The following is a 288,358-nucleotide window of genomic DNA, read 5'->3' on the forward strand; positions in this document are numbered from 1 at the left end:
GCAGTGGTCATCTTGCAGGAGCCAGAAGAAGCTGGCTGCCCACCACCACCTCCATTACACCTTTCCCAGGCTGATCTTTTCCTCCTTGGCCTTTCCCACCCATGGCTTTTCTCACCTGTCTTTAAGGCTGGCCCGCACCCCTTTGCAGCATGAGGTTGCCCCCAAATCCACGGGAAAGGGGAGGAATGGGGCTGGGGATGTGGTGGTGGGTGCTCATGCCAGTCATGAGTCTGCCGGTGTCCCCCCCCTGCTAAAAAAAAAAAGAAACAACAGAGAAAAAGAGTATCAGTTCTTGGGAGGGGGTGGGGGATCACAAAAAATTGGTATTTTCGAGGGGTGGGGGAATGGTGTGGCCAGGGGCTGCTCTAGGGCTCAGTCGGTTTGGCAGTTGCTTTGTCCCACAAACCAGACTAAAAAGCAGATTTTACCCCCAAAATACAAACAGAGGAAAGAGGAAACAGCCTGTAAGAAGGTAGGATGCCTTCACATGGGATCTACACGTCTCCCTCATCCCAGAGGCCCCTCTCTCCCCAGGGACCAGAAGATTAGCACCAAATCTGTGTTTGGGGGGGGGGGGGGGGGGAATAAAGAGAATTTATTTCCTTTCCAAGGAGGAAAATCCTGACTCTTCATGGAAAGCCGAGGGGGCACGCGTGCATGTGAGCCACAACTGGATGTCGCTGTTAGTCAAAGGTTTTTATTTTTTATGAAAAAATAGAAAATTTCATATCTTACACTACAAAAAAAAACATGTACACAAACAAAATGCACAAAGAGCATCCAAGGGGTGGGGGTGGGGGGGTGGGGAATAAATACAGCAATGCTACAGTCTCCTATGAGTTAAAATGCCGATGCGAGCAGCTGAGATGGATGCTGCGGCTCTGGCAGTGCTGGATGCACCACCTCCCACCCTACCTGCCCTAAGGAATTACAATAAAGGATTGGAAACTAAGCATTACTCTTAAGACTGCTACTGATGTATCTTACATACGCCTTAACGACTAATTTCAAGACCACAGCAGCCCAAGGAGTCACAATTCCTAGACCACGGGGACTTTCTACGTTATATTCAACACTGAATAGACCAAAAGAATTTTTACCTTTATTTTTTGTTCTTCTCGCTGTTAACATATAGAAGGAATAAATAAAATTTTAAATTGAAATTTTTTTTCCCCTTTAAAATCAGTCTTCCATTTTTATGCTCAGGTGATTTTTCCAAATGGTAGCTACACAACGAAAGGGGGGTCAGTCTATGCAAGCCATGCCTGGGGACACTTCCTTCTCCCAAAATGAAAAACTATATAAAAAAGAGCCTCTTCACCCCCCAAGACCTTTTGAAATGCCTTCCCTGCAATGAGCAGCAAAATATACTGGAAACAAAGTGTTCATTGGACCAGCGGCAGCAGTAGCGAGCTGGAAAAGCAAAGTGCTCAGACTTACCATAGGCAGGAAATCCACCCACAGCCCTTACAAAGAGCATAACCAGTAAAACATTACTGTCATCTTGTTCTGCTGCACCCCAATATGTACAATCATGCCCAAAATATAGAGTACTTGCAGTTCTTGGATGGGAACTGAAAACCTCTGTTGTCTCTGGAATTTGCCTGTGGACATAGAAGCTGTAACTTTTGGACCCTACTCACCAAAACACCATTTTATTTTACTTTTAGCTCTGAGACAAAGCCTATTATACAGAGATCTGTAGCAAGAAGAGCTCTTGAAAGAAATAGAAAAGGTTATTTATTTATTTATTTATTGGAGGAACTGAGAAGAGGTGCCCTATTTACAAATGCAAGTCTGGCTTAAGAACAGTTTGTTTTCCACTAGTTCATATGAAGGTTACTCCAGCATCTGGTATGCATCCCAGCCATACCACATACACCTTTAAAACCCCCCAAATGGTGAAAAGGTTTTTTTGCTGTTAAAAGTCCATGAAAAAAGACCAAACCCAACTCCTCCCACAGAGCCCACAGGTAAGGAATGAGCAGAGATGGCCGGCAGAAAATGCTGCATATTTGCTAATAGCATCTCTCTTGGTGCGGCCGATGGACGCGGGCGGCAACCGAATGATTCCTCCTGATGAAACAAGTTGTTTCTGTCCTCCTAAGGGTTATTTTCCCAAGTGCTGCAGGCAGGGAGGCACAAATAATCCCAAGACTGTTCTGCTGACAGCTCTAATAATCTTATTTATTATATGACAAATCTCTTTTATGCACCAAAATTGTTATGTCTTGATTCCTCCCTCCCTGCCTTTTTGTGGTCCGGTGACTGCCAAAATGAAACAACAGGATGAGCAATCACACCGTCAAGATTTGTCAGACCTCGCCACGGCTCCTCTCCCTCCTATTTCTCTCAATTCCCAAGGAGCATGGTAGCAGCTCGCAGAGGAGCAGGAGGCGGCCATTTCAAAACAGGCAAATATTGCCCGAAGAAGCCCTGCTGAAAGGAAGCAAGCCCTGCTGATAAGAAAAAACCGAAAACAAAAAAACCCTTCTCCTTCTCTTTAGAAACCCTTCTTTGTATCAAATCTCATCCAAAGGCTTGGGGGAAATGGAAGACAGACCTTTGAAAGAGCTGAAGGTGGCATTCGACTCCTGCTTCTGCAAGATGTGAAGGACATACTTCAGCACTGGATGAGCTCCTCGGGCTCGGCTCTGCAGTGCTGGGGATGAAGGGAGCTGTGGCAAGTCAGTATGTCGATGTTATCGCTAAGGAAGGATGCTACAAGATGCTACCCAACGTCTAAGGAAGCAATATGTCTACACAAACAGCAAACACTTGCCATCTGCTTAGCCATTTTTAAATCCTTATCTTTACCAAAGCCTTCACACACACACAAAAGCCCAACCTATGAATACCAAATTAACAGCGCTGATTAATCTTATCTCCAACAAGAGGAGGAGGACAGCCCCAAACTGTTTCTCGGTGGGATTCCCAGGGAATTGGGTTGCCCTCAGGTCCTTCTGAAAACACCAGCCGTGAACTCGAATGAACACACTGAACCCCAGCTACAACCAAGTGTTGACCTGAGCCGTGCCAGCCCCAGATGGATGGGACCTTCTCACCCATGGGATGCCACCACTGTGACCAAGTTGGACTGCTCTGCTGTTCCCTCGTCTCTGTGCTCTGCCCCAAAGTGGCCAGGTCCATAGCCAAATCGAAAATGCCCAGAGAGACAACGTGGGACAGGACGGTTCCCAAAGTAAGCCCACTACCACCATTTTGGGTGAAATACTGCAAAACCTCCATGCTGGATGACCACAGGCTTGCCTCCAGACTGCACACCGAGACTTAATCCCCGTAATGAGAAGAGGAACAGCAAAATCCCTTCCAGTTAAAACCACCTCACGGTTTCTCTCCTGGGCTCCAGGGACAGGGGTGAGGGCTGCACTGGGTGACAGCTACTGGGCTGAAATGCCGGTGCCAAGGCAATGCCACTCTGTCATTGAGCAGGACTCATACACACAACAACTGATGCCACGTTGGCACTGGAGGCCACCGAGAACCAGATGTTTTTACTGTTCTTCTTCTGTACGTCCCCAGTGGGACGGTGGAAAGGAAGAGGGTGACATCTTTTATTTAAGTAGACTCCTTCTACCTCATAAACATAATCGAAACTGCTGAAGGCTTTATATGTTGCTCAAACCAAACAGCAGTGAAAATACAAAGCATAGCTGTAACACAAAAGGGAGACAAAATAAAGCAAAGGGGTGGAAAAAAAAAGAACAAACCAAGGAAAGAGCCCCAATCTTGTACCTGATGCATAGCAAACTGTACAGTATATACATCTTCATCATGTATTATCCTCCCAGAAGAGCAAATGAAAAGAACTTGGTAACACAGAGGGAGGAAAAAAAATATACACCCTGTATTGTATTTGCCATGGAGCAAGCAACACGTTTATACACTAGTCTCTATAACTTAATGCTGTGTAACAGCATTTTTTTTCTTTTCTTTAGATTTACAAAACAAAATATCTATTGAGAAATAATCTAATCATATTGCTCTTCAATACACTTTTGTAGACAAGTAAGACTCGAAGTTAAACTTCAGTAAACCGCAGCTTTTGGGAGCCCACAAACAGCTACAAAACTCCTCCACTCAAGTCAGTCCTTGGAAGTATTACCATGTGCTGCTGTAATTCAGTATATAAAGGTGCTATATATATATATATATCCCATGTACAGACAACGTGTAGTGGGAAGGCTTGTTGTCATCATTGATGAAGCTTAAGAGACGGGTTAACCTCACGTACAGCAGATTTGTTTCCATGTTCCATGCATCTTACATTTACTTCATGAAAATGAGGACACAAATAGGAAGAAAAGGAAAACTTTAGTCAAACACTGCTTTAGAAACACTGCGGCAGAGGCCAACATCCTTCAGTTATAGAAACAACTGAATTTCCCTTTTTATCTTTTCTTTTTTTTTTTAGTCAAAATAAATCTCAGGGCTAGTGTACAAAGTGCAGGACCGACCCACTTGAGGAAGCGACTTTAAAATCGAGTTACAATGGCACCATCCCGTTCACCAACTGGACCTTCATCTCTTGAAGGCTGTTCATTATCTTCTTCTGGTGACCAACAAGTGTCACTCCCAGCCGTCTCAAGTCCCTGTGGGAGAAAGCAGACGTTGGTTCCAGGGACCGCTCAGGCACATGCCGCCGCGCACACCTCGCGCCGCACGCCCTGATGCTGCTGCCAGTGCCTACCTCTTACCATTGGTGGCTCCCAAAGCCAAATTTAGTTGGCAAGTTTGATTTTCCCCATTTTTTGTTTTTTAATTTGTTAATGGCTGACAGCATCTCGGAGAAGTGACGTGATTTGACCGAGATCACCTCACTGGCCAAGGAGAAAAGCTGGACAGCAAAGTGCCAGCATCACCTTTGGCCAAGGAGTCTGCTAGGTGTGAAAAGTCCTATTTCCAAGAGAAAAGCCACGTAAGAAAGCCTGCGTTGCAGTTTTCTCTTCTCCTGGGAGAGGCTGGTATTTGATCTCAGACACGAGTAGCAAAGAGTGAGGTCAATCCATGCTTCCTTCCTCTTCGGACTAGGCAAAGCCAAAGATACATAAACCATAATCCTAGAGCCAGCTCCTACAGAGGGCTGAACGGCAAAAGCCTCAAGCATGGCCACCACCCTAATGACCTCCTGAAGTCAACAGGAATTGGCAACACAGCTCCCCTCTGGGCTTTTGCAAATCACCCCATAAACCCACATTTGATTTTTTGGGGAATTCTACAAGCCAAAGGCATTTGTGTTGAGTCTGTCTACTGGGCTGCCATTACAGGAAAGCTGTAAAATAAGACAGTTTATGTGAAATGCAGGATTAGGAGGAAAGACTCTTTTCTCAGAAACTCAGCAGTCTAAAATTTAGGTGTATAGATGAAGGTAATCACCAAGGTTCATGCTGATGGCATGAAAAAGGCACCTCCAGGGGACAATTTATCCCATCCAAAGACAGGAGTGGGACAAGTTGTCCCCTGGACATACTACAGCAGGACCTTGCGTGGTCAGGTTCAATGACACATCCAAAGCTAGGTAAGGCCACGGATTATGGCAGAGTATAATTGTAGAGATTTCTTTCTGGGGGAAAAGTGTTAACAAAGAAATTGTAGGAATAAAAGCTCAGAAGAAGCATCAAGACAGGTGCATCCATGTTTCTAACACAAGACACAGAGACCGTCAGAGAAGCAGTTTGACTTAGGAGAGACGTGGTATTTTGTCTGAAGACTTCCACTAGGAGAAATATCAGCCCCTTGCTTTCTACCTGCAAGCTGGACTGAATAAAGGACGTTTTCAAAGTAGGGCTCTACAGCCTTGCCAATACAGGCATGAATCCCAGAGCTGCTGACACCCTGTGTGCAGGTCTTTCAGGAGAAAGCTCTCCACTGAAAAGCCAGTGGGATGTGACTTTCTCGAATATGTAGGTGCTTTTTGGAAACCGCACTGGTGGGGTCGGCACGTGCAAGGGCTGGGGATTGCCAGCGACACCTGGAATCCCAACCATCACCTGAGATATACTGCAAACCTGGCCTACAGCTCACAGAACAGCTACGTGCTGCACTACAGGTGATCACGTGCGATGACCACCAAAACACTTTCATGTAACGTTGTGTGAGCTACCCATGGAGGTGTAACTCTCTCAGCAGTTTCACATCCTGGACAGAGACTCCTGTGCGAATACAACCAACCATCCATGTCCAAAAATTACATAGATGAACATTGCTTTGAATAAAAAGCAATCCTGAGTGAAGGTTGATACGTTAACACATACGCTGGTTGAAGCCAAAAGCTAGATCCGTTGCTCTCCAAGGATTGTCACGCTTTCAGCCTTCTGATTTGGAAAATACCAGATTTTCTGCTCCAGGCTAAACACTTCATTTCGTTATTGTACCCTTTTTCGGCAATGCATCTTGCCAATGCATAGGGGAAATCATAATATAAGGGGCACGGAGCAAGGGAGGTCAATGAGACACATCAGCAACGCTCCTTACCTGGCAGAGAAAAGGCTGCAGCATCTGCAAAAGGTGTCTACCTTCTCAGGGGGACATGCTTTCATTTCTGCCTCCACTGAATTGTGAAACTAGTTCAGCAAGCCATCTTAATAATGAAGGAAAATGTAGTAATGCTATTGTTACATGCAATTTATTTTATGTACACAGCACAGTTGGAAGTTCACACCAAAGATCAAAAAAAACCCCCAAAACCCAGCCCAGTATAGGACCTGATTTTTAAAAGAGCCAACATCCATCTTCCCCCTGCTGAGTGCTGCTCTGCTGGCACTTTTTGAAAATTCAGCTTTCTTTTTTTTCCCCCAGGTATCTAAAGTGCAAGCTGAGCTCTTTTGAAAATCCAGCACCACATATTTCACAGATGTATCATGTCTGATACTCTTGCATGTTATGCAGGAAAAATAGCCTGAAACGATGAGAAAGGCATGTACATCTTGGCGTTTCACACGCAGCTCCATCAGTCTAATAAAAATCCCCTACTCGCTAAACAACAACTTTTTTTCCCGTAACTCAGTATCCTTGAGGAGCGCCTTACTGATTTACAAGAAAGAAAGAAGAAAAAGGAGTTTCTGGTTTCAATCCATTAACTGCTCACCAGGAGATCCAGTCTATTTTTTTGGAATGTCAAATCCTCTTGGATATGGAGCCACAGGCCAAAAGCACAGGGACTCCTCAGAAAGGGGAAGAAAACTACCGTGGGGTCTTTCACCTCCGCAAAGACAGACCAGAAGACAAAAGCTCCAGAGCCAGATGCTCACCTAGTATAAAATCAGCAGCTTTATTCAAAAGCCACCTCGTATGTTGCAAAGCCAGCAACAAAACTTTCCAAAAACCACCTAGAGAACGCAGGAGCTTTAATTCCCATTTTTCAAGCGTAACTTCCAGCATGTTGCACGCTCCTGTGCATCCAGTACTGAAGGGCTTAGTCTAAAGCAGAAGCCAATTTTAAACAAAATTGGGTGCACAAACCAGCTGGTTTTGGGACCAAAAAAAAAAAAAAAAAAATCAACTTCTGTGCCAAAGGGCTGCAAAACAACTGTTCTCAAGCTCCAGCCCAGAGTTGCTTGGCTCACGTTACCACAGCCAACTGGTAATTCCACTGGGCTCAGCTCCGCAGAGATGTGCATGGGTATCTACTGGGGCTTTGCAATAGAAATGTGCAATTCCGTGCAAGAAAAGGCACAACTGAGACCCAGGGGCAAACGACACTTGCAATCAGGATCCAGGCTGCAACTTGCCGTGCAAGTGTCCTGACCCCCAGTGCTGGGTTTTGCGTGCACCGCTGCGGCAGCGGCAGGGGTGCTCCCCGAGGCCGTGGAGATATGTGCACCCATGTGCTGTGGTGTCTCCCTGCTTCAAAATACTTGATGGCCCCAGCAATGAGGCAACTTTTTGTTTCAGGGAGAAGTCTTCCCTTTTCACTTCTCTTTTATTCACATAGGGCTGAAAATGGAAACAGGCAGGAATTTGAATCACTTGCCGAGTGAGTCAGCACTAAAAGGCTGACTTAAGCTGATGAAAAAGCCAAGGAAATAAAGGGGAAAATTGGTGTCGGCTCATCCCAAACAGCCTGTATACAGCTGCACGTATGCTGCTCTCTTACCACCGCCTTGCATGAAAGCCCAGCTGCAATGTGCCAGGGACAACACGATATCCCCTTCCCTGCAATGTCCTCCATTTGCAAAGGTTGAATTCATGGTCTTCACGTTGTAAGAGATATATTTAAAACACTTTATTTACAAACAGAACTACTTATATACCACGGACCAGTTTGTCAAACACAGTGTAGACTAGGACTGGATTGCCACATAAAATACAAGCCCCCTCACCAGCCGGTTAGTCATGCAAGCAAAAGGGCCAGGCTCCTGAAAGATCTCCGTGGCCGGCAGCCGTCAACCTACCACAGATATTTTGTATGTCACCTCCCATCCAGGCCAGATTTCACCACTCTTCTTCACATGGTGTAACTCTACTTCACATGGTGTAACTCTACAATTGCCCGTGCAGACTGGGACTACTCACGGAGTTAGTTAGTTGTCAGTTTGAATGAGGGGAAAGAAGAAGAACCTCAAAGACCTTCAGAAGACGCTAAAGAGAGAGGAATCCACTTGCTAGGGACTTTTGCATGAAATGAGGACTTAAAAAAAAATTTTTTTTTAAGAGTTCATCTGCTCTTATTAATTATTCCCATCTTACTTGATTACGAGATGAGAACTGGTTTGTTCAGAAGCAGATGTAGTATCACAATCTCAGGACTGAGATTTCAGGTTAAGAATAAGCATCTAGAGCAGGTGAACTCTTAAACGCTCTTCATCCAGTATAGCTTTTAATAAATAATTCGTTTTATTTTATTTTAGAAGAAAAAAAATACACAATGCAAAGCAACACAGCACATATTATTACAAATATTCAGAGCTCTTAATCTAATAACAAACAGCAGGGCGTCCTGAGATTCAGTGAGTACAGATCTTTCAAAAGGTGGAAGCTTGTAGTCCACATGGTTAGTAATAGGTCCAGTCAAGGGTCAGACTGAAACTCATGTCATGGATCTATCTATTCTTGAGTATTGTCCTGGTAAAGTTATTCTTGCAGTGGATTGAAAGAGCTCCAGACACACTCAAAGTCACTAGGTGGTCCACAAGTTTAAAGAGCAGGTCTGGTCCACTGGAAAGGTTGCCTTCAAGTCTGATATCCAGTTGGAAAGAGGGGGTGGAGGATGAGGCTCCACTTTTCACAAGGTGATTCGTCCCTTTGCAAGAATTAGAGCTAAATGTAGAAATCACTCTTTGTTTGAACACATACAATTTCAGGTCTTTGCTTAAGCAGGCAGAGCTCAGGACTTGGGGCGATATTCACCGCTTTTAGCTTTTTCATCTTTTGCTTTCAGAAATTTGTCACTAATACTACTCTTTTCTGGAATAAATACATAAAGCCGTCGGTTTGAAAGAAGCAGGGTGGTAATCAGGATTTCGCTTTGCTTGCCAAGGGGGATTTAAAAAAAAATGCTGAACATCTACCATCTCAAACAGGTCCTGTACAGAGGCCACAAGCTGGGCACCCAGAGTCACCAGTCCCGTCAGCGTTATGGTCAACCCCTCCTACAGTGCTAGCAATTTTTTTCAGTAGATTTTAGGAATTCTTTACATTAAACTTTTTTTTTTTTTTCCCCTGCCTTTTCTGGCAGCGATTATCCCGTTCTCCTTTCTCCATCTAATTTCCACATCTGTCTCCTATGCAGTTTGAATTTGGGGAAGATCATTTTGGATGGTATTTGAAGGCAACCTCTTAAATTGTAAAGAATGTTTTACTGATGGCATTTGGGGAAAGCAAGCTACTTTCAGATGTTCAGATCATCTTTTCACCCGATCCCCCCAAGTCCCAGCTCTGGAATATACTGAACAGTTGCCTCTATTAAAAATGACAAGGAACATTTAACCTGAATTCTCCTTTGCAGAGTACAAAATGTTTTGTTGTTCCCTTTTACAGAGAGAAGAAAATGAAAACCAGAAACCCCCAATATATTAACCTTTAAAGAACTTTGCTTGTTCTGGTGTTTATTTTCTGGAGAACCCATGACAGTCTCAGCTGACCCCACCCAGGAGCCATTTCTCTCCCTTAACTTTGTTGATTTTAAGGGCAATCTGCCAGTTTACATCAGCCTGAGCACAGGGTTCAGGTCTTCAACACAGAACACTTTTCCTCTCAAGCCACTATGATGGTTTCTCCTTTTTTAACAGCTGAGAGGCTGGTCTTTTGTCTTTATTTACTGTATCTCAGAGGGATAAGAGAAGTCTTGATTTGGACGGCTGGTTGGCTTTTTAATGAACCTTCCACAGTTTTTCCCACAAACAGACCTGAGTGGGGTCAAGCCTTCTTGCTAAGCCACCACTACAATTTGAAGGTATGTGGGCTGAGCTGTTCAAGAATCCAGCCTGACTCATGCAAGCATCTCTGTCCAAGGCAGATGGGAGGTGGGGAATTTATTTGCTGACATGGATAACTAACTAGTTGGAGTTAGTTTCAACTGAACTGCAAAATAGAGTCATGAAATGTCTCCTTTCAGCTTAAAAAAACCCCACAAAACAAACCCCAGAGGCTCCCCAGGCTCCCAGGCATCAGCTCCTCTGCACTGCTCTGCTGCTGTAAAAGCCCAGAAGAAAGCTGAAGCTGAGCAGCTCAGACACCTTGTTTCCACTGGGGCTAGTAAAGGACCAGAGTAGGATGACAGTTGTGCTACAGAGAACAGACTGGGACCTGGTGAAGGGGGCCTTAGAGGTGTTTTGCAGCTGGTGAGGGTCAGAGCATCTCTGGCAGCTATAATCTTATTTAAAGACTTTTAAACCAACTTGTCTTTCTGGCTAGAACTGTACAGATAATGGATTTCTTGGTTCACTGCCAAATGGAAAAACCATTTTGAAGTACTTTTTGGGTAGCCTGAAAAGATTTTGGGGTATATTTTTGAAATTTTTGGAATACCAAAGAGTAAATATAGGGAAGTATTTAAATTTTGAAGTCAAATTAAGGAGATAATTTCACAATGTGAAATGTTGCACTCAAGAAAATGGAAGGTTAGGAATAGTTTTGTCAGCGGTATGTGATGCTAAGACTGTGTCAGCACAGAGGGATGTTAAGACTGTTTAAAGCTACATGAGTAAGTGAACTACTAATTTACTGTAAAAAATGACCATTAATTTGGGCTAAACCTCAACATTTTCTCTGACCCAAACCAATGCAATTCACTTCTGAGCATTTCTTTTGGAGCTCTTGAAATTCCGTAAAATTCTAAAGAGGAATGAACTGGAAGCTTTTGTGAAACCCCATTTTCTTCTTTGATATGACTAATTCAGCCTAACAGCAACAAGTCTGTGATATATTTTAGACAATCTGCATTTCCTACCAGAACTTGCTCTGATTATAAGATTGAGGTGGTACAGTACAGGGTAATGCTCCAACGTTTTCCTTTTCCCTAAAATTACTGCCTCACCCTATCCCTCATCTTCCCACTCACCATCTTGCTAGGTCTTTCTGCCACGTGGACTCTGACCACCCTGGCGATTGACCTCTTGGTCAACATTTGTAGATCACCAGTCTAAATGGAGACCCAAAGCCTGGTGTTTCCGGGCACTGCCATGTCAGATGAGTAGGTAAGGAACCGTGGAGTCCTCAAAAGCCAAAGTAACATGGTATGTAATTGCAGGACTAGGCTGGGAAACTGCATGCAAGAGTCTCGGGCACCCAAAAAAGGATCTACGTAGAAATCCATGCACCCTAGCTCAGGGTTTTCACATGAATGCCTGAAGATAGACCGAATGAGTCCAGGTGTAAGAGACAAATACTGGCGATATGAGTGGAGCAAATAAAGTCTGAGTGAGAGCAGGCAGGCTCCTGCACTCCCTCCGTGCATGTAGCGCAAAATGGAACTCTATTATAGAGATTTACCGACCTGCATCACATGCAAAGGACCTCCTACCCTGTATGGTGAGCTCCACAGCAAGACCTGTGGCAGACAGGAGAAATCCTGTGGTTCTATGGGGTATGGGGATTTTTCTTGTTTTATTCCTAATGCTCAGCCCTGATTCTGTATGTGCACTGGCAATCTGCATGTGGTTGGAGCAGCCACAACCTTCTCCAAAGCAGCACAGAGCATAATCCTTCCCATTCTGCCTTAACACCTGCAGTAAACTAAGCTCAAATTAACCCAGCCAGAAAGGCAGGCTTTGGGGTGAGCTTGAGTAAGCGGCAGGAGGAAAGTACAGATGTAATTACACAAGCAGGCAATCAAAGATGGAGCATAACAAATCAGCAGCCCCAAGGCATTTACCAAGTCATTTGAGTGCTGTCACCCCAACTGAGTCATACCCACCTGCAAAAACCAAGGGCACATTCAGAAGAGTCTCAGCCAGGGAGCCTGTCCCCTAGAGCTGTGGGTTTGCTGATGCTCTTCTGGCATCAGCTGTATCTATGCTTATTTCTGTTGATGTTGAATACTATTTTCATGCTTTACTGGGCTTGACTGTCCGCTTGCTTATGTCCAGATCAACTGTGTGTGAAGCCAGTATACCTCAGCGGGGCGCTAGCTCCTATGCATTTACTAGTAGGGTGGGGTTTTTAATTTGTTAGTAACCCCAAATAATCAACTACTATTATGTCGAGAGGACGGCCTGGCAATTACTCAAACTCAAGCATTAATTTCTGTGAGTAAAGGAGCCAAAGTACTGGCTGCCAATGTAGTGACTGTAAGTTTTAGTCTTGCCTGCACTTGTTATCATCAATACAGATGCTAAAAGAGAAACTGCTGACTGCAAACAAAGGGTAATGCTTTCCCTTTCCACAGCCTCATCCCTACATATTTTTGAATGGTTTGTCTTCCCCCCCCTCTGCAATTCCAACAAATGAGGTGAAAATGATCTGGGCACTACTCACTCTAGGGTCACCTGAGCCACAGCATCCATCGAACTGTATCCATTCTCCATGAAGATCTCCGTGTATCGGCCCATTTTGATGGCTTCCAGCCACTCACCCACCGACCTGTAGGCACCGCTCCCGACTGGACTGTGCTCTACCAACAGATTTGATACTCTAAAGACAAGTAAAAACAAAGCAGCAAACAGAATCAGTATCAAGATGTACCCAACGGGACTCAGTTGCTCACATTTTTATACGGTAAAGATGATTCTTCCATTGTGTGTTCAGTGATCGCTGCAGCCTAAATCCTCCCAGCAGGCCTGATAGGCAATGCATCAAACATACCACCTCACCTGTAATTTCACCACTTTTGAGTTAGTTCCTGCCATTTCTGGCCCTCGCTGCAAGCAGAAAGAGAAGAGGACTAGCATCCATCCCTGTTACCTTTCGCCCACAAGCAGGCTCCTCTTCTATCAGGCTCCCCCGGTCACTCTTACTTTAAAGTCTTCAGTTTCACTCCTCCCACTCTGTCTTCCTCCTCCTCCTTTAAATCTCATAATTAAGACAGCCCAGAGCCTGGAAGCCAAAACCCAAATTACATTTCCCAGCAGCGCCCATCGATGGCAGGCTGGTGTTAACACTTCAGGGGCTGTTCCTGCAGACTCAGGCGGGGATTTTGGATGCGGGCAGCATCATCTGATGAGCCCTGCAGAGAGCAGCAATGCTCCAACCATGCTCCAGCCCTGAAACGAGAGGTAGGCTCCTGCTCCCACACCCTTGCTCAAGACCTCGCCGCAGCAATTGCTACCTGCTCGTTATGCCACGCACGGAAGAAGCAATTCAGGCAAATAATAACTCTTCACCACAGCAGAAACACCAATACAGTACCTGGCACAAGTGACCTGTGCTGCGTACAGGTCCGCCACCCTACTAATGATGCGCAGAGAGCAAAGGGGGCTTGTCCAAGGTCAGCCAGAAAAGAAGCTGGATTTGTCCCCTGCTTTGTAAACCAGGACATACAGCTAGCATAAGCCTTGCATAAAGATTATTACCCACAGGTAAAAAAAAACCAACAACCACGTTTTCTGGGTCAGCCTCTGACAGTGAGAATTACACTTAAAAGACTCTCAACTGGAAGGAGAGCTGGGGTATTATATTATTATAGCACTTCAGGAATCTTCATATATTTTATGAGCACATTAGTATTATTTGTTTATTTAATAGCAATGCTGAAGGGTCCAATAAAATGTGAATACTTGCAGTACCAAGAACATAATGGCTTCCCATAACATTTTATACACATGAGGAATTCAAAACTCCTAAGTAATCATAATGAGAAGTGGATTTTCATCACTAATGTCAGGAGGTACCTACTGGTATGCACATGCTGTAATGTAGACAGTGACTTCCTCCTTTATTTGCCTTAATGAGAATTTCCATAAAGAATACATTACATATATAAAAAAATCCTTTACAGCTGCTGTATGCTGAAATTATGATTCATATGGAATTACTATGGTCTGGGCATGGCAACCTGTGATTATAGAAACACAGTCCCAAAGCCTGGCTGTTCAGGTGCTCCATCCACATCAAAAATACCCACAGCAACTCTGAAAAGGAAAGGTTTGGAATTGCATGGACCTGTTCATGGAATAAAACATCAGCAAAGTGCTTAGCAGCTCAGAGAAACGGTTTGCTGCCTATTTTCCTCTCTTCTGGCATAACAGTTTGGTATGTATGAAAGACGGCATGAACCATCGCATAACAGGCCTGGAAGATGACTCTTCTGAACTTAAAATAAAAGAGAAACGTCACATATTTTATGCTATCATAAACCTTTTCCTGCAGGTTTGCTGGGACTGACATTACATCTAATTGCTAATAAGAGTAATTTCTTCTCCAGATGATAAATGATGCCTGTAAAATAGCCCAAGAAATCAGACCTATCTTGTATTTAGAAATTAACAGAGATTTCATGTTTCTTCTCTTCCAGTGCACGAGATGCCATGCGTGGGGACATGCCAGCAAGGGGATGTAAAGTCCAGCTACAACAGGCGAGATGGGCCACATGCAGCTGTGCCCAGAAGGTGCGGAGACGGATTGGTGTAAGCTCACAACAGTACATCTGCTTTGGTCCACACCACCCGTCGAATCTCATCTTACATTCCTGTTGGCAGTACAATCTGCCCCCCCTGCCCCCAATCCTGCCAGCAGGAAACAAAACTTCTCCAGGAAGGGAGAAGGGGAAGGAAACCCTGGAGGCTGCAGGTTGAAATTTGAACTGGCCAACTGAGATCGCCAGATACACCGAGGTGACCCTCCTGGCCAACAGAATTAAATGACCACAGGTCAGATTTGACAGGGCTATAAACGGGGTCCCTCCAGAGGACACGTTGGAATCAGTCCTCCTCGGAGCAGCGGGTCTGCAGTCAGGGACTCCCCCTCGGGTCGGGGCACCGCCCGAGGTAGCTCCTCGAGGGAGAGAGCCCTCAGCTTTTAAGGGAGTGATATGCATGTTTTGTCATCACTTTAAATCTTGGGGATTCTTAAGTCGGCCGTGTAGTATTAATTCTCTTTACATCATTGAGCCTGTGGTTTTAGAAAATGTTACCGGACTTCTAACTAACTTTTGCTGAAGAATAAATCTGAGTTTTAACACCTGTAGGATTTGGTTAGTCGTGCACCCGTAACAATTCCTCTCATTCCTGTCCAAGGAAAACAATGTGTCATTTTTTAATTGGTCTAAGACTAAGCTCTTCTGAAGGGTCTCTTCCAGTGTTAATCAGGGGAAGTCCACTGCCACCAGTGAAGCAGCGATGATTTATATTCATCACTCCTTCATGACCTTGCAAGGAACTAAGTGATTAGCAACACAGATGGCTCACTTGTGTGCTTACAGCAAAAAAGAAAAAGCCTCTCCAAGACTGCAGTATGGTGGAGACCCCAATACTAAAACTCACTAAAAAATATTAAACTCTCTTTTCCCAAGTGCAGCTTTATTTCTTGAGTGTATTTACCTTACTTGTAGCAGTGTAGCTATTCAGACTCATGTTTAACTGCACATCGGCTGCTCTATTCACTTAATGTGGTTTTAGCCAATGGTTTGCGTACAGCTCTTTTGAGAACCACAGAGATCCTCCGGCGATTACCAAGACTGTCAGAACTGGCAGTGGCAGCTAGCAAGTCTGGGAATAGTTGTGGGAGGATGCACTTGGACATCTGTGAGCTTTGCACATCCTAAGGGTTTCCCCAAGAGACGCTCTTCATTTGTATTACCAAGATAAAGTCAACAGGCAGATAATTTGAGCAGCATTTACTATCTACTTCATGGACTCAAGTCCTGCCCTCTCTAACCTTGGGGTAGAGCACAGGTAGCTTTATCATAGACCTATAAATACCACTGAAACTCCCGTTTCTGAAAGACAGGCCACAGTAGTGTTCTTTGTGGCAGCAGCACTGCATTTACAGAGTAACTGAATTGCTCACCTGCCTGCCAATTTCAACAGAAAAAGTTGATTCGGGAAAACTCCCCTGGATAAAATGAAGCTGGAGGAACATCCACCCGTGGGCATGCACAGGCTAAATAATAAGTGGTAATTCAACCCCAGGGGCAGGTATTCAGACAAAGATCTCGCTCTGAGAAATGGCTCTGGCCTGAGTTTGTACCTGCTCGATGCATTAACCAACGTCTTCAAGCTGCTTGGGTTACGGATGAGCTTGTCCAACATGCTGACAATTTCGTCAAACTTGGGCCTGCTGTTGCGGTCTTTCTGCCAGCAGTCGAGCATCAGCTGGTAGAGAGCAGCAGGGCAGTCCATGGGACTTGGCAGGCGATAGCCTTCCTCCACGGCTTTAATCACCTACGGGAGACAAAACATGGGGTTGATGGGTTGCTTTTTTCCTCTTGCCTTTTTCCCAAATGCAAATTGACTTAAACAGAGGACTTTGGGACCAGCTAAGTGTTCACGTAAAATCCCACCACCACCCCCCACTCCGCACACAAGAAGCAAACCCAGTAAACCCCACTAACTTTCATATTTTCTATGGGATGGGTTGAATAACTTAATTTTTCATCACTGCAAAATGAATCTAGGAAGCCAAGGCACTGCTGCAAACAGGTGGCCAGATTGCCAGGTTGTACTGGTTCAAAGCTCAGCTGAGGTCTGTAGGTTATATACTGGGAAACACCCAGAGCCTACCCTAAGTCCACGAAAAGCAGCCTATGGGGCTTTCTGGCATCTTCTTGGAGTGCAGTGATTTTGTTTATTCAGATGTTGGCTTCTTTTTAAATGAAAAGGCATGTGCTAGACCACAAATTTGTATTACAGTAATAAAAGTCTGACTGTATTTCTAAAGAGACTTTGAATGCTAATTGATGGATGGATTCAAGGCAGAGGCAGAACAACCATCTCGTATATCATTCAATACTGTCTGGGTCTAGTCGTTTCTTAGTGTGGCCACACTTCTGCCAGGAATTTAAAATGTCAGCCCAAGAGTATGTAAATTAAAAACAGGGGAGGGTTGTTGCACTGATTTCAAATACAAACCATCTATGGTTCTATATCTAAAACAGGTGATATGCACATGTGCTGCCTGCCCTCTCAAAAGGCAGAAAATAATAAATGAGGGCAGAACTAAAGAAAGCGACTTGTTTTCCCCAGTTTGGGGCAGATTTACAGCAGGGCTCCAAGCCCAGCAGTTCCCATTTTGAACCATTACAATTTTCAGGAGAATGCAACTCGTGTTTCAAGCCGCAAGGGTCTGTGACTGCGCCACGGGAGTCCCAGTGGCCCATCTTCACACCCTCTACTCTCAAGACTCCTCGACCAAAAGGAGCTGGAAGCAGCTATTTGCTATGTGGAAAACCACAGCGCTTCACTGTTGGACTCCAAGGACTGCCTCAGATGCCATTCATTCTAGGCACCATCTCGTAATTTGAAAACATCCTGTGTTTAAAAAGAAGGGTCTGTGGTTAGCATGGAAGTTGTTTTCCTGATCTTTAGTCCCTTCACGAGCAGTACAGGAAGAGCTGTGTCAGGCTGGCATTGCATTTCAGAAGGCTCTGAAATTCAGGACCGCATGGTTCACTTTCAAATTGTCCTCCACAGGGCTTTTTGCCAAGTGGAAGAGTCCCAGGAATGAGCTGGGCTGGCTGAGCAGCACTAGCAGGAACCTCAAACTCCCTAAAGACGTACACAGTAGAGAAGAAGTTAGGTAAGGCTGTGCAATCTTCTCTGAGGGTAGGGAGCGCATCTGAAGATCTGGCCCACACCACCTGCAGTCCTTTTGCACCCATCTAAGATTTCATCTGTCGGTGGAGCAGTTGCGCCACTCTCTACCCAACGTGCGCTTGCAAAGCAATCTCTTCTATGGCCTGACTTTTGCTCGCAGCATCAAAAACCAGCCTCACCACACTATGCTATCTGCACTCTCTGTTCTTTGCATCACGCTTTTCAGCTGGTCCCCGACACCAAATTTGCAGCTGCCCTATAAAAAAAGCCTCAGCGTGGCACAGCCATGAGAATGTTATTTGCTGTGTCCGCGTCTATATTTATAACAATAACGGATCATCCTCCAGCTGTAGCAGAAAGAAAATAGTAGCAAGACGGGGAGCAGACCATCTGGCACCAGCTCAGAATATCAGAACTACATCTGCAATGGGGTTATGCATGTTTGATATTCCTGGCAGCAACATCACAATCAATAGCGTTAACTCAATTTACAGGATGTCGTTCGTTCTGGCGATACGATGTAAATGGCATCAAAATACTGTGAGGAGCTAGGACGCTGAAATACACTCTTGCATCTGAAGGTGTTTTGGGGTCTGGCAATAAGAGGAGCAAAAGAATGAAACAGCAAAGATCGAGTCACTTGTAGCCACCCACAACACTTAGAAAATAAGAAAATGGCACATCGCCGTTCCACTCATTGGCGCGTGCTGCTTTGTAAGACTTGAAGAGCTAAAATTTGCACCTATAAGGAGGCATTTTTGTCCCTGTTCCTCTTCTGGACAAGCACTACTCACTTATGGATTGAGGTGACTGAACTGCATGTTTGAGAGAGGACGATTTGGGATAGTCAATTCCACTAAACCAAAGCAACACTTTTAGCTCTGTGTTTTCATAAAACCACCAGTCTGAAGGCTAAAAAGCGACCACTGTGATCATTTAGCTTAGCAACCTGTGTAACACAGGCCACAAAATTCCTCTCAACAGTTCCTGCATCAAAGTCTAATCTTGTGGTCGAGTCAAAGCATATTTTTAGAAGGCCATCCAGAAACCAGCACGACTTTAAAATGTGGTTTGTAGCCTTTGCAGTTACAGTGCTGCCTGCCCTATGGCCCTGCACCTCCTTTAAAGCCATCCGTTTGTAACATGGTGAGAATCGTTTTGCTCATCACCGACCGTGCTTGCAAATGATGTGCTTTAATTACAAGCCACGCAACAAGAAACTCTTGTGCAACGGAGTCCGATTCATGTGGGCAGAGCCCTCTGGTCCTCCGCATGGTCCGTCTAACACCACTGATTCTTCTGCCAGCAGAAGCAGGGAGGAAAGAGGAAGAGGAGGCCTTCAGAAGGTGAAGGAGGAGAAGGCATAAATCACATGAGAAACATGCCACTGCACTTAACTAAGTTTCCTAGGCCACCACCACCCAGGCACTTGCCACCTGCACATAGACAGAGAGTTAACCCAAACAAAGCCTGAGCAGGAACTAATGGTCATAAACATCTCACCGGTCCTCTGCTTTCTGCTGCTAAAGAAACCAGTCCCCCATCTGCTTCTTCTCAGGCAAGTGTGAAATTCACCCTGTGCCCCACGGTGCATAGAGGCATTTGGGCTTTTTGGAGCAGTTCTGCAAAGTGTGGATGTTCATAGTGTTACAGTCCAGACAAGGGCCTCCCCCTGGCCACAGAGCATTATTTCACTGGCACCAGCCTGAATCTTAAGTCTGGCATTTACTGAACAACATCTGTGCTATGCTGGTGCATCAGCATTAAAGATAGTTACAGTGCTCAGTGTGACTGAAAAAGCTTGGCTCTCAATTGCTGCATTCTCTGCACAGGCTATAGAAGAAAGTCTCTGTATTTGATTGAGATAAATCCCTGCATAGATACATGCTGTTTTACCAAACTCCCGGCAAACGTGACAGCTTCAGCCGCAAGAAGCGGTGGGCATTCGTGCTAAACAACGCGCTCGTCTCCCTGGCAAGAAGCATGGCATGACCGTCTCAAAGGTACCACTCGTTTCCACGCCTGGACTCGAAGCGAGATGAGACAGCAGCTCAGTGTGACAGGTAGTAACATCCACTGATGGCAAAGGCCCGCAGACAAAACACAGGAGAAACAGAGTGCTCAGCCAGAGCCTTTGCTGCCAGCAAAACGGCAGCAAGTCACAGGGACAGGGATGCTGCTCAAAAAAAGAAAAAAAGGATGAAACATCAGGTACTGTGACCCACGGCGGAGCAAGGACTTGCTTGCTTTGCCCAGCCGGCAGCATCATCTCCGCAGGCAGCAGGGCTGCAGAGGTGAAGTGGGAAGGATGAGGAACGACTCCGTTTGCCACACGCAGAGTGGTGCTTTTTCCCTCCCATTGCAGAGCTGCTTTGGGGGCCCCGCATGCCCCATGGCGACCCTGACCTCACGTACTAGCTGGCATCCTCAGAGACCTCCACACAACGTGGTTTGCAGAGATGTGAAGAGGAAGGAGAAGCCTAGAAAATCTAGCAAACCCAGGCTTAAATTCTTTTAGCCATAGACAAGGACAGATGTTTATGGTGAGCTCAGGGTAGAAGGTAGCCCTGCAGTAGGATCAAGAGAGCCTTACACAGGCTGGGATCACAGCTGCAGTCAGAAGGGAGACAGTATCCCCCGGCATCTCCCTGTTTGGAGACGCTTCAAAGGGTGGCCTTGAGGTCAGAGGCTCAAGGGGGACTGGGGTCCAGGAGCAAGGGGACACAACTTGTAGAGTGCTATACAAATGAACCATGAGAGCTTGCATTAGCACAGACTTGCAAGATGTTCACAACAGGAGCAAAACTATGCTCTGAAGATCAGCAACGTGAGGGCAACAGAGACGCAGCTCTCTGGACTGCCATCGCTAGATCAAATCACCCAGCTTTTGTGCAGGGAAACAAAGCCCTTACCATGACTCTCTTGAGCTTCTGCTTTACATGGCAGCAGGGGTTTGGACACAGAATTGAAATGCTGCCAGTTTATCAGCATCTATCCCCTAGCAGACCTTTGTCATTAAGCAGAGGAGGGACAGGCTCCAGCTCTAACAGCATTAGTGAAGCTCCAGCGGTCTGCTGGGGGAAGCAGGCTTGTCTCCGTGCAGACACGTTTCCCTCTGCGCACAGCCTATTCTGGGCTGCTGCTGCTGCAAAAAAGAACATCAAGCGGGAGGATCATTTTTGTCTGGCATGGGAGAGCAAAGCCATTTTTACAGCAGCTCTCCTCCTTTTGTCCCCATCCTGCCTCTCTGATTGCAGAATGAATGCTGAGCCCTCAAAGTCCCATCACGCGGCAGCTCTCGCACGTGCTTACATCTTGGTTTGTCATCTCCCAGTAAGGCCTCTCGCCGTAGGACATCACCTCCCACATCACGATGCCGTAGCTCCAGACATCGCTGGCCGATGTGAATTTACGGAAGGCGATTGCTTCAGGTGCTGTCCATCGGATGGGGATCTTCCCTCCCTAGAAGGAAAAGAAAAGGAAAAAAAAATGTCAAAAAGCAGATTGCAGAGGAGGGCAGAGAACATGCAAAAGAGGACAAAACAGCACTTCTTAGAGCACTAAGGGATGTTATTTTCTCTCTGGAAAGAGACATCGAATTTTAAAGTAAATCTGTTTGACAGCATGGGGCCCCTTTCCACATTATCTCAGCCCATAAGCATTTGTAGGCTGCCTACTAATTGGCTGTCCTGAAGGTTTGTTGTTTGAATGCTGTTTGAATGCTGGGACATGTATAGGATCAACATCTCAATTATGTTGCACGGGTTGGTAGGGGAATACAGTTCCTCCATTTCTGAGAGCAAGCGGGGGAGGAACAGACAGCTCTGAAGCTGAGGAAGACTTTGATCTAATGAGGGCTTCATGCAAATTGCTGCGGAAGTAATGCCCTTTTTTCTTTCTTTTTTTTTTTTTTTTTTTTTAATGCAGTCCTGATCGTGCAGAGATCTGCGTATCATGCACAGAAATCTGTGTGTGCAAAGACCTGCTTGGCCTCTGCTGTGGGACTGAAAATGATGCCACAGCTGTCAAATGTGCTTTGCTGTTTCCTTTCCCCCTTTCTACCATTTTAGAAATCAAACTTCAGACCAGCTCTGAGAAGGAAGAGGGGAGGGAAAGGGGAGTTCGGATTAAGGAATACTTTTCTCATTGGGTTTAAAGAGTTGTCTCCCTTGATTTATATCAAAATATATTTTACTGTGAAGTCCCTTCCTCCCAGTGTTGAGCTAAATATTGGAAGGTCTCCCTGAATGCCCCCTAACAGTGTTTGTTATTGGAAAAAGGTAGAATTTGGAACACATCTTCAAAGCAAATTTTTAAATGTCCCTTCTTCCAGTAATTATTTATTCACAGGCTTATCAGCGCATGCCTTAAGTGAGGGGCCAGATTCTCAGCAGAGCCAATTAGCACATGGCAGCACGTTGCAGCCGCAGCAGGGCTGGCTGAGAGCCCTCCACCTTGCAGGGAGGCTCCGGTCCAGCCGTGCGCTGAGTCCCGTCGCGGGGTCTGTGACTGCCAGGAGCTGAAAGGCCTTTCCCAGATCTCCACGGGAACTGGGAACGTGGCCCAGAGAGCTCCCACCACCCGTAAAACAATACCCTTGGAAAAACATGCTAACAGGACGTGTCCAAGAGTGCCAATCACTGCCATGAATATTGGAGGCTCTCTCCAAGCCTGTGCTGCTGAGGACGGGTCCTGTCCACACCCTCTCTGCAGTGCTGGGGCCATGTGGCCTTGCACTGGGATGGGTGGGCTGATGCCCTGAAAGGATGGATCGAGGATGGAAAGGCACAGAGCACTGAGGCTGGAGACACTCTTTCTCAGGTTGGGGGAAATCACCTTCAACAGGGCAACGTCGAGGGCAATGTGCATCATTTGCAATGGGCATTACATGCTTACCAGCGTTTTAAGAGGGTCAAATTGTCCAGAAGACCATATCTTACATCTCTGCATGGGTGCCTAAGCAAAGCACTAGCTCTTGCTCTTTCTTCCCTTTGGGATTCACCAAAGAGGACAGAATAGAGCTGGAAGGGCAGCACCTTTGCAAATTTTGCTATTTGACTCAGGTGCCCAACATGAACTTAAAAGTTATTAGTTAAGTTCTGCCTTATTTGGCCATCCCCACTACAAAGTTACAGGCATTTACAAAATTAATCCGATAACAATTAACTGGCAACACCTGGCCAAATGCTCGGGCACAGCTTGGAGGCTCTGGATTTGTAGAAACCTCTTTGCTAGAGAGCCTGAATGCCAAAATGTGGCAGGGAATACATTTTTCTTGAGGTCATCCATTCAGTATCCTCATAACTCACCCTGGTTGTGTACGCTGCTTCGGGGTCATCTTCCAGGACTCTGGAGAGGCCGAAGTCTGACACCTTGCAGACTAAGTTGCTGTTGATTAGGATATTCCTGGCGGCCAAATCTCTGTGTACGTAACCCATGTCAGACAGGTACTTCATTCCAGATGCGATGCCTCGCAGCATCCCGACCAGCTGAATGACTGTGAACTGCCCATCGTTCTTCTGCAAAAGGAAGGAGACATTTGATCAGTTGAGAGTCTCCGCACCCTCAGCATTGTGTGTGCATGAGTAAAAATGCAAAGGCAAGTCTCCAAGGAAGAAAAACAGGGAAATTAATAATTCATTACTCTCATGCTCTGACCATGAAGCTTTTCAAAGTTTCACTGTTTGGATTAGGATCTCTAGAGACAAACCTAAGGAAATGTAGTTCTCTTCACTGGAGATCAAGGAGCGAGTTATTTCCCCTGGTGACTGATAAAGAGACCGCAACTGGGAGTGAACACATGTAGTTCTGTGTATAAAGGCACCAGAGCGGGCTGTCTCCTAGTCAGCCAACTGAATGGCACCAGGTTGCACAGAGATCCTACCTGCAGAGGTCCACATGTGGATATTTGGGGTTAAGAGGTCTTCCCCACGTTGCCACACTGCATTTCTAACCACTTCCCCTATCCTCCCTTCTCTAGCTCTTACATTTCATGGGAAAACTCTGACATGTCTGGGGTTTGCCATGATACAGTGTGGATGTGCTCTTGAAACACATCAAATTTTAGAGGATAAGTTAATCGTTTCCATGCAGCAGACTGCCTTCTAAAATAAACATAATATCCTCCAATGTATTCTTTTTTGTTTGTATCAATGCACGAACCAGGTCCTTCATGATGCTGTATAAATATAGATCAAACAGACAACTGAGCTACTCCTGCCTCTAGACAGCATCAACAGCTGGACCAGCACCCAGCAAACATTTTCAGTGATATTAACCATCTACAAAGAACCCAAACTTTAACCAATGTACCCCTGGAAAAAGGATCCAAGTACTACCTTTAAAAATGTATCCAGAGAACCGTTCTCCATGTATTCAGTCACTATCATTACTGGTTTGCCTGGGAAAAAAAGCACAAGAGTTTGTTAGCAATTTATTTTTAAAAAAGTGAACAATAATGAAGTCTTTGCATAATGCATCTGAATGCGAATATACATCAAAAATTCAAATCTACACGGACACACTGCTGTCCCAGCAGGTTGACAATAGTTTTTGCCAGTATATATGTAGAAATAGGGGAATCGAGGAGGAGGGGATGAAAAAGTAACCCCTTATTATGGGTGGGGTACGAAGCCTTGGAGTGTTTAGATTATGTTTGAGGAAGACGTTGCAAGCTGAAACCAAGCAACCTATGCGCAACCTTCTCTTCATCTCCGTGAACAAGCTGAAAGCTTGCAGAGGCCAAATTGCACACAACGACCTCTTTGGACTCTTCCCTATAGCTTCAACACCCTGAAGTAAGAACAGGAGCCCAACAGGAGCAGCCAGGATGATCTGAAGTATCTAGCTGACCTCAGTAGCCACCAAAACCAAGACCAGGAAAGGATGGGATTACATCCCTTGTAATTCAAGTAATCCCATGTGACTACCCTTATAAACACATCTGAAAGTAAGAAAAGGAATATTTACGCTGCAGAACAAAAGTGAGTTCAGTATGGAATGAGTGCAAGTGGAAATCAAAATAAAAGTTCGTAACAAAAGACCTGGTCTCCTATTGTTGACAGGAATAATAATGTTTTTCCAAATCCATTTGATTAATTTTCATGCCCGAGTCATTTTAATGGTAATTATATATAGTTTTTGCTCAGTTTTTATATCTAATTTCTCGCTAGCTTGCCACAATGACATAGCAATAATTAATGTGGTGTGCTCCAGCCCTTGTAAATTCAATGAAATCTTATAAGAACATGTAAATTATTTTTTATTTAAATCAATTTCCATTAGCTAGCATGAAGCACAGACAAAAGAGCTGTCAATTATTTGTAAAGTGCATTATAAATGTCTTTCATAGAAATGATCAACGAGTGCTGCCACGTGTCATAACATGTGCATGAAGGTAAATGCTCCTAAAGATCAGTGCATGTTCTACCATTTAAATTGATCTTAATCTTCCCACTTCCCTGTTACCTTAACTATTTGCCTAATTTACTGCTTAATTATCTACATAATAAAGACAATTGTGAACTTGTCAATCAAAACACTCATTGTTGTGCAGATACTACCTTTACAGCATGAGGGATCTGTGATGCTTCAGTTCTGCTTGCCAAAATTATTACTTTTGATATCAGAAATGCACCTTGGGGCCACGAAAAATATCGCTGAGTCCCAAACAAAATAACGGGCCCCATCTTCAAGGACGACAGCCGTGTGTCTACACACAACATGGGCTGCGTGCAGGAGGGAGGAGAGATCTCGGATGATGTTGCTATCGGTTGGCAAACACGTCAGTGGCTACGCAGGGAAGGAAAATCCCAGATATATCTCATTTTTTTTAAATTGTTGTTTTTTAAACACTAAAACCCCAACAACAGCATTGGGTCACTTATCTCTGGCACTTAAGGACAACATTGCAGCATGACTGGCATCTCATTATGCCACCACCCTGGAGGACCTCCTTCAGACTCCTGCCTTTGGTTGCCATCAGAGAAGTGAAAATAAGATTTCTGGCACTTATGTTTCATTACTTGACTGCTGCAGGTTGACAGTAATCGTGGAATAAATTAGCCCCAAATCCAAGAGCATGGAAATAAAGACACAAATAGAGTAACTTTCAGCAAAGTTGTTGTGGTTTAACCCCAGCCAGCAACTAAGCACCATGCAGCTACTCACTTACTCCCCCACCCCCCAGTGGGATGGGAGAGAGAATTGGAAAGAAAAAGGTAAAACACGTGGGTTGAGATAAGAACAGTTTAATAGAACAGAAAGGAAGAAACTAATACTGATAATAATAACAACAATAATAAAATGACAATAATAATAAAAGGATTGGAATATACAAAACAAGTGATGCACAATGCAATCGCTCACCACTCCCCAAGCAATGCCCAGTTAGTTTCTGAGCTGTGATCCCTCCCAGCCCCACTGCCCCCAGTTTATATACTAGACATGACGTCCCATGGTCTGGAATACCGCTTTGGCCAGTTTGGGTCAGCTGCCTGGGCCGTGTCCTCTCCCAACTTCTTGTGCCCCTCCAGCCTTCTTGCTGGCTGGGCATCAGAAGCTGAAAAGTCCTTGACTTTAGCCTAAACATTACTTGGCATCAACTGAAAACATCAGTGTTATCAACATTCTTCTCATACTGAATCCAAGACAGAACGCTATAGCAGCTACTAAAAAGAAAATTAACTCTATCCCAGCCAAAACCAGGACAAAAATAAATTAAAAGTAAACATTGGCCCTTCTAAAGCACTGGGCTGATTCTCTGTCAGCAGGGCTCCCTCCCGCTGGCATTACAGGGCTATAAAATGTGTGTAGATGTCATTCATATCAATGTACTAAATGCAACGTGCACACCATCAACGCAGCCGAACGGGTTGTGAAAGAAAACAGGACTGTCATTACCTTTGTAAAGCAGAAATAGCTAAGGGCTTGTCTGCACGGGGACAGTGAAGACGATTAATCCAAATTAACTAAGGTGTGCATTTGAACTAGATTAGTTAAATGGTATTAAGCCCCTGCGCGGATGGTCTCATTCAGAATTAAAAATGGCCTAATTCAATTTAACTTAATTTACTTCCAAAGCAAATCATGATGCAGCCAAGACATTTTACCTTAAAGATCTGAATCTACGATAGGCTGATGACTAAAACACTGAAGAGAAAAAGAAGTTAAATAATACTTTGAGATAGCAGCATAGTCTGGGCATCATAAAGGTTGTTTCGGTCCATTTAAAAGAAAAGAAAAAAGATGGGAGGATGCTCTAGATGCCCGACTGAAAAAATTTTGAGTGCGGTAAACAAGCATTTACTGAGCTAATGAAGAGCTCAGAGTGCATGTGCCCCCCTGCATCCAAACTCCAGTTGCTCCAAGTCCAATTTAGAAGCAAAACTCCCAGCTTTTCCGTGGCCTTTGGAGCAGGTGGCCACTCTACATAAAAGGCAGGTCGCTAGGGAGGCACACCCTCTCTAAAAGTGGGATTCCCACCCATCCCCTGAGGCCCCAGCAGCCAGAAAGACTCAAGCCCGCATCAGCTTTTATGGATGTATAATCATCACTCGCTTCCTGCCCAATATCCCACATCCCTGCAGGGCTAGAAATGGGAGCTTTTATGTATTAAGGGCTACACAAGGTGACTCCGAGAGATTTTGATATTTATTCATTTTGGGGGAGAAACCTATCTCGGTTATTTTTTTTTTCTTTTCTTAAAAGTTTTAGGAAATGCAATTTCGAGGAAAAATGCAAGAAAAGGCCGTTGATTCCAAAACAGCATTGATTTTGAGTAGGTTATAAGGATACAAACAGGACAAACAGCTAGCGTCTCTGTACCTTCTCTGCTGCAGCTCTGCAAAAGAACTAATTTTGGAGATGCTGTCCCTGACGAATGACAAACGGTACTAACAGCCACATAGCCCCAAACACCAGCATTTGAATGGCAGTAGCTAAGCTCTGACATTACCAATCACAAAGACAAGAGGGGAGACAGCCATTCACACTGAGAGGCTGGTACTTCTTCAGCTAGCAGAAACTTCCTGAAACACTTAAAATATATTTTAAAATAAAGGAGTAGCTGTTTTCAACAACAACAAAATCCTTGGTGCGAATAACGTAGAACCTCCAAGGCTTTTAAATGGAAGAGTAACAACACCTCTGCACCTTTCCCACAGCCTCAGCACAGCACCAACAGCTGCAGAGGTTTGAGCTGGGCACATTCGGATGTGCCTTCCCTTCCTCTGCCCTTATCTTTAGTGCATACAGCAATTTGGACAAGAACTGGGCTGGGAAAGTTATGGAAGGTTATTTTGCTAACTGAGGAGTCAGACCTCGGTAACTCTCATGCTGTGATGTTTTGCCAGCCATTTCACATTTTGCTCAAGCCCTCAACCCCTCTCAATCTATATGCCAGCACCAGGGGCAACTATTACCACGGGCATCACTAGCAGATCCCAGGGGGAGCTTGCCCTAATCGTGGTTTTACACAGTCCTGTCATCTTCAGCTACACTCCCGTTCTTCTTCCCTGCTTCTGGAAAGCAAAACTTCAGCTAACTTCTGTCCTTGCTCACATCCTGTGTAAATGATCACAAGGCTCAGCACTACTCTCCTGTGGGCTTTGCTTCAGTGGTTTCTCGAAATATGATGGCTGGAAATCATCAGGGGTTGTGTTTTGGGTTTTTTTCTTTTTTTTTTTTTTCTCCAGACTCTTGTTAGCAAAATCCTCCCTGTTTCCCTGCCAGGGCAATTGCTTCCCACTTCTTGGAACATCTTTGCTCACCCTGGGGCTCATGTGGTTTCAAAAGTAAACAAATAAAGGCAGGAATAAGAAGTGAGCTTGCTCGCAAAACTTAGCGGGTGGCTCGGCATCACTGTGTTCAAAATGCTCTTGCATTTTGCAGGCGGTAAGTGCTGCTGAACTACTTGCAAGGCAGAAGTCAGGCAGCACACTCCACCGGCATTCAGACATCCCAGGCTTACTACCATCTCCATCACCCACCCACTGCCTGAGGCTGGCCAGGCATATCATCTCCTATTTCTGTCTCATTTAATTTGGGGCCTTTGAATAGGGGTTTTCTCTTAGCCCACGCATATTATGCCTAGGTGAGGCAAGGTTTGCATGGGGAGTTAAATGTTTTTTATCATTTTAGCCATTATCTGTCCATTCTAGCTGGAAGAACGCTGAAATCCTTCAGGCACAAACCCGCTTTACAACGTTAGGGAAGAACCTGTTCCTGGCTGGACCTACTAAGCGTGACATTTTGAGCAAGGGAAGTTCACTGGTTTTTGAGAACTTATGTGAATTGCCCAAGTCTTCTGCCTCTAACCAACTCTTCCATCAGCCAGAGTTCAAGGACAGCAGTCCACAGCAAAATGTACCTACTCTTTGTGACGACGCCTTCAAGGTGGATGATGTTGGGGTGGTCGAACTGCCCCATGATGCTTGCTTCTCCCAAGAAATCTCGCCTCTGTTTCTCCGTGTAGCCCACCTTCAGGGTTTTGATAGCCACTGGAAACTCACGCTTTCCCTGCAGCTTCAGCCGTCCGCTGCAGACTTCCCCAAATTCACCTTCAGAGAAAAATCAGAATGAATGGGATCATGGCACATCGAAGGAATGCACGGTGCACATACATCTACAGCATGCAGCCCAGCCCGTATGGATAGCTGATCAAAAGCACTCAGGGCTGTCCCGCACTCATGGATATGGAAAGCTGAACATTGCAGTGATTGCCACCTCAAATAGCTGGCATACCACAAGCAAAGTAATTTACAAGCACAAGAAAACTAGAAAGAACAGTATAATTCTCCTATATTTAAAGAGTTATGCTCTATATTCCATTGGGCTTTTTCCTCATTTCATGTTTTTGTCTACTAGATGAAAGAGTCCTGTCACATCCTATATCATTGCCCTGTGTAGATAGCTGTAAAACACAAGCCACTTGCTTCTTAACCTTCCTTTGGTAAGTTAAATAGATGGAATGCTGTTAGCCTTTCACAGCAACATATATTTTTATAGACTATAAACCCTTTCCAATTTTATGAGCACCTTTTTAAAAAAGTAACCCAAATGGATTTTTTTTCTTTTTTTCTGGTGAACAGTAAATTACCTCCAAAAACACAATTTCGGAGGATAGAAAATATCCCTAAGGTTGGATGCTACTCCAAACAAACAGCTTAACTGGAAAGAAAATGGGAGTTTCTTCTCTCAACCAAGGACGTTAAAAGCTTTGGACTTCGGTTTGTGGGGTTTTTTTTCTCTCCCAGATGACTTCTTATTCTTAATTTTTGCTTCAAGACTGACCTTAATGGGGGAGGAGAAAAAGGTTAAAATGGTGAAAAGAAGCTGAAAATTTAAGTGACTCATTACCCCTAGCATCCATTGAAATAACTCAGCTTGGTCCAAACGTGACCATTTTCTGTCATTTTTAGTTCAGTCCCTGAATTTCAAAACCACAGACAATGACAGGTTTGTCCCAAACTTCATCTGGAACATTCTCCCCCTCACTTGCAGGGTACCTAACAGCACAAATATTTTACAGCCCTTCTCAGATCTCTCGTGTTAAGAAAGCCACTCCTCCACGCTGCTAAGGGTGATGAAATACATTTCCATACCAGCTCCAATAACTCTTTCAATGGTTATGCACGAAGCTTCAATTTCCTTAGCAAACTCATGGACGGCTTGATTAGGGTCCTCGTAGGTGTGGGGGTCAATGTAGGTCCTCACTCCAGGCAGCTTAACTGCAAACACAAATTAAGAGCATTAATGGCACATGGCATGACAGAAAATGGGCAATACACACTCCTGTCCCTTGTACTCTGCTTTGCTGGAAAACACTGCAGCAGGGAAACCTGTGTCTACGGGAAAAAAATGAATAGCATTCTTGGAAAATGACATTTAGTTTATATGTGACGTGCAAGTTCATCATATTTAGAAAAGCACATGACAGTGCTCAGCTGGAATGACGCACAGCTCAAAATCCCTCTCTGCGCTGCGTAACAGGCTGGTCTGGGGTCTGGTGCAAAAGGATCCCTTTCTGGGTCTGGAAAGCGTACGCCAGGAGGAAAAGTACAAAAAGCAAAATGTTAAGGGAACAACTTGCAAAGCAAGTTGGATGGATGGGGGTTGATGGAGAGCTGCAATAAATTATGCCCTACCAGTCACATATTAGCTAATCAATTGGCCACATTATTTCAGATAGAGTTACTGAGATTTAAATGAACTGAATATTTGCAGTACAAAGCCTGTGGGTTGTACCAGTATAAATATAATCAATAGCAGGCTTTTTCTCTAGGACTTGAGAAGGGAAAAAGTATTTTCATTATCCATATTATAAGTTTGTTTTGACAATCATTAAGGCTACTCACATGAAGAACTGCTCATCAGTCTAATAAGACAGCTACATTACACTGTGGCTCTTAATTGATTTGCTTCCTGCTGCCTTCATTACATAGCACTAATGGAAATTTGACTTTCACTCAAGATGCGTTTGCCTTTTCCACCCCAAAAGGCACCTCGCTGTTACCCATCCACAGATCCCACAGCACTTGATGAAGGAAAGCTTTTCAAACACTGGCTTTAGATGTATGGAAGGACTGATAATAACCATGAGATGTACTTTCTAGCATCACTGCGGAGTTTTTTTGATATGTAAGACATTAACACAGCATTTCTGAAAGCTTCCTAGGAGGAAGAAGTAGGCGTTACTCCTCACGCCTCTGCAAAGGCAGCCAAGGCAAAGAGTAGCTGTGGCCTTGGTCCTCACAGTTGGCTGGGGTGGAGCAAGGGTTTCAAACAGGTATTCTGGACTGACACGTCCAGACCACGAAAATGTAGAGTTGTTGTGTGCCAACCAGGCAAAATTAATAGCACCTTGGGTCACACAGCAAAGACAGGGGAACAGAACAAAACGGCTCGCTAGAGAGATCCGCTGCAAACATACAGGTGTGAATACCTGGGCACATATAAGGACTGTTCAAATGTTCAGTTCTCTATGGGGCTTGGAGCAGGGGCAGGCGGGGACTTACTGAATAACAGAACAAACAGTTCTTTTGTGAATTACCACCAAAATCAGAATTTTTTTGTTTTTAAACCCTCTCTCAGTTGTATTTCTCATTACCACAGACAGCCAAAACCACATATATATATACGTTTGATCTTTACTCACTGTGGCCATTATGAAAATGCATCTTTTCTTCTTCTGGATCTTGTTTAGCCTTGCTATAGCCACATCGCCTGGAAAAAAACCCAGAAGAGTGTTTTTGTCTCTGGTATGGCAGAACCCCTCTCTTTACTTCAAATCACACAAAGCACAAAAACCCAGAGCAGCAACGAGTCCAAGCTCTCTAGTGGCTGTATTGCTGCTGTCCCAGTTTTAGCTCATCAAACTACTTGCAATTTCCCTAACGGGATTCAGGGCCCAAGGCCCACTGACTTTCAATTGGACTTGTGTTTCCAAATCCCACAGATGCTTCTGAACAATTCCACTCTACCGTACATCTAATTCAGCTATTATTAAGAACAAGAAAAAAGCAAGAACAGGAAGGACGATGGAAGGGGAATGGGATGAAACGTTCGAATCGCAGAAGCAAGATCTCCTGGAACGCAGAGCTTTTGCAGGCACCATGTTGTATGTATTGCATGCTCCCCTTCACCCACTGGGCATTTGCACAGAAGTTTAAATTTTGATACTTTAGAAAGCAGCCTTGTGTAAACATTAACACCTTATACACATGCAAAATAATGGCTTAAAAAAACCAATACACGTTGCCTCACTGCCTTCAAGGGTCTCCTATGTACTCCTGGCTCTGAGGGGGTTTCCTGCACATCTGTCTTTACGCAGAGGAGCTACCATTCATGCAATCCCCTCTGCCCAGCAGCAATAAAGATGGAAGAAGGCACGCAGTCACTGCCTGACCTATCTCGCTCCCACATTAGCACCAGGCAGTGCAAGGATGCTGCCGAATCCTACCACAGAGTTGCAACCACAGCCATGTGGGAGTCACATCTCCCCCGGGGCATCCTCCTATTAGTCTTTGGCTGCTCTTCCCTGACTCGTCCCACACTCTTCTCGCTGTTTCTATAGGCAAAGTTATTGCATTAGCATTAACTGGCTGCTTTGGTGGCATTTCTGAGACCTGCTTCACTCAGACAACCACGTAGGAAGCCACAGGGTAACTGCATAGACAAGGAGAACTGCTACATACACACATATATATATATTTACACTTAAAAATACAAGATGAGGTACGTATGACGCACATATACGTGGCAGTCTTTCCAAGGACCTGAAGTAACTGGGTACAGGAACTAGATCATCCTTAAAGCAAACCACATGGACATGAGACAGAGGGACACTTGCTTGGCAGAGTGAAAAACCTGCAACAGACACCTGTAAGCCAGCCAGCACGCAGCGGGATCACTAGCTGGCACACCTCAAATAAAGCCTCAGGTTACCAAGAAGACACTTAAAGCTGAGAAACTTGGAGTCTTCTCTTCCATTGCCCATGATTTTTGAGACAGGGGGATGCAAGAACTCCAGCATCATTCGCAGCAAGGAGGAGCACATGATTAGCAGAAACAAAACTGTAATTAGGAGGCGGCAGTAATAGGCATCTGCATGAAACATGCCCTCAGCGTGAAGTCCTATTACAGGGAACTGCTGCCTGCCTGGATGCAAGGGGCCAAGCAGCCTTTCGGCTATAGGATTTTGGCACCGGATTTGTGAAACGATCACTATTACAAACAAAAGCCCCAACACGACGGGACGCATGCACTGCCGCTGAGCTGGTCCCAGCAGAGCTGGACACCGGAGGGTCGAGGAGGGGAAAAGCAACATGAGCTCCTGGGGTTACTCCAGGGAAGGGGAGCAGGCACACAAGCTTACCTCGGGGAGAAAGGGAGACCTGTGCAAAGGGGAGAGGAGGAAAAAACAGACTGCAAAGGTTGTGCAAGCGCAGAGGAATGGATTGAGACAAAGCGCAGAAGACAAGGGGGGAGGCTGACAGGCGGTCTGGGGACACAGGCAGCGAGATAAATGGGTTGCCACTGAGAAACAGCCAGACTATCCACGCAGGGTGCAATTTCAGCAGCAGCAAACAAGCCGAGACCATCACGCTCCGAATGCAAAACCCACGAGAGCGGCAACAAGGTGCCTGGAGACACGGCTCAGTTATCCGCCTGTTGGTGCTCATCGCCTTGCTCTAGCAGCAGCAGCGCCATTTCCTGAGATGGGGTCCTGCCTAATTAACTCAAAACCTAAGGACTAGGTGTACGCGGAGACCCTGGGAGCAAGGGTCATTTCAAAGTGTGTTTTGGTATTCACGATCCCTGGGTGAAAACGGATTCTTCTCCTTCTTCATCATACTGCGTCCCCGTTTAAGTATATAAACCAGAGATAAGAGTATCAGTATCAATTCCCACTTCTGGCAGCCCCAAATTTTCCTGTGGCAAGTTGCCAAAAGTTACATCAGTTTTCTGCAGAAGTAATTTTCTGGATTGAGGTGTATAACTCAATTTTCCTCTTAAAAATACACAAATGTCTCAATCTTTCTACCAAATGCACATATACACGATTTCTTCTGTTCGTCTTTTAGAGCAAATGCCCTAATCTCTTCCTCAGGTTTGGAGTACTTCACCTATAAATAGGCTTTTCTAACATTATCCTTTTTAATACCTCCGTCTCCTGATTCTTTGACCAGAAAGAGGGAGGAGAGAGAACTGGGGAACATGCCATCGCTTGTGTCCAGTGATCCAAGCACACCTTGATGCACAGTGGTCCATGTTTTACTGCCCAGGGACACATTCAAAGGGCCAATGCAAACCAGTCGGCTCCAGCCGTCCCCCTCTCTCAAGCTGGGTAACACATACAGCAGCATGTCACGTTAGCATACGAGATCAGGCTCTAGGACCCCCAAAGCATCGTTAAAACAAGCCTTGACAAGACACACCAAAGTGAAATGGCAGCTAGTGGACTGCGACTGTCAAGCAACAGTTGGGCATCACTAACAAAGCTTGCTGCAAAACCTGCCTGTTGCGACCACTTGTGTCCTTCGCACCCTCACGTTCTTAAACTATCCAGAGTAACAAGCCATGTACATGCTGACCGGGGCTAAACCGAAATTCTTCCCTTCTTAACCTTCGGATGCTTTAAGTAACACACACAAGCATTTTATTCTCCTTTCTTCCCCAGCTAAATCCCCTAAAAATCTGCTATTTCACATTAACATTCCTGATTCACTATGTGAATCTTACTGGCAGAAATAAGTATCTAAATATTGTGGCTTTGTAATATATTTGGGGGGAAGAAAAAGCTCCCACTTATTTGTGAAATAATCTATTTCTGCACATGCACTTGCTCTTAATATTTATTGGAAAAGCTGCGAGTCAAAAGCCTCATGATGGAAGCCTCATTCTCTAGTTTATTGTCATTGTACATACCATAGATTTCCTATATCTTTTCTGTATCACGTACAGCAAAAGCATAAAGATCCTGACACTCGCTTCATCTCCCACTGAGCTGAAGACACTCAGCCAAAGAGTTAATGTAATTCAGCAGCACACCTGAATCTCAACTCATTTACTTCTGTTGTGGATTTGTCCCAGTTTCTGTATCTAGAAAGCAGATGTCTTCCTTGCACAGCTCTGTGTTTTTCAATAAAAATATCAGAGGAAAAAAAAGTGAGACTTTAAATATTCTTAAGGCATCATGTCTTATTTAAAAACTACTTGCAGATTGGCAGGCAGCTCGTAAAGTATTTATGGGGCAGATTATAAAAGTGAAGTTGTAAAATGATCCTTATATAGGTTTATAAAATATAAAACGGACAGGTAGAAAGATGAAGAATTCAGCTGGGAAACTAAAGCCCACTGCCTCGCATGGCAGAAGCCAATTCACGGAGAAAAATCCTTCAGGAAAGGAGGCAGGAAGATGCTTGCTCTCCCTGGACCAATGGAGATACTTTGTGTCTGACTGTACTTCAGGGTGCCCTTGCTGGGTGGTGTGTGGCTCCTCAGCCACCCGAGGTATCCCCAAAAACTACAGAATGCCCAAGGGAAGGAGCGTCCATCTCCCTAGCTGGAGTCACCACTCTGGTCACAACCCAGGCAGGATGGCCTAGGCGGTGATGCGGGAGAGTCTTTACATACTTTTTTTCTAGTCGTAGGCCAAGACATTTCAGCACACGGCCAAGGTGTTACTAGAAATGCACATGGGGACAGCATTTAGACATTCTCAATGAGGGAACGGACCTCACCTTGTTAGGTGCAGCCAGTACCATCGAATGGCTTGTGCCCCAAAGCAGCACGCAATCTCCCAACCCAGTCCTGCAGAGATTTATACATGTATTTAATCTCTTAAATATGAGACAAATGAACTCTGTGTGCTTCTCTGAAACACAGACAAAATGCCACTTGCTTTTCAGGGGCGAGACCTTCACTCAGACACACATCTTTTACAATAAATCAACTTTGAGGAATACATCCAACCCATCTTGAGCCGTCATTTTACAGGAGGTTTGAGAGGACTGCAAGATTGTTGTTTACAAGGGGTTAGTGCTCATTTCATACTACTTATGCCAAGATGTTAAAGCAATAAGGCTGCATACGTGTTGCAGGGCAGGACCGCGTTCCATCCAGAGGAATAAACAAACACGGATCTGTTCATCTGGCCAAGATCCTGTCACCTCAGCTCATGTGTGGAGACAATTACTTGTTCAGAAAATACTTTTATCCTGGATAAACAACAATGATACTGCGAGCCAGAGGCAAAAATCTACTTCTAGTGATGTTGGTCCATGTTCAGCATTCACCTTTGCTGCTTGCAATCCTAGAATATATTCAGTATCACAAAACCAGGGAATACTCAAGGGTCTGGTGTAAAACAAACAGCTTTTACACTGGAAGTTGTTTCCCATTTTTCTGTTGACTTTCCTCCTGCTTTTTTGATGTCTATAATGAGTTACTTCCATTGCAAACCAAACTTTGATGTGGAGTAACTTGGAGCAACCCATGCAGGCTGGGAATCTGACTCATTCAACTCCTCTATCTACTCTCAAAGTCCTATAACTTGGAGAACGGGATCAAAAGAGCAGTAAAACATCTGGAGATGACAAGCTACAGTCTTCGGCTCAATTCAAAGATACACTAGATGACTGGCCAAAGAGGAACCAGGGCAGGTTCCCTTCTTAAAGGGTTGCAGGTTCACTGTCTTCTCAGCTGCTTTCCCAGCCACTGCTGTCCCCCTCTACACAGTGCGACCCTGCTTTCGACCTCCGATTAACTTGGACGCATTACAAAGGAAGTTTCATAATTCCAGTGGTGGTATTTTTAGCCTTTAGTCTTTCCCTGCCTTCGCACTGAATGACTCCCCGCTTTCCTAAATCACTGCCAGAACAATTAAAAATAATTTAAACAAGATACTGTTTCCCCCTCTCACAGGAAGCTCCCTCTGAAGTGTTCTCCATAAATCTCTCTAAAGAGCTTGTCGTGACTTCCCATAGCAGAGCCAACGGCATCCGTGCCTTGAAGTCACTCTTCCCATTTCCCCCTCCCAGCTTGCTACCACATTAGTCTCTCTGCAGCTTAGGAGGAAACTTGCAAAAGGTGTTTTCCAGGTCAGCCAAGTTTTCCCTATGCGTCTCTCTTCCTCGTAGCCATCCAGTCCCTTCCCAGTCTCCTTTGAGGAGTATTTTCCATTGCTGCCACTCTCTGGTTGGCAGCCTTGCTGAGGACATTTGAAGCATGACTCCCAGTGAGGGACTGCTCATGCACTGGTGGCACAGGCACGACAGACAACAGAAGTACCGGCAGGTTTTCTTCTAGCGCAATCATTGCCAAACCGGTGGCTCGCAGGAATGACTGCACATACCAGAAGAACATTTTGCAGCCAAACGCTTTGAGCTGAGCATCCTTGCTTGCTAACGCTGCTCCTAAGCACTCAGAACTCACAAAAATCAATTTAAAAATGCTCCAACAGGAAAAAAAAAAAAAAAAAAAAAAAAAAGACTTCTGCTTTAGGGCTTTTGAGATTTGCATTTGCAAACTCCCTGGTTCTGGCTTCTGTCAGAGCCAAAACACAGCACTAGGGGACCCAAAAACTGTCCACGTTGGTGATTGCAGTGCCCCACAGCCAGGGACTGCACCGTGACCCAGCCACCACCATGCAAAGCCTCAGCATCCCCCAGAAAATACAGGAGAAGAGTTTCACACCTCTCATCCACCTATGTTGCAAACCCTTCTGTCATGCTTTAACCAGTTTAACAACACACATGGGATGTCTCAGTGCTCCTATGCTCTCAAGCAGCTGTCTGATGGGGATGGTGATTTCAGGAGCCTCCTAGGAGGCTTAGGAAGATCTCTGCCTGCACAGATTACAGCCTATTCAGAGACCTAAAACACATTCCCTTCGGGGAGCAACTCAACTCGCATCCAGTCAAACCAACAGAAATTAAAATCACCTTTCCTTTAATTAGTTAGAAAAGAGGGGAGAGTACAAGAGACCCGAAACTGGTGAGGCAGCCCAGATGGTGGCAGAACAGGGCAGCATGCAGCACGGACACGCAGCTCTTGGCACCCGCAGAGATATGTCCAGCGCTGCTGGAGCATATCGTTGGCAAACAGCATCATGTATTGCCATGTATGTCATACATTGACATGTATGTCAATGACATACAGTTCATTTCACTGACATGCATGTTACATGCCACTAAATACCTTTCCACTCCCGCCTGCCCCCTGTTTCCTTTCTGAGGGCAAATTACCTCCCCTGGCCCCTTTTTGTGACAAGAAGCAGAATTTGATGAAGTGTCCAGCATACATGATGGTTTATTATGACATATGACATTGCTGGTGTGGTGTCTGGATCAATCACAGCATAACATATCAGGCTTTTTTCCCCCTGGGACTCCTGCTCTTGCTGGAGACACACTCTGCTTCAGGTCACGCTATTTCCAGTTGTTGAGATAGACAAGCTGGGTGCAGAGATCAGATGAGAAAGCGATTTCCAGGCCAATACAAGAAAGGGAGGGAGAGGCAGACTGTGCACAGAAAACATGGAGGGAGGACACGAAATAGGAGCCAGCACAGGTGGGAACACTGACCATGTTAGGCTCGGATAGGCAACAGCACGCAGAGAAGAAGCCCACCCACAGCCATGATCGCAGCAACTGAAAAGCAAACAAAAAGGCCCAGGATAAGGAATAATCCCACTGCCCTGGCAAGGTGCAAATACATTTGCAACATTTTTATACGCACTTCTTCCTTCGTATTGCAATTATTATTTGGACCGTAACACCCTGGGCTGCAAGAATTTCCTGGCATGTGCTACCATTGGGGAAAAACGCCTTGAGGAGAGCGTATAGACCCTGGTCCTGCAAAGCAATTAACCATGTGTTTCCCGTACTTGAGTACCACCATTAGGATTAACGGGGCCACCCATGTGCTTAAACTTAAGCACCTGCCCTGGAGCAGGCAAAGTGACTTTTTCCACAAGCGTGCGTGGGGTAGAGTTACAATTTCCTTTAAGGAAAAAAAAAAGCACTGGATGAATGCGAGCCCTGCTTTTGCAGACCCTTATGCCTGTACTCAACTCACACAGCCCTTTCTGGGTCTCTTTGTATCAGTGAAGCTTTGCACGCGCATTATGTATCTGCAGACCCGGACCTTATGAGGTGTGTGAAAGTATTCGGCCTAAGTAAACTCAAAATGTGGTGAGTTGAAAGGCACTGCGTGCGTCCACAGCTTGCTTTTGAAGGCTGCCGAGCCATTACTCTAGTCTAATCAGAGTACGGGTTTGCCTGGCATCAGTCCATAACCCAAGGCTGGCTGCACCTCAGTAATTGTCCTTTATCCTTGTCAGAGAACTTGCATGGACAATTTTTTATGTTACCAAATCTATTAAGGTAATTCACCCTGAAAAAGAACGTAGTGCAGAAGAAACAACAGGAAGAACTTCAGTACAATATACAAGCAGGAGCCCAATGGTGCAGACATAATCTGGTTAAAGTCAGTTGAAGATCTCACTCATCATTTCTCCGCAAATCATCATAATATGTAATTCTTGAAAAAAAATTGTGCCCATTAGATTTTTATAAAGCATAACTTACACATTAAAACACATTAAAATAGCCTATTTAGACAAAATTAACATTCTGCAACTGCACCGCCTTAAATTATGATGCAAAATAACTTCAGGCATGCAATGATTTACAGAATTATATACTGGATTATGTGCTTACTTAAATCAGAACTGGTGAAGAATGTCTTTCTAAGCTCCTTTCGCATCAGCAAAACAACTTGCTAACATTTTCTAAACAATGATGCCAATATTTTTTTACTATAATTGACAATATTTTGTATTTTCATAATGCCCCTGCTTGTACAGTCATACTAACATGGGAGCAGCTCAGCCTTCACTAAACCTCTCCATTGATCGAAGTTAACACTGGAGGTCCAAAACCCAAAAGCACACAAAGGCAACCAAAGAATTCTATATTTTGAGTCAATTTTGCCATTTTCTGGGTTTAACCTCGCAGGATTTGAGCGCAGGGAACTGGTACGTCTCCAGATGACTGTGGCTGTGACAACTTAGCTTACATTTTAGCTAGGAGGCCCTTTCCCCCCCGGCATTTTCTAACAGTTGCTGCCACCAGACGTTCCCACAGTGCTCAGCGTGCAAAGTCAAGTTTTTGAAACAACAGTTCAATTAACCTGAAAAGCAACCACCTCCTTAAAATGAAAAAGAGCTTGCTATTTTCCTAAAGAAAGCTCTTTGAGCACTTCATCAGCAACTGAGCTGCTCTGAGACAAAATCAGTTCCCTGCACTGAATGCAGAGCACTTCAGATCTCACTTGCTCCCTTTATGGGGAGGAAAAAAATGCTCAAGTGCAAAGAAAATATGCCTCAATGCAGCCTTACTCCTGCACACCTGTCACATAACACTGTGCACTTCGGGTCAAAATACTCTGAGGTGCAACATTAGGCGAAACCTAAAGCTCATAGAAACAAACTAAACTGGATCAGCAAACAACAAAATTCACTTTCCAGTCCCAGGAGCACTTGGATAGGTAAGTGAATGGACTACTTGGCCTTAACAGTTAGGACAATGGAAGATTTATTAATGCTCATGTTAAAAGAATGGCTTGATTTGGCACGTAACCTTCAGAATATAAGAAGTTTGAGGCAAATAAAACTGGATCTTAAACTCCAGCAAGCCCGCTGTGCCCTCACAGCCACCGCATTTGGGTGCTGATGCCTTCTAGGAGGGGCAGAGTTTCCCTCTCTCCTTGCTCCACAGAGGACTTTCTTGCTCTAGAAACTGAGAAGCTGAAAGCAAATGCTTTCCAGATGAGATCAAATGCTGTGGCAGGATAAGAGATTACCGCTCAGTGAAATATGCCCGGACCTCTCCAGGGTTTTAAGATCTTTAGCCAGCAAGCTGACCTGTATCGGGCAGTAGTCAGAGTTGAACTGAGTACTGTATACATCAAAATTATCTGCAAAGTCTCCTCCAGCCTCACTGAACCAACAAGCAGACTATGAGGAGAGCTTGTGGGGGCTGCCCCTGGCTCCAGCGCGCGGTCAAAAGCCCCTCCGATCTGCTGCAGGTTAACAGGTGACATGTCCAGGTAATGGTGAAGGTTATTGTGAAAACACCTGCAGCGTTAAACCCCCTTTGCTGGGGAAGAACAAGGTGCTGAGGCAGCAGCATCTCCAAAAGCCGAGCTGGCTTGAAACAAGGTGTGACTTCTGCTTTGAGCCCTGGCTTCAAGGAAAGGGCTGCAGATGGGCAGAGGCAATGAGAGGAGCCTGGAGCTGCAGCGGCACCTCCTGGACCTCTGCAGCCTGCTGGCACTGCCCTGCTGCTTGACTAGACCAACTCCACTGCTTTCGGTTATCTCAGGCACACAAAGCCAACACTCCGCCAGTTCTAGCAAAGGTGACCCCCGCAATGCCTATGTGGTTTGCAAAACCAACTGTCCAGAGAGCAAACTTTAATAAACCTGTGCTAGGAGGACTTATCAACACCCCTGGCATCGCTTCAAACCCTGGGCTACATGCTTTGTTAATGAAATTTATATATATGATGGGCCCCAACAACTGTGCTTGCAATCAATGTAATTAATTTACCACAAGTCTGCAGATGACCCGGAGAGCATTAGGAATTAAACTACATTTCTAGTGGCTAGATAGATCTCAGAGAGGCTCTGCCATATATAGCTGCGGCTTTTAAGAGTTATAAGTTGAAGACTTGGAGTCATGATAAATGAAAGCCTCGTTTGTTGCTTTTAATAAGCTGCTCTAATGGGATGTTCTTCAGAGGCTTGCAATTAGAGACTGAAATACTTCAGGGTGCCTGGGAAGATTTTTCTAATCCTTCACGCAGCCTTGAGCGATGGCAATGATTGCTTCCTGCATCTCCAGGTCAGGAGGCCAGCACTACACCTAGCACCTCGTGAGTCGGCAGGCTTGCTTCAAACATCATAGGAGCAGCATTACACACTGAGCTGCTAGGAATATATTCCTACTTTGCTCAGAACTATATGAATGTTTAAGGAGTCACCTCCTCTTCCTGCTAAGCTATACCTAGTTCACAGGTTAAAGCACGTCTCTGTGCTGCTCGAGAATAACTGAGAATGCAGAAGCCCAAGCAGGTGGTATCTGTGCAGTTACTGTGGGGAAGGAGAGCAATGCTTCCAGGGAAAGGAACTGCGCTTGGAAAGACCTCTGGCATTATACTTTGCTATGTCTAAGCTGTAAGAAAGTACAGATAACCTTTTTTCTAGGTAAAAGGCCAAATGCCACAACATGGTGTGCCCCCAGGAGAGGTCATGCTTCCTATTTCTAGCATCCAAAGCAAGGTGAAACATCCACATATTCAGAAGTGCAGACAGATGACAGTCTGATTTTCTTCTTCATCCTCTACCCACTCCATAGCCAAGAGAAGACACTGTAAAACCCCACTTTAAAACACTACGTACGCATGGGGCTTTCACCAGTGCTCAGCAGGAGCCTGGAGCTGCTACCACTGAAGTCAGGTTTCATTTTCAGCTTGAAAGGCAGTCCAGTTCCCTTCTCGACATGGAAACAGGACTTGCACAATGCCATCGAATGCATCACCTGAATGAAGGCAAAGAGCTTTTGTCACTAACTGCTGCACTGCCCTACTATTCCCCTGCTCAGACTAAGCTTATGCCATCCACTTATCTGTTCATCATGGTCCTCCTGTCCTGTTCCCTTGGCTACTGCCATAATAACTCAGAAACGATGCTTTCAAGGGCAATGCCTCATGGGCTTGGAGCTTAATTACAGACTTGGTCAACTCTCACCTTCTGTCTGGGCCAAAGTCATCTGAAGGCAGGTTAGCCTAGGTCCCTAAACCTGCCTTGAAACTGCAGCAGCTCAGACTGGCTTGTGGAGCCCAGTGTGTCTGCGTGGAAGTACTAAGCCAAAAAGTGTTTGGAATAAAAAAAGAAAAAAAGGTGTTGGAGCAGCCATATTCGCCAAGCTGATCTAGGCAGGATGCTAGAGATGGCGACTACAGGCAACAGATTTCCACACCGGCCCTGGGAAGGCATCACCCTGTGCAGAAGGGTGCACTGGAGCACTTTTTTTTCTAGAGAGGGACCCTGTATACCAATGTTCTTAATGTTCCTCTCTGGCAAAACATACCACCAAAGAGCAAAGAGGCTGTTAACATGACAGAGGTAGTAAAAACCCTGACCTGAACAGAAGCAGGACCAGACCCTGCCTGCTCTTGGTGGATAGGAATTTTGACTTGGCAGAGCACTAGCTTCTCCAACAAAATCCTTCCTCTTGTCAGGTGAATCGCAGGGAATTTTTGGCAGTAGGCAGCATCATAAAGTGGCTATAAATCACAGGAGACAATGTCCTGTAGGAAGAAGGAAGAGCAGGCAAGAACGTAGAGATAAAAATCCTTTAAAAAGCCACAACTAACAAAAATTATGACTCACGCTGGAAAAATTCTCTATGAAAAACGTTATCTGTCTCCCGTTTCCTACGGAAATACCAAAAAAGCAAACTATTTTAAGCCCTGACACATCTCGGAAAATAGGATGGGGAGGAGGTGGTGGAAAAATTCATCCATTTTGACCTTACACATCACAGAAGGTTGCAAATGCTGGCTCAGGACCTAGGACATACGCCACAATCTTTTCATCCTCTCTACTCCCCGAAAGTCGCTTTTTAACAAGATGCACATATTTGTGTCCAGAAAGTAGCCCTCTGCCACCGCAGGGGCTGATATTTAAAAGTCTAAATCAGCTAAGGTCAAGGATGGATACTCTGGTGCAGAAGCCTCTAATTGCCAATACCCAGGTGGCAAGATTTGTCTTTGCTTTGTCTTTCGAAGGCTAGTTCCTTGCCACAAAGAGACTTTCTACATATGCACGACACAGGGCAAGGGGCAATTTTCTGTTGCTTCAAATCTATTTTTTTTTCTTAAGTTCTATAAAAAGCTCCCCCTGGTTCTTTGGAAGATCAGTTGAGATGGAAAGGTCATCCATAATGGGTAGCTGGCTATAAATGCAGATGCACAGTACACTTCTTAGTTATTTTGAGCAGCTCTTGCAAACATGTACAGCATTGACCTAATAGCATCCCCATTTTACTCCGCAAAAGCCCACGCCTTTGTTTAGTGCTACAAAGCTCAGATGCTTGGGGGACCGGAGGGACCAGCAGTCTCAACACTCACCCTAAGACCCTGTTAGTTTTGCAAACAGGGCTGCATCTGAAGGACAAAAGAGGGGGAACTGCTCTGGAGCAGTGGTTCTCCTTCCCAGGCTGCTGCAAACCTGGCTTCTCACCTCAGATGGTAGGAAGAAAGGGGCTGATGCCACAGCAACTGCAGCACTTTATTGCTCCTTGCAAGATGGAGCGCAAAGATCTTTGTGACTGGCATTATCCAACACAGACTGTAAAACAAAAGTCTGTAATGATTTTAGATTAATATATACTTCAATCAGGAACAATAATGCCAAGAGGCATCTAATTCAAGCACTGCTAGGAAAGGAAAATTTATAGCCTTGCTCTATCCGTAAAATGCATTGCGCTTTTGTGAAGAACACATAATCCTAACAAAACAAAGATAATAACAACTCCGTGTTCTTTAATTTAATGCTTGTAGCTGGTTTAATAATAGATTTTCAATCCACTTTTCTTTTTTTGCTGAGACAACTACAGTCTGATTTAGTGAACCTCTTTGATTTGTAATCCTGATCGTTATATTATTAATATGCCCTTGATGGAAAGAGCAGGATAACTTAAAAAAGCGATCAGCTATTCTGCTTGGCATTTATGACCTTGGTCAGAGAATGCATTATTTACAGGAAGAGTTTTCTGGAGCATCTGCAAGTAAATCAGCTCTGAAACGCAGCTTAATTGTTTAGGGCAAAGCACATTTAGTTTCAAATTCCCAGGAACCTCCAGCTTCAGACACAAAGCGCATTTTCACAGATGGACACTGGCATGTGGAAATGCCACCATGACTACCGTTCAGCTGACCTTTGGTTTAGGGCCAGCTGCCAACGGGAAATGCCAAGCTGTTACTTACCTTCGTTCAAAAGAAGTGAGAAAACTGCAGAGACACTTGAAAGCAAATAAAGGGGAAGAGGTGTGGAAACTTCTGCCTCCAGGGACCTAACAGAAAATAAAAAGTCTGCAGAGCCCAGCAAACCCCTGAGTCCTATGGCTGCGAAACTTCTTTCCAAGCTGACGAGGGCAGGAGGACATCCCCTTCTCACTGCAGGACTGCTCTCAAGCACCTGCTCGCTTCAGCCTGGCACTTGGGAAGATAGGCGCAAAGAGATGCCATACAGCATCCTGGGGAGGAATATCCTAATTCTGAGGTGCTGAGGGCCTCCCAGGGAGCCTGAGAGCAGCACGGAACCAGCAATGAGGACCGTGTTTGCAGGAGCTGGCGAGGCTATGTCCTCAGTGCTGCAGAGCAAGAGTGGTTTTCTCCTTAGCTTTGCTGCTGGGCAGTACCTGCTCTCCTACTTTAGCAGAAAAGACAGAGCCTGGGCTTTGTACAGCTTGCTTGGCGTGGAAAGCAGTGGTGATTCCAGCTGGAGCAACTCCTGGCATTCAAAATCTCTATTTTTCTAAAAGCAAGTACGGGAAAGAATTAGGAAAGGAAATTTAACCCCCTGGAACCAGGCACTGGAACAACATAACCACTCCAAAGATACAGGAAATCATCTTCCAGAAACAGGTTAAGAGCTTCAGAAAGGGATTATCCCATGACTTGGAATGTGTTTATCGTCCCTGCAGTGTCACAGCAGGAGAGTCACTCCACGAATTGTCTCGAAATCATATCCAAGGCAAAGCAGCATGAGTGACACATTTCAGCAGCATCTCTGCTTCTTCCAAACAGGAGCAATTTTTTTGTTTTGCTTTGTTTAATTTCAAATTGGCTGTCAGCTTTCTGGGCTTCTGGGGTTTATTTTCCTGTTCTCACAAGCCACTCGGCGCACTAGACGGGCTTTAAAATTCATGGGAACTCAAAGCAGCCGAAAAGCTCTGTGGTTTTGAAGCCGATTCTCTAACGATGGACCAAATCTTGGTGCTGGAGGCTTCTCCACCACCTCCAGCTAGGGACCGGGTTCTTCCCAGTTTAGAGGAAGGGTTGAAAAGATAAAAACGGACCAAGAGCTCAACTCCCCGTGACTGCCCCTTCCCATACGTCCAGCATGGCACAATGGAGAAGCTCCTGGGAACACGCATCTGCCATGGGGTTCACAGAGAGAGGTGTGAGTACAAGGTAGGAGGATTAAGGCAGCAGCAGAGGCAGCGATAAAACTCTAGACAAATGAGACAAGGGCTTTTATAAACATGCCAAGAGATAAAGAGCCAAGAGGAAGCACATCCTGGAAAGCCCATTAGGGCAAAGGACAGAAAGAAATAACTGACGAGAATTGCTGACAAACGGCTCGCGCTTTGCAACTGCTTTCTTGGACCAGAGAGGGTAGCAGTAAAAAGGAGACCTGCAAGGGCACATCCTCCCCAAAGGGGTCCCAAGTGCTTGCCAGCAACTGTGGGAAGAGCAAGAGCTGCTGGTTGTGACACAATTGTGATTCCTTATGGCCACAGAGGGATATACATCCCTCCACTTGCAGTTCACCCCCCTAGACTCCTCCTTGCAGACATGCCAGGCTACATCCATAGCTTCCCTACATCCACGCGTGCATCCTCCTGTTTGAATCGATACAAGCATTCATCCAGGCTGGGGGAGGCCAAAGTCCACATCCCCCCGCTCTGTTTGAGGAGGGATTTGACTCAGACCCTCCAGCCTTTAAGGAGAGACTTGAACTCCTGCCTACAGTGTTCAGAGCCAAGTCTTTTTGGCTACAGCTTTCCTGTAGCCCCTGGTGTGAATGGCCTGTAGCCATTCAACTCCCCATGCCACTGCATGCTTCTCATGCAGACAGGAGCATTTACTTTCCCATTTTTAAGCCGAACAAGTCACTCAAAGCAGACAGGAGCTCGAACAGCTGAGCTGGGAGAGACTGTCAGTCTCTGACCTTGAGTGGAAATGAGTCTGGCAGCACACTTACCTTTTAAGACAGGAAATAACTGTGTCCTTCCATGGATGCCTTACGCCTGGGGACAGAGATGCTCAGCCTGGCTGGATTTCACCACGCTGCATTCGCAGACTGATACCCTACCTCCTCTGGGAAGTAAGACCCTCAGCCAATACGTCCACTATCGGCACAGTTCCTCTGTGACTGTCTTGTAACTACTCTTAACACTTAACAATATCTTGTAATTTACAGCCACCTTGGTAGACCCGAGCTTAAGACAGACTTGTATCATGAAAGCAACAGCAGGTTGATGGGGATCTTAGAAGCATAAAAGTTTACTTTGCACTGAAAACAAATTCCGTCTTATCAGTAGATGCACCTCACATTGCTTTGCATGAAGGACGCTGCATTGTTTGACTACTGCTTTTAAAAAATGTACTAATACATGTGAAGTATATGAAACAAGTGCCTTTTGTGCTTGCTGCTAGGCAAATTTAGTGCCGCAGTATAAACTGATCCCGATACAAGCCAGATTCCCTCCCAATACCACAATCCCTTGTTCACAAACAAGTTCCATCAGCTTCCATTAGAGTTGTCAAAGATGGTATAGCCCAGGCTTTCATCACTTGCCTATGTTTAAGCACATGAGAAGTCAATGGGATCACTTGATGGTTTGAAGCTGAGCGTCTCCCCTCCATGGGGGGAGTTCTCTGTATAATTTACTAGCGCGTGGGGAACACATTAGTGTCCTACACATGAAAAATGAAATCCAGACCTGACCAAAACTTGGTGCGTTTGGCCATTTGGCTGGATTCCTTCTCTTTTCCTTTGCAAGTGTTTTCCTGAACTCAAGTTGTCTCTGTGAGCAAAGCCCATTGTGAGCTCTGAGTGCAAACATATGGGCTTCAGGATATTTTACCTGTAGCAACATGTTCTGCTTATTTTTAAAGGAATGTGAAAACACTCCTGTGAGAATCAAGTTGAATAATCAGGGCCAGTCTATACAGAGATGAAAATCATTGGGAAGTGAACTACATCTGTGAGCGAGCCTCTGCCATTCCTGCCTGTCCAAACAGATCAATCAGCCCACCCTCATGCTGTTTTACAGTGCTACCACTCGACAGCTTCGTTCACATGCTGCTTTCACCTAAATTGTGCTAATCAGCTGGTCAGATAAAGTTATTACAAAAGTTGGAGAAGTATAAATACACAGCTTCTTCTCTTACCTTCCACTGAGAAGGAAACCAATAACAACAGCCAGCAGAATGACTCCCACTGTTACAGACACAACAATTATAGGAATCTGGCTCTGGTCGCTGGATGCAGCTACTGCTGAGATGAGAAACAGAAAATGGAGATTAAGGTTAAAATGATAGTCAGCACTCACATGAATCTTTCTAGTGAGGCTGCCAGTGAGGTTTCAAGTCTTACCAGTTTGTTTCTTCTTTTATGGTTTGTGTTTTCCCGCTTTGCTGTCTGTTTCTAGTTTGGAAAGGAAATGGGTGGAAAGAAACCAAACACACATGCAAAACCAAGCCAAAACCCCAACAAAATCGCATCTCATCACTGAATTCAGAAACCACAGTGTTGCAGAATGCAGCCTTTGAGTTTGCAAAGTCAAATTTGTCTTTCTGGGTTAGCTGCGTTAGAAATCACAGAGATAAAAGATTAAAACCCAACAGGTTCCCATTTGCAGAGAGAACATTTATGGAATGTTATTAAGAGACATAAGCAAGATCTCTGTGATAAACAGCATTACCTGCACTTCAAGAAGCTATAAACAATTAAAAACTAACTCCTTGTGGCATCTATGTCACGTGGCCAGTAGGCGCCCTCTGTAAAACAGGAATTTGTTAAGACACATGCGCTGGTTGGTCTTTTTATTGGCCAAAGGAAGCAGAACTCTCCTAGCCCATGCCTTGTAAAGAGCCCTCCTGCCAAAAGGCAGGAGACAAGTCCTGTGATCAAGATGCCAGCAGAAAGGTCAGGAGAACTGGGGTTTGCCACAGGCTAAGTAAGAGCAGGTAAGCAAGCCCTTGCAGCCTGTAAAATGGAAATGCTAACACCATTTTTATCTTGTTTATCTGCTTTGCACTGCAGGGGAAGGAGCCCATCTCTCCTCAGCAGTTTGCATGTGGGGTTCCCCAAGCAGAAACCAAAGCCTCCTCACCCTGCCCTCTCCACTGCCAGCTTATTTAACTGCATATATTTAACCACCCTGGGGTACAAATCTGGCTTCCTCCCTGCAAAACCAGCTCGCCAGCGTAAGCGCTGCTGTTGTGTGGGGAAAAACCTCATTATAGCTCCTACTGTCGTGCCAGCCCCGGATGAAGCTTCATCCACCCCGGGGAGCAGCAGGAATCGATAGTACACTGAAGAAGCCTTTAACTAAATAAGTGAAGTAAAAAGGGGTTCTTAGCACAGGATTAACTTTATGGAGGCTATAAAATAACTGAATATAGTCCCGTATTAATTGTTAAAAGAAAAGAAAGACAAAAAGGTATGGCGTTAAGCATCGATCTGCAATGGGTTTCCAGTAGCTCTTCGTACGGGAGCTCTCCAGAGCTCAACAACGAGCAGCGTGGACCTGCTACAGCAATGTAAACGATTTCAGAAGGATTGGCTGCGATACATTAAATATTTAATGTTAACTGCTTCAAACCCGTGCCGTCATCCAGAGATTTTATTAGCCTCACAAATTTATGGAGGCTCCTTAAGATGATGTTTTATTGCTTTCTTGACAAAATAATTAAAAAGAAAAACATTTAAAGGAGAACATTAAGCTGTGACTGGTGTTTTTTTGCACAGCTCGAGGGATGGGGAAATGAGATAAATCCTGCTGTGATCTATGGCAGCTAAAAAGCCTGAATTCAAAAGCCGAGCTGGAACCTTGTTGCCATTTAAAGCCGGGGGGGACCTGCATTACTCATCCTCAACTGGGTGACATGTTCTCACTCCCGCCCAGCTGACCAGCTGGATTAGCTCACCAATCCAGCTGAAAACCAGCTTTTGGCAATGTTAGTTTTATCAGGGCTAGACAAGCTCAGTGGCATTTGGAAAGGACAGCAGCAAGTAGATACACCCAGCAACAGACTGACCCAAATAAAAAACTTCCGCTGAAAAATGCAGCCCTGGCTGCATTGCAGCACTTTGCAGAATTGCACATGCAGGCAACAGCGTGTAAAAAACCCCCCGAATCTGGAAAAAGAGAGAAGCCCAAACCAAGTAATGGCTTCCCCCTCATTGCGTTTCTCAGGCTGTTGTTTCATATTTCTTCTAAGTGTATTAAAAATAACTTTACAGAAACCTTGCGAACTGGAAACAAAACCTGTTGTTTGGTCCAAACAATTTTGGAGGCTGTTTTTGATTCTCACAACAGTCACTGAAAGGTTTTTATTTGTGCTTGAATCAAAATAATTTGCTTTGGCTCTAACAAGAGGCTCAGATCTGCACTCGGATGTAGCGGTGAGATTTCGATCTGTGCTTGCTTTCAGATTCACCAGGACGTGCAGGAAAGCAGTGGGAGCCTGGTCACACTCCCGGCACTAATATTGACCTTACACAGGGCCTTGGAAAAAAAAAAAAAAATTAAAATCACTTTTTAAAAGGTTTTAAATGTCAAATGGAGCTGCGTTTTGCAAGATACTGAGGCTCACATTGCATTTCAGTTCTACCAAGCATTTAAACATCCAGTTAAGTCCTGCTTCAGCCAGAGCTCAAGTCCAACACAGGAACAGTTCCCAGCTCCCAAACTGGGGACCGTGCAGTACGTATTCCTCTGACTACGCCAGCAGGTCCTTAGTATCAGAGAAGTACCTACTCCTCTGCCTTTAAAACACTAAAAAGACTGGGGTACAGGTGTGACTAAATGTCTTGAGGGGTTTAAAGATATTACCACATGATGTCCTCAAAATTCCTGATTAACACACATACTTACATGATGGGCTTTACAGAAGTGCCATTATTTTTGGACCAGGATCATAGGTACTGGTGGCACTGGATCAAATGTGCATATATTTCATGTATTACTTATTAATAGTCTGGAACACTATTACGCAAATGACTCTAAACTAGAAACTTTCCAACTGCAAGCAAAATTTCCCTAGTATAATATAGAATAATTTTTGGTGTAACATGATTTTGTTGCTACTTATAGGGCACAATTAATGGTTAATAGAATAAGAAATACATTAAATAGACCATTCTTATTGCATTAATGTTTGCATCGTGATGCAATTTGCACTGTATTAGTTCTATCACTGGCTCCACAGCTACATCTGCACATGTATAATGATTCCTTTAAAAATCTATTACAGCTTCAAAGGTAGCATGCATTGAAACGACAACTTGGCGTCTTATTCTCAAAGATGATGAATTTTAAATGAACTGGAGTAATAGTAATCAAAGTATTGAGGAATTTAAATTTCCAACGAAAACATACAAAAAATAGGCTCTTTCCCACAGGAATGAACAGTGTATTTCCACCAGAAAATTTCTCTTTCATGCAAACAGTATAAAAAATTAATATATGACAGTTGTACAAACTGAAAGAGATAAGACATATTTTCTGAGGGAGGAAATTATCTTTGACACATCTGCAAAAATTTGATAATCGGGACAAAAAGAATTTCCCCACAGCTGTGCCTGAACACAGGGGAAAGAGCACCTGAGCCTCTATGTGCCTCAGGAGTTCAGCCTACCACAGAATCTGCTCCAGAATCCAGACCTGGATGATCAGATTCATTAAAAAAAAATAAAAATAATTAAATTCAAGCCCCACAAATTGGTAACAGGCCAAGCAAAAGTCCTGTGCCTGCAGTGCATATTTTTCCCATTTCTGATCACAAGTCAAATTCCATTCCTCGAGGCTGTGGCATTGGCAGCCAACAGAAACCATCTTTCAACTTGACAGGAACTTACACCAAAAGATGCTAATGCTGGTTCAATTCTTCCCCTTGCAGAGAGGCACCATTTCAGTTTTTTTTCCCCAGAGGCAGATATTTGAGAGATCTCAGCATCCTCTGCAGATAGCCATTAAGAGGTACAGAGGAGCAGGTATCATCCCCTCTGTCCCTCCAAGGAGGGCCCTTGTCCTCTCTTGCATCAGCTCTCCTAAATACAGGATTTTTCCAAGCAGGGAACGCTATGAATTTCTGGAGTCTGAAGATGTCCTGACTTCAATTCCCGCCTCACCATGTGAGTTGAGGAAGCAAGGACAGATGTGTTAGCCTGTCTAGTGCACGATCATGATGTGCCTGGTGTTTCCAAAGTCAAGAGATGAGGCCAGGACAAAGAAGAGCTCTCTGCAAAGGTATCGATCCCCTGACTCGTTATTGGTAACCGTTCCAGAGACATGGGCTGACAGTAATTAAAAGGACTTACACACTGGGCTGGTTTCAAACTCAAATCTTCGGCTGAAGCCACCGTAGCCAGCAGCTGTCCGGGCTCGGATCTGGAAGACATACGCTGAGCCTGGTTTCAAGCCATCTGCCGTAATCGTCGTCTCTTTGGATTTGATGATTGTGTAGCTCGTCTCCTGGTCCTTTTCCCAACCCCCCAGCAAAAAACACAAAGTTGAAACACACGAACAGTGGCTCTTGGAGAAAAGAGACTCTTAACAACCCCCACAGCAATGTTACAAAGGATGACTGAAATATGCATTTTTGAGGATCTCTTCCTCACCCCCCCCCCTCTGAAGGCCATTTCTGCAGTACAAAATTTGACATCTGATTCTCTCTTTCATAATCAATGACTCTAGGACGCATGAAACAGAGCAAAGGGACTTTCCACCCATAAGTGACAATACATGGACCAAACTGGCATCTGCAGCAGGAGTAGTCTTCCATTGCTCAGGATGTACACAGCCCAGGGCAGTGGAAAGGTTCATCCTACAAAGACCAATCCCAAGGCACGGGGAAGAGAAAAAAAGTCCCATCGCCTTAGAAAGGGATTTAAATTTATACCAAAACAACTTCCCAGTAATGTAATTAGGCCTAAAGGAACATAATATATTATATGTTGTACAACTTTATGCTGGCATTTCTAGAACCATGAATTAGACCTTGGGAAGGGGATAATAAACCAAAACTCCAGGAAAATACCTAATTTTGCATTGTTCTTCTGAAGCAACAAACTTGAAGAAAAATTGCTGAAATAAATCTTCATTTACATCAGTTTCTAATGCAAAAGAGTTTCAGTTCTTTGATTAAAATTTTGCTCGAATGCTTGGTAATTACTCTTAGAATTATTTACTGTAACATATAATCTAGACAAGAGCTCATAAATTAAGGTCTACAAACTCGGAAACTGCTTTTTATTCACCAAATCCTCTCAGATCCAAATTATTATGAGGTAAACAGGAATTCTTAGTAATTCCCTACCAACAGTTCTGCATAGCTCTTAGGATCTGCACCGATTTTTCATTTTTCTTTTTAATTTAATGGGCAACTTTCCATAGACAGTAATATGCCTGGATAAGGCCCTGGGAATCTCCAAATATAGGATTAGAGATTTTCTCTGTAGTTACACAAGACTGTTTTGGAGGAATGAGTGTGTGTGTGTATATATATATGCGCAACTTTTTTTTTCTTATTAAGGAGCGATTTCTCTTAAAGGAATGTGAACTGACAAAAGTCAATTTTCCAAAATATTTAAAATAGATCATTCTCATCCCTTGGAAATGAATGCTGCAAATTGACTCTTATAAAGGGCTGAAAACTGAGAGAATATAAATGACAGTAGCAACAAACAAGAAGGATTAAGGACGACATCCCAAATCTAACTCAATGACCGGTTAAAAAGCAATAAGTGAATATTAGGTCACATCTTTGCTTGTATGTCAGCCCCATTAGGTTTTCAATACACTGTTGCCTTCTGCAAACATATAAACACTTGAGCTTTCCTACAGAAAACACTAAGCTTCACTATCAGCCTGAAAGAAATAAATCAAGACGGCATAAACTCGGACTGGCTGTAGCTACCTCCCAGTGAAGGACTTGCACTTGAAGAACTATCTACTGAAGCTATTTCAGACTAGTTCTGGACCACAAATACAACATTTTAAGCCCTCCCCACACCCCCAATTTGTTTGAAAACAAACTAAATAAAACAAATACATGGATTTTTTTGCTTTAATTATTTGTTCATTATTAAGATTTCTAGAGGCTAATCTTTCCAGGCCACTCCATGGTAAGGATTCAATGCGCCACAACAGTCGTTCAAACAAGCTAATAACAGAATCAGTAATGGATTGTTTCCAGCAATAACATATCCTGATTCTTGCTCTGTGCTTTAATCTTTTTTTAAAACCTCACCCCTATTTAAGCCACTCGCACATCTTGTACCCTTGCCCAAGCTCCCTCATGTGCAAAACCAATGTTGATTTTACATTGATGCAGAAGATTTCTGAAATTCTTTCCCCTGTTTGCACAGGCTGCTTGAGCAGGTCCCTCCCATGGTCAGAGAAAGAAGAGAGGAGGAGAAGGACCCAGTCCTAGTCCATGTTGAGTGGTTTCACCTGGGTCATAGACAGAACTAATGGAAGATCTTCTTTAAAATAGAAATATAGAAATTCAACACCCCAGAAAAGTGAATTGTGGCTCAATTTCATTATTTTCACGTAGAAAGCCTGGCTGTTTCAGAAGAAAAAAGAACACCTTACAATCCCAGCTAAGGCAAGAAACTGCTATCCAGTCAACTCTTGTAAACCTGATTTTTGGAAATCTAAGATTTCCAAAGATCTAAGGCTGCATTTCTCAAAAGATACTATTTACACAAAGCGCATTTGTTACCATTTTCACTTAAACTGCATTATTTTTGCAGGAACAGAACAAATCACCATTTGAAATGAAGACTAGGAGAGGCAAGTTTTGTAGGAAGAGAGAGTGTTTTCCATTAGACTGAGAGCAAGAGCTGGAAAACCCAGGCAAGCTTTTAAGCCAGGATGTCCTCCTTCACATCAGAGCAGATACAGTCTCTCCGCAAAATCTTTCCCCTCTCCTTACACTGTGGATGCAAAAATCAAGTGAGAAACTGAAATACCAAAGGCAAGGGATAGCTTAACATTTCCAGGAGGAGATAGACGCTTGATCCCAAAGCCCTCCTATTTTTAACAAATGACCAAGCTCTATCTTAATGTGATAAGGCCGGAGAGGAATCTGACACACAGATTTAATGTATTTGTTCAAGAGAAGTGGCGCACTAATGGAAAACAACACCCTCATTTCAAGTCTTCCTAATCATTTACTGCAAAATCAATCTGACATTGATTTATGCATAAAATCACTCCATTCCCTTCCATGACTCAAATAATTATAACTAAAAGAAGAGGACAGTAAAGAGAAGGTACTTGGGATGCTCAGCAATCAGTCCGTCACACCTTTTCAAAATATTTGATTTCGTATTCCAGGATGATGCCGTTGGGTCGATCTGGCTCCTGCCAGGAAAGGGAGATGCTATTTTTAGTTATCTTCCCTTTTTTCACACTACTGACTGGAGAAGGTGCTGCAAGACAGGAGAAAAACAGAACAGACAAAACCCATGGTTAGTAAGATGTTCTGCCCCTGCCAAAGTCAAACTCATCAGCGCATCCTCAAATGCTAGGCGATCTTTAGCTACGGCAGATCAGCAGGGTCTGTTTTCACCTTGGTGGTATTTGCCCATTTTTAACAACTGGACTCGCACAGATTTTCAGCAGCCGAGGAGCTGACCAGTATCACCCACCCGAGCAAAGTAACAACACGAACTACCATCAGCAACTTATACATCCACCTTGTCTTTTCAAGCATTTTTCAAACACATCAACCCCACACCTTGCCTTTTCAAATGTGTCGGGGGCTACATTATCAGTATTACATGTTGATTACATATTGATTGCTTTCAGCTGCTTTGAACTTATATATTTTTCAGAAGACCTTAGATTATGTGGGCTCCTTAACTATTTATTTTTTGTCTTGTACAATAGGTGAAGCCTAGGCATCTTCCAGCCCCCTCCTTCCAGAAACAAGGAACAGGGTAGCAAGGCCTTTATAATTCAATTGCTCTCCATAAACATCGCTAGTGTGTTACAGCTCACGTAGCGATGCTAACTCCTTGCAAATGGCAACTGTAAAGATTTTAATGGCAACCACAGTTCGGAAGTTTGTGGCATGCTTGGGGAAGCTGCAGCATGAAAGCAGCTACGCTAGCTCTGCTTATTATTTTAAGATGCTACCCTGAAAGGTTATCTGCCCTTCACAGCACACATGTGCACATCAGAAACAGGCTTGATCCTTTGTTTTCAGTCTGATATCTGCAGAGACTTTTCAAGTCATGGCTGTCGCCATCCCTGCCAGCTCCCTAGCAAAAGTTGCTATGGACAATGCGACCCCAACACCCCAGGTATTTCATGCCAGAGATTAGGAAACAACACTGAGTGAAAAGATGGGATGAAATTCATAGTCTCTAATTTGCAAGGCCAAAAGCAGCTTATCCAGAAGAAAAACCAGCCCATGCCTGGCCGAGGGCCTTCGACTCACCCTCTGGACATGCCAGCTGTTGGCAAGGATTAGAGGGGAGCTGGGGAGATCCATGGCAAAGACTTTTGTGGCTATCTGGGGAACTGAGTGCAAAGAGTAGTAGCAAACGACCACATTTTATCTTCCAAAATGTATTTGGAACTACAAAAAAGAAGACTTCTCCTATATGCAGGACTAGCTAATTATCATCACACTAAAAAAATCCAACCCATTAAGTAAAATAAAGACAACAAACAAATTAATTTTGCCAGGTCTGATCTTCAGCCAAAAAAAGTAAGGGAAGAGCTCCAGACAATTATCCCTAGACTGAAGGTTAGCAGCAAGCCTTCTCTTTTAAAGCAAGCTCCTTCATCTCAGTCTCTTTTTGGCCCCAGTTTTTCTCATTCCTGTTTATTGATCTCTCCCCAACTTAGCTCTTGGAGGATCCTGAAAGGTGTTGACCATTTCCATATTGTTTTCTGCTGGAGAGCTGGCATCAAGCTGCACAGACAACACTCACTGTTTAGCTGTGCATCCACCACTGTGCTCACAAATGGTCCACTGAGCAAGTAAAAACCACCTTGATTTGAATGATGATTATGTTATTTATGTAGACACTGCACAGTGATCACCAACAATTTTTCATCTGCAAAAGTCACCTTACCCTAAGCTGATGTCCTCCACAACTTTCTGGGCTATGTGAAGGGAAATAACAACCTAGACCCAGACTTCTAATCTGGTATAGGACTTCCCATTAATTAATCCAGGTGCCTAAATACATGTTGTGCATGCACGTTCACAGCAAGTCGAGTTGTGCATGTGAGATATACGGTCCGTGCACACGTGTGTATGGTCAAATGTGTTAGCCCAGAGAAGACATAGTGAGTAGTGAACTCCCTTAAAATAGGATAAACTTCCCTTCTAATGCAAAGGGAGCTACATGGTTTTCAGAGGCATCGGAAAACAAGTCTCACTGTGGGATGGTGATGCCAAACAAGAGGCGATTCTACAACCCTAGTTAAATAGACAGTACTGATCACTTCTCACCATGAGCCACTCAGATGCTATATATAGGGGATGGAAACACCAAAGTACTCAGAAAAAGGGACCCGTGCCCCTCTGGGACTGTTCTCCAATGCCCCCAAATCCCTGCAATGCCTATCCCAGGCTTGCAGAGCTGGCAGCAGAGATATGGCAGGATGGAGCATTAAACCTTTTAAAACTCCTATTAGCAAAAGCAAACTTGAAAAGTGCAGTGAAGGGAGACCTCAGCCCTCCTTGGTATCAAATGCCTCTCAGGAAGACAAAACCCATGCAATTCTCAGTATCGAGATCGCCTGACTTTTCATCCACTTATTGAGGTTTCCTGAAGTGTTTATAGGACCGAGGCTCTCAAGTGCTTTAAAAACAAAAGAACAATGCAAGTGCTCCTGAACTCTGCTGCAAAATCTTTCCCTGGGAGGTTCAGGGGAGTTTAGCTCTCCTTCACGTGCATCAGCACAGTACAAGACAAAATGCACCACCAGCCATCCAAAAGTGCCTGTCAATCTCCCTACTCCCCTAAAACAGAGCACCCTCTTTAAAAAGCAGTCTGTAAAAAGCTTGGCTACTCAACAGCTTCATGGACTTAAATCTCTTTCCATGCAAGTCTCTAACACGTTCAATCGTGGCTCTGCAGAATGCTCTGCTCTACCGGGAAAAGGAGGGAAGATAAGAAAATGAGTAACCCAACTCTCAAAGTAAATTAGAAAAGGAGTAACTGTATCCTTTTTGAATCTCCTTCAAAAGAAGCGTTAAAGTGTAACCGTGAGATAAAGGCCAATTAAGTAAATTCAATAAATCCCAGCGGTGCTGGAATGATACGGCAACTACTCTGCATCCTCAATGCACAGAGATTACGATGCTCTGAACTGAAGGAAGGAAGGTATAAGTATTTTAGAGTTTTCTTTGTCAAAGAAAATGTAATCCAATCCAGGCAAGCGGACAAAGTCTGCAATCATTCCATCTTAAAAGCCTGCAACTGGATACTGTGCTATATGATCTCAGGAAAATAAAAGGATTACTTGAGACTTGCTTTTCAAAGGTCACTGCTTCTGCAAGGGCAGCATCCTCTTAACAGAAAGAAGCCAAGCCATGGAGCACTTCCATTTGGAGTACAACATGTAAAAAAATGAATTCACGTCAAGACTCAAGATACATAAAGCTGTAATCTCCCATGTTTCTTATATAAGCAGGTAGAAGTCTTGTTCAAATCCCTGCCTTGACACTACAAAGGGTGGATGTACATCGTGATTGTTCACATGTCGCTTTACAAGTAATCTGCACATATGCATTAATTTCTCAGCAAGACACTCAAAATCAAAGAGGGATATTACAACATTTACATTTACGTTTGCCATTTCTTGAAAACAGCCATGCGTGTGATGAAAGCAAACAGAAGATATAACAAGGTGTGAAATTGCTAATATACATTTTTGCTTTCCTGAGACCAAAATTAATGAGGAAGCTAATAAAAGCACAGAAAACTGATTCTATCTTTTTGTTGTTGTTGTTCTAACATTTCTTAAGAAGAATAAGGGGACATACCAAATATGGAAATTAAAGTTTCTGCAGAAGATGCATCATTAGTCACATCTGAATAACTACAGGAGATGTTTTCATGAGGAACAGACCTCTTAAGACATTCTTCCTCCGCACATTTGATAATGACATTAGCACTGAATTAGCCATCTAGGCACCAAACCCAGTATTTACAACATACTGTGCTGTGTGCCACTAACATCTAACATACAACGATGCTTAGTTGAATAAAACATTAATTATATTTTAAGAGAAACTAATGTTATCAGGTGAATGACCACTGCACCAAGATAAAACCAATAATCCAGTTTCTACATCTCATGGTCTATCTAATGCTCTCTCCAGCCCAATTACTTTTGCCTTGATATTTTTCACTCTGGCAGAAACAACAGCTAATGGTTCCCCATTTCACTCTTAGCCTGACAGCCAGTGAAGTTTTCCACTTCTGATAAAAAAAAAAAAAAAAACAAAAAAACAAACTAGCCCCCTTTACCCCCAGTGCAAAAGCCAAGCCACCAGCCCAGGACCTTCAATCCAGCTTTAACTTCTGCCAGGAGAGATCCTCACTTGGAGCAACCCAGAGTAGCCCAGGAAGAGATGCTGATTTACATAGGCAAAGGAGCTGGCACCTCTCCTTTCTTTGGCTTTCCAGGTATCTGGGCTTCTGGTCCCTTTCCAAAGACAACTAAGGCATCAAAGAGGAAGATCCTGCTGCTACCATCTCTGTCCTGGCTGCTGTTATGGACATCTATGACATATATGTCTATAGATATAGACATCACCTTTATACAGACATGTGTGTTATGGATTTTCATGTCTTTTTCATGTGTTTGCAATTTCTTTTACTGTGATTACATTCCTATGTGTGCAAACGTTTGGGATCCCACACTTCAGACCTCACAATATACCTTGGGGTTCCTCTTTCCATGTGATGCCAGACTTTTGCAGTCTGAATTTACGGCATAAGATTTAAAAGTCAAATTAATGCTTGTGATTAAATCAATACCTTCATCTGTCATCATATAACCAAATAGTTATGCTACCATTAATGCAGTTATAAAGCCAGGTTTAACTGAAGAAAATGAAACCTGTATCAGAACAGTAACCACAAGACAAGTAATTCTGGTTCCACTTCAAAAGCCTGGTATACTGCAATTTTTCACTCAGTTTCTAATTAATGACATTATTGAATTTTTTTTCTCAGGCCTTTGGTGACTTCAGAGTTTAGAGCAAGACCTGCATTATTCACCGAGTCACACTAAAGGTATGTGAAACTGCAGGTGGCTTCAAGCAGTAGATTAATTTTAAACAAGATACATACATTAGTTAAAACAGAAACACTGTTTTGAGAAGGAAAAAAAAAAAAAAGACTTCACTGTATTATCTCTTTGCATTTCTGTATAGAAACAATACATTTTTAGAAAAGCTCAATACCCAACGGCTCCCCTAAGGGTACTTTTACTGCAGATACTATTCCTGGGTCAGAACTTAGCATTTAAGGCATAATTTGACTTTTGTGCTGCAATTTTTGATATCCCAAAGTGTACCCCAGTTTGCCGGATAATGGGTTTCAAAACTGTTTGTCCCTTGAGGACAAGTAGTTGCAAACCATGCCTGGCTAGTTAGGCAAACAGTCTGGACCTCAATTTGCAGGTGCATGTAAGTGCTTCTGAAAACTTATTCCAGAGAATGAAAGGTCATTGGACTACGTAGCATTAAATGCCATTTCAATTTTATCTGAGACCTTACATTGGATTTCAATGATGCACAGGCCCTAATTAGTGCAAGGGGGTAAATTTTAGCCCCAAGATTAAGTTCAAAGACCTTGCCAAATATTTGCCCAATCCTAAAACATGTTTCATATGTGGAGATAATCTTCTTTCGAATGATTTTTCAAGGTCTCTCTTGAGCAGACGGGGACTTCACCCTGGGCCTTTTCACATATCAACTATCAAAACAAGAACACAGTCTTCAAATTTCCTCGGCAACAAATATCTAGTGTTTCTTCACATCTTCTACCTCCCAGGATGAACACCCGAGGTAAATGACAGGTCTTAGACCAATTTACAGTCTCTGTTACCTACCTCCATTTTGAATGCTTCTGAAACCTGAGGTGCCTTGATGTGTGCCTTGAAACAAAAGAGGTCACGCAAGAGAGAGGAACCCAATTCAAGCACTCAGTGGCCCCAAAAGAAAGCAAGACCCCGTTTTTGTAACATGAGTCCATGGCTAACCCAAGCAACCAGATTCATCTCATATGAAAAGGGGTGATCTTTCAGGTGGTTCCCACCTCAGTCCCCAAAAGATTATAAATGCAGCTCCTTGAGCTTGACAGCAGAACATGACTTGAAGCCCAAGCTGGTCACAGAGCCAAGGTGCTCCCAGACCTTGCTGCCTCCCAGCTGGACAGAGGTTTGGGTTTGTGCAACGTGAAACCCAAATTGCTGCCTAATTCTCTTGGAGAGCCTGTTCTTTCTTTGACAAAGCTTTGCTCAGATAATTTCCCTCTAGACTTCTAATCCTTGGACCTAAGATACCAGAAAAGTACCTTTGCTACAGGCAAAGAGAGCAGGATGGATGCTGTGGTTTTCTGGACACTACTAACCCGATGCTTTTAATTACCAGCAGCCCCCCTACAGAGAAGTGCTCATGGTTGGAAGATACAAAACAGAAAAAACCACTTAAATTCATACTCACATTAGAGAGATAACAAAAGTAATCTGCATGCAATTTGCATTAGCACAGGGATAACGGTTAATATCTTACTTCTGATCTGTGTAATAACTCAGGAGATAGGCCTGGTTGAGACTGGGACTGCAATGTACCAGTGTGGTCTAAGGCTTCAAGATTTACTGTGCCCCAATAGCCTGTTTTTGTTGTAATTCCACTGTGCTAGCACAACTTAGGAGAAGGAAGAGTGCATGCAGGCTAAATTCACCTTTTTTCTAAGCATCTTCTGGAGGAGGTTGCAAGGAGAGAAACAGCAAAGAGAAAAAACAAGGGAAACCAAGTATCTTCTGTTTCAGTGACTAGCTAACATCAACTGGTCCACCCATAAGGACCTATTGCTTCTTGCCACATCTTTCGATGAACACTCTGATATTTAGCTGCTACTATAAAACGGTATTAAAAGAACAAATAGTAAGAGAGCAGTATTACTGCGTGTACAAAAGCACTACTCAAATCCTCATTCCATTAACTTGTATTATAAAAATGTATCTATAAAATATACTTCATTAATAAGACTGATTACTGATTATTGATGCATAAGTTATGAAAATAATAAAATGCATCGCTTTAAAGCATTTGTATGCAGACTTTTCCTCTTAATCAAAATACAGTGTTAATTGCAAAAAAGCAGGTCTCAACACATACTCCTCAAAGGACAGTGGATGCAGCTAACACAAACTTTGCCATTCACAAAATAATTTGCCTTAGAAAAATACTGCTAAGACTCACTGAAGCGCCTACCTTTGTGGAGGCAACCCAGGCAGGCGTAGCAATGTCTCACCTCTGGCACTCCTTTCTGTATGCCCTGTCGCTGACTGCACAAATATTTCCAAAAATCACTGCTTTTGCCACAAAAAAAAGCAAATAACTTCTAAAAAATTTAGCATAACAAAGCTATGCCATGACACAGCTATCATATGTTGCAGTTGTGACAGGATTACTAGCAGAGCCTAAAGACATCACAGAATCTGGGCACTAAACTATAGAGCCTTTGGCCAAGACTACCTCATCATTCCTCATGTGCACACATATACAATAGAGCCCAAATATTTAATGGAATCTATCATATATCACCGCCATCTCCAAATGCCACATAATCTCGGGCAAGAATTTTATAAGCACATGATTTCAAAAAATAAATTGGATTCTTGCCATTTGCCTTCTCTTTACGGAGTTGTACAGACACGCTTTCAGCTCCTGGCAATCATAGACAGGAGACACATACTTTTAAAGACTGGAAGCTGCCTGCAGGTTCCCACGATTTGCAGGCACAGGGCTTTAGGAAAACACGACCAGATATCGCAAGAGGAAATTGCAGGTGATAGGAAACCTCCCTGCCCCTGGCAATCTTAAAAGCTGTAAATGAGAATAATGGCACTAGTGGTGGTTTATCTCCAGACAGCGCAAGCTAACTAGCATGGTCGCCATTGGAAATGCCCATTGTTGGGATGTAGAGAAATGAGAAATGTCCTGGCACTTCAGTTGTCGAGAATCCTCTGTACTCTGTTATTTTCATTTCTTTTGTGATTTCTGAGAAGACTTATCATAGACAACTGTAGAATATTGAGCACACTCATCTCGAGGGAGGGGAAGTATTACTTCCAGCTTGTTCACTCAACAAACACTTTCAATGCCTTATCAGGAACATAGGTATATGAGAATTTTAAGGACTGCCTATATAATAAAGGCTACAAAGGGCACCATGCTTTGTAATGTCAACTGACGTAATTTTTTTCCCTTGAAACCTGAACGCTTGCAAACACTCACCTGTATTTTGCAGGGACTCCAAAGCCAGAGTCACAGACACCGTAGTGCAAAATCCCCTTCATAAAGCTACAGACTGTTTAAAAAAACAAATAAATTAAAAAATTGGCCTGGCAAGACTGGCCATGGCCATAATTCACTATTTGGGAAACTTCTTTCCAATTGCCAGGCCTAGCATACATTCATTTGTGCATATGGCAGCATCAGCCCTGAGTCCTGCACAGACAGTTCCTGTTGGGCTGTAATTTATCCTGATCCCAGGAAAGGAGAGGGAGACATTAAGGCATCATGGTTTGCCGGGGCTCAGGGAAGAGGGCTCTCTCTGCTGTCCCTAGCAGGTGCTTGCACCTGAGGCCAAGGCGTACCCGAGACGAAGGGCTGCTGGAGCAGGGAAGAGAGGTGTGAAGAAGTATCTTGCTACAGGGTGCAGATCCACAGGGAACTGCAATACGTGTTTTTGTTTTTTCTAGGGCCTCTGGAAATCAAGATACTAAGTTTTTCTCAAAGCTGGGGAACAGTTTGTGGTTAAGACCAGAGCCAGATTCCTTCATGCCACAGAAGAGCTGTAATTTCCCTATATTCCATTAGTGGTTTAGTTGTGAAGCCTAAGAATAAATACTATTGACTCACAAGACTCTTATTATAAATTCATTGCTAGCAAGGTGATAAGGACTCCAGCTCTGATCCATCAAAGTGCTTTGGGAAAATGCTTAACTTTAAGCGCTACCACTGCTGTCAGCACTTTGCTGGATCATAGCCACAGGGCTCAGCATTTTGCAGTAGAATCCTCATTATTGAGTGCATTTATCAGGTTAGCTTCCAGCACACTTACCAGTGCCTCTCCTATCATTAGTAACCTAATATCTTATCTGCATTTAAGCAAAAGCTTCCTTTTAAAAACCACACGCCATTAAAAACAAAACAAAACCATAGTTACTGAATAAAATGCATAAAACGTGAGTGTTCCTGCTCCCTACCATAACCCACCTTCCTAATTCCTATATTGGCTCCTTTCTTCATACAAGACATGCTGCATCCTTCTTCCAGCTGCTGTCAAACTCTAAACCCGGTAAATTCACAGACCGTTTTTAAACTGCGTGGGAAATTTCCTTCTCTGCCAAGCCTGCCACTCTGTATGATACACCAATCAGTCTTGCTGATGAATTCTAATATTAAAGCCAAATTACTAAACACTCCAGTAAAATCAGAGGTGGCCAAATAAACTCCTTATGTTTCCACTTGAAGAACAGCTACCGAAGAGGTGCAGCAGGTCAGAGGGAAGAACAAAAAAGTCCTTAACTCCCGTGGTAGCTAGTTTAAGATTTCCTATGGTACTTCGTCCCTCCTATCACCACTGCTCTTCTCTCATGTCTCTTTCATAAATGGGATAAAAGCACAAGCCCACCACCTTTGACAGGACCCTGAGCTGGCCAGAGCTTTGCAGAACCATGGTCCAGACCTTTTCCATAAGCAAGTTCCCCAACGAGAAGGCTTGAAATAAAATTCTTAAAAAAAAATAATAAAATAATATCAAACAAGTTATATTAGAACAAAAACCTAGAACAGTAAAACCTCAAAGTGACTAAAGCTGAAATGGAAAGGTTTATATACCTGTGGTTATATATATATATATATATATACACCTGTGATCCATAAACCCACTCCCACCCTGTCCTTGGTTACAGACTGACAGTGGCTTTTATGTATCAGGGCAAATGCTGCCCAGGCTATTACTGATTTTAAGGGAAATGGCAGACAAATAGAAACAAAAATCTAACAGATCTCATCTTTGCTGCCAACTCAGACATCCTGGCCAGTTTTTTGAAACTTAGGTGTGACCATAGGTACCATTTGCCCTAAAATCTCAGGTTCCAAGCATTGAAGTAAAGCTAACTAGAAAATTTGGCACAGATCAAAGTGCACTACAGGTGCTTGGGAAAACATCTCTTGATACTACCACAGGAAATTCGGGTACCTTCAGCTTCCTAAGGGGTAACCTTTGCAGTGTGAAACATGGGAGCACACAATGCCCCTTTGGAAGGAAGGAAGAAGAGCTGCAGCTTCGACCCAGGGTGTCCCGGGAGGCAGAGAAGAGATTTATCGGGTCCTCGGGGAGAAGGGGAAAGCGCTTGAGGGAGCTGGTGGCTCCCTACTGTGCCCCATTTTGAATGTCAGGAAAAACACAGTGCATTTTGAAGGAATCCAAGAAGGAATCGGAGAACAAGCACAAGTTGAGAAAGCTATGAACAGAGACTGAAAGAAGCAGAGCTGTTCAGTTCTGGGGAAAAAGAGACTGAAACAGAACATGAGTCTCCAAATAAGTAAAAGGCTGCTGTCTCTGGAGCAAGACAAACACAGAATTAAATTCAGGAACAGCTTTCTAAGGAGAAAAATAATGAAGCACCAGGAAAAATCACCCAGTGAACCTGTGGCATCCGTGTCTTCGGAGGTTTTAAAGGAGGTTAGATGAGCACATCGTGAGATCCTTCCAGACACACGGCTCTACAAAGGCAGCTGGGCATCATAAGGTGAGTGATAAAAAAACAAAAAGGATCTTGAAAGGCAGAGATCTGGGAGACATACATTTCATGCCATTTACCAGCCTGCACGTTTGTGCCAGGAGATGTTAAGGAAAAATCTAAATTGTTGAAAGCAGCTAGTCGCACAAAAGGATGGCACTGGGATAAAAGCAGAAGACCAGAGGAAATAATACTTTGCTTTCCAGCTCTGCCAGAGACTGGTAGCATGACCATGGGCAAGTCACTTCATCTTCCCCCGCTGTTATCTGTGCAATGAAGATAATGATAATTCCTTTATCTATTTTGACTTGAGGGGCAGGAACTAACTATTCAGATGCTGCCAGCAAAATCTTTCCTTTGGCCTGCAGGCACTGCTGTAAGGCAAATAAAGAAAAGAAGGAATACCTGCAAGCATTACTGCTGGCAGCCAGCTTCTTCTATTTAAATCACAAGGAACTTGGCGACACCACACTGAGCTCTAACTTGGAACAAAAACCCTACGTGAGTGACAAAAAGGAAAATTATGGGGAAATTTGTGGTAAAGGCTTATTTTCATAATTTAATAACTCTCTCCAACTTCTGTTTCCAAGCAGAAGCACTAGTTGTGTGCTTAAAAATGAGCGCCGCGTAAAATTGCTTTGCTGAGATGAAACTGCAGAGATCACAACTGAGCAACACAAGGCCCAGGATGAACATCAGTGTTTTGAATGGGATAAATGCAGCTGCATATGAAAGCACGGCTCTTGACTCTCCCACCCTGCAGAGGCATTACCTTCCTGCAGGAAGCAAATATAGACTCTCTTCTGACAAAATACGGCAGGCTTTTTCAGTCCAGCTGGTTTCTGAAGGCGTTGAAAATGATTTAGAGTCAAACTCAAGGATACTCCAGAACACTTCTGACATGAAACCCCAATTTACAGACTGTACAGGGACTCTCTAGTCCAATTTTTCCCCTCTATTGCTGACAGGGTATGTCTTAACCACTTGCCTACCCAGCTGGGTCACCACGGGCTCTGGAGGTCGGGGCAATGCTATGGGAACAGGAAAACAGCCTGAGCATCCGAGGGTGGGATTGCCATCCAGAAGCTAAACGGTCCCAACAGAGATTTCAGATGTTTTACATTGTAGCTGCACACGTGATGCATAAATGGACGCATCTTTAGCTTCTCCTCAGCATCAGAACTGTGGTCAAACAGGTTTCTGTCTGCAATACACTGCTTAACGCAATCTATACTGGTTGGTGGCTGGTCCTCCTGCGATAGTATTTTTCACTTTGTGGGTATGACTGATCAAAAATTAGGTGAGATATATGCACACAGGACAGAAGAGTGGGAATTTTCTGCCTTTTTGGCTTGTGTTTCCAACAGTGCTGCTCTCTGAAGAGCCAGGGGAAAAGAAAGTGCCACAAATCCACATTTCAGATCCATACACCTCCTGGCTGCGAAACAAAACCAGTGGCTTCACTATTCATAGATATGGCTAGGAAGAGGCTTATAGGAATCAAGCAACTTACTGCTTTAGAGTAAGCATTTGTGAAGTTGCACTCTCAAATGTATCTTGAGGTTTTGGTGACATAGTCTCTTCCAGCATTCTCAAGACCTCATTATAGAAAGATGGAGGCGAGACAAGTCTCACTGCACCCAGATTCCTCTTTTGGTTCACAACCACTATAATAGGGCTACAGATCTGTTTTTGGCAAGTTATTTTTATATTGATCACTCACCTCCTCTCAGCTTTGTAACTGCTAGAAGAGAAAAGGGGATTTCAACATGATCAGTCACCAGGGGTTCCTCCTTCAGAGGAGTTTCTTGCTTCTCTTCTCCAACTTGGACCAGGGGAAGTCTTGGATAGACCTAAGCAAGTGCACTACTGCTTCCAACTCTCTCACCTGCATCTTTACTCAGTGTGTGGACTAGACCACCAAAAAGTTTAGCGAGAAAATAAAATACACATACGCATCTCTCCATACACTCAATACCTAAAACACTTCCCTGTTTAGTATTATCCTGCACATTTATGACTTGCCCTTGACCAACCTTCATGCTGCGAGTGCTCACCTCATCCAGTGGCTGGCTGAAATGACGCCCTGAAGATGGCTAAAAGTAGTCCAAACAAGGCAGGTGACAGGATGGGCTTGCTGCACAAATAATAGCTGCTCACAGGCATTTGCTTGCATCCTTCACAGGTCTGTGGCAATGTTAGCTCCCGCTTGCTCTTGAAAAAAAGCAGTTTACGGCACCACTGAGGGCTACCCACCCAGTACAGCTGGGAGTTCATTAAGGTTTTCCTTCACACAACTTGAGTCATCCACAGGGCTGTCATCTCAAGATCAGACCTGTACAATAGTTTGTCGTCGTGGGGCCAGGGCTCAAGCTAGTTTGACTGAAGAGCCAGAAATGGAACCCTATGGGTTTCTCCACTATTCTATTCCCCAGGACATTGCCTATCAGGATGACTTTTCTTTCCTTAAATGTGCCCTGCACAAATGTGAGATGATAACAATAAGTGGCATTAAAAATGTGAATGATGAATGCTATGCATCAAGCAGGATGATTAAATAACTATGTGTAGATTCTGGGGTATATTAGCTTCTCCGCCTTCTGACATGATAATTAATCATTCCTAATCTATGGCAGAAACAAATCAGAGACTACCTCCTCTCAAACAATTCAGCTTCTATTCTCCTTCGTTTGTTACCCCCCCACCCCCCCCCCCCACCCCGCCTTCTGTGCAAGGGGAAAGCCCATTAACTAGCCCTAACCATTTTTAATTCAGTGGTATTGAAAATGGGATCCTAGCAATGCACGTAATTGATCCCGTTTTTACAGGACTGCCTTCCAAGGAGTAGCAAAGGTGAAGCATTCGCATTATCAAGGTCACTGCAGTGAATGCACGAATAACACAGACTTAGGTTTGCATCAGGATTCAATTACAGTGAAGTATTCAATGTTGCTAGACTGCCCCCCTCCCAAAATGAGAAGTACTCTAAGAGAGCTACACACCGTTAAGTGGGTTTAACAAAAAGAGCAGCATTCAAAACAGTTTAGCTAAAACTCTGTACAAATAAACTGGACTCAACCAGAACATGTTTTATGCTCATTTAACTTGAATTTGCAAATTTATAGGCAGCAGGTAAACCAAGATAATCAATTTTAAATCAATATCCCTAGATTTTAAGGCCAGAAGAGATAATTTAGCCCTCCCACAAAATACCACTGAGTTTTCATCTTCCTTTAAATCAATAATGATTCACCCCTGGGGGCAGATTACCAAACTTCCCCATGCAGTGACTTGCTGGAGTACTGCCCATCTTGCCCTCTGTCCTTAATTACAAAACCACATTTGTATCTACTAGTGATGTCTGCTTGGGTAAAGGAAGGGCACAATTTGAAAAAAGGGGTAAACTTCGTTAAAAAAAAGAACATTTGAAGCGATAACTGAACTTTGTTCTAGAAATAAGTACTGAAGACAAAAAGTATTAAAAAAAAATTCAATACAACAGTTACTTGCTGACAACCTGAAAAACAAAACAGAAAATGACATTTTTAAATATATACACATATGCACACTTTCATGAGTCACCCAGAAAAAAAAAATAAATCAAAAAAAGCCTTAAGTAAGGATGTATGCTTCAAGTGTGCTTTTTAAAGTTGAATGTCCCTTGAAGACTGTCAGTGAATTTCCAAGCAATTAGGCAACATTTATCAGCCTATAAAAATTATAAAAACAGTCTGATTTTAAAAAGCCTGAAGATACTGAACTATTGCATCTGATCAGTGTGAACTGTCCACATACATTTTTATACTATATAGCGCTACAGTGTACAGAATTCAGCTCCATGGATTACCCTCCCATGGGCCTTTTTCTACCAGTGATGAATGCATCTGAGAAAAGTGGAAATACATTTTTCTCAGTGTTATCATCCATTCAAAATGTTACATAGCTAAGAAAAAAGAAAAAAAAATCCCATCCAGTCATACAGCTGCCAAGCAACTGCCTGCAGAGGCATATATTACTTCATGTGGTACACAATCACTTTATTTATTGTACTCCAACCAAAATTACTCAAGCCATTAATGCCTGTCTAACTTCTTGTGCATCATTCTGATAAGAACTTCATATTACTTACCTCTTTCTCCTGCTAAATGAAAGGCATGCTGACTGCATAGGCACATCTTACCTTGTATCTCAAGAAGGATACCGCTATCATCCTTGCATGGTTTCCAGTGGCCACTTAGTCTTGTATCTGCTGCATAAATATGGACCGCGACTTCCCACTGCCATCACTGGGGTGCTGCTCATTTTAAAGCTGCTGGAGCTAGCTGCATTCTCTTTTGTTTATTCTGAGACTATGGCCTTTAAAGGCTGGATGTGACATTTAAAAGGGCCATTAAATGCCATATCCTCTCTCGACCATGAATCTTGTCTAACACAGCAGTATATTACAATCTTAGTGATCTAATTCTCAAGATCATCTCTTTACTGACAAGACCTAGGATGGTCACTATGATAAAGCTCTGGGAACTCAAACAACATCTCAGTCACTGACCCAAAAATAAATCTGATGGTCTCTGCTTCATCTTTTCCTCAGTAAGGCATGTCAAATCATATACTACAACTATATACTAAATGACCTGGGCAAAGGGATCTTCAGAAAATTGGGGGGGGGCGGGGAAGCAGTTTTGCAAGACAGTGCATTGTTAAAAGAATGAAAATCAAAATGATTATACTTTCATGCACAAGATAATCTTGCTTTCTCAACACCCTGGGGAAAAATTTAAGTTTAGAGCCAAAATTTCTAGAGCCCAAACAGAAACATGAGCAGCAGCTGCGAAGACATCCAAAGGAAAAAGTGGGAAGATCAAACCTACCTGAGGCATCAGGTCATACCTTGCATTCATCTGCATAAGAGACTATTCACCAACTTAATCAGAAATAGCTTCCATACAACTAGGACAAGAATTTGATCCACTAAGGGAAGGGGAAATGTAATATATCCCTCCAGGTACTGAATTAGCCAAAGCAATGAATGAAACAGAAGACCACTTGGACCTATGGTCAGCTGCAGATGAACACAGAAAAAATTCACTCTAATTTTGGAAGAGATCCTATCTATGGTCTTGTTCAGCAGTCCTCATCAGGAAGGACTCAGACGTACACCAGGATTCAATCCCTTACCCTATATTCCTGCACAGAGCACTAAAAAGTAGTCAAGAAACATGGGGGAGAAGTGGAGGACAGAAATAAACTAAGTCAACTTTATGGCTCAACCTCGACTCCAGTGAAGTGCAGTGCCACCAGACCCTGGTGACTTTTGGTCTCTTCCCAGCCCTGCTGCTGAACTGTTGGGTGACCTCAGGAAAAATCACTTCAGTCTCTCTTCCAGCTTGTAAAACATGCAGGAGGGACATTCATGTCCCTCACAAAGCACCATGAGGTTCACAGTTAACATGTTCTGCTGAAGCATGTACAACCTCATCTTTGGCAGTAGCTTTAGGCCTGTGGCTGAAACAATCTCTGCCCTGAGATCCTCCTTGTCCATCCAATCCCAAACACATTTAATTAAAAAGCTCTAAGCGCTGAGCTGCTAATGATGATCTTTCATTGAAAAACTTCTTCCCTTGGAAAGTTGTTCCTGTCTTATCCCTTGCCACGACTTCCAGTCTTGCTTATTTCTGCAAGAAGCTGCTTCCACCTATACTTTCTTTGATGGGCTGACAAGAGAACAGGTTTAATCCCCAACAATTTTTTCATTTAAGGCTGCAGAGCCCTGTGCCTATGACATGTGGCTGGGGTTATTTCACAGTCAAGCCTTTTCCCAGCAGCTCCCAGGAGTCCAGGTTTCTCTCCTCCAACACTGGCATGCAGAAAAACCCCGCGCAACAGAGCTCAAATGGACATGAACACTACTGCCTCTTGGCCCTCACCAAATTTTTTTCTTTTATGTGTATATATAAAACAGGCAGTGGTGCATACTGCAGCCAGAAACAGGGAAACCTCCGGAAATGCATAAATATCAGGGACCCACAACGTTATTGTAGCAGGGCTATGGGAAACATCTGGTGCCTCTCCAAGTGCTCTCCTACCACTTGACAGCGCAACCGCTCAGATGATGGGAACATCTCTCTGACAGGCTCTTAAGTCTCCTAAACTAGATTAATCTACGTGCAGCATACAGCAAAGTTACAGATACTTCCTAATGGTCTGAAGTGCCAGCTCCCATGATAAATATACGCATCCTACGTGCAATTATGCCTGTTTCTTAATAGCATTAATATGGCCGCAAGATACTAATTGCCAAATAAGAACTTTGCAATTATACTCCATCAAACCTTACTCCTGACATAGCTACTTTTAAATAAACAAGGATTTTGGTTTCAACATCACTAAAGGGAGCTTCCTCCTTTGATCCCTTTTAACTTTCCAAGTGTGATTGTGGAATTGCAGAAAAGCAAAAATTCCCATTCACCAAAGTACTGCCAGGGCTTCACTGCAGCCATTTCACTGCTATTAAGAAACATTGTTAGCGCTTTTATTAATCAGTGGGAGGAATGATGTTATCTGAAATGAAAGCAATCTCACTAGCTAATTCCTGCTATTCTCCAGCCACAATTTCAGTGTTTGTCATGAACTGTTTGCAGACTTACATTTAATTAACAATACTGCAAGATCCAAGGTATTCCCCGTGCCTAACGCCAATGTCATTAGACAAAACACATCTCTTACCTGCTTCGCCTGCAGAGATACTGGCAAACAGCTTACATAAGTAAAGAGTACAGAAAAGCTTCTTTCCAAGGCGTGTGAGAGGGACATAATGAGAGAGTTGTGTCAAAGCCACTCAGACACGGAGGTACCGTCCTTGCAGTGAAGTAAATCGCAAAGTCCCTGGTTGACTACAGTGGGAAGAGAAGCCAGTGCTGAGCAATTTATACATCTCCCCTTTCAGTGTTACCACCTGACATTAAAATAAACAGACATCATGGTCATCTGGGTCAGAAGCCAATTAGGTGAGATTATAACAAGGATAACGTGAACCTAATCCAAACCATTCTATGATTCTAAGTGTGGGAACCTGCAGCATTAAACATAATGTGAAAGGATGCACTAATGATAGCAGTATTTTTCCACTGTTCACATGAGCACAGAGACAAATGTTGCGATCTGTCTCTGTCTGCCTTTTCTGGAGTGCTGTTTTATGACACAGTTAATGATTTGGCAAAAAAAAAGTAATAGCCTTGTACCGCAGCAATTGCAAATGATCTTTGCCTTCCATCTTAGAAGATGAGTAACGGAGGCCTGTGTTTGACCCCTTTATGAGCATTTTACTTGTGATGGGGGGGAAGTTGGAATAAACACCTAAAAATAGAAGTGCGCAAATGATGCCATGATGTACAGCTACCTTGTTTACCATTATCCATAGCCATAGATTTATCACTGTGATCTTAACACATGCTGTACATCTTCTCTTTCCTCTTTTTTTCCCCCTTCCCTTCTAATTGGAACTCAGTCTGTGAAATTTAATTAAAGCTCTCATAAATACTGCCAGTGAGTGCACCTTTTTTCTTCCAAGTAACTACTAACATCTTCGAGAAGACCTCATCAACCCCTGATAGCATATAGACTAATGTATCTTCTCACACACCCTGCTCAGGACAGGGAAGTCAATCTTCCCACCTTCCACATAATTAAAGTCACCCACATTATGTGCTTTTCCTTTGCCACTCCCTCCCCTTCTCTGACACTTCTATCACCCTGTCATCAGCTCCTTTCCTTTCATCTGATTTATTCTGTTTCTAATCACTGAACAAAATCCAGTGCTTTTGAGAAGAGCTGGAGCAGTCCTAGGCACAGCTCAGCACCAGGTTTCCTTTTTCTTGCCTCCTCCCATGTTATACTAAAAGACAGCATTTTTAACTCTCCTTTAAAAGGGATTATTTCCTGCAATCTATAGAGTTTATTCATGCCTGCGAGTGAAAAAAAATACCTTCTTCCATTCAGGGTAAATGACTGAGACATTAACAATGAAATTCAATGGTACTTCAAAGACTCCTTCGGGCCCTAAAGGTTACGTAGGGCTGCCAGGGACTGAACGAAGCCCAGTCGACCCAACAGGTGGCTTCATTTGGTCTGTGAAAAGTACCCGCTGCTTCTCTTGGAGAGGAAAACACTCCTGGATTCAGCCAAACGGCAGCTATAAAAAAGTCTGACTCGAGGCATCTCTCAAGTTTTCAAGCATCCACCTGGCAAAGGCAGAAGGTGGCTGCTGTGCGTGCTGGACCACTGCTCCGAATTGTGGCACCGAATCTCTCCTGCTATGGAAAAGGGCACAGACCTTCCAGGCTCAAATGCTTTAGGAGTCACATGCGTGCCCCATCCCGAGAAGTACATCATTACTTCTATGAGGCAGAGTAGCTGGAGCCAGAGACACAGAGGCAGGAGACCTGAGAGCCCCATACTTCAGGTATTTCCATATTCTCCTACCAAACCACTGGTGCAGCCCCTCTGGCACCCGCCTGGGTCTCGGCCACGGGGACTGGGAAGCAGAGAGCTGGATGACCCTGGACCACAGCATCCCAGTGGAGGACAGCCTGACACAGCCCTGTGCGGTGATGCCCCTGGCTAGGAGGCAGCCAGTCTCATGATTCAGGTTCAAAAGTTAAGAGAGGCAGAGAAACCAGGAGGGGGTCCGCTGAAATCTTTGCTAAACTCTCGAGAGGATAAACAAAGTGTCAGTGTCTTTAGCACTTCATTACTATTATCCCTTGATTTTGTTAAGTGCTTTTTTTGGACCCTCATCAGTGAATAGTTGCCAAGCTACCCTAAATACTATTACTGCCAAAGGCCAAATAAAACACAGTGTATTTACTGAAGAGGTAGCAATTGCTCTCCTGCTGGACAGAAAGTCAAAAGGATTGGGATTTTAGTTACATTTAATCGCCTGGGCACTGGAATTTGCATCCACTTGGAATGTTACATTATTAATGGCTCCGTTTTTAGCAAACAAAGCACAGTTCACCAACCAAATGTATTGCAGGCAATACCTTGCACTCAGCTGGACTTGGATCAAAAATTGTCTTTCCTGACTGATGGTGTAAAAGAGGGAAGAAGGGAACTCTCACTATTGCAATTAAGATTTGGGAGCAAACAGACCCCACGCCACACTTTTCCCCAAGCTATTCAGCATACTTTAGCTCACTAAACATTTTGGATAAATATACTGTTGACTGACATTTCTATTTTTCTTGCTGCTGTGAAATCGAAATCACAGCAATACTGAAAGCAATTCAGAAAAGCAAAGCAAAACAAAACAAACCCAAACCAAAAAAACCCAACAAAAACCCCCAAAACTCAACCCACCTGTCAGCCCATCTCCAGTGGACTCTGACCAGCCTCTTATCTGCTCTTAAAGTCAGTGTGGCAAACAGGTTAGGAAACATCTCCAGCGCAGCTCAGGGCTCCAGCCCTATGGGAAGGGCTCAGCAGGGGCAGAGGAGCAGCAAGAGTCGCAGCCCTCGTGTGTGCCCTCGAGCCGGTCACACTGCAACTCCATGCCTCAGTTTCCCCATCAACAAACCAGACGCCTGAAAGGCCTCCCTGATGAAAGGCAGCGCATAAGTTGTAGGCAATGAAATAGTGATTTACTGACATTAGGCACCCCTTCCAATGATGCTGTATCCATCGGGTCTGGACACAAGAAAGCTGAGCCAACTTGCATTTATTTACTGCATTCATTTGCATAACAACCATGTATTTCCCTTCCGTATTTTGTCCTAAATGAAGAACCGGACACTGTACAAGCTGAATTTAAAATAGCAGTCATCATTCACTGACTAATATCAGAAGATATAGGAACAGTGTGAGGCCACGACAGATGCACAATTATTCTTTGAGCACAAGCAATAGTTATCAACTGCCTGACTACTTTATGGCAACTTGTTTTGTTTTATAGAGATGTTCTGCAGGGCTTGCAAATAGCACTTGAAGCCCTGCAAGGCTATCTGACTCTGGCGTAAGTCCCCTTCAAAGCCTCAGCCAACATGTAGCGGAGGGTTTGGTGCATCACCTCTGCCGAAAGCCCAGGGCATTTTGTCCTTCACGCACACCCAGCTTTGCTAGTTGCTGTCTGCAATTTTGGAAAAGGCGGAGATGGGTCTGTGCCCTCATGTGCATCCTTGCCCAGCCATCCTCCACCTCCTTTCCATCTCCTTGCAGGGACCAAGTCACACCTGGCACAAAGAGACGTACAATAAATTAAATAACTCGGTCATTTCTGCAGCAATAGTCTTCCAGTTTACTGAACTGGGTGAGAGCACCTCTCTGTGGAAACTGTCCTTGCATGGCCAGGCATTTAGAGGCTCACACCATAAGTCTCCAGCAAGGTCAGCGAGCGATTTCACGCTCTTGGTGTCACCCCTCAGGAGAACAAGGCAGAAGCACGGAGCTGCATGGTTTAATGATCCAAGGCAGGAACCCATCATGGGGAAGGCAGAGCCCTGGAGATGACAGGATAACGGTGTGGTGCAGATCAGTCCCCTGTAATAAGCCACACTAATGCTGAGTTGTGTGAAAGACAACTCAGGAGATAGCACAATTAGTAATCTACTTGGCTGAGCACCACCTTCTCGTCTTGGATTGAGGAAGATTGCAGAAAGTTGGGAAGAAGCTATGAAGGAATTGCACACAGGGTCCCATAAGTCCTTGCAAACCAAAGGAGGGAGGGCAAGCCCAGTTTTCTGCTTTTACCTGATTCAACATTGCTTCCTTTCATTTCATTTAGGGGCACAGAGTAAAGATGCCCAAATTTTGCACAGCAGGATGCAGAAGCATGATGGGCAATTGCAATGTGTATTCCTGGGAAGGCAGCAAGTGGGTGCTGGTGCCTTCCACTGGCATTTTCCACCTAATTCTGCAAATTTGCTTTTGAAGCATCTTCATCTCTTCTCTGCCAAAGGTCCTGCAGAGCTAAAGGGTCAGGAGAAAAGGGCCCCTTCTACCACTTGACTTGCCCACCACCCCTGGCCAAAACCCACAGGGAGAGTTTTGCCAAATGCATAACAGAGTTTGCAAATGTTTCCATCAATTTCCACAGAGCAGCACTCTCTCCAAGGCTTGCCCAAGCCAAAGCACTTACAGGATCAGGCCAGCGCGCTCGGCACCTCTCGGCAAAGAGCAATGCATCGCCTCAGCTTGCTGCATTGCAGCAGGAAAACCCTCACCCAGTGCCACCATAGCCAGTGGGTGTCCTGCATTGATTCATACAGGGCCTTTTGATCAGACTCCGTATTCTTAAAAATTATCAAGCCCGAAGAAGCAGGAAAATAAATAAATAATAACACTTTCTTTCTGGTGATTTCTATTGTACTGACCTAGCCAGAAATCCCATTAGTTACTTGCTTTGATCAGGACTGTTCTACCAGGACCAGGAGATGCAGAAAGCATTCTGTCATACCAGCAAATAAGCACATCTGAAGTGCTATTTAATTAAAGCCTTCCAACTCTTGAGCTTTTTGTAGTATCTGCATGTAGCTGAACTTTGGTCCAGCTGCAGTGGCAGAAATAGAGTTTATTGCTGGGCTGTCTGTCACCTTGGCGCTGCTCCTGGGTATCCAGGTAGACCTCTCCAGCGCTCCCCCCCGCTCTGCAGCAAAGAGAGGAGGGGCAGTAAGCTGGGATAAAGCACTAGCCAGCCCTGTTACTGCTATTACAGTAACTCTTTGCAAGAAATACAAGTGCCAGAAGTAGCATTTCAGATGTCTTTTGAGGAACAAGCAAGGGGTTTGCTGCTGAAGTGCACTGTAATAGCAACCACAGCAGAAGATGTGGAAAAACCTTCCAAGCCTCCCTGAAACACACCTCTCCAATAACAAGCAATCCAAGGGAGAAAAGCATTTCAGCCTGACATTGTAAAATACTCATTGGAAGCCTGTAATTCATGCACTATGTGAGCTGGACCTCAGTTTGGATACAGCAAAATCCTTCCCAGGATGCAGAAGCCGGCCTGCTCCGTGTGTGCAGACACCAGGTGAATCAGCAACCGAGGGGAAAAAATCTGGCCAAATGAACAAATAAATAGACAAATTACAAACTGCATATTAAGGAGAGACTGGGCTCAAGGCAAAAGAAAGCAGGCAGGAGGAAAATAGGGTCAGAAAACTGTCGGGTGGCCTTGCAGCACAGAAAGCCACCCTCTTTGAACACAGGCCCAGCTAGCATGCAATTTGGTATGAGGGCAGCAAGAGCAAAAGGCATCTGAACCATGTGAGCTTTACAAAGCTGCCACAGATAACCACATAAAACAAGCATGGGTAACCTCCCTCTTCTGCCCGGCATGTGTCCTGCATGTTTGTACACACACACAAATGCATACACACTGCCATGTGCGTACTTACACCTTCATGCTCATTCAAATTCATGTTACCAGCATGTCAAGTTGCATGGGAAAGGACAAATGCCCTGTGAAGTCGCTACACCCTAAGCGGTATTTCTATAGCACAGCTCACTCAATGCACAATTACTAAAACGCAAATGTTTCGAACTACTCTGGCTCCTCCACCATTATATTTAACTTTTGAGGGAGATTACTATAAAGAACTTACTTGGTATGGTAAAGAAACAGCAGCCAGAGAGCAAGTGGGACGTTTATTAAATGCCTACGAGTCCTCTGCTATTTCTTGAACAGCACTGGAAGTATGTTTACATTCTTTTTTGGTTATTTTTGAGTCCTGGTGTCTTAAGAGCACTTTCAGAACTATCATCTCTACAGAGTGTTAAAAATCTAAAGCTACCTTTAATGCTAAAATCAGAGAAATAACATATCGGACAAAGGAATTATCAGCTTGCAGACTGAGACTAAAGAGCTGAATAGGATTTTATTAGCAGTAAAATTCAGAAGCTGCATTCACAGGAAAAAAATAATCTATACATTGATGTCATCTGGGCAGTGAAACCATTTTAGATGCTTTACTTTTGCTCTCTGCCAAGTACTGTGCTCAGCACAATACAAAAAGAACTCCTTGGCCCCAAAGACTGTGGTTTAAGGTGATTAGAATTAGATTAATGTAAGATTACTTGGCAATCCTTTAAAAATATGCCAGCAAAATGGGAAATAAAATTTTAAAACAGCACTATCACTCTTGCAATGTAACATCAGTGGTGCTCTGCAAAAAACACAAGTTTCTTACAGCTCTGACCTTGTGAAGCTCTTACCACACACAGCCTGCTCCACACTTTTTGGAAAATGTCAGTATTTGCTCCTCATACACCTCTGAAAATCCAGTCTTGGGCTGCCCAATCTCTGCTAATTTAGCCCAAGCCTGAGTCTATGCTGCTGGTGGTGATCCCAGCAGCTCTGGGATATTATAGAGGAATCAGTGTCAGTCCTGCTGGCTGCAGCACCTCAAGCGGGGTATTTTGGGCAGCTCTTGCTCCCTTGTACCCAGCTTCATGGACGGCACCTTCTGGGTGCAGTCCATGGATAAGTTTTCCCCAGGTGTAACCTGGCATTTGTTTTTTGTAGCTCATGCAACTGCGTCACAAGCAGCATGCTTTGAAGGAGACTAATCACTTTACCGTAAAGATATTTGTCTCACTGCCACTGGGAGATGGTAAAACCTGCACCCTACTGCACAACATGCAATAGATATCATTGGTTGAATCTCATCACGAGAACTTCAGCACCTTTCACTTTCCCTTTTTTAGGAGGATGGATGGGGATGACTATTTCTTACTATTTTTATTTTCATCTATACATAAGACGTTTTAATTTCATGTCAAGATTGAAAGGTCTGTCTGTAGATGCAGGAAAATGCTTTTTATTTCATCTTTTAATCTCCTCATATATCAACAACAGGGCTGTCTCACACACTTCAAGAATAAAAAAGACCTCTAACTAAAAGTTGTATTGTAATTTGGGGGATTTTTTTTTTCATATTCCAAAGAATTATTTCAATATTCAAGCATGTATTTCTAATACCCCAAGTATAACAAAAAGACTTTTAACAAACTATGAAAAAGTAGCAATTACCAACTGGGGAGTTATAAATAAAACTGTAAAATATTCAGCTGATCCATAATTCATTTGGTAGCAGACACCCAGCCATCTGGGCTGGGGTGAACTCACGACTCTGGAATAGGATGGTGGATGAAGATTTTGCATTCAGAATAAATGCGGCCATCACAAAAAAAAAGTCAAACAATAAACCTTTTGTGCAACAGTGGCCTTCAACTTTGCTCTGCCAGTGTGTTTGTTTTTTAACTACCTACGATCGCATTCCCTGATTACATGTGACCATGCTTCAAAAATAAAGCAAAATATTTCTTGAAGCTGATTACCAGCATATGCACAGGACTTCACAAATGAAATTATGCTCTCTTCCTGAACACTCACTAGCAGCTCAGTACTCATTTTTGCATCTCTCTGGACACGAAGGGTGTTCACAGCCAGCAGAAGGATCCTGCTGCAAGGGGCAGCCATGCTGTCACACACTACAGTCCCAGGTGCGCCGCAGTTTAAATGGAGACCACGGTCTTCGAGGCAGTACTAGTTTACCTGTGCTTATTAAAATATCCCTGTATTCACCCATCCTGGGATGGAAGATTACACTTTGCTTTTAAGACTACATTATTCTAGGTTAAATGCTGCAATACCTGTGCTAATACTCTGGAAGCTAGTGCGGCATCTCTAAATGACAGTGCTTTCCAAATAGATGGGCAATTGTAAGCCTTAAACCCTCTATTTATGCCACTAATAGCTCCTCTCTGACCAATGTGAATCTAAAGCACAGCTTAAACTATCAGACATACCGAATTCACATAGAATGGCCTGCAGCTGCTAAAATTTTCTTGGGAGTTCATAAAATGATTAGACAAATTCATGGGAAAAAAAATCCATTAAGGGCTATAAAGCACAAAAAGGTTGTCCCCGGAGGTTGGAGAGCACTCTAAGGAAGCATTGGTACGTGTCTGCTTCGTGCTCATACCCTTTCTGTGGTATCTGCTACTGACCACTGCTGGGAATATGATGCAGCTCAGTGGATCAAATACCGTTACAATGGACATTCCAGGCAAGGCCTGCTCACCACCCTGGCTGCAGAAAGGGAGTTTTCCAAAAATAAGCATCTGCTTAAGCTTTTGCAGGCCCTGGGTCAGCAGTTCTGGTTGAGAAGTAGAGCTGCAAAACCAGTCCTGCTTCTCATGTGAGATGCATCCAACCTGCTGCACCCTCTTCGAAATGTTTCGTTACTCCTAAAGAAAATAAGCAAGCTGCCCCCCTCCTCAAGCCAAACCAAACAAGCCTGTGAGACTTGAAAGTTGCAAGAATCAGACCCTGAACATTACAGGACTTAAACCTGTCCATTCCCAAAGGCAATCTCTGAAACATGCTTCCCAGCACAGCCATCTTCTTGCCTCATTTTCTGGTGTTTTCTTCCCAGACTGTGCCAGGGCTGCAGTCTATCGGTTTCAAGAGCACGCAGCTGCTGACATAAGATTGCAACAAGCTCTGTGTTGCAGGTTTCCCTTTCCAAATCGCCCCTGGCTGCTTTTCAAAGACTAATACATCCCAAGTGCTAAGGAAAACACCTCCCTTGCTCCCCCCGCACTGCGGCATCCCAGCCTGCACAATCAGAGCATGGATCATGACTCTTAGCACACCTCCCTGCTCCAAGAGCTTTCCAGCTGCTCCAAGCATCTAGTGGTTTTTTTTGGTCAAGGAAGAATCTAGCCATGCCTCCCAGGCAGCAGTACGGGTTGCCAGGTCCTGTCCTCCAATACCTTTGCTTAAATAGCGTTGCTGCACCACAGGATGCAACTTGTATCTCTGGTTTGGCCTCGGGCATGCAGACTCCTTGAGGCATTAGACATGTTAACTCCTCCTCTGTTAGCAAGCAGCACGTCGGGATCTTTCTTCCCCTTCTCCCCCAAAAGGCTCAAAAATATCACACAGGTCACAGAAGGGGATTGAACGCTAGCTTCTGACTTTTCAAACAGAAAACAGGCAGGGGTCTTATCTGAAAACACACACAGAGAAGGTCTTTAAGCGTAAAGGAGTCCGTGGCATTTGGGATGCCAGCAGGAGAACCACCCCACTCTTACACCCCCCACCTCCAGGCCAGCTCCATGCCTGAAGCCATGCCCAGCATGGGAGATGCTGGAAACGAAAAGCAAAGAAAATTGCTTGGCTGTTTAGGCTGGCTTAAAGTGAATACTCTTGGCAGGTTTTAAGCCTAGAAAGATTTTAAACATTGCATCTTCCCAGCGTGCTCCTACAATGATACAACGGGCGCTCAGGCAACCATGAATCACAACTGCTTGCTCCCTACGGACCCATTACGAGACACACGTCTCTGACCGAGACGTCATGGTAGGTGCTTTCTGTATACAGGGCAGATAAGATGAAAGACCTCAAGGGAGATGCACATCTCTGTCTAGAGTGACAGCGTTACTTAATCATCCAGCTCGGTGAAATTGCTGGGAAAAAAAAACACAAACATCACACAGTTGTCACCTGAAAAGCAAACTTCAATATTAGCGGCACACGTGGACTGCTCTTTGGAAACCGCCTAAATAGGTGGCGGTTTCAAAAATACGAAAACCTGAGCAAAACCATGAGCAAGAAAAGGATGGCTAACTCCATCCCATCATTGCCACTTATGAATTATTCACTGGGCTCCAGCCCACGTGCATGAGGCACACTTTTTAATGCGCTGTGAGAGTGCATTACAGATGGCTCCCTGCCATCTGTGCTGGGAAGTCCCTTGGGCACGTGTTTTGCAGCAATCCCATAGGTGAGAACCATGCTTTGGCCAACCCACGTGCCTGCGAAGGCAGTAAGGTCCTCTGCCTGCCTGCAGCAGCTCTAGGGTAGTCACGACGGAGGCCAGCACGCTTTCCACCTCCCCTGCCTTGTGGCATTGCTCACCCCTTCTAGATACATGTTTTCCAGCAGAAAACATCTACAAAATCCCACAGAGGTTTGCGGATTGCAAGAAGGTGACAGGGGAACTAAACCTGTATCCGGAGCCTAAGGTCACTGTGCCCATGTGGACCGGTACCATCCCAAGTACCATCAGGTCCCCAGGGACTGGGGGAGAAGAAACATGCTGGCGTCACCAGCTGAGATTAGCTGATCTGCCTGCCTCCTCTTGTGCACAAAACATTACTGTTTCCTTGCTGTATTTCCAAATCTGATTTCAAAAGTTCAGAGGAAAATTACATCAATCTGAAAATGCCAGATTGATTGCTGGTGCCAATTCTTTTTCTCATTATTTTAAATTGGGGAGAGAGAAAGGGAGACAAATTATTTTGGAGAAAACCACTTTTTTTTTTCCAGGAAGCAGTGCCTTTGAGAGCCCAAACCAGAAGTAGTTTCTGCTGCGAAAAGCTCCCATGCACAGAAGAGGTGGTGCGTGCTCAGCACCCCACTGCCTGTGCATTCTCTGCAGTCCTGAAATTAGCATGGTCTTTTTGGGATGGACAAAAGCCAAACCAACCAAACAGACCCTGGCATTTCTCTGCAGTGCTGGGTTAGTGAATACCTGCCAGTGGGACTCCAACAGCCAGACCTATCCCACAGCATGGAATTTTTTCATTTTCTGCAGCCAGCAGTTCTTGTAGCAGGATTTCTCCTACTGCTCCAGTTGGCCCTGTGTCACTACCTTTAGTGACTCGACTTCATTACACCAGCCTTCATGAAAATATAATCATACCATCAGAAAACCTGTGCGAGGGAAAGGATGAGGCCCCAGAGCTGCATCTCTTGGTGGTAATTTCAGAGAGAAGATGAGTGGGCTGAGACTTCCTGAAGCCCCCATGTGCCCTGAGTGGGCTGAGACTCCCTGAAGCCCCATGTGCCCTGCCTGCTCTTATTTGAGAGAGGATAGCTGAAGGTGAGGCTTTTTCAGAGATATCCAGCATCTTTGGGCATGGCCAGGCATGGACCACTCCACCTGCACACCTCCATTACTTGCCTCAAAGGACATTTTTCGGAGGCACCTTAAGAAAACAGATATCCACTTGCCATGCTTGGCAGCTAGTCTGATTTGCAAAGTCCCCCTCTACAGCCGCTTTATTTCTGGCACGGACAAACTGATGATCACACCCCTGGGAGTGCTGCAACAGCACATAACTGGGAAACACGTTTGATGCTACAGCTCCAGCAGACAGGCCTGGTTCTCCTCCTGAACAAGTGGTGGGACCGGCCAGAGACAACAAAATACAGTCACTACGCCTTGCTTTGGACAGAGGTTTGATTCAAACTCCTGCTGAATCAAACACGAGAGCATACAGCTGCAACTTAAACACCACACTCATGGCTTGATCCATTACTATCTCCCTTGATTGCAGCTCCACCAGGGTAAACAGCGAGACTGAACCAGAAGCTACATTGACCCACTTGTCCTTAGCATGAGCCATGTTCGTCACAAGCCCACCATTTCCTGTAACGGACCTTTCAATACAAGACTGGAGATGATAACTGTGCAAGGGAGTTATTCTTGGCTTGATGCACAGGAAGGCAGCTATGAGGATAAATCCTACTGCAACTATGGGGAGTCTGGGACATAACCCACAAACCAGGACCATTTCCTCACAGTCTGCACTGATCAGCAATGTATCATCTCCTCTCGTGCAGCTACATTTACTGAGGTTTATGTGGATTTAACTCCACGCATCAGGGAAAATCCAATGCCAGTGACGAAATACTAATGCAAACCCACTAACAGGAAAATATACTTTTTCCAACAACAGAGTTACTGGCAGCAGCCTTCACAACGGGAAAACAGTAAACAGCATTAGGACCGTGACACCCACTGATCTGCATTGAACAGGTGCCTTCAACAGGTGTCATACTGACATCCACTGATGTTTCGCCAGAAGATTTCCTGCCACATCCATCAGCAGCAACCCCGGCATGCCTTTATTTCCTCTCCTTGAGCTATATCCGAACGATTTGTCCAACACTTCAACAATCCAGTCTAATTACCAGGACAGGTATCTGATGAAGTGCAATGCCATCGCACTCTTGCTGCTGGCTGCCAAGCCCACGCGTGTACACCTGGGTAGCAGGAATGAAATGCAGCCCTGCTCCAGCTAGCATTTTTCTGCTCCACAGCGAGGATCTGCCAATCTCCATCTAGCTGTTATGCTGCATACTGCACCAGGTTTCCCGGCTAAGCCTTATCTGTAAGGAGAAGGCAAGGGGTGGCTCCAGTGATCTGGCAGCACAGTCCTCACGGTCCCAAATGCCACCAGTTCACATCCCTGGAAGGGCTCTGCAGCAGAGAAGTGCCACTGGGGAGGCCTGAATTAAATGGCAGGAAGCAAGCCAGGTAGGCAAAGGGAGAGACCCTAAAACACAGAGCATGAGGGTCAGGAAAAGGAGGATAGAAAGGTCTCCAGGGATTACAGAAGCCATGTGATGTGTCTGGTGTGTTGATGCGCATGGAAGGAGATGTAATCATGTTTTGCCTCCCATCACACCTCCAAATGACAGGGGACAATGGCAACGCCCTGCCTGCGTTCAAGGCGACAGCTATTTTCAACCGCTGGGCAAAGGAGGGGCAGACAGATCTGAGCCCTGGACAAAGGAACAAACCAGTCTACATGATCTCTGCCTGTACAATGCAAAACCAAGAAGGAGACAATAGGCACTGACATCTCAGCCCTACCTTGTTGGAGAAGCAGTGACAGCATACCATATCTCACCAGCCTGAGGCCAGTCAATTTAGCATCACAGTGCAGAAAAGGGATTAAATTTTCCCAAAGACACTCAAAACAATTTTCTTAGGGTAACCGTCTGCAAAGTTAGAACTTTTTAACCATTGGCATTTGGAATCGAAATTAACTCTTAGAAATTTCCCTTTCCCAACAGGAGAGGCAACTGTTTTCTTTCTGGTTTAGTAGGTGGATACACCAAAATGCAAAGAAGTGGAGGGATCTCCAAGTAGCTTGGTATAAAAGGAAAAAGCCACAAATCCTAAAAGTGTGTCCTGCTGGAAGGAAACATGCTGAAGACTGCAGTAATTATAACCTATGAGACACAACCACCTCCCCACACACATTTGAAGAGGCCACAGTCCAGCCCTCCATGCTGGGGACTTCCACCCATTTCAAAGGGAGGTCTGCACCGGGTCTGACTGGCTCGGGCTCCCACCCCAGACATTTCCCAAGGTTGAAGATCCACTTACCTGCCTGGTTTGTGGTTACATTTACAGACACAAACTGCCGGGTTCCGCGGTTCTGGTCGGACACTCCATTCACTGCCTCAATTTCAAAGGTATAGTTTGTATGAGCAAGCAGATCCACCATCATGACAGAGGTATTTTTCAGGCCGGTTTGCTGGGGGAGGTACCTGACATGACCGCCACACGCCTCACACAGACCTGAGTGTGAGTTGCACTTCTTGCATGCAATATAATAAGACACATCTTTCCTTCCACCAGTATCAGCAGGGGGAATCCATTCCAGAAAGACACTAGTCTCGTTAACATTTGAGATGGCACTCCGAGGAGCAGAGGGGGGTCCTGGTTTGTAAAGTGAGAAAAACACATGGTAAAAACAGTATCATCAGTCATCCTGCTCTCTACTACTCTCTAGGCTGAAAAGAGATGTCCCGTTGCTCACGTGCCAGAAAATACACAGGGACCATTTGCAGCAGCACCCGAAGACCTGGGAAAATGGGGATTTGTTTTGAGCACTCCCACCTCACCTCAAGGGTCTGTGCTGGGATGCAGCCGCCTGCACAGGAGGACAAGACAGGGCGCTGGCTCAAACCCAACAGGAGGAGCACTCCACCCCAGGGCATTGCCTCTGGTGCTCTCCTTGCTCTTCCTGTGAAGGGAGCTGCAAATCTTTGCTCTGCCCAAGTCACTGTCAGCTTCACCAGGGGCAAGATCCCCCCTCCTCACCCCACTGCCCCTATATTACTAGCCCTAGGTCCTAAAAGCCAGACATGCACTGGGGTATTCATGCCACTTAGGTACTCAACTCAGACACCAAAACTTTCCTCTGCGTGCACCCACCTCTTCCCATCAGCTATTTGGCAACAGCGAAGCCTAAGCTTGGGCATCCAAATCACATCTAAGTGAGATGCTCAATGTAGCCCAAAGCAGATGGTGATCTACACGGGCCACTGCAAACACAGTCGTATCTGGCTACTCAACGGCAGCCTTCTTGGTCCCTGCCAAGCTCTAGCACGGTTGGTTAGCCACACCACGCTTGCTTATTTTGCCAAGCCTCCCCACTCAGGATGCCAGCACGGTGCTGGCAGGGCTATCCAAGGAGGAAGAGCTGCTGCAGAGGTACCACAGCTCCTGCAAGATGTGAGCTGTTTTCCTTCATCCTGCTGGAAAAGGCCATGGCTAGGCAAGCGAAGCCCACCTGGAGACACCTTCAAGACCGCTTACTTGCAGAAGGTGCTGCAAGCTTTTTTTTTTTTTTTTTTTTTTCTCCTAACAGGCTTGTGTTGGAGATGAAGGGCAAGCTGCAGATATACCCTGAAGACAATGTGAAAGGACAAGCAGGAATCTCATGCAAGAGATCCACATGTTATATACTCAGGGAATGCTAATGAACGAGGAAGAAAGGAGAGATTTATCAAAGCAAGCCGGGATGGATTTTAGTCACGGCATCACCAGAAGCTATACAGCAAAGATTGGGATGTTTCTAAGGGAGGTAGAGGAGGGAAGGGAACACACTCCCCTTCAGTTTGAATGAAGCCGTCAAAACCCATGAGCAGTTCCTTGAAAAAAAGCCCGACAAGTAGCTTCACCAGCTAGAAATCCATATGAATTTAACAGCCTGTCTTAGGCTGTCATCTTCTCATTTTGTTGTGATAATTAAACTCGATTCGTTACTTAAAACAGGCAGTGTTGCAAAAATGAAATTATCTTATAAACCAGAAGCATTTTCCTCTATTTCCCTTCCCTATTCCCCTTTTTAAGTCTATAAAATTGGCAACACTGATAAAACAGTCACGATTTCGAGTCAAGCTGTTCTGATTCAATGAGAAACCCGCTGCCAGAAGAAATAATCCTGATATGTTGGTTGTTTTTTTTTTTTTCCTTCGGGGCGGGCGGGGGCGGGGGAAGCAGTTGAAGACAAAATCTAAGTTAGTTTAGGAAATGGCAGATCAGCTTTGTTTTGTTCTGTGATCACTTTAGACCACTTCGGAGCATGCCGCTTGCTGTGTGCTGTGGGAACCAGCACTATTTAGCTAATGACACCAAGGTACAGTCCAAGTCAGGACTATTTTCTGCACTGTCATACTCATACTGATATAATGGTAACGATGAAATTCATCACTGGAGCTGTGTGGAGTTATATGTATCTCGCACTCAGGGTTTTTTTTAATATGTTTTTTAACGGTTAAATTGCCCTATTTTTTCTTCCACTGGATGAATGCCCTTTTACTGCTACCAGCACTCTAGGAAAAAATAAAGAAGTCAGGCACAAGAAACACTTACTGGACAATGTGTTTTTAACAGGGGATAAATTATTGCTTTTGTAAAGTCACCAGAGGTTTTTACTTGCTTTGTACAGAAGAGTCAGCTGCTCTTCTTGAAGGCTTAAAAACATCAACTTCAGTGGAAGTGCTTTGAAGCTAGTGGGACTTCATAACCGATTAAATTAGCATTCTCACAGGGGCTCAGAGAAAGGTCTTTAGTAGTCTACAGATATCTAACAAGATCTACTTCAAGAATCCTGAAACCGCACTTGGGTAAAACTTTGATAAATCACAGCTGCAAGAACAAAACAGTGTTTTACCTTTGGAAGAGGGGGGCCCTAGGTCTGCTAAGAAGGTCTGTTTTAATTTCCAACCTCCTTTTGTCAAGGACAAAGATATTAGTTTACTTTTTTTTTCTTTATACATATATATATATTTTTATTTTTTTTTTAATTTGCTACTTTATACCCTAAGGAGGTAAGATTCACCCCTTCTGCACCACAATTTACTGACCAGAGGCAAATACTTTCTGAACACAAAGATATTGGTATTTTTCTTGACAGAGAGCAAACCTGTTGTTTGCTGATGCACATATTTTAAAATATAACTTGAGAGAGAAACTACCTTCAAGATACAAATATATATATGTAAACACTCAGAATATAGTTAACTGTAAACTTTTTGCGAGTAGAATACTACACTAAATACTATAAAATCTTCAGTTTGTCCCATGTGTCATACTATTAAAAATATTTCCCCAGTATGCTCTGAACAGCAATAGGGTTACCTGACAGAGATGGGAGGCAAAAAAAAAAAAGGGTGTAACTATGTTTTGAATTTAAAGAGATGTTGTGCTAGGAACTGAAGCTAGGATTACTTAAGTTTAGAAGAAACAAAGTGCAATTACTTCCTGGACAATAAATAATATTAGGAGAATTCTCAAATGCCCATCAGGACCAAACATTTGTTTTGTCTGAGGGCAATAATTATTTCAGACTGCATCACAGCACAATTAATTTCAAAATTACCAATCATTACTTACAAAACATGCTTAAGGAACTGCAAAAATTAAATAAAAATGTATTTATATTTTTTCCCCCACTGTACTTAACTGAGCAGTTGGCAGTGGTATAGCAGTTTTCTTTAGTGATGCTGGTGGTGGTGGGGCGACTGACACAGCTTGGGACTAAAAAACATTCACTTCAAATTAGGAAAATGTGATTTTATATCTATACCAACCGGCAAGGGGACTTTGCAAGTATAGAGCTTAAAATGGACATTGATGTATTCTCTAAAATTAACTAGATTTCAAGTTGAGGGAATCCTAAGAATATTATCATCTTCCGCAGTAATAAATAATAGAAACATACCAAAAACTTGCAGTATCTTCCCACCAGTCCTGACTCAAGTCTGCCTTGCTTGTGTTTCAGTTCACAATGAGATGTTCCCTTCCAGACCTAATTGGACTAGTTTAAAATGTTAGTGTCGCTACGTACTCTTTACTGTCCCTGCCAAAATTTACTACCCCTGTAGCTGAGCTGGGGTAGCACATGGGCCCTCCTTATCACCTTCAGCAGAAATACAGCTGGATTAGGACAAAATCCCAAGAAAGGACGCATAGGGCAAGCAACAGTGACTAAAACACAGGGAGAAGGCTCAGATGACCCACTCTGCTTTTGGGGTAGTAAATATGAAGCCAGCAGAAATGCGGCACCATGCTCAACTGATGCACTAGGGTTTGCAGCGGGCCCTGCCAAGCCATATCCTAATACAGCTTCAGGCACCATGCCTGCACTTTAAACTAGGTTATAGTAAGCTTTCAAAACAAAAAAACCCTGAAACAAAACCACCCAAACATTAAACCCCCAAAGAAACTTAAAAAAACCCCAAACCAAACCAAACAAACAAAACCCCAAAACACAAACAAACAAAAAACCCAACCCGCCCCCAAAACAAATACGCATAAAACCCCCAAACAAACATAAAAAGAAAATGCCATGGTATTTGCAGAATCAGAAATTACAGCCTTTACCTACAAGATTCAAATTGCACCAGAAACCTGGGCAAGACAGGCACTCAGATTCCATTTCTTTTTAACATGAGCTCGTCACCAAGCTTGCTTGTGCCTCTCTGAAACTCCTGCCCTATGCTCAAGTCACAGGTATGCATAAACCTTTTTTTCCTTGGGGATGGCAGCTCCTTCCCTGTGCTAATTCACCAGCAGGACACACTGGATTCGTACCCCTCCATCCTGAGAAGGGACGTATAACACCACCACTGATGGTGGGCTGGAGGCACTGTGGACACCGGCAGTCTGGCATAATGCTGTGTCAGTCCCTGGCTTTGGTTTTGCCTGTACAGAAAAGCCAATTTTATGTGCGTTTCCAGAGCTCAGTACTCCTCTCCTTTCCCATTTCCCAGTACCACGCTGGACTTCAACATCTCTCGTTTATCTATGTTTTTAAAGTCAGGCCGAGGGGCAAAATGGACATCAAGAAGCCCTGGTATCAAAGTTTTTTGTGCTGTAACACCCCCCCACCCCCCCACTCCCCCCCCGCTACTGCTCCAAAAGACACCAGCATATCTATTTAATAAACTGAGAAGTGCTTGCATGACTCTCCCCCCTCAGACCACTTTGATCCGACAGCACCAGCTACTGCCACACTGCCTAAGGCTGTCTTCTCCTTCCCTGCAGAACACCTTCCAACAGCCACAAGCTTCACGCTCCTTTGGCTCGTGAAAAGTGAACGCAGAGTTCACGGGCCCCGATTCTGCCCCAAGTGCCTCCTGCAGGCAAGCAGACACCTGCCGAGGGCAATTTCCTTTGCGAGAGTGTAATCTCCAACAGGAACAGACTTTTTCTTTCTCTTTTTGAACTGCAAACCTGGGAAGCTACGAAGGACATCTGTTTTCACAGGAACGAAGGCACAAAAAGCAACTACCATGCATGCGTGATGCAAGGAAACAGTATGGAAGTCACCTCTGCACTGTTGCCCAGTGGCTGTGAGTGTGAAAGGACTCATAAACCTACTTCTTCCTCCATTGCTTAAGTTCCTTAGAAGCTCTACCTGCTCCTGCCCAGTAGTTCAGCTCCTCTTTGGTCTTTTTTAACAACTTTTGCACCACAAAAATCACATTCAGAGCATGACAGACCCAGCTCAGCAAAAACCTATGGTCTGTGCTACACTCAGTGGGACTAGCTGGAGGCATGTGAATTGTGGCCCTAAGTATCTGACTGAACAAGAAACTTGCAAGGTGCAGCTGACAGGATAGCTCACAGATGGGAGGAAAAGGGCAAAATTAGTGATTCTTATTCCACCGACTCCACTTTGGACTCGCAAGACCCCCATTTGCTTGTTATACTACCCTTCCCCTACACTAAGGGATAAGCTCTACATTTTTGCTGCAGGTTTGGAGAAGCACTTTCCATCACAGAGTTTTGAGGCTACCCTGAAGAAAGACAATCTCCAGGCAGCTTGGAAAGGTAGGGGTCTCTCCCTGCTCATTTACTGAAAATGAGCTAAGAGATGATAGTAAGCAAGGCCATGTAGACTCTATCCATGCCTACCGCTTGACAAGCACTACCCATCGTTTCCTCCGCATGCATGCCCCACACCAGTACCCATGCACGCACGGATGCGGATGCCTGAATGCCACGCTGCTGGCTGAGTCCGCCCATGAGTGGACGGCAAAAGACGGAGCGACCCCTTGTTACAAAAATGCTTCCTGGGCTTAATGCCAGCTTTTGAAGCAAAAGGCTTCAAAAAGACTGTTCTTGTGCAACCGGGGGTACGGTAGACAAAGCCACTGACATTACAAGTGTGTCAAGACTACTTCAGACTCCAGCCCAGAGCCTGTAAAAGCACATTAATTAGGATCATAATGTCCAGTCACAGTACAGGAACAGCTCGAAAGGATTAAAAACAACCCTATAAGCACATGCTTACTTGTACAGGCCATTGTAGGTGGGTCTGATTCCTTCCTAAAATAGTGTTCTTCACACAGGCAAGATGTGGATGCTTCATCAAGCGTGTAGCTGTGAGGGGGACATTTGCTGCAGGATGGACTGTGGGGTGAAGCTTTGAAGAACCCAGGTCTGCATACTGTGAAAAGAAGAACCACAGACTAAGCTCTTCCATCATAAAATTAGTCTCTTCACATTTCCTTTTAAAAAAAAATAAATCAAAACATATCTTCAGCTAGAAAACAAACACTCAAAAGCTATTTGGTTGGCAAACTTTACAACAGTCTATGTTACTAACAGACAGTGCATACTTAAATATCTGCGTGAAAAGAGAATGAGAAGCTGTTGATCATTTTTTTTCCCCTAGCATCTGCCTTTGCTGGGTATTTATTTTCCTTGTTGAATGCATTAGAGTTAACATCTTTTGGGCTCTGCTTTAGAAAACATTATAGTGTTTGGTTTTTTTTTCATTCAGTCTTAGAAAAACAGGTAAAATACATCTTATGGTTTTCGTTTAAGATGTTCTACACCCAGAAATCAATGTCTCAGCAAACAAATACCAACACGGTGGTGGAGGGGATCTCAAGATCGACAGCTTTAAGACATTGTGATAAGGCTACTTCCCTAGGGTCTTTTTCCTGCAAACCTGTGATGAATTTTAAAGTGCTCCACATAAGACAGACTGCGCTGGGTATAGCCTGAACCAGGCATGCTTGCCATACAAGATATTCCTTTCAGCTTCAATATATATGCATTACAAGGCACAAAGACTTGAAACAAGAAACATTTTTGTTCTCACAAATATAATATATGGCTAAGGGTAGCTTGGGATTTTTTCTTCTTTTTTTTTGTTTTAATAATTTGAAGTGAATATAGTAATATCTTTTTTCCAGCCTCCTGAAACAAGTACTCTTTCACCTATGCAAAGCACTCTGTAACTTTACCTGGGTGCGCACACTCAGCCAGGAGCAGTGACAACCACAGGTTTGCATATATTCACCCTGGCTTTAGGAAAAAAAACAGCTGGCCCTGTAATCTTACCATTACATGTAGAATTACAAACCCACTGTTAGCAAAAGGAGGAAAACATGATTTTCTGTTTGTCTTAAAAAGCAGAAACATGGAGACATGTTAAAGCAGCTCCAAAGTGCTGCTACGTTTTTTTCCTTCCGAGAGATTCTAAAATAATTCTGCCCAGTATGCTATCAATGATGAACAGGTCTGCTATGAGACTTACAGAAGTTACCTGGAAATCCCAGAGCCTTTCCATCTGCATTCAAACCTCCCCAGTTGTAATTAGCTTGCAAAGAAAATGAGCTCACAGCAAAAGCATTAATCTTATCCCACCAGGAATGTCCCAGACAATCACAGCACTAAGGTCGTGTGCTAAAATTCAGCCAGTGATGACAGAATTCACCTTCACTGTAGATAAAGTATAGGTTTTAACTCATGATTCCTTTTCCTCTGATGGACCAACTAGGACAACTGCCCCTAAAGTTGGCTTTGCTTCCTGCAGTACCAGAGAAACATTCTCGACATCTTCCCTTTTACGTCACCAGCTTCTTGAACAAAGGTGAGATATTTGCACATCAACTCCTAACTCCTAGAGCCACCCAGTAAGTCTTTGCTGATGAAGATCACTCATGCATCAAAAGAGGTGTGATCCAAGAGCATCCAGTAGACCTCCCCCAGGCCCCAACTCCAGTCTTGCCCGGACCACAAAGCTCTCACAGCCAGCACCATACAACCTTGAAGCATTTGCCAAGCCCACTATGGGCTGCCAGGTCTCCATCCTACTCTAGGGGATGCTCATCTCCATCCCTACTGACCTCCCCAAACCAGGAACCCTCCCCCACCTTCCCCCAGCTCCCCTTTCTTCCCACAAGACAGGCAGAGAACAACTAGTAGGAGAGATTTACAGGTTTTAAAAACGCAATTTCCATAATTGCTCATCATCCAACTAGTTCTCCGTACCTAGGCTGTGAACTCTACAGGACGCAGTTCATCTGCTTTGTGTCCGCACACCAGGACCAGTGGACAGACCTAGGGCTGAATTTATTCTTGATGGCCGTTAGCAGACTTGCCACAAGCTGCCCTCATGCTTTATGGCACGTTCCTCAGTTTCTAGCACAGCGTTAAGGTTTTTTATTTACTTCACAGCCACCTTCAAATGCTACCCTACCTACAGCAAGGACTTGTTATACAATCTCTTAAGAGTCTTCTGGGAGAGAAGACCACCAAACTGCTCCTCTCTAGCCTACAATTTGTATTTCAAAGCCAAATCAAACTCAGTTGCACACACAGACAATAGAGATGGGGAAATGAAAGCACAAAAATGCGCAACATATAACGAGGGCAGCCCACATCTAGTGTGTACTCAGTGTAATTAGCCTTCAAAAAAGGACTTGAATTTATCTCGTTATGTCCCATCAAGACAGACAGAAAATCATTACAGCATAAGAGTTTACTGTGCTTCTATTTTGTGCAAAGCAGCAAATGCAAAATAAGTCAGTTTTCCTTGACAGATTTTCAACGAGGTGCAGCTTGTTAATGACGGTATGATACGTAGCTCAGCTCAAAGGGAATGTTTCGTTTTCATGAATAAGTACGGAGCCAGCAGATGTACAACGCCAATAACCCATGTTTTAATGAGGGATGTGAAATAAACCTGAACTGAATCAATTTTTGTATAATCTGCAGGCTCCCATGGGTCAGGCATGTCCCTTCTCTATCCAAAAGGTATAAGGAGGAACATTCAAGAGCATTAAATTATACTGAAGATTTCAACATGAGTTCTCATTACAAACAGCCAGCAGAGCGGCGTGCTGTCGTATTTAAGTGAAACACTCTTGTGTCAGTTAGAAAGGAAGAATTCAGGGACACGAGATGGGATATGCAAAAAAGAGAGGACAGAAGATAAAAATAAATGCAAGAATCACCACAGCAAGTGGTGGCATGCCAAGTCCACACCCCTGCAGCAGATGCTTTGGGGAGGACAGAGGGGAATTTGCAGGGTTCCCCCAGAACAGCCAGCCTCTTGTGACCAGCGGCTTGGGGACCGCTCCTGATGGAAACCACACTTGCACTACCATGATCAGGAGCAGAAGCAGCTGTAGCTGCTTGGGTGTTTCAGGCATAACTAATATTTATTACAACGCTTTTCTCTGTACCCTTTCCTATGTTTGCTTTGTACATGACACAATGGAGAGGAGAGCCAGTGAGGTGGTTCAAGCAGCAATCCTCTAACAAGCAGGCATGCTGTGATTAAACGGATGCTGTTAGATAAAAGCTGACCCAGGAACATCTTATGCCCCCGCACCAGGGAGGGCAGGAATCACGGTAGCCAGACAGGCACAGTCTTGGCTGAGCTCAACAGCCAAAAGCAGGGGTTAGTACCGTGACATTTTTCTGCCACCAGTGGTAATGTCTCAGCTATTTTGGAAATCAGATTCAGAGTAGAACAGGGTCACAAACAGCTTACCTTGTATGTACCTTGGGTTTTGGTCTTTATCTTACCATTCCTCTTCTGACAGTCAACCTTACAATCTCTTCGTGAGGTATACAGGGCTTATTTAAAATTACATGGGTGTCTGGGGTTTAATTTCTAATTAAATCTTATTTTAGTCTTCTTACATTTTTTATCTCAGTATTTCTAATTCAATGATTCTTGAAAGGATACATAGAACTAGCACGGTACAGTCACGCACATAATGGTACTATCTCTCTCTTCAAGGGGGTAGGAAAAGGAGGAGAAATAAGATGAGCCTAAGACTCCCCATAATCTGCTGCAAGCCAGCTGAAAAGAAACGAAATAAAGTTTTAAGCTGTTGATGAGATCTGCTTCTTTCTTCCTAATATTAAAACTGATAACTCCTTAACTGATTAACAGCCACTGATGTGTGAAAATAAGTCTTTAAATGAAATTGGTTGCTAGAAAAAAAAAGAGAGTATTTTTAGACATAGCAAATATGCCATAAACAACCTGCTGGTGTTAGGTACAAGTGAGATGTGTTTCTGTTAGTAGCACATCCATTATTAGCAAATTAATTTCACTCTTTTTATTTTTAGTAGCAACCACAAAATGTTGCAGACACGGAGCATGAACATCTGTGCAGCCTCTTGCTTGCGCACTTGAGGACAGACCAGAGAGAGATGGCTGCAATGAAGGACAGCAGCAAGAGCCTCTCAGACAGCAACGGTGTGAGCTGATCCTTTAAACTGGCAACAATCAGATTAGAAACCGGTTTCGTACCTTGCAGACAGGAGCCCACAAGAGCCACGCTAACAGAAACTGGCTTTTCAAACGTGGGTGGATAGAGGAGGAATCACTGGTCCTCTTACAATGAAAACTGGCCTCTTCAAACAACCGTGCTGAACTTTATGTGTCGTATCAGTAGTAGAGACAGTGAGTACTGGGGCTGGGGAGGGGGGGAAGCAGGCAGAACAAGCCAATAACAGCAAAGAGCTGGGACTACTTGACAGATTGTTTTCTGCAAGCCTTAACATCAAATGATTCACAGCTGCGTCCCTGTAACAATCCCTGAGCTTCAGCTGAAGGCTGCCGAACAGGCAGGACCCCTCTCCTCTCTGGCTGCCCCACACCTTCGATGCGCACTGACCCCAGGCAACAAGTGCTGGAAGCAAGGATCACCTCCGACTCTCTCCATATCCACAGGCACGTATGTGGCCATGTTGGTAAAACCACCTAATTGGATGGGAATAGCAGTGGGAATTCCAGTTTTGTCCCTGAAGAGAGAAAAGCTGGGAAACACAACTCTATAAGCCTTGAAACCCCAGGAGATATGAAAAAGGTCCAACCTATTATTCCCTTTGCACTCTCATGAGGCTGGAAGGATAAGCCCACAGTACTTAAGTGCTTACGATCAGCAAAGCGACCTTTCATATACCCCAGAAAACAAAGCTCAAACAGGAATTACACTATCTCCCTTGCAGAGCACCAAATTAGTCTCCTCAGTAATCAGAAACCACCAAGTATAACTCATAAGGCAGTGCCGCTAATCCATAAATAAAGCTTATGGACAAAGTCTAACAAAAATTAATGAGGATAAGGATGCCTAGTCTAGATGGAGCACAGGTTATCTGGCTGAAACTGAGGTTTCCTCTCCAAACTGCAACACCCTTTGCTGCTTCTTCCTACCCTTTAGTCCCATTTGCCTTTTCAGGCTGTAAACTTCTTCGGAGAGGGACACACAACTCAAATTACCACAGGTTTTAGAAGCAACTGCAGCATAAAACTCTCTGCCCCGTGGACAGACCCATAATATGCACCGAGCCAGCTCTCAGCTGAAACACAGGCAGGACGTGGGCTCTGTGTGTGTGTGCGTGCGTGCGTGTTCAGCAGAAAAGAGAGAAGCTCTGTAGCTCATCAACTCTGCCTTCATTAGCACATTGCTCTAGTGCAGGGAATATGCCTTGAGAGTTGAAGAATTTGAGCAAAAACACGCTACAAATAAACCAACCCCTCTTCTCATCTCTGGAGTTGCCATGCCTTGAAGCATTTGCACTGAGAAGAGGGGGCTGCTGCCTCTTAGATGCATCCAAAACCTAAAGAAGGGTTTAGCGAAGTACAGTCTTTACAATGTGGAATCAATTAAAGTGCTGAGTGGCTCCAAGCCTCAGCTTATGCTCCTGACACACACTTTTACTTACAAGAAAAAACAAAACAAAAACCACAGCAGACTGTCTTCATGTCTCCCAACCAATATAAACAGATGATCTCCACACTCTTCTAAAAAGTATTTCAAGCACTACAGCAACCCACCATTGAGCATCCTCCTGCAGAATTTACAAGCAGGCTCCCAAGAGCTAATCCTGCCCTCCCTAACAGCTCTCCTTGAACTACAGGCCAACACCAAAATTGCTGCCAAAGCTATAAAGCTATAGAAAAATGTGTTAAATGCCCTGATTATATCTCCTTTAGGGTTGGTCTCTCTATCTGCAATAGTGCTACGTTGCTTCCTGCAGCACGCCTTGGGGATTTGAAGGGAATTAAATAAATACCTGCTAAAAAAACACTGTAATTCGAAGCTGCTGGTTTGCTTGAATCCAGTAGATTTGCCAGCATCCTTCTGCAACTCCAGCATCCAACACTGCAGCCCAAGACCTGCTAAAGGACCTTTTAAACATCTTCCTGGAGCTTGGTGGATAAGTGGGGCATCTAAGGGCTTTACACCTTGAAAAAAGAGACTTGGCCCTTACCTTTGATACAAGCAATTTATTCATCTCAAGTGGGAAATACTCTTTTAAGCTTTTTTTTTTGTTCTAAGAAAATATTGTGTCTTTTGATGCGGTTCCATCCAACCCCAAACCAACTCCAGCTGCATTACCTCTGCTTCGCATTGAAATCAGCTCTAGCTCTGAATACCAAAACAACCTTGAAAACTAGAATATAAATAAATTAGTACTTTCAGTTCCTCCCTTTGAAATACCACTTTTTCTACCATGTGACTCACTAAATTGTCACACAGCGATTTATGACATGACCATAGTTGCTGGAAAACTAAGAATTAACTGCCACTAATGACATTAATGTGTTTCTTCTAAACAGTATAAAACTTCATCACATGGCATCACTCTGAAAAATTCATCAAATTCCCAAGTCAGCTACATTTGCAAGCCATAAAAATACCTAGAACACAATGCATCTGAAAATGCTCCTGATTACATTAAGATCTTAATGGGCTATATTTCTGCACATCCCGACTTTGCTCTAAAGAAGATTTTGAAGCAATCAATGAGGCAAAACTGAGTCAAGTCTAAAGTCTCAGCAGCATGATGGAGGAGCAGGGAAGGAGATTTATCCTGGCATATATGCAAACCCACGCTATCATTTGGGTTTGATGTCACAGAAAGGAAGCAAGCTATAGAAAATAAATGCTCCTAAGGGAAACAGAAGATTTTTCAAAAGCGCTCAGCAACTGTGAGAACCTGCTCCCATCAGCTGTGTCAATGGCAGGGCTAGCTGGGTGTGCTTTGGTGTTGTGGGTTTTTTTTTTTCAAAACTTTACTATCCCAAAAAACCCTGGGAGAAACCAGTACATTTCTAGAGAAAGCACTGCTTGGGATGAAGTGTCATTTCCTAGCAAACCCCAAATTTCCATGACCAATAGCTGCATGCTATTGCAATAGCTCTTGCAAGTTGTGTACAAGGACTCCTTCAGCTCTCAGCCCAGATGGCACCTGTGGACCTCCTCGCTCTCTGGTTACAAGGCGGGACAGATCCAGGTTGGTCTCGCTGAGCCCCAACTATCTGGCTTACAGTAAAAAAAGGCAGTCCACATCCTGTTGCTACAGCCTCTCTGCCTACTATAGCTATAAAATATCTATCTCTGTAAATCTCTATGTCTATAAAAATCTGTCTGTGTATCTTCACTTTGTTCTCTGAGGTGCAGGACAAAGATGCGCTTAAATTACACTTAAATTACTATCGTGGTTTGTTGGGGTTTTTTTAATGAAGACAAACTGAAATCATTTTACTCCCTTAAACAGAGGAAGTGATGATTTACACTCCTGCACCTGAGGGAAAAATACAATTTAAGATACAGAAGGCAGCAGAGAGACATTTGTTTCTGTACACTCGTAAACATAACTTGAGATGCCTGGCTCCATGCATAATCCAAGAGGCACAACAGTCTGTTTTGGGTGTTTCTGCACACAAAGACACGCACCCCTGGTTATCCTTGTTACGCGAATGGTAACTTAAACATTCAAGCTGCATTGCATGCTAAGCAGGGGGAGGATTGATGGACAAGCCACAGAACTCCCTCGAGTTCGACAGCGGCATTGACTGTGAATAGAAATAACAAGCACCATCCCTAATGGCAACGGGGGGACAGGATCAAACTTGAAAATGATGCAGCCAAAACCCCCTTATGTCAGTTTGTGTATGCATATTATGGACAGTAATGCAAAGACCAGTCGGCAAAATGTCCTGGAAAATAGGGTTCTTCAAAGCCGCATGTTTGCTGGCACAATGCTACAGTAAAAGGGTTTTAGTCTTCTGGTTCAGTCTGCCATAGGGATCTGGAGCCCAGCCAGGAAAGAAAGAAAGATTCTCTAATTATGCTGTGGTTTGGACAATTGCAACCCATTGTGGTTAAGAAATATGACGTTTGGGAGGATTTATTTTGATGATTTATGTCACGCGTGTTTACTCTACCAACATTTCAAGGTTTTAGCCTGAACTAATAGACTGTACATATGCAGGCAGTAAAGAGAAGTAAAAACACTTAAAATATTTCCTTCTAGTTAGCTCTACCTTGTGCAACTTCATTTGTGTAGACAAGATTTCTAGGTGTTATAAAATCAGCCTTCCCTCCGCTGACTATTTTGGTCCAAAATAGGCAGCATCCCACCAACCTACAGTGATGCTAACACCTACACAAAAGGATCCTTTCAAACCCTGCCTCAAATGTTTAAGGGCTTGTTTGCTTCTAGCTTTATGATCATCTGTCTCAGGAGGTAAATTTGGTAGGACTGGCTGCAGACAATTTATTTTAAAATTGTTCCTCTGTAATTTATGGCTGAACATATGTCACTCCAGACACATCTATTCAAATTCCATCAGAGGGCGACGGAGATGGATCTTTTACAGTCCTTCTGACCAAAAAATGATAGGAAGGATTTATCCAGAGTTGCCTGGTCTAAGTGTGTTAAATGGGTTTATGCACATAAAAGTGACTCTGGGGAAGTGGGGGTTTTGGGTTTGGGTTTTTTTGCAAATTTAACATACAGGCAATGCTAGCCAATTCTGCAGCAGGCACGCAGCTTAGAGGCACACAGAAGGAAACGTGGACGTGTCTCTTGGGAAACATCTCCCTTCAGTCATGCTTCCTTCCACAGAAGCTAGTGGGTTTTAGCATTGGAGCACACTGGTTGGAGTTACAGATGCAGGTCTCACCGAGCTAAATTGTGGCCCGATATGCATACTATGAGATGCTTTGGCTTTGGGTAGGAGGCAATAAATCAAAGGGTGTGTGCAAGCAGGACATGGCAAGTATTAATACCCTGAGAAGTTTAACGAAGAAAGCTGAGCAAGCTCCATACACCCAACAAAGTGCAGTAACATCAAGCGGTTATCCCGTCACATGCAGATGAAACACTTCATAATTTCAGTTTAATTAATCAGACATAAAAATACTGACATTATTTAAGTTGACTAAACTACTCCTTTGGGTCAGATAACACTGCAACACTTCACAGTTCATCTGCCTTGCCAAGTAACTCCACTGAACAGCTCCTCTTTAGGAATGAGCTCAACAAAGGGCAACCTAAGGCATTGCCGGCTCTTCCCATGTCAGCCTGACAACATTGGGAACTTTTCTTTGAGCTCCAATCCTGCAGCTCTGCAACAACAAGAGAATTTATTTCAGTACAATCTCTTCCATTTCTAGAAAAAATCTGCTGCATAGGAACAAACATGCTCAAACGCCAAATAAATCAATACAACTTGACACTTTAAACCTCCTGATTTTGGAGCCAATCTCAAGACTATTTGGGTAGGTGGCCTCATGGTTTTTCGATGGTGAAGTTGGACTGTCCTTGCCATGACCTAGCTAGAACTGCTGTGACTCCAGAGCAGACAGAAAAACACCAAAACCCCAGAGGAAAAAAAATGCAGTTACATCCCAAGAAGGTATTTTCTTTGTCAGACTATAAACAGTACTTTTCTTAGACAAAAGCATCCTACTCTAGGGAGGGAGGCATGCTGCTTTGCATTCCTACGCACTTGCCTCTTCTCATGGGCTTTGCTCTTGCCCCAAAAATGGCTCTTTGACATATGCAACTGCTCCAGAAATTCACATGTGAAACAAATATTAAAACAAAGCAAACATTGCTTTCCCTCTTGCTACATGAAACCTCACCACAACCTCCTTTCCACCAAATCCATTTCCCCATACCATAAAGCACTAACCTGAAGCACGCTTTGCAGCAGTGATGCTGGCCATTCTCACGGGCTTTTTATTTAAGGTTTTGAACTGCCAACACCTGATTTATGGAGATTTAATTCTCACACCATTATAAGGGGATATTGTTGCTCATATGTAGCACGTATGGCTCTCCAGCTACATCCAAAGAAATGAGCATTGCCTACATGAGCCTGTTTGCCCTGGAAACCCAGCACCATCTATATTTGTAATTTCTGCTGCATCTCCGCATCCTTGTGTGATGGATTGACCCTGGCTGGACGCCAGGTGCCCACCAAAGCCGTTCTATCACTCCCCCTCCTCAGCTGGACAGGGGAGAGAAAATATAACAAAGAGCTTGCGGGTTGAGATACGGACAGGAGAGATCATTCACCAATTACTGTCACGGGCAAAACAGACTCAGCTTGGGGAAAATTAACTCAATTTATTACAAATCAACCAGAGTGAGGTAATGAGAAATAAACCCAAATCTCAGAACACCTTCCCTCCACCCCTCCCTCCTTCCCAGGCACAACTTCACTCCCAGATTCTCTACCAACCCCCCCCAGTGGCACAGGGGGACAGGGATGGGGTTTACAGTCATCACATGTTATTTTCTGCCCCTTCATCCTCCTCAGGGGGAGGGCTCATCACACTCTTCCCCTGCTCCAGTGTGAGGTCCCACCCATGGGAGACAGTCCTCCACGAACTTCTCCAACGTAGGTCCTTCCCACGGGCTGCAGTTCTTCACGAACTGCTCCAGCGTGGGTCCTTTCTACGGTGTGCAGTCCTTCAGGAGCACACCGCTCCAGCGTGGGTCCCCCACGGGGTCACAAGTCCTGCCAGAAAAACCTGCTCCGTGGGCTCCTCTCTCCACAGGTCCACAGGTCCTGCTGGGAGCCTGCTCCAGTGTGGGCTTCCCACAGGGTCACAGCCTCCTTCGGGAACCCACCTGCTCCAGCGTGGGGTCCTCCCTGGGCTGCCGGTGGAGATCTGCTCCACCGTGGACCTCCCTGGGCTGCAGGGGGACAGCCTGCCTCACCGTGGTCTTCACCACGGGCCGCAGGGGAATCTCTGCTCTGGTGCCTGGAGCATCTCCTCCCCCTCCTTCTTCATTGACCTTGGTGTCCGCAGGCTTGTTTCTCTTACATGTTCTCACTCCTCTCTCTGGCAGCTGTCTCTCCCCATCCCAACTTATTTTTCTTCTTAAAAATGTTATCACAGAGGCGTTACCACTATCGCTGATTGGCTCGGCCTTGGCCAGCGGCGGGTCCGTCTTAGAGCAGCTGGTATGGGCTCTCTCTCAAACACAGGGGAAGCTTCCAGCAGCTTCTTACAGAACCCCCCCCGTAACCTCCCCCGCTACCAAAACCTTGCCACACAAAGCCAATACACCTTGTATCACACCAACTTGAACAGTCTTCCTAAGATGGTTTGGGAAAAAAAACCCAACGCTTCTTCTTTACAGAAACCATTCGCATTTGATCTGTTCAAGGGAAGACTGGAAGACAATAAGAGGGGAGAAAGGGGAGAAACTGGTGTGAGCACAAGGGCATTGCAACCTGGGTTTGGCATACCTGTGCATTGCAAGAGAAGACTGCAACCTCCTCATCTTGTCTCATATACAACTGCCCCTGACAGCTTGCCACACCACAGTTCCTCTCCCACAGCTTGTTTTCAAAGCTTTGTCAAGTATTGTGGCATCTATCCTCTAATACCCAGTGGGCGAGGGTGGCACAGGAAGATGCTGTTTGTCCTCTCAGCAGCCCTGAAATGTAGAGACTGCAGAAGAATCTGAAGAATCAGTCTTGCCATGAAAATAAACAAACAAGAGGTTTCTAGCCTTTTTGAGAAGAAAGCCTGAAAATGCAAACACCAACAGGTCAACCAGCAGAAGGCAAACGTAAAAAGCCCAGTATTTATTCTTTTATTTGGAGTGGTACACTTCGCACTGAAAGACCAAATGGGAGTTTCCTGACTCAAGTAGGGACTATTAATATTTTCCTCCCTGTCATCTCTTGGCCTCCCCAATATCCAGCATCCATTCCATATGGATGCACTTCAGGATGTTGGTTTCTTCTCAGATGCGCTAGACAGCAGCTAGGCACTTCTGAGGCTTTGACACTTAGCCCCAAATACCATTCACATTTTGTTTTTTTGAAAGTTGCACAAGTGGCAAAACCAAAAGGTTCATTATTCCACACTGAAATTCTCTTGTCATCCAGCCAAATTTAAAAATAAATAGTTGCAATTAAATGTGTCGCTACATTATTTATGTAAATGCATTCAATTTGCAGAAAGCTGCTATAAAATATTCCTCTTCAATACAAGGGAAATTTATTGCACTTTTATTGTATTCTTTCTTCTCCCTGCTCAAATGTATGTTGCTCCCTGCCTTCCCCCCCGTTACTTAACACATCATTTTCCAGCCACTGTTTCTGCTACTTTTGTCTTTAAAGAATGAGGGATGTAATCCAAATCCAAATGTTTCTTGATTATTTGTGAACAAGGCTTCTGAATGATTACTAGACAGATAATTCCAGTATTTCCCTTGCAATTGAGGACCTCTCCTCATCTCTGCATTTTGCTCTTACAGCTGCTGGGTAAATGATATGCACTGAGGCTGCCCAAGGCTTCAGAGTGCATATTAATTCTGCCAGGAACTCCAGACACTCTGAAGAATTGCTAATTTAACAACAGACTGTGAAATTATTTTTTCTTTCTTTATTAATTGCTGTGCTATTTGAAAGTGACTTCACTGCCCTGACTGTCTTTGGGCGTGAAGAAAAGGGGGCATTTTATCCTGCCAGGAAATAATTGAAAGCTTTCTCCCCAGCAGTCCCTATATTCATCACCAAATATAAATATGTGAAACAAGTGCTAATAAAAATAGGTTAACTTGCTGCAGGTGTTCCTCTGTCAATTTATCCAGGTGATATTAGCAAAATCTGACAGGGAAGCACAGTGATATATTTCACTTGTGCCTTGACATTTTGATTCTGTTTGTTAGGGTGTATGTGCAGGGATCTGGCTTTTTCTCCAAGACCTCTATAGCTGTCAGTCTGTGCAAACAGAATTTGACAAGATGTCCATTTAGCAGGATGGGAGGGTAAAGGGAAGGAAAAAAAAACAGGGCAGGGAAGTGGGAGGGGTGGCGGAGAGGGGGATGAAGAAACCAGGTATCTGGGTAAAGCTGCACTGCAGTGCAAAAATGGATGCTCTTCACATACCAAGCAACTTGAAAAGAATGAGCAGCTTGATATGCAGGATCTGAGGCAGTTTGCAACCTTTAATCAATAGCTCCTTCAAGAATAATATAAATAGAAGGCAGAGGAGAAAGAAGACAAAAGGCCAGTGTTGGAGAAGGTATCGCGATCACTGTACGCTCATCCACAGGAAGATGTTTGGCTGGTTTTATTTCTTTTTTAAAAGGAGAGAGAAAAAAAAGAAAGCTTTCCTTTGCTTCTGAGAAATTAGATTTAAGAAGATATCTAAATAGGAAGTTTTGCTTTCCAGGGCTGCCCTTTTCCAGCCTGAGGAGAGAAGCAAAGGGTGATGAAGCTGTCTCTTCCAGGGATAATGTAGGAACATGATCTGCTTCTTGAGCCCCAAATTTAGAAGCCTTCAGCTTGTCTCTCCCTGCAAAGAACTTTGGACCAGAAGCACGTGGATGGGTTACGAAGAAATACAGTAAGAACTAGCTACAAAGATGAAACAACAGAAAATGAATATAGCATTTAAACAAGACAGTAATCAGAGTTTAGAGATTTATGGTAACTGGCTGGTGAGTGAAGGTAACGAAGGGATTCTGATTGTCTCTGCGAATCCTGCATCTCTGCAAGACTGTCTTCAAGAGAGGTTTAAAAGCAAAAGTGAACGTATAACTCGAGTTAAAATCCAGAACAAGCGTGTTAAGTAGTGGGAGTTTTAACCAGACCTTACCTTTCAGCAGATGCCAAAGTCACTACAGGGCCTCCACGCAGCATCAGCCACAGCAGTGCTGCCTACAGGCAGTACAACCGGGCAAGGGCTTGCCTTCACCCACGACACCTGCTCACGCCACATCACCAGGGTGCAGAGAGGCATCTTCTACCTGCCCTTTCCCTTCAACGGCCATGCAGCCCAACATACAGTTTTCGTGGTCCAAAACACATGAGAGACCACAACCCTCATCTGGCACCCAGCCACCCCCCCGCCAATTCACACAAGACCACCCAGGTGCTGTTCAAATGCATCAGTGGACAAGAGAGCTGGCCATCCCGTGGCTATGGGAGGGTATGTACCACCATCACATACACAGACCAAGCAACCTACAGCTCACTTTTGGGAGCACTACCAAACCGCAAGCCCGAGAGCTGGACCAGACAGGGCCAAAGCCATCAAACCCAGTCCCAGCCACCAGGCAGGTCTGCAAATGACCTGCCATCCCAAAAAAGGGAAAGCTGGGAAAAAGTCTGTGTCGAAAACCATCTAAGACAGACATCCCCGATCAGTTGTGCACCTTCACAGCATTCCTGGACATCACTTCTGGCATAAAGCGATCAAAGGACACCTCGGCTGAGCAGAGCCAGTCATGCCCTCCTTCCCTTGCTGCTCCACCGAGGTAGAAAAATACTTATTACTGAAGTCGTAAAGTGCTTACAATTATGGCCCCAAACCCAGTAATCTCCACTGATGTAGGTAAATTGCTGACCCTTCTATCACTGTTATTCACAATGCAAAAATAACTTGGGTTTTCTCTGCAGCTTAATAAAACCTGTGGGGAATTGGCACAAGGCTTTCATTCCTTATAGCTAGCCTTTAATGTTGAAGTCTGGATTTCCTGGAGGGAAACTGAATACTTTAGAATAATTAGTGATTTACATATAGAGTTGTCAACAAAGATACATGGTATTAAGTTACCAAGATGAAGGGTTCCACCTTCTCGGTTGCGACTTTTGATTTTATTTTATTTAAAAATTCTGTACTTTAATTCCGCTCACATTCTGCTATCACTAGTAAAGTGGCCTGAAGCGGACAGCAAGAAGAGAGCACTAAATCGAAGGCTTAAATCACTTCTTCCTCAGTTCCTTGGCAGATTTAAAGAGCAACCTGGCACTAACGCTTTCAAATAATATACTGTTGGACCTGACACAGCAGAGAAACTCTGCTTCAAATCACACAATAGTCCAGGTGACCGCACAATTACAATTAACCTCCTGCCCGCTGTGCCTAATGACAAATGATCATGTGAATGATAGGCTTGGGAAAGGACCCAGGTATCAAAAAAAAAAAAAAAAAAAGATTTCTGATTCTTACATATTTAAAAAGCCATTTTCAGTTAGGAAAAAGCCAAGGGACACCAATTTCAGGTTTGCATCCAAAAGAAATTAATAACCCTTGCTAATACACATGCAGGCAATAAGCACACGCTGTCAGCCTTCTAGCAGCAAGAGGGACGCATGGAAGTCTCCTACCACCACAGCGCTGTAATCGGAAAAGTACTAATATCCTGCACCACTATAAATCTCATCCTAGACCAGAGAACATGAATTTTGTCTGTGCTGGATAAAAAAGGTAATATAACCTCAAAATAGCATGCAATATTTTTTGGCACACTTATTGGGCCCAGGGGGTTCCCATTACAAGGTCACTAACTGGGGAGGTATCCTATGTTGTCCCATCAGGTTTTGTGCTTTTTCCGCTTTATGTCCCTCATTGACTCCTTACTTCATGAGCTCCCTTTACCAGGGAGCATCCTCCTCTCTCTGCTCACACAGCATCCTCAGGAGCAAGCAGAGCTATTTTCCAGCCTGCTCCCTTTGCAGAACAGGGAAGCACAAAGATCATCCCATCCCAGGAAGCACCAAGGACACCAGTTTCCTTTCCTGTACCCGGCCCTAATGGGGGAAGAGTTTATTTGCCCCAAATGCTCTCCTAGTCAGAAGTTACTCCCCCTCCAGATCTGCCAGCAGAGCAGTTGGAGCGATCTCTCCTTCACCTGCTTCAGTGAAGCAAGCTCAGTAGTTCAAATAATTTGTTACTGGTTTTGCTATTCACTCATTCTAGTGTCCAGACTCGAAGGGACAAAAACCTCCGGCTGAGGAGCAGGGGGACACATGTATGAGTGTGTGTGTATATATATATTTTTATATTTATATGTATAGGACATGCGTATGCAAATTCTATTCCCTGCTCTTCCTAAATCCGACATTTTCTAGCATAGATACATCTCCCAAGAATGACAGAAGCAACATGGACACGTCCACCCAGACGTCACCACTTGCAACTGGAAGCAGCAAGTTACTTGCAGGCACTGCCAAGACCTCTTTTGAAGCAAAGCAAACCTTTACCTCCTGCTTGCTCCAGAGCCAAAGGACGCAGCACCACCAGACATACGTGGGCCATACCCCCAGTCAAGGTAAATGGGCAGCGAGCAGCACTGCATTTTGGCAGACCCCTCCTGCAGAGCACGTTATGGCAAGTATTTACCAAGTTGTATGCCAAGCTATTTTATAGGAGCTAATCACAGACATAACAATTAGGAGATAAGCCTTATAATGCAGAACATTATGTATAAGGTTTCTATATATATAAACACCTGTTTCAGCATGCCTTTAGACAGAGTCTTTTCATGTAAAAGAAATAAATACAAATATACTGGATTCTGGTAATTTAGTCTGACGGCTGATTAGGAGAACATTGCTTCATGAATTCTAAGCCATGACATTTCCACTAATCTTCCCATTTCAACAGCAGGGAAAGTAATGGCTTTCATATCTCTGTGCTTATCATTTTCAAGCTGAGTATATTATCTGCTAGTCTCTGGATTTACCCGATAGCTCTTAAAAAACCAAAATATACCGCCACGGTCCATGAAACTTATGTGTGGCTTACTCGGAGAGCTGTATGTCATTCGGAAGATGAACAAATAGAAACTAGCTCTCATCTTTTTTAAAGTATGTCAAATAAATAAATAACCAGATTGCTATCTGTTATTTCCCTTCAATGAGATCGCTGCTTAAAAGGTTATGAATGATGACGTTTTTGCTTTTGCAGAAGGCTATGCATTAAACTTCTCATATTGCCTTGCGGGTTTCAAATATGGTCTGTTTGTGGTTTTTTTCTTAAGCCTGCTATTCTGCAAAGCCCCCAGTGTAATAGCTACTACCTCCCTACACACCAGTTTGCCCCCGAGAGACCTTACCTTGCAACCCTTGCAGCATCTCGCCTTCTAATCCCCAACCCCACAGACATTCCAACACCTAAAATGAATAGTCATGAGCTTCTCAGCTGCAGTTCCCAAGTTACAAATTTAACTGTGTGTTAACTTTGGGCTTCTTATGGCTCGGCTCCCCAACCGGTGCGAGCTGTTGTGTGCAAAGATAACTTGTCACCTACAGTCTTACCTGGGGCTGCTTTCCAACCATGGAGCATCAAATGCAATTGCTTGCACACCCTTAGGACACAACCCCTTGAGGTCTTACAGTGGGGTGGGAAGCACCCTGCTAGAGTGCTGGTCATGAACCAAAATCCTGGTCATCATCACAAAAATACGTCCACACACCTTCCCCACATAATAGATTTCTATAAATTATACAAAATCATTTATCTTCTCCATATTGCTTCATTAGGATACCTCCATACCAACATCAGGACATCACAGAAGGGACAATAAAGGTCTCCTAAACCCTCCTTAGATGAGAGAAACAGATTTTGGGCTGCTTTTACTGCCTCTCTTTGTAGCGCTTGTATTTTTGTTTGCTAAAGGTCTCTCCTTTGGACAGACCTGTTGGCTAGCTGAACCATACACTCACAACAGGACCTTCAAAACACAGTCCTGTAATAGGTGCTGTGTATCTCATGGGAGCACAGTGTAGAGTCATGGTTTGATGGAGGAAAGACACCCTTGTTTACAGGTGCAGGGTTAGCAAAGCTACTGACCACACCATGTTTTGGTGCCAAAATGGACAGTTGCTTAAATAAGTTAAGTGTGAACAAGGCAAATGCTGCAAAATACAATGTAAATGCACTTAGATTGAAGATTCGTTTCAGGAGTGTATTTTTTAAGTGAACCTCTCAATTATTCCATCTTACCATCCCTTAGCACAGAATACCAATTGTGCAAAATGGATTTGTGGGGGATGAAACTCAACCTAAAGATGCATCCTGGGAGCGTACTTACCATGCTCAAGGGTTTTCCAAGGGGCCAAGCCACAGCCAGTGCAAAGCAGGGACCTTGCAAGGTGCACAGCATGCCGCTTCACCCTATGAATCCATCCCCAATGCATCATCCCACCTGGTAACGTAGACAGAACCTCTACTATCATTAACTAAAACAATCCTGCTTTTTGTTCTGCCATAATAGACACCTATAGCAGCCTTTATGCTATAATATATTCAGATTTAACCTGTCTTTGGAATTTGCTTTCCCAATAGCTGTCACGCTCCAACACTTGTCAGTTGTCTCAGATAACCAAATATTACTCTGATGTTCACGGTGTCACCTAGAAATTCCCCACACAAACTACAGGGAATTCTGCCAGTTCTGAGCTAAATTAACTGCTTATCAAAGGCAAAACTGACAAGGGTTGTTGGGGGTTTCTTTGCATGAATCCATGGTTTATTGCTTCCCAGCCCTGCAATGCTACTTAGCTTTTTCATGATCCATGCATGAAGATCTTTAGATGTATCATTTCAGCTTAATAACAACACAATCACAACCTCTTAATGCGTTTAAGGGAACAGTCCCAGCTTAATTTCTGGTAGGAGCAAGGAGAAGTTGCATGCTCTGCTAGCAAGGCATAAACCATCAGCCTGCCCTAAACCCCTTCTTTATTTGCTTTGCCAGAAACTTCCTTGCCCACCAGCACAAGGAGGAGAGCTTAGCCCCTGATCCCAGCTCCTCAGGGCAAAGTCCATGCGGCTCTTCCCTTTCCCGCCCCCAAATCAATACCACCACAACTCCTTTGCTTGAGGTTATACTAAGCTCTGGCAGTGCCTCCTTCTTTTTCCTCATGAAATCAGCCTTCTGGGTCACATTTTGGAGGTTATCTTCTAAAAACCCCAAAATTGAGCCTGGCAGCACTCTGAAGAGTCCCAAGCCACAGAGTCTTCTCAGTATTTAAATGCCAAAGCACTTTGGCTTCCCACGCCACCTGGAAAAGCGACTCACTCCACAGACCTCATGGACACAAGGATGCCGAGTCCTCTTGGCCTGAAGGACACAAGAGGACTACCAGAGGGGCACCAAAACCTGCCCTACACATGCGGCAGCCCAGGCTTGCGCTCAGCAGCCTGCTTACAGAGAAGTTGGCACCCTGCCACTAAATAACCCATCCCACTCGGCCACACATGATCCATTATCCTTCCAACCAATTTCTTAACCCCTCTTTCGGTGGCGGGGGAGGGGGGAGTACAATGCTTTCCAACATGGAATAAAAGGGTGGGCACATTTCGGTGCCACAGCAGAGCAGAATTGATGCTGCCCACACAACCTGGGGTTTAGAAATAATGTATTTATAGAAGTACATTAAGACCAATTTAGAAAAGGTTGATTAGATAAAGTAATGCTCATTCAGGCAAGCCTAAACAATTTTCTTATTTCATTGAATCAGCAATAATGTACTCCTACAAATGCAATAAATATATATCCAATCACCTCCTCCTTCAGTGACTTCTCCCCTTGTTCCTTTCAGTTGGCAGCATTTGGTTTGAGTTGTATTCAGAAAGGAAAAAAACAAAAACCAGTAACTCGTTTATAAAACCTTCTCTTCCTGGTAATTTTATTTTATCTCTGTAGCATAAGGCAATCTAGCAGAAGCAAACATTGTTTACTTGTTAATACCAAGCCAGAACTCTTAGAGAGAGTCAATGAGACCATGGAGGAAAACTATTGTTTTCTTTGTTATTCTGCTGGAAGACCTGCGGTAATATGTCAGACATTGGTAGAGCCTATTGGGGAAAATACAAATAGTTCCTCTCTTTTCATCCATATGCATGGGAAATCATGCTGGTCTACATGCACTGGAAGATTTTGTGCTGTCACTCCAGCCAGCTCTTCTCACACCATAACAACACCTGCTCTAAAAAAATTCACTGCATTTTGTAATTCAGAAACCAAAGTATTTTTAAAATCTTGACTGTTTGATAGTGTTACTATATCAACTGATTATTCGCAAGGTACATCTCAGGAGACACGTAGCACTAACTGCAGAACATGCTTCTGAGCCCGCCGCCTCCAGCAAAGCTGGAATCCCTGCACCCCACAGCCCCTGGGTGAGCCCTAAAAGCAGGATCTGACCTGATGGCACTCAGATTAACTGAGAAAATGAGGGGCTGCAGGAAAGTGAGCGTCCTAGCAGGTCATACGCATGCAAAATCCTTTTGGTTTTGTTGTGCTGTGACAACATTTGTTATCAGGACACCAGGTGTTTACCTATGGGTTTCATGGCAGTGTGATTACTTCTAATCTGAGAGTGCCTTCAGCTCAACCCTCCACCACGCAGTTATTTGGATCACAGACTCCCTCCTGGCCTCCCCCTTCTGTTTTCACCCCCTCCATTATTTACCTCTAGCTTTACAAGCAATTAATATTTCTTAAGAGTAACCTGGCGGAGAGAATTGTATTTGTCATCTCCTTTCTATGCAAGCATTTGCTGCTGAGGTACGAAGGCAGGTAAATGTTGCTGCAATGATTTCATGAAAGATAGACGTGAGGAAATTGCAGCTGCATCTGTGCCCAAGCTAAATTCCCAAGCATACATTCTGTATAAAGCCTTCATCAACCACCGTCGCAGAGAATTGATTCATAAAGTATACCCTTTATGAAGAGAGACATTTTTCATCCCATGCTACAAATTCAAATTTAATAAAGGATACTGCTTAAGCAGGCATTTATTTTTTTCCACAACCAAGTCCAGCAAATTTCTCTGGATCACTTCGGATTCAGCAAGGGGATGTTTCTGAGCTGCTACCAGAACTCACTCCCTCCTAGAGGGAAAATGGGAACATTTGGCCTCTAAAAACCAAAAAGGCACAAATTTAACAAATACTTAGCGCCTTTCGCAGACATTCATTTACTCTAACAGCAAGATATTGGGTGAAAACTTTCTAAGCCAGAATTAGGTTTTCAGAAGTCCTGCATGTCCAGTCGTGAAATACCTAAATCCATTTAAAAGCCCAATCTTTAAGGATTTGGCAGCCCAACTTCAAATCACTACCAGTACCACTGACTGCTTTGAAAAGTCCTACACTTAGTCAAGAAATGAGTGTGAGATTTTTGTCTTGTGCTGTGTCAGTGCCCAGCTACTCCTAGGGGCTTAATAAGCCCTCCCAGAAAATCAGGAGTGACCGAAGGCTCACCATTAGCTTCAATGGGATAGAGGTTTTACTCCACACCTTTTACTTACATGCCTGCATACAGGTTTAGAAACCTAACTTTAGCTTGCTTGTCTTGGAAATCTCACACTAAAAATTCAGAACAACCAACAAGGATTTAGTTAGGAAACCAAAATTAGCCAGACTTGCGTAGCTGTGCAGCAATGCACACAGCTGAGTGGCTATTTCTAAGAAGTCAACGTGAAAGCCTGGAAGAAGATTTGCTTGTTTAAGAATTGTACTACAACATTGCTTGACCCAGGATTAACTCTGCTCAAAACTGAATCAAAAACAAACGAACATTTACATTCTTTGCATTACAGACACCACTCAAAGCAAGGAGACCGTTTGCCCAGCTCATCTCGAGTGTGGTACAGATGTAGCTCAAAGACCCTACTTGCCACATCTCACCAATTGGGGACCTGGGGAAGCATCTGCTCTTAGCCTTGTTCAGCAATGAAAGCAGGGAAACAAATGAAATCCTACCAATAAGAAATATTTGGTCAGGAAAAGACTTAGCTGATCTTCCAACTCCAGCCCCAAGAATAGTTCCCTTTGGAAAGGTCCAGATGTATTTCATTTACGGAGCTGCACTATTTTTCTGGACCATCACTGGTGAGCTTTGCTCCGCTATGTGTACTTTACATCCCTAGAGGTATACCCTTTCCTAGATGTTTTCCCCTGCAGCATCACCCCAGCCTGAGCAATGCTGCACAACGGCCCCTCCCTTGATGTGACCAGGGCAAAAGTCAGCTTTGGTACTGGATTACAGGCAAGAGTGACTGCAGAAAGCAAGAAATCCATCGTGAGAGAGAATGAAAATCATGATGCAAAGGTGTGGGGCATTTGCTGGAAGGGACAAAAAGAATTTTGCATAGAGAAAACTTGGGGGGGGGGGGGGGGGGGGGGGGGGGGGGGCAGGGGGAACCTAAGGGAAGAAAAAGAAATGTAGGGCCAGGAACTTGCCGGTGCCAGTTAACACAGCAATACTGCTCTCTGGAGTTGTACTGACCTTGCCAGATAAATTAACATATTTCTGCTTACTACCTGGGTTTTTTCCCTGCTTTTTAAGGATTTTATGACAATAATAACCCCACAACACCTTGCAGCACTCGCTGTCACATGCATGCACAGATTAAGTCTAATATAATGCACTTCCCATTACTGAGCGAAGGTGCTAGTGCACCTGCTCCACGTCGCTTCAGGCAGACAATTGCCCTGTCCTAACCCCTTCTGCAGCCAACATGGCAAGCAATTTATCACCATCATCTAACTTCATTCACTTCCCTTGCTGAGTGACAGCCTTCAAAAATCTCCTTATTGGCCTGTTACTAGGTGGCAAGGCAATCACATCACCTAACAAGGTCTTAAAGAGGAGAGAAACTTCCTAAATCCCATTACCTGAAGGCCCTCCCTCCCCCAAGATGAAGATTTGAGTGTGTTTGTGCCACAGATGTCAAATGCATTTCTGACCCTTTTTAATAACTTTTAACCTTGCTTCTAGGAATGAAGCAGGAGAGTCCTCCTTTAGATGCACAGATTTGCTTCGTGGAGTTTAAAACCATCAACAGTTGAATTTGCTGGATGTTTTCAAGGCAAATCCACTTACCTGACTAATAGGTAAGCCTTCCAGGCAGGGGCAAGTCATGCAATGATCTATCCCCGGTGACTCCGGCATGCTGCTAGGAGTGTATTTCTCTACAACACAAGGCTGCTTTCACTTTGTACCATATCCAAGCCTATCACTGGAAGCGAAGCCGAAACCCTTCCAAAACTTCCTTCTCTATTCATTTCTGGGGAGTGAAATGGAAAGGGACACCTGCAGGAGTGGAAATCATGAAATCTGAAAGAAGATTAATAATGACAACTGTGGCAATCAACACTGAAGTGGCAGTTGGTAGTCTGTAACTGGGTGGCTCACAGTATCTGGAGATGCTACCAAGTCCGGTAAGGCAGCAGCTGCTGCCAACAACAGCTGAGCACAAGCCATTTTGGGTTCATGGTACGCTTTTCTGCAAACAATAATGCCAGGACTGAAACATCAACTGCAGGTTCTTTTTGACTTCTCTGCGATTGGACCTGGAAGGGCTGCGCTTATCAACAGCTGCACACCAGGGAGAGATGAGAGCAGAGACCACAGAACAAAGCCAACAACAACCCAAGACCTCTGGTTTTGGCTAGCTCTCATGAAAGAAATGCAATAAGAAGGACTGGCTTAACCCCTTGAGCCTAAGTAGTTCAGGTCCCAGTCTGAATGCCAATATACAGGCCATATCTGTATCACATAGGCACTAAACAGGGTCCAACTGGGTAGAATCATAGAATCGTTTAGGTTGGAAAAGACCTTTAAGATCATTGAGTCCAGCCGTCAAAGTAGGTCAGACCTCCAGGCCATTTAGTGTATGCTGCTATGCAAGACAACTCTCCCTTTGAGAGAAACATTTACCTTTCAAGAGCAAGCAGACTTGCCTGTGTCTCAAGGCAAGCTGGAGCTTGCATGCATCCTACACATCTCTGAGCCTCAGGACTCTGATATTCCACTTACCATCATAACCCAGAGGCTCTTCTGACGCTGGGAATTGTATCTGGGAAGATGCTACTGTCCCCATGAACATGAAAGCAGCAATCACTCTCTGCTGTGGGCTTTAAAAACTGCTTCCTTTATAACACCAGAAACGTGCATCCTGTATCTTTGGGATCTATAAAGGAGAGCTGCTGAAGCATTTTCATGCAGAGACTAAAAAATATTTTTATTTTCTCTCTGCTTTTTTTTCTTTGAGTTTTGGAATATAGGAGTCAGGTGTCAGTTGAGGTTTCAATTACTACTACATGCATTATGCTGACTCCACAAAGCAAAAGCATCACTTTCAGACTTGTGGCCTCATAACACAGATTTATATTAACTAAGACAGGCTCAGCTAGTCCCATGGAAGAGGAAAAAAAAAAAAATCGGTTCTATTTATCTCCAGTGTTCATTTCACCTTCAGGATTCATCTCTTTAAAAATCAGAATACCTACGCAAATGCACAAGTATACATACAGGTGTATATGCACGTGTTTAAACATACGTAACAGATACCATTCCTTTCTTCCCATCAAGATGTTAGTTACAGCTTTCTGTATCTGGTCGTGCTGGAAGAGGTTTTATCTCCTGCTTTTTGTTCCTGGCTTTGCTATGACAAGAAACTCAGACTGACAATTTTTCATGAAGAAACGCATGGAAAAAAGGACTTGCTTAACACAGAAGAGCTCTCCACATAGGGAAAAGGCAGGTATAAATGGTGTCTAACACATCTGTAAAATTGCTAGACTTTTACTAAACAGTTACTAGAACCCGTGAGTTTATTTTGCCAAGAGAAGCGATGGGCACCGGGGGAACTCGGACACACTCCAGTTACTCGTCAGCAAAGTACTGAGATGCACCTATAATTATGGTTGATCAAAACTTTTCATTGGAAACTATTTTCTCTAAATTATCTCTCCTCTAAGAATTGCTGGATAATTAATGCATTTAAATAATTTCCACTGATTTTCCAAAAAAACCCAGATACCTTCACTCTGCAAAAGGTTATCTTAGCCAAAGTTATGAGAAGAATTTTTAAAGTTTTTAATTTCATTCAGAAACATTCATGGAAAACACTTGGTAGCTGCTCTAATAAAAGTCTCCAGAGCAATGAGCTTTGCTGATGACACACATACTTTATATACCCTCAAAACATTTAGTTGCATTCTTCCCATACAGCACCATGGCTGCTCATTTAGGTTAATTTTTAGCAGCATCTGGGGCTTCTGGTCAAAATTCCTCTGGGAAACAGATCAGAAGGGAGAGCGGGGCAAGGACTGAAACAAAGCCAAACCGTAAGAATAGCTTACAATGCATAAATTAACCTTTTTCATCACAAACAACACAGCATCCTCCAATTGACTCTACTACAACTGGACATCAAACTGCAGCAAAGATATCAGGGCAAATTCATGATTCATTATTTTTGTGCAAGCCTGCTAATGTCTAGTGATGAAATTCATTCCTTCCACTAGCCAAGGCGTTCTAAACTGAAATTGGTGGATTTTGCTTTCATAGTTCGGGGAAGTTTCCTGCCAGCTGGGCTTGCAGACATGGCCAAGAGAACAGGACATACCCTAGTACGGGAATCCAGCAGGTCTTGCCCTCAGGTCTGAAATCCCTCTCATAAATCCATCCACAGTACTAAATCCACACTGCCACTGCAGAGCACCACTGCACAATACCTGTTTATCAGCCAAGTACCCATATTTAGATCTTCATCTCCTTGCCTAGTTACAAAACACTATTCAAACACTCTTAAACGTGTATCAGATAGCTTCATATATATATAAATACACGCACACATCCATCCACAACCCAAATGTGTTGGGGTCTTTCTGGTTTGTTTTTTTTTTTTGTGGGCTCTTCTGGAGTTTTTTTAAAACATTCCTTTGCCTGGTCCCTCTATTTGAGTAATTGAGAGGAAAAGAGCAGGCAGTGCTCTTGCTGATGTGGGAAGAAGATGCACCCCAAACAAAATCTTCAGGAGGGAATAATAGTTGGGTACCAGGTCTTGAGCTAAAAGGCAGTGATGCACAAATGAAAGAATCCATTGTACTATTTGTCTAGTAATAGATTATAATCCGCCCCTTAAAATAACTTTATTTTTAGAATATTCAAAGTTCAGCTTTTGCCAATTAGGTCTTTTTTTTCCCTCCTTTTTAAAAATCAAACTGCATTTCAAGCACAGATTAGTTCTACAGAGGAGTCAGTTCTTATTATCAGTGGACTTCTTAATTAATGTTCACCCTGTCTTTTTCTGTTGCTATATTGAATTTGAGTGCATATGGCTTAGTAGACACACCAGATGCTACTTCCCTAGGTGGTTTAGGAGCTAATGCTTCATTATTTTAAGGTTTTTTTAAAGAAGAGAGGCTCATTATTTAGTCGACTAGCCACCAGTTCAGAAGAGGAGACAACCTGGAGGAACTAACTTGCCTGGCCATAAACCAAAGTCCAGAGACTTACAAGGGGCTGTGCTGCCTCTTCATTGGAGAAGGAAGCAGGCAGCCTGGGCTCCTTCCTTTTTTCAAAGCCTCTATCAGAAAACCAACAGCAAAATGATGTCTTGCAGAAAAAGCATCATCTCCTCCCACCCTTCTCCAGCCCAGGCAAGGACTGAACCCAATGCACTCTGACTTCTTCCAAGGCTGCCCCAAGAGCCCCTTCCTGCTCCAGTCATTTGCTCCCCATTTCACCCTCCCTTAGGGCTTGGAAGGTAGAGATATAAAAACACAAGTTAACACACATTAACCTTTAACAGCTGCCTCTGCCACCTACAGAGATGCCAGCAGTGACATCTCAGACTCAGGCACATGACAGATTTAATCACTGTGTATGGTGATACCCATCCCCAACTCTCCTCCCCTCCGACCCAAAAAGGTTTGACAGAAAAGTAAGCAATTCTTGCTTTCTATTACTGATAAACCCAGAAATATCTCCCATGTGTCACTTTAAATGTATGAGGTCACACCTGCTCATTTAGGAGGTAGACAAGCAGAAGTCCAAATATCTCTGGCTGCAAGAAACATGATTGATGCAGCAAAGCACATGAATGAAGGGTTAAAGTTTATAAAATGTGTTATAAACAAAGTTATGTAGGTAAACACATAATGCGCATTCTGGGCATCAGAAAAAAGCTTGCAGTACATGCCAGTGGATGTGGTTTTAAGTACCCATGCAGACAACATATTTCTGAAGCCAAACCCATTGAAACAACAACAGCATTTCTAGCATCTTTAGACTGAGCCAGCTCTAAACAAATTTTTTGTTTAAGAAGATAAATATGAAGGATCTGACAAATCTACATCCACAATTGCCATAGATTACAACTACAATACAGCCTGATTGCAAATACATTCAATTCCCTTGTGTTGCAAAAAAAACAAACCCAAAAACCCAAACCAAAAGAAAAAACCCACACCCAAAACCCCCAACGACCCCAAAAAGCCCAAGCCAAGGCCCAATTCCTTGCCACATCACCATTGGTGGCAGCAGGATGCTGCTGTTCCCAGCGTCAGAAGCTGCTCAGGCTGTTCCCCAAAGGGAGATAGCTTTTTTCAGTCTCTTTCAGCCTTCCCAATGCTTCAGCACACCTGCAAGAGCTGGTAGGAATGGGCTGCAAAGAAAACACTGGGACTGCTTTATTTTCCCCATTTCAAGCAGGTAGTATGGTTCCTGAGAACAGAGACTGAAGGACTGCATATGCACAATTTCTCTGTAAGTATCCTTTTTTGCATGCTGGCAGGGGCAACACATGGTTCATAATTCTTCCAAAACAGAGAGGTTTGTGATACAGAGATCTACAGAAAGAACTGAATCAGCATTTCCTTTTGTTTTCTTTCATTTCACCCGGAGTCCTCCATATAGAGGAAGTCGAGAGTTTGGCTTATTGCTTCCAAGTAAGGTTAAACCAGACCTCCAGCTTATTTGGAACAGGTAGTACAGTACAGATGTTAAAATGAGTTAATGGGCACAACTATATGACATAGTGCTTATGGTAGACAAGGCCTAGCACAAGAACAGTGGAAGTCCTCTCTGCTCTTCAGTCCTCTGCTTTCTAAGATTTTTTCCTAAAAAAACAAGAGGAATACTAACTCAAAATCATAAAATTTGACTTAGGCCAAGTCAGCCAGCTCTGAGCGCTTGCTGCCAGGCTAAGCAGACACTGCAGAAGCCTGCGCTGGAGCATCCACTCACTCCCACCCACTGACTGAGGGTTTCACCTGCCCAAATGCTCGTCGCCTGCATCAGGCAGCCCATGGCACAATGCGTTCCAGAGCATGGGCTCCCAAGACATCTTCGTGGGTTGTTCTTGAAAGACAAGAGCTCATTACTCTGCATGAGCATGCAAGGCTCCAGTCTTTCTCTAGAGAGAGTGTTAAATATAAGCTGCTTTAGACTTCTGGTTCTGGAAACACGACATACTGACATCAACATGAGGTGAGAAGAAATTTGTGCAGAAATAGCTTATTGCAGCTCAGCCAACCATTGACACATTTTGCCTCTCTAGTGCTATCACACAGGAATCTTTGCCTTAAGAAGGCGAGAGTTAAAACTAGCTAGGAGAAAAAGACACACATGAGATCTGCAAGGCTTACAGTAGTAGAAATACAGATGGGAAAAAAAATCCATTACAAAGTCTTCAAAAAAATTACACTGGCTCTGAAGAGTTCTCTAGCTGTGCTTCACACAGGCCAGGACAAACTTTTTTCAATGGCAGGTTATAAATATGTTGTCAAATAGATAAGGCTTAAAATTCCCACCCCTAACCCAAGAGCAACAGGGGTAATTTCCTAAGCCTCACTAATGCCAGCTGATCAAGAGCCACAACCTTAACTAACAGCTACCTAAAGCTTGATCCCTGCAGCCTCATTTAGACACTCAAACAAGCTCAGCTGCAAAGATGCTGATACTGGATTAGCCAGGAAGAGACATCATCTCCCATGTTGATAGAAAGGACTATTGTAATCATCACTTCTGGGCACCTTCCTAACATCGATGGCAATTTCTCACCCAGTGCCTTGTAAAGACGGTGGTCCATCAACCCGCAGCACTGCTGCAGCCTGGCTCCTCATGCTGTAGACAACTCTCCTGCCAGCAGTGTCTCCCCAAGGGTGATCAGGAGCTCTGCAAAGCTCCTCCATTCCCAGCAAAGCCTCCTCCAGCTGCAGGGCTTTGGCTACACGGCCATCTCTGGTGGGGTGGGTCTGCCACCACAGTAGTGGTTGGGATAGTCCCTGGACATTTGCTGCATAAGATGGCAAGTGCCAACTCTGCTGCCAAGACCGATCAGAGGAGGGAAGTCTGGCAACACAGTTTTACAAGGGGGATTGGAGCCCTTGCTACATTCAGCCCATGTGTTGTGGTTTAAGCCCAGCCGGTAACAAAGCATCACAAAGCCACTCGCTCAATCCTCCCACACACACACAGTGGGATGAGGAGAAAATATAAAGAAAAGCTCGTGGGTCGAGACAAGGACAGGGAGGGACCACTCAGCACGTATGGTCACGGGCAAGAGACAGGCTCAACTCGGGGAAGAAACAAAACCAATTTAATTTACTACCAATCAAATCAAAACAAGGATAATGAGAAAACCAAACCTTAGAACACCTTCTCCCCACCCCTCCCTCCCTCCTTCCTGGGCACAGCTTCACTCCTGAGTTCCCTACCAACCCCTGCAGCTGCGCAGGAGGAATGGAGGTTGGGGTCAGTTCATCACACCTTGTCTCTGCCGCTCCTTCCTCCTCAGGGGGAGGACTCCTCACTCATCCCCTGCTCCAGCCTGGTGTCCCTCCCACGGGAGACAGTCCTTCACAAACTTCTCCAACGTGAGTCCTTTCCATGGGCTGCAGTTCTTCCCGAACTTCCCTGGTGTGGATCCTTTCTGCGGGCCGATCTCCAGTCACAGACTGCTCCAGCGCGGGCTTCCCCATGGAGTCACGGCCGTCTTCGGGGACATCCCCCTGCTCCAGTGTGGGCCCCTCCCCGGGCTGCAGGTGGGCATCTGCTCCCCCGCTCCCCTCCGTGGGCTGGGGGGACACAGCCTGCCGTCTCACCACGGGCTGCAGGGGCATCCCCTCCTTCCCCGCTCCTCCTCCCCTCCTTCTGCACTCACCTCGGGGTCTGCAGAGGGGTTCCTCTCACATTCCAATCCCCCCACTCCCTACTGGTTCCCCTTCTTAAATCTGTTCTCCCAGAAGTGCTACCACCGTCACTGACTGGGTTGGCCTTGGCCAGAGGCAGGTCCGAGTTGGAGCTGGGGAAGCTTCTAGCACCTTCTCACAGGATCCACCCCTGCAGCCCCCTCCCCCACTACCAAAAACCCTGCCACACAAACCCAAAACACCATGATATGAGCACTTCACCGTGCTGGGATAGGAAGGTTGGTTGATAATTTGTAGAAGATGTTTAGTGGCCTTTGGCTGGTTTAAATATCTGGCTAGACAGTAGCCACCCCTTTGATGTAGAAACTCATTCAACAGATTATTCTTCCAAGGCATCTACTATCTCTAGTGCAAATCAGCCCGGAGATAAATTCAGAAACAGGAACATACACCTAGCTTTCAATCTGCCCTTTCAACGCCTTCCTGATACACATCATCTCCCAGTCCCCATCCCAGAGACATGTATGCATCATGCCTACCACATTGCATCAGGGAAGTACTGTCAGTGAGTAAAGCTGTGCACAGGTATAACTCAAGGGAGGGGAGCATGCACACATGCATGTGCGTAACAAGCATGTGGGTCTGAGAAGCAAAAGCAGAATGGCACTTCGAACAAGCAAGAATGCATCATCTCTTAAGTGCACCCACCTAATCCTTTTTCTTTTACGGCTGTGCAGCACAAGATCACGTTGATAACACCATCTTATCAAGCCACCAACCCCCTTCTATGCAGTGCTGTTGCTTCTTTTTATTCTCCAAGAAAAAAAAAAAAAGTCTCTCTAATGAAGCTGTTCAGCCTTATGTTTGAACAGCAAAAGCAGGAACTGACCTCATCGGTGTTTAAGAGTTACAGGGGCTGAGAGTGTTTTCTCACTGAGCATCAATTCCAGCTCTTTGAACCAATTGCCACAGATTCTAGGCGCTTGCCCACACTACAATTTTCACACTTAGCAACTGTAAAATTGTTAAAGCGATATCTTTCCACACGGTTGCTCTGTTATTAGTGCTTAGTTTGGCATGCCACCTTAGTTACGGGCTTTAAATGCCACTTTCAGCACTTCCCGGGGTAACCTTGGCCATGAAATCAGAAAATCAGATCATTTTCTGGTCTGTTTTCTTCTTTTTCTCTGGATGAGATTAGATTTTGCTACGCTTGACTGACAAACCTCATTTGGGATTCCAGAGGAGGCCAAAGCCCTGACCTCCTTAAGAAGTGGGAGGCAAAGATGTCTCAAGCTATGATGAGGAAGAAAGAGCTAATTTCAACACATCACATAACAGGCAATTAGTAATTAATTTGCACTGAGAGACAAACACGCTTGCAAAATATGTTCAGAGAGTGCCTCCCTGTCAAGTCAGGGTGCTTAGTTTTATTTCTCTAAAACGATGCTAAAACATAAGAGGTTTTCTTCTTCCTCTACGTTATTTATTTCTGTTGCATTTATCTCAGGGAAACAGAACTATGGGAGTTGGGGGGTTTTCCTTAAACATTTTAACTAAGTCCAATGAAGAAGCAGCCCAACAGTGTTTTCAAGAATATCTTTTTTAACCATGTTTAACTGATTATTTGACCCTTCCGTTGCTATAATCTTTTGACAGCTCATTACGTTCTGAGCATGTTATCAGTGCTAGATGCAGTGTTAGTTAAAAAGGATGCCAAACCGCACATCCACCATAATGAACAACAGACAAATGTCAAAAAATTTAATTTCTAGTGTTTGGTCATGCCCCTGTTGACAGTTAACATCACATTAAATAGTATTATAGAATATCATTCAAAATGACAGGACAAAACCTCAGCTGCTCCATCAAGTAATATACTTTAAACCGTAAGACATCAAGGTTTGGGCCACAGAGCTGTATTAACTGATGATATGGAGGACCACCCACCGATACCCTGAGACTTACTGCTGATTAACCAGAAATAAAAAAAACATATCAAAGCAGCAGAGATGTCCAGCACTGAGGTTTTCATTTTGGTAATTATTCTTAACATCACCAAAGAAAAAAAGAAATCGATCAATATGCAGTCTGAAAATATTATAGATTAAGAGGACTAAAATACAACGCACCCTAGAGAGTTTATAATCTTTGCCTGGAGTTATTCCTAAAGCCACAGCTCCAACTAGAAAGGCTGTAGTACAATTCAAGTACGCCCAACTCTCCAGTGTTTCCCTAGAAGCATGGGCTTACCTCCCCTAAGGAAAACCTTATATACTGCATCTTCACGGGACTCCAATCAAGTTTCAACATAAGCACAAGCTGAAGAACCAACTTCAAAATTTATATATGTGGATTTATTTCAGAGCTACAAGCCCCAACAAGGCTTTTTTCCTGAGCAACACTTCCAGCTCTTTGAACCAACTTTCATAGAAAGCTGCTTACAGACAGGTTTGCAGAGCTGGGTAAAAGGGATGGCCCGTCCCAGAGGGCAACTCAGAGAAGGGAGGCTTTTCTGAGCAAGAACAAGCTTGTGATGGGCACCACCCCTCCAAACCCAGCTTCAAAACCCCTACAAAGCTGACGTGCCACTGTCATGATAGGAGACCCTGTTTTGTGCTTTTGCAACCTTCCTGACAGTCAGAGGCTGCTAACTTTTCCATTGTTGCCAATTATCCCCAGGCTTCTGAGGCAGGGTAAATGAGGCACGCTGACAAGTGACAGTCATCGATTTTTCAGTGTGCATTTTTTATATTTAGACAGGGAGTGCCAAGCTAATGAAATGAACTACTAAAGTACAAAAGTAGATTACACCATGTCAAATAGCCTGTGAAAAGCACCCAGCTCAATGTCCTTCAGTATTCCACTGCCACCATGCTTTGCACCTACCACTTGAATTTGACTTCAATGGCCTTTGCAAACCAGGAACACAGGGGCAAGCGCTCATTCAAATCAAAGCAATCGGGACAGGACTATGCATTGCTGACAAGGTGACCACAAGGAGCCCTACAGAGCTGGGACCACCAGTTCTGGAGAGTACCTGATGGGGCAAAACCCCCCAGACACATTACAGACAAACAACAGGAAAAGACTTCCTCAGCCATGATCTGGCCAATGTTAAATGCCAGAACCCACAACAGCCATCAATAAACCACCTCTAACATCTTAAGCAATGTCTCTGAATCAAGCAAATAAGACAATCCCACTTTTAAAAACTGAAATCCTTAATTTTAATGCTTACTGCTTAAAGTGTAGACTTGGGGATCAAGGCTTAAATGCCTGCTGTCAAAAGACTCTGCAAGTGTCACTAGATGCACAGTTATGTGAGTAATAGATGTTGCAGTCTCTCCTGCTGCTACCAGATCTCCATGAAGTTTGCACTGGAGGATTATATTGCAACTCCAAGAGAAGCAGGAATTTGGAGACTGTCTCTCTTGTTTTTTCACATCATCACTGTCCAACTCACAAATTGCCGTATGTTGCAAAACCTAAATATTTTACTTCCTCATCAGGCATTCACAGCTTTCCCTCAGACACAAAATAGCCATGCCCTGCTCCAAGCCTTTCCCAATGTTGATGTTCAAGCTGGGATACACCTCAGCTTCCCCCTGTTCAGCTACATCATGGATTGGCACCTGCTTGGACCAAGTATGAGCTGACAGTTTCATATGCATGCCCTGCTCAGAGCTCATCCCATCTGGAATATTATTTATAGATCAGGAATGAGACAAGGCAGTTTGTGAACCTCGTCCAGCGATAAACCCAGTCCCCCAGATCTGTAGCAGGACAGGAGGCTAAGAGGCCAAATTCCTCAAGCATTTGTTTCTTAAGAAGCACAAGGTTTATTCATCTATTATCCCAGTTAAGAAATGGGATAAAGGACTTCCATAGCAAAGGTAAATGTTGGCAAAATTCACCACTCGCAGCTATTTTGCGACAATCACATGATCCAGACTCTTTTTCAGGCAGAAGAGTTCCTTCCAAGGCAAGTGCTCTTCCCAGATTTTTTTGATTTCTCTCCCCCCAACCAACTCACCCTACCTGCTTCCAGTACGATTGAATATTAATAGCATGAAATTTCCTATTTCATGTTACAAAGTTCTTTATCTGTTGCCGGTCTTGTATTTGATCTTCATCTTTTCTGCTCATCCTATGTTTTTGTTATGAATAAAATAAAAATTAAAAAGAGTAAGGTAATAAAATAAAATGAGATCATATAATGAATGTCTCGGGTATTACAGATAGAAGGAAATTAGAAAAAGTTCTCTAGAGCTGCATTTTTATTCAACAGGATATTAACACACATATGTCTTCAAGACCCAAATCAGAGCATCTTTTTATCACTTGCAATGAAACACAGGACTGGCAGGAGAAAGAGGATGTGGACAGTCTTGTAAATAAACCGCTCAGATCCTCCAGCGATGGAGCACAAACAGATGAGTAATAAATACCAATTTGATTATGCCCGAGTTTCTGCCTGTTCTCAAACGTCCCCATCAGACATGGAAATCAAAGAAATCTCACTCTGGTATGGCATAATGTTCATTCCTCTTGCAATGCAGCAAGAGAAGTGCTGGAAGCAGTCACTGCATGGAAAAATGCAGTGATTTCACAACCATGGGATTTACTTTTGATCAGTATCAAGAACTTTGCTCTTACTTTTTTTATGACAGAACTTCTGCTAAAAAAACATGATTCTGCCTGGCCACTTTTGGTGAGTTTTGCCCAAGTTTGCTGTTTCGAGGTTGCTTAGTTCAAGGAGGAGAGAGGTCTGATGCTTTCACCATCTGTGTTTTGACTTTTGTCCCTCAGTTTGGTCAAGGTGCCTGTCCTGAGACAGCCCCCACTTGCAGCACAGCTCTCGCATCTATTCCTATCATGAGGAAGATGAATTGCAAAGGAAAGACTTGCACAAAGCACCGCTAGGTACAAAATGAATAGGTTCGAGCTCATCTTTCCCCATTAGTACCAGAAAACACTCCAACTGAAGGGAAAATTGATTTCAAGTTGAGTTGACTCCTCTTTGCACATAGCTCGACGCTCTCTTGGACAGCAGAGACACAGGGAAAACCCTTGTACTTCAGGTGCTCCTCTACAACATGGCCACTCTTCCTCCTGGGATCTGCAACATCCTTTTGCTCGTTTCTGGCATCCCAAGCAATTCACCACGAGCAGAGCTGCACTCCCGCTCCTTTTCTTTTTTTCTACAGAAATATTCCAGATCTTTTTCTTCAACTCTCCTCGCTTCTGTGAGAAATGCCACAACTCAGCTGAGGTTGGCATTTATGCTTTCAAAACCAACCCTCACAGTTATTACTCTTGCAGCAAAGAGGGGAGCTAGTGTTATTAGTCATATTGCTTTCCACCAGAAATGTAAAGGAATCCAATAGATAATAAAGGCTATTTTCTTACATTAAAGATAATAAATTTGTAGAAATTTTGGAATCTATAAGGCTCAGAAAGGCCTAAATTGTTGCAATCCATCACCCCTGAGGTTTTGGGGGGAAACAGGTGATTCTCCTCTTAGTTGCAACTTAATAAGAGCTTCAAGTTTGGAAATTAATATCAACGCTATTCACTATGGACACAGCATCTATATCTTCAAAGGGACTCTATAAAAAATGAACCAAGTAACTTGCACTTAACCTTTTTATCTATTGAACATTTTATTTTTAACACTAATAAAATTAAAACTATGTGCTGCCTGTAGTACAGCACTGTATTTTCTTAGAATAATAAACAGCCTATTTTACAAGCTATGTAATTCATGTATATGGTAAACCCGGCAGAGAAAACTTACCATGATTAATAAGTTTAACATTTTTACTTAGGTCACATAGTCATTTTCCAAAGACATCAATAAAATGTTTTAGAGTTAAGTAACAAATCAGTCACTGACAAGATAAATCACTGTAATGGGCAACTACTTTCCAATTACACTTTATTTTTGCAGAAGTCATTTTGGGACAACAGCATTAATTGCCATTTAGAGTTGATAGGGCATTACCACCAAGCAGGGAGGGAGGCATCTCAGTTCAGAACCGTAAGCATCCTGTGTGATGCCAGCATGATACTTAAGTTGAGAATAAATCACAACCAGCATGAAGATAGCAAGAGTAATAGCTCCCCCCCTCCCCATAACAGATGACCTAAATAGAGTTCTGTAACAGGTAAAACACTTTTTTTTTTCTTTTTTAAGCAAACTATTCTTCCACCCAACAGCTCATTTGTAGACTTTCTATGGCACTCACTGGCTGCAAATATCTGAAGGTATTAGTTACCTGAAATGTGCTTTTACTGATGCAGGCTTCTTCCAAGAACAGGCAAAAATGAAGGGAAAACGCCCGATGCCTCCTGCACCGTTACAAGACAGCCAAAAAAAGCCAAACATTTCCAGAAAAACCTCTTATGTCAAAATAACCAAAAGAGGAAAAAGCCAGGATTGGTATAGCAGACCTGCTTTAAAAGATATTCCAACTACCCACAGTTCTAGCAACTCCCACAGCCCTACAATTTGGAGTGACTTGCTATTTAACTCATATGCAATGACAGTACAGGAGAGGGAGCTATTTACGGAACACACCTAACACAACCAGTCAAGTTTACACAGATAAGAAATCCCAACATATTAAGGAGAGAAATACAATTAGAGAATCCAAATTCCTTCAATCGTGCCCCCAAAGCAGCACGTCCTATCCTCTTGTCAGGAAGGAGCTGAACCCCTCAGCTATGAGGAGCATCCTTGTCTCCCCCAGGCACCACGAGGACTTCCAGAACTCTGGGCAACAAAAGCATATTCCCATTTTTATACAAGGGGCCTCATCTGCTGCTCTTGGTGGTCAGTCTCCGTGTCTCAGCAGCATAGTACTGTAATAAACTTTTTCTGTGCAGGAATAACTGTAGGTGCCCTAGATTTTTTTTTCAGTTCAAGTCAGAGGTACCTAACAAGTTCTGGTACTTCCAGAGTATAACCCTGCTGCATGGAGAGAGCGTGGGGAAGGGATTTGGGATTTCAGCCCTAGAAGACCATCTGAATCCCTTTTTAGATGCCTACATCCATTTTTTAATTTGACCCTCTCTGCCAGCAGACTCCAGAATAGGCCTACACCACAGGCTGGCAACATGGCCATAGCTCAGCTCATTACAGCCACCTGCTCCATCACCAAACTCTGGGCTGGAGCATGGACACATTCAGCAGCATATAAACCTGGAAGAAAATGCACTGCATCCCAGCAGCCAGCCCGCAGAGAGCCTGCTGAGATGTGGGAGTCTTTCAAGATCTGCTGCTAACATGTTTGCCTTAACTCTTAAGGTAGGTAATGGCTGGACTTACAAACTCTGTAGCATCTCAACAGGATAACTGCTTGTATTAGGAAAAAAAGTGTTTGATTCCCAGCTCAGCTTAGGCTTTATTATGGAGTTATAAAATGCCCAATTGTAAAATATTGCTTTCATGTCTCTGTACACCTTTTTTAAATTATTGAACCAGGGCAAATTTCTGGACTGCACTAGAATCTGAAAAAGTTCAAATCCTTCCTTCCTTCTCCCCTAATTTTGACCTATAAATATTGTAAAATTCAGGATTAAGGCCAGACAGGCAGCAAATAAATGCACAGCCTATCAATTCACCAGTTCAGCATTGTTGGGCAGCATTTGAAAGTCCTATTGTAAAAACTCCAAGGGAAGCACTTAACTTGTCAACCCCATCCTGCTACAACACAAGCAGCCAGCACAGTGGATTTTCCTGTTTGGGAAGCGCCGAGGGCATGCTCCACAAATGAGCCAGGCTGCTCTTCAGCAGCAAATCACTCATTTCCAAAGGAGCATCTGTGTTGTCTCATCCCAACAGCTGCCCTCGGGTCTCTCTGCAGTCTTTCCACAATGCAGTGTTTTCACAGCGATTTCACAGGCTGTTCATTTTCAATAAATATTAGCCACCCGGGCTGCCCATGCCGCACCCCAGTGTTTGTGTGCTGCTGCATGGGGAGCGCATGCATGAGAGCAGGTCTGACCATCTCCCAGGTGCTTAAGCAAATTCCAACTCCGTTGGTTCACCTACTACTAATTGCAAATCTCGTTTTCCAACTGCTCATCCTCCTTCCCTTCTCATCATTAATACTTTAATGGATGCAAATATCCAGGATAAGGCAGAAATGCTCTTGGACTCAGCTGATAGCTAGCATTAGTAAGGGCAAACAGATGGGTATGCAAAAATCAAGTGCCAAGCATACTGTTATGTGTAATACAGCAGTATCGATATGCCCCATATAAGGTTAGGAAATCTCCATGCCATTTGGTATGCTTTGCCCCAAAAGACAGTAGGAACAGGCTGAACTGACAAAAAGGTGGGAAACAGGCAGAAAGAGACTTGCCCAAGGTCAGAAGCACTGCTTCAAACACCCCAGCCTCTACTCTTTGCACAGAGATGGATATGGTCACAGCACACTGCAAAGCCTTCCCCAGATTTACATCAATCCCTCCGTTTCCTATTTAGTCCTCAGAAATCAGGCTGTGCATCTTTCTAAAAATGCACTTTCAACAACACATTTGAGCCATAAGTCTCCAGAACAAGACTGAACTTTCAGAGGGAGATACAATTTTGCCCCTGGTGCTGCCTTTTGCAAGGCTCACTTGAAATTAGTCTTCTCGACGCTTATTTGGGCACCTACATAAGTCACCCAAGTAGAAAAAAACCTTGTGCTCTAGCAACTTCTACTCACTTCAACACCAAGTGTGACCATCAGGGCAATTGCCCAGGAGTCAAAACACGGATGTAGGTGACTCAGAGGAACTATTGTTTAATATTTTGTCCTGATGGCGCATCAACGTTTCTTCTGAATACTTCAGCTATTTCTCCAGTTGCTTGTCACAATGGTGAGAAAAGATCAGAATTTTTTCTTTTTCCAAACCAGCACTACTACATTTTTCTTTGAATCCTGGCTGCTTTTCAGCATGTGGAAATGCTGCGCAAGTAACCACAGAAATAGACGATCTTCCTCCATCCTCTCCCCTTATTCACCTAATCATTCCACTTTCCCTATCCGACCTTGCAGGAAACAAGGTGGCTTAGGTTTCCTTCGCTGAAAAGGGAGAACACCTCCACTTTTACTGAATTTAATGGGCAAGATGAAGCTCTCTGAGTAACCAGCATAGGCTCTAGCTTTTCACACAGGCACAGTATCCAAGTACAGTGAGAGGACCCCCACACACAGTCCCAGCCCATGTTTCCCAAGCACAGAACTGACTTAATACTGCCAATATAAAGCTCTGGCCAAGTACTCAAAGAGCTCCCTGCAACATGGTGCAATTGTAGCTGATCTCCAAAGGCCTAACACACATCCTGAAACAAGCTCTCCAACTCCATGAGCATTACAAGATGCTGAGAAGTTTCTAAAACTTGGCTTCCGATTTGGAAACCTCTTCACTTCTTGGCTTCTTTTGAGTGCAGGCAGAGGGAGAAACATCTTCTACCATGGATCCTGCATAGGTAATTTCTAGCTGGAAGAGAATATAGGAAAAAACATTGAGGTTTTATGGACTGAATTAGAAGAGAGGCGAGATTTGCAAAAGCTGGTAACTACATGTTTTAGAGGCCAATATAAGAACCTGAAAACAGCTCCAATTTTCTGATTATGGGGATTCAGCTTTCGCTAGGAGTCCGATCACATGGAAGAACCCTCTAGCTAGTATCCTAAAAAGCTCTCAAAAGTTTGGGTCAACTGATTTCCCTCAAAACATAGTGCATGAAGGTCAAATGTATGAACAGATATAAGGCTCCAATCCCTTCTCAAAACACCACAACCTGTTGCACTACACTTTCAGAACAAAAACACAGGATTGTTATACCCAAGAGCAAAAAAAAAAAACCCACATCCACCCAGAAAGAAAATAATTACAACATGAAAAATAATATATCCTAACATGCTTTGAGCATTGCAATAGAAAATAAGCAGAGCAAGCAGAAGAATATAGTGATATCTATGATTGCTCCTTGAGTCTTATACATCATTTCCCTAAAACAGGGTTTCGGGGAAGAAAGATTAGTAGAGCACACTAAACATGCAAAAAGGGGTAAAACTAAAGATATTTCAAGGTCATGTTTTCTGAAAAAAATTTATAGTTGTATTGCTAGCACTTAAGTAATGCAAACAATTTCCACACTAACCTAGAACAAGCATGGGGTTTACACCTGATGAAAACACTGTTTTCATTACTGTCAGCAATACTGCCAGAAAGTAGGTGTCCTACCTAAACTGGATGCTAGCTGTAACATTCCAATAAGACTGTACTCATATATGCTTAAAAACACTACTGTAGTGAACTAAATCCAGCCACAAGTAATCAAAATAAAATATTTTAACGCGTAAAACAGTATTCTTGCTTTATTCTTAGGTCACAAGTTTCTTTTGCTTTATAAAAGCTCCTTTACAAAGCCTTCTTAACTCCCACCATACCAGCTACTACTTCTCACTCTTATGTTTTCTCTCTACAGTCCTTAAATTTCAACCAAAAATACTTAGAGTCAAAAAGGTAATTTCCCCTGGTTTCTGAATGAGTCACTTGAGATCATCCCACCTCTTGTCCTAAAAATTCCTCCTCAAAATGTACTTCTCCCATTTGGCTTGCAACTGTCATTCAACCCCCCCACTCTCCCCTTCTCTTGTTGCCCTTTCTTCTGCACAGAAACACTCAAAAACCTGAGAGAAAGCAAAAGCATGTTGCTGGAATTAGACTAACAAGTGTTTTATAAGGATGACTGAATTAGCTAAAGCAAGGAAGACTCAATAGATCAGCTTATGCATTCACACATAGTAAGGTGAGTTCAGAGCAAATGGATGAGGTGATTGCTGATAGCCAGCAACAGAACCACTTCCAACACATCAACTCCCAATTACTTTCACCATAAAAACATCAAGTATCCACTTGAAGTAAGAGGTTGGGGAGGGTCCCAGATGGCCCTTCCCTTCCAAGGAGGGTCTCTGCCCTGGAACCCCACAGAAAACCAAAGTCCAAAAGCACATCATCTGCTTGGGAGGCTTCATCACTGAAAACAAGGGGCTGACCATGGACAGAGCAGCCAACAGCACAGCCATCAAGAAAACCACCCTCCGACGGCATCAAAGAACATGCAAAATTGTTAAATCCTTAACTCACAGATGCACTGAGGTATCCTGGGTGACAGCCCTCAGGGCTTCAGGAATTCCCCACAAAAACACAGGCCCTGGGACTGCGAATGTGGAAAGATGGAAAACAGTGACCATTGTTCCCCACTGTTTGCAGGGTCAATTTATCACAATTATCAGCTCTTTCTTTTGAGCAAAATTCATGACATACAGCACAATGCTGCTCCAAATTAATTTGCAGCAGAGGAGCAGCAGCTAGGAAAGCCTGTTGTAGAGAAATTACCAGAAGCATTAGGTTAGTCATGACCACTCCCGCAAGCACCATGGTTCCCAATGCTGCCCGTGCCACCAAGCATGGTTCCTCATGACCTCATGGTCCTTCTGCGCATCAGCCAGCACTGCATGCTTCTTGTTCTCCTTCATCTCAGCAGGATGCTTCAGCAAAACCTGCTGGGTTCCTCTTAGAAGGATAATCTGCTGCAGGGGATCTCTCTAGGTCACATCGCAACCAGTCTCAAAACAGTCTAAGGCCAATTTGGGTAGCCTCCAAGACTACTGGGGCATCCAGCACTCTTTGTAGTGAAAGATGCAAAGTATTTAGGCATTTGAAACACACTCTACACAGTAAACTGAGTACAGAGATGAAGGTCATCAAAGCCACAAAAGTTTTCAACTGGTGTTCTTGCTTTAATCAAGACAAGTGTTTCTTTGTCATAAGAAATTCTGATTTTAAAGCATTCTTTATCCAGACATTTTTTGGCTATACTCTACTGCTGGATAACTTTCACAACCTAAAAGGCTGTTGGACACATACAAACAGATTGTTTTGGCAGCAAGTAAGGATGCACCAGTGTCAAAACCTTTGCTTCATATTTATTCCACGCTTTCACCTTTGCCAGTTCAGTACTGGATACAGCCTGCATCAGCATATTCAGGATTTCAAGTAGGTTGGGAGCCTATTTAAACTTAAGAACATCATTCTCATGATATCCAGTGTATACAACCACCTTACCACCTGTGTTCAGGAAAACACGAAAGGCAGAAACTACCTTGGGTACATCTTTTTGAGAAAACTTTACAAACAACTCTCACCAAAGGAAAGACTGTGATGAGGGACAGGGTTTTAAGCTAATGAGGTGCCTGCAGCTCCCCATCAGCTGGGGTGCACCATCTGCGTGATGGTGCGGGAAGAGACTGTGCTACAGACATCTTGAACAGTCTGCATCTCCAGGGTTTGCCATAGGTGAGCTTTGAGAAAGGGGATCAGAGACCACCTCTGCCCCAGTATAGTCTTAAAGCTGAACTTTTTCAGAAGGGAGGAGAGAAAGTGCTCAAACATTTATATAACAGAGCTCAAGGAGGAGCTACAGCCACAAAGATAAACTACTGGTTATGTCAAGATTTGCAACTGCTGTAAAGAAAGGCAATGCAAGATTGTTATAATTCGCACATGCTCATCACTCCCCAAAATAATGAAATGTTCAGCCTTATCATTCATACAAAACAGAAAAACACTTCTAAAACAAGGCTAAACCAGTTAAGACATAGGTAGGGAGGCTCTACAGAGAAATCTGGACAGGCTGAGGCCAATTGTATGAGGTTCAACAAGACCAAGTGCCGGGTCCTGCACTTCGGTCACAGCAACCCCATGCAGCGCTACAGGCTGGGGGAAGGGTGGCTGGAAAGCTGCCCGGCAGAGAAAGACCTGGGGGTGCTGGTTGACAGCCGGCTGAATATGAGCCAGCAGTGTGCCCAGGTGGCCAAGAAAGCCAATGGCATCCAGGCCTGTATCAGAAATAGTGTGGCCAGCAGGAGCAGGGAGGTGGTTGCTCCCCTGTACTCAGCACTGGTGAGGCCGCACCTCGAGTCCTGTGTTCAGTTTTGGGCCCCTCACTCCAGGAAAGACACTGAGGTGCTGGAGCGTGTCCAGAGAAGGGCAACCAAGCTGGTGAGGGGCCTGGAGCACAAGTCTGATGAGGAGCGGCTGAGGGAACTGGGGCGGTTTAGTCTAGAGAAGAGAAGGCTGAGGGGAGACCTCATCGCTCTCTACAACTGCCTGAAAGGAGGTTGTAGTGAGGTGGGTGCTGGTCTCTTCTGTCAGGTGGCTGGAGGTAGGACGAGAGGAAATGGCCTCAAACTGCAGCAAGGGAGATTTAGGTTAGATATTAGGAAAAATTTCTTTACCGAGAGGGTTGTCAGACATTGGGACAGGCTGCCCAGGGAAGTGGTTGAGTCACCGTCCCTGGAGGTAGTCAAAAAGCGAGTAGACGGGGTACTCCAGAACCTGGTTTAGTGGGCATGGATGATGGTTGGACTCGATGATCTTGAAGGTCTTTTCCAACCTAAATGATTCTATGATTCTATATATGATACATGCCACATATGATACAAATAGGTACATTGACTGCTTGCAGATTAATACTGACAGTGAAATATATGAAGTATAACTCAATGTGTAAATAATTCTACTACAACTAGGAGGCAGCTTTCAACTTTTCAGGAGTTTCATGTAGGCACCGTTAGTGACTGGGTAGCTAATAAATATAAATCAGAAACCCTAAAATCTTCCTTCTAGGCACATCACTACACAAGCATTAAGCCTGTGCTCAACTTGGAGGTGCACACCCCCATTTAGAAAATTTCTGTTGCTCCCCATTGTTTTTAAAAGCTGAACATTTGCTTCTGCACTTTGGCCATTTGATACTGCCAGTAAGATGAAGAGAAAAAAGCATCAACCTCAAGGTTCTCTACAACTTTTAAGTATTCACTTCGCCTACACCAGCCTTGCAATGCCACATTTCCCACTAACGTATCTGCTTTAGTTTCTCCTTCATGGCTAGCTGCCTGGCCCTGGTGAAAAAATCTGCTGTTTTCATGAGGCAGCACTAGCTGAAAAAATAATTGACTCCTGGGAGCTGCATAGATACAAACACTCCTAATGTATTATTAGGTATGATGTCATCCGTGAGGCACAATTTAATGACTATTTATCATGTATGCAACACTTCATTTTGAAACGTGCTGTATAATTTTTCATCTTCAGCCTACTGGACAAGATAAGAACTTGCCAAGTGTATTGATCTTAAATAATTTACTACACTATGGATAATATCTTAATTTGCTAGGAAAGAAAAGTGACAGAATGGCAGCACTGGGGACTAATGTTTGGTTTTTTCCAATGGAGAATTCATATAGCCTAGGTAAAAGCAGTACATATTCCCAAAACTCACCTCTATTATTTCAAGTCCTCTCAGAGACTATTACAGATGCAGACAGCGAGGTTGATCTTCAGATGGGTACAGTTGTTCACTCCTCTGATGAAAAAGACATTAGATGCAAAGCACTGAAATGTTGAAGCCAAATTGGTTTTATTATATTATCTTGTCTCACCTAGTAGCAAATTGAAGTCAGAAAACCTAACCCAGTTATTCCTGGAGCATGCTCCTCAGTTGGAGCATTGAGCAGTCAGTATCAGCTACAAACGGTTTGTTTATGTTTTCCTGCCACTCTTGCCAGGTCTCTTATTTTTGTCATATTTGGTATTTTACATTATATGACCCATTAGAATTACAGCCTCCATCCTTTTTCTAATTAGGTTTGCTGGCTTCACATATGCCAAGCAAAGCTTGAAAATTAAAACTTAAGGCTCAAAATCTGTGAGGCAAATCAAAGAATTCAACAAATAAGTAGGATTTAAAATTCATGATTTTCAAGCAAACTGCACAACTTCTGCATGCATACATTTGCAATACTGTGATACTGATTACTGCACGAAGCAACAACACGCAGCCAATACTCTACCCATCTCCTCGCCTCTCCCTCTTTTCCCACACTCCCATAACTATTTATATATGGCCACCATATGGTAATTACATCTGGTCACTCTTGGCTTGAGACAAACTGGGACCTATCAATTAGAAACAAATACCAACCCCCTAAAACCATCCCATTTCATAAATCACATTCTGTGAAACAACCAACATGAAAAGGTTAGGCAAGAGAAAGCCTTACAGGTTGCTAAATCCCAAGGCTTTTTCTACATTTTTTCCAAAAAAACCAAAGCAATACATATAGTCTGAAACTTACTCTTGTCCAAGATGAACCTATATTAACAAGTCTAACCCCCTGTCTCAAGTCACGTTTCTCCCCAAGCATGGATGTTGCAAAAACATCTCCCATTTAGCTGCTCGATCCATACACCAGCCCTGCCCCAGCCACTCACTACATCCACCTGCCTCCAGCAAGAGCTGGGAAAACCCACTAAAATCTGTTTACTGACCACCTTTAATACTGCTTTCTGATAATTTATTGGGTTTGTTCTACTAAGTACCACACATATTTTTAGGGATACAAACATCTTCCCCTCCCACCAACATCCCTTCCACCAGAAAAAAGATAAAGCCAAAGGGGGGGTTAATATGAATACTGAGAGCTATACGCAACTCAGGCTCATAACATTTTCAGCATGAATTCTTTATGTCCCTAGTTAACAGGGTAGAAGCTTTCTCAAAACAAATCAGCTTGTGTTCAGTTCATTACTTTCCATGAAAACAAAGAAAAAAAGAAAACTACTGCTTTTAGAAAAAGACCAGAAAATTCTGATCCATTGAAGCCTGCAGAGAAGACAAACTAAGAGATATTTTTAAGTAATTATGCATTACACCTAGCTACCTCCCAGTCTTCAACACTCACTCTTGATTCTCCTGTGTTATATCTTATTTCACCTCCAGCAAGATCCCTCAGTAGAGCATTATTCAAGGCAGTATCATGACTGTTGTTTTCAATGTACTAGGTACATCTGGTTATTTTTGCAGACTCTTATTTCTGCACAGACACAAAGCCATAATGGATAGCAGATTCTCCCAAGGGAGTTTTCCAAGCCCTGTTAACAAATCAGATAACCTCCCCTTCATTTTTCACAAACTTACCAAGAAATTATCAGAACAGTTTCTACTTCAAGGCTCTTTTACTAATATTATTAGTGTATAGAGTGAAAAGAAGGTTTGCTTATTTTTTTCATGGTGAACATCTCTTGCCAATGATGTGAAAGAACTGATTTAAAAGAAATTAATGCACAGTATGTCTGATTTCTCTCTAAAAGGGCTGGCCTCAGAGACCGACCAATTGTCAGTGGAAGGAAAACACCTAGGAGGGAAAAAGTTCCTTAGCAAGTCACAAGCAACATGATAATATTTCCTGAAGCTAAAGCACCAACAAAAATAGCTTCCTCCAAAATGACTGACTTTTCCAAAGGTAAAGATGGATACTTCTCAACTCCAGATAAGCAGGACAAACATCATAAACCACCTCCATGGAAAAAGGTTTACCAGCTCTGCAATGGTCCACAAAAATAAATAAGCTGTTTAGAAGCAAACTAGCAACGAGGAACAAATTGCAAGTGCCACCTTCTTGTAAAAAGCAGAGACCACAGCATCCACCCCAAAGGCCCACACCATACCCACACTCCTCGCTCTCACGTGCAGAGAAAGCTCTGGAAAAGTAAATTCACATGCTTTATAGCATACCCTTTCCTCCATCACCCCCCCCCCCCCCCCCATCTCCCCCCTGGAGCTCATCCTGCTATGCACACCCTCCCCAGCAGCCGGGAGGCTGGGGTCTTCTCCAGTCCCACTCACTCCGCTGGTAATGGGAGCCCAGATGCCGGGTCCTGCTGCACGTCCATGAGCTGCCTGGGATGCTGCAGGGGGCAGGAGGGGTGTTACATCTCCCTTCTTCCTGCACACACTGCTACATCAGAGCAAAACTGCCTGTCCCACAAAAAAAGGCGACGATTCCACTTGCAAGGGTCCCTGTGGACACTGCAAACCAGCATCCCAGGGCAGAAGGCAACCTACATCCAAGCACATTGCCCCTTCCCAAGATGGACAGCACAGAAAAGCAAGCCCACTGGTGGGCTTGGAAGAGCATGGGAAGGGCTGTGTGGTGCAGGAGGGGTCTTCTCCCACACCTAGGAGCAGCAGGGAGGCAGGAGAGGGGAGGTGGAAGTGCTCAGAACGAGCGAGGGGGTTTGCAGGCAAAAGCAAGGCCTGGCACAAGGTACCAGAGGGTGAGTAGGAGGGAATGAGAGCAGATATGTACTCAATAATTATAGCTTCATTTCAAGCAGCTCCAGCAAAATGCTGCGGTGTATGCAATGGCACAGAGAAGAGTGAGACGTGCTGAGGAAGCCTGGTTTTGCTCCACCTTGGATCTCATGGGGGACAGGAGCAGGAGACTGACACAGGAAGCCAAGGGAGCCAGTGAAAATGAGGAATCCTATTTTGTACCTTAGGAGAAGCTGTGGATAACTCACTTCAACATGCACTCGGTGCTGAGCTCCTCACCTGCCACCTGGGGAAGGAGCTGCATGGTCTTCACTCCTCTATCACCACCCCCAGCAGCTGAAACCTCCCTGAAGCAGCATCCACCTCTCTGTGCCTCAGCATCCCCCTGCTCCAACAGCACCACAGCACTCGGTAGCCACTCTCCCCTCAGCTTTTTTCCTTCCTGGAGCAGCTTTCACATTGGAGGCCACCAGACCCAGCAGAAAACGTGCTGGTTGATAGAGGCTAAGCGCCACAAGGCAACAGAACATTTGCCACAGATAATTTATCACAGCTTACACAGTGGCACTGCCGGGAGAACGTGCACCCCGACTTTTGTAGTCTCTATCTTTTGATTATTAAAAGGGCCAATTAGCACATAAATTGAGCTGTGAATACTGAAAGGGATTTGAAAACAGTAATAATTAAAGAGCAGGACAGCGACTACACTCATGAGCTGCCCCTCATCTTCCCTGGCATGCTTACCAAGCCGCTCACATACTGATGGAAGAAAAGCAGCAGTACTCATTAACTGCATGGTGGTACTCAGGAGCATTCGTGCCCCACCAGCCTCATGCCTGCAAATACACAGGCTCCCAGCCCTGTGCTGAGAGACACAGTATTTATTTGGACTTCTCTAACTTCACACAGCATCGAGTCCCCAAGAAACCTTCTCCCCACCACCCCCCAAATGCCTGGGGAGGCTGATCCACAAGTATTCCCTCACCTCAGCTAGATGGTGGGACACCAAGCCTCAAAAAGGGAAGGGGTGACTCAGCCAGGGAGAGGAAAAGTGCCAAAGCTCAACACCCTACCCCCCTTTCCCTATGCCAGCCACTGCCTAATGAGGAGTATCTGATGGCAAACGATGTTCTCAGACCTTAAGCTGCTCCCCAAGGAAACCATCAGCATCTTTTATTTACAGACTGATGAAAATCCCCAGGGAAAACAATGCCGACTCCTACATGGAACAAGGGAAATATATATCTTTTTAATCACCGCAGCACCGATTCATCTTCAAGGCTGATACAGTTTCCGCTCTTTGTTGCTCTGAAGCGTCTGCAGTGATTCAGCTCCCCTGTGAATACCACTGCCTCTCAACCACAATATTTACTATTAGGATGGCTAAATACACTCACTGACATGCAGGCAGCTCCATCCTGGCCCCCAAGGCAAGGTCTTCTCAGCTCTTCCATACAAGGAAACTAAACATGGTAGGGAGTTCATCTGGACTCACTTTACACCAGTATAAATGACGTCCACGGAAGTTGAATGAACATAAGCTTAATGAAGAAGCCACCACCATTTCCATAAGAAGGAATGCCAATCCAGCATACTTCATATGTGTAAATTAGAACACAAGCCAAGTAATGCTCTCCCTTCCTCATCTGAACATACCGATTTGATGATTTATGAAAAGTATGTTTGGCTAAAAAAGAGGGGAAAACAAAATGCCACAGGAAAAAAGACTTGAGCTTATTTAGGAATAAACAAATGTAATCATTAAAACAATGGCATATTTCTACTCCATTTAGCACTGCGTGAAACCTCAATGCACCAGGCTGATACAGCTACAAAGCTCCATCTCCCAATGCTTTGCAACCAGCAAGATCAAGTAGTGGCACTGATACACCTCCGTTTACAAGATCAAAAAGCAAGGCACAGTCTGTTAGACAGGCAAGTCACCCAAAATGGGGGCCAAAACCTCACCTGTAAGGCTTAAAAGACAGTAAGACTCAAATGTGCAAACTTTTGGACAGGCTCTAGACATCTAGAGCATAACAGAAAGACGGGGGCTTTCCTGTGGTACTCTACAAAAAAAAAAAAACCCACAGGAAAATTAATACCATATATAGACTGTGCCACTTCAGCTTCCTGGTCACCTCTGACGTTAACAACTTTTAACAATAAAAGTGAAAGTCCATCAAATTCATGTGGGCAGTAAACAGCTTTGAAATTAGTGTGAGCCAAGTTCCCTTGAAGAGAGGTACATGCTTGAGAGAGACAATTACAGAGGAGCCAAGCAGATTTATATCAGCTGGTTGAGCATTAAATCTTTTCAGAGCATTTAAAAACATTAAGTTGAGACCTTATTAAAAAACTCAGCATTTTTATTTCACCAGATTAATGACACATTACTTAATTCAATCTGTAGTTTCAAACACCACCAACACCACAGCTCTATCTAAGTGTAATTAAAGGACTAGTCATCATTTTGGGGAAAATTTCTGGAGATACACCAGCAAGCTTGATAAATTCAAGGAACTCGCCCTCACATGGGAATTCTAGCACATCTATTTCATTATTCCCTTGCCTTTCTGTGTACAATGAAATATCCTGATAGCATTACATTATAAAACAGTTCAACTGAAGGGACTGAAAGCTCACAGCACGCTTCACTTCTACACACTAGTTAATCATCGTTTATTGGAAACTTTGCACGTGTATGTTTTGGCTTGCTAATCTTTTGACTGCAGAAGCTGCAAGTCTGAGGGGTTTTGTCTAAACAGCAGATTGCCAGTTTTGCATGAAGACAGTATGAGTTTTTGTTTTCATTTTCACTTGAGAGGAAGACATCTAGTCCTGTTGCAACAGGATGCAAAACAGAGGCATATTGCTTTGTAAGGCACTGATCCGCTTTCACTCTCTTTTCAAGAGATGTAGAAACACCATCCACGGTGGCATGTTATTTTAAAGCAAGCATTGGAACACACATTTAGAATCTGGTGCTTCAGCAAAAGAGAAATGGTTGCAAATCATTCTTTTTAGTAAGTCATCGCAGAGCAAAATATTTAATCCAACCTTTTCAAGAAGGGAAGATACAGATAGCTTAGTAATATCATGTACTTTGTAGTAGAATTTCTGTAACATTAAATATCTCCTATTTCCCCAATAACTTAAAACATTAGAAATGAAATACTTATACATCGATGATGTTATTCTGTCTCTAGCTTCCTAACCTAGTTGAGAATATCCTGTGGACTGTGAGAACATGCAATAAGCATAGTAAAGTGATTGACTGAGCTACAGTTGAAATGCTGGCCTAGGTATAGGGGAAAAAACCTACCTCAATTGTAAACTACAAATCACATCAGAGACTAACTATTGCCAGGACAGCAAGTCACTTAAGATCAGCTAAAATATAGTAGATACATACCTATACTTACTAATGAGAAGAAATAACAGTCACTGTATCTGCATGGACATGTGGTTTAGCAAGCAGAGTGCAAGATCGGGAAGCCTGATTTTCTACTGAATGATACATGATTTTCACAATTCCTTTCTTTGCTTTGCTTCCTTATCACCAAACTAAGGATAATGACATCACCTACATACAACAGATATTTGATCCTGTGACAGAAGTCCTGGGAATTCCAGCCCAAAAAGGCAAGCATACAAGAAGCATAACTGAGACTGACTGCTCAGCCCTTTCTTCTTCATCATCAATTGCACAACTCCCTTGGCTTTGGAAAGGCTGTTAGCCACATGTTAGTACTACTATCATTATGTTGTTGCCATTTGAAAGCCCAGGAAATCATACATATCCTTTACTGCCTTTTACAAAACATAAATAAGCCTTTTAAAGTAGGACCTGATTATTCTTCTCCAAGAAATGAAGGTTCAAAAATTTTTTAAACATGGTGATTTTTAAAGCATCTAGGAGACTAATCTCCTGCTGCTAGTGATTTGAAAAAAAAAATTCAAAGCAGAGTCCAAAATCTAGCACTGAAAAAAAGGAGGATAAACCTGAGTTTATGGGGTCATTTTTCAGGAAATCACAGGTCAGTCCCACCTAGCGCAGCACTACATCCTTTAATAAGTAGACGTAAAACATTTATGGGATAAAAGCACCAGGAAAAGATACCACAGATTCCCCATGATGCCTGCCAAACATTATGTCAGTAGCTTGCCTGGTGTGCCACGTCCCACCCCCAGCTCTCTACCGAGACACTGCTTGGTGGAACAGACCTCCCCTTCCTTGGGTAGGGCCATCAGGTATATGCACTCTTTGTAATTTTAAGGACATCTGAAAGAGACAAATTCTCAAGTTGCTGGTTATATCTATGTGGCCAAAGCAAAAATTATGGGCTTTTTCCCCCCCGTGCATACCCTCCAGTTTCACGGCTCTTTCTCCACTCATGATGCCAGCCAGTTGTGGTGATAAATAGTTTTTTCTCCCCTTCAGATTCAACAGACCTATAGACCAACTACTTCAAAACTTGAAACATAACAGAAATATAACTTCTTGCTGGAACAACGATGGCTTTTGTTATATTCTGATACAGACTGAACACCACACTACTTTTACCAAGTAGTGCTTCATGTCATGTAAACCTAAGAAAAGGGAGGGTAGGAGAGGGAGCAAAGCTCTTCTATTATTTATCAGCCACACAGTCTAGTCTTTGCCCCCATGAGCCATTTCAGAGATCTATGGACACAGCATCCGCAGAAGATTTTCTCTCATTAATACTTTCAGCCATGCTGATCTACAACACAACACTAAATTTACACACCACTGATTGCTGTGAACTTTTTTTTGTCCCCAGGAATGCTTAAAAAAAAATTAAATTCCTTTGCCTTTATGTCATAACAGTGTGCAACAAAGTAGCATACGAGCAGCGCGCATTTCCTGAAGCTCATAAGTTATTGATGAGACTCTTAAAGACTAAGCTGACAAAGCCATTCCACTTTTGGTGATTTACATAATTATATTTTAGGTACAATTTACTTATTACTCTGCTGCCTATAATCAACTTTTAAGCAAACATTGTGTGTATACCCTTCTGGTTTAACCTGAAGCAACCCAAATTACTCTACAAACGCAGTTTCATGCAAGAGCAGAGGTCTCCTAAAAGGCATCTCAGCTACTTGTTTTAAAGCAGTGGGTAATAATAGGAAAAAAAGAATAATACTCGTCATCGCCTCTCTACATTCCTGGGACTGCTCACTTGTTTATATCACAACAGCACCTAAATCAAGGACCACAGACATTTGCCAGTCGATTGATAGACAAATGTAATTCGGGCATTTATCCACCCACCTGTTCTTGCTGTAAAGCTGTTTCCAAACTGCCCCAAAAGCCCTGGACACACCAGGGTACTTGCTTTCAAAGCTTGTGTTCATTTTCTATTATCTGACACAAAACCAACATTGTGTTCTGTATTAGACTACAAAAATCATGCCCTTGAAATTTCTCTCTGTCCCAGACAGGAGGCGGCAAGCAGCAAAGCAGTCACCTAAGCGAGCGTTCTGTTCCTCCTAAAGGGAAACTCGGGAGGGGAAAACAATGCACATGCAAAACAAGAGGGGCAGAAGGGAAGTGAGTCAGGGTTGCTGGAAAATATTTACTTGCCAATTTGAACACAAAGGAATCCCAAGCATTCCTCGTCACCGCTTCAGTAAGGCTGGCTTAGCACAGTGGATTTGTTGCTGCAGGCTATTTAAGGTAAAACTCTGCCATATTTATCCTCCAGCCATGTCAGTGCAAGTTATCCCCCTGGGCCCTGACAGCACAGCATCACTTTGAAAGGTACGCCCAGCTGTGGAGGGAGACTATACCATCTTATATTAGAAAGCAAGTGCATGCCTAAATCCTTTTCAGGACAGCAAGAGAGATCAGAGGAATTGCTAATGATCTTCAAGAAGGATGGCAGAAGCAGGAAGCCTGAGCCTCCCAACTCCGTCAAAATTGGCTCATGGGCCCTTCAGCAAGTCACCCAGCCTTTGTGTCTCAGTTTTCCCTCCTAATACCTATCTATGCGCTTAATACATGTGTGTACAGCTGACAGAAAGCTGACAGAAGCCTGGAAAACTCCTCCAGAAGGCAGCCAAGGCAAAAGTCAGAGCTAGAAAGCAGCAGTAAAAGACCTCCCAAAGATCTTTCAGATTAATATTATTCTTTAAGTAGGCACTGTGGCAGAGAGGGATCACTGCAGCTCTCCGTGTTTTCCAAGTGCTGCTCTGGAAGCTATAGGCACCTGCAGCACAGTAATCTCAGGATATGGGAGTGACTCAGCCTCCTGAACGCTGGACAAGGAAGGCAGCAGGATCTCAGGGGTGAAAGTGCCTTGCCTTTAGGGAAAGGAAGGATCAGATGAATCACAGCACTGCGTGACTCCTCCTCCTACATGACTCTTCTCTAGTGGACTCATTACTGGCTGTGGATGAGGTAGTGCTGGTTTCTTGAACTGAGAAAGAAAGGCCAAATCCTCTGCACCACAAACAGGCTTTGCAAGTGAAAGCCAGCCCTTGCTAACCTTGTGCAAACCAGTCAGCTACCATCTCCCCTGCTCGCAGCTGCAGCCCACATGGGACCCTGAAGCAGGGCAGGGACCCTGGCACTGGGAGGTAGCCAAGGGTATGTCACATTTAGCCCTTGAGCTTGAAGGAGCCCTGCTGGAAAGAGCCCTCCCTAGCCACAGTCCTCAGGGTGGGAATGGAGATGCTTCAGTTCTCTCCTGCGATATTGCAAGCAGCCACAGTGCCATAGCAGCAACACGACTTCAGCACTTCTCACCTGCAATGAGATACTGCTGACAATTAGCAGTGAAAACACTACTGATGTAAAACACAGCACTACTGACGTCACCAGTGCTATTCCCAGTGTCGAAAAAAACGTGCCACACAAACCCGTAACACCCAGTTTGGGTCAGACTGAAGATGGGCATTAATAAAATCATCTTGTCTCCCCCATAGTCCTGGAGATCTCTGCCCAATCAAGTCAGGAGTCAAACATTAAAATTAGTCCTTTTGACACCTGAAATGTTTTCCATCAGCATGAGTGTGCCCACATAATTTATATATCACAAATATGATTTGGCAGGATTAAATATGAAAATAATATATCAAGGATTTGTTACTGGAAGGGAAAACATTTGCAGCATACAACAGCCCAACAGAAGAAAAGCCTGATTGCTGTGATGAATAATGCATATTGCCTATGGTACTAATTAACCTTGTACTTCAGTAAGATATTATGGAACAATAAGGCTAATTTGAATGTGGCCCGACACTTTTCCCAATGGCATCTGGAAATCAGTCTTTGGAACATGTAAAATTTGAATTTGTTAAACCAGAAGCCTTTGCTCAATAAAGTTTCAGAAATAATATTTTTGTTTCTCTGTATTCACAGCCCACACTGTTTGCATGCACGTACACAATACAAAACACAGAAGGGGACTCCACAACCAGAAATGGTCTAGCTTGGCTTTCCGCAGGCCCTCACCCATCTGCCGGCAGCACGCAGGCAGTGACAACGTGCCTCCGACTAAATCCCACAACGCCTCTGCAGACTCAAATGTCCCACAGGCACAACTGCAGCACGACTGTTGCACAGTCTCAATTTCTCCCCGATCAGAGTGGCAAAATGCTTACAACAAGCTCGCTGAAAATGAACACTGGAACTTTAAGTTGATGCTATTATGCCTCTAACCTAAAAGCAAATGCCTCCACCCGAAAACACTGACTCTAGTTTGGGCTGGTCTTGCCTTTTTTTTTTTTTTCTTTTCCTTGTAAAACACTAATTTTCCTGTTAGCCCAAAGCTACACATGGTATTAGAGTAAACACACACGCTACGTTAGAAGCACTGTGTTCTTAGTTGTGTGCACAGCACACAAAGTGCGGCAAATTATTTGCATGTACAGGCATGACCGAAGACACAAAAGATATCATGCACGGGCCTCTTGATAAACACCTTTTGTAAGAGCATAAGTTCAACTAGAAGTTTACACAGTCATGGGATCAAGTTTTCAGATAACACTGGCCAACTGCTTTATATACCAAGGTCTGATCTAGCATAGTCTTGGGGGGGGGGAAGCAACAGACTTTTTGGCACTCTCCAAGCACCCTTCTGCCCTGGCAATTGCTGGAAGGCCACCAAACCAAACAGTACCCCTACAATATTTTGAAGGACAGGGTCTGGCAGGGGGCACTGCCCCCCCTCCCCTCATCCACCAGCGCACTCAACATGCTACATTTCAGAGCCAGCACATGACTTGCCGCCTTCACCATCAGGATGACACAGCTCTTGTCAATGCCATTAGCCACGCACAGAGCTTAGTCAATAACATACGATCATTTCACTTGTCCCCAAGCACCAGATTTCTAGCTAGCAGCCATCCCACACACCAGCGAGTGAAAACCCCACATAGCACACCAGCAAAAAAAGCACCTGACTGACCCGACTGCTGAGTATTGGTACCAACGCATCCAGGAGGTGAGAGCCCAAAGACATCAACGCGAGGACACCAACTGCAGAGCAAGAGTCAGCTGAGCAGACAGCACTGCAGCAGCAGCTTAGGGAAGGCTTCCTATGATGCACAAAGTCCTGCAAGAAGGCTCGAAGGGGTGACATGCCATTTCAAACTGTAATAAGAGTGAGGAGTGACTCAAAACTTTTTCCCTACTCTTTTCAACAGAGCACAGTGCAGAAACACATGGATGAACTTTAGCCTGCGTCCCCCTGCATGAGATGAGAAAAAGACAACCACAAAGTGCCGGAAACTCTCTGATATTTGGGAGGTTTGGAGGAGATCAAGATCAGACCACTTGCTGCAAAATAGGTCTGATCTGAGTTACATCAATTATGATGAACTAAATTTCTATCTTATAAGCTGTGCTCTGCTGGCAGTCAGTGCAACACTTAATAAAGATCTAGGCCAGGAAATCATTTAGTTGTTAAGAATATATGATAAAGGATTATCATCTCCCTCCCATCAAAATCAATGATAAAATCCCCACCGACTACAGAAAGCACAAGATCACACTGCAATTCTCATCTGCCAGGAAACCTGCACGCAGCACTACCCTGCAGCAAGGGCGCCAAGTGCCATTTCTGCCAGGCTTGCCAACACAGGCACCAACAGGACAGTTTCTTTCTCTCTCTGGTACTAGCTAGACTCGCGATCTGGACCAAAATGCCTTTGCACGTGAATGATCAATTAAGTCGCTCGAGCATAAGCTTGTCTCTGCATCTGCCTGTGTGGGCCCACACTGGTCTGACCCAAGCCAGTGTGTAATGGAGGCATTACCCCCATCTAAATTCCCCGCTGCTGGCTTTGTCAGAGGATGCTACTGCTGTCACAACATGAGAACAGGTCCTAGCTGCTGTGACACTTCATTTGTCTGGGCAGCAGCATGCCTGGAAGGATGACTGCCCTGTTTTAGTGGAAGTATGCAAGACAATCAAGGCCAGCTACGCAAACAAGTTTTGACGTATTAAATCATGCTTGAACTGTGAGAGCAAAGAAAAATAATGTAAAAGCTCTTCTAGGGAAAAAAAAGGCTTTACAAATAAATAAATAATACGGGCCAGCCTTGTGCACAGAAAGGGGAGAAAAGCTTTTATCTGAGCCTCACTGAGAACTTTGGGTAGGCAGAGGGGAAAGATTATTTTGCAAGACAGACAGCAGCCCTTTTCTGCAGAGGTTTGTAGCCATTTCCATGCATTTCACTTCTAGGATGAGTCTCTTGCCAAACACCTGCTCTGGCACTGAAAGAGCACCAAGCACTCAGGAAAAAAGCAGCCCCAAAACAGGCAGGACGAGTGAAATCCCATCACCTGCACACTTATCCCTTTCCAGACCACTCATGTGCATGCAAAACCCCTGAGCAACACCTGACTTGGTACTAGAAGGTCCCGTGACTGGTTTTGCCATAGTACTCTGTGAGCCTTTAGCCATTTTTACCGCAATTTCCCTCTGCAGACAGTTGGCTCTAGAGGTTTCTTCCTGGAGAGATAATACTCAATTTGCTGCAAGTCAACCATTGCAACAAAGGAAATCCCACCAGTACAGGGTCACAGGGCATCCATGGACCTTGGCAATTAACCATGGCACCTCCCTGTCGTCCTGAACCCTTTCCTCCCTGCTGTGGCTTTCTTCCAGTAATTAACATGCCCAATTGCCTTGGACTTATACTAATAAAATGCTGGCTCCTATCCCAAGATCCCATCATCGCTGGCACTTCTCAAACCCGCACAGAGCCCCAGCAGTAATGAAGTCCACGGTCCTGGCTCTGTCACTGCCTGGGTTGCGGGCTATCTGCAAGGCGGCTTGGAGCTGGGAAGCTGCAACCCACAGGCTGCTTCCACCGAATTCCAAATTAGCACATTCCCCACGCTCACAGGGAGCAGCTTTTCCTTTGGCGCTGCAGTAATTAAAAAGCTTCCTTTCCAGGCAGCTTTCGAAGGCAACGCTGTGACCTCTGTCACTGTTGCAGTGGGATGACAGACTGCCCAACTCAGTGTAAGACCTCTAATGCATTATTTGGGGAATTAGTACCATAGCAGCATGATCCTTATGACCACACAGGAGGCAGCCATTTCACTTGGTGGATGGTAACTGTGACTCCAGAGTTCAATAAACATCATGTTGGCTCCCTAGGCAGGCTCAATTTATTCAAGTAATACTAGTCACTATACGTGCAGAGGGACTGGAGAGTCTGCTGGGGCAAGGGATGCTTTTTTATCTGTACACAGAGGGTCTGGTACTCAGTAACGCTGAGGCTCTGGCAGCAAAAGGGACCTTCGGGCAGAGATTGACTCCTCAGAACAGCTTCCACACTAGGCAGCGGCTCCAGTTGACGTGAAAGTCCTTCTCAGAAAATGCACCTCCAGGCCAAACATTTTTTGAAGAAAAGTATCTAATTGAGGTACAAAAGCAAGTCTTTTGCAAAGACAACTCCTGTTCAAATTCCAGCTCTAGAGGAATGGTAAATTTGCTGTTACTTTCCAATGAATCCACCTGGAGATGAATGATCTTACAAGGATTTTAGGTTAGTCTAAGACCATAAAAAAAGCACATAGGATCAAGTACAGCACTGACACGCAGAGCCCTGGTTCAGCCTCTAGCTGGCACTGAACAACTTAGCCTCTGGCCCAAGGCTGTCATTTATTAAATGGGGAACAGTGACTCTGACCTACTTCATAAAGTAAACCCTTCAAGATCCAACAAAGAAAAGCCCTTTGTAGGACCTGGAAATGTTTTTAATAGTCTGTATTAACTATTTCTTTCCCTACACTGAAATACTCACGTCTGAAGTGCCAGCGAAACTACTCATAAGCCACTCAAAGCCTACCATGAGGGCTTGACTCAGGATATACCACCAAGTCTCACTGCAAGAATGGGTCACATCCCAAGCTGGCTCTGCCTCCTGTGCCACGCTGGCCAGGCAAACCTGCCATGGGAGCTCAGCCCACCACCATCATCACTCCAGTGGGCTGTGCAAGGATGCCAGGCTGAAGATGCAGATGAAGATGCTCTACTGATGCGTATCCTCTCCAACCCACCCTGCTTCCAGGAACATAGCCTCAGGTGGCACGGGAAGGCATGCAGGCAGGGACAGTCTTGTTTCCCCCACCAGCCAGTGGGTTTGTCCTGATAATGCCACTGAGCTGCACCTATTACAGCTTGGATTTTCCAGGGGATGCTTTTTCCTTGGCCTTAGCTTGATAAACTGTCATTTACAGTGAGAAGAAAGTTGTCATCTTAAATCCCAGTTCTTCAAACTTCAGCTGTTTTTTTTAAGGACATACATTTATAAAGACAAGACATGTATATGAAAATAATAAGGGACATCCATAAGCCTGGCGTTGTCTCTTTTGTCTTTTTTTCTTTAATCTGTTTTGGGTGTATGGTTTGGGATTTATATAACACCTAGCCTCACTCTTCCGAGTTCATTCCAGTATTAAACAACCTCACAGCCACCCTGAGGGAAATAAAAAAATGGAAGCACATCAGTACCATGCTCAATACAACCTTAACCATGCGTTGTTTGTGGATACCATTGTGTCTATACTTAACTTCTTCAGTGACAGAAAATGAGCAAGCTTCCAGCAAAATAAATGGGCATCTCTGTTTACATGAAGAGCAGATTCACCTCTTTCTGCAGACATCTTTGTTGCAGTCTCTTTGCCCTTATTGCAGTCTACTGAACGCTCACCTTATACGGGATACAAGTTTATCCAGCTAAGGAAATGAAACGAAAAGTAAGGTACAAATTTGTTCATACAAGGCACAGTTGTGGCCTCCTTCTGCAGTGCCCAAATTTCAACCTCTGTGTTAACCCAAAGCAAGTTAAAATGGTCAAGATGTAAAGCATGCAGACAGAAAAGCTTATTATTGAAATGTCAACACATCATTAACTACTGCTAAGTGTTTTTAAATGAGAAACACAAAACTAAAATCCCAAATTATGAACAAAACACAATAGTACAACTTCATTTTAATACCCCGTACAAATTAGGTGAAATGAGGGTTCTGACAAATGACGTCTAGCAAACCCTTGGCAGTTCGAGAGGTTGCAGCCACCCTTCTGCTAAAGATCACCATTCAGGGATAATGCCCACATCTTATTTGCCTCCAGGATGGGGCATCAAGACAAGGGCTCCATTGGTCACATCAGCTCACGGGCAGACTATCCAGTTCTACAGACCCCAGAGCAGCTTCCAGCAATGGGACAGTGGGTAGCTGGGGACAGCCATATCTTAAATCAAGGCAATTAAATTCACTGCATTGCCAACCAGCATTCATGTAGTTTATCCTTAGTATTTCTCCAGAGTTCTAAAAACCACAATTAATAAGCAAGCTGTTTCCAAGCAATTTAAAGTTGAAGGTGGCAATCAAAGGAACCCAACGGCACCATGGCTAACACTCCTTTTCTCCTGCAACACTTCTCCCATCTCATAATTTAAGAAATTCCCTAAGCTACCAATGGCTACCCTATATTCAAGAATGTTAAAATCAAACAAAGTCAGTATTCAAGTAAATATCAGCTAGTTATCTAGAACCAGACTAAAAAGCATACCCTAAGATCTGCTCCAAAATATCTTATGGCTAAGAAGCAAACATGACCTTCACAGTTCACACTTTCAGACCCATTTCCAAACTTTGTTTTATTTGCACTGCTCAATCTATACTTTGTGGGGGGAATAAGGTACTCCTTAACTGTCCTTCTGGAAGGTGACTGCACAGCAGCCACACTGCAAAGAACTGTAAGGTTAAGTTGGTCAAAGTAATGGCCTAAAAGCATTGCTGCAGAATGAGGAAAGATCTTCAGAGTCATCGGGGTTATGAGCATACAAGGTAGTACAGAAGGTTACAATTCATTAGCAAAGCACAATATATTGTGCATACATGGATACCGTGCCTCTTATAATGAAGGCAAATACCCATGCAAAGTAAAACAAAGAAGAGAGTAATATTTAATCAATCCTGTTGCAACACAGTTTTGATCTGTGGAGAACATTTCCCTGCTCTTGTTAATTATTTCAGCTGCAGAACAAAACACCTAAATACATACACGCACACACCTCTCTACAGAGTAAAACCCATTTCCCCTCCAGTGACAACTGCCTTTTGCTGAAGTGTAGCATTCAAGTGATTTTCTTTACATTTGAAAAGATAATACACACTGTGTGGCCAAAAATTCCACTATTCTGACACTGGTTGGTTTTGTGCCTAATTAAAATTAACTAGGCACTTCAGCTTATAATTATATAAACACCTACCATGCTACACTCCCAGCCAATTTGGTTTTAATCAGAAAAACGCATGAGAAGTATGAATGATGGGCAAAGAACTCCCTTGAGGGGCAACTGTATTTCCAAATTCAGTGTTCTCCGTATACTGAATATTTCCATCAATGTTTTTCTTGCCATGTAATCACCTCCCAGTAGAACAATTAAAAAGAGATATTTATTTTATCCCTGGACTTTGCTTGCTTTCCACTCCACCGCAAGGGTAAAAGCATACTTGCCTTATTCACCTAAGTCCCAGCTGGGAAGTCTCCCACAAGACAGGAAGGATTTAGCAGTGCACTGTCTTTCTATCATCCATAACAAGGAGTTCAGAGTGAGAATTCGGCCAACCTGAGGCAGAGAAGCAGGCAAGCAAGTTGCGGAGGGGGCTGAAGAAAAGTTGCCCCCCTCCTGTGCCTACATCAGATGCAAAAACTGGCTGCTTCAGAGCAAAAGCCCAAGCTCCAAAATAAGGTTACCTGTGCAGCAGCACATTTCCATTTCTTAGTAATAAGGGGACAGGGAAGGCAACAGCTGAGCTGCAGCACTACGTCACCTGAGGAAACCATGCACAGCTGATTTGTTAAAAATACAGGTTGTGGGTGGTTTTTTTTTTATTATGGTATCAGCTATGTGTTTCATTCGCATGTCAGGCCTCTGGGACAGCTGCTGTGCAGACACAGAAACACAACAGTCATCAAGCATGGCTTTGCCATCACCGCCTTTGCAAGCCCTCAGTTGCCTCCCAACACTCCACAGACAGTGCCTTCTGCTACCCACCAGCCGAGGGTCACTACCTCTGCACGCCTACTCCCGCACAGCTGCAAAAAAACAGTTGCCTCCGAACATCCTTTCAATAGCTGATCAACAGGGGGGCAATCACTGCTCTGGGAAAGGGCCTTCAGACATCTGCACTGATTGCACTGCTCTCAGAGGAAGATAAGTAACTCTGCTTCGCTCCCAATCAGCCAGCAACAAAGTCACCCGAGAACTGATTCGGCAGGTAAACTTCTGATCTACATAAGCTAGCTACCTATGTCAATTAGTTTTAATTATATCCAGAATAAAAGACCTGCGAACATGAGGTTTTTCTGCAGCCTTTGTTTTCTGTAAGAAATTCTCATTTCTCTTGGCAAGAGCTCTGCTGAATTGCAATACAAGTAATGAGCAATCAGCAAAAATAAATATTGTTTTGTAAATGCATTGAGGTATGTTCAGCAAAGTTGATTAAGGGAAGGCTAATCAAACAAACATCAATATTTAAGACAGCAGAAGGGCTTGAACATTCTACAGTTGTTTTACAAAAAAAAATTTAAAAAATCCAAGTATTTCCTCTGGCAGCAATTCCTTTCTAAAACCAGAAAACCACACCTCAACCCATCCTCCCTCCAGCCCTCAGTTTTACAGTTCTTCCTCAGAAGAAGGCAAGGGTGAAGAAAGATTTCACTGAGTTTTCCTCCATTATTTTGTCCACCTCTAACATCTGTAATCTTGTCCAAGCCTTGTAGCTGGCTAAAACCAGCTGTACTCATTTTGATGTCTCTTCAAGTAGCAGCATGCACTGATTCTTGGGATGGAGAGCCTTGTGACCTCCTGAACTCACTACTCACCTTTTCAGCTTGGCTCTCATTCAATGCAGGTGTTGGTTTTGTTTGGTTGGGGTTTTTTAACAAATACTTAGTTAATTTGTGATTCAGCTCTAAAACCAGCTGAATATCAGGCTCTGCAAATTAATTACATCTGCAGTTACCACTCTGAAGCCCCCCAGTCACTAGCAGGACCTCACCACTTCAAGTGTATTTGGGTCTCATTAGCTTAACATGTCAACATCCCCTGCCTTCCAGTAGCATAGGCTCCAGAGCCTTTAAAGGCGTAAAAGTAAGTGCTTCTTGCTTCTCGCTGAGAACATATTGGACTGAAGGTGAGGATGAATACAAAGAAAAGTGCCAGAAGATGCCTTTTTCACAGCAATTTTATTAATTTCCTATGCAAATCCCAATGGTGAGCCCTGCTGTATACAGTAAGCAACTAAAATTGAAGTTACAATAAAACTCACCTATGACACTGCAGGAAAAAGGAAAGCACAGACTGGGGCAGATAAGAAATTGTTTGGCCAAACCCCTAAATGGGTAAAGACAGGTACTTCAGTCTACATCAGGTTTTAACGGCATTTTAGAATCTGGCCCTCAACTTTGGTTGCTGGCCTGCTAAGGAGGAAACCACCTTTAGAAGACTTGAAATTGTGGGCATTTTCCTCAAGGACCCATTCAGATGGCGCTGGCTGAACGGAGGCAAAACCAGTAACCATCAGTCCTTTAGTGACACCAAATCACCGCTCTGGAAACCAGCGTAGAAATTCACAGAGCAACTGCTTTCATTTCTCTTATTAACTAGTACAGCAATTTATTCTTGTGAATAATGAACCTTAACACTGGTCCTTTATAAACACGTCCCAAACCAGTCACAATTTACCTCTAGCTGTCCCATAACAATTGCTGATAAATGGGCCATGTTGCCAAAAGAAGTGTAAAAATGCAAACAGTTTGGGTTCTTTACAGTAACTGCTACCTAGCTGCCTATATTAATTGAGAGAGTGAGCACATTATATAAGGAGATTAGACCATGTCATATTTACAGCCTCAGTGTCCCCAGCGACAGAAATTGCTCAGCTGTTACTGTCAGTGCCTTCTTCAAACAGGAACCCTGCTGACAAGATGATGAATTCAGAACATCGTTGCCAATTAATGATTTGTAGGCAGAAGGGATTTCAATAGTTCCCATATGTTTGTGAGGGTGACTGGGATTTACATCACCTCTAATAAGAGAGTGTAGTCTGCTCTGCCCAGACATGACACTAGAACTTGGAAAATGTCATCTTTGCAGAAGAAATTTTAATAAAGCTAGGCTCGTCTGGGTTGAAAATGTTTCCCAAAGTGTGGTCACTAATAACCTGCTTACGCCTCAGTGAAAGCAAGCAGGCAGACCGCTTACAAGATACACCCAAGTGATTTACAAGCCAAAGGTCAGAAGTTATTTAGGTGTTTGTCAAAGCTACACTGCAGAGTGCCAAGACCATCGTCAGGTCAACGAGGAACATGGAGTGCATTTCCTATACACCAGTCAGGCTGTGAAGGGGGGGGGGGGGGGGGGGGGAAAAAAAAGCATTTATAAGCACATAGGACCTTTCTTGGTGTTACTTATTCCGCTTATGGGCTGCACAGTTTAACTTTACTGTCCTAGAAAAAAAACTCATTCTTGTAAATATAACAATATCCAAACTGGAAAGCATTTTACTCACACAGGGTTTCAGCGTGAATTCCAAACCCACTGAAGGCAGATCTCCTGAATGGCCTAAGGCTGAATGTCTCTTATCAACTGAGCATCTTGGAGCCAACCAGCAGGAAAGGTTTGGCATGATGACCCGGGTTAAACACAGGACATCCAAATGGGGCCCTCAAACAGACTTTGTCATAGGCACTCGGATCCCAAGGTCCCATTGATTTGGTGAGGGAATTTAGGGCTTTCCTACAAGTGAGAATTATGGGCTTTAACAGTTCTAGAACAACTAAAGTGATAAACTCCTGCCCTGGTTGTAGGCTGTAGGTGAAGTACTAAAGTAGTTTATGCAGATATGCATTATGACAGAAGAACAAGGGTACGTCTCCACAAAGCATCTTTACACTTCCAAACTACGATCACAGTCCTGCTCAACACAGTCATAAATTGCAGGGCCAGACAATGTCCTCTCAAATGACTAAGAAAAATAAATTTCAAAACACAACCCACACCCCAAAATGGAAAGCAGAATCTCAAATCACTCAGGTCTTCTGAAAGCACACCCCAGATTGCTATCTCAGCACTGCCAGAGACCCAACGGCTCCACAGGCATCGCAAGCTCTTCAAAGATAGTCTCAGGTTTCTAGTTTAAACCAGTACAGTTTTTTCAGGGGTTTTTTTGGTGTTTTGGTTGTTTGGTTTTGAGATCCTTAAGAGTGCTTTGAGACACCCCATGCTGAGGGCAGGATTTGAAAGGTGACTAATGGATGTACCCCTTTCCTCCAAAAATTGTTACAGGTGACTGAAGTCCGTGTCTAGACATAGCACCAAACCAGTGCATGTTATTCTGGGACATGGTATTTTTAGCCATAATAAAGCAGATCCTTGCTGATCTGACACACACTCCTCATCTGTGACAGTCTAGATTTCCTCAGCTTGGGCTAATGCTGATCGTAGCTCTCCTTGTGCAGTATCAAACATCAAGTCAGCCTCTTCTTCCCCCCTAAATGGAAGAAGTATCTTTATTGGCACAGGAAAAGCAAAACCAAGTCAGATTTTGCTATATTGACTACATCTGCAGAAAAAGGAGACTATCCTGGTCAAAAAGTATACTCCACATGATGTTTAGAGGTTTCTCCAAAAACAAACATACCTATATTTTCTTTTCAAGTCAACCCTTGACTTGAAGAGACTTAAACTATGGAATCTTCAGGGGCACGGTGTGTGACCGAGGACTGAAGGATCAAGGCCACAGTTTGCTTTGGATATGCACTCCTCTATCCTTTGCACCAACACTATGAACACCAGTAACAAATGTCTGGAGCAAGATGAAGAGAAAATGCAACACCAGCTTCAGTTGGAGCAGAATCCCTCTGCCTTCCCCACAGGTTATCTGTTACCAAGTGGCTGCAAGTACAAGGCAATTAAGATGGGATCGATGACCAACATATAATTTTGCAAAGAAACAAACTGCATGGAAATCCTTTGTTTCTTTCCCCTTCTCTTTTATGTCCAAATTGGTTTTAAGCTACTTGTTACATAATTACAATGGAAGGGTAAATTTTATAAACAAGCATGTAATACAGCAAACCATAAAATGAGCTTATACACTCTCAGAGTATGTTGCACTTCTTTAAAAGTATTCTTTTTTAAGTCTTGAGCTTCAGATACCCTAGATCTCTTGCACAAGACCCTTGATGATTCAGGAGACCTATCCTGACCAGCAGCTTAGGAACCTCAGCCAGCTACTTGTGTGAAAACTTCAGCATATACGAAAGCATTTTTATCAGTGGGGCTTTAGGTTTAACTCTGAACACCTGAGCAGCTTTGTATTAAACTAATTAGCGAAGAGGAGAATCAGTAACTCGCACAACATCAAATTCCCACACACACCCCCATAGAGTGACAGAGAGAGAAAAACATACTCTTTTAAATACAAAACCAAAATGCATCTTGCATCAGGAGATTAACTTCAAACATTCCCCGGTACAGTCCAGAAGAAAGAAACCAAGCTTCTAGAATTCATAAGGAAACCTTGACACTGAGCAAAAAAAGCCTTAAATAACAGGTAAGATTGCAATCACCTCATGGAGCCAACAGTTCAGCGCTCCAGAGGTAATAGTGGCATGCCAGGTTCTCCTTGTCCACAGCCCTGTAAGCACCAGAAAGACCCATTCACAGGTGTCAAGTCCCACTACATCCAGCCAAGGCCGGCCTCTTCATGTTGTCACTGTTGTTCAAAGGACCTCAGTGGAAGCGAGAACCCGACCCACCATTGTCAACTCAACCAAGCATGAAGGACATGGAAAAGAAGAAAGCCAAGACCACACATCGCCTTGGCAGCCTCAGCACGGCACCATCCCTGCAAACCCTTACCTTGGCAGGTGTTGTTCTTCTCCTCGTACCCTGCCTTGCACAAGCACTTCCCGATGGGCACCAGCCATTCCCCCTCAGCACTGCAGTGCATCTTCGGCGCCTCATCAGTCACTGAGTGGTTGACACAGATGCCCGACACCTCTAGCAGCTGCGAGGAATCTGCTCCTGTGATGGTGTCAGGAAAGCGGGCCAGGTTGCGGATCACCGATGGGCATTTCTTGTAGTACACACGCACAGAGACCAGGGCGATGCAAGCACCCACATCCTGGAAAGCGAGGTAAAATCCCTTTTTCGTTAAAGGCCCAACATCTCTCACCTCTGTGTTTAGCTTCATAACTCTGTCGCCAAGGTCTAACTCTGTGAAGCTCTCATCAGCAGCGATGGTATCAATCTTGATGTACTGGTTTTCTTTGATGTTCCTCCCATCTTCATCATCTGATTCAAAATAATACATGTTAAAAGTCTCTTTGCAAGTCCCAAGTCCTCCTGGAAGGCTGTTACAGTCCCTCAAGGTGAATTTGAGCTCAATGAAGATGCGGGATGCCCCTTCATTAGAGATCCAGCTGGTCAGAAGCCAGTTGTTCTGATTCTGTTCCATTACCTTGCATACTTGGTATGTGTGTATCGGAGCGTAGTTTTCATCCACCTCACCAATTTCTTCCCACTGTATAAAAAGGAGAAGCATTACTTTTTTAAAAAGTTACAGCTCCTGCAAAATCTAAGCTTTCCTATCTAAGAGCACCTTGGGCTTCAGAGGTTCAAGAGGACTTTTAGGGGGAAAAAATGTTTTAAATGGCAAAGTTTTCCATACTAGAGGCTTGATACATTCCTGATAAAGTAGATATAGGACCCTTTAGAAATATAAAAGGATGCTAGCTAAAACCTTTTGTTTCAGACATTTCAGAAGTAGGAAAACATACTGCTGGGTTTGTCCACTAGTACTTTGTTAGGGAACAAAAAAAAAAAAAAAAGCAGATGGGGCCATGAGTTGGCCTTTTCCAATGCAACCACATAGGAAAAAAGCTATTTACAGTCCGTCTGTCCCTGCTCCCCCAGGCTCCTTTCTACCACATCCTCAAATTGCCCAGTGCAATGAGGATGACCACATTTCTGCAAGCTATTCTGCCCCACCAAACAGCCTGCCAGAAAAATCAGCAGAGTGATGTATGAAATAAATGGGCCTTCGCCCTCCCCAGGTGTGCTAGTCAGAGGAGTTCCTGCTCCTGCAAAGAAAAGATTACTTCCAGTAAAGGGTAGAGGGATCTGCAAATCTTGAGCTGTTTGTGTGCTACACAGGTTATGCAGAGCTCCAGATAACTATTCACAGCTGTTTGTGGGAATTGTAGCACCTGTTTTTACGTTTTATTTTGGCCACACTCTGAAGTGCATCACTTCGAAGAAATGCTTTTTCCTGAGCCAGCACACCACAGTTAGTAGCACTGCAACAGTGCCTACAATAGAGACACAACATCAGTGTTTCCTCTCTGCTTTTGACAACTGTAGTATCACATTAAGAGATTAGATTAACCCATGTAAGTACACCAAAGAACTTGGGAGAACCAGTGATGATTTCAGTTTTGTTCCCTTCTACTTTTGACCTGCTCATCTGCAAGGCCTTAATTCCCAAAGCCTCTTCCATCCTCTGTTCAGCATTGCTGCCCACAGAACAAAGGAAACGCACAGAGCATAATTTAAAGGTGCTCCAGTACAAGGTAATAGCTATATTCCAAGCTGCATATCTTCTGAGGCCAAAGGCCAATTTTTTTCATTGGAAATACTGCCCGAGATGAAGTTGAGAGCCTTCTCAACCCCAGATGCCATTGCTGCAGAGCTGACAGGGAACACCCTCAGAGTCAACATAATGATGAAGTTTTTTTAAGGGAAATGCTGTTCTTAAATTTGAAATTAAAATGGCAGCAACGAGTGTCATGGAAACATAACCTGATGCTACAATCCAAAACGAGTTACACCACCAGCAGAAAAGCATTTCCTCTCCTCCCTGACCTGGGATGTGAAAGTGGGGACTTCTGCAATTTCAGCAAGACACACTCACCACGATGCACAGAGTTCACATGTACCACCAGTATTCCTGAGTGAGGAACCTAACCTGAGGGCATTTTTGTCATGGTAAGCAATATTTTCATTTCTAAACCCTTTTCACGTCCCTGGCCTTAAACAGGCCATGAGCTCACTGTGATTAACATGTACTTGTCACTTTGCCCTTCCTGCTAGTGCTGGAGTTAGCTGGAGATAGGCCTGCAGCAAAAGCTAGGCAGATCCATGCAGGATTCACACCTAACTTTGAGGAGAGGCAATTAACAGTTACAAAGAGTAGAGCCATTGAGAAAACACACAGGAAAAGCATGCAAGATAGCACAAACCTGCAGCTAGCTTCTCTATGTTCCACTAAATAGGGTAGGTTTAGGTATATGAATTAAAAGCAGGAAAGCACCATTTTTCAACTACTGTGATTAATTTAAGTACTAAATATGCTTCCAAGTGGATTCATTTAACATGACTATATAAATGCGAAGTCTCTCCCCAACCCGAATCAGCCTGGGGGACAGGCGAGCACATCCCAATATAGCCCAGGAAAGACCTTAATGACTTTAAACCTTTGGTTTTTCTGGCTGAAGGTCAGAGGATCACTCGAACAATCACACACGTCAACAGCAGATATGGATAAGTGTTAACCTCCAGCAAGAGCTGGTAAAAAGCATTTGAGGGCTGGAAATTGCTCAGACCAGGTTTAGCTAGTGGGGATGTGTATGGATTACCACAAGGTATACAGTGTAACTCCGTACAACAGTTAGGGAGCATCTCGTGTATTTCTTTCAAAGAAGTGTGACTGTGATATTGCAGTAGTATCATTAGTGGCCTAACTTGAAGGCATATTGAAAAACATCACTCCTCTTTTTTAATACTTGCCAGATCAATTTTCAAAGACCATCATGCTCTCCAGAATTACAAAGTTAAGCTCAATTCCATCACTAATTCGGGACTTGTTAGTGGGAATGACTATAAGAAAGCTCATTTTTTCAAAAACTCAGTCCTGTGATTCTAATGGTTGCTTTCATGCACCGAGAGCACTTCCTCTGAGGAGGAAGGTCCAAGCATACATACAGCATAGAGTCTTATCTCAGCTGCAAGAAATGGCATATGACCTAACATCTCAGGCTTCAGGATACGCTGCATTTCCAGCACTGCACCCCGGAGCAGAGCAAGTCCTGCCATCAAACCTAAAGCAATCATCAGAGAGCAAGAGGAAAGGGAGGTGCTAATGAGCTAAGGCTGCTTATCTCTGTATAATCCTCAAGGGAAAGCCAACCAGATTTTATCAGAGCAGCCACTATTGTGCAAAATATCTGCTCTGTTATTTAATCCCATCTTCTTCTCTTCTATCTGCATGTAGGAGTGCACTATTTCCTTCTCTTCAGCTGGATCTGCCTCCCCCCAGAGACTGCAGGCAGCCTGCCACCCTTCTGCTTTTACATCCCTCCACAAGAAGGGGGTAGCGGCAAGAGCCCCAGCACCTTCTGCCTCGTCCCAGCTTCCCAATCACCACAGACCTCAGACAAGTATTTCAATGGACAAAGGAATACAAACTAGAGGATGAAACGCAGCGCCTTACAGCTGATGAAAAAGAAAACTCACCACATTAAAGAGACAGCATCTAGCTGAAAATATTGGCATGAAAAAAAATTAAGTACAACTTAAAAACTGTGCAATATTATAATTCCTCTGTGCAGCACATAATTTTGAGATATAAATCAACCCCATCTGCAGGATTAAAACAAAAATGCAACCATTAATTTGGTGCTAAATGTTTTCTCTACGTCTTTAATAGCTTAAGAAGGAAAACACAAATGAATTTCAATAGCCTGATGTTAAATCATTTGTAGAAGACCTATTTCTGAATTAGAAATTTCCAGTACACTACTGCTGGCGAGTTAACAGAAGCTAAAGACTGCACTCAGCTCCATCAATAGGAAGCATGCAATTCATGCAGGCTGTCTGCCTATAGAAAGGCCAAAGATATCATACATCTAACTAAAAATATAAGAGCTAAAAAAGCATTCAGTGGAGCAGCCTTGGGTTAAATGGACAATTTTAAAACACATTCACCAGCTGTCTGTTACTCAGGCTTGTTTCTAATCTCTGGGATTCCAGAACTGCAATTTGCTACCACAGCACACCAAAAGGCTGCTGCCCCAAAAACAAATACTGACAGTGGGGATGAAAATTTCAGAGCTTTTGTTTATTTGGTTTTTGGGTGTGCATTTTTTTTCCCCACAAGGAGAATTTTTTTACTGGTCTTCAGTAACTCACTCGCTTTAGCAGCCACTAAAGGTGGTGTGGAAATTTCAAGCCTCTTTCCTAATTCCACACATCCTAGCACTGCTGAAAGAGAAATTAGGCATTTAGCAAAATCCTCTGAATCTTAAGAGGGAAAGGGAGCTTAAGAGCATTAAGCAAAGGGGTTCCTAAGACTTACCTGGAACCTACCCAGCAGGACTCCCTCCCTCGAAGGACTGTGCAACCTGCCTCTCTTCCTACTACCTATTTCACAAGCTCCCTGGGTACAAAAAGCCTCATCCTCTCCCATTTCATTTCCCAATGCACTACGTGGAGCTCTGCAACGTATGCGTGTTAATTCAGGTACCTGCGGGCAAAGATGTAAAGTTGAAAAAGGATTTATGCATTTTCACCTTTTTTTCTTTTGGAGAAAGGCAAGCCTGGCACAGATCTCAGATCCCAGGCTTTGAATGTGTAGAAGAAGCATCTGAGATACTCCACACGCTTTGCCCACAGACAGAGGAGGGTAATTTTACCCCAAAATCCTGCTGTCAAATCCAGCACGAGCACACACTGGTGCAGAGGAGAGCACAGTGTGGGGCTATGCAATCCCTATGCAAAGTTAAAAGGGGAGACCTGCCGCCCTTCCAGAAGGGCAGACCAGCCCAGCATTAAGCTCTGCTATTTATCCTGCCTTTCATCCTGGTAATATTTGGCCAGTTTCTTCGATTTCCTTTTATGCAGCTGATGTTAAGACCTGGCTGCCAATCAATAGCCTCCAGCTCAGCTCCCACACACGTTCCCTCCCACTACTCAACTTGATCTTGCAACCTGCTCTTTCCATCCCTTTGCTGCTCTCCTCCCATCACAAAAACCAAAAACTTGGGTTTATTTGGGGTTTTTTTTTTAGCTGCCTGCTAGCTTTCCACCTGTTATTGTGTTACAAAGTTAAAGCAAGTAAGAAGCAGCAGGCTCTCCTCTGCACAGTTTCAGTGACTTCAGTAAGGTCACATAAGGCTAAGTCTCTAGTGAAAGCCAGGCAGAGCACTACGCATCTTTTTTTCCTGCACTGCAGAAGGTTTTGCAGGGCTGTGCTAGCTGTAAAATTAGGCTGTGTCACCATCTTACCTGTTGCAAAACACCACTTACAGATATGCCAGTCCTAAAATTCAACTACTTCAAAGCCTGCCACCAATATTGCCAATTTCATCAACATGCCCTGCGATGCATGGCTTGCTCAGATTTTCAGCTCTGGAGCCATATGATTAAAGGAGAGTCTTTGCTTTTGCTGGGGGTGTTTCAGTCTTCATTAAAAGAAAAAGTGTTTTGCTTGCTCAAAGAACAAGGTACACAAAATAGAAAGTACCCAAAAGTCACCTTATTTGTAACCCCCTCTAAAGTGATGCTGACCCCAGGATTGGCAGAAGCAAAACAGTTCTGTTTTGAACACCGGCATTGGCAAGAAGTATATATATAACCTATATGACCTACCAATCGTGGCAGAGTCCACCAGCATCTGATGGAGCACTTCGGAAGCCTGGTCCCCTCTCACAGCAAGGCACAATGATCCAAACCACTCTCAAGCAGAAAAAAAATGCAGTAACCTGACACAGTGCTGCCAACTTTCCAAGTCTGCTCTTCCCAATGGAGGAGCAGTGCCAGGAGCAGAGCAGAGACATGGCAAACAGCTCAAGATCTACAGGATAAATGGTGCCCACTACATGCCACCTCCAGACAGAATAGAAGGCAAAATGGCTTTGCCCAGCTCTCTTCCACCACTGCCAGGCCACTGGATCCCGTTTTAAACAGAGCTCTTGGGCAACAATTTTTAAGCATTTGTGCCAGTGTGACAGCTCAGGCTTAAAGTTCAAATTCTGCTTCAGGGCAGGATGCTTGCTCACTAGGACAGCCTCGCAGAAGCCCCCCCCCTGCCCTGCACTAACCAGACAATGGAAGGACACCAACTGCCACATGACTTTTTCCAGTAAATCACAAATTTGAAATAAAAATAATCAGGAAATCAGAGCAATTCATTCACTTGGATCAAGTTAGGAAAGGAGGGGAGGTGATGGGGGGGACGATGGGGGAAATCAGTAAAGGGGAAAACAGCAATTTTGACAGCCTCCCAAACCATGTGTTCACCATCTTCTCTTCCTGAATTTAAGCAAAATAGAGGGCAGGAAAAAAAAGAAATTAATATGAAAACTGTTCTAGAGTAACCCAAACTAGTTCTTTCAACCTCAAACACACTTTTTTAATTTCAGCTACCAAAACAAGAACAACAAAAAACCCAAACTTCTTACTTGTACAAACTTTTCCTTTCCAATACCAACATCCACTTTTATAATGCAAAAAGTGAAGAGATTCCTCCACAGCCTCAGACTGGTTTATTTTGGGGGGGGGAGGGGGGGGGAGGGGGGTGGAGCTCATTTTAAGGGCAGGAGCCAGTGTCAAAAGGAAACTGCAGTGAATTCAATACAAACAATATTCAGCCCAGTGTTTGTTAAAACCTTTAAATAACAGAAGCAGTTGTAACTGCCCCAGATCTTACCATTTCCATACATCTGATACTCCCCCCACCCGAGGCTCAAGACTCATTTGGATGGCAATTTTACAACTGAGACATTTATGTATAAAGACATATATTCCTACTGACAGCAGTTACTAGTCAAGCAAAAAACATAATGGATAACAGACACAGAGGATAGAGAGGATCTGATTAGTCTTCCAACTCAGGCAGAAATCTGGTCTAATGAAATTAATTTAAAAAGCTGAGTTTCCAAAGAAGGAACTTAACATTTTCTGGTGGTTTGGCACATTCCCCTCAATTCATCCAACTAGGAAAATAAATAAAAATAAATAATACCACCACAACTTTTTGGCTACACTTCTGATTTTACTACTGGATTGCAGTTTTCTGCTGTTTCCTACAATGCCACTCTACTCTGGCCACTAAGCTGCACAGTCCAGTTAACACAGCCTCAGAACATCCTGAAGTTAATTACCTGAAGTAAATGAGAGTTTCCTCACTCATTACAGGAGATTTCCCAGCCAGAACCTAAGGATCATTTTTCATAAACTAAAACATAAGTGGGGGAAATAAATTGCAAAGATGTATGAACTCAAAGTTTAAAGCATCTTTGAGACATGCCACATCTGACTAGTGAACTTATTTCTCCATCTCTATATTAACCAAACACTCACATATTCCCTGCTATCCCACATATGATACTGACCTAGGACAAAGCAGACTTAAAAAGTCACTTCCATTACCAGCCCACACCCCTGAAAAAAGAGCAAATTCACTCTGCAGCAACATTAAAGGAACAGCCAGACATGTGCTTCTGAATGACCTCTTTCAACATGTGGGCAGCAGAGGTGTTGAGGAGAAAAAGGGCCTTACTCCATGTTAAAGGCTACTCACCACTGCATCAATATTTAACAAGGCTCAATTTCACTTGATGTCAAGGTTTTATGTACTGCTTTGCACTGTGAGAGGGCAGGAGGGGGATTAGCGAAGATGGGGCAATGACTAATGTTTCATCTCCACGATAAAACAGAACTACCCCAGAAATGAGTTGGGTGAATGTTCACAGCACCCTCATGGTCCACCCCAACTCCATGCTGCCAAATGCACACTCCAATACCGAGAACAACTCATCATCAGTAATCAGCTTTAAAAAAAAAATTAAAAAAATGCAATTTTTAGAAGTGAGAATGTAAGCATCTGGGTGGATACTTCTGTATCTTACAGTGTTTTGAATCTTTTTAATTCCACTTGGGGTCAAGCTTTCAAAGTGCTGTGCGCAATCAGGACTGCTAGAAATCCTCCTCCTCCATGAAGTACTAAGTAAGGTTCTCACACAGTCACACTGCTTGGAGCTGAGGGAAAACATCAAACAGGAAAGATGCATGCTGAAACTCTGAGACTAAGCATGACTGCTCCTCTCAAGAAGTGCTAGATGTGAAGACATATTAGTCTCACCTAAAGTTAGATGGAGAACTTCATAATCATCAGCTCCTGTTTAAACATTTGAATTTGCTACTTGAACGATTCTTCAACATTCTTTTACAGTTGTAATACACATGCAAAGTTTGCTGCCACACCTTCTATTTCTGCAGCGGGCTGTGCAGGAGACTTCTCAGTAAAACTCCCTTGGTGTAATATAATGCAAAAGTTTTGACAATTCCTGGATTGCTCTGCACTTCTGACAAGAAACAATGCAAATTTCTGTAAAGCTGAGATAGCATCTCAAAACACAATCAGTAATTTGCTAAACCAAGTGCCACCCAAGCAAGCCTGTAAGAAAGAAGAGCAATTAAAACCTTAAAAATTTGCAGTACATGCTTATGATGAAATATATTACCTGTTCAGAGACCTGCACAATTCAAGCTGTTGAAAAATGAAGAAACATCAGGACAAAGTCACCTATTCAGTGCTGCACACCAAGATGCAATGGAAAAAAAATGAAAATGGGACACAAGTTTTGCTCAGACTTTGATCATTTGCATGATCAGTGAAAGATGTCAGGACCAGAATCCAAATGGAAGGAGAATGCAGCTGAAGGTTAGTGCAACTAAAACGAAAAGGAGCATCAGGCCCTCTCCAGCATGCCTAATCAGAGACTGCTCTGACCCCTTCCCAGAACAAAGCAATGCGTTATTTGCAAACCCAACTCCTCTCCTCCTTTTTTTTTTTTTTTTTTTTAAGCTTTGAAATTCTCTGTGCATCTGGATTAAAACATCCATTTCAAACCACAGTCCAGCAATTGAGGGTAAGACAATGGAGATGAGCATGAAAGAGGCAATGAAGAAACACAATACCATTAAATCATTTTTCACTGCTTAATGTAACACTCATTGCAGAACAATTTAACAAATGCCATAACAAACAGCGTTGACACCACATGGTTTAACACTGGAAGACTGACAGAGCCAGATTTTCAGAAGGACTCACAGTATGACATACATTCTAGGTTTACAACCAAACGCTTGGATTTTCAAAGCTTTTGGGATACTGCTCACATTACTCAACATCTGACGATACCAAGAGGTTCACAGAACAATTTTCAAAGGCAGCAAGAAAGGAAGATTTCCTTGTTATTTTAACGTTGTTCTAATATTTAAATAAATCAAAATTTACTTGGGCTTCTGTTTACTACAATTGGAATAAAACAAAGCATCTGGCTTATTTAATACACACAACCGTGAAAATTTGCAAAAAATATTCTAAATCTCTAATCTTTATCATTGTCACCGACTATCTATAATTTCGTGGAAGCAAGGAAACATTTTTCAAGAGTTTCCAGTAAGAAAGAAAAAATACTTGATCAAAAAGTACATTTAATGAAAATAAAACAGGTTAAACTTCTTGCTTTTCTAATATTTCAGTTAAAGTGATACAATTATCAATGTGCTGCGTTAGCAAAGCCTAACCTCTCTGGCATACACCAAATTTGACTAGATTATAGACAGCCCATACACCTTATCAGATCCTCCAGCAAATGCACTGTTTTGCCCCTGCTCCCTGATCTCTCATCTACCCAAAGCTTTTCATAGAGATAATATTACATTCATGACTTAGGCCTTGACAACTGCACCCATAAATCAATTTTAAATCTTGCATTAATCATCTTTCTGTAATCAGTGGCTATTCAGCACAAATTTACATCTCATTTCTGTTGGCCAAACAGCCACATTAGAGCTTTGAAGCTTATTCAGGCTTAAATGATTATATTCCCCTAATAAACACTGAAGTCCTCTCAGTCCAGCCGCTGTGAGCTGCATTAATGACACGCCGCGGCAGCAGGGGCCATGTGAAACCAGCCTTGTGCAATGCTACGAGCAGCAGCCCCCACGCCAAACATATTTTTTGCATTTCCAATACCCTCAGACAGAAGAAACGAGAAGGCTGCTCTGCCTGTGCAGACCCTCTTATGGGAACTGGCGTGCACAGCAGGCACATACACCATGCAGTTTATTGCACCTCCTCCTAACAGCTCCATTTGCCACCTCTTGAATACATGAGGTTACCAGTAAGAAAACCGAAACCCAGATTTTCTGATTCCCTACATGCTGAGCACCTTACAACTGTCACCAAAACCAAAGCAAGCTGTTGAAGCTGAACCCTGTAGAAAATCCACTTTTCCCATTTGTCAGACAGCTGTAACTTTGTTCACAGCACCACCAAATTGCATCTTAGCATACTTTTCTTTGATCACCTTAGAATTAGGCATTACATTTTTAATGTCTGACTACAATTTTTTCCTGGTTTTTGGGTTGCTCTCACTGCTTTATGCGACAGACTATCACTTACACAGGATTACAGTAAGCAGATAAAACGTGATCAGTTCGGGGCGGATTTTGCATGTGCTTGCCTGCATTCCCTATAGTGAAGCAATCTATCCTGATTGAACAAAGAATAATTATTTAATTAAAGATCCTCAGCAGGCCTACATTATTAAACCAGCATAAAAAGCCTCACATTGATTGTATATTCACTTTCAGTTAAGGTCTGAATCAGTATGCTAAGATCTAAAAATGAATGAACAGAATGAGTTTATGACTATTGTTAAGTACTTACCCACTATAGGTAATAAATTATACATGTGGATGCTTGTTACACTTATTCCACAACACAATGAAACTTTTAGTTACTTTTTATTCTATGGGATTTAATTCCCACTGCATCAGGCTTATGTTGCTATTTAAATATGGCACCAGAATTACAAGGATGTGAATCTGTCAGACAGAGATGCAACCTGGACCTCGATGTTTCTTTAAATCTGGAATTGAAGAAACACAGATGTGCTGCTTATTTGTGATTGATGTACTATATCCTAACCATCTCAGAAAAGATACATTTCTGGAGAGGTTTCATACTTCATCAGCTATTTTTCCTCACCTGCAACCTCCTGCTACTCCACACTCTCTTGTGGCTTCTGACAACCACTGAAGAACCAATGGAATATCAACATGCCACAGCTAGGAAAGCAAATACAATCATGTGCTAAATACTGAGCTGAGATGTCTGCAGTGCAAAAATAAATGCTGCTTCAGCAACCAGCTGTGATAATGCAAAGTCTATGAAAGCTGCTTAAGTTTTCAGAAGAAACTGAAAAATTTCAAATTAGTTTACCTCTTGGTTAGGTAAATATGTGTTACCTTGACAGTAATACTACAACACCTACATGAGGAGAAAATTTCTGTTATTAGATTGCTTTTCATGTCACCAACAAAAGTTCCAGGAATTGAAATTAAACACTTTTGAAGAGAAGGTAAGATAACTTTGTTATTGTAAGGGGCAGGGGGAGGGCAGGGAGCGTAATCAACCATAGGGAGAACTTGCACAGGAGTCTAACCTCCATCATTTGAAACCTTCAAGGGAGATCTGAAGAAGTTTCAGAAGAAAAGATCTGCTCAGGCAGCCTAGCCCATGGTGAGCCACGTGTATCCATCACCAAAGCAAAGTGCCTTAAAGCTAGCACCAACAGGCCTATGCCAAGTGGGAGTAGAGACTGAATATATAGGTATTAAAGGTTCATTTATGTTCCTCTCACCAGGTTACAACAAGGGTCTGTTCCACGCCCAAGTCCCTGAGGCACAGAGGGGAAGAACACTGAAATGCTGAGGACATACAGTTCCTCAGAGGAAAAACTATCACAAAAATTTGAAACAAAAAAATGCAGTAGTTGGTCTATTGTTAGGTCTTTGCCTGCTCAGTTAAGCTACAAGCTCATACTGCTGTTATTTTCCATCCAGGGTACACTGGAATTAACAGTGGGTTAGAAGCTGAAGCTGTAGAGTAGAAGGAGTAGCTAAAAATACAGACATGGGAAGGGGCTATGTTTCTTTTAAGAGGAAAGAGATTGCCATCAACCAACCCTTCCTCCAGCAGTCCAAGACTCAGGTTAAGCTGGGCAATGAAGAGAAGTGCACAGAGCCACAGCCTGTCCATCCCAGGTAGCGGCGGACCCGTTGGGTTCGGCCACCCCAAACACTCCGATCTGCTGTAGCGCACAGCTCCAGCCTTCAGTGTTTCCTTTCAGTGCTTCTTGTCCCCTACCAGCCCAGGGCCCGTCAGAAAACCACAAGCAAGGACCTCCCTTGGACTTGCATATGGAAAAGACACTTTCACAGCAGGCCCATCACTGAATGCAAGCTTCTCGCAGTATTGTGCAGCTTATGGACATAACAGCTGAAATGCAGCAACAGCGTTTTACTGCTAGGCAAGATAATCCTCATCTGTAGCCTGAACTTGCGCTAAAAAAAGTTCTAAATAATCTTCAGGAGTCCCCAGAAGGCACTGCTCAGCACAGAAACTACAGATGATTATTTATCCAACCCTCTTCTAGGCCTTACGCTCACTCTACAAAATGAATGGATGGATTGACCACTTCACACATACATGAAATTACAAACCCAGTTTCATCATTATTTAGCAGTTAGACCATGAAATCAATCCCCTTTCAAACTTTGTCTCTTCAGCTTCAGACTCTTTCAGTGAAACTGGATGTGTGTTTCACAAAGTGTTGAAGTTTGAAAGGAAAAGGCTGAACAAATGCACTTTAAAAAATAAATTAAAAGTACAATTCTCAGAGGAAGAACTAATTAGCATAGGAAACAGCACTTCTGCAGGTTACATGGTTAATTGACATCATTCTTCTTACCAAAACACATACCCACTGAAAGTTAGACATCTGAAGAAATGGCACTCTGACATTGAAAAGTTGCCCCCACAGTGCACAGTCCATAAAGCGTTCTCATAACGTGTGCTCTCATCCATAAATTATTGTGCACAAAGAAATTTAAAACAGTAAGCAATGAAAGAAACTTCACACTAAGTAAAGGAATAAGCCATTTAGGGGAAGGACACAAAAACCTGTTGTTGCATTTCCACAGCTTCCCCTCACCTTGGGTGCGAGTGACATAGGACCAGACCCAAAGAACTCTACCACTCATACACCCAAAAGGGGAATTGTCATATTTGCGTGCACTGAAGCAGTCAGAGATGGGCCATCCGAGCACACAGGTGATTTCAGTTCAGTCTCCTCTGCTCGGGGATGCAGAGTCCTGAGCTGCTGCAAGGTGTTTGGCTTTGCAGGCTTGAAGCCTTTACTTGCACTAAAGCTGGTGCTGAGCTAGGACTGAATCCTACCTTTCCTAGGGCTCTAGGAGGCTGCAGGGTGCTATCTTCCTCTAACAGGAACCTGTCTTCCCACCAGAAATTATGTACATGATGCACTCATGTGGTAGTACGTCCATCTCCCATGGACTCCCCTTACCAAACAACCAAGTGCCCAGGTTAACTGATGGGAGAGGCTTCAGCACAGGTCTAGGACACAGTTTCAGGTCATGGATACATCTGGCCCTGTACCCCAACTCCTCCCTGCCACAGCATTCAGCTGAGCAGCCACTAAGATTCCCCCTTAACTCCTACCTGGCTTCCATCACAAGGATGATTTTTCTTCTCCTTGTGATCCATTTGCCTCACAGAGCAAAAAAAAAAAAATAAAAATAATGCAACACTTTACTAAGACCACTTCCAGAAAGCCACTTTCATTGCAAATGGCAACACGTCAGCTAGGACAAATTGTAAAGATCTCAGAAGAGTTGACAGCTACTTGAGAGATCAAAAACCTATTTTACAGTATAAAAATCTGTAAAAAACTTGAAGAGAAGGCTGGGATGTGGCTAACTGGCTTGTGGCATCTACTTGCCTGAAATGGGGTGTGGGGAGGAGGAAGGGCGATGACTAGTACATACCTGTAGAATTAGCAAGAAGAGGCATAGCAAGACCCATTGACTGAGAACTGAAGTTTGACCAATTCAAGCTAGAAAGATTAGTTTGCTTTATAACAAGGACAGCTTGCTGTCGGCACAAGCTACAAAGGGATATGGTGGACTCACCATATGAGGAAGACTAAAACAAAAAAGAAATCCCTCTCCAGAAGATGCACTGTAGGTCAAACCAAGGTTACAGACCTGCTGCAAGGAACACTGAACAAGTTTCTACACTGTACACACCACAGGAGATTCAACTGCATAATGTTAACAGACCCAGTGGTCTTAAATCCTATGAAGCTACAACACCATTACCTTTAGCTCACACATTCACAAATCTGCTCCTATTTTTAAATAACAAGAACTAGCGAATACTAATATATTGTGCTTTTTTTTCAATTGATTGTTTTACTCTACCAGCAAGGAAACTATAACTCAGTAAGAAACAGCATGTCTAGAATGTCAATGATTTGCAATTAACATATTTGAACAGCAGGGAGTTGCCCAACTTTCTTTCTTAATATCATTTTGATTACTTACATATTTACTGTAATATGAGAGAAAACTAGTTCAGTTCTCAGACTTAAAACTGTGCAGAGCAGAGAAGAAAGGAAATTTGCCAAGTAATAGCTTTCGTCACAGCATTGTGCGTGAAAAAATTGTTTTCACCCTATTTTCTCCCTTTGCTGCTTTATTTTTGAACAGACAAAACAAAGGTTACAAAAAGAGGAAGGGGACACTCTGTTTTTTAAAGGCAACAATCAAGATTTCTAACTTCAGCTCATGCCCAGTTCAAGAAAACACAGGATACCTACAGCACCAGCACCCATTTTGGGTCTCAGTTACTTGCTTTATCCTTGATCAATGGGGACACTTATGTGCTCTTTCAGCAGGAACAGATGCACCAGAGAATTCGTCTGGGAAATGCCTCTCTCATACAAAAATTCTCAACACAGATTCTGGCTTCTGCCAAAGACCCTCAGGAACACCTGGAGAGATGCACAGGGACTTCTGCACATCCAGCTTCGGCAAGGTCAGCCTCTGCAAAGAGGTGCTGGGGGAAAACACCCCGGGTTAGCACTGGAGGAGCTAACCCTGCAAGCAGAAAACCTCAGGAGTAACACTATGCTTAAAAGGGTCAGGGAAGAGAGGAGTCCAAAAGGTTTACCTGGGCTAGTGGCATCCAACAAAACAGCTCTGCAAACACCGAGCAAGGGCTGCTTAAGATTCCCCACTTTCTCTCCACCACCTTCACAGCAAAAGCCTTTTACAAACATTATACAGGCAGCATCATAACCAAATCCCCTGGGGGCTAAAGACATTTGCCAGCTCAATAAACTTACACAGCTCTGAGAAACAGGCTCTGCCAGACTTAGTTACTGTGACTCCAAAGGACACAGTAGCTCCTGCCTATCTGTACTGCCTGTCCGCATCAAGACCACCCCTCTGAGTTAAATATACCAGACTCTGAATAAGCAGCATTTTGAAATTGAATATACAGGGCTTGGGAAGCTGAGCTTACAGCCTGCGTAATTGGCACAGATATTCAATTATCATTAAAATTAATAAGTAGGACAACAACCAAATCCCCTGACAGGTTTTGATTATCTCAGTCTGGGTATTTATCAGAATTACTCCGACACACTGAGTCATCAGGCTCTGGCCAATAGGCACAAGTTGCTCCTTAGCCCACTGCAGTTTCCTTCACACTGGAAGCATCATGACATCCAACATCAGGAAAAGACAAGTACCGCACAAGATTGGAGATGGATCTCTGAAACAGTGCAAAAAAGACTTGACTTGGTCTGAAATCTGTTTCCAAGTGAATATTCATTTCATTCCTGTTCAGCAGCTGTACTCTGCTTCACTGTAATTCTGCAGCAGAGTGACTGCGGCCACTGCTTTTGCAGGGAGGCACCAATCTGCTTGTAGTCACCTACCCCATCACCTAACATCACGTATCAATGACCACAACTCATTTATTTTCTGATCGTCTGACAAGACATCTATAGTGACTGACATAACTAGGAATTCTTTTCTAGAACTTCATCATTTTTAGGTTGATTTTTCCCAGCACTAGAACTGAAATCATCAGGGCTTTGCCCAACTATTGTATTAATCAATATCCATATTTTTAAGGATGTAAAATAAACTCCAGAATTAGCAGAGACACAAAAAGCATATATGCTGTCATTGAAGTTAACTACAGAGGAACATTCATTATTCGATCTGGCATCAAAATAAAGCAAACAGTAAACCAGAAGGAGATTGTGTAATGAAGTGACTTTATCTCACAGGATTATACTTGTGGTTATGACTTTAATTGTGTAGTCTAGAAGGATTTGTGACAAACTGAATAATCTCGCATTATTGTAATGATTTGTAATCACAACACTGGATACAATTTATGGGCTTACTATACATTTGCATTGCAATCAACTAAAACAGTCAGTGCATGCCCTACAATTTGTAACAGCGCTTAAAATTATGTCCTGCAAGGAGCTCCAACAGCTGCCCAGTCAAACAGTTTGGAGGTTTGAAACCAAGGCAAAACTCTCAAGTGTGAATCTTCCCAATTTCTGAAGAAAATAAAGCTAAAAACACCCCCAAAGTTTCTGAATAGAAGACCAAAGGCCACAATTTTGCTGTCCTTTACTGTTGACTGAACCAGCAGCAAGCAACGCCAAGCAGACATTGTACAGAGCAGAAGTTATTTTGATAGCCCTCAACTTCAAGTAACAAACTTCAAGAATGACCTCCAGGCTCCAGCAGGAAACCAGGAGAATCACAACATCAGTGCTGTAACTGGAGTTTGCAGGCTGAATATGCAAAGATAAACCCCTCTCCCTCCCCAGAAAAAAAATTGAGGTCCCAATGAAAAAGGCTGCCAGCACAGGCAGATGGTGTTAAGTTTTCCTAATCAGCTGGAGGAAAAAATAGCAAGTCTGAGTCCTCCTTTTCAGAAACAAGACAATTTTCCCACCCTGCTTGGTTTATGCTGGTCTTCGGGATATCATCTCAGCAGGACTGCTCCCTACAAGCAGCACATCTGCATCACAGAGAAACTCAAACACCGGAAAGATCAATTAATTCTGAAAGATCACTTTCAAGAAGTAGATACTTAAATTACAAAATCCTGTCATCACCTCCTCTCCCACCCTGCCTGCACTCACCAGTTCTTGGCCTAGCTCAGAGCCAAAGGGAAGTCAGGGCAGGGGCTGACTTGAACAAGAGTTAACACCAAGCCTGCAGCTCTTCCTTGCAACTGGAACAGAACTGCAAATGGATTAACGGCGTACACCATCTCAAATCATGTTAAGAAATACTCAGCGCTACTACCTTCTTCTGCCAACTGCATCTTTTGTACGGCATTACGGACTGTCAATATTACAGGAAGAATCATTGCTGTTATAGGAAGACCTTTGAAGACAAAGGGCCAGGTCACTTGCCCCAAAAAATTTTTGCTGAAGTCAAATGAGAATTTTTGCAACATAAATGTTCAGTCCTTCCCCCGCTTCAGAGCCAAAAGTTCTCGTCTTTGATACTGCAAGAAAGCATCCCAAGGAGGGTAATTATCTACAGAAAGCACACATCTTTACAAGCTGCTGGTTTATCTTATTTCAGCACAGTAACAGATCTACAGGATACCATCTTCTGTGTTTCAATATGCAGGTAGTTCATATACACCCAAATCAGTAAGATTTCTTAAAGTGAAACCAGGCTTTAGGAACGGGTAATTTTTCTAACAATTTAAACACATCTGCTTAAAATAGAATCATTTTATTTTTTTCTACTGTTCATTTTGTTAAATCAAGAATTTAATATAATCAAAGCACTGGCATGGTACTTGCTGGAGTAATGAACACAAAAGAGAAATACGCAAGAATACATCAGTTAAATACTTACCAGAGCATTTTGGCAAAACCCAGGTATCTAATAATTTCCTTCTTGGAAAGCAGCAAAAGGAGGCAAATCAAGGGCTGTGCTGGGGGTGTTTCAGCCTGGTCTGACAGATACAGTTTTTAAAAAGCCATCAGCAATCTCTATTTGTCACCATCACCACCTTTTTCCTGGAAGCTGCCCCACAGGTGCCCAGCTCAGCAGGTAACTCCTTGTCCTCCTCCTCCATCAACATGCTGATGCACAGCTCCCACTCTTCTTGGGGGACTGGGGGCACTTGCTTCCTACTAAACCCAGGGCCTGATCCTAGCTCCCCTGCAGCTATCTGGCAACTTGTCCACGGATTATTCCTTACTAAGATCATACAGTGGTAGGTAAGGATCAAACTAACATGCAAGTGTCATTCACTCCTAACTAAATCACTACTACATCACTGATGTGTTCTCAGTAAACCATTTTGAAATAGAAATAAGGAACAGTAATCTCCCATTACACTTGGAAAAAACCAATTGCTCTCTCCCCTAAATGCTCACAACTCTTCACAGGACTGCAGGGTTTGGGTTTTTTTCTTCCTTCTTTTTTTCAAGGTTTTTGGGTGGTTTTTTCCCCCCAACCCCTCTGACCAGACAGGGGAAGCAGTAGCTAAATCACGTTCTGCAATTCTTTTATACTCACTGTTCAGCCCATGGGGTACAATCGATCACAGGGGCTTGGCAGCATACAATGTCACAGTGGTAACGCAGAGATGACTGATAGGCAGGTGTCACCCACGCTCCCTTCAACAGTGCTTCATCATTCATGTTGGGAAGAGTCTAAAAGTTGGCGAGAGAAGCTACCACTTCTCTTTGGAGAAGAGTTAACACACAACCCCCAAAAGGATGTATATGCATCCATTTGTACTCCTGGTACTTAATCTCCAATCTGTTTTGCCACAGTATTTCCAATATTAAAAGCAACAGACCTCATAATTACTGCCTGCTTTAGTCAAACACACTAAATCACATCGCTCAGCATGCTTTTTCCTCCCAAAATGAAGACATCTTAAGATAAATTAAGAATATTAACCCAAAATATTTTGAGGCAAAACCAGCTTCCAACTAAAATACTGGTGTTTAGTTTCAATATCCAAAAACCCAGTCCCACCTTCCCCTTTCATATGTGCATGAAGATTTCAGCAACTGAACCCCCCCCCCCCCCGGTTTTGTGACCAGGACAAGCAAACAGAGAACGTGATACCACCATTTTCAGTCTCTGAAAATCCTGGACCATTCCCATTAACAACCTGAAAAAATGGATGAGATGTTCAGCTGCTGAACTATTTCTTGAATAGCCACATATCAGGGCTTTGCAGTAAAACAGCAGTCAATCAAAAAGCTCTCCTTACTGGTTTTAAGCTAGGTGATGGGTCTTCAAAAAAGGCCTCTAATTTTTACTGTCTTTATTCACTGTGCAATACACGAGGCAACCACTGGTCACAAAGACAAAATAGCAGCTTCCATCTTAATGCTATTTTCAGGAATTCTGCATTTAAAATTTTCTCCTTCTAGACAAACCTACCATGTGTTTACGTTATGAAGTTAGCATTCATTTTATTTCATGTTTTTTGAGTTGGCTTTCCTGAATGAGTAACATGAAAAGAAAACCAAACAGGACTGCATTCTTGAATTTAGTTACCCAAAAAAGCCATTAGCCTGAATAAAAATATATGCTGTCAAATGGGGCAAGAGCAAAGCCATCACATTTTAAGTCTTATAAAAGGATTATGCAATTAAGTTATAAGTAACGCACTGGTACATATATTTAGCATATGAAGTAGTAATATACCACAAAAAATCCATCAACATAAGCTATAAAATCCTAATGCATGTTTTATAAACCCTAGGCTGTTGCATATGCATTCTGTAATGGTAATATTTTATTCTGCAAAGTTTTTGATTCTCCATAGCAGCACTACATTTATACATTTTAATTGTATGGTCACTAACTGTTGGATACTAATATTTCTGAAACTAGCACAAAAATAACAGAGAAAACAATGGCTTTAGAAGATAAAGCTCTTCAAAGCTCTTTTATCCCCAAACGTAATTGCTAGACAGTAGAGAAAAAATAAGACTTTTTAGTATGAAAGGAGATTATTGTTTGCCCAATGAGCTTGTGAGGAGGAACCTAATGCTGACAACTGTATTTACGAAACGATACACTGAGGGATCAGCCTTGATTTTTTCTGTGGTATATTTTCAAGACCAGGATAGTAATGTATTATTCCAGCAATACAGTTCTAGCAGAGATAAAGAATTGCTTTATTCTTAATCTTACTAGTATTAATTTATTTTACAGTACGTTAGAGTATTCTAGACATTTTAGATGTCCTTTAATAAGACCTACACCTCGCCAGATGCTGCTCCCAAATAAAGGCTTGATTGATGTCAACAGCATACAAACCAAAGGGCAGCTAGCTGAGAGTCCAGGACAAGAAGTTTAAGAGCATTCTCAAATGGAGTGAGAAGATTTAACTTCAGATAAGAAAGAAGATATGAGAAAGGACATGAATAAAATGGTAAGGCAGAACTGCTATGAGGTACTCTGGTTTAAAAACAGCTACGTACCATAGCTAATATGTTGCAAGTATCAAAGGAGTGGATCTTAAATACAGGGTGTTGAATGAGTAACGGTAATGTGGTTTTTAAGCAGGGCAAGATAAAAAAAAAAGGAAAGCTCAGAGAAACAAAAACAGATCTCACCCTAGACAGAGTCAGGATAAGCTTTTAGACAGGAGGGCTTCAGATGTAGGACTGGAAAAGGCCAAAAGTGATCACCTGGTTTGTTCCTCCAGAAGAGATGAACTCTGCTTGTCCAGAGTAACAGAGATTATGGTCTCACCTGCTGTCAGACGCCTCCTGTGAAAGAAACCCCACATCTGCCCCAAAGGTGCACCAGTAGAAAGTACGTACTTCCAGCAAATTTAGCCTGAATCAGCTTAGCTAAAACAAATCCTGGTTTCCTTGTCATACCCATTGCAAACCTGCACAAGAGGTTACTCCTTTCTTCTCTGCATCCCTCAAAGTGGTTGTAGGTCAGTCCAATACTCTATGCTACACCCAACTCCATCAGCCTTTCCACACAAGATGCATCTCTCCATTGCAGAGCTGATCTCTTTAGGTTAAGCTCTGTGAAACAAATGCAGCTCTACAAGCACTAGCAAGGCCAACAACTCACCAGGGAAATCCACCAATTTGAACAGTAGTCAGCTGGCCAAATTCAGCTCTCATGGCAGTGCCCCTACTCCCATTAACTCCAGCATCCTCAATCTCACTCCGGGGCTTTCAGAGTTTGAAACATGAACTCAGCACTGCTTTAAAACACAGTTTAGTTCAATTACCACAAGGGTCCTGCACAACTGCATTATTAACTTCTGGTGTCTTTTCAGACCCAAAGCTCAAGCTCTTTTGTTATTCTTATGCTATACAATACAAGCATGAGTCAGTCTGGCACACTAAAACAGGCAGCATAACCAAAAGAAAACACATCATCATGGCTCCATAGGATACAAGCAAAAAAATGACCACGTAAGCACAAGAAGAATCAGGGGGAAGGTCACAGGGAGCAGAAGTTTACATATACATAGATACTGTACTTTACCTTAAGGAATCCTAGTGGAAAACAAAATACCCCATATATTTCAACTCTATTGACCTCAACTTCATCCCACAAATTACTCATGTAAAATACCTTAATTCTGTACATAACAGAAAATTTTAAGTACTGCTTTAGTTTGGATTGCTCAGTTAACTTTAAATACTTCGATGTGCATTATGTTTCTTACAAACCTGTGCATGCAGAAAAGCATGTACATGTAAACAAAGCAGCCAAATTGCAGGTTTTTAGGGTGTCGTTAATATATTTTTTTCACCTACTCAGGCGTTACTTATTTCCAATATGGTCCCTGCTGCAGTGTGAATTGCATTATTGCCATGTTAGCGTATGTGCTGGTTTTGGCTGAGACAGAGTTAATTTTCTTCATAGTAGCTTGTATGGTGCTATGTTACACATGATGGAGCCCCACTCTCCTGGAGATGGCTGAACACCTGCCTGGGAGTGGGAAGTGGTGAATGAATTCCTTGTTTTCTTTACCTGTTAAATGGTCTTTATCTCAACCCACAGGTTTTCTCACTTCTACCCTTCCGATTCTCTCACCCATCCCATCGAGGGGGAGTGAGCATGCAGCTGTGTGATGCTTGGTTGCCAGCTGGGCCTAAACCACAACACTCCTTTTTTGCACCCAACATGGGGCTGGAAGGGTTTAAAATAAGGACAGATTTGATTGGAATGTGCTACATCAAGCCTATAGCTGTTAGTGCTGTTTAGCTTTTAATTGACAGGCCTCTGTGCTTGCAAGCATGGGGCTTGCTTGCTTCGCTGTATATTAGAGTCTAGTGCTTCTTAGTGGCTGCTTTTTTGCTTTCACTGCTTGCTGTACTGCTTATCATTTCACTCTTTTGTGCCTGGGAACATTTTGATAACAGCAATGGTGATGCACCTGGGCTGGCAGATGGCCAGGGCACTGCTGCTGCTTCTGTGCTGTTGCACTGGACAGGCTGGAACTCCAGTGTGAACTCGAATCGAAGGGACTGTGACCTGTGGATGAGTCCACGCAGGAGCAGGCCACCCCAAAGTGTCTGCGGCTGTGAATAAGTCCACACCAGAGCAGGTACATCTCGAAGCATCTGCGGCTGTGCTTCTGTGTCACAGCAGGTATACCTCTGAAGGGACTGTGGCCCAAGGATAAGTCCACACTGGAGAAGGTACACCTCGAAGCATCTGTGTCTGTGGATAGGTCCATGCTGCAGCAGGTATACCCCTGAAGAGACTGTGGCTCATGGATAAGGGTCCACTTGGAACAGGTACTCCCCTAAGGGACTGCAGTCTATGGGTAAGTCCAAGCCAGAGCAGGGGCAAGGGGAGGAGTTCATTGCAATGTTAAACCCTATGGTCTGGCCCAAAGCAACCAAGAATGGAGATTGTAATGGAAATACCTTTGAACTTCTGTAATGCAGGATTTGAGTTGCATGTTATAGGAATTACTATAGTAGGAACCACCTGAGCCAACGGACAAAAACCTTTACAAGAAGCAGTGCAAGTGCAGCAGTGACCTGACCTGAGCTGGCTTTGGTGCCCAATAACTCCATGTAACACACAACCTCTCCTGTCCTGAGTGACCACCATAAGAGACGGAGCCCAAACTCATGGACTAAATGAACTCTGTGGACATCTCTGGGCATTTTATGGACGTTTTACATGGGTGGTCCATAGACTAAGGGAATGATATCTGTGTATCTGTGTATTATATTCAAGGATGGAAAGGGGAGTGAAGGGTAATGAGGATGTATTGGAGAGTGTGGGACCCGAGCATGATGTAAATGGTATGGAATAAGGGGTGGAGAATGTGCTGAGTTTGGCTGGGATAGAGTTAATTTTCTTCATAGCAGCTGGTATGGGGCTATGTTTTGGATTTGTGCTGAAAAGTTGGTAATACAGGGATGTTTTTATTCCTGCTGAGCAGTGCTTACACAGAGTCAAGGCTTTTTCTCCTTCTCACCCCACCCCACCCCACCAGAGAGGAGGCTCGGAAGGCACAAGAATTTGGGAGGGGACACAGCTGGGACAGCTGATCCCAACTGACCACAGGGATATCCCAGACCATATGATGTCATGCTCAGCAGATAAAGCTGGGGGAAGAAAAAGGAAGGGGGGACATTTGGAGTGATGGTGTTTTCACGTAACTGTTACATGTGATGGAGCCCTGCTTTCCTGGAGATGGCTGAACACCTGCCTGCTGATGGGAAGTAGTGAATGAATTCCTTGTTTTGCTTTGCTTGCACACATGGCTTTTGCTTTACCTATTAAACTGTCTTTATCTCAGCCCACGAGTTTTCTCACTTTTACCCTTCTGATTCTCTTCCCCATCCTGCTGAGGGGGAGCAAGCAAGCAGCTATGTGGTGCTTGGTTGCCAACTGGGGTTAAATCACATCAGCATATCCCCCTGATTCCTCTTCTACACCGGTCACAGCTGAGCAGCAGCATTTGCAGGAAGGAAAAAAAAAAAGGAAAAAACACCTCAACACAGGCTGCCAAAAGTCCTGCCCCAAAAATGCCAATTATAATCATAGTTACATGACACAGCTCAATGGTGCCAAGAATCCTCCTCCTTCTTTCACTACCCCCTATCCCTTCCCCTTTATTTTATTTCTATCCCCGAGGACAAACACTGCTTCCAATCTAGGATTCCTGTATAAAAATCTCTATCTGAACTAAGATCAACAGAGAGCAACATGAATGAAGCACGCTGAGTAATCTAAACCACTGTTATTTTTAACTTCAAAGAGGCACCTTAGGGTACCTGTCCTCAAAAGAATGAGCCAGAAATGCTGCTCGCAAAAGAAAAAAATTAAAAAAAAAAAAATCAAACCCACCAATGTCCTACATAAATGAGAAGCAACTTGCAGAATCAATCTGGCTGAATTTACCCCCCCGACTTTCAGTATCTGGCCTTACTAACCACCAAAAGCAGGGGTAATTGCCTTCCCTCTTGCTGTTCACATGCAAGAAGTCATCTAGCTCTCTCCTTCTCTGCAATGAATAAAGTATTATGAACATCTCCACAAGACCAGGTTCCTTAGTACATGTTTATTTTCCTGTCTGAGCCTAAAAAAATTTCCAGCACATGGAGCTGCGCAACAAGCCACAGCACACAGCCAATACCCCAAGGACCACAGAGGCTTTCCTGTTCTGTGCTAGAGGAAGGTCAGGGAAATGAACAGGAGGTGGAGGGGATGGAAGAGGATTGTTACACAAAAGCAAAGCAGGTGTACGATGCTCTGATTTGGACAGAAAAAGAGTACTTTTAAGCTGTAAAGAAATAAGTTTTAAAATAAACCCTGAAAGGAGGGAGAGTCTGAAACAAGTAAATCAGTGCTATTTTAGCCACTGAAACAAAAATCAGACATAATCGCTGAATAAATCAAGCCAGCTAAAATAAAGCATTTATTTTAATCAGCAACTTTTGCAATTATCTGGATAGTGTTAGAAGTGGCTGTGTTTTTATTTGGCCAGACCAAATAAGACTGAACAGCAAAGGTTTACAGGGGACTTCTCCTAGCTTCTCCCCCGGTACAGCTTTGCAGGGAGTCTTGCAGGGAGTCGAAACGCATCAGGCAGAGTGTCCTGCCAAAGTAAGGGAGGAGAGGAGGCAATATAGCCTACAAACACTGCCTGACCTGACCCGGCTATTTCTCTCACAGCACTTGCCATTGTTCCTACTTCTGTGAGCTTCCACATGATAAACAAGTATGTTTAGCACAGGCAAGTGCAGGCAGTTTCTGTAGGTCAGAGCTTGTTGGTGTCCCATCCATATATAATGCACACGTAAACCTCTGATGTGCCCAGTTTGGGTAATCCTAAGAAGCACCCCAGGAATCAGTCAGGAGGTAAAAGACTTTGCAGACCTGCTGTACAAGTATAGGCTTCAGTAAGAAAACCCGACTGGTTTTGTTGATGTGCTTGGAGGGCTTCCTACCACACAAGAGGGACCAGACTTTTCTGATACAGCCTCTGATAATTCCAATGACCTCCTTCAGGTTAAAGTAAACTTACATGAGCTGCAAAGCCAAGTCCAAATTGTCCCTTTGGCATGTAATAACATGATCAATTCCCAACTTGAGCTGCAAAAGGGGCAGCACTTCCATGCTGACAACACTCCACTGGCAGGGAAAGAGTCCATTTTCTGAGCTCCATGGCCACGCAGACCTCACAAGGACTTTCCTCACGCTCCAACAGATATAACTGCAGGTTTAAGAGCCTACTGCTGCAAGCTGCTGAACCCACACAGCCAGGAAAGGCCTCATGGGGCAGCCAGGAAGCCACACTACCACGATTCATTAATCCTTCAGAGCAAAGCAGCAGAAAGAAGAAAGCACCTTCTCCTGCAAACAGCCAGTTCTTCACACCAGGAGACGTTGTTTCAACCCCTGCTTGGCCACAGCCTACTTCACTCACATCATTTCATTTCCCCTGATCCCTCAATACTCCACACGAAGGAGGAGGGGGTATTTTTCTTACCTTCTATGTGCATGGGGGAAATGAAGGCTGGCCAGGCTGCAAGGAAACTGGACACTACCAAAACCTGTACCAAATAAGGACCTAGCTAGACAAAGCTCTGCAGAGGCAACCCTTGGCTAAAGCGCTCCTCTGCCTTCCCTTAAAACCCATTACTCACAAGATGAGCTGGTGCACACTGTTTAGCAGTAGACCAAGGTCTGATCTTGTGGGAACTAAAGCAGCTGCGGTGCTTTATTTGGAATTACAGCCATGAAACAGGTCTACCTCTAAGCTTAATCTGTCTCCAGACTGGAGGGTCAGTCTCCTTCCCATACACCGCTGCTTTCATTTCCCAAGTTAAATCACATTTTCCTATTGTGTTCAGCAAAAATGAGGTGAACAACAGACTAAATGAGGGCAGCTAGACCTCCCTGGAGCATGGAATGTTTTAAAGCTTTAATACACAAAAACTACCATGGCACATAGCTGTAACAAAAATTTAGATGATGATACCTACAAATAATCTGCCAAAAGCAAGCTTATTTGGCTTGACTGGACCTCTTAGCCCCATTGTTTTGGTGGGGCTTTTGTGTTGGGTTTTGGTTTTTTGGTGGCGGTAGTGGGGTTTTTCAATAAATGTAGAAATCTGTTTTCAAAACCTACCAGCTTGAGCCTTTGTGATACACAGATAACTTCTCCCAAGCACTCCCATACAACTACAAAGACTAAACACTTGCTTTCTTTAACAGCAGCTGTGCTCCTGGTGCAATCTCCTACTTGTAGCAGATGTGGTTCTAGGAAAAATAGTACATTTCTTTAAGATTCCTAACAAAAATCAAGTGGAGAAGCAGCAACACTAAAAGAGCTGAAGGCTGCTTCAAAAGCTAACGTATCTTCAGTTGGAACTTTATCACCATTGAAATTGCTACCATGTACTTGAAAAGTGACTAGACTCTACAAGATACTGTCAATAGCAATAATAAAATACCATGCATCAAAAAGCTTACTTCAGCACGTGGTCTGTATCTACACACTGTAGTGTTGCGAAGTGTGACACATTATCCCATTTCTGCTCCTTTCCTTGATGGGGCACTGTGCAGACAGATACATGGACCTTCCAAAATTTTCCCTAAGAGGACATTCTGACATAACAAATTTGTATAAAAATACCTCAAAAAATGCTTGCATATCTCTGATCTCAATTAAAGCTCCCTCCTTTTCCAAATTCAAATCCTAAAGTGAGAGTTACTTAAAATATTTATACGAGGTAGATGGGTTTTTTTAAAAAAAAATTAAGCAAACAGACTATGACTGCAGCATAGCTGATTGCAGAGCAGGTAAGGGAGTTAGAGAAGTAAATCTGGAAAGACTTTTTTCAGTACTTGTAAAATACTGCAAATATATTAGGGCAAAAAAGAGACAATTGGACTAACCTCCTGAATTTTTATGATGTCCCATGAAAACAAAGAAGATTAAGAGGAGATTTCTAGAAATTCAAAAACCAACTGCCTGATTCACTTTATTTGTGGAAGTTAATTTAAGGAAAAAAATTCTCCCTATTGAGTCAGTAACCATTAATTTGGCATTCATGAATGCACTTCCAGGTGCTGTTTGGAAACTGAGCTTGTAAATATAGAAAGGTGTCTCTAAATAATGAAAAGACACAACTGAGGCTTATGCATAGGATATTTAGCTTTTCATTTACTCATCTACACAGACTCAGAAGTCTTTTGAACTCCTCAGGCCTAGTTATTTTCCTACTGATATTCCTGTAAGGACATTGGGATATACAACAACGGTGCTTTATACCATAGGAAAAATACCAAGCGTGTCCAAAAAGTAAGACGTGGACATCGGGATCTTTATGGTGTGCCACAGCACCAACACAATCCTCTGCCAGCACATCTGGCACTGGTTATTCTGATGCCCACACATGCAAGGGGAACAAGTTTAGTTCTTGGCTTTAAATCAGTAGATAAAAAAATATGCTATAGACTCTGACCACAAGATTAGATCTTGAACTGAGTTGAGGATAAACTCAGCTCCCTGGGTAGCTTTTACATCCCTGCCATAACCAGCGCCTGCAAACATGCAGCTTGTCTGAGTGAGGCTGCCATTTCTACAACCTTTCATCCACGCAGAATATACAGAAAGCCAGATTTTAATTCACTGTGTAACATATATATATGCAGGGTTGGCTGTGTCTTATATAAACATTGCCACAATTTTTATGACAATCCAACTGGCATCCAAGACAATTCTGCAGCCCATTTCAGCTGGTGACTAAAACTCTGGAATAACACATTCTTGAGAGCTGCCCTGTTGGAGAGCTCAGCCGCACAGCATTTGTCTTGGGATGCTTTCTCAACTCACACGGTGCTCATGGCTCCCGGGAATTGACAGGAATACTCAGCACTGTGCAGAAGTCAACCTTTTGAGACTGTACCAAAGCTCTGCTACAGTACAGCGTCGAGGATGCCCCAGCCAAACCAAAGACCTAAAGTCACAGCAATGACTGCTCACACGATGCAGTCAAGCCAAGCAGACACACTGGAGGGTAGTAATGGCTTTAAACTTCAGCACTTATTTCAGGTATCAAATTAGGAGGCCAGGTTCTTTCAGTTCTCAGTATAGGTAATGGTAAGGGACAGAGGTTCTTCAAGGTACATAAAACTCAGCTCCTGTTCCAGTGTTATCAGCTCCCAGAATTTTATCATGTGCCTGAGAAGTCTTTCTGAACAACCCTGTTCATCTAAAGCTCGCAGCAGTGTCCCAGACCCTGTGTTTCAGAAGAAAACTTTCAGAAAATTGTGCCTTTGCAGTAAATGTACAACACAAGAAGAGCAGAAATTTATAATTTTTAAAAAAGTTAAATAACATCATGGATTTTCTTGGTGAGGGGAGGAGTCAGGAGGCTGACTCATGGTTTTTTTGTTTTTTTTTATACTTGTGGCTGGCTCTACTGCATAAATAAATCAATCCCCTAGCCACACAGCTCCATTTTTCCAGTCACAGCTTGTTGTTTTATTTATTTTTTTTCCCTTCCATTGCCAACAAATCACTCCAGGGAGTTTTTAAACCCAGTAGTCTACTTTCCGAATGGAAACGATTAGTATAATTTGAGAGAGAGAAAGCAAACAACAACAGAGACTTACCCCATTTTTTGGGTAGGCTATCCATCCTAGATCCCCCATTACTGTGCGTGAGTCCAGTAAATTCACTGAAAATAAGAGAAAAAAACCTGTTAAAATGGATGGATTTCAAACTTCAGTAAATATTTCAAGGTTTGGGTGGCTATGGTAAGCAGGCTATTTATAAATAACCAAGAAAGTTGGATTTTTGTAAAGCAGAACAACAATGCAATAAACTCCTCTAACAATGAGGTCATACATTGAAATAATTCTACGCATGCAGAACTTTATTCCTTTGAGATCTTCAACTGAAACCAAGTTGCAAATACACTAAGCTTCTGTAAGATCCAGATCCTTCACATTCTTAGAGTCTGGTCTTTTGGGGGGAATAAATAATAGTACATATACACATAAACACAGTGTGCAAGACTGACAGTATATAGGTATACACATACACTCACAAACATCTATACATGTTTATACACACATCTCTTCTAAGGTGGCATATGTTTGTAGCATAATCAGGCATTGAAGACAAAATTAAAACAAGAAACAACATGCAGAGTTTCCTGATTATTATGAATTCAATTTTTAAAGTATTTTATGTGGATGTATTACAGTATTACTGTTATCAGGAATCAATTTTTTTCTCTCTCCCATGTTTTTCCCCAAGTCTTTGACAACTTCATTGTAAGAGATTCAAGGGATCTTCTCCCCCCCATTAATTCGGAGTATCTTTGTTAAGTCCCATAAGCAATCAATCTCCATTAAACAGCAAAAAAACATTCCCAAGCTTATAAATTTTTTTCCCCTCATATTACCTGAAATACTGAGTAAAAAGTGTGAAGTAATTAAATCCACACACACGTAACTCAGCTAAGAAAAATAGGAGCTTCTGATGCTGAGCTTTTACCTCCTGTACCCAGGGCTTTAAATCTCCAAGTTAAAACGTTGTCTCTGAATCAACAGCTGTCATCCAAAATCTCAACATAGGAGGAACTTTCTTCCACTTTAATAGCACACTTCCTTCACTTTGTATTACAACACTCACTTCTCACAGTATATTTGTCTGCGTAATACCTCACTTTCTGTACTCATGGCCTTCCTGAAAAGAAAGCGATTTCACTGGGTCTTCAATTTCTCATCTCCACCCTATGTGCTCTTTAAAACCCCACTGAAAGTTTTCACAATTGGACTTTGAAGACTTTCCAGCCCATGATGATCTAGCCCAAGAACAAGCTTGAAACAGCGGGAGGAGGCTTTGCAGTCACTCCTTTAGAAATGCAACCATGCAGATACTTAAAGACTGCTAGGGAAGAGGAACAAACAGGTTGCATGCACAAGCATAAAGGATGTGAGTATCATAACCCTCACCCCCAGTACCTGTGTATCAGGCTGATTTGCTGTCTCTGCACAGCCAAACATACCAGTACAAACACCTACGGGGCATACAGACCCTTGCACCAGCCCAGGACACCCCACTGCAAGGCACCGCATTCAAAATTAAAAATGCTGCCAAGTGAGTACCCGAGATATCAGGATTACACTATTTACAGAGACATAGTAAGAAAACCCAGAAGTATACTAAACTAAAAGGCATGCTCCTTTAAAATGTTAAGGAGTATTTAAAAAACAAATGAAGATTAAACAACATATTTAGTTTGAAAAAACAAAGTTCTCTGAGTCAGTTTGGTCTTAATCATTGTACTGTACTGAAGGCTGACTACTGTAATCCCTTGTACACAAAAGCAGCCCAAAATACAAAAATACAATGCTGAGGTAGGAAAAAAAAAAATCAGTTCTCAGCTCTGGCACCAAACACTTATCTTAAAAAGATTTGTCTGTCCATTTTCACAATTTATGCAAATATTAATGCAGGACACTGTCATAAGGCATATAGACGTTCTGCCTGGTCAAGTATATTTTCCATGATGTTGAGCAAAAACATGTGGTAGCTCAGGGTTTTCATGCCTGGATTGCTTTCTCCTGCCAAAACAGAAAACAGTTGGGAGCTGGCAATGCTTCCGAACTACAGGACATTTGGTGGAAGCAATACTCAGAGACCAGGCTGAACTATATTAACAGTAAGTAAACATACAATTAGGCGGCTTTCCACCCCATAGTCCAAGCAAAATAAAGTATTGCTATCATCAACACAGTGATGGCCAGTCTTTCTCCTCCTGAAGTCTTCAGGTAAAAAGCTCATTAGTTTCTCCTGCTCCAGCTGAAGTCAAGCACTAGTACCCAAGTGCTCCTGAACCACACTGCATTTTCTTTTTAATGGGATAAAAAGATTAATCTCAAAGTATTCTTCAAAATAGGACACATATAAATAACATGTCCCATAGTATAACTGTATACTATTTTAAAAAGCAAGAGACAGGAGTGTGGTTGCCAAAATGGCAGGTTTACTCAAATTCCTTTTATTACAATCACTGTAATTAAACTGTGCAGAACAGTATATTCCTGTCGTAAGTTGCAATGGATGCAAAACAAGTATTGATCTACATTGTACAACTTAATTAAAACTTGTCCTGGAGATGCTACTAATGAATGTAATTAGATGGTGTATTTGATGCCACAAACTTCTTCATGACATGCTAATTAAGGAAAAAAGCAGAAAAAGTGCTTTTCTTCAAACATCAGATCATAAAAAGAACATGATACAACTAAATATTGTATTATCTTTCTATCAATGACAATTTTTAAATTGCTGTTATTAACTTCAATTTCAAAATAATTTTCTGCATATGAAAAGATAATACAATCCATTCAACTCTAACTCAAGTCAGAGGGAATTTTCCTACCGGTGAGTCAGCCAGTGGAGCTGAATACTAAACCTCCAATTAGAAAAGACTCAATTCCTCCCTTATTTCAGTAGAATTCTGTATAGAGCAAAATATATAGCAGAGGACAGGATACACTTTTTGACAGGCACCACACTGTAACCCAAAATTCACATGTCAGGAACACAAAAAGCAACAAGTGACTTTAAGCTCCGGCTGTGCCTGGGCTGCTCTGGAGACTGGGGTGGCTCCCAGCACAGCTCAGACAACTCTGAGGGGCTGCTAAGGCACAGCAGAGCCCCTGGCTGCCCCATGAGCTTCTACCCAGGACTGCTTTAACAGTCTGTCTTCTAAAATTCTGCATTACACTGATCTGCTCTGAGGACTATACTTAGCCAGTAGTTATTCTAAATTGACTGCAAAGACCAAAATGTTTTGCTTTGAGAATCCCCAAGATTCTGGTATAAACACCAAGGTATCTGCATCCTCCCCATCAGCACCCTACCCCTTCTACTACATCTGTCCCTTATTTGCATCATTGCCAGGTCCCAACCCCACCCCAGTTCAGCCTTGAACCAGGCCAGAGCCCCAGCATCCCCTGTCCAAGGGGGTGACTCCTCCAATGGCCCAGCTGCAAGAGCTCCCCATGCAGGGTGACAGTGCTACCAGCACTTTTGGGACACTCTCTAAGGCAGCCTTCCCATCCCATACTGCCGGAGGGGCCACCAGCACACAGTCCCACTACGCAAGTCCATACTCAGCACCACCTCTCTTCCCATCACCTTCCAGCCTGGCAGGAACATTATTTTTGCCAAAATGGTTTTCATCAAAAAAATGCAGATTGGTCAGGTTGGGGAAGAAACAGTGGGCAAACAGCAAGTAAACCAGGTACCTGTAACACAGAGGAAACCATTTTAGCAGAGACTTTATAGAAGGGCTGCCACCATCCCAAACAGATGCTTCCATAACTCGCCGTGTGGCTACTTGGGAAGAGGTGAAGCTTTTTTGCACCTGAATAAAAACAACCCTGAAATTGTCTTTGGTTCAATCCACAGCAAGGCAGAGAAAGAGACCAGAGGTCTTCTCTAGAGCAGCAGAACCAGTTCCTCCCCATCCAACCTGTGATGATCATCAGTATGCATTTGGCCATGGCTGTCTAATAACCAACTAACCCAAACACTCAGGTCACTGAAGAAGGTTAACTCAGGAAAACCTCCAACTATGGGCTTAAGGCTTCCATACTTCAAGAGGTCTAGCACCAGCCTCCTGTATAGCTTGGGATCCCCGGACTAGCCCCAATGCTGTAGATGCTTCGCAGGCATAACCCAGAGCTGTACTCAGCAGCACTTGGGATGCAGAAAAGCTTACCCTGCTGAAGAAATCTCTCCAGAAATCACTAGCAACTCGGCTTGGCCCATAATCTTGAAAGCCTCCAAAATAACAGAACTCGTTTATTCCCGCTTCCTTTCTCGTCAACACCAGCTAGCTATGTCTCAGCAAACAAGTAAGAAACCTCAGAGCCCATAAGCACACACTTAGCACCTGTATCTTTGCCAGCAAACTTGGAAGAGGCACATACACACATTCAAAAATGTTTTCTGCTCATCTCCACCATCAGTGCATCCATCCCACAAGCCCTAATTATTTCTAATGCTCAGTCAAGGGGAACACAAAACTGCACAGATCTATATCATCATTAACTTCCATGCCTTCAGGGTAGGATAAATGATGATTAAGTCTAAAGTCATACCACAGCCTTTCTTTTTTTTTTTTTTTTTAATACAGAATAATAGCTCAGGGAATTTGCATACACTCTTGTTCTCAGACAGGCTGGTTACTACGGGTGAGCAATCAAGTTAGAATAAAACCAGAACTGATCTAAACCTTTGCCCTGACCTCTAGCTGGTAAATTAACAGTGTTTTTTTCACTCAGGAATCTGACAGGGAGACTGGATACGGCTTTTTACTCAAATGTCCCCATCACGTTCATACAGCCAACATTCAGCAGCTTCACCATGGCTACACAGAGATCGTGGCTGGAAGTAAGCACAAGAAATGCCAGGGTTGATGGCATTCAACATTTACCTAAACCAACATTGCTGCCCACACAGCAGAGCACCCCAGACACAGCCACCTAAGAGTGCCATGTGGCAGCATTAACGTGCCCAGGAAAAGCAGGACAGGTCCGTCACGACAGTACAATGCCTTAAGTAGAAGCCACCAATCTATGGATTTCTTTGGTCACACCGCTGAAGCCAGATGGTGTCTGTGGCTTTGGTCTGAATCAGGATCAGCTGGAGCAGCTTCATTTTCTTCACTCCAATTTCAAATGGGAAAAAAACCAAGCTGAAAAAACAAAAATCCTCCACCAACAAGGCTAAACCACTGAGCACTTCTGATCCTACCAACCACACATCCTCCTGCCATTTCAGTATGTAAGAATCTTCCAGAAAAACCTTCATTGCTCACACAAGGGCAAAGTCTCTGCAGACATACAAAAGACTGAACTCTTCTGGGTTGGCATAGTCTTTGAGCTGATTTCCAATAAATCCTTATACACTGGAGTAGTCCTACTCTTCAGGAGCACCATTTGCAAGCTAAGGCTTACCACAGGGCACGCTCTACCAAAGCTTATCCTGACAAATCACTCTAGAACAGGCAAAATGGTCAAGATAGCAAAAGCTGATGGAGTTTATGCCATGAAGCTGTAAAGCCATAAGAATCTTTCATTTCACTGAAATACACCTAAAGCAGGAGGAAAAGAACATCATCTTTGACCAAATCAATACCCTGTAAAGGAGTAAAGAAACCTTCCTTAAAGCCTGCATAAATATTTTAAAACATCACATGATTTCTAAAGTAGCACATTTTTAAACAATAACATTTGAATCAAAATGCTTTATTTTAAACATTTGAAGCAAAACTCTGCTTTAATACCTTTGTTACAAATTGAACAGGAATCTGAACTCCCATATGAAAAAAGGTGTGAATCAAGTGCTGCTACATCCTCCTCAAGGCTTCTCCCACAGCTCCTGGCCCCCTTTGCACAGCACTCAGCAGGATGTAGCCACCCATGGAAAGGCTGGAGCTACATCAAGGCAGCCCCAGCTCTGACTAATAGCTTGTGGGAGCAACTACACTTAAAACACTTGTGAGAAACCTGTCATGGGAATACTCACACAGCACCAATTAAGCATGAGGTAAAATGCTCTGCTGGATGGGGGTCAAGGTGTACGACAAGATGCAACAGCAGTGCTTTGCACAGAACCCTCATCAGGAAGTCTCCTGAATAGCATCACAGGCTCTCCACCAAGCTTCACACCTCTCTGCTCTCCTCCTCTTTCCCTCTGCCCAAGGCAGGGTGTATAGCTGCCAAACACATCATCACTAACGGAGCTGGTTTCTCCTTTTACACTGCATACCTCCCCATCTTTCCTCCTGCACTACTGGAGTTCACAGCACTACCAAGACACACTGACTGCAGAGGACTCTTCATCATCATGAGTCAAAGTTTTCCTGCTTCATAAATCTTCACTGGTTTTATTGCAGTATTGTTACCATTCATTTTCCAACTGTTTTCCCTGTTGTGCCAAGTATTTCTTCAAAAAGTATAAATCCAAGGCGCTCCAACAAGTGACAGTCAAAAATAATCCAAGAAAGCAAAAACAAATAGAAAAAACTCCTGAAAGAAATCAAAGTCATCAGGGAGCAGATGTTTTCAATTAATTAGCTACACTGAGTTGGGACAAAACACACAGGCAAGAACCTCTGAAACATTTCCATCAGTGGAAACAAACTAAAGCAGAGTGCAAGCTGTAGCAGTACCTATTATTTATAGCCCACTGGAGGAAGAAAATATACACTACTTAATGAACTCGCAAACTAATATTAACTGCAGATTTATATTTTATTATGTTGGCTTCATTCTGCTCCAAGTTTTCTCATGATTCCCTTTTACAGCAAGAGCCAAAACGCTAGAATCTGCATCACAGATTCATAGGTATTTAAGGCCAGATGGACAACTGCAACCATAACATCAGCCAGAAAATTCTACCCAGTAATTTCTGCATTACATCTGTAATTTGTCTAAACATACTGTTTACAAGGGGTGCGATATTGCCCTTTGATAAAGTTCTTTGGGTTGGCTGCATTTTTTCCCCACAGGAACACCACTAGCCATAGCACCAGTGAGTGGGACCTAAAGCTCACTTCAATAACTGGACGCACTAAAACAAATAGGAAACTGCGGATTTTTTCCTTACAAGGACTTGCACTCAAGACAAGAGGCAGTCATTTGTTCTTCCCACTATACATAACTTAAAAGCAGAAGTGGTCAGGAGATTATTAGCTTGACACCAAAATGCCTGGAAACTTAACTCCAGCATGGTTTGCCTTTTTTTTTTTTTTTTAATGGCAAACACTCCCATTCCCACCAAAATCACCATTTAATTGAAAAGGATTTATTCACTGTGAAGAAAGTCAGCAAAATGCTTCCAGCCCCGCTCATAAGATTCACTGGAAACAACACTGTACCAACACAATAGCGGATCTCCGAGCTGGCTGCAGCACAAATCTTTTGGGGAAACCATCTGGGCATGTATCACCCTGCCATTAAGAATGAAAAAGCAGCTTCCACTGAAGGCAAGATACAACCAGCACCTGCAACCAGCAACCTGACAACCAGCCTGTGTAGAGAAACAAAATACCAGTGCCGTCTGCAGACCCAGGGTCTCCAACCACTGCCAAGGCATCTGCAAGCCACTGAAGGAGGCAGACAGTTTCAAGACCCTACTTAAAGCAAGCACCTTAGTACGCACACACATAAAGTCAAGCCCTAAAATCCCAACAGCTTCCCAATGCAATCAAAACACCTGCTGGCAGTGCTGAGGTGAATTCTCACCTTATTCCCTAAATCAGAGCATTACCAACTAAAAGCAATGTGGTCTCCATTCCTAAAAGTTATCTTAAAAGACACAGAGATCAAATTCTGTTATGCATTGTCATGATTTAACCCCAGCCAGCAACTAAGCACCAGACAGCTGCTTGCTCACTCCCCCCTGCACCCAAAAGGAAAGGGGAAACAACTGAAAAAAAGTAAAACTCATGGGTTGAGATAAAGACAGTTTAATAGGACAAAAAGGAAGAAAATGATAATAATGATTATGATAATAATAACAAAATGACAATAATAATAAAAATAATAATAGAAATAATTGGAATATAGAAAACAAGTGATGCACAATGCAATTGCTCACTACCCACTGACTGATGCCCAGTATTTCCTAAGCAGCGATCTGCCCCTACCCCTTGGCCCCCCCCAGCCAACTCCCCCCAGTTTATATACTGGGGATGATGTCACATGGTGTGGCATATTCCTTTGGCCAGTTGGGGTCAGCTGTCCTAGCTGTGTCTCCTCGCAACTTCTTGTGCCCCTCCAGCCTTCTTGCTTGCTGGGCATGAGAACCTGAAAAATCCTTGACTTAGTCTAAACACTACTCAGCAACAACTGAAAACATCCGTGTGTTATCAATCTTATTCTCACACCAAACTCAAAAGATAGCACTATACCAGCTCCTAGGAAGAAAATTAACTCTATCCCAGCCAAAATCAGGACATGCATGCAACTGAACTTAACAAAAGTAAAGAAACTTGGCACAGACACACCCAGAGTGTCAAGGCCGTCAGCTTTCACTACCAGTGGACTCACAAGACCTCACTGTCCATCACCAATAAAGCCTTCGTGTTGACAATAATGACTGCTCTGCCGCCACTGAGTTCACTCAAGCAGAAAAAAAGGAACTGACATAATGCTTAGACAGCATTTGGGAGCAAAAAAAAATGTTTAAGATGATCTACTGGCTTTTTTGGGGGGAGTTGACAACTTATCCCTTCTATTTCTGTTGAGGGAAGAAGGTGGAGGTTGCTAGGGGGAACAGCACATTGCCAACACATCTTATGAAAAAAATTAATGTGAACATTAGTAAATCAAAGATGGATAAACCTAAATGACTGAGGTTTTTTGAGAAATTAACTTACAAAGGCAAGTACACAGATAATTCCCCCAAGTAGTTCACTGGTTTGGAACATGCAAAACAGTTTAAAAAGTGATACAATTCCACACAGAAACATCATGAAATGCACGTTACTGATGCTGAATGATTAATTTCCTCCCAGGTGCTTCTCTAGCCCCTCAGAGAATTACAAAGTTCAAACTGGTCATTCTGACCTCTTTCTAACATTAAGTGATCCAGGTTAGAGAACCCAGGAGTTAATACCTTGGCAAGACATTTCAGTATTGCCCTCTGCACCAAAATGAAGTAGCTGACATGAAAGCCTGCAAGCCCAGGGTCCTAACCCTCTCATACAGACTCAATACCTGCTACACAGCCACCTAAACTAGAACCTCTCAACTTCTGCTGGAGACTGTTTCCTCTCCATACATACCCCCAAGGCGCAGCTTACTCAGGAGCATGCCAGCTGCACCCCTGCTGATGCTCAGGAGCTTGCCAGAGGGAAGAGAACAGGCAGGACTCACCTTCTTCCTCAGGGCTGCCAGACCAGCTCATGCAAGTATTCCCTGATCTGCTGTGTTAGTACATGCTACATCACCTTCTCCAGGAGGCATCTCTCATCCTTCCAGGTAGTCGCCACCTGAGCAGCTCTACCTGGTCAAAGTCCTCCTAACATACCTCCTGCACAACTCAAATACCAGGGAAGAGGGAGAGAAAAGGAGAGTGTTTGCCACCACCAACACCCCCAGTGAGATAGTCACAGCATGCACTGAATGCTCCCATGCCAATTATTCTGGCCCAAAGCATCTTTAGTCCTCTTTGCAAAGCATTAGCACAGCCTTCCTGCTTCTACGCACAGCCCAGGGCAGCCTGCAGGTGACAGCACCCTTGTCCACAGCAGGCAACGTGACACTGGACCTCTGCAAGCAGCCACCCATCCATCACCTCCCAAACCTAGAAGTCAAAAGTGCTGTGAATCGCAGTGCTTACATCTCCTCCTGACTGTCTCCTCTCAACTAGCTTTCTTGCAGAAGACAGGGATAATTGCTTTCTACCTCCAAGAGGCTAAGCACATTAAATCTTCGGAGAGGCTCAGATACTGCACTGACCAAAGCCATAGCAAATACCAAAACTGAGACCGTAAGAGATATAATAGGTCAAAGAGACAACTAAAATGTTAACAAATCCCCAGAGAGACCTAAGCTACTGAAGGCCAGTGCTCAAGTTTGCCGATACAGCCAGCTGTGAAAGCAACTGGGGCAGCAAACACTTTCACCTCAGCAAAACCTGTCGCCTCAATGTCCAGCCAGTCACAGAGCAGAATGAGGGACAGGCATGATGTGAACACAGAGGACAATCCATCTCTCCGTTCTGCCTGTGCCAAAACCAGGGACATCTTAAGAACAAAACATGTTTTCAAAGGAGAAAAAGATTCTCTATAAGCTTTTAAAATATGCAGCAATTTTACAGCAGAGATCAGAGAAAATTAGTTTAGTAAAGAGTAAGTTATAAAAAAAATTGTTCATTCCAATGCAATCATTAACACAGTATTTCTGCAACATTCTCCCAGTAAAGAAAAATACCTAGCTTAAGTCCATCCTGGTTGGAATGAGGCCCTATCTCTCACCAGCACTTACGGTAAATAAGAAAGGTGCATTTATGACAGATATTTTAATTCTGTTTAGATGTTTTACTATAAGCACAAGATTCTTTTTTTTTTTTTTAACCTTTTTAATGAATAGTAGGCTGAGTATCTGCTGAAGAGCTGCACTAAATACTCTTTCCTCCACAGAACTGAGCACTTAACTAAGAAATTCAGTGCTTCTACCAAGTGACCAATCTGTGTGCGTTTGGTTTTTTTACATCTCATTTTGCCCTTGAACCACATACAGATTTAGATTTATCTCCTAAGGAGGAAGTGAGAATGTTAAAAAAAAGTTTGTTTTCTTATTTTGGGGCAGGGTCTCACTTCCCTGACATCCCTGATCAGTGCTTAAAGCTCATCTCTATTTAAGAATATACATACCTGCACACTTACAGGAACAGACCACTAAAAATGTAGTTCCAAGACAGAAAGACTGGGGGGATCTAACAGTCCCACTTCTGCTCAGGACCCTAAAGCCAACAGGGTCCAACATCACCACTCAGCTGAGCAATCTCAGCTGGACTTTTCTGGGTCAAGGGCTCTGCGCTCACTCAGCACGTGGCGCAAACAAGGATTCCTGCAGAAGCAGCACAGAAATCCTCAGAACAATAAAGCATAAAACCAGCAAGATCAGAGAGCAAGGCACCACATATTAAACTCTCCTGGCTTTGCAATTTCTGCCAGATTTTACAAAGTCCTGCTCCCACCTTCCCCCACCCCGAGCCTTCTGCAAAACACTTTGTATTTTAGTGTAAAGAACAAACATTTCTTTACAGGCAAGGGGTTTTTTCCTATTTAACAGAAAGAACAGCAGACATGGAGATGGACCATATACTGGAGCTAAAAAGTGAGGCAATAGTGGGAGAGTTAATAGTGGAGGGGGAAGAAGCTGTCAGACAAGCCTGCCAACTCTTCCTTTCCTCCCATGGTACCTGCCAGTTTACCCATGTGTAAATTGAAGTGCAAATAGCTGCTTTATACATCAAATTATGGTGTCAAAATTTTACGATACTATAAGCAGACAGTCTGTCAGTGGTTCTGTTTAAGACAGTTTGCCTGTTTTCCACTATTTGTTACAATTTTTAAGGTAAGCTTCAAAAGGAAACAGGTACTATCTTGGAGTCAATCTTTGCTATAATTTATTTCCTTTTTTTTTTTTTTTTAAACATGTGTCACTAGGCAGCAATGCTTTTAGTCATATACTTAAAAATGCTGCGTTTCAAATGTTGTTTTACTGTCAAAAGGATAGTGGTTTCCATTTTAAAGCCATGATTGAGTCATTCTAAACCTCCTGAAAAGCCGTACGTCACACATCAGGCTGATCCCAAAAAGACCATTAGACATGAGCTGTCCTTCTTCATACCAGTAATTCCACTGCAGTAAATTTAAAAGTTAATGGGATTACTCCTGTGAGTAAAATAAACACACAGCACTAAGGATATGCTCTGCTATCATGGCAAGCACACAGAGAACCATTCCAATACATGAAGTAAAGAACACGTAACTCCTCAAAGCCTCCTTACAAAGCACTGTGAGCAGACTGAAATGTGTCCAAACTTACCCATTCTGCATACACAAGGTACGTGCCTGCTAGCAGTACTTAGTACCTACAGAATTACACAAAATGCAATAGCTGTGTGAATGCATGACATAGAAAGCCAAGCTACTAAGAACAACCTAATAAGCAACATGTTCTGATCATGCGTATTTTTACCCAAAGTATTAGACTAATTGAAATACATCGATATGAAAATTAAGACTATTTTCACATCTGCTTCTACTAAATACTGAAAAAAGCCTCCTTGAAAAAGACTTCATTCACTGATTAAAGATAAACATTGTGATGTTATACCTAAATACGCATTTATCCAGTGTGCCATGACACAGAAATTATACGTCAGCATGAAACAACACACACACGCAAGTCAATACACTGAGAACAGGTAGGCTCATTCCAGGCTCTGGCACGAATAATCTGCAAATTACAACCTTCCTTTATTTTTGCCTGCACCAGACCCACCCCTTTAATCGTACTCATTTATTCATTCATTCAAATTAAAAATGATACATTAAGATAAACCTAGCTTCAAAAAACCCTGAAAGAATTAAGAGGAAGAGGACCAAATGCAGGAGTTTGTAACTAAAGAATATTCTTCTAGTCTTAAACACAACACATTACAAAGTAAGACTGATTTTGTCTCTCTCACCTTTGTCTGTTTAAGTCAATGTCATTATCTCAAACTGTATTTCTTTTCATTTGCTTAACAATATACTTCCTTGTTACAGCACTGCCTCATCAGCACTTACTTCTCCTGGAAAGCCCTAAAATGAAATATACTTTGTATTTAATGACATTATGCAAGCATGTTGTGGAGTTACTTTGTTACAAGCAATCAGGTATGATGTACTCCATTCTTTTAATAATTTGCCCACATGACACTTTTTAAGGTCATCTGGGTGATGTCCAAATGAGATCTGCAAACCAATCCGAATCCACAGGCGATGAGTAACAAATCATGAAGTTTGGGGGGGGGAATGTGTCTTTAAACAATTGCTTCATTCATTCTGTGTTTTACATAAATAATTTATATAAGCCACTTCCCAAACCCTAGTACTTACAACAGAAAGATTTAAAACACATGCATTTTTAAACTAAAGGAGGTACAGGAAGCCTAGTCGCATATTGCAGGGCTGCCTCTCGCACCCTATTATTATAGGGAATGTATTTAAAAGTAATAATGCACTTCTGAAATACCAGCACTTCAAAATCGTGTAATATTTTCAGTGTACTCTTTGGAATATTTTCTTTGTGACTAATTTCTGAATTTGTAAAAGTCTTCAAAGAGAAGAAGGAAATCTCTGGTTCTAATCAATGAAGTCTGCTAAAGAGTTAAAAATAACAGCTAAACAACACTTGAAAAATACATGAAATAGCATTGAGTATTCATCCTTCACTACGTTTTGGTTTTAATATATAAACTGAGAAAAGGTGATTGAAATCAAAATCCATTTTATTTCCCTATTATAGGAAAATCTGGAAAAAAATAATTCAGTTATCCCAATGTATATCCTTCAATCCATAACTAGAGATATCTATGAAGGTGGCCAGGTTTATGATACAGGCTGGGCACTCAATACTTCCCCATAAAAATGGCAGGAGCTTCTGAAGCTTAGCTGCCCTTTTGCAAAAAAAGCTACTTCCATGTTAAGGAACCCAAACACTGAATTTACCTTTTTTTTTTTTTTTCCCCTCCAAATCTTAACCTAGATTTTTAAAGCATGTCCCCTAAGTGTCCCTCCATTATAGGGTAAAACAGAAAATCATGCACTGTGAACTGTTAACTGCATGTATCTTATCCAACAAAGTCACTGTCTATTACAGTAAGATTTAGAGAAACAAAAAATGTGATGCAGGGTTAAAGGAAAAAGTAATTGTGAGAATTTATCATCCTCTATGCAACTACATACGTTACATACCTACACAACACAGGGTATCAGCTAGTTGTTTAACCATGGTGAGTAGAATGAGGGAAAATACAAAACAAAACCCAGAAAAACCAATACCACCAACTTTTGAAAATATTATTCCCAGGTTTAAGATGGCTACCTCCCTCCGAGCAAAAGTAAAGTTCCCAACCAGCTGAATATGACAACTAACCCCAGGGAAGTTTCTCTCTCATCAGAGCCCAGAAGCAGCCAAAGTGAACTTTTCAAACCCAAACCAGTGACAAGTGTCAGCGGCATACGGCTAGGCAGGCGGACTTCAGCATCTGAGGTTTCTCATGCATTAGGCTTCACGTACTGCAGGGTGAGCCATTCCCAGAAGCAGAGCTGTTCAGTAGTAATTGGCAAAGGAGACATGCTGTGAGAAGCACTTGTCAAATAATGCTTGTTTACAAATAAATCTCCTAGCAGGGAAGGACAGCTGTTATTGAATAAGTTCAGGTCCACAGTCAGACCCCTCCTACCAGCAGTCTTTTAGCTTTGCATTTACTGAAGAGACAGATATTAGAGAGCAGCAGTCAGAAAAGCAGGGGGAGAGAGACCGTGAAGCAAGCGCTCACGCTGCTCATCATTACTGTAATATTCCCCTGCAACCTCCCTGTAAAGGTGCCACTAGACCTGTTTGCTAGGTAGCTTCATTAATCCTTTCCAGTACTGCTTCCTATTGTGTAAAAGTCTTATTCCGCAGCTGCCCGCTTGTGCAGAGACACCTCTATGCTCGAGCGGTCCCGTTGACTCCTTCAGTACTATCCAGCTTTTCCAAGAACTGGCAAGGATGACTGAGGACCGAGACGGGGCTCAGAGCATCTGCCGGGCTCTTGGCACCATATCGGGGCACACCGGAGCGCACAGGAGAGTGTGCCTCCCAAAAGGCAGGTAACAGGGAAAGCGTTCAAAAGCAGCCACACCACCTCCCCAGCATTACTCCCACGGGTGAAATCACGCGAAATGGCGTGGGGGCGGAAGGATTGGGCCCACTGTTATCTAACCAAGGCAAACCCAAAGCCATTTCCATCATCCCCCAAACCAATGCACTTCCTGAACATTTGATATCTTCACACACAGACGAACAGTATTTTCCCCTTCCTCTGCACTTTTTTTTTTTCTTTTAAGAAAACTGCAATTCACATTATTCTCGGTCTCCAAAATAAATTGCAGCTAGCTGGTTACCTCAGGCCACATCTTTGAAATTCTGGTACGGTTTTCCTTCACCAACCCCTGCATACCTCCTCCCTCTAAAGGAGTTTCACAAATAATTACGGTGCATCATGAAGCCTGCTACATACGAGCCGCCGGCATCCCCTTCAGATACTGAACTTCTCCACCCATTGCTTTCCCATTACAGCTCTGCCCTCGGATCCCAAAATAATAATAAAAAGCCCCAAGCAGTGTCCACACCACGTACAGAGGTAAAAAAAAAACACCAAAAAAACCCCCAAAAAACCCAACAAACCACAAACCACCACAGTCCGGTTTGAAAGCCTGGAAGTACCCTGCCAGACAAGAAGCCTGGACACATGTTTTTGGCTATCGGGCTCACAGAGATTAAACGTATAAAAAAATCCGTCCCCAGCGGCCGCGCTCCGCTGCGTTGCGGGTTAACTACCGGCACCTCCGCGGCTTCCCCTCCTCTTTTATACATGTATTTTAAGTCACGAAGTAAGCGCACTGCGGCCAGCGCTTGCACGGCTGCCCAGCAGGAGCCTCCCCCCAGCCCGCCCGGGCACCGCCGAGCCCCGACCCCGGTCCCGGTCCCACCCCGCTTGCCCGCACCCCCGCAAGACACCCCCACGCCCCCCCGTGCAAACTAAGCCCTGCAGTTACAGCCGTGCAACCCGCCCCGTGCAAAGCTCAGCAAACCCACCCGCGGGAATGCACCTGTGCGACTCCCCCGGCGCTAGGAAACACAGCCGTGCAAACCCACCCGTGCAAAGGCACCTATGCACCACCACCCCCCGCAAAAAAAAAAAAAAAAAAAAAAAAAAAAAAACAAAAAAAAACCACTGCAAGAGGCGCCCGTGCCAAGGCATCTGTGCAAAACCACCCGTGCACGCCCGCCCGCGCCCTGAGGCAGCGCTGCCTCCCCCGCTCCCCACCCGGGGGGCGCGCAGCGGCCGCTGCCGCCTCCCTTCCCCGGGACCCCGCCAGCCCCACCGGCCGGCGTCGCCCGCTTCCCCAGGCGCATCATCCGCCTCCCCGCCGGCAGAGCCCCCCTCCCCTTCGCCTCCCCCCAAAACGTCCCCGAATTGAGTCAGATGAGCCCGAAGCAGCGCACCGCCGGGCAGCACACCCCCCCCCCTCCTCCTCGGCGGGGCGCTGCCCCGACGGCCCGGCCGCCCCGTCCCCGCTCACCCTCGCTGCCGGGGCTGGCTAGCAGACTCCGGAGCGCGGCGCACAGCAGCAACGGCAGGAGGCACGTCCAACCGGGAGCCGGCGCCCCGGCGCGGCCGGCCCGGCCGCCGGCGCCCCGCGGCCCCATCCCGCCGCCCCTCAGCGCATGGGGCGGCGGCTTCCCCCCCCCCCCCCCCCCGCCGCCCCGGCGTTGCCCGCTCGGGTCGGCTCAGGACGGGACGGGGCGGGCTGGCAGCGCGGCTCGGCTCAGCTCCGCTCCCGTCCAGCCGCCGACGCGACTGGGGAGCCGGGGGCGGGGATGGGGGAGGTGGCCCCGCGCCGCCGCGGAGACGCCCCCGACGGGGCGGACCCGCCGCCGTCGCCGCCATCCCGTGCGGGGGACGGCGCCCGCCGCGCCTCAGGGCGCCCCGGGGCGCAGCGGGGACCGCATCTAAAATGGCCGCCCTGAGGGAACCCCCCCCAGGACCCGCGCTGCCCGCGGGGGAGAGCGGGCGGCAGCACCGTCCCTGCGAGGCGTCCCTCGGGCCCCCGGGAGCCCGCTGAGGGGGGACGGGGAGCCCCGGTTCTCCCTGCAGCCACAACGGGTGCCGGTCCCAAAAACTCCGCAGGCCACAGAGCTGGGGAAGCCGCGATGTCACAGGGCGGGCAAGCCTGAGAGGAAGGCTCGTCCCCGGGCAGGGAAGCAAGAATGCCAGAAACTCCATCATGGAGCCAATAGAAAGATGGTTTTCAGGTGTATTTTACCTCAGGTCACCACCAGAGCACAGCTTTGAATCCAGTGCTGACAACTAGTTTCGTGGAAGTTTTCACTGAGGTTTTTTTACCCGTCAGAGCCCTAGTTGTCACCCACTTCATCTTCCTAAAAAAAAATAGAGACATAAATCCCCAAAGTATGAGAAATTAATTCTTGGAGGTTCATTCTCCCATAGCAGTTCTTCCCCCTGAGGGGACTACCTCCAGATAAGCCAATAAAGACAAAACCCCAGCCTTGTGGTGCACAAGCAGAAAGTCAAGGTTGACCAAAACCCTTCTCACCTGGAGCTGCCTCCTCCGCTTCACCCCACTGACAAGATTTTGGCCTGTTCATTTATATTATACAAGCAGTAAGGGAAAGTTGAGCACCTGCAAAAGGCTTTCTCTCCAGGGGGCAAGGCTCAGGACCAGGGCTCCAAACAAGTTGCAATTAAAATTGCAAAATCCCCAAAGCCAGCTGTAAGAGGACAAGTAGTCTTCAACCAGGGGAACTGCCGATAAGACAGCTCTCTATGCCACCATTGCTCATTTTTTATTCATAAGAAGCTGGACAATGTGTTTCTCTGTGCCCTTGCAAACCTCAGCTACTCCCAAAATATAAACATAGTCCTGAACTGTACATGCACATTATTTTCAAAGACGTTTGCTCCTTTTGCAAGAGGATTTTCTACCTCAAGCTAGTCAACATTTTTACTGCCACCAGGAGGACACAGAAGGGGCTTTGCTTTAAAACATGAAGTACATCAGTAAAGTTACCAGCCAAATGAAAAGCATGGCATGCATCTGGTATTCACTATTCAAATATCCTACTAGTCTGCAGTTCAAAAGGCACTAAGGTTTGCCATCAGACCACCCCTGCATGAAGCTGCATGGCCAGATCCTCAGCTGGGATAAATCACAGCTGAGAACATCTGACCCCAGCCCTGCATCAGATTTAAGATGGGAGTAGCACCATGTGGTATACTCATTTCTAGGGATTTGCCATCTGTAGAAGCAGTGGTAAGTTTTGCCACCCAGAAATCAGAGCGATGCAGGAAAACGACATCAGAAACAGCACCTTGCTAGCGTAGTAAAAAGGATCAGATGGCAAAGAACAAGTAAAATGCCAAGGTGGATGGGAGCCTCCACTGGCCGAGGGGCAAGACTGCTGTAGCTTGACAAGTCTCTTATCACAATCTCAAACTGTTGTTTGTCTCCTATTTTTGTCTGCTATTTGACAGTCATTAACTGCTGTTTGGACTGCCAGGCTTATAATTTAGAGGCATTTCAGATGATATGTTAGTGACATCATAATTTTCTAGGAAACACTGAGATGAGCTTCGTATGATTCATAAGCTATTTAAGAACAGCCACCATGCTCTAGGTTTGACCCTAGTTGCCTTTTTTCCTGCAGGAAACCAGCTCTGATTCCAAGACGTTTGGTTTGTTCTCCACCCTGGCGGTGGCACAGGAAGAGTGTCCCAACCTCATCTCCCAGGGCATCATTGATTACTGATAAAAACCCCCTAATTACAGCCTTATAGAAGGGATATTGCCTTATCACCAAATGGAGGTTATTGCAACTTTATGCACTGTCTAGTGGATCCTATTTGGTGGGGGCTCAGTCTTCTACAACTCTCCTCCCTGTTTTGCCACCAATCTTACTAGTAATCTGCAGCAGGCAATTCTCTCCTGCCTTTTGCCTCATCAGTGCACCCAGTGGGCTCTTAAAGAGAGGACAGAAATTTTAGCAAAGTGCTGCAGCATTCCTGGTAGCCTTGATGGGTAATCAGAGAGAAACTGGACAATCTGATGGGATCCCATCCTATCTCCCACTAGATTATATCTTTTATTGCTTTGAGTGAATTCACTGTAAAAATCACAAGGTGTGGGTCGCAAACAATTCAGGAACATAAACCACCTCAGGCTCATGCCATTTCTCCCCATATCCAGCCTGTATTTTGTGTTAGTTTCAAATTTTTCTTCCTGCATCTCATTAACTCATTTCTGCCCCTTACATTTATGCCTTTTCACCTATGCAAGCAGTATTGCCTCTTCATCATCACTCAGTTAAGGTTTGTATTTCATCCTTTATATCTTTTTCTCATGAGTCATTCCTATAGAGTGTTAGTAATACGGTTATACTCCAAATTCCCTCCAGTTTTCCCAACATCTCCCTCATAGCAGTGTGCCCAGAAGTGTAATCATACTAAAGCCATAATAAACAACTATCTCTAAACTGCTTTTGCATATAGTGTCTGAAACGGAAATGACAGCTTTGCCCCGTTTAACTTGCCACTTCATATCTAATTTGCTGTCAGCTATTACACATATTTTAAACTATTTTTTAAACCAGACATCTTTTGAGTTGGTGCATTTTGGATTATTTCACTTAGCTATGCAAAAGGTCATTTTTCCAAGTTTAATTTAATTTCTCTCCCATGTATGTAGTTCCCTTCATATAATTCCTGTGTTCTGACTGGCTTCTAATTCCACATTGCCAATTCATTTCATTAGTGTACTGTTTATCCTATCATCAACAGGATACACTTGAACAATAAATGAGTCTATCCTTCAGATTATTTCGGGAACCAAAAACTGCCAACCAAATCCTTTCCCTGTATCATTATCCTTTGCTGAAGTGTAAGGGCATAATACTTACTGCATCTCCATATTCAATAGGGCCATCTGAGAAAAGATTCAATTTCATACTTTACATTTAAGTGTAGACAGTCCCACTAAAGCCACATCTTCATTGCATTGATGGAATAGAAGCCCCACTGTAATGCAACAAACTGTTTAATTAGTTAGGCATATAAGCATTTCTGTTTTCCTTTGAAGAGTCCTTTTCTTTCAAAAGAGTCACAGAAGATGACACCTTTAAGGAATACCTCGTGAAATTTAGTAATTAGTTTTTGTCCCCCCCCCCCCCCCCCCCCGCCCCAAGCCCTTTGAAACAGAAGAATTACCTTCTATTCAAAAACTAAATGCCTATTAAAAGAAATCTGGGAGCAGCTAAGCAGCTTTGCATAGTAGATATATTTGGATTTGTACCATAAATGCAACTACAATTTTAACACAAAATGGCTGTGTTCAACAAACACCACAGCAGCCTGTGTAGGACTGCAGAAAGCAATAGTCGGAGCCCCAGCAGACAACAGAACAATCTGTACCAGGAGCCAGCGGGGACAGGAAAGTTAAACATCAAGTGCAGGTGGGCCACCCCTTGGCCAGACGAGGTATATCAGTGATTGTGCCCCTCGGTCACTGCTGAAACCTTCATACTTCAGTGCAGGGAAAGATGTTAACCAACGAACCGGTATTTGCATGAAGAAAAATGAGCAAGTGGTAAATAAAGCATTGCCTGTGGAAGTTCACAACCCAGCCACTTCTATGGTCTCGGCACCGATTTGTCTTTTGCCACCCGCACAAAACACATGAGCTACTGGCAACTGTGCACTTAGGAAAATCTGCTCACTTCATTTACAGCCTGAAATTGGATCCAAAGTCGTGAAAATCCATGAGAAAAACATGTGAATATTTGTTTCAGTCAGAAAAGGCTTAGAGAAAGCATGACATTTCAGCCTGGCATTTTATTTTGCAGTGCTTCATCCCCAGCCCTTGGTCCTGAAAACAGTTCTTCCAAAGGCCCCTGACCTGGCAGTGCACTCTCCCGTTTGCAAATGCTGTGTCATTACCCCCCTCTCTCACTGCCCTGTAGTGACCCCACGGCGCCAGATCCCGGGTGTTAAAAACCCACTGTCCACCTGCAAGCAAAGGAACAGACCCTGGCCCAGAGGGCTCAAGGTATATCATTTTACATGCCAATCTGGATTAGACTGATCAGCAAAATAATCCAGGTCAGACGTGGAAGTACATGCTTGTGAGCACTGAGAGCAGCAGCAGATACAGCTGGCAGTGCTTGCAGTCCACCCACTACTTAACAAGTATTGAGGTGTTTCTTTGCATCACAGCAAAGGAGAGTATTGAAGGGAACAAGTGAAATGGCTTTGCAGAGATTTATGGAGATTTTCTAATGCAGAAAGTGGAGCACAGGAGAAAGTGCAAAGGCTAATTTGATTACATTGTTAGCCCTGTATAAATTTAATAATGGACTCACTTCCACATTTCTCATCGTAAGCTATTTACATGCATCCACTAACTGCAATAGCTCAGCACCTCACGCTCTTGAGTCAGTCTTCCCAACCCACCCCTGTGAGGAAGAGGAGCGTTACTACTCCTGCAACAGATAGACAGAAGCAAAGGAGATGTTAAAGATCCAGATAAAAATTACTGAATTGATTATGGCTCCTCTAGATCAGGGAGAATGTTCTTAAAATATTAATGAAATTATCTTATTCTTGCATCAGAATAAGAATCAGCAGATATTAAGAGGAACTGGCTTATCTCCTCAAGACATTCAGTCATGAGCTTTAGCAGACACTGCACAAGATCGGGCAAGTGACTTGGGTACATTTGCAAGTACCAGAGTGCTTTGTGAAAACCTAGCCCTTGAGTAACTTGCTCAAGGTCACACAGAAGGTGTGTGGCAGACCTGAGTCAAGCTCAAAAGCTATTAGAGCATCCATTTGCTTTTTGTTCTCACTTTTCCTTTTCCAGCATGTCATTTTGGATCAGGATCTACGCTAGCAAATATGGACATTACTGTAGTTCAAGGGTTCACATTCAGCACTTCACTCATTAAATGCACATTCTTTCAAGGTACAAACAATAATGGATATAATGATGAAAATCACTATATTAGTGTATCATTTAATAATGAAGTACATTAATCTCCTACATACAATACTGTCCAGAACTCAGTTCCTTCCTGAACTATGTTTCATAAGGTCAATAATGCCTTCTTTAATTTCTAAGGGCAGTCTGGATGGCTACCCTGAATTTCTTTGATTATAGGCAGACTACTTTTGTTAACTCGAGCTACTACCCTGTATTCCATACCAAGGCCAACTGTGTCCATTCTCCTCTTGTTTGAGGAAAGAAAATCCCTTTCATCTCACCTAGCTCCTCCAAGCAGAGCCATGTGATACAGACTTCTCTATTTCAACCTACCCCTAATGATATCCTAAATAAATCACATCATTGTCAGTCACTTCATATCTCAAATACTTGCAAATGCTTAGCAATTTCAGCTGCCAACACATTCATTTATATTCTTGTGAGATGGCATCTGGATCACAGCTATAGTCTTTGAGTCCTTTCCATCAGCTAATTGCAACTTATTTTGAAATGCAGGAGCATATTTATTTCTCTCCTTCCTTTGCAGTGTTTGAGTTGTGCCTTTAGGTAGGCCTTGTGTTCCAAACAGAAATACTTTGCTTGCAAAACTCCAGTGTCTACTCAGAGAAGTGCTTCAGCAAGTACAAATATTTTTTTGACATGTGCTTTGTTAAGTAATCTTTGAAAAAACAGAGTGACAAGGTAGCATCAGGGCTAGCTTTCTGGGACAGACCGCCTCACGTGACAAATTCTGATGCAAGTATTGCCCAGTGACGTACAATCCATGTGTTTCCTACTGTCACTCAGCTTTCGGTGTTTCTTTCCCTACCCCATCCAAAAGTTATAAACAAAATACTACTCAAAAGAGCTTACCTGTGCTAGATTTTGAAAAATGGAAAGAAAAGGCAAAAAATCAGCAGCCACCTTTTATACACAAACTTCCCAAAATGAGGGTCTAGCTACCATGAAGAGGCAAACTTTCCAGACAGACTTCTGCTCATTACTAGGAAAAACTGTTCCTTCCATAACAGAAGAACTGGAGCAGTTAGGCGATACTGCAATCAAGCTACAAGACTCAGGTGCCTTGATATAAGTTTTGCTTCTGACACAGACACCCCGAGTGATCCTGAGGAAGCTATTTCTCAGTTGAGAATATCCCTTTACTCGATGCTCAATGACAGGTTCCCAAATGAGGTGCAAGTAAAGTCCTCTTAAAGACGTGCTTTAAAGGGTTAGTATTACATCTGAGGTGAGGCTGAAGGGGATCATCCAGCCTGGTCACCATGACTATCACAGTAGCATTTTTGCATTACTGTTCATTGGCAGTTGATTTAACAACCCAAGCAATATCCTGGGAACCAGACAAGCCAAATCCAACACTTATAACCACTGGTGTGCCTCACTTTACCTCCCTGTTCTTCTGAGTCTGCCCCTTCCCTTGCCAGACACCCTTTCCCTTCTCTCTCCAGCAGGACTGCCTTTAACATAACCACTGGCCATGCCTGCTTGTCACCACCTCCTCATAGAAGCCCTTCTCATTACCTTTGACATCCCTTGCTAGATCCAATTCCAGCTGGACAGTGGTTTTTCTAACCTCATCTCTTGCATGCTCAGACAGCGTGTTTGTATTCCTCACAGATTTCACTGAAGTATTACTGGTACACTGGACAGTACTGGGGTGTAAGCACACCATGCATCATGACACGGCTATAAGAGAGAACTGGCAGCTTGTTACCAGTTGTTTCTCCTTTTATAGCTCCTCCTCTTTGCTCTCTAAACATCATTCCCCTTTCTGTCCCTTCCAAGATCTTCTGGGCTGTGGCACCTTTGCTTAATCTCCACTCAATTCACCCCTTGGTAGGTTCTACCTTCCCAAGTGTGCACTCCCAGACGCTTCTGGCTGCCTGTTTTCTGCCTTTAATTCTGCCCCCAGCTAAATAGAAGAGTAGGCAATTACAATTTCATTCAGTCAGGAGGTGAAGGATATTGGGGCACATGCACAGCAAGTCAAGAAAGGAGTGGCAATCAGATTACAGCTATAGCCTAGAGCAGAATACTTTGCAATGTGAATTTATAATGGGTCTCTGGTCTAGGGCACATAATCAACATTTTACCCAGAGTGCAATAGTCACCCAAAGACATTTACTTCAGGAAATACTGAGCCTGGTATAAACATTTAAACTTTAATAAAACCATTACAGATGCACTGATTGCATAGGTCCTTTAGACAGTGAAGCTACATAGGGAAGTGAATAATAAAATAAGCAAGGTGAACAGAAGTCATTATCAGGCCATTTACATAAAGATTTACTGAAAACTTGCCCTTAGTATGGCTTTTGGTCAATGCATTATCCATACCCAAGAACTGGTCACTGAACAATAACCATCTCAAAACATATCCCATCTTAGACACACATTGTCCTCTGCAGATCAGTTTATTTAAAGAAGTTAAATCAAGAATCAGTAATTTGACTCCTATTTCATATTCACAGTATCCGGACCCCTTACACATCTCAATGTAACATTAAATTAAAACATAACATCCTACTTTTGTGGGGCTACATGTTGTTTCTGCACATGCTCAGAACCACTTTGACACTAACAAGCAAGTCACGTTTAAATATGACAAGTTAGCTTGTCATATTTCAAGTGACAAACATGAGTCTGCCAACAGAATAAAAAAAAAAGATAAAAAAGCATTTACAGGGGAGGGAAGAGTCCAGTCAGGAGAAAGTGCAAATCTACCTCTCTATCTTGTTAATCTAACTAGTTGACCAGTCACTTACATGTTTCATCTTTCTGGACCGATTCAGATAGAATTATTCCATGCCAAACAAACATTTCAACGCTAAATAAGCTTTCTCTGTGTTTTGAGGGAACCATCAAATCCACAGTCCCTCCTTTCTGGACAAGTCCCCTAACCAAAGGCAATTATACACGAAGTATGAGCACCTCAGAGCTACAGATAAGCATCCGGGAGAGAGGCAGGGATTTGCACCAAGCATTACCCCCTGGCCAGCACAAGCATCTGCACCAAGGATGAGTATTTACTAAAATGCTGTGCAAAGGGGCTGATCATTGCACAAGGCATGAGTTGACACACTTCTGTTCTCTGCTGCTTTGTTGCTGGCAGGTGTCGTGAATTCATTTCCTCCATACCAAGCTCTCCCCATTTTGTTTACAGCAAACTCCATTCCATTAACTCTCTTCACCACCACCCCAGGAACCGGGCACCTACACATTAGGTACCTGTTCTGGGTCCGAGTTAACTCCTAATCTGGAAGGTGGGAGCACATTCACATCATATCAGCATCCATGGAGAAGAGGCTGCTGCAGGTATGCCCACACCTCCAGGAGAATGGAGCAGGCTTAGTTTATTTTTAGATTAGTAGCTACTTCTTCAGTATTTGGGTGTCATCCCCCCACAAACATGGGAGGCAGAAAAACATACTGAGTGGAAAAAGTTGACCAGCCATAAGATGTCACTTGGGCACTGTTGAACATGGGAGAAAAGACTTCTACTTCCTAGGCCATGTTTATAAAGCAACACAGCTTTCTCTGCTCCGCAACTGACCTTTTTCCTAGCACTGATCCAAGACCTTACATGAACTTCTAAAACCAAAAACCTCAACACCTCCCAATAAAAATACAAGGCCAACATCTGTCATTTCTTTCTCTATCATCCCAATCTGAAACAGCCCTCAGTGCTCTGCTGGAAGGAAAGCTGGTGGTGATAAGCACAGAAAAAAATCCTAGACACTCAAACAGGGCAACTATGTTTACACTAGAAGTAGTAGGAGATGCATGAGGTCACTTAAACATGGTAATACCTCGTAACATACTACATTGATGTAATTATTCAGTTTTTGCCGAGGTCTGTTCTTTCTTTGTCCTGACACCAAAGCAAGCTGGAGTTTGTGGCATTGCCACTGATTTGCTCTGGTGTTAATATATGTAGTTATACATAGATAGCTTGATAACACATTGGCAAAGTGCAGGTCATAGTTACCTTTTACATTCTCCATTGAGGCCAAAGGTTTGTCTCCATGTATATACCTAGCTCCTTGCACAACAGTCCCTGTTTTGACCAGGATCTGTTCTCTCCTGATACTTACATCCATGTAGGTTATATCTGGGTTCCAAGAGATCAGTCTTAGCTTAACTGCCTTTGGCTAGCAACTCAGTCCTGTCATCTCAGTCAAGCCTTAGTCACAAAAAAAATTCATCTTCCGTTCCATACAGAAGTCCACTGTTCTGATCACTGTCACATTTCCTGCTTCATATTAAGAAAGCACATATGCTCACACACCGAGCAGGGTTGGACTCTAAATGGAGGCTTCAAAGCCGTTTAGCAAACAGTGTCCTTGAGTTGGCTCAAGTAGTTTCCAGAAATTCAGTCCCAGGAGAAAGTCTGAGCCCTTTATTCAGCTCCTGTTTTTCAACACATAACCTCCTTTCAGAAGAGAGCTTTATCACTCCCTCCCCAGCTCCATTCGAGCGCTAGGGTAAGGGCAATACGCAGCAGAACAGATGCTGTGGCAGGAGTGTGTTTACACGAAGCTGCTGACAGCAGATGCCAGCTTGTAAAATTAGCCAATAAAAATACCAGCATCACTGTTTACAACTACTCTGAGCAAGATGGGCTGCCAGCAAACTGGAAATCACATTGCACTGACACACCAGGTTAGAGATGCAGCATTTAGCATAGCATCATCATTTTTAGGCTACCAGAAGTGGGATTCTCATTCAAGTAGAAGGGAATCAACCAAGAGCTAGCTAACAGCTCAGTCCTTCTCACTTTTGCATTCCAGAAGAATCCTATTTAATGTTGAAACATAAAAGAACCAGAATTACTGTAACTAAGAAGCCACATGTATCACTAGCTACTGAAAGCTTTTTTTTATCCCACTACCCTGGTCAAACTAGAAGTTGAGCAACGTGTATACAGCAAGTACATTACAGAGTAGAAGCTGTTACCTGAACTCAAACCCCCTCCAATACTTTTTGTAACCACAAATGTAATAAGAAAATCCTGGTTTTGTACCAAATTGTTGTCTACAGCTTGCCCATGTAGATCTGGAGATGCTCAGACTGATCCTTCTAGAAGGTTAAAATAGTACTAAAATTTTCCCCAGTTAATTATCATTACTGAGCCATTTAAAACACTATTAAGACCAACATCTAGACTACAGAAATTTAAAGCCTTCAAGAAAGTGACTAAAGTTATGTTTTTAAACATAACACTGGCTACAGTCAGAATATTCTCCTTCCATAGGACCAGATAAAGCCAAGTTTTAGAATCTTTTTTTCCCTGTTCATTAATTTCCCTGCATTGGAAAATATCAACTTTCATTAAAATCTCAATTATTACCTGCTATAATATTCTAACTAGGAAACTAGATTCTTAAAGGGAAATATTAGAGGAACTGAGATATTTCAGAGACTAAGTTTGAGAACAAGTTTAGTCAGTTATTACTTTTAAGCAAACACATAAATTCAGTCCTCTGAAAAGACATTCACTTTATAAATGGTTAATAAGCTATCAATACCCTCTGTAAGCCTCTTGTAGGCATGAGCAAAAAGTTTAAAAAAAAAGTAGTAAAACAACTAGAAATATTAGAGATATTATAAGCCATAATTAAAAGTAGCCTCTTTCTCTCTATAATCAAACACTGATATCAGTTAATAACACAACATACCTTTGGAATGCATCCATGAAACCACAACACTAGATGAACCATATGCCTACAACACCTTTTCCACAAGAAATACCAAACAGCTTCAGTCTTCTGTATTATGAACTAATACAAGATAAATAAAATAAACAGGAATAAAAACAAAAGGCTGAAATCCTGTTGCTAATCATTTGAATAAGACAAAATTCAAAGTCAGCACTTACTTCAATACATTGAAAAAGTTAATAAATACGATGTACCCCAACATTTAATAGAAAAATAGAACTGAACTACCTTCTGCTCTACAACTATCTTGCAAGGAACAAACAAGAGCCTCCATTATGCACCCAAGCAATAAATAGTGTCTGATACCTTCCCCCAGCTGTGACCAAGCACCAGTTAGGCACAATTGCTATAAAGACTGCATGTGGAGGGAATTTGTCTGTGAGAGGGAGCTGGACTGTGTGGTAGGGGAGCTAGGAGGGATAGGCTGTAGCTTACTGGGAAAAGTGATGTGTTTTCTTTTCATTGTAAGATTTGCAGTAGGCAAGATTTGCTTGTTTTGTTAAAAATAAAGGGCTAGGGAGCAGCGAGCTAGGGGTCTGGAAGCCTACGGAGATGTTTATGAGCTGTGGATGGTATCTTATTGTTGGTTTCAGGCAGTATGGAGACCTTTACAAGAGGTCTCTGGTTGGTAGCAGTCATGTTACCAAGCCCTTTAGTTTCTTTTCAACTAAATAATTGTGCCTTTTCCATAAGCAGCTCTTGTTCATGAGTAGCTTGGGGCTTCTCAGCTGTGTAGGTGAGCTCTGTTCTTCTGTTACTAGAATGTTTAAACCATCATGTAGAGAACAAGGATGTTCAGTTTTGGGAGCTGAAGAAACCTTTTTTCTTACTGTAGTAAGAAGTAGAGACTTTTCTCTCCTCTCAGTTTATTGCTGAGAAGTAGTATTATAGCTTTTTCTTCCTGAGCTGCTTTTTACCCTCCATACATACTTTTTATCAGTAGTACCTTTCTTTCCCTGGGACACTGGAGGTGGGAGAGGTGGTTACTAGGGCTCCTTGTGATAATTGCTGTTTCAGAAAAGTAGTTAAAATTGGTTAAAACTTTGGGTCTTCCTTAGGCAGTCCAAAACCTGATTGTTTCAGCTGGGTTAGTTAAGCTTTGCCTGCTAGGTACAGGTGAAAGCTATGTGCCTGATCAGTGCAGGTTGCTTCTATGTACAGCTGCTAATACATTGATGAGTTCTGTTTCTTTGCTTAGGCATATGTTGAATTTCAGGCTGTGGGTAAACTTGCTGATGTGTTTGAGGCTGCTCAAGCTTGTGCAAGAAACTACAGGAAATAGACTTGGTTCTACAGTAAGTGCAGAAGAAATGTGGTCTGTCAGTAATACTTGATGTGATTAATTTACATAATGTATATTTTTGCCTCTTTAAACTTAGTGTAGTGATTCAGTTTGTTTATTGTGTTGTGATATGGCCTAGAGACTTCAGTAATGTTCTTATTTGTGAGCTGGTGTTTGAGTGCAGAACCAAGGAGTCTTAAGGTGTGTGTGTGGTCATACTTATGAGCCTGAAAGGACTGTTTAAATCCTTGATGAGCTGTATGCTAACTTTCACTTTCCTGGGTTTTATTATGTGTAAAACAGGGGCTGCCACCCAGACTTCATATATGGTCTTTCCTAAACAAAACAGTGCAAGTAGTTTTACAGATGCAGTTGCACAGAATTGAAGGGCTTTCCTTTTCCTACTAGTGTGCTATTTTTGAAGCCTGTTTAATAATGCTTAACCCTTTCACTTCATCTTATTCTATTTTTAATCTGTATATGTCAAGTTCTCCATCTAGATGTTTATAGAGGCATTTGGCTTGTGAAGTCTCTAGAGACTGATTCCTTGCTCTTTTTATGCAGTGTGTGTGATAAGGTACTTCCTTGCTAGGATCCCTAAGGACTTGTGCTGTACTAACAATAATTAAGTGCTTTAAGCTGCTCCATGAGTTATATACTCCTGGGTAGGGAGGGTGAGGAGTGTATACATGGGGAAGGATGGGGCCCATAGTTCTCTAGTAGAGAAAACTTTTTCTTGGCTAAATGCAGGGGTCATGAATCTGCTGGCCTCACGAATGGTACATGAGGATGTATGGAGGTTGTGCTACAGTAGGGATGGACTTTTTCTGCTCAATTATATGTATTCATGTTAAATGGGATTAATGGTCACAGAAAGCAACTTTCACACACTTCTGAAGAGTTACTGTCATCTCAGCTGTTGAGTTCAGAGTTGAAATTAAATCTTTCCAAATGGAAACTTCTCTGACACCTGCAAAAGACAAGTATGCATGTACCTCAAGAAGTTAAAAAAGCAACGTATGGGAGCTGTGAAAGACTGCTCAAAAGTGATTTTTTTTTTTGGTGCCTTTAGCTGTGTAAGGTGCAGTATCTGAGAAAATCTGCACTTTACTGGAAGTGCTTTTTCATGCTGGATAACCCAAACCCTTCGCAGCTTTAACTTCAAGAAACTAAAGTCATGCCTGGGATTTTTCTTTGGCAATTTCACTTTCCTTGCTGGAAATGTTTCCATAGTCTTTCTTACAAAAGAATTATTTCAGACACTAATTTATAGAAGCTACTGTAATGAAAAAAGTAATTGACTGATTAATGTTCCTTTAACATACAACTGTAATCACCAGTTGATTTTTTTATGGTCTCACCATTTTGTACTGGTCTTGGGGACTACAGATTTTTTTTTCCTCATACCAGTGCTGTATCTGATAGTATAAATGTGGTCTGTCAATAGGCAAATAATTAAAAAATAAGCATTTAATTCCTGTAGCATGCTTTTAAAGTTTAACTTGTATCTTTTTAATCAAACTAGGAAATACCAATTTGGGAGTTAGCCTATCACATGTCAGATATGGTATAGATCCCGGACAGTGCCTCATGGCTTACGAGTGTGAAGTCTGTATCCTGTAGCAAATGACCACCTAACTCAATCTCTTCTATTTAGACCTGGGTATATAAAAGCTATGAGAAAGGAGTATGACTTCCATCTCGGATGCCCAGTAATAAAAAATAATACATCAGGTGATATTTGTCAAGGAAACTTGACACATCCCCTTGGCATATGTGGATGGGGAATGACTTCCTTCAACTGAAGTCCTGCTTTTCACTTTAATATAACTGTTTGGCTCTACTTTATCTGCTTTAGTCACATTTAACTGTCCATCAAGGGACCAAAGGTGCATGGGGGCAAGTTGGGAGAGAGAGCAGGTAGTTAATCAATAGTATGATTGAGGTTGGTCTCTATGTATGATGGGTGTTTTCACTGCTTTGTGGAAGTGGAATGAGTATTTGTGTAGTATTAGGTTCCTTGCTTTGTGGCCAAGAAAAACAGAAGTTGCTATCATGGTGCCTGTGATGTACAGGGTTCTTTATAAAAGAACTAGTTGCAAGTATTTCCTCCTGTCAAGCTTCTGATTTTTCTCTTGCATCTATAGTACTTTGCAGTCTGGCTTCAGGGCAGAAATATTCAGTAACTTTCATCTCGGATGGTAAGAATTCTCATGGGTTTTCCCCAAACTATGTACTCGAACTTCAGGGAAACAGCAGAGCTTGTGGTAACTATATAAGTCTCAGTGAAGTGAGAAGAGGTTGGCCTTGACTTAGGAGGTTTGCCTGAGTTAAATGTTGGTTTGGCAATTCATCAGACTGACTCTTACTCTAATTGGTCAATGGTTGACCCAAATACCCATGTGTTTTTTCCAAAATGGAGGCTGACTGAAATACCTGCTTGGAGACTACAAGGGAAGCTACTGCCCTCTTGAAATTTCATGTATGAATGAGGGGGCTGGAGATGGAGTGCTCTAATATTCAGTCTTGCTTCTCCCTTCTGCAGCAGTGGCTTCCCTTGTAGTTTCCAAGCAGGTATTGCATGAAAAGAGGAATAGCCAGAAACTTCAAAATAAAATGACTTAAACTGAATTCTGGCTTGCGGTGCAGTTCATTCAGGCCTTGTTCATAGAAGGCGAGTCAAGCTGCAGGGGGTCTAGCTCTTAGTTGGGAACTGTGGAAGGCATTTAAACCTTGTACTCCTGCAAAGTAGTTTTTTGCATGAGTGCAGGCAAGCTGCCAGCAGCCTGAGGACTGCCACAAACTGGTGTGTAAGTGTAACTGCAGGACATGCTTGTTCTTAATAAAATAAAATCCTTCCTATGCTTTTTCTCAATCAAGATAGATGCTAATCCCTTAAAGTATTAGGACAATGACTGATCAGGTGTTAGGTGCTGTACATGAGTTAACAAAAAGCATCTTGAGCAACTTTGTTGTTAGCTGTGTTCATACAAACCAGGAGTGTTTTTAGACTTTGATTTTACTCCAAGACAGCCAGCTTCTGAACCTTATGAAAAAGCTTGTGTTGTATTAGTAGCAATCCTGTTCCTTGTCTTGAACATATTGGAAGCATCTATAACATATGATATAATCAGAACAGATTGTGACCCTCCTACCCCTGATTTGAATGGGATTCTTGGAAAGTCAGGTTCTAGCCAGGGGCTTGTAATTGTGTTCTTGGCAATCATGTATGTTAATTATCTATGATCATGCTGTGTAGAAGGAAACTGTGCCCAATATGTAGCTTCCCTCAAATGTGTGGCTATCCTAGTCAGTTGGTAATGTTTCTTTTTGATGGTGGGTGGAGAGCAATCTTGCCCACTTTTCTCCCTACTAGGTTTCTTTGTCTTCTGAAAATGAATTGTAAGACATGTGTTTCACTGGAAGACCACTGAACTGCCAGAAATACAGGAGAATAATGTGAAAGTTATGCGCCTTGGGCATGTGATAGCTTAATCTGCTCTTCCATGAGTGAATAGGTCTGTCATGCAGGAATTTATCTATGGAGGCCTGTGTCTTTAGTAGTAGATGGAGGCAAGATGATTCATCTTCATTCATTAAATCAATGTGAGACTGTATTCAGAATAGGCTGGTATGTCATCTGCTGTAATCTGGGTGGTTTGACGGGGTAGTAGAATAATGCTGATCACAGGATAGCCAGGTTCTGATGGATGTTAATGAATACAACTTATCTAAGTGAATTTGGCAATCTGTCATGTGACTGGTAAAAGTGACTTGTTAAAGGCACAACACTGGAATCTTTGGTTTCGCATCCTTTTGAAGCTTATGCTTGTTTCCACCTCACCTGTGGAGGCTGACATCTGAACTACTGTGAGCAAGTTGGTCTACTTCCCAGCAGCTGGGGCTGAAGTGTGACTTTCAAAAGCTTTCACCTATGAAGTAGGCATGTAAAAGCCTGGATTTTCCCAGGAGGCTGACCATAAGCAGGTTCTGCCCCCTTCAGAAGGATTTTAGAAAAGTCTGCACCTTTGGACCCAATTGCACAGGTCTTAAGGCAGAGAAATAATTCTTTAAATGCTTAATTCTGGTTTTGTATGATAAGCTGTGGTTCAAGGACTGCTTGAGGTCAGAAACGAGAGTGACAAGTTGATGTCTTGAGATATTCTTGCCCTTTGCAGGACAGTGACATGTCTTTTTTCTTAGGCCAAATCCTTGGGAGAAAATTCTGCATCTTTAGGCCTGAGATGGGCCTATTCTGGTATTAGGGGCAGGGAAAAGGCATCTTTTTATAAGGAAAGATGCCTCTTCTATACGATGTAATGTTGTGGTTTAACCCCAGTCAGCAACTAAGCGCCACGCAGCTGCTCACTCACTTTCCCTCCCCCCCTTCCCCCCTGAGTGGGATGGGGGAGATAATTGGGGGGGGCAGTAAAACCCATGGGCTGAGATAAGAACAGTTTAATAGAACAGAAAAGGAGAAAATAAATTATAATAACAATAATAAAATGACAATAATAATAAAAGGATTGGAATATACAAGTGATGCACAATGCAATTGCTTATCACCTGCTGACTGTTGCCCGGTTAGTCCCTGAGTGGTGATTCCCCTCAGCCCCACTCCCCCCAGTTTATGTACTGGGCATGATGTCACATGGTCTGGAATATCCCTTTGGCTAGTTTGGGTCAGCTGCCCTGGCTGTGTCCCCTCCCAACTTCTTGTGCCCTCCCCAGCCTTCTTGCTGGCTGGGCATGAGAAGCTGAAGAATCTTTGACTTTAGACTAAACATTACTTAGCAACAACTGAAAACATCAGTGTGTTATCAATGTTATACTGAACTCAAAACAACACTATACCAGCTGCTAGGAAGACAATTAACTCTATCCCAGCTGAAACCAGGACACACAACAATGTTGAAACTGCCTGCAACTGCCGGACCAAACTCAAATATCGTATCTGGTCTTGTGCATCCTGTTTTGCTGGGAATGCTGGGTTACTCTAGTGGGGTAAAAAATTATATGGAAGTCACTGTGGGACAGTTGGAGGCTGATCATGGCTTGATGTTTTTTTTCTATAGAATGGTTGGAAAATACCATAATTCCTTCTCTGACAATATAACTTTTATTTTAGTTACCTTGGTCGCCATGAATAAATCTAACTTATCAGTTCCTCAGGATGACTTATTCTGTATTTCATCTCACTGGCAACATCAGAAGCTGAAAGTAGGCTGTGCTAGCTTTTCTTGTTCCTTCTTTTCTGCTAGTTAAGAAAACCTAAACACTTCAACAAAGCTCTGAAAAGAACCAACCTTTTTAGTTATGATTTGAAAGAGCTGTCAGACTTGAGCAAAGAAACAAGCCAAATCACTGGGGAAGAGTGTTCTGCTCTTCCAAGAAGGCAGTAGTTAAGGCTGCCCCACAATTTTAGTTTGGCCAATTTTTGCATGTAAAGTTTTATCAGTTATCTAAATACTGTCCATGAGGTCCCTACTTCTGTTAGGATACAGAATGGACTTTCTCTGGAGCTCAGTCAAGGGAAGACAGCTGGAAGGACTTTTGCTTCACTGGCCTGAATAGATTCCTTATTTTCTGTGTGCCTACTGCAGATCTGGAGGACTGATTCTCAGAAGTTCTGAGGCTTAAGTCAATGGGAGTTCTCTTAGACTGTATCGTAACATGCGCACACAAAGTGTTCATCTTTGTGGCTTTATGCCTCTATTTCTAGTCTTTTGAAAGCAAACCAGACTGAGTGAATGGTATTTTGATGCGTGGCTTTTAGTCAGTCTGGAATTTGACTGCACCAGTTGGTTGTCCAGCTCATGGTGGTATATGTTGTTGTCTGTTGTATGGCTTGCCCCTGAAGAAAGATGGGCCTTTGGCTTGGCTGAAGGGTTTCACAAGATCTTACTGAGAGCAGGGGAAGGGCGACCTGATTTCTTGTTTCCATCCCAGGCCCTGAAAGGAATTTTTTTTTTTTTTTTTTTTTTTTGCATAGTCAGCCATTCAACTTGACTTGGCTACACTAGGTTGCATGGTTAAGCTCGGCTGTGTCCTGGCCAGCGCCTTTACGGGATGGTCAGTCCTGGCCTTGCTGGCAGGCAGCTATTCTAACATCACTTCTTCCTGCAGAGAGGCTCCTTATGTCAGGTCCAGCCTATTTGCCAATTTTGAACTAATGTCTGATTTAAAACTATTTTCAGCCTGTAATTACTACAAGGAAAATACCGAAGAAATTGATTTCTTATATTTCTCACATTATATTACTCTGGATTCCTGTCTGAGTGCCGAGGGGTTAAATATGATTCATGTAATCTACTTTCCCACTAATCATTTATTCAATTACCTATTAGAACTCTAGGCAAGAAAGACCAAAAAAGGAAAGGGGAGAGACCACCCTGGAGTGTATATTCAATAAAATGCTACAAACAACAACCAATCATTAATTATCTAATCAGCATTCTGTAAGTCTTTTAGCCATAATCTCATTACTGTAATTAATTGCAAGAATCATTTTGTAAACAGAGCACAATAAAAGTATATGCAACATAACAGTGTCCAAATTAAATCTAAATCCCAGAATGAATAACAGAGGAAGCTGGAAGATATTACTAAGAGAGGGTGTCATTAAAGAAGATCATATTTCAATGTCAAAATCTGGTGGGCTACTTGTGCTGCAGGAGTAAATCAATAGTGTTGAATTGAAAGGACTGGGCCAGATCCACTTTGGGGCAATTAATCACAACTCCATTAAAGCTTGGAGAGGTGGGGGTGGCTTCTTAACTAGTAAAAATGGATCTTTTTGTAGTTAGTGGGGCCAGTACATGTTGGAAAAGCTTCTGCACTCTGCTAGACTTTTGCACCTAATAGGTAAGCTTGTCAAAGTGCTTAAAGGATTTAGGAGAGCTAGTCCCTTTCCTTTTAGTGGTAAAAATGTGCTTGAAGGCTTTCGTATGCTGTTGAAATAGACCTCCCTTTGGCCAGGTCTTTGTAGTCGTTCAGATAGTGGTAGCCCTAATCTGCTTTTTTTTTGGCTGCTTCTACAATAAGTAATCAAATTATGCAGACATCCCACAAACAGCTGCTGGGCTTAGAGCAAAGTTATTTTATGACATTATCAAGATTCTACATCTAGTATTCTAGCAGCACAATATGTTACTGTCTTACCAGCCTTTTGACTGCAGCAAGTATTTTGTCACCTTTTTCTCCTTTTAATTTAATTTTTCATTAATTTTTCTAAGGATCAATGCCAAGATTCATTTAAAAAGCTATAACACACAATATACAAAACAAAGTCCCAACAACCATGGGCTTGGTTGTGCCATTGATTTTTCTGAGCGGAATTCTCTGCTGACTGCGGTGGGGAGTTGCTCAAAGATATTGATAGCATGTGTCCCTCTACAGAGAATTTAGATTAAAACCGCAATACCTTCTAGTCAAAAAGGTCTGTGTGGAGTGCATTAACTTTGAGAAAAAGCTGGATTGTACAAAGAATCCACAAAAAAGCTGCCAGACTCTAAACCAGCCCCGCTAGTGGAAACGAGTGGTCAGATGAATGCTGTAATGTAAGGGAAGAGCTCCTTGGGACAGGGTAGGAGACAAGTACCCTGATGGTAGACTGTATGGAGGATCTCCCTGGTCTGCTGTTCAAAGCAGTGTTTGGTTTACCTGGGTGGATTGGCCAAGGTCCAGATTTTAAGGAAGACTTCAAAGGCTTGTCTCGTTTTGTACTGTTCCTTGCTGGCAAGTTGTACGTGCCTGCCTTGCTGTAGTACCATGCCAATGTGTGGGTCGGGATGTGTTTTAGAAGGTTTGCAGTGACGCTTCAATATATTTATTGAGGTCCTGAATCCAGAGCATCCCTTAAATCCTCCCGCAAAGAAAATTCTACAGAGGAAATGCAGAGTGCCTTGTTAATTCAGTTTTTAATGATGAATGCCCTGTGGCTTTCCCTTTGATAATCAGTGTGCTTCCACAAGCAGGTCATACCTGTTTTAGCTCGCTATGCCCCTTCCTAAGACTGCAGATGCCTCCAGGTAAAACTGAGTGTTAGCCAGTTCTGTAGATGAGGGGAATACCAAAAAGTGGAACCGTTTGGCCTGTGCCTGTTTTGCAGGTATATAAATAGTGGAAATGCAGCTGAGCCAGAGAATTGCATTTTATTGTGACCAAGAGAAGATGTTTTAAGTCACTGACTAATTTTGTTTTTAAAGACCTAAATGTCCTTAAAGTATTTTTTTTTGCTTTGGAAGGGTGATTCTGATGTTTTATGGAGTCAGCCTCATGTTAAAATTAATTTGTCTTCAACAATGCACTACTGCTGCATTTAGCAAGTATATTTTAATGCTAGGGTTAAATTAAATGCCTTTTCTTCCCAGTAAAAATAAAGTGCACCAGCTGTATGAATTAATAATTTCCAAAGTAATAAATATTATGAACTTATTCTAAGACACACTGGGATAATATTTTTCTGGTTTTAGACCATTAGCCAATTTTTACATATGCTCTGTTTGGCATGCTGTAGAGATGCCATAGAGGTGCCTGCATTTTTTTTTCTAGTGCAGCTGTTAGATCAATGGCATTGCTTGATTTATACCTCACATCAGCAAACCGTAAGGGATATGTCTACTTCTTTGGCTATAGTAAGGATGCCAGGACCTTTCGCAGGACATAGGCATTACTCCACCTATGCTATGCTGAGCCTTATGAAGGCCAGGCGGGGAAGGTGTTTGGTTTCTTGCGCTGGGGAAGCTTTGCATGTGCAGGAGTTATTCCTTCACGTTTGGGTTTTGGCAGACTGGGTGCCTAAATCCTGCTTTGGGTACTGGGGCACTTGGAATTTGAAGGAGAGGTAATGCTCTTCATGTGGGGCATCTGCTTGTTTGGATTATAGTCTGGAAAGCGTTTGTGGTTATATTGAACTGTATATGTTTGCTGCTTCTGTGCAGTGTCTGAAATTAGATAGTTTTAAAGTTTAGGTGCTTAGGAAGGTTTTGGAAAATGTTAGCTGTCATAAAACGTAGGGCGTTTTGTATTGGAAATAGATATTACCTTCCGGGTAGCAGTAATAGCTATTTTTCCTCAATGAATTAAATAGTATTTTGCATTGGCTTTAATCCTGACCCTCAAAGAATAGATTTTACCATCTGCATGATAACTAAGTTTGGGAAACAAGCTTCTGAAGGAATAGTAGATGCATCATCTGTCCATGTGGGATTATTAAACTGAAACAGCTACATGGTATTTTGTCAGTTGGCTCCCATCTTCAATTTGAAACCCCGACAGCTCAGTTTCTCCATTTACAGCTTTGAATATACTCGAGGAACTAATAAACTGAAATGACAGATGCAGAGGGATTACAGGATATCAAGCAGTATTTTCCAAATAGGGTAACAACTGCTATGAAAAAACATTCTGTTGTAATAATGAAAGTTATCTTTTTACATCTTCTGCTTGCTGGTCTGGAATCACCAAAGAGATGAGAATTTCTCCTGCAGCTAAAACACTCAGCAAAACTGCTGTGGGATGTTTGTCAGTGGTTTGCACTCTAAATAACTAATGTAAATAAGCCCCTCACCATTACACTGGGAAATATTGGATACAACACTCTCTGCTGCTTAGGCTGACTTCAGTCTTTCCCCTCTCTGAAACCTCACCCTTTTGCCACATCTGTGTGAAACTCGTGAGGTTTTGGTGAGTCTTGAGGCACCTGACCAGGCTCTGGGGCAGTGATGAAGCTATTGGATTCACTGTGTTCCTTCAAGATGTGGGTCCCTCTGAGATGTGCGCTGAAATAGAGGACAGAATTGGTGGCTGTGCAGAACAGTCCCCTCAGAAATCCCTATGGGATCTGGAGACACTGACTCATGAACCCTTGCTGAAAATATGTGAAGGCTGAGGTCAGGGCCACCTGAGCTGAGTTGCTATGAGTCAGAGGATCTCAGTGTAAAAGATGCTAGCAATAGCCTTGTGGCAAGTGTGTAAAAAAGGAGAGAATCTTAGCACTGAATTATTTTTGGAGAAAGTACTCTAAATTTACACTAGAAAGTTGTCCGTTGTAGGAGACTTTAATCTTTGTTGGGCCATGCTACACTTAAGATCTCAGGACAAGAATATTGGGGTTTTTTCTTGTTTGATTTCATTCCAGTCTAGAAAAGCATTATTTGAAGGGAGTCTTCAGGCATAATTGTAAATACTTGCTTAACAACCTTGTATTAATGGCCTTTGTGAACAAAGGTGACCCTGAGTACATGTGTATTTTCCTTTCTTCATTGCCTCTGGTTCTATCGCTCGGCTAGGGAAGAAGCTTAACATAGTTTACAAAAAAATTGCATAAGAGGTTTATAGGGGCATTCCACGATATATCAAAAATATGTGAATGGTTATGTGTTATCCAGCACAAAATTCTCGAGCCTCAAAAATGCTGCAGCCCTTTTCTTCAGGTTTAATTCTTCTGTGGCAATTTTGAAGCTGTGTATTTATCTCTGCGAGATGGCTGCAGAAGTCTCTCTGCCAAAGAGGAAGCACAAGCTTTGGAATCAGCTTGGACAACGTGTATGGCTTTGCCAGTATGTAGGGTGTCCTCTCTTTGGATTTTAAGGGCAATCATGCCCTTTTATGTCTTTCCAGAGAAGACATCCATCTTTTGGCTGGAGACTCAGTGTCCATGCAGACTGTACAGTTTCTGTAGCCACCCTTTCTCTTGAGGAAACAGAAATAAGCAAGGAGGCAAAGCTGCAACTGGCTGAAGCAAATGTTTTTTGCAATTTACTAGACTTCTAAATATTTGATAGAGTTATTGAGGAATTGGGGGTTTGTGTGTGCTCATTTTTAATTCAGACTGTATTACCTTCTATAAGTAATTCTCCTGCTTAGGCATGTAACATGGAGAGGCACCCAGGGTGTTTCTCAGACAAGTGTTTCAGCTGCTGCAATAAGGTGTGCAATAAACTTGCTTGTAAGTGAACTGACCAAGTGAGTTCAGAGGCAGAAGTGGGGCAGCTGGGACCTCTGTCATGCTGGTCAGGGTGTGTGCTTGAAGTGTGCTTTCATATTGGGAAGTCAGGTGATGTGCAAATATCCTGCCATCTTAGCCACCTTATTAGGCTTTCTTATGAATAAACTACATTCTTGCTCTTCTGCCTCAACCCTATCATGCCCTCTTTAAAGGGTCAGATCTTGGCCTCAAAGGCTTATTTAGCTCCAGAGCCTGGAGAATAATGAAATAGTTTGCCCTGAAATAGTGGACATGTATTCTCCAATCTTCCTCCATTATTCTTCTCTTCATAAGGATGTTTCTCTGGAGGTAATCCCCCCACATTGTGCTATTGCCTGAAGATGCCTTTCTGCCCTCTTTTAAGATGCATTAGCTAATAGATCTTTTATTTTCTTTTCTGAGTTTCCATCACAGTTGGGATAGCATTCTTACGAGACTTCCTGATAACATGGGCACAGATTATGCGTGTGAGTGATTGGTATCTTAACTGTGGGGATGGAGACATAGTTGGATAGATGGACTACTTTCCTTTTTGTTGCTCTCCCTTCCTCTTTACCTTTTTTACACATACAGACACTTAGGAATGTGTTATATCACACACACACAAAAAAGATCTTTACTGAGCTTTGGCCCCATGGGTGAAGGTGAAATGGCAGCTTACTGCTGTGATGAGTAACAGGGTTCTCAGCAGCACTGGCACACCTCCTCAGTTGTCAAGGGATGTGGGAGAAGTGATGTTTTCCTCAAAGTTTCCAAACAGTTTATGTACCAAAGACTTGAAGGCTAGTGTTGCTTCTTCAACATTGCTTTCAAACTTTTTAAAAGTAAAAGAGAGATGGGATTGTGGTTCGTGCCTTTTAATCTACCTGGAGGCTGGTGACAAGCGAAGTACCATGTGGCTGTACAGGGATGTGTGCTGTTGAGCTCCTCTATCCATCCCCTGGATGAGGGGATGGAGCACAGTGGCATCAAGTTTGCAGATGACCTCTAACTGGAGGGCAGGGCTGCCATGCAGAGGGACCTAGGAAGGCTGGAGCGGGCTGCCAGGGACCTTGGTGTAATTCAACAAGGATAAATGGCAAGTCCTGCCTGGTGGAGGATGAGTGCCTGCGAATGTTATGGGCTGTGCCTGACCGCCCGGAGAGCAACTCTGCCAGAAAGACCGCAGTGTCCCCAGCCTTGGGGAGCTGAGCATGAGCTGGTCCTGTGCCCTCCATGGCAGTGGAGGAGGCCACTGGCATCTTGAACTGTGTAAGAGCAGGAGGAGGGAGGTGATAACCCCCTCTCCTCCATGCCTCATGGGCCATGAGATCTGTGGTAAGGTTAGCGGGAACTTTCCTGTTTAGCTAAAACTTCTTCCTATCAGCTGCGGTAAGTATGTCTTCAGAGGCGGTTACCCTGGAGGAAATAATTCACTCCCAGGTCAGTTCACTCTGACTTGTTTCTGTCGCCGTCCTTGATCTTTTCAGGGGTACATGTAACAAATTGGAGAATGGCTATTATACTTGTGGCCAATATTTTAATTTCTATTTTCCGATTTCAGTATCTCCCCTCACAAACAGTGCCAGTGCGAAGTTGAAGCTGTCTCTACCATTCAGCTTTGTTTAATGTGTTCCTGCAGTAAAGCTTTTAAGAGCACAGTATCAAGGCATCTATGGTGGCTGCTCAGACACCTCTAGCCATCAGTTTTCTTTAGCAGTATGGCACAGAATCTGTGTAAAGGCACCTGTAACAAGCACAAGTAAATTCCAGCTCTGCTACAGCAACATTTTTTTCTTAAACAAGATTCATAGCTTGTTAATGCATTATAGACCTAAAAATGTTAAATGCAAATATAAAAGGATCTGCTTTTTTGAGGGAAGATTATTCATTTCTTGGCTCTGAATATCAGATAAAACTAATTTCTGACACATGATTTTTTTGAAGGTTTTGTATTGCAGGAAATCTTGCAATCCTCAACACCCTCTCCATTCCCTGCAAACATTTAGAACAGCTATTTTCTCCTTCAGATGACAATTTTCATTTCAAGCAGGCTACAAGAGGTCATTTAGCTAATATATGTGGAGATGGGGGAGGGTTGGTGGCACAGGCTTGAGAAATAAGGGATATATGCAGCAAATAAGACTGCAAAAATAGTTGATGAAGTGCCATTGCTGTCAGCATTTGCAACTGCAGATTAAGGTGTTCACATCCTAATTTAGCCTTGTGCTTGAGGCACACCATTAACCTCCTGACAGCTAGCAAAGTGCATGTACTGTGGATCACCTGATCCTTTCTTTCCCCCCAAATGTTGACTGTTTAAGTGCTGAAGAAGTGTTAAAACTCGCTGGCCACAGGGTCCCGCTCTAATTTTAAACTAGACTGATTACATGGAGATACAGAACTGATGCAATTGAAGGGAATAGCATGTTGTCTCAAACGCAGACAATGTTCCCAACTACTGTCACGCACATCAACAGCCCAGCTTCTCCTCTCCAAGCTGTGTGTTTCAGCAAATTCCAGAATAATAAAAATTCAGACCGTGCTATCTTCTATGAGTAATTCTCCTGCTTATGCAATGTTATTCCTGGAACTGTACTCTGCCAATGCCAACACTTGGCGCAGATTTCTCGCTCCAACTCTTGCCCTGCTTTTAAGCCAATTTTAACTATCGTGCACGGGGGAGATTATGGTGTGGGGGATATCTGTTTTTCTATGACAGTTATGTGTTGAATTTGGTATTTGAAAGATAGCTCCTGTTATAAACCTTACTTGCATTCATCTTGATACAGGGTGAATAATAATAGAATCGCTTTCTTGTGCTGTGCATCAGTATGGTTTACACAGATTCCCTGAAATGTTTTGTGTAGGTATGTTCAGATCCAGACAATAAAATGCTTTCATAAAAGTTAACCTAAATCCTGGGATTTGATGGACAGTCAATGTGAGATCCCATACATGGTTCAGTAATGCACAATGGAGAAATGCATGAGTCTGCATCCAGGTAACTATGGCAGCACCTTTCCTCCTCTTCAGCTTGTTGAAAATTGATCCCAGAGCAGTTTTGTGTTTAAAATGGTCAGGAAAATGTTTCCAGTGGGATTTTCTATGTAAGCAGGTTAGCTTCAACTATTCTGGATTTTCTTGTTCTACCCTTTGAGATGCAGGGATTTGCCGAATACTTTGATCCTGTCGGTATTTCTCTGAGTTCGAAGAAAATATCGTCTTGTTCTCGTTGCACTGTCTTGAACTTGCTGGAGTTTTCAGCACCCTTCTGCTGTGGAAGAGGCTTTTTGCTGAGGTGCAAGCCAGAACAGATCTGTTACGCTCAACGTTGCTTCCTGCTCCTCTGCCAGTCCTTCTCCCTGTGCTAGGGCGTGATAAATGTTAGCAAGTGCATAAGAGTTCTCGCCTCCATGAGGTTTCTGGTTTTTATTTGGGAACTTGTCTCTGTAAGAAAAGATTAAGCTAACTGGTGTATGCCTTGGATTCCTTGATCCTTGGTGTCCGAGTAGTGACTAGGGAGCTCCAGGATGGTGAATGTAAATCAAAGTATCCTAGTTGGTGATTTTTTTTTTTTTTTCTTTTCTCCAGTTCCTGAGCTGTGTTGAGGCTGGATGCAGCTGTTAAAGGCTTGCTTTAGAGTTTGTGGTCCATGAGGGAGTTGTATCACTCTGCCTTCCTGGAATGAGTCACTTCGTAACTGGGTGAGTCACCCCCAAAGTAATGAGTGCTTGAGTCATCCCTCAGTTGGGTACTGGCTATTGTACCATTAGGAGATGGTCCCTGCCCAGAGTACCAGTGTTATAAGTCACAGGCTGAGCTTCCTGGGCGTTTTTGCAAAAGCCACTGGGAGCCTGGATATTTCTTCATGTGAAAGAAGTATGGTTACATGCCAGTTCTTGGAACTGGGTATGTAAGTACATTAAATGTCTGATATGGGAAGAGAAGACAAAAACCTTCCATAGGGGAAAACTGCTCTTGGAGAATAACTCAGAAGCTGCTAGTGTAATGAAATGTCTCTTCCTTGACAGGGAAGAGTGGGAGATGGTGTTACCACTGGTTTTCCCTTATATTGTCTTTACCATGACAATTTTCAGACATCTGGGCTGTTAAGGATGCTTGAGAAAAGGCTGGCAAGCTCTGAGTCTGCTTTGGCTCACTCTCGAGCTGTGCTATTCAGAGTGCCATTATCCTGAGCCATGCTAGGGTTATGCCTCGTTTTGCAATAAAGTAATGTTTCTGATGATCCCTGCACAGAGGTGGCAGCAAGGCAACAGGGCTCACACATAGATGTTTCTTCTAGGCTTTTACAAGACTACAGTGACCTGATGGAGGACAAAGTCAGTATTCCAATACCATAGCTTTGTGGCCCTACCTTCTGCAGTGGAAGGGGCTTGTGCTCTTAGAGAAAGGTAAGGATGGACAGGGGGAAAATACATGTATTTGAGGGTTCCTTGATATTGAATCATCATTGGCAATCCCTTTGAATAACCATGCAAATAAATGGCATTGTTAGAGCATGATTCAAAGCCTGAAAGAGCGCTCATCTGTTAACATTACAACAATTCTTATTGACTTTTGGCTTGGGATGGAGATCAGAAAACTCCAAATTCCTGTAATAACTTTACAGATTGCAACAAATGGCTGGTAAATGCTTACGTTTAGATGGTTTCTACATGAAATGCAGCACGGTACTAAAATCTATTATCTAAGCAACTCTCTATGTATAGACAACTCGATATTCTCAGTTCCACCCATGGCCAATGTTTCTTATTAAAACTTCAGGTACAGTGCTTTTCAGGATGTCAGCCTCTGCCTAGAAGTAACAGAATTTACTGTGAGCTTCTGCTAACACTTGCTCAGGAGAGTTCCAGCCTGCAGATGCTGAGTGCTCTCACCCTGATTTGAGCCAAGCATATGAGTTATACTTAACTATAAGCAGTCTTGGGTTACACCAGTGGCTTTAACTGCAAAGTGTGAATATTTGTATGTTCAACAACCGGAAATACTCTCAAGAAATACTTTGCAAGTGTTGTACAAGTTAAGGTAGTAAAGAAATACTCTCAAGAAATAGGTGTTTGTGTCTGTCTAGGATATTCTCATTCCATCCCTTGAAATAGTGCTGCAGATGAAGTAGCAGCCTCAAGCCTGTGTGTGTGCACCTCCTGCAAAAGCTCAAGAGAAAATATCCTTGTGTTAAGTGCTAGTTGGTGTAGCTGTACATAAGAGCCAGATGACTGCTGAGAGGCTTAGACTAGGTTAAATATAGACCTGTACAAAACCAACTCCAGGACACTGCTTTTCCTTTTCTAGAAAAGGTAAAGTATACTGTTAAATGCCAATGCATTGAAAAGGATATCTCATCAGGCCTCTGTAGGGTGACAGGCATCAATGCTGCTAATTGCCCACTACAATGTGCTACTTGTTTTTTTTTTAATGAACATAAATAGTTTCCTGGTATAAAATAGTATGTGCACAAACAGATCACAGTACTTCATCTCTACTAGTCAAAAATAGCAATTCTCCTTCCTCCCCAAGTTGGGAAGATGAATTCCAATATACTCTCCAGCATTTTGTCTTGGGATACGGGTAGCAGTTTGCTCTGTAGTGGTTTGTTTGGCTACTTTAATCCAAGCGGGCTCCATGCAAGTCTAAACCTGGCTTTCACTGCCCTCATCAGGCACTCCTGCCCAAGTTGCACTAGCACAGCGTTATGGGGAGACTCGTCTCCCACCCTTCCAGCCCTCCAAGGTGAGGTATTTTGCAGCTGCTGGTGGTGGTGGTGGAAAGAAGTTGAAACTCTGAAGGCAGAAAGCCAAGCAGAAACTTGTGGGGTCATGACGAGGAGTCCTTACGCTTCTCTGAACATTATGGCCTTGTGCAGTGCATCATGAATCAGTCTTGGTTTTCAATCCTGCAATCTCCAGGATTGTGCTTCAGTCTGCAATTCTTTTCCTCTGGAGAAGCAGCAGAGAGCTTGCTGCTTGTCTAACCAGCCCTGTGTGTGTTTCCCAGTAGCTCCTCAAGCAAGAGAGACCAAACTCTTTCTGCAGCCCAGTTCAGGAGTGACCATCAGCTGATAGGAGCTAAAGGGAGTTGGGGGCGGACTTGTGGCAATAACTCGAGGTGAGTGACAACTGGCAGGGAAGCTTATATTTTTATGTTGGTGTAATAAGGACTGAAACTCATGTTTTCTTTAGAAGACATGAATGTGTTTGAAAACATGAGTATGACTTCTCATGGACCGTGTGAGTCACTTCTGGGTCCTCTGATGGGGACGACAGTTGCCTTATACTTCAACCATGCTAAGTGACAGTCTTGGTGTAAAGGAGAATTGAGACTAAAATTTTTTAGTATGGGGAACTGACTATAGTTGTGATTCTTTAGGCTTTTTCAGATTATTGCCATATAGGTCAAAAATATGCCCTATCCTGTACACGTGGAGTTCAAGTGCTCAGTTGCTAAAGAATTTAATGTTAACAAAAACTAAAATGGAAGTATTTTTCTGGTAGTTCAATGTAGAATAAATGTTTTTCTCCTCTTCCCAATAGTCTTGGGCTTTCTGGGTGGATAGCTAAAAGCAGCTATCTTCTGCACTAGCTCTCTTTCTGGGCCAGCCATTCACTGAAAGGGGGACTTTCAGTGAACACTTTTAAGGAAGCCTACGGCTGAGTTATGTCTTGAACAATCCTGTGAGTTGCCAACGCTGCTCCAGGGCAACACTAAAATTACAACATGAGTTACTTCACACCAAGGGATGCAGCACCATCCAAATACTACAGGGACCAGAAATCCTCCCTGGTACTGAACAAGCAGGAAGACCTGAGTTTCGAATGAGATGGTTTCCCCTTGCTGCTGGGTGACTGTGAAAACAGTAAGCACTGTTGGTCAACTCTAGCTACAAAGAATTGTACTGTTACTACTTTGTCATAAGATGTTGACACCTCTGCTTAAATCTCCAGCCAGTTAATATTGTTAAGTAATACTCATTCTAGAGACTACCCACTGACTTGTACCTTTGAGGTATTTCAGCTTTTAGAATGCACTTGTATTGATTGTGAGGCTCTGCTTTCTACTGAAGACTGATTGTCTTTTGTTATTGCATTAACTTTGTTTTTTTTCTACTGGCTTTGCCTTTACAAAATTACTCATAAAATGTATTTCTGATCAGAAATCTAGGCTGTAGAGCCCATTACAGTTTGCCTGGGGAGATGAAGAGCTTCCTCGTCCAGTGATGTGGGATGCTCTGCATTAAACATAACATTAGGTGTAGAAACTGCTCCCTCTGCATTACTAGTAACAGAGCATATAGGGGATGTAGCAGCAAACCTAATGAGAGAGATGTCTGGTGAGGATGCAAGATGAGGGATGTAAGATGGGGAAGGGATAATTTAAAAAAACCCAAAACTCTACAAGAACAGTTCCCATGCAGCATTCCCGTAGAAGGGAAGATTTCTGTCAATATTCCCCAAAGGACAAATTGATCCTTCGGGGGGGGTGGGGTGGGGTGGGGATCTCATTTTTTCTAACATGCTGAGTTTCTGTTCCAATTTTTTCACATTCAGTGACTTTATTATGCTTCTAGTTGTTCTGTTACATGGATTTCAGTCTGCTTTTGTGGAACACCATCAGAGGTATTTACCAAGGAGGTGGTGTTAGGAATTCCTTGGGCTGTAGTGTGTCAGGTATCAGTTTCTATAGTGATTTTGAACCACAGTCCAGAATGCTGCTTCTGATCATGTAGGCAAACAGCTTAAGTAATGAGTTCAGTATAAAGTGAGTATTGCTAGGCTTTCGTACAAGAAGGTTTGTTAGTTTTCACTTTAGTGATCCTCTCATAAATCCATAGGGATAACGGGGCTGTTGGCCCCCATTAATGTGTCAATGCACCAGTGCCTACCTAAGAAAAGCCTCTCCAGCCTGCTTCTGACACTGCTGTATAGTGCTGCCTCCCTCAAGACTTTGTGGTCTTGCATTAAGAGGCAGTGCGGAAAGATGGTTTTCTTATAACAATTTTCACCAACCTACGTGGTACAAAATACTACTGCCTTCATGTGCTGCTATGCATGTATGTCAATTATGTGCATATAGGTATTTATATGCAGGTACTTCTCTGGCTTTGCTGACCTGAGACGTTTCTCAATGCCAAAAGCCATTTCCATGTCACTTTACAAAATATGCTTGTTTCCTTTCCTTCACTGATCACCATCTTAATGCTTGTTTTACCATACTTAAAAGCCTGCAGCTACAAGTATTTATTCTCCTTAAATGTCTATCTAGCACTTTTTTACCTATTTGAGCTATTTATTAATTGTTTGAATAACACCCATGAGTCCTAGATAAGGCAAGGCCCCACTGAGGCAAATACTGTGCAAATACATAGTAAAAATCCCTGCTTTGAAGAGTTTCAATATACACTGTATTCCTTTGATCAACAATACACGGTGGACTGCTGTGCCAATCTTGGTCCCCTCTGAAGCTGTCAGGCTTCTAATTTATCCTCTATTTGATCCTTTAAATTGCAGAATGGAGGTCTAGATCAACAAGATGGCTGAGGCGGGAGGAAGGAGAAAAGTACAGTGGAAATAAAAGCAACAAAAACAATGGGGTATTTTCTATAGCTGAGCAATGACTAAATAACAATGGGAAAATCACTACAGATATGACAGGTCCGTAGGCATGAATGATATGGTGAATGGAAATAGGGGTAGGATGTTGCCTCCTCTAGCACAAGAGCTACAAGGCATTGTGGTAACCTGGTAGGTGGCTAGGTGTGCAGGATGAGTTAAAGGAGGTAATCTGTCATGCAACTGGTAGTTAAGCTGGATACTGCACATGCTGAAAACTTATATGGACTCAAAGTGTGACTGGACAAATTAATGGAATAAAAAGTCATTGCAGGCTATTAAACAGTGCCATTGCCTCTGGCACAGGACAAAGGGGAAACAATTTTCTGGTAGGCCAGGAAGTAACAACTTTGCTCTCCGGTTTTAACTCCTTATGTTTGCAGATATCCGTGTCTGGCCACTGGCTATCATGGGATATTAGTCCTTGCTGTGATCTGGTACATCCTGGTGTGATGGGTTGAGCCTGGCTGAACACCAGGTGCCCACCAAAGCTGTTCTATCACTCCCCCATCCTCAGCTGGACAGGGGAGAGAAAAATATAGCAAAAAAGCTTGCGGGTTGAGATAAAGACAAGAGAGATCATTCACTAATTACTGTCATGGGCAAAACAGACTCAATTTGGGAAAATTAACTCAATTCATTACAAATCAACCAGAGCAAGGTAATGAGAAATAAAACGAAATCTCAGAACACCTTCCCACCACCCCTCCCTTCTTCCCGGGCACAACTTCACTCCTGGATTTCACCACCAACCCCCCCCCCCCCCAGTGGCACAGGGGGACAGGGATGGGGTTTATGGTCATCATACGTTATTTTCTGCCACTTCCCCTCCTCAGGGCGAGGGCTCATCACACTCTTCCCCTGCTCCAGCGTGGGGTCCCACCCACGGGAGACAGTCCTCCACGAACTCCTCCAGCGTGGGCCATTCCCACAGGCTGCAGTTCTTCACAAACTGCTCCAGCATGGGTCCATTCCACGGCGTGCAGTCCTTCAGGAGCACAGACTGCTCCAGTGCGGGTCCCCCACGGGGTCACAAGTCCTGCCAGAAAACCTGCTCCGTGGGCTCTTCTCTCCACAGATCCGCAGGTCCTGCCAGGAGCCTGCTCCAGTGCGGGGTTCCCACGGGGTCACAGCCTCCTTCGGGAACCCACCTGCTCCGGCGTGGGGTGCTCCATGGGCTGCAGGTGGAGATCTGCTCCACCATGGACCTCCCTGGGCTGCAGGGGGACAGCCTGCCTCACCAGGGTCTTCACCACAGGCTGCAGGGGAATCTCTGCTCTGGCGCCTGGAGCATCTCCTCCCCCTCCTTCACTGACCTCGGTGTCCGCAGGGTTGTTTCTCTTACATGTTCTCACTCCGGTGGCTGTTTCTCCCTGTTCCAACTTATTTTCCTTCTTAAAAATGTTATCACAGAGGCGTTACCACTATCACTGATGGGCTCAGCCTTGGCCAGCGGCAGGTCCATCTTAGAGCAGCTGGTATGGGCTCTCTCAAACACAGGGGAAGCTTCCAGCAGCTTCTTACAGAAGCCACCCCTGTAACCCCCCCACCCTACCACCATCTCCCCCTGCTACCAAAACCTTGCCACACAAAACCAATACACCTGGTCTTATCCTTCTGTGCTTTTTCACCTGGCATAACATTCTTGGGGAAGTCTGGTATAGTAACTTACCGGTAGCCACTAGACTTTGTTACTGTTAAATTTGCCAAAACTATTTTCACCTTGTGAACATACTGACCTTTATCCTTTCCTCAACACCACAGTTGGCCACTTCTGGAAATGGGCGGTTGCTCTTCCTTGGGTAGCTTGTCACGGCCAAACACTTGAATGGTAAATGAGCATGTCCCTACTGTGCCAACCAGTGAGATCTGTTCCCTCAACTATTACCAAAGGCTCTCTCCTGTTGGTCTTCCTGATGTCTACTGGCCTTGAGCTCCTGCTTCTCTTTGCACTGTAACCAGAATAACTAATTCAAGGGTCTAGGAAGCCATATAACAAGGCTGGAATCAAATAAATGAAGCTGAGAAAAGGCTAAAATCAGATGTAGAAATAAATTCCAGTTGTGCATAAATGTGCAGATAACTTTGGCAATGGATTGTTTATAGTGGTAGATGCATTAAGGGCATAGGAGGCCAGAATAAAGGAAGCTTGCATGGATGTAAGACTGATTCACAGCTTGTCTCCTTTGGATCCACTGAGATAAAATAAGGGAGTTCACGCAGACTTAATTCCCATGCCAAGAAGCCAGATATTTGGATGCCTCTGTTAAAGGAGAGGCCATCTCAGTTGATGTAGCAGCCCTATGAAGTCCTTTATCTGCTCTGTTCCTCTTTTATGGGTCCCAGGCCTGAAGAGCAGAAGCTTGGAGTGTTCTGCCTTGCTAGCAGAGGCAGCAGGGTCAATCCCAAGATGGTGGTGCAGCAGGAAAGGGATGCAAGCAGATGGGGTTTACTAAACCTTGATGCATCTAAGTTGCTATCCTAGTATTTCTGTGCAAGAAGATTGTAACTATACGCACAGAGGCGAAGGGGTGATTCTGAAAAGCAGTAGTGTGTGGAGGGGAAACAAGATAGGACCTATAAAAACTATGGAAAGCTCTTCCTTCTGGAGGAGCATTGGCAGACTGAAGCCCAGGAAGACGCAGCAAGTGCTCTGAAGGGGTAAGAACTAAACTCGGGCTTTGTACTGGTTAATTATTGAGAGGATCCAGGCACAAGCATTTGTCATGGACGTCAAGAGATACTTGAAGAGCCTTGAAAATTAAGGCTTGGTTCCCTAAACATGGGGTTTGGAGGTGTTTATTTCTGAAACGCTCTACCTATCGTATTTAGGCCCTAATCATGGGGACTCCTTTCTGTGCAACGCACTCTGTAGGTGCATGGTGCTTGGTCCAATCTTCCTTCTGCATTAGATGCCTGTAGGTTTCCCTCAGTTATACAGGGAGATTGCAGAATATCCCCTATGGAGCTGTATTTTAATACATGGATCTGCCATGCTTGCAGTTTGTTTCTGAATCCATGTATTTTTGACAAGTTATCGCTTGCACAAGGTGCAGATGTGGAGGGTTACATAGAAATCAGATAATAAGCTAGAGAAAGCCGCAGGAATATAAGTAATACAAATGCTTTTTGTGATAGAAATATCCGTACAGTGCACTTAAGTATATTCTGTGTACTGAATATCTTTTCTTCTTTGAGACCCAATGGGTAACTTTGATGAGCAACAGTACCTGCAGAGGCAGTATAATCATCACAGCTGTCAGTAAAGCCTACATTAATGTGTCTTGAAAGAGTGATTAATGGGTTTTGACAATATCATTGCATTTCATATTTAATCAGATTATGCATCTGTTAGAAATGGTGCACTCCTAACATCTGCAGTCAGAGCCCATGATCTGCATCCAGATCATCAGTTTGGCAGGAGTATGGCATGGTCTATGGCAGGCCTTTGGCAAGTTAAAGCTATGTGCTGTCTATTGTGTTTTAAAAATCGTGTGTTCACTTGCATGCCTGCTATATGTGTGTATGTATGCTCATAGTCTCCTTTCCTGGTGAAAAGCTCGCTATGGCAAAACATACAGCCTGAAGGCAAACTAAACTGAGTATTTTACTGAAGGGGAACGCTGGTATAAGCTGGTGTTAGTGCACATACCTCAGTATATGTGTGCCTAATGCTTAGTTCCCAGTTCTGCTAGGTGCTTCTTGTTACTTCTACCAAGCTGGCTGCAGACTAGTCTTAAGGGCTTGCCCTACTTTTCTCTGGACCTCATGTTCATCTCTAACTTGGTTGGTAGTGCTTTCTTACGTTGTGGGGCTGTGGGAGGACAGAGGCAACATCAGGTACTACGGTAGCAGAGGCTTATCTGTACAACAGAAATACAAAGGCTTGTGATTTGAAGATGTTCATATACATATTTGGGCAGCTCTCGAAATACATGGAAGTCTCTGCCTGGAAATATATGGAACAACTTTGATGTATTTCAGCTAAAGGCTGTCCCAGCACATCTTTTAGAATAATTCTGCTTTAAATTCTTTCGGAAACAAAACAAACTGTATAAGTAATGTCTACCTTACTATTTTTCTTTGCTTTGCCTCAGCTGTCAAAACACTCCTCAAATAGAGAGCCCGAGCACAGTATCACAAATACATATGGGCCCAAGAATTTAAAAAGTACCATTTGGAGTATCTTTTTTTGGTACGTGCGGCATGAAGGACCTCCCCAAATGCTGCTGGGGTTTTAGTCCTGGGTGTTCCTGCTCTGCTAGGCAGTGACTGTATATGAGGTAGTCCTTGCTGGGAAGGAGCAGGCAGGGAAAGGCAGTGGAGCTGAACGCGGGATGCACAGCACGTTGCACACCATGGGCTGGGTTTTCCTAGGCACCCAACAGGGAGCACTTACCGAGCAGCCCCCCAGTAGCAGGTTGGGAGGTGTTGCAGAGGATAAGCTCTGCTCTGGAATGAAATAAGTTACTGGTGGCATCACACCGGGAGGAGCAATCGTGGCTCTGAGCAGCTCTGTTCTCTCACCTTTGCAGATGTCTCGGGGCTTAAAAGCAGCCTATAAAAGTACACTCCAGGGTGAGGGTAAGCAGGAGCTAAGTGTGAGTCTTTATTGTACAGTTAGACACTGTCTCTCTAGGATTCGTTGGACTGTCACCATTGTTATGAGTGTTACTCCTCTGCTACCCTACAGAGCCCCCCCCCTAGGGCATGAGGGAGCAAGGCTTGCAAGCAAGCTGCAGCTTTCATGGGGAAAGATGATTTCTAGTTTCACCTCACTCATTTCTTCTTCCTGTCAGTGACTTCATGATATCCAGGGTCTTAAGCAATCTCACACTTCCTTTGGAAGATGAGGTCCCTGCTTTGACAGACTGAGAAGAATTAATTTTCCATTTAAATACCAGCTGTCACCCAAGACTGGTTGCATGACCATCTACGTCTGCAGGGCAATTTTCTTTTCAGAAAAACAAGTCATCTTATTTGCTCTGTGAATTTTTAAAATGGAGGATTATTGTTTAAGTAAACAATAAGTAGTTAAAAGACATTCCAGCCAACAAAAACAGAATAACAGCCTATAATTCCCTTGTCATGACTATTGTGAAAAGCACTGTGTTATTGGACAGGCTTATGTCATCTCTTGGTGTCTATTTGCCTTCAGAAGTGTCAAAATGTGTCCAAATGTCCACGAACAGATGCAGGGAGCTGCTTTGACTGAGGAATAATTACACACTGGTACAACAAGGGTATCAGTGACTCATAATTTGGTTAGATAAATCATCAGTCTCAATATCAGGGGGAGGGGATGAGAATCTCTTGTTCAACAAAGTCATCTCCAAAATGGCTTTACTCCACATTTCAGTCATTTCTGTTGTATGCCTTTTTTTGCAGTGAGGTTGGAGCCCTGTTATGGGAGATCCTGTTTTCCTCCTATGTGGAAAAGCTGCCTGTTTGGGTGATCTATTAGTCAAAACTAGGGAAAGACAAAAACCAGAGGCACTGCTGAAGGAAGAAGCAGGATGAGAGATCTGATTGAGAGAAACCATCTCTGTTCAGGAAAGCATATGAATACCAATGTACATACTCCCCTGAGCTAGGAGCAATGTAAGCACTAACAGAAACAGTTTCCTAACTCAAGGCTTCTCAGGCAGTTTCTTTGGCATGGGGGTGGTGGTGGTGAAAGTTTTGGGGAAGCTGGACTGTTTCCATCTTGTTAGAGTATTTTGCCTTGGGTATAACGAATAAGCTGGGGAAAATCTTGGAGAATGGAGCTCAACTGCATTTGGATCCGAGTATGGCTCTGTTCTAAAGAGTCAGAAAAGACTCCAGGTAAACATTGGCTTAGTGAACACCGTTGGCTAGGAAACCATTCCCCTTTCCTTGGCATTTTGTTTGCCAACAGGGAAACCCGTCTGTGTGGGCTAGCCTGAATTTTGACAGTTGAGTTCTGGGAATTAGTGTGGGTACTGTGCCTGGAGGGCTTTCAGTATGTCCCTTACATGCTGCTAGAGTGAGAACTGCAGCTAGCTTTCTTTTCCTTGAGCACCACATTTCACTGCTGAAGAATTTTGAAGTGCTCCCAACTTTTAAAAAAGGTGGGAAAAAGCGTAATGACAAAGGCTTGCTGAATTTAAAAGCCTGAGAGCTAGTATAAAAACTGACGCAGGGATTCATTAGTTGTGCTTCATCCATTAACCTCTGGACTGAGTTTGCTATGGGGCACCACTAAAAGCAAAAGTCTTGTGCCTTAGATGCAAAGATCTTTCTGCTTGTCTGCCCTGTAGTCACCCAACACCTCGGAATAAATCAGCTCTGGATTTTCTAAAGCCTCTAGAAATAGAAGTTTCCAAATCAGTATTTAGTCCATCAGATTGGGACTTGGTGGTCACATATTTGACAAAAACTTGGGGTATGGGTGTATGAATGTGTGCCTATTGGAGCTAGATGGTCACATCTGATTTCTTAAGCCAGGTGACAAAGTTCATACCTACAAATGCATGTTTATGCCCATTCTAAAATAAACATTCGTCATGCACCCAGCTCTGGTAGTGCTAGTGCTATATTGAATACAGCTGAGACCAGTTTTAGGCTGTAAGCTGCATTGTTGTGCAGCAAGTTGTATGTTTTTAAACATCTTGCCTGTGTTTTCCCTGTTAGCCCGCCTCCCTCAGGATTCAGTCTAACATTGCAAACAGCTTTAAATACTGCAAGATAAAAGCTATTTGAAGAGTAATCCCTTGCCTGACTAAGAAATGTCTTGCTGTAACGCCTACATCCAGTCACCAAGCTCAAATCTAACTTTATTTCAGAATAGCTCTAGTCTAAGACCTTGGATGGGCAATGTAGAGTCCTGGCATTGAGATGAGTGTAATAATATCCCACATGCTTAGGAATAGCAGTAGGCTCACTCTGCCATTGGGAAGCAACTATTGTCATGTCCCATTAGAATAAACCGCTGCCTTTATTCCTGCAACATCCTGCAGTGCTGCTATGGTGAACTACTCTAAAGAAATTTATCTTACTTTTCCCCTTTTTGAGTCCTTGTAAGGCTAGATTCATGGTCCTGAAAGCACCATGTTATGTCAAAAGTTTTACAAATGAACCAGTGAAAGAATAGAAATAACTCCCCAATGAAACCAAGTGTTTATTCTACTGTGGAGCAACATGGTATTGAGGTTTTAGCAGCACTGACTTAGTGACCTGAATTCCTAGTAGCTCTGCACAGCTGCTTATTCAAGCAAATGAAATTATCTGTATGTATTTAATTTCAGTGGTATTTAGAACTGACTCACTCAGGCTTTTCTGAAGATTGCAGCCAAAAATCTGAGATGTGATGCTGCTCCACAGCATGTAAGTTCTATATCTGCAGGGAATTCTGCATCCCTTGTGAGCTTAGATCATCCTTAGAGAAGAGAACTAGATTTCTAATTTGAAGTTTGTGCTTCCTATGTATAGCCAAATATATTAAACTCATCTTCCGTTACTTCTGGTGTATTTTCTGGGCTTTCCAGTGTGTCATTTATCAGTGTAGCAGCCATACTTGAAACTAATACTGATATTTAGCAATTAAGATGCCTGAGCTTATCCTATGGTCCTGCAAAGTCTGTCAACTATTGTTTTGCTTAAAGATAAGTTTTTTAGCAAAGCACTGGTATTAAGAAGATACACTTCCCAAGTTTGCTGCACTTTTGGCATCTTTTGAATTGATTTGTCTTCTCTGAACATTACATATATATGTATAAGTGTATATATATATACAAAAAACAATGTCTGGCAGTTGCAAGGAGTACAAAACTCCTGCGAAAACCAATGAGCATACCAATGTGCATTATAAAAGCTGAAATTCATAATAGCTACAGCAGTGCAGAGTTATTTTCTTTTTCAAGGAAATTTTCCATAAAGTAAGAATTGTGTTTCCTTTTATTATGCAGCTACAGTACTTACCGTGCTGGAAAACTTTGAAAAAGAATATAGAATAGATTTGACCTTAGAAAGGAACACAATAAATTAGAGTTGCTTTTAAGAATTCCAATTAGATTTGCAAACTGGTTAGTTTGAGCCTGGATGATCTTGTAAAGAATGGGGACGATGATGGTAGCAAGCTAGACATTTGGCCATTAAATCCTACAGAAGGTCCTTTTTTACTTTCTCCTGGTTTTTCCCTGGCTTTGTTCACTCATTAGCAAACACTGGTAAGTGACATCTTTCTACTGTTTAAACTAGGGAGAGGAATTTTTATTTTTTTGTTTGAAAGGACTTCCTCTTAGGGGTTTTGTCTTTGTTCACTGGAACTCTCCACAGATCCCTAGTTCAGTGTCTTGAAGTTTTTGGTGTCTAAGGGCTACAGAAGCTGAAGGCTGACAAACTAGTTAGGGAGAGCAAGGGAGGCAGCTAACCTGTCGGGACGACACAGAAGGACTGAGGGGAAAAGCTTGGCATATTCGTTGTGAGCATCTGGTGTGAGACATTAGGGACAAGAACATCTCTGTGGGCAGTGTTGTGGGGTGAACACCTCTTGTGAAAAGGCATCCTCCAGAGGCCAGCCCACATCCAAATCCTTCCCAGATGGATAAGCAAAACTGGGAGAGCTGGGTTGTCACAGTTCAATCTTTTACCTAGGATCAGGGGGGGAAAACCTGCAGTGCATAAGAACAAATGGTAAATGCAAACTGTTGCTTAGACTGCCCATTTTGCTCACAAGGGTCTGAAACTGTCTTCTGGTTCTGACTTCTTGATTTGCTTTTGATTCTCAGACATTTAGCAAAGCAGAAGCATTGGAATGGGGTGAAAAGAATGAATGGGAGTGAAAGATGAGGGGTGCTAATAGGTCTGAAAGTGAATAAAGTATAGCACAAAACTACAACTGCAGCAGTTCTTCCTTCAGGAGGAATTTTCTGTCTGTAATTCAGATGGTATTTTGAGCCTCTATTTGACAGCTGAAAGAAGAGACCTCACCTGGTAACTTTTTATTTTTAGAGAGGTTGAAGTGTGGTGGGAGGAGAAACTTGTTCAGATTCATGAATACAAATCAGTTGGACAACATTGTCTGGCTTCTTACAACTGGCTCATTTTCAAGGGTGGCTCTTAATTCCTTTCATTGCTTGAGGAGGGGTGGATTAGAGGATGAGCGGCAGATTAAGTCAGGAGCACTGATGCTGCCCTGGGTACAAGGAGTGATTGGACTTTGCTCTTAAGACTGTCACGGTGGTCCTATGGGGAGTCTCATGAGGGCTATAGATGCCTGTGTGGTACCGTAAGAGAAGGCAGGGTTTGCCCCTGATATTTCATTGCATGGCCCTCCCCATCCCCTTCAGTTCTGTGTGTCTTGTCACTGGGCTAAGGTCAGGGCCACCTGCTCGCGTGCCTTGTATATCTGCCCTGTTTAATGTGTCCAGCAACCCCTGCCAAGGTGCCTGATGCTCAGCTCTAGCTGGGTCTCCCTGCCAGGGCTTTTGCAGCTGGAAACATAGCCCAAATCAAAGTTGTCTAGATTTCAAGTGTACTGTATTTTCAGCACTTGCTCAATACTGGTGTCTGCTTCTCACTCAAAACTTGGGTGGATTCTTGGTGTCATCTTGAGCATCAGCTAAATGAAAAGTGAGCGCTCAGGGAAATCCTTTGCTTGACCTGTACCCATGGAAACAGTATGGTCAGTCCCTGCTTTGCCAGGCACTTTGGCTCTTGAGTTGGGGTAGAGACTTCTGCAAAACTCGGTGCATTTACTGTGTGCTTTGCTCTTCCACAGTTTGAAGCATACACTTTCACACTTTCAGGAGAGCCGAAAAACCGAAATGTAAAGCACTGTCACTGCTGTATGTGCATAGGCTGGGGTGTGCTATGTTCTTTTGTTCTTTTCCTATACCCAGCTCCCAGAAGTTATGGGGTTGCCACCTGGTCTGGCACCTGATTTTTTTTTCAGGCAACTTCTCTTATACAAAGAAGGATTTTAAAGCTGTCTCAACATGTTTTCAGTATGTGACCAGGTTAGTGACTACTTTCTGCTCTTGTGGAGGGCAAGAAGAAATAAGGTCTCTGATCTTGAGTGCTCTCTACGTATAGCAGTAAATCAAGGGCAAACATAGATGCACACAAAGGTGAGTTTTTAAAAAGCAACCCTCAGTTTATTCTAAATGAGTAAAGACAGATTCTTGGATTTTCTGTTACAAACAAAGTATTTAATGAAATACTTTGTTGAATGCAATAGCTGCATGTGACTTCAGGAGTGTCAGCTTCGGACTGGATCAAATCGACATCCCAGCTAAGTCTTTGCTATCTGCAGTGGTAGTCAGCACTAGATGCTTCAGGGGGAGACGTAAGCATCCTGCAAGCAAGTTGTCTATAAAGAAAGTTTCCTTCGATATCTAAATAGCTGTTGATTTAACTCTTAAAGATTAAGTAAATGAAGTTACTTTTTCCTTAACACCAAATCTTCTGTATATCAAAACAAATCCTGCTGTTTTGAATACTTCTATGGTATCTTCCACTGGAATCTTATGGTAGAGCTCTGCAGATTAGTAATGGGGAAAGTGCTTTATCAGTTCTGCATCTAGCATTTTTCATTTTCACATGGGCCTGTAGTCTTATTCAGAATGTGAACAATAAATCTCAGAAGAGGTGGTTTAGAGTTATCCTCTGTGTAGCTGTTTTAAAAAGATCACATTTTATATAGCTGAAATTCTCGCAACAAACATCACTTCTTTGGCATTTTTTTCTTACATTTGTACTTATCAGATCTCTGGAGTTTTGTTGTTGGGGTTTTGTATGAACACTTATTTGAGAATTACATTTTTATGTTTAAAAACTATATAATACAGCCAGAACTTTGGAAACTGCACTTGGTTCAGACTTCAACATCCAAAGACAGACGATATTCTTCTATTTCAGAAGCCACACACTGTGGTAGCTGTTCCATACTGGCTTCACTATTTTTTATTTACTCAGAATGGAAAATGCGTATGGTTCTAGCTTAGCACCTGCCATTGAAATCACTGGTATTATAGTTCACGATTCAGACCACAAAAACCTTCCACAAAATTGCTCTAAACTGAAGAGGTTAAAAAAGCATGGATATGTCTTTTAAGTACTTCACTATGAAGTAAAATATGCTTCTACTGTTTTTCAGGGACATAAAGAAAAGCTGAACGCTACAGGTGGTAATGACCCACGATCCAGGGTTGTAATTAAGTTATGGGAGCTAAGATACAGTTGTAAAGAGTTCTGAACTTACATTTACTAGGTGGCTTAGATATAATGCTGGTAGCAACCTACTAAAAGCTCCAGTGTAGATCCAACACTGAAGCAACAGTGCTCATCAACAGTACTGCTCTGTCAGCTAACCTGTGGCCATACGGTAGCATTTCCTCTGCTTGCTTAGTGTTCATCTCTTCAGAAAAATCTGCTTCTGAGGCGTCTGAAAGGCAAGAATACTCTGGAAACTGCATTGCTGATAAGTGATATGGGTTATATAGGTTGTGGTGTTAATTTCCATGCTCCCCATATCTCAGTGTGTGATGTCTATTTACCAGAAGAGCTTAATTAGTATTGTGCTTTCACTGAATTAGTCCTTATTCCTGTTTTCACGAACACAGAATTAGCTAGAAAAGAAAAAAAAAAAAATCAATCATTTTAGCCGCTAGGCAGTATGGATAAGCAACAAAAATGGCTTATTTTATGTTGTGCAATAAGGCACTATCCTAATGGAAATGCTGTGAAATAAGGTGCTATGCTAAGGAATTGAACAAAGCAAGCTGGTGGCAGCTGCCAGGACTTCCAGGCAATGCTGTCCATCCTTGAGTTCTATCTACAGACCACAAATTTGTATGTATATAGGCAAGGGATGTGCTTGTAACAGCTGCCTGTTGGTTACTAGACATGTTTAGGAGGATGGATGGATCCACATGGCAACATAAGGAAGAAATGCATGTCAAGGCCAAACAGTATTCCTCAACAAGATGTCTTTGGGGCTTAGTGAGGTGAAACGGTAACCCACGATGAGATTGCTGGTTTGCATTTGACTATGGCAGTCAACAGGATAAAAAGGGTCAGATAGTGTCTGCATTCCCAGAGGCTGACAAAATAAACCCACATCCTAATGTACCCAAATTAGGGAGGTTGAAAGTGGCTTACAGGGGGGAAAGAAATACTCAGATTTCTCCATGAGGAACAGAAGGTATGTGGGGTGGACAGCCCTGGGCTCTTGAAAGGCCTGACTCAAATAATGCCTGACATCTGTGAATATGGAAGGAGACACACTCAGAGTTAGGCTTGTCTTAACTGTAACTGTACATTTCTCTTGTTATCTAAAGCACTGAGCAGTTGTTGGAAGCTTGAAAGTCAGTTTTGTGGGGTGCTGGCTGTGTGTCCCCAGGAGGCTGAGGAACAAGCTGACTTCTGGGAAAGACCTTCTTTAGCCCACTGAGCTTGTGGCAGCAGCCACAAGTCATGGGGAAAAGGGACTTTGCTTTCAAAAGAAGCACTAGAAGGAACACTCCTCTAGAAGGGTCTTGGAAAAGACCCTGGTGCCCAGGTTTTGCTTAGTCTCTGAAGACTTGAGACCCAACTGTTTATACCATGTTAACATCCTGAGCAGAGCTATTTCAGGCTGGTGCTAATTACTCGAGGGCAGGTCTTTACAGAGGCAATTCTATAAAAATCACTTCTGACACCTTACATCTTTTACTGAAAAGAATTGCAGTGAGTCCAGCCAGCCCTGTCCAGAGCACAGCACACAACAGACTGGTAGAACAAATGCATAGCTCTTTCAGACTCCTTTATTTTTGTAATGAGTTAATATTTCTGGTTGGTAGCACATGTGAGATGGAGCTAATAGTTAATCTGCTGAGGGCATTGCAGGTGCAATAACAATCATACCCCCCCCCCCCCCCCCTACAGTGCTATCTGGAGACAAAATGCCTAACTGTGCTTGGAGCACTTTCCATTGAAATAACAGCACTGTAAGGGGAGTACTGATTACAGCCTTCCATGAAAAATTAAATCTACAGATAATGTGCTGTTTGTAACTTGCCAAGTACATTGCTCATGAGCAATGCAGGAGAATCAATTCCCTAGTTAGTACAAATTAGTATACATCTTTTTCTGAATGCTGAGGAATATTAGATTATGTGAGTTTTTGTGCACAAGGTCTTTTGATCATGGAAGTGATTTGTATGTCTTGTCAGAAAATGTCTTTTCAGTTGCTAAGACACGTTTTGCAATGTATAAGGCTCCAAACATGTGGAAGGAATGGAGTTGCTAACATACCTGAAATCAGGTTGATAATGCTTGCTGTTACACTTGTAAAGTTAGTGTACTTCCACAAAGGAATCCACATTTGTAATCTGAAGGACAGGCAGTCAGATTTTTTGAAGTGCCTCTAAACTCATTCTGTGTATTCCTTCAATGTCATTCACATTGCTGTTGAGCTGAGGTTCAAAAGATCATATTGTAAGATCTTTTAGTGGTTTGAATAGCAATTTGGTCCTGCTTAACATGTCTGTTACAAAATGTGAGGATGGAGTGAGTGTAATTGGTATCTAAAAATATCAATGCTTATCATGCTGTCTTGAAAATGAGACTACAACTTTGTCCAGATCTGGTAGCTATTATGTACTTAATACCAAAGGAATTTTAAAGTTGGCCCAAACCTGTTCTTTCTAAAGCAAGTGGTAAAACTCCAGTTTAGTCAAATAGAAGGAGGATTAGATAAATGCTGACTGCTTGTAAAGTCCCATCTGTTAACATTCAGCTTAAGTAGAAATTTTCCATACGTTCTACTTGCAGGACTAGGTGACTATGTTAACTAATTAGAAGCACTGTTAAAATATTTACTATCTGAACTTTCAAACACATGAAAATATCAATGAAATTCTGATTTTTTCAGAGTAGCTTTTGTAGAAAGAAAAAAAATCTCTACTTTGCTAACTGAAAAAAACCCACCACTAAAACAATGCTTACCAAATCTTCAATACCTGTCCCTTAAAATTCTGAGTAGCTACAAAGAACCTCCCTTCATGCCTGAATATCCAAATAGTTGTGGAAGGAACCTTGACGATTTAAGTATTAAGGGGTTCTGTGTTTTTTATACTTAAATCTTCAGTAAGTGCAAACTGATTGATATAAATCTTTCATGTCCTTGCTCTTGTCTATGCTCTGAGTAGGAAATAAGGTCTCAGTCCCAGGCTGTGGCTTGTGAGACCAGCTCACGAGCATGAACTCCAGAGCACAAGACCTGACTCCAGAAGGAACTCCTCAGTCTCCCTGCATATCTCACCCTAAGCAGCTGAGCAAGTGCCTGCAGGATTACCAACTGGACCTTCAGTCTCCAAGGTGCTGGGCTGCAGACAGTATTAAAAAAACAAACAAACAAGCAAAAACCCCAATACACCCAGCAACTTGAAGGGTCTGGTGAACTGGAAACTCTTCTACAAAGTGTAATATTGAAACATCATTTGTTTTCCCAACCTAATGCATATGGTATTTGTTGAAATTGATTGTAAATGACATTCCCCCCAAGTGGCAAAAGCACTGAAAACAACCAGATGGTTATCAGAAATATATAGTATATTAACAGACCATGACAACTTGGTCCCATAGTTTTTTCTCATTGGCAACTGAAACAACTTTTTTAAATTGAGCATCGAAGTGCATTGGAAAAAATGTAGTTTCTTTAGAAGTTAACAGCACAATTATTTTTTTTACTGTCTTCCTCTCTACCTCTCCTGAGTACTACTACTTCTAATAGAATAAGTGGAAAAATACGTAGCAATTTAAGTTACTAAATTATATCACAATATATTAGTCTAAAAGTTCCTTCTTTCCATTTGAGACCTGGCTTATGTCCGTACACTAAACCATACTTTTTAAATCTCAAAGTGAAATCATATGTACCATGAAATTTTTTAAATTAACTGAGGCCAGAAGGCACAATAATTGTCATTTAATCTAACATCCATTTTTTCTTTGGGCTAAGTAACCCACACTCTCCCTAGGATGAGACATTCTGGCCATTAGCATAATAAAAAAGGTCTTTTTTGCAAAATGCCTAATCTGACTCCACTAAAAGCTATTCTCTGGGTGGAGATATCTTCTGCATGTCTGAGTGGCCCTTTCATGATATAAAGCAGGTGAATATCTGGCCCAAGGTGTCAGAAGACACTTACCAATTCACAGGCTCTGGATCTGGCTTACAGCTTTAAACATTCTGATGACACACTGGGAGGTAGAAAAGATAGCATGAGCATTAGCTGGAGAGCTCGCTGCCATGTCAAATCAATGGGGTTTTTGCTAAATAACTTGGTAAATCATTAACCTGCTGCAGTTAAAAACCCCTCAATAGTAAGATGAGTCCCATTGTGAGATGGTGCTTCAAAGAAATAATTTGGAGTGGTTCATTGCAGAGACTTAAATTGATGCCTTTCAACTTTGCAAAGAAGCCAAAAAGAAATTAAGAATTAGAAAAAAATAATAACCAGGATCTTTAAGTAATTCAGTCACCTCAGACACCTTCTACGAGTGTTGTGAGTCTTATAAAAAGAGAGACTGAGTAATGAGTGAACTGTTGTGGGAATCTTGGTATTTTATTGATGGAAATAGGCAAATTTCACAGGAGATGACACTATTGATTAAGTGGAGACTAAGCTTCAGGGAATCAAGTTTCAGTTCCAGTATCTGCTGCAGACTCCATGTAATGCTGCTATCACTTCACTATCATGCAAAGTTTTATTACAGTTGCATCTACAAATCCTGACTGAAATCAGAGCCGCATCATGCTACGCACAACACAAATATCCCGGAATAACGATCTTCTTCCTCCAAGACCTTCCTGTGCAATTAAGCAACAGAAGGGATAAAAAGAAGATAGGGTTGCACAACGCTGCACAGCAGCAGTATTGAATCCTGAAGCAGCAGTCTCCCGGTACCCAACTCCAGGCTGTTCTACTAGATCATAGTAAACCCAAGATTTGACCCAGGTTTGCTCAGACAAATAGACCACATAGCTTGCTTTGCTACTACAGTGAAATCTTAGTTACAGGGGAATCATATGAGCGGAAAATGGTCTCTTGAGGTCCCTTCCAAACAGAATTTTCCTGTGATCATAGGATAAAGGTTTATCTTGGTTTATTTGTTGCAAGGCTTTGGGGAAAAAATAAAACGGAACACATTTGCTACCTTTTCTGTAGCAGACAACGCGGAAGAAGGATAATATCTTTAAAATGGCTTGGCTGTGGAATGGCTGTTAAGCTCTTGTTTGACATATGTAATACAGAGTGAAACTTTAGTCACATCTGCATATACCATTAAGTGGACTGATGTGCAAGTATTTGTCCCATACTGTTCGTTATTTGGAAGTGTCTTGGTTGCCTATCAGGACGCTGCAAATCAGCCTCCAGGAGAATTTTTCTGAACGCTTGGGTGCCAAACTCCCTTCAAGCATTTCAGTTTGTGGTGAAACTCTACCCAATAGCTCCTATTACACTAAAATCAGCCAGCAGGACTTCTACCCTCCCTTGCACTGTTCCATACAGACAGTGGAAAAAAAGATCTTAGCACTTGAATACAGCCAGTAATGCTTACAGATTGGGACCAGAGTGCTGATGTGCCAAGGGTATAGCAATCCAAAAGACAGATTCATTGCAGATCTGACTTACCATCAATCTTTATTCAGCAAAGTACTTAAGCCTTGCTGAACTCTTAAGTACATGCAGATGATTTCATGGTAGTCCAAAAGATGAACCTAATTACGTTTTCTGCTGCAATCATTTAGAGATCATCTTTAGGGAAACCCTCCCCTTTGTCCAAATTCAATATCCAAACACTACATATAGGGGAAAATATTACAAAGGGTTTGTTTTGCTGATACTGGATTAGACTGAGTGGTATGTGATAGAAATGTGGTGTGATACATAAGGCGCTTGCATCTCACAGTGCATGTGGATGTATTGCTTAAATGAATATGGTGAATTCATAATGTGGTGTAATAGCTGCTGAACAGCGCGTGAATCTGTTGTTTATGTTCATCTCACACTGAAGCCATGACACATTGGAATTTAGAGAAGAGCAACAGCTACCTGCCAAAATTAACTATCTTTGGGCACTTAAAGGAAACAGATCCCCTGCCATGCAGCAGAAGTTGTGGCACTGCAGAATGATGTGATTATGAAGAGTGACCTGCCAGACAAGGAGCCCAGTTTCAGGGTAAGGGCTTGCTGTGGGACTCGGCCGGTCAGTGGACTCCCATCAGTCAGGCTAGTGTTTGCTGAAGGAACCTGAGGCAGTCAGACTCCAAAACATGCAACTCTAAATTGAAGAAGGGTTTTATATGTGTTTTTTGTTGCCTTTAGCAAAATAATGATATATGGTATTGTCCCAAGAGAAATTAAGCAATCTTTTCGGCTGAAACCCAGCCTTCTACCTTGCAGAGATGTGACTGTAGCCTGCCTGCTGCCAGAGTCAGGTTATTTTCATTTAGTCAGATTGGGAGTTTTGCCTCTAGTGAGGACCCCCTCTCTAAGGGGCACTCAAGGCGGCTATGTGATGGAGGTGAGCTGTCACTCAACTCAAGGACAGGTTACTTAAGGACTTAACTATTTAGGAAGATTTAGGTCATGTCATCTGGGGATCTTGTTGAGCCTAGCAAGGATCCTCAGTGCAGACATTTTGACTTCAGAACTTATTGATAGATCCTCTGGTCTGCACCCCAGTGTATCACAAGGCCTTAAGACAATATGCATTCCTCCTCTACTGGGAACAGTAATCCCTCGGTAACAGAAACATTTTCTCAGAAAGAGATGCAGGTTTGATCTGAACTTATTTAATCACGTGACTCCACCTCTACCCCAATATTTTATTGCAATAATTAACCTCCTTCACTGTTAAAAGCTGTACCCTCTTCCATTTGAATCTATCCCCCTTCTGCTCTCAGCTGCTGCCTTTTTACGTCTTTTTCCATTAGTTAAATGTATTTTCAATATCCAAAACTTTATCCACATTAAGCTGTTCCATTCTTAAGTCACCTTTTGATCTTTGTTTTGGTAATTTAAGCAGAGTGCACTAATTAAACCTCTTGGTGCAAGGGGTTTTTTTCCTCCTCAAACTACAAAATTCTGCTTCCTCTCCAGGTTCCCAGTCTCTTTTCAGAAATGCAGAAATGGTAGCATGTGGTATTTTAGTGGTGGTGTCAGACGTGTCCTAGCAAACACTGCTCTCAAATTGCAAGATGCAGAGCTATGCGACAGCTTTATGGCAAATAGTTTAAGGTGTAACATATGTAGAATGCATTTCAAGAATCCTTTAAGGACCCCAGATTTGGATCCTTCTACTGGTAACAGCTCCGAAGTGCTCCCACATAACATCCCTTAAGTAAAAGTACTTGCCTGGAACAGTACTTAGCCCATATGCAGGCTCACCGGCGGGGTGCTGCTGTTGTGATTGACTTACTACAAGGATAGTAAGCCTTACTCTCTCCAGAAATCCCAATGCATAAATATGCTGCATAGGGTCTAATTTTTTTGCCAAAGTAAGAGGCCAGGAAAAGACAACTTTGCACAGGTTGAGTTTTCCTTTTTCCCTTTCCCTCAGTGAGGTGGACTGGGTTGTCATTTTGGCTGGTATTTTATGCAATGGAGATGCACCAGCATGACTTCCCAGTGCACATGTGCTTCTTTCAGTGACAAAGTCTTTTGCACGTTTAGGGTCTGTATTAATGCTGGGCAGTTTTCCCAGTGGCTGCCAAAGGATTTAGGAGTGCCAGGCTCACCATTTCTCAATGGCACTTCTGCTTCGAACTTCCTTCAGTGGTTTTTCAGAGCTCTGCAGCAACTCACTCCCATCATGGCAAAGGAGCAAAGCACTGAAAGCAAGACAATTTACTGTCTTGCCTTTGTACAAAACAAGCACAGAAATTAGGGGAGATTTTTCAGGACAAGAATCTTGAGTAAAGAAAGATACTGTCACACTGGGCAAGGTGCCTGTTCCTGGAGATACTGTGGGTTTTGAAAAGCTTCTGATTTATCTAGTCTGTTTTGCAAGCCACAGGGGACTGTACGTCATGCTGCAGTTCTTCTTGCTGAGACTGAGGCTCCACCACTCTGCTGCTCCTGTCTGCTTGACAGTATCTCTGGGAGCTGGGTTTGGGTTGTCCATTAGGACCACAGAACAGGGTCCCCGGAAAGACCCTTTTTAGGGAGAAACAGTGTCCAGCCCTGCATCCTTGCAGCAGTGTTTCTTAGGCAAACAATAAGGTCTATGTATGTTTTTGTACACGTACATCCCTCCCTACCCACATGTACATAGGCAAACAGAGTATTTATCACCACTCAGTTCTTCTGGCCTTTAAAGGGGGCTGTGAACACCTTCACCAGTCCCAGTGCACTGGGAGCAGCCTGTTTATGCCATTACACTGAATCAACAGCAACTCCAACAGTCTGAATCCAACCTGTATTGTTTGTTTTGCTGCCAGGAGGAAAGGACAAATCCTTGAACAAAATGGCCCCCTTTAGGGGCATGATATGTTTTCAGTTCAGCTTGTTGATAGGGCAGGATGCCAGAGCTGTATTGTATGGATCCATGGAGGCAGAATTTGACCTCTGAAGAGGAAGTATTCAATTTATCCATCATCATCTCCTACCAGGTGGTCTGTGAATGCTGTCCATGGATATTTCACCCTTGTGCTGGGACAGCACTGTGTCACTTCCATCAGCTGCCTATGCATGTTTCTTCCCTGACTGCAGCCAGGGAACGTCTCCACTGTCCTCCTAGACACGTAACACAAATCCACCTTCCCCTCATGGCTTGGCTTCTTATCTGTCCATGCATTGTCTACATAGTGCGTGGTCATTTCCTCTTGTCCAGCTCATACTTTGCTACTCCCAGAAGTATCTTTGTAGCCGACTGCTGAACAGACTTGGGAAAATTCATTGTAAAGAAAGGCACAGTTTTTTCTTCTTTGCTCATATATGCTCTGAAGTTCACACCCAGATGACATACAGGAAAGAGTGAACTCTGCTATTGAGCGAGAGCATTGATTGAGAGCTTTGGCACTAAATGCTGTAACGTAATTAGCAGCATGAGGCAAGTAGCTTTCTTGTGCTGCCTCCATGCGAGCATACACCTGCAAATCCAGAGTTAACACACACAGAAACAATGGCACCATGTTGATGCAAGACCAAATTGCTCCTAATGGCATGCCTGATCTTCTGAAACCAGGCTTAATTTGGGGGGTAAAGACAAATTACGTAAGCAACTCTCAGATATTTTAAGTGCACAATCCAGCCTGAGAACTCACTAGCAGATCACAGAGTGCAATTTGCATGTGCTAACACAGCCAAGGGTTAGCCAAGCAGTCCAGTGAAAACTGTCACTGCAGAAGGAAACCTTTAGGTTTGGTGATGTCTTACTATGGATGGCTCAAAGCCAGAAAGCATAGAGCTACCTATTGTAACGTAGAAACCTGCTGGAGGTTTTGGGAAGGTGGTCTTCCAGGTAGGGGGGGAAAGAGGACTAAACAAATCCATTTATCTATATATTCTCCAAACTACAACTAGTAGTGATGGGATCAATAAGGCGCTGGTAAGGCCAAAGCAACCACATAGCTTCTCAGAGTCCTGGAACATGAATCTCCTCTAAAACTAAAGAAATACAGTGTTTCTTTCTGCATGCCTGCTCACCTACTGGATTTCCAGCTTTGTACCAGCAAAAACCAGTTGAGAGGGAGAGTTCTTCGAAGGCAGTAGTGCTTAAGCACAGCAAAGGCATCCCTTTGCCTACCTTGACCTGAGTGCTGTGCGCAGGGTGCAGCTTGCAGTTTATGCACTGCAAAAATCCAGTGATGCTACTGTAATTTTTCATTTTTCTAGGGTGAGAGAAAAACTTGCTTCTGTTTACCTTCCCATCCACTCATACAGCTAGGAGAATGTCCTGGTTTCAGCTGGGATAGAGTGAATTGTCTTCCTAGTAGCTGGTACAGTGCTATGTTTTGAGTTCAGTATGAGAAGAATGTTGATAACACACTGATGTTCTCAGTTGTTGCTCAGTAGTGTTTAGTCTAAAGTCAAGGATTTTCCAGCTTCTCATCCCCAGCCAGCAAGAAAGCTGGCGGGGCACAAGAAGTTGGCACAGGACACAGCCAGGGCAGCTGACCCGAACTGGCCAAAGGGGTATTCCAGACCATGGGACGTCACATCTAGTATAGGAACTGGGAAGTGGGGGCAGGGAATCGCCGCTTGGGGACTGGCTGGGTGTTGGTCGGCTGGTGGTGAGCAATTGCCCTGCGCATCACTTGTACATTCCAATCCTTTCATTATTGCTGTTGTCATTTTATTAGTGTTATTATTATTAGTTTCTTCTTTTCTGTTCTATTAAACTGTTCTTATCTCAACCCGCGGGTTTTGCTTGTTTTCCTGATTTTCTCCCCCATCCCACTGGGTGAGGGGGGCAGTGAGTGAGCAGCTGCGTGGTGCTTAGTTGCTGGCTGGGGTTAAACTATGAGAGAGAAACACAGGATTTTGTCCTCTCCTGCGTGAAGAGCTCTGAAACCCAAATTTACCTAATCAGAAAGCATTTAATCATGGGACTATGATCTCTTCTGGAGTGGATATAGTAATCCCTCCCCTTCTGCATAAGCAGGGCATGGGGTAGCTAAGAATCATTGGATATTAGAGAGAGAGAAAGCTTATGTGCCTCTTTACTCTAGGGAGTAGGACTGTCTGTGAGGAATAGGAACTGGGATTAGCTATAGGATTTAAATGTAGTCACGTGCTCTGAACCTAACAACTAGATCACCCTTTCCCTCAAGCAGATGCTTCTCCTATAGATACAACCAGCCTGGACTTTTTAGTCATGGTACAATTCACTGCCACTGAGCTGATCAAATTATCACAGTGTCTGGTTTACAATATCACTGATTAAGTCACAGAGGAGGAAGCTAATTATAGAGGAGCATGCTATTTACACAAAGGGATGCTGTAGCAAGCTCTGCAGGAGGCAGATGGAAGTATTTTGAAAGAAAAAAGGGGAAAAGGCATATGGCAGCAAAACACAATTTTTGTGGGGAATGCTACAGCCTCTCTTCCTCCTCTTGAGGCATTTCTTCTGTATGGCAGAGATGGTTTAAGGAGCTTTCTCAGGGTTTGAGGGTACAACTCCAAGAGACCACATTAATTTTATTACTGAGCACGTGATCATTATGCTACAGACTAGAATAGCTCAAACTTGGCTTTAATGTCGTGCTGGTTTTGGCTGGGATAGAGTTAATTTTCTTCATAGTAGCTAGTAGGGGGCTATATTTTGGATTTGTGCTGAAAACAGTGTTGATAATGCCGAGATGTTTTCATTCCTGCTGAGCAGTGCTTACAGAGCCAAGGCCTTTTCTGCTTCTCACCCCATCCCACCAGCGAGGAGGCTGGGGGGGGCACAAGAATTTGGGAGGGGACACAGCCGGGACAGCGGACCCCAACTGACCAAAGGGATATCCCAGACCATATGATGTCATGCTCAGCCTGTAAAGCTGGGGGAAGAAGGAATGGGGGGACATTCCGAGTGATGGCATTTGTCTTCCCCAGTAACCGTTGCCCGTGACGGAGCCCTGCTTTCCTGGAGATGGCTGAACACCTGCCTGCCCATGGGAAGTGGGGAATGAATTCCTTGTTTTGCTTTGCTTGCGTGCGTGGCTTTTGCTTTACCTATTCAACTGTCTTTATCTCAACCCACGAGTTTTCTCACTTTCACCCTTCTGATTCTCTCCGCCACCCCACTGAGGGAGAGCGAGCAAGCAACCGTGTGGTGCTGAGTTGCTGGCTGGGGTTAAACCACAACAAATGTCAACCTATCAGTGTGTTCATTGCTGAACCAGCATTACATGGTTATACTGAATCACAAGATTAGAATAGAAGGGATTGTTTTGGGGGGAGTTATCTTAATACAGAATGATCTAATTTGTATCAATCTTTCTTTATATAACACGTTTAAGGGTAAGTGAGCGTACTTAGCAGCCAAACCCATCACAAAAACAAGGTCTGGAGTCAAGTGGAGGAGAGCTGTGGCACAACCACACTGTGGGTACTTGCTCAGAAAATTCATTGAAGCAGATGGAACTGATAACTATCTTCAGTGCTCTCGAATTGAAACATTTTAAATGCAAAACAATTTAATATTGTACTTACAACTGACATTATTTTCTACAATGATCAAGGGTGCTGTTGCCTTCCAACTTTACAATGGGAAGTAGAAGCTTCCGGAATGTGAATCTGACATTGCCTTAATTTGTCTCTTGTGTGATGGTTTACAAAGGGAGTATAATAAAGAACTGCTGATACAACAGCTTTTATACCCATTTAACATGTGTGTTAAGGCCAGAGAAAGATACAGGGCCAATTAAGGCTAACCTGCTTTATAAATCCTCTGGTATAAAGCTTTTTGACTTGTCACTATAAAATTAAAAAAAAAAAAAAAAATCTATTGACTGGGAATTCATGGAAATGCTGCTTTGGCTGTACAGGAAGCCTGCAGTGGAACATAAAGCTATTTTGGTAGGTTGGCTGACAAGCAGTGTTATGCAAGCTGAGCTTTTCCAAGGGTGGAGCAAGCCAGACCTGGTCCTTGTGAAAGCTGGCAGAGAAGAGTTTATCTGGCAAAATATAATATGCTGCTTTTCTTATATGAGCTTAACAGACTACGGGGCTTGAAGGGACTTTCCTACAGGATATACATGAATACCCTGCAGTCACATCAGTAAGCCCCCAATAGGTCAGCAGAAGCGCAGCTAGGACAAGCAGAAGGAGGAATCAGATTACTCCACTTTGGATGGTTCTTGAAGGGCATTTAGCAGACCATTTTCAGCTTTAGAGGATCAGTTAGCACAGCAGGAAGGGGGGAAGGCCGTAATTTCCTCTCTGTGGGAATGACCATTGAGAAATCAGGTGGTAGGAGAGCTATAAGCATTTACTTTGTGAGGGTAAGCTTCGAAACAGGGGTCATCTATTTTGTCTCTGCTTATAAAGAACCTAAGTAGCAGTCAGCTGGATTCTGAGATTTTTTTTTGTCCACACCCTGGTAGGTAATTTTTTGAAAGAGGAATGGGACTGAGGAGTGGGAGGTGTTGTGTGAACTACCTCTTTCTGGGGTAGCAGTAATACCACCTCTTCCACATCAGTAAAAGCCTGAGCTATCAGCAGACAGTTGCTGCTTGTGGTCCAACACCCTTGTCTGGGATGCTGAAGATGAGACAGAGAGACAGGCTGTCAGTGCATATTCTCACAGAGGAAAGAACAAGCTGCTTGAAAAACATATCTGAGACAGGAGCTATTTTCCTTCAGCTGGCACAACCTTGGCTTTGTCTGGACCCATGTGCAACATGCAAATGCCAAGCGGGAGCATCCCAGAGCCAGGCTAGTCTCTGATTCTCAGAGAGGAGGGAAAATCAGCAGCTGGTGTCTAAGCCAGGGAAAGTCACTGTTCCACAGGAGCAAGAAAAAAAAAGAAAAAAGAAAAGTGTCATATATTTGGAAAGACAGGGAGAGGTGATTTGGTTCATTGCAGCACAAAGTTTGAGGTAAGCAGAGGATGAGCCTAACATATTTTCCTAGCTAAAGGCAATTACGTGGGAAACTCCTGGCATGTAGAATGCCAATACCCTAATGGATTAATCCTGTGGCTGTGCCGGAGAGGGACCCACTGATGCCAATTTGTGGCAATATGCAGAGATTTGCCTCTGTGAGTTGTTCTTCCTGAGGTAGTTTCTCTTCAGCTAGTGAAGGTCTCTAGTGAAGGTCTCACTCGTCCATTAGAGCAGTGCTTGCAAGTCCCAATAATGGCCATATGGGCTGTAGAGTCTCTGGACTGATGTGCCCGATAGTGCTTTCCTCTGAAGTTACCTGCGGGGCACTATGGAAGGGATGAAATGCCCTATTGTATTGCAACTGCCCCACAAGAATGGGTTGTTAAGTATTGAGGAAAAATCACTTACCACTTCTGTAAGTAGGTTCAGTATGTATGCCCTGGAGGGTGGAAAAACTGTAAGGAAAGGAATATAACTCATCTTTTCAACTTTATAAAAGCCAAATTCCCCTGTAGACAGCTTCTCTAGTTGGCCTGCTTTGGGGTAGAGTGCCATTTCAAAAAGAAATTAGAAATCCAACGGTCTTCCACACGCACGTGCAGCCTTGTGCGGTCTCACGCCAGCCTGCCCCTGGGAGAGCATGGATTGCTTTACCACTGTGTCTGAGTAAGATCGGTCTGCTCTGCCACAGGGATAAGAAAAACATGTCATGTCCAGCTGTTGCAAATTCAGCATTCTAATTAGGTGGTAAAATAGTCAGATACCAATTTTCAGCTTGATTCCTTCAGCAGTAAGTTGTAAGACACCTGCAACATAGGCTTGAAAATAAGGCATGTTAGGTAGTTGTGTCCTAGTATTTACTTTCTGAACTGGTCTAAGGAGGATGTTTTAATGCTGTGAACAGGGCTGCTTAAACGTTCATAAAAGTCTCAGTATAAAATCCTAATGAATGATAATCTGTCTCTAATTCCTCTAATGTAGTCTCTGGTCTGAATGATAGCACTTGTGTTATTTTCTATGAAACACCTTTACCTCCTGCAATTCATTTGACTGTAATTCTTTGGCAGTTTATATTTGGCCGGTTTTGGTTTATACTTAATAGTAACTCTATCTCAGCACAGATACATTTATTTAAAAAACCCAAACAAACCATGTTTAAATAGTACCAGAATAAGATTCTCCCAGCTACCGCTATAATAACACCTCTAATGTTTAACAAGCCACAAGAACTGGAAGAATAGAATAATTTACTTGGCCCATAAAAGAGCAGAAGTAGTTACATAAAATGAACATATCAGTCTGCTGTTATTCCTATTCCACACAGTTCCCTGTGGCTTATTTCATTTTAGGCTTTTTTTTTTTTTTTTTTTTTTTTTCTTGAGGAAAATTAATTCAATGATGATACAGTTTCTTCTGGGTCAGAGAGTCCAGGTTAGCCAGAAAGAAATGACTTCTCAGAAATAGAAAGATATTATGCTTCCTGGCTTTCAACCCTGTTACTAGGACAATAGATGGATATAAATTTCAACAAATACAAAATAAGCCCAATTAGAGAGCTACTCCAGAGGGACTCTGAAATGAGACAAAAACAAATGGGTTTATAGAACTAGAAAACAAAATACTACATTACTTATATCACTTTTCCTGAAGGCATAAAAAGATATTAAAAAGTCATTAGCCATGCTAGCTTAGTCACCTGAGAATCTTTGGGAATGGTACTTCAATTCCACTTTCTTAATGACCATGTGGATTTGTGGAAGTGGAAAGACAACAGAAATAATTCTTCTGGAGGAGTTCTGCGCAGGGAAGATGGCGAAGTGTTCCTAGCAGCTCTGAGACAAGCTCCTGCTCCAAACACACATTTAAAGGTCAGGCTCCGTGTCAGGTCTAGTCGTTGTGGCTGGTATTTCAGCCTATGCTAAGTCTGCAGAGGTAGTGCTGGCAGCTTCTGCGGAAGTCTCGTTATGTGTCTAGCAACCTTTCCAGTTGTCCGACAGTTTTAAGTCTTCCAGTTTCATAAGGCTGTGCATTGTACCTCTCCAATTTCATACTCTTTTGGGGAACAGTGTAACTTTTGGGGCAGGGTGAAAACTACTCCTCGTTGGCCGATGTTGTCACTTGGCAATCAGAGGTCTGTCTTCCCAGGAGGGGACGCTTGCACCGCATTCAGGAAGAAGTCAGCTTTGGGACCAGATGACCTACCGCCTCAGTGAGCGGTCTAGTGGCATTACTGGCTTACAGCCAGTATTCCTCAGTATTGAGACCCCATAACTCAGCCAGTATTCCTCAGTATTGAGACCCCATAACTCAGCTGCTATTGACTTGGCTCCACTGAAGCGCACGGGGCTCTGATCGCTTTCTTTTATGTAGAACAGTTCTGCTACTTGTCTTGGATGATGTAGGGTAGAAGGGAATTTGTTGTTTTATATTCTACATTTTAGCCCAACCCTTTGCCCTGTCTTGATGTAGGGGAAATAGCAAACTCATGTACAAAGTAATTGCATTCTGCGGCTTGTTGACTGGAAGCAAGAGCGATTGTTTTTCATCATTTGTTTTTCACTTGCTAGCATGCTTACCAACTTTTTGAGTGAAAGATGAGCTCGTGGAATCCAAGCCTACATTTAAGGCCGATAAAACATAACATGTTGAGGGAGGAATATGTAAGTATATGTGAATTTCCTCCAAGGGATTTCACAGCAGCCCAGCCTGGAGCTATCAATAGTGTAGGGGTGTGTTTCTTTAGCCAGGGTGACCAGATGAAAGGTGATCTCTCTACTGGGAATTAGCACTGCTGGTGCTTTCAGTCCTGGAAATCCTTATGGCAAAAGGGATTGCTCAGAGGAGCCCCTGCTCTGTTTTGCAAGGCCAGAAGTTTGGTCATTTTCATGTCTCTTGCTCCACCTCTGCACAGCCCCACTGAGCCTACATTTTTGCTTTGGCTCCAGCTGTTGACATGGTACTAGAGCATCTACGCTATCACGGACAGCAGGAAATCAAGGTAATGATAGGGCTAGGAGAATAACCATTAATTCTGAATATAGCCTCTCTTGTGCTTAGATCTTATTTGTATTGCTTCTCCTAGTCAGTTTTAAGCCCTTAATAGCCTGTCATTGCTGATAATTATCACAGTTGAGCAATCATTGCCGGATAATACGTTGTTTCTGAAGGAGGTTGAGGGGTGACAAATGAGGAGATTTGGCGTTCTGCAAATCATGGCTGTCTCTGTACAGCTTTGCTCTACTAGGAAAATATCCTGTACTTGCCTCTTGCCTTTTCCTTCCAGTCCTCCGGGGCAAGGGTGGGGGGACAGGCCCTTGTGAGGGCACGTGCCAGGCCTGGGCATCCTCCGGGGCTTTCCCCCAGCTGAGGGACGTAGCAGGGTACGGACATTTCCCCTGAAGCGCTGAGCCTGCTGTCCTTGGCCTAAGGGCTTGCCTGCTCCTCGTTTAGTCAGGCAGACAGAAAACTCTTCCAGGCTATGCCAGCCACACGGGAGCACGTTTTCAGGGGGCTAGCGGGTAGGAGCTCCCTCTGAGGAGCTCTCCCTCCTTGGACATCAGAGTACATCCCTGGTGGTGTCTGGATTCCTCCCATCCCCAAGCTTTGGCCCTGTCCCTCATGAGCATGGCGTGGCTAAGCTAGGCCAGTGATCCGCTCTTCCACCATCACCCCCTGTCAGGAGGGTCCGCACCGGCAGCAGGCCTGAGGCAAATGACTCTCTGCAACACAGTAAGCAGGTGCTGGGTTGAGTATTTCTTTTCTACTTGCTTTTTTTTCCCCCTTCCCAGTTTGCTTTGTGTTTTCTCTTACTTTTAAAAGTGCTTTTGTAAAATTTCACTTACAAGGCTTGACCTGCTGCTTCATTTTTTCTGGGGTGGGAGTGACACTGGGAGCTTCGTGGTGGCTGGAGTGAGGCTAAGCTTAAAACTTTGAGCATCATAATGTTTGTGAAGGTAAAATGGAAATAGAGAGTGAGGTTATTGGAGGTCTCCGAGACACTTGCTGCTGGCTAGAGCCAATGCAGGGGAGCTGGATGGCTGGAGCTCCTGTTGCAAAACAAGGGCTGCTTTTTTTCCTCCTGTGGTTTATTAATGGATTTGGGGATGTGTGGAACAACGTGGAGCCATTTCTTCTTGCTTGAATTTGCCCAGGATCTCACTTTGGACTTTAAATGTGCGAGCGATACACTGGTTATGCTTTTAATTTGTTGGGGTATTTTTGTTGGTTGTTTTCTGTGGGTTTTGTTTGGGTTTGTTTTTTGGTTTTTTGTTTGTTTGTTTGTTTTTTTAAGTTAAGCCATGTCAAAAAGGGTTTGTATCATTATTAAATAATGGCTGTACTTAGGCATTTAGAAGCTCTTCTGCTCCGAGGAGGACAATGGCTCTGGCAGCAATCGGCTGCCCTGAGAATGTGCCAAGATTTCTTGCTCTCTCCAGGTTTCCTAAAGAGTATGAGTTAAGTGCCTGAAATCTGTTGAGATGAAACTGGCCCCAGGGCCTGATCCAGAGTCAGGTGTTATTTCATGTGAGTGGGATCAGGCTTGTATTTATTTTGGGGTGATTTCAGGATGTCTGTTGACATGGCACCAAGTGGTACTCAATGCGGTCAGGTGTCTCCTGCAGCTGGATCTGTCCGTATTGCGGTTTGATATAGTAGCTGAAGGGAGACAAACTACAAGGAATTGCAATAATCAAGTTGCTGGGGATGGGGGGAAATCAATGTCCAAGGTAGAATTTCAGTCTTGGGAAACAAATGTCAGCAAAGTCAGGCAATATTCAAGAGATGGAAAAAGGACTGGGGGGTAGGGTGGGGGTGAAGCGGTAGGTGGTTTTATGCTTTTTTCTGTTTGTTTGGTTTTTGGGGGTTTTGTTTGTTTGTTTGTTTGTTTTGGTGGGGGTTTTTTTGGTGGTGTTTTATTTTTATTGTTTGTTTGTTTTAATAGCCTTCAAGTTCTGTGTCTAATTCACATGGTGGGTTACAGTCCAAATTGATTTTGAAGGCAAGATTTTATCCAAAAGTTGTATCTGTTGAAAGCAAATGGAAGTGGACTATTAATTATGAGGGCAGTGAGGTGACGAGGTATCATAATTTCAGTTTTGGGTGCATTTACTTGTGAGAAAACTTGATTATATTTGAGTTCACACTGTTGCATGGAGCTGGGGAAAAGGGAGCCCAGCATAACAGCATCAAATGAGCTAAAAGTGAAATAAATCTATAGAGTAATAGAAAGCTGTTGAGCAATGCAGAGTTTCAGTAATGGGCAATAGCATAAACGCTAGCATGGCCTATGGATTCTGAGTAAACTTAAATTTCAAGCAACTTTTTATGCAGTAACCAGCTGAGCTGAAAAAGGAGAAGAGGATGATACCAGACAATAAGGACTGGTCTCTGGGGGGCAGCTAAGTTCTAAATCAGTCATATGGTGTTCTTGAAATGCCAGTGAATGTTTCCAAGCATTATATTAAAATTTCATGATCAATAATGCTGAAAGCTGCACTACATGCAGACTAAAATGACTGCTGACAATTCACCAGTATATGAATTTAATAAAATGTTGTTCACCAGTATTAGCTGCAATGCACTGTCCAGTTTATCGTCTTGATTAGAAATTACCTGTCAAAACAGTCCTTTTTTGTTAGGTGAGCATAGATCAAAGACAGTATTGCTTGTTCTCTTGTGTATTTACTGCCAGAAATAGGTGGCTGCTTATTCAAACTTGGTGTAACTGCTGAAGAACATAGCCTTTTTCCTTTTTATAAACATATTATGGTCTGCATGAAAGGAATGCCTGCAGGCCCAGCTGAGTTCAGGACTCCGTCATTCCAGTCAGCAGCAGTCCCTGCCCTAAAGACTTAAAAGTATAAATAGACAAGAGCCAGCGGGCTGGGAAGTGGGAGCAGGTATTTCAAAAGCAGGTAGACTGTGATTACAAAGGTTACTTTAGTTATCCTTGGAAAACCCAAAGAATTCAGTATTAAACTTACATTCTAAACATGGCTTTATCTGTCCAAGATGCTTCTTAAAATGGGACGTAATTATCCAGGAGCTTCTTTAAAGATTTACCTGAAGAATTGGATTTCTGTTTTTCAGTAAAAACAAGAAGTTTTTTAGACATATCAACTTGAATATAGACAGAAGGTTTGTGTGGTATGATACCCAGTGCTAAATTACTTAACTTTTGACTGCTAGGTAGCTAAGGTATGATTCTGTGGCTAACTCTGTTTACCTGCTAGCTCAGCCATTTGCATCTTTTTTTCTTTCCGATTATCCAGCATGTGAGACACATTCAAATCCCTCATCTGTCTGAGAGATTTTGAAAGCAACTATTTCCCAGGTCTTGCAACTATTCGGCTGTGTATAAGATATTCTAGGATGTTCTTAATGGCTTTTGTTGAAGCTCTTCCACTTCTTGTGAATGAGTAAGTATTGAGTGGAGTGCAAGTAAGCGCAGGACTATCTTTCAGAGTACCACCTAAGATGGGTGAAACCTGGCTTCTTAGCTGTGCTGCATGGACTATTTATATTTTTTCATATTTCAAGGTTCTTTGACAACAGAATCTGAAATGCAGTGACCCCTCTGCTTGAGAAATTGGTTCCAGAAATGCAGGTATGCTATTTGGTTTAGTTGATAATTAGGTTCATATTATGCCATGTGAAATAGCACAATTTCAGGAATAAAGAATGAGAGCATTCTGTCACATCTTCTCATGCCTAGAGGTATACTATCGTTTAATGATGATGCAGTCTCCTGAGATACGGGAAAACTGGATTTACATCACTGTTTATTCTTACAAGTTGTTATGCTTAATAAACAAAAAATGAGGGAACAGTTGGGGCATACCAACATTGCTGTCTTCACGAATGTGACACTCTCATGTTCTCTGAGGCATTTCATCTTTATGGTGTGTAAGAGCTTTTGGTAATTCCACAGCAGGTGGCAACTTCTAGATGGTATCGCCTGGAGGATGTGGGTATAGGCTTGTCTAATATTGGGGATTACATGATGATACTTGAGTAATGCAATACAATATCACATATTTTGTACTAGGAAAATCTTTCATTAACTCCAAGTGACTCTGACCGTTAGAACCTTTACTGCGCTTCCCTAATTAGTCTGCTGAAGCCCCTGTTTTGACTAGTTGTTCACAGCTTCGGTGATTTGATTCTTTTTCCCTTGTAACGGCAGGGGTTGCTGTCCAAAACAGTTCTTTTTAATGTAGTTTGTGTGTCTTGAAATACTCTGGTGTTTCTTATGTGGCTGGATACCTGCCCAGGATTTGCTTGGAAGTATGAAATATATTAAAAAAAAATCTGATTTTTATTGTATTTGTCAGGCATATGGTAAACCAAAACAATATAACATATTGTAGGACTACACTAACTCACAGTAATGGCCTTGAAGCCTTCTGTGGGAGACTAGTTATTACAAATTAGCAAGCAAATGTGCATTCACAAATAAGCAGTACCTCACTCATTTATTTGGACAATTGGTCTTTAAATAATTTATGACAACACTTCATAGTGATCAACTAGTACAGATACCATAGTAGTATGTCTTGCAAGAATAAAGAGAGAATGGTAACGCACAACTTCTTTACAGAAATTTGCTACTAAGTCTTTGTTTGAGAAACAAGCTGGGTCTAGTGGGAATAATTATGCTTGTAGAATATGCAGGATGTGCATGAGTAGTGGTCATTACACCCTGGAGACCCTGATGAACCTAGAGACAAAACTAGAGAAGACAGGTTGTCCTGCTGCATACGGGGTGCTGGTCCTACCATGCCACTGTCTCAGGGTTTTGGCTTGGTTAATTCTGCTTTCTGTTATTGCAAGCACTGTCAAGGGAACTGTTTGGATTCATATTTAAAGTTATGTTTAGCTACTGCTGCTAGGTGTGAAAGATACGTATAGATGCCCTCAAAGCTCATCTTTTATTTTTTAATATAACACTGTTTTGAAAACTGTCAAGGAGAGGCAGGCTGGTGTAGTGCTAGAGCGCTAGCTTGGAATACAAGCAATGATTTCCTCTTCTACTCTTGAGTTCTGTGAGACGGGGCAGGTGCCAATATTTTTCTGTGCCACAGTTCACTCAGTATTGTCTTATCTTACCTGATAGGCTGGGAATAATTACAGCAGGATACTGTGTGGATGGGTATGCTGTATGTATTTTAGAATAAGTTCAAAACTTGCTGCTAGGGGGTTCTGGTTCTGAAGCTATTAGCAGCTTTGATATCACAAAGACAGATTCCTTCACCTATGGGAGTCTTTGTCTGATTTGACCAAGAGTGGAAAGCAGTCTTGGAAAATTGCTGTGCCCAAACAAATGGACTGCTACTGTAATCGGACTGTACCTTTTATAGAACTGACAGTGTGAGAAAGATATTTTAAAAGACAAGCACCTTCCCCCCTTCCCCTTCCTCCCCAAGTCACCAAGACAACTGGCTCACAGTTTGGGTTTCCAAATCAATAGCCATTCTAATGATTCAAGACCATTTTTGTCTATTTTTGTTTAATGATGTGGAAGAAAAGTGCCACCGAGAACTTCTTTCAGAATTGTTTTTGGCTAAATTTAGATTTTGTTTTAATATCATCTTCTGATCTCAGGTTTCCACTTTAATAAAAAAAAGATTTTAAGCCTTGCTTTGACACTCTGGTAGGTCACAGGAGGTATCTATCCCTTGGAGAATCCCCTGCTGGATCAAAGCATCTCAGCATGGCAGGGTAGAGCACTGCACCGTAAGGTTAATGCAGAGGAGTGACACCCAGGGAAACCGCTGCAGCAGGCAGGGTTACACGTTGACATGTCCTAACTGTCACTTGCTCATATACAGATGGCATGTATTTGACTATAAATGCAAAAGACTTTAAAGATTCTCTGGAGAATTTGGCTGTCCTCTAGGCAGAGCTGTGATTGGGTGCTTGTGGCACAATATGTGCTCTACAGCTCCAGTTTGAATCCTTCTGGTAAGAAAGGCAGGTAAGAAATTGGGAAATGCCAGGCTATAGCAGCTACCTCCAGCCAAATGAGTTCAACCTGGCTTATTTTATTCCCTCCCACCTCCCACCAGCCCGCCCCACCCCTGCAGAAAACACACTGAGTGCATTTTCTTTTCTTTTTGATTAATTGCTTGTTCATTTGAAAATACAGTTTCAGTTGACTAGAATCTCTCCTGTTCTAAGTGAATTTGATTTAAGTTAGTTTTGGTCAAGGTTTTTGGCTTTTTTTGTTTGTTGTGGTTTGGGTTTTTTTTTTTGTTTGGTTTGGTTTGTTGGTTGTTTTTTTAACGATACGATCTCTGAACAGTGAACCAGCTTGAAGATTTCTGGCTCAGTTTACAAGGGGGCAGCAGTGCCTTGAGGTGTCTTTGCGTGACCAGAACACAGAGCATAATTCCTACAATAACAGCAGGCGATTTCGTACAAGCCCAGCTGTGAATTTTCCAGGTTGTGACATAAGAAATGTTAGCTCCTTCTTTTCTCTGCTGGTCCAACTGGAAAGCTCCACAACTCCTCTATTGTCCCCTTGGAACGTCTTGTCATCTCCAATATTTGCCAATTCACAGCTGGTTTTATACATGTGTGGGTTTAGGCCACCATTTTTTTGGATTTAATATCTTTTTTCTCCTCAGGATGCTCCCCTGGGGGTAAGCTAAAGAAGACACGAAATGTTTGGTTCTTTTTAGGAGCAATGCTCATCTTAAGCCCCACCCCACCCCTTTTTCTTTATGCCAGTAGCCCTTCTTTGTACCTCTTCTGGTAGTTAATTTATCCTAAACCGAAGACTGATTGTGAAATATTGCTGTCAGGAAGGGTCTTGGTCTCAAACCAACTTTCACTCTCCCCTGCTTATTAGTGGTTCACACGATCCTTTGGGTACCGATTGCCCTGTGACCATCCTTGTGTGGCATGTAGCAAAGCAATCCTAGTCTTATACAGTGCATAGATTATTCATCTGCAATAACTTCTTCGGCAAAATAAAGTTCCGTTTTCTGTTAGCCAGCATGCTGGCTGTCACTGCAGAGTCAACACTTGCTCAAGGTTACTGTGCATTGGATAATGGAGATGTTTGCTCTTTTGTCTTTCCTTTTTTCTTCCCAGTATGCTAAGAACAGGGAAATATCCATGGTAACTGTATGTTATGTCATGGCAAATGCTGAGTTTCCGTGTGTGTGAAACTGTGACAGCTGCATGGTACCATTTCTAAGCATTTTCAGCGTACGTGTGTTGGGCAGGATAAGAAGGTTACCTCATACATTACCAACTATAAAGCACCAGAGATTCAGTATCCTGTGTTTGTTCTTCTCTTCATGCTTTGCTTTGCTTTAATCTATAGCAGTGAGGTGCTGGGAAAATATGCCTTGCCAGCAAACTCTCCAAGCTTGTGAATCTTTGGAGAGTGTAATTAATGTCCTTTGAGACACTTCCAAGTGAGGAGAGAAAGAGAGGAGTGTAAATTTACTTATTATTTCTGGGCTCAAAAGCTCCATGTCCTACTGGTTTTACTCAGGATCAAATGTTACTTCAAAACCCCCTAGAATTATTGACAACATCCAGGTTTCTGAAGAGCTGTGGCAAGTTCTCAAGCTTTTTTTTTTAGCCTGTATTGACTACAACCCAGGTGCAGGACCTTGCACTTGGCCTCGTTGAACCTCATGAGGTTCACATGGGCCCACTTCTTGGGCTTGTGCAGGTCCCTCTGGGTGGCATCCCATCCCTCAGGCGTGTCAACTGCACCACTCAGCTTGGTGTTCTCTGCAAAACAGTACAAAGAAAGAGTGTTGTGATAACTTGTAATAGACATTGCAAATGTTAACTGTTGGTATCAGGGTGGGAAAATGTAGGCAGCTGGTCAGCCTGCATATCCTTTTGACTTGCATGGGGTCAAGCACATAGTTCTTTGGCTGTCTGGTCCAAACCAGCATTTCAGCTGAAACAGTTCCTGCCCTGTGAAGAAATAATTGCATCCAAATTTGTTTGGCTGTTGGTACGTATTCAGTTGGGTTCTAATCTAATTCGGGGATCAAAAATCTCATGCTCTGCCAACCAAGCTATACAGTTTAGCCAGGGGTACCTCTGGAAACAGCAGTATACAAATGCAAAGATGAGCTCTGAAGCAAGAGCCCTGGCTTGTAAGGAGTGCTCCTCAAGTAACTCCCTAATTCATGGCTGAAGGGCCCCTGATTCTCTTTATAGTGGACACTTCCACAGGGTGGTTCAGCATCCCGGAGTCTGAAAGGGTTTGCCTTGCTTTCCGTGGCTGTGTTAGGTGGTCCTAGGCTGACTTGGATCTAAACTCGAGCACTTAGCAGGTATGTTATTAGGTAGTCTGTACTGGAGACTTCGTAGCAGTGGCTGGCTGGGAGCTGAGCTCTTCTAAAACTTCTGTGTTCTGGAGTCCCTCAAAACTCTCTGGTGATGAGAAACTGAGACACTATGTGTGAGAAGGGTGGTTCAGTTCCTGCCCACTGCCTGGCACAGTTCTTTGTGCGTCTACCTTCTCCAACAGATTTCTTTCAGGCAGTGCAGATCAATTTTAAGATCTGAGTCTTTTGCTTTGCCTTGAAGTGGGGCAACTCTGCGGTTTCTGCTGATTTTGAAGTCTGAAGGAAGAAAATAACACTTTCTGAGGGAGGATGTAATAACAGGACAGATTAAAACTATGCTATGACAATTCATTGGCTTTTCAACTTGGAATCTTATTTAAAATAAATACTTTTTAAAATTTATGATTGAAATTCTTAGTTTTATTGTTGAGGCCCTGTTATATGGCTGTCTCATTTATATACTCCTACCTGCTAACGTTTGGTAGCCAAAAGTCACTAACATACCTTGCAAACTAAAGACAGGTCTTCTATGAAAACAGGAGTATGAATCTGTGAATTTTCATTCTTTAGTCCTGGTGGGCTTCTCCTCTGGGATGTGCACATGGGAAATAAAATGCCAGCTGATGCTTCCACTAAAGATAATTTTTTTCTCCCTGGTGAGTCAAGTAGTAATAGCAGTACTAGTTGCTGAACTTCAGCTGCTCTCTGTTGCCACTGAAGACACTAAAGGTTGTGAGATACGAGGGAATGGGATAGCCTGTTCTATGCCAGGGTGATAGTGATTAATGTGGTACTATGTTCAGAGCCAGGTACATGGCTCTTCTGACGTTTTCAAGGACATTGTACATATCCTTTTTAACATTCAGTGTGCCTGACTTTGTTCTCAATTATTTGACTGTGGGTTCTGCAAATTTAGCTAGGACCAGAAATCCTCCAAGTTCAATAATAACTACACACATTTCATTACCCATCTTCACACTTTTTCCCAGCCCAGCATTTAAAACCTAGGCAAGCAATGAATTTAATTATTTTGTAAAATACTGGAATTATTTCCAGACATAATATTGAGACTCTAGGGACAGTAACTTATTGATTCCTGAAATATAACATGCCTATTTAGGTCATAATTTGAGCTTGTAACTTGCTCCTTGTAACAGATTTCAAGGAAGACTCAGCTTCTTTGTTTAGAGGAATATTGTACTGTACAGTGTGCTTGGTAGATGATGACGCAAACCACGTGGGTTCAGAATTTCTCTTTCTGTGTTTCCGGTAATGTTAGTGGATTTACATCTTAGTGTGAATGTGGTGTTTACTTGCTTGTCCAAACAATGCATTCATATTTTAGTTTTCAAAGAACAATAACCTGTAACCTGTTAATGCCTCTTAATACTTTGGTTAAAGGGAAATGGGGAAATAAAGGCATTCACAAGGCTTGCTGAAATAGGACAGGTATTACAAACAAACCTCTGGACTGTGCTACTGCCATAGAGAACTGCAGGGGCAGATCTGGGTGCCAAATGACTGGATTTTCAGGATTCTTTGTGGAAGTACATATGTATAAGGAGACTGTTCTTCAGAATATCACAGCCACAGATGAGTTGCTCAAGGTAGGTAATGGTCTGCAGCACCAGAGACTTCTGTCCCTACCATTGCCCAGCATCCAGGGTGCGACTTATGTGTACACTCAGTTTGCACGCACAAAGCAAGTGGGCAAGACTGAAGACTGATGATCACCGGTTAACTTCAATGCAACTGAATATGAGAAGGATGGATGTGGCATTTGATGGTTTTTTTTAGTAAGAATGCTCTATTGCCTGTGACCCACTGTAACTCAAGACGCTCTAACAGCTGCAACTTTCGAAAGAGCCAAATAAGTTATGACTTGATTTATTTCTCTTTCAATTTTGTGAGAATTAGGGATGTGTTTGTTGATAATCACAGATGCGGTTAGGCACATATTGCTCACAAATGTGTCCAAGCCCATACTCTTGCAGCCTTTAGTGGGGGGTCAGTAGAGTGTTTTCAAATTTAACGTGCCTGTGATGGGCAGGTATGACTTCAGAACTGCTGCCTTCAGCTGAGCTGCAGTGCTTGGCTCTGGCAGTTCTCCTGGGCTGCTTCACCTGGACTGTAAAACATTTTGAACCATGGCTCAACCTGTTGGTAATGATGGCCAGGTTATTTGCCTGCACTAATTATTTAGACCTTGCTACGATGAATGAGTTCAGCTGCTCTCTGCCTTTGTGCATAATTTTGTTTTTAATTACAAGTGCTGTTCTCTTAGGCTGTTTGCAGCTTTTTCTTGGTTCTGATTACACTAAAAGAAAGTTCATGGTTTTTGCAGATATGGTTTCTTCCTCTCCAGAAATATTCTCCAGATTGTTAATCCAAATGTTAAATGGAGTCGTAGCAGGGAAACTCGATGCAGTCTGAGAGCTTCTTGTAGCATCAGCATAACTTATAGGGTTAATGGAAGCTAAAACTAGAAGTCTGTCCAGCACAGAAGACAACCAGATAAACATTTGCAGATCATCTTATCAGTGATCCTGCCAGTGATGGTATGTTTTGCAAAAGCCGGGTCTGTTCTGCCCTCGGAGTGTTTTGATTGCCTTAACTCTCATCTCTTTTGTTCACCACTATCCCTCCAGAGGAGCCTGTGGAAAGCTTGGGGTGTAACAAGCCCAAGCCATGTTTTTTTGTTTTGGTTTTTTTTCATTGGGCCAGGAATGCATTCCAGGTGTCTGCAAAGGAACAAGTAATAGGAGGAAGAGTAAAAGTATTGAGAGGAAGGGAGGACTGCTGGCTGCTACTTGGTACTCATCCTGGGCAATAAAAGTGCTGTTTGAACTGCTACAAGAAGACGACCAAGTGTGAGCTTCTTGAATCTCTTGATGGTTAAATAAATTACGTGCATGTGTATTTAGGGTTACTTAGAATTTTACAGTGAATTTAATTTAAATTGATCTTCAAAGGGATATCAACAAACTGTTTCATTTGTCAGGGGAAATCACCTTTTATTGTTTTTAAATGAGAATGGTAATTAGGAGGAAGTTTGGGTGCAAATTGCTTCTTGGGCTAGCTTGTTACTTCTCTATTCACTACATTACCAAAGGGAAATAGCCATGTCCCCATCTAATCTGAACTCATCAACAAGTGCTCAAAAACACGAGTGGCTTGTTAGTAAAGTCTATAATTAAAAGAAGGAAGGGAAATCCCTAGGACTAGCATGTAGTATAACCTGAAAAAAGGGTCAGCTTTCTCCCTTGCTCTCCATTCCCTCCAATGTCCACATGGTCTAGTCCTAACTGAGAACTACTGCTCTCATTGTAAGTGTTGTTTGCCCATGAAGTAGAAGGACAAAATGAGAATTATAATCTGAACAGGCTAAGAAAACTAGTGCTGAGTTCTATCAAGTTGAGAAGTAGATACTCTTCTCTAAAGTAATATGTAGATTCATTGTGATCAAATAGCAAGGTCACTATTCCCTTAAGTGCATGTTCAAAACTAGCAATGTGGAAGGGTAAGGGCCAGAGTTTAACTTAAAATCCATAAAGGAATTTGAATTTGTCAAATATTTAGCTCTTAAATTTTGAAAGCGGATGGACACTTAAAGATAGGAGCATCTAATGTCCTTGCATCTTCAAGATCTTCATCTTCCTTTTTATGCATTTGTAGAAAGTGTTGACTCTCCTCCTGGCAACCTTTTTAAGAAAAGCCGCAAATTAATGTAACCCATTTTAGGTGTACATATAATACTTGGGTTCTGAAGTTTTGAGATGCCCCAAGGAGGTCTCTGTCAGTAGGGCTTTGTGGGATAATGAACTGATGCCTTGGGCTTTATTTGATATTCATGTTCTCAAACATCCCTTGTCTGTTTCCACAGCAGCGTACATACATTTATCTTAAGGAGAAAATGGGGGTTTAATCTTTTAGGGTTTTTAAGTATGGTTATTCATGGAAGGGGAGAGGGAGGTAAGGGGAAGAATTATCATGGGCATCTTAACAGACAGCTGTGTTGCAATGTAGCTTTATCTTTCATATGCAGTTCCTCAGTCCTGTCAGCAGTGACTGTCTGAATAATACACAGAGGAAAAAAGGTGTTTGGGTAGGTGTGGATTTCTACCAGAATGCAGTTTTTGAAACATTAGTGGTATTCTTAAAGTGTGCATACTCAGCACAACACATTCATTCTTGGTTGCCTCCTCATTCTTTTAGCCAATTAAAGCAATTTATTGGGGCATGAATATGCAACAAAAGTAACTCTCAAAAGATTTTTTTTTTTTACTCCATCCTGGTTATGAATGTAGTCTGCATTTTTTTTTTCCATATGCCATTCCAACTGCTGGCACATGCGTTTTAGCGTTATAATCTTCCACCTCATTTCTTGAATGGCTTTGATTAAAGCTATGTACTTTTCTAGTGCTGGTTATTTCTTTTGGTTTAAAAATTAAAATAATGATAATATAAAAAAGAGGGGGAGGGAACCCCCACACTAGTTTTCTCTCTGCATGATTCTTGTATCTATTGAAGGAGATGTGTTAGGAAGTGTAATACATATTACTTCTAAACCCACACATATCATAATAGGTGCATTTATAGATAATAGGCAATATGTGAATAGCTAATGGTGTAGGAATTACCGTGGAGATACCTAAGGGTAAGACATGGGGGTTTTTGAATGCTAACAACTAAGTAGAAAGTATAAAAATCTCAGGTTCCTATTAGCTATGGTATTACAATGGTTGTGTTATCAAGATATTTAGGTGTTAATGGTGCATTATTTTGTCTTGCATCAGAGTTTCCGGTCACTTGAAATCTTGGAGAGCACATGTACACGTACAGCAAGTAAGCAGATCTGCTTCATAGAGGCATCTTAATTCAGGTGGAAGTTTAGAATCATTTACATTCTGCTTTTGTTGTTCTTGTAAATTGCTGGAGGACTCTGGATATAAGATAGTTTTTGTTGTAAGGTTGTGGATTGTAGGTGTTTCACTTTTATAATGTCACCTTGTCAGCATGTACCTGATCCAAAGAGGACTGGGAATATTGTTTACAGCTGTTGGACTAGCTAATGAATGGTTGTAACTTAAGTCTGTGAAGTGATGCCATTTTACACTTGTCTGTCCAGAGTGGGTGCTCAGATTATTGAGCGCTTTTGAGGAAGTAGTGTGCGCTGTAGTGCATCAGGTCCAGTGCCAGCAAGAGGCAGCAGACAATTTAATAATGATACTGTCCTCACAGATTGGGCAGCTGGACGCTTCCAGAGCAGGTGGCAACATCTTTGTACTTGAGAGAGAAAAATAAAATGTGAGAACTTTAAATTGGACACATCATCCCCTACTAAAAAGCCATGCAATTTAGAAATCTCTCATTAAATGCAAGCTAGAAGGAGCAGCCTCCCCATGCATTTGATCAGATTGTGTGGTTTTGATTGAAATTATTTAATTTTGTACTGAGGATTTACCTTTTTATAAATTATGTTTAGTTAACTTGAATGTAATGTGAGATGTCTATCTCTGGTCCCTAGGTAACACTGAAATTATACTAGTTACAATTTTACAAATCTGACAAATCCCTGGTAATCGTTATCTTGGTTGAAATCTAATTAATAGTAGTATAGCATTACATTCGTACGTCCTTTGTGAAATTTAATAGTCACTTGGTGACTTTCAGACACTAGCTGCCTGGTAGGCATACATGCTGCAGTGGCAGACTAGGAATATGCAAATCCCAAACACTCAGCAATATACAGTTTACTGTGACGTGGAACACTTTTAAGAAAGTTCCTATTGCACAAGGAGGCATTTGAAAGAGCTTTTTCCTTGTGTAGTTTTTTGTTTTGTTTTTTTTTTTTTTTAAATGGAATATCAGTGCACCCTGGGGAAGTTTTCTAGATTTTTTTTTTCCTTTGCTTTAACCTTCTGCATGTGGCATGCTTATAAATTGGAGAGAACCGATTTACTTTTTCCCTTTTTTATTTCCAGACCCTTGTGAAATATATACTCTTCCATATGGCTGCAGGATTATGCTTTGCTATGTTGTTTAAGTTCCTTAGGCAGAATAAGGAATGCTTTTCCTTTAGTATAGCATCTAGTATTGTTCAGCTGAAGCTAAGTCTTTTCCTCCTGAATTTAGCCCTGTTTGTGCTTTGGTTCTGAAACAGAGTGGAAGTCAGGTCCAGGGGAGAGCCATGGTAAAAAAAACTATTAAATTAAAGGTCAGTCTTTCACTTGCTCTCCCTCTGAATTTTACTATGTGTCTGAAACAGCGTACACTGATCATCAAGTTCTCTATCAAAGCAGTGGGGCCAACCTGAACTCATGCAGTATAGGGGAGGAAAGAGGAAGGTTCCACTCAGTTTTCTGATAACTTGAGCCTCTTACAAAGCTTTAGACCTTCTAGCCTGTTTTCAATGTAGGCAGTTGAAATCTGTGTTTGTAAAGAACTTCCTCATCCAAACAAGCAAACTTTGGTGTGTCTGGGTTTCACTCTAAGCACAGTGCCCAGCCACGTGAAGGGTAACTTAACAGCACAGCAAAGTGCTTTATTGGTTCAGTGCTATTTGTGATCCAAACAGAACCACGATCCACTTGGAAAGATGACAAAGGAAAAAGTGAACACCACAAGGGAGTTTTTCTCCTCCAGAATCTGCTTCTCTCACTAGCTGCTACCCATTGGAGGTTTGCTTAGTGACCCATTTGTTATAGTTGACTGCTAGGAGTAAGCCCATGACTCTCTCGATCTGTTTCAGACTTGGATACACCCTTCGGGGTTCTTTCATTCAGGTAGTGTGGCAGATGGGAATGCGTCATGATCCTATGCAATGGGGTCAAAACTACCTGGAAGCCAATCCAGCAGCCACAGCATTGCATACTTGTAATACAATAAATATAACCAGGAAGAAAGTACAAGATCATCTGTCATGACTATGTTGATAATTTCTCAGCTGATCAGTTCTTGCATATTCAAACTCTAATTGCTGCTACCACAGCGTGTTCTGTTCACTAGACCACCTAATACTGAATGTGGTATCTAGAAGGTTACCTGCTCTTGCTTGTCCCTTGTGTGCTAGCATTTTTTGAGATGATAGGAGTTGGTTTGGTGACAAGCATCCTCTGTTAATGCAGATTTAAAATGGGGTGCTGGAATACTGATAACCGAAGGAAACACTTTCACGCTTTACAGATAAGCAAACTTTACATTAGAGGGAAGACCGCATAGCATGATTACTCATTGATAGTACCTTTCACTAAGCAATTTCATCTGTCCCATTGACAGTTCAGCCTATTTCAGATGCTGGCAGTGCCACTGGAATTGCCTCTCCTAGATCAGTGTTGGGCTACAGAAGAAGCTGCATCTTCACAAAAATCTTAGTGCGTTAGTTTTCATTTTAGTCCTGATGAACACAAGCCTGAAGCAAAACAGTAGGAAGGGAGGAGATGAGCAGTAAAAAGCACAACCACTTTGAAAATACCTAGAAGACTTTTAAAAGAAAACCAAAGAAAACAGAGACAGCCTACAGGCAAACCTAACTTGTCTCTAACACACATCTAGTCTGGAATTTCATTGTACCTCTGATTGAGGAAAGAAAGACCAATTATCCCAGGAAAACATGGATTGCATTACATATGCATTCACTGCCAAAGGGGGAGAATGTCGATTACTTAACACAAAAGTGCTGAAGCCATTAGTACAGCCTTTTAGAGTTGAAATAAACATGTGTATTATATGCCTGTAAATCCCAGTGGACAGCACAACTGGTGTCATATTCCACAGTGGATCCATTAGCAACATAATGTCATCTAACCACAGGCCATGCTAATGGTTTAAATTAGAATGTGTGGGGATTTTTGAATTTATAAAAGACACCGCTGCCTGATTAGAATAAACCTCTTCAGCATACAGCTGCTGCTCTTCTATGAAAACCCTCATGCTATGTCACTTTAAGCAGTATCAGTGAAAGAGAAGGTGTGAAACTAAAGCTTTCTGAGCGTGCAAGAACTAAGAGAGAGTCGAACAAAATCAAATGCATCCATGTAGTGCTTGATAGCTCAGAAAAAAAGGGCTAGGATGTCTTTAAAAGCAACGGAAATCCAGTGTGGGGCAGGTGACAAAGGGTGTACAATGGTATGTTTGTGCAAACCCATTTTCTAGCTGAAGATAATTGGCTTCACCATGCTATGGGCAACAATGCCCCACTGGCAATAGTGGTGCTAATTGCTTGGGGTAGAGAAATGGGCAATTGTCATGGGTCTAATGCAGAAAAGGATTTGTGTAAAGCAAAACTTTGAAAATCAAAACCATGACCTCAGCACAGAAAACAGAAGGATGTGTGAACTTGGAGGCTGCTGCCCTTCTTTCGTGATTGCTTTAAATGCCTCTGCCAGAGGTACGGAGGCTACTGCTGGGGTTTCAAACCTTTTCAGAAAACACAGTGCTTGTACTATACAGCTTCCCACGTAATTCCTCTGTGAAAGCATTTCACCAGAAGGCTGTGTTACAGTAGGACACCAGTAATTCATGCTCTCCTATGGAGCTGGAGGGCAGATTGCTAACCTTGATACTGTATGGCTAAATAATAGTACTGCTAGCAGTCCTTCCCTTTAAGTCTTCTACCTATATACTAGTCTTCCCTTCAGAAAATGCAGACATGTTTTCCCTCCTCATCCTCCGTATCGCTTACGGGCCTAAAAATTCATGTTCCGATTAGGAGAATCAGTTAAGCACAATAAATAAAGAGCTGCTTACAAAACATGTCTCATGCAGTTTGGTTGGGGAAGAAGAGAGAAAAGGAAATAACCTCTCTTCTGATGAGTAGAGAAGCAGGATGGGGGCCTTGTGCTCATGAAACTTATCTGAAATAGTTCTCACTTCTCTTAACTGAGATGCTAACTCCACCAGAGTTCCTCCCCTAAGGTACTGCAGCGTGTCAGTCAGCTCAGCTCTGATACCTTACGAGCACTTGTTCTCATTGCAAAAGTGATTTGATCATAATTAGAGAGGTCTCTGGTCTAAAAGCAGTAGTGATCTTCCCTTGGACTGGCTGACCTACTGGAGAGCGTGAACAGAGCTCACAAGCTGCGTAGCGGACCACATCACAGCCCCAGCTTGCTTCCCTGCTGCACTGAGAGACACAACTTCTTCTTTCTCAGTAAAAGCACCGTGCGGCAGCGGTACCTGTTTCTAAACAGGTTTGCATGGGTCAGCTACTCGAGTGGAACAAACCCATGCTGTGCTCACACAAATCAAAAATTGTAAGTACCATATCCCTGAGAGAAGGAGGAAAACTGTAATCCAATTTGTTGTACAAAGATGACAGCAGAGGTTCAGACAGAAGGTAAGCAGGATGAAGCGTGGTAGGAAAGAGGTCCTCTTCAATCTGTATTGGAAAAGAGAGAAAGACAGCCTTCAGGGAAGTAAGTGATGTTAGTATTTCTGCAGTGAAATAAGCTCTAGACAGATAAACCTGAACTTCTCACTCTACAGTGTCCCTCTTTGGGAAAAACTCTGTTGCGTTTTGTTCCACCGAAAGGGTTTCTGAATTCCACTGGCTGTTCCCATGTTTTATGTATATACCTATGCGTATTTTAGGAGCGCCATTCAAGGGAATGTTTTAATTTCCTAGCTGTGTGCAGTTAGACCTCCCATACCTTATTGTTTATATATGCCCTTTGGTGAACACCAAGTGCACCCCAGGAATTTGATCAGATGCCTGTAGCTGAACTACTGGCCTTTGAGTGCAATATGGAAGGTGATACTTGCTTCTATTTAAACACTTTCTTAAAGCCAAAACCAACTCTTCAGATTGTTTGTCTTTTCCCTGACATAGCTAAAGGAAGCTGAAATGTTCATTTAGTTCTCTTCAGCACAAAGGATGGACACATTCTATGAGAACTGATAACAAGGGCATTTTAAGACCTACCTGTATTTGACACCCAGCAGTGCGTGATTTCTTTTGGACAGGCTCAGGAGGTTAAATTGCAGCCTTAAGTAGAGCTGTGGTACTGTACCCGTGACTCCTAGCTTTGGAGCTAACTCTGATCCCTGTCGGGGTCGGCTGGCAGGACTGGAGTAGACTTCACCAGCCCCATGCTGAGCTCAGGTAAAGTGACATTGCTCTGCCCCTTGTCTGCGGGTCTGCTGGGTGAAGTGCTGTTCTGCGTCGTGCCCGTTTAGCATTAGCTTAGCGCACAAAGTAACGAGAACTCACCAATCTCCCAGTATATAAAAGCTTCAGAAGGATACTTTCACAACTCTGATGCCTTAAAGAAGGCAGCACTGGTTTGCTTTGAGTTATTGCACGTCACGCCCCACTGGCACCTTGCTTTTGCTGAGGGGGGGGAGGTCTGTGACTGTGTTGGTTAGATTGGGACGTCCAAAGTCAAGGTAACAGCGGTTGGATAGAGTCTCTCTACGCTGAATGTGAAGAAAGCTGACTGGGTTTGGGCTGTGCGGGGGAAGACTATATTCCTTTTGTGATTTCTGAGCAGCGGTTCTTGAAAGCTCTTGCTGAGCCCACTTTAGCTTATAGCGAAGGCCCCGATGTTGCTTTCTTGATCCTTGAAAGCTTCTGTTAGAGTGAAAGGCCTTTCCATGTGACTTATGCCAATCTCTTCACTGGTGAGCTAGTCTGCTACCTTGGGAACCTTGAACTTTGTTTTTTAAAATGCTGGGAAATGCAAATGTGCAGAAGCTCTATCAGCATCCTCTATAAGGGATAGTGTTGAGCTAGCTGAATACGAATCTGGTTTCCCACTCGCTGTCGCTCTTGCAGGGTTTATCTCGTGACTGTGAAGAGTCTCATGTAATAGACCTTGCTCTATAATATTACCTACCACATACACTTTCTGCTTCAGAACGTTACAATCTGCTTGACATTTTCAAAATTACTGAAGGGAGCTGTGCAAGAATTAGACCCCAACTTCTTGAAATGCTTAAAAAAAATAAATAAGGCTGCTGCATGTTCTGAGGTATACCCAGTATAATAAAGAGCAGGCTCTGAATCTGAGTTTTCCATGAGTCTGACTTCCCATCGTTAAGTGAAGAATTTTCAAAACTTCACTGAACCTTTTCTTAAAGAGGCTCGATTGCTATTAATAAAGCAGCTAAACCCATTTGCTCCTTCTGACCTCAGCATATAATCAGCGTTCAGTGTTGCTTGGAGCCTTTAACTGAGCCAGGAAATCAGTCTTATGGTTCACATTTGTATGAGAATGCTTAAGAATGCATGTTCCTGTTTTTTCCTTAATTCAAGAAAAGTTACAATTGAATTTGCATTTCCCCAGTTAAGGTATTTATCTTCAGTTGGGGAAAGAAGATAAAACTTCAAAAACTGTGTTCAAAAATGGGAATGCAAAATAAAAATTGGCAGCACAGCATAGTTTGCTCATCATATTTTTCAATATCAGACATTAATGTGTAATGTAGCAGAGGTGAAAAAACATTCAAAGTGAACATTTGGTGTTGAAATGTAGTCGAGGTAACTCTGAACAATCTTATCTGTAGTTGTCATGTTTATGCAGATTGTTTGAATATTCCCTCCTCAGGGGGAAGCTGATCCAACAGAGAAGTTTGGGATAGGTTGTAATGAAAGAAAATGCCAAGTGGTTTTCTTTTGAGAAACGCTACTTTGCTATTTCTGCCAGTTCTGATGGTTTCATGGACGTGGTGTTCAAAATGCCTGTGTAACTCTCCCCAATATGTACAGCCTCAGTGGAAATCCTTGGCATGGGATTATTTTAGCCTGGTTATCCACAGCTAGCATTCTTCACACACAAATTCAGTCTATAAGAGGCAAATCGAGCACATACTTGGCTTAAAACACCAAATCAGTCAAAGAAGTAAATCTAGAAGGGCAGTAAAATTTTCTTGTCGTCGTCTTCCTCTCTTTGAGGAATAGAGTCGTGTTTTATCAGATGTCTTCTTTGGCACCTATGGTAGCAGATACTTGAGGGACTTTGCCTGTGCATGGTAGTAGCAAGGAGAAGCCAGGGTAGCCAGGGGAACTGAGGCTCGGAAATTGCAGTGAGGACCTAGCATGGAGGGGGTTTGGGGTATGAAGCTGATGCGTTTCATTGTGTTCACTTGAGGGGAAAGGAACAAGTAAACTTTTGAGAGGCTTGGGAAGCTTCGAAACACATTTTATTCTCTGCTTTTTATCACAGTAAGGACTGACTCAGAGAAGCCTTCTGAGACTTCTCTTTCTCATGTTTGATACCCCCGCGAAGCTTGGGTTGGGTTGCCTCAGCTACAACTGAACACAATAAAAAGTGAAATCATCTGTGTTATTTTTTGACCATTTATCTTGATGACTTGGCTTCAGTAGTGATGTATGGGGCTTTCTCTTCCACAGTAGATTCCTTCCAGCATCTGACTTGGAGAACCTTCAGTGCCCTCACTGTAGCTTTCACTGGAGTGCCAACTTAGCAGAGACCTCTCAGTTTCAAATGACATGATAGATTGCTGTGGTGACAGTTGTGTTGTGCAAAGCTGCCAGCAGGGATGGGTTAGACTTAAATGAAAAGAATTAACATAAATGAAACCAGTGCATTGTATTAGTGTCAAGCTTATGAGTGACGGAGTAGTTTCTTTTTTAAACCTGGTTCTATTGAAAATGGGTCCCCAAAATTCTACCATTGTTTTGTGGGGCCAAGAGTTTTATGTCTCATCATGGGGCCCTTCATCATGTTTGTGCTTTCTGTTTTGAGCTAAGGTGCAACTTCAGAAGCACATGTAGTGAGACTTGGATTAGTTATCAAAATACTAGATCATCAAATATGAAATTGTGTACTTTAATTGCTAAGCTGTATTTGTCCACTTTCAGTTTCTAGACCTTTGTTTCTTCATTGAGGATTTCTCACATCAAGGATCTTTTCATGCAGACATTTAGGAGAAACTGTTTCTTCCTTTCTGCTTTTTATTTTTCTTTTTTTTCTTTTATTTATGTAGCTTTTCTTTAAAATTCTTCTGCTGTGGTACCCCTTGTCTCTCCCTTCTCCTTGAGTAAGGACACCTGGACTACTCAGGGCATTTCAGGTAATTCTCTGGCTGCTTTCTCAATCCTGCCTTGTATCTCCTGCTTGAAGACCTGGCAGTCAGATTGGCCCTCTGCCATAACATAGGGAAGCCTTAACTATGGGGAATTTCTGTTCCCTTTTCTATCTTACAGTCCTTAGTCATTCACTCCATGGCACTGTATTTCAGGATTTCACATTCTTCCTTTATCTTACAAGCAGAGCTTTACATCCAGGATATTTTGACATATGTTTGGTTTGTTTAACAATCCCTAGCACTCAAATGAATCATCTTATTCTGAGAACAAGTTCATCTGTGTAACAGACCCATTGTCATTATTATTAACCAGTCTTCCAGTTTGCAGTACCGCATGAATCCTACTTGCAAGGATTTAATAACGATCTGAAGGAAACTGATGCTGCGTCATTGAATGTTTCCCATTTAAATTTTTTCTGTGCTCTGCTGCAGTAGTTACCAGCTTACGAGTTGCAAAGGTACATATTTTTCTGTATCGTCATGTGAGGCTAAATCAAGTATTTTAGAGTCCTCACTGACTGTAGAAGATATGACTGTATCTTTTATCTTGCTGACTTTTTCATACCAGTTTCTACTATGTTTAAATCAATGTCAAGCTTATCAGCTTAGGGATTGCCTGGATATCACCTGGAATTTCATGGGGAGGTGCAAAACATTTAAGAATACATTACTAGTACCCATTGAATAAAGGCACTACTAATATATGAAGAAAGGACTACTGACTGATACACTTAAATGTGTTAGTACCTGTCTTCCTCCTTATGAACCTGTATTCTAATTCATCCTATCCACTGAAGAGATGTCACAAATAAATAAAAAGGACAGAAAGGCCCCAGCCCCCCACCCAAAATAATTCTGAGTATAATAGAACTGGGACAATATGAGTATGGTCTGTCATGCGCATGTGATTTGCTCATTTTGTTTTAAAGGAAAATAACATTAGGTGAGGAAAAGATAGCTGAAATAGTCCTAATCTTCTCTGTTTTACCTGTTTAGCAATGGCACCAGCTATGCTGTCGCACATGTAGATGTGACTGAAGCATTTGTTGTGGTGTTCTTCCAAATGCTACTAGAAAAATGAATTCAGATAAATTTGGACCGAGATCTGGTGGATTGAAGATTGTCAGGAAGACCATAAATGACGAAGAGCAATGTATTGTGTGTGATGAAGGGAGGAGAAATAGTCAGAGGCTGCTGAGGGGTGAGGTGTTCCTCAGCTTTCCTTAACGACCCATGCGAGGAAGTAAACAAAATGTGACTTGGTTTTACAGATGCTGCTCTGTTCTGAAGGACTGAGAATGCCATTCAGAGCACAAAAACAATGCAGAGGGGAACGAGTGGGATTAGAAACAAGGAGAGAAGATGGAGTCCAAAAACCTAGTATGTGTGTCTAGAAGGAAAGAACATAAAAAGCACGAGTTTGTCTACAAACATAGGCTTTGTTAGAGGAAAAACTTCAGCAACAGGAATGCTTAAGGAAAAGTCTGTCCTCTGACCAAACTGAAAAGGCTGTTGGAGTGTAATATTGCCAGTCATGCTAAGGTGTTTGTGCTGTTCTGTGTACATGCAGAAGCATCGTTACACACACAGTGGGCAGTGGAGTGTGTGTTCGTTTCCAGTAAGGTGTAAAATAAGCTGTCTCTGTGGGAAAGGAGCTCTTTAATCAGCAGGTCTGTTCTATATGGAAGGGAGGTGAGATTGTCTCAATCTTTACCTGCCTACATAGGGCATAGCATTTCTGATGCCAGTTTTCTGGCCAACAGTTTCAGTAATGTGAAAACCAACTTCCCAGCCTCAGCTACCAGCTGATGTGGCCTCTGCAGGTTTCCTAAAGCCCGCGGGAGCAGGGCTTCGTAGCAGAGAAACTCTGGGGGCACAGTGGATCGCTTGTGGGGCTGCTGCTTGAGGTGCCAGTATAAGGTGATGGGGAGTTTCATGACTGTTATGAATAGCTGTAGAACCACCTCCTCTTATTTGCTTTTGATTCTAGCACCTCTGGGTTTCCCCAACGTTCCCTAGTGTCTTTATTGGGAGAGGCGCTGAACAGACTTTTTTTTCCTTATTTATCTTTCATTGCTTTCTCCAAAGCTCTTATTGTCTCCCT

General features: G+C 43.2%; 1 protein-coding gene across 16 annotated transcripts; it reads right to left on the minus strand.

Moving 5' to 3' along the window:
* Positions 1–4,316: 4,316 nt before the first annotated feature.
* EPHA5 (EPH receptor A5) lies at positions 4,317–205,414 on the minus strand. 16 transcript variants are annotated; one of them, XM_049815027.1, is made up of 19 exons: positions 205,240–205,414; positions 188,966–189,030; positions 159,737–160,400; positions 93,151–93,306; positions 86,946–87,281; positions 56,053–56,177; positions 53,058–53,217; positions 48,902–49,007; positions 39,236–39,301; positions 32,305–32,372; positions 30,752–30,877; positions 29,522–29,707; positions 24,488–24,549; positions 23,459–23,668; positions 21,462–21,611; positions 16,585–16,778; positions 12,937–13,092; positions 6,496–6,601; positions 4,505–4,613 (listed from the first exon to the last, which is right to left on the minus strand). In XM_049815027.1, the coding sequence occupies exons 1-18, from the start codon at positions 205,364–205,366 to the stop codon at positions 6,541–6,543; spliced, it is 3,018 nt and encodes a 1,005-aa protein (XP_049670984.1). In that variant the 5' UTR covers positions 205,367–205,414; the 3' UTR covers positions 4,505–4,613; positions 6,496–6,540. The 16 variants fall into 16 exon arrangements, with proteins under 16 accessions (XP_049670980.1, XP_049670979.1, XP_049670986.1 ...); XM_049815023.1 differs by lacking the exon at positions 6,496–6,601 and having other exon boundaries at positions 4,317–4,613; positions 48,902–49,004; XM_049815022.1 differs by lacking the exon at positions 6,496–6,601 and having other exon boundaries at positions 4,317–4,613.
* Between the last annotated feature and the right edge of the window lie 82,944 nt (positions 205,415–288,358).

The sequence above is a fragment of the Accipiter gentilis genome, chromosome 12, assembly GCF_929443795.1.
Source record: "Accipiter gentilis chromosome 12, bAccGen1.1, whole genome shotgun sequence".
NCBI lineage: Eukaryota > Metazoa > Chordata > Aves > Accipitriformes > Accipitridae > Astur > Astur gentilis.

What these genes read in the sequence shown, in the direction of transcription:
- EPHA5 (XM_049815018.1), bottom strand. Translation starts at nt 205,366, where the DNA reads ATGGGGCCGCGGGGCGCCGGCGGCCGGGCCGGCCGCGCCGGGGCGCCG. An exon ending in GCCTATCCGAGCCTAACATG is followed by an intron (nt 32,373 to 39,235) that starts GTCAGTGTTCCC and finishes GTTTTTTTCCAG; the next exon opens with GCGATGTGGCTATAGCAAGG. An exon ending in TGAAGGCGTCGTCACAAAGA is followed by an intron (nt 24,550 to 29,521) that starts GTAGGTACATTT and finishes TTTTTTTCCCAG; the next exon opens with GCAAACCAGTAATGATAGTG.